This window comes from Acipenser ruthenus, chromosome 6, assembly GCF_902713425.1.
Source record: "Acipenser ruthenus chromosome 6, fAciRut3.2 maternal haplotype, whole genome shotgun sequence".
Taxonomy (NCBI): domain Eukaryota; kingdom Metazoa; phylum Chordata; class Actinopteri; order Acipenseriformes; family Acipenseridae; genus Acipenser; species Acipenser ruthenus.
Genome location: NC_081194.1, coordinates 7,742,107 through 7,974,924, shown reverse-complemented (window position 1 = coordinate 7,974,924; position 232,818 = coordinate 7,742,107). Strand labels below are relative to the sequence as shown.

General features: G+C 39.7%; 1 protein-coding gene and 1 pseudogene across 6 annotated transcripts; both read right to left on the bottom strand.

The window, feature by feature from the left end:
• Nucleotides 1–13,947: 13,947 nt before the first annotated feature.
• On the bottom strand, nt 13,948–155,072 carry LOC117411023 (latent-transforming growth factor beta-binding protein 1). 6 transcript variants are annotated; one of them, XM_034018022.3, is made up of 35 exons: nt 154,310–155,072; nt 152,908–152,978; nt 143,419–143,989; nt 125,273–125,424; nt 114,788–114,964; nt 100,832–101,068; nt 98,759–99,027; nt 97,897–97,999; nt 91,625–91,702; nt 84,619–84,741; nt 81,265–81,432; nt 79,063–79,287; nt 77,227–77,249; nt 75,730–75,826; nt 73,057–73,155; nt 70,284–70,409; nt 69,652–69,777; nt 67,874–67,996; nt 66,554–66,673; nt 64,083–64,205; nt 62,961–63,083; nt 61,779–61,904; nt 59,697–59,825; nt 49,993–50,115; nt 47,530–47,658; nt 46,108–46,236; nt 42,346–42,489; nt 36,569–36,730; nt 35,016–35,102; nt 33,374–33,502; nt 29,814–29,954; nt 27,915–28,085; nt 22,217–22,378; nt 17,577–17,726; nt 13,948–15,020 (listed from the first exon to the last, which is right to left on the bottom strand). In XM_034018022.3, exons 1-35 carry the CDS (start codon nt 154,708–154,710, stop codon nt 14,860–14,862), a joined length of 5,478 nt encoding a protein of 1,825 aa, XP_033873913.3. In that variant the 5' UTR covers nt 154,711–155,072; the 3' UTR covers nt 13,948–14,859. The 6 variants fall into 6 exon arrangements, with proteins under 6 accessions (XP_033873913.3, XP_058880869.1, XP_033873916.3 ...); XM_059024886.1 differs by lacking the exon at nt 66,554–66,673; XM_034018025.3 differs by lacking the exon at nt 81,265–81,432.
• Nucleotides 155,073–163,636: 8,564 nt separating this feature from the next.
• LOC117411276 (tetratricopeptide repeat protein 27-like) lies at nt 163,637–216,678 on the bottom strand (annotated as a pseudogene).
• Nucleotides 216,679–232,818: the final 16,140 nt, after the last annotated feature.

Below are 232,818 nucleotides of genomic sequence, written 5' to 3'. Positions count from 1 at the left end.
CAGACGGATCAATTTCAGCGCCGTCAGTTAATTCAGCTGTCAAGCAGATTCCCCTATCTGCCCCTTATTTTCAACGTCAAGGTATCTCATCTGCTTCTCGGCCGCCTTCGGCTTCCTCAGAAGCTCAGACTTCACAGTTCCCTCAGCTTCAAGCTTCCCTGCAGCGACGAAGATCTCCTAATCAGCCAACCTCTCCACCCTCCTTTCTAGAGCAGGCCTCCTTCCTCAGCTGTATTCTCCCCATTCATTTCGTATAGGTGCAGCTACCTCCGCTGCGAGAGCCAACATCAACCACAGTCTGATCAAGACCATGGGCCGCTGGTCCTCTTCCGCAGTAGATTTTTACGTTCAGAACTCGCAGTTTCTTCTGCTTCTGATTTACTTCACCATTCGGTCATACCCCCAAGAGGGATCAATTTCAACGTGGTTAGTCCATTCAGCTGTCAAGTAGAGTCCCCTATCTGCCCCTTTTCATCATCAAGGTATCTCCCCAGCAAGAACCCCCCCCCCCCCCCCCAGGACCCTCGGTTCATTGATTCCTCTCGCTCCTATCATCACTCATCGCCCCTCCTTCCACCCTCCAGAGCAAGCCTCCCTCCTCTACTTCACCCCCTCATCGATTTTCTCTCACTCCTAGGATCACTCGTCACTGGATTCCAACCTACCTTGCCTCCAGAGCGGGCCTCCCCCCCCCCCCCAATCATTCCGTAGGCACAGCCCCCTCTGCTGCGAGGGCCAACATCACTCACAGCCTTCTTCGGCTTCCTCGGAAGCTCAGAATACACAGTTTCTTCAGCTTCAAGCTTCCCTGCAGCGACGAAAATCTCCTAATCAGCCCAGCTCTCCTCCCTCCTTTCTAGAACAGGCCTCCCTCCTCAGCTGTATTCTCCCCATTCATTTCATATAGGTGCAGCTACCTCCGCTGCAAGAGCCAGCATCAATCACAGTCTGATCAAGACCATGGGCCGCTGGTCCTCTTCCGCAGTAGACTATTACGTCCATTCATCTCCCTTCGTTATAGCAGCAGCCCATTTTAAAATTGCTAGCATGCCCGGAGTGGGGGCTACCTGTTCGCCGGGGCCACCTGAGGTTTTCCCCTAAATTCGCTTAGAGGGGTTTTTTCCTCTCCACTGAGCGGCAGGTATACACATAGTCAAGTATACACAGTCACATCCCATTAACAAATTTACTAATCCCCCTTTGTTCGTCCTTCTGGTCTTTTGTTTGTTTGTTTATGTTATGCGTTGGCATGTTCTGTCTTGTTTGTCTCACGGTGTGGGAATTTTCGTAGGTGCCGGGGGTCCATCCTTTGGGGGGCAAGTGAGGCTCACTTCCCCGACCTCAGGGCTAGGCAGCCGCCTCCCTTACCTTCAGGGGTTCTCACCGCGTGAGTCAGAGCGGACCCCCGGCCAAACTCTGTCCTGTCGCAGCTCCTGCGCTCATCTCACTCGAGGCTCTCTTCTATTCTGCCTCTCTTCAGGACGTGGTCACTCGTGCCGAGTCCTATACTAACCTCAATGCTCTGTCCTTATTTTCAGGTCCCAGGCAGCGTGATGTCTCGGCCAATCAGGGGTTTTACGAGCGCCCCTTACATAAGCCTCAAATGCTGGGTACCTCTCTCATCTCCTCCCGAGGGGTGGCTTTTCAAGTCTAACCCTCATATGTGTTTTCAGGTTGCCGGGTCTTCCGCCCCTGGGATGTCGACAGCGTCGGCCCCAGTCGACGACCTCTTTTCTATCCCGTTTCCGGTTGCCGGGTCCTCCGCCCCTGGGATGTCGACAGCGTCGGCCCCAGTCGACGACCTCTTTTCTATCCTTTCCGGTTGCCGGGTCCTCCGCCCCTGGGATGTCGACAGCGTCGGCCCCAGTCGGTGACCACATTCTGTCCTACTAACTGCTCCTTGCTGCTTCTTCTGCCTTATCTTTCCCCCCCAGCTCACGCCCAGTGAAAAATCACTTCAAATGAGACCATGTTGTGGTCTGAGTTTGCCAATGGTTCTATGACCTCTGTTTTAGTTATTCTGTCTTCGTTATTTGAAAATACTAAATCAAGGCATGCCTCCCCTCTAGTCGGTGCCTTGACAAATTGCATTAGGAAGCAGTCATTTGTCATTTCCACCATTTCAATTTCGTCCATTGCGCTCCCCATTGGGTTTTCACATTTGATATGGGGGAAGTTGAAATCCCCCATTAGTATGGCTTCTCCTTTGCTACACGCATTTCTAATGTCATTGTATAACAGATTATATGTTTTATAATAGTCATTGTATTTATCTTGCTCTTAACTGTATTATTACTTGTACTGTGATTCTTGAAATGTATTTTTGTTTACGACTGTAGGTTGCCCTGGATAAGGGAGTCTGCTAAGAAATAAATAGTAATAATTATTATTATTTTGCTTGGCATCTGAGTTTGGCAGTCTATAGCATGCTCCTATTATTAAGCCCTTTGAATTTTTGTTCACTATTCTGACCCATATTGATTCAGCGTTGTTTTCTTCGTCCAGATTTAAGACCTGGGCTTCAAGACTATTTCTTATGTATAGCACTATTATTATTATTATTATTTATTTCTTAGCAGACGCCCTTATCCAGGGCGACTTACAATTGTTACAAGATATCACATTATACATTATTTCACATTATACAGATATCACATTATTTTTACATACAATTACCCATTTATACAGTTGGGTTTTTACTGGAGCAATCTAGGTAAAGTACCTTGCTCAAGGGTACAATAGCAGTGGGGGATTGAACCCACAACCCTCTGGTCAAGAGTCCAGAGCCCTAACCACTACTCCACACTACCCCTCCGCCTCTCCTGTCCTGCCTGTCTTTCCTATACAGTGTATACCCATCACTCTCAGATAACCAAGTTTCTGTAACACCTATCACATCATAGTTACTTGTTAGTGCAGTAGCTTCAAGTTCTAACATTTTGTTTCTGAGACTTCTAGCATTTAAATAAATACATTTAATGGCTGTCTTACCTGGGTTGTTGCCCTTGTTTTGATGTGGTCTCCCTTCTGTTTTTTTGTTTTCTCCCCCCTTCCTTTCTAGTTTAAATGCTTCTGAACCTCCTCAAGGATCCTTTCTCCGAGTAGATTGGTTCCCTTTTTGTTTAAGTGCAGTCCGTCCCGCCTGTATAGATAGTCCTTGTTGTAGAATGTGCTCCAATGTTCAAGAAAGATGAAGCCTTCCTGTGTGCACCACGATTTCAGCCATGCATTTTGATTATGTATTTCCAGCTGTCCGTATGCTCCTATGAAAGGTGCCAGCAGTATCCCAGAAAATACCACAGTTTTGGTCTTGTCTTTTAATTTCCTTCCTAGCTCTCTGAATTTGTTTTGCAGGGATCTTGGCCTGTCTCTTCCAATGTTGTTTGTACCGATGTGGATGACTACTACCGGGTTGCCGTACCGCTGTACAAAGTACAATGCCCAAAAACATTGATGTTAGTACTTTTATAATTTATCATAAAATATGTTACAGGATGCCACAGCAAATCCATAAAATACTCAAGCACCCACAAAACAATGGGATATAGAAAAGCAGCTCTTACCTAAAAAGTTCATGTATGATACCTTGAACTCATCAGAGATAAAGTTAAAAAATAGTTTTACCATGCTTTTTTACAATATACAGTACTTCTTTGTGCTTTACCATGCTTGCCTAGTTTACAACACTACATAACTTGTCCACGTACACTGTAAACCCCAAAGTCATTCTAAATAAAGGAAATCAAGTTACATTAACTTAAAAATTCAAATTTTATTCATAACACTCATCCATTTTAAGTTAGTTGAACATTCAAATTTACTTTAGTTGTTCAATCGTAAATGGTTTAAGTAGAATCAGGGGACTAGATTCCCATCAGCCCTTGCGAGACTTGTACAATTTATTTTTGGAATTGTTTGTTGTTTATTGTGTTGTTGTTTTGTGTATGTGCGGTTGTGTGTTTGCTTGTCTCTTGTGCCCCCGCCTGCTCCCTTACATGTGTTCTCCTTGTGTTGTGTGTGGCCGCCCCTGTTCAGTGGTCAGTCTGCGGATGGGACCTCCCTCCCTTCTCCCTCTGTCTACATCTCATCATCTGCCTGGTTCCAGCCCTTGTAAATGCTACCATAAGCACATAAGCAGAAGTGCTGCACTAGCAACTAACAAAATAGCTTGTTGATTGCACATTCTGTTGTCTCAGCTAACTTTTTATTGTTTAAATGAAATACAAATGTTCAAACTAACTTGACTATTAAAAAGTAAATCTAACTTAAATGGATTAAGTTACATGAATATACATGTTACGAGTTTAGTCAGCCCCAGAAAAAGTTGTCATAACAAAAACTAAATGAGTAGCTAAACTTAATTACAATAATGTAAAGAGTTTACTCAAATTTTTTGAGTAAACTTGACTTATCAGGGTTTTCAGTGTACGGTGAAGCCTGTTAACAGAACCAGACAAAGATGTGTTGAAGTCTAGCCTTGTGAAGTTAAACAAAAAAAAAAAATCCTGTAATAACTGCAAAGTGATTCTGTGCTTTGACAGACGATGGACTTCAGACTTCACAACCATTCCTGCAGTGTAGGGTTACTGAGCCATGTTTCATGGGTCTGGAGGAAAGTTAAAAGGCCTCACTTTCCATGACATTGCCAGTAAATATTATAATTCTAAATTGTGTGAACAAGTGGACTAGCCCAGAGTACCTATCGAGCCATTAGTCAGAATGATCCATGCTTGGGAACTGAGCAAACAGCCTCCTGCTCCCATGACACCTGTGCGTAGTCTCAGCACCATTTCTTTAGCGATGCCAACATCAACACATTTCCACTGTGACAATATGTTAACGCGAAAATAATTAGGAAGCCAATTATTTAAAATAATAGTCAAAGGCAGCATACACTCAATTCGATATTATAAGTCAGCAAAGTCTTCGTCAACAACCTACTGCACTGTTTTATACAGACTATAGGTCTCAAAACTGTAAAGCGATGCAAAGTTTCAGGCAGGAAACAGACAACATGATCAGACACCGAGTTAAGCAGGTAACTCCGTTTAGGTTAAATTATGTCAACCTTCATTCAGTGTCAGCTACCAATAGCAATCAATTTAGGCAATCAGCACACCCCACAATATCCTTTTAAATCATCGAATCCCATAATATCCCTTTAAATCATCAAATCCTGCAATATCCCTCCAATAAAAAGCAAAACAAAAGGAGCATGCTGAACTGGGATTAAGTGCTGTTCTGTTGTAATTTGAGCAAGCAGGCAGTCTGATAGGTCAAGGAGGCTGTGTGGTCCAGTGGTTAAAGAAAAGGTTCTTGTAACCAGAAGGTCCCCGGTTCAAATCCGACCTCAGCCACTGACTCATTGTGTGAACCTGAGCAAGTCACTTAACCTCCATGTGCTCAGTCTTTCGGGTGAGACGTAGTTGTAAGTGACCCTGCAGCTGATGCATCGTTCACACACCCTAGTCTCTGTAAATCGCCTTGGATAAACAAATAATAATAATAATAATAGAGCCCAGCATGCTTCTCCAGTGGGACATACAGCGCCTGGTTCTGAAGCTGTCCTAGCATTGGCTGTTCAGGGTGCTGGCACGTACTGGAAGAGAGCTGATGAGAGAGCTATTGTCCATATCTTCCCTTGTGACTCCTCCACTGCCACGGTCAAATTCATAAATTTATGGTTAAAACTAAGCCAATTGTTTCAACCTGTTCATTGGTGTTCACTGATGAAGGCACTAGCTAGCTGCTACTTGACTTTACCTTGTATTTTGATTGAGTGTTTTCAAGTTATAGAGGAAATATAAATAGATCATCCATGCACAAAGCATGTTTTCTAGAAAGTCTTACTCTTTAAAAGACTGCAGTAGACATTAATTGGTTCTATAGTAGAAGTACTTCAGATTCCTGTATACCCACACAATTGAATTATTTATTTTCTTAAGCTTTTAGTTTAAATTGTGCTGCAATTATTATAGGTTATGGATTTATCTTAAAATGTCAGGCCTCAACTTTACCATACAAGACAACATTTCCCCTGCCCATTAAATTTGTTGGATGAAGTGCTCAATGAAAGTCTCTCACTGGCTCTTCCATTCGGCAGTGTCGGCCCAAGGAGCTCCCATCAGTGTTAATAATACAGGAGGAGCTCCAGCTACATGACGTTCAAATCAGCTGTTTTATAAGAAGCTCTGCCTTTCACATCTGTGTCTTCATACTTCACGAAACCATTGGTTAAATATGTCAGGGAGGAAAAACCACAAGAATGTCCTCAACTGTGAGACTGGAGCCAATTTTGATTAAAACCATGTATGGGAAATCATACACTACAGTATTACAGAGGCTGGGACTATGGACTCCCCCAAACATACTGTAAAGTGTCAGAAATTCAAATGCAATTAAAGGTGTTCTTTCTTTCTGCCGAGCACAATTTGTTTTTAATGTTCGCATTTCTAATGAAAATCTAGATCTGGTCCTGGTAGCTATACAGTGTAGCTGTTATAAAAGAGGTGTGAAAATATGTTATATAAATAACATAATTTTAAACAGGGATAAAAAGTATGTCATTTTAGTTGAAAAAAGAGCAATTTCAAGAAAGTTGATCTAAAAGTATGAACTAATACATAATTCCCAAGGAAAGATATATTTCTGGACAGATTGCACATAATAAATACTTACTTAATGTTTTTACTACAGTATCTGTCTACAGACAGCAGGGCACTATATTAGCAGAGGTACCACAAATGCATATATTCTTTCTTTTTGGATACTAAAAATAAACAGATGTGTGTAACCTTCTGATAAATATTGTAAAGGGTCAAATATTCTGTACTAAACTAGTGTAACATGGGGGCAAACCAGCATACACACACACCGCAAGGGGGCGTCTTAACCACTGTGCAAAATATACAACAGTGAACAGTTGTTTTATTTGGTCGACTAGTGAATGCTGAACTTTAAAGGTTATGACCTCACAATGAAACAAATCTCTCTATATACAATTCAACAGACAAATATGAGCAGTTATGATGTTATTTAATTTAAAGTTTCCTACATAAGTCTCATACGTGCTTTAACCCTCTGCTATAAGAAGCTCTTCAAGAGAGCTTCTTAATTATGACAACCTCCAGTCCCTATGCTTCACATTACCCTCTTGTGACAGTAAATCATGCCACCTTCAGGCCTCACCTCATGCAAGTACCCTTCTCACCACACTCCAGCAGTTCAGCTGCTGTCATCCAGGATCGCACACCCTCTGATCCTTGCAGTTCCATTCAAAGCAACTTTAAAAACCAAACACTGCACTTTCATTTCCCCAGCCCCCAGCATAGTGTAAAAGCCGCATTACAGGGGGAAATAAACAACATGACACAGCACACACCTATCACATCTCTTTGAAACCTTAACAGTATGCCTCTTGTTTTGTATAGAAACAAAATACCTTCTTATGAAATACCTTGAGTTTCAGTGGCAGCTCTTGCCCCCTCCGACTCTCTTGCATATGGAACGATAGGGGAGCAATATCTTGGCGCTAGCAGTGAAACTCAACTATAAATAGCCTCAAGTTTAGTGGAAACAGTGCTAAAAGTTCTGCAAATAACAATCTGTGTGTGAGAGAGAGGGAGAGGGAGAGTGAGAGAGGGAGAGGAAGAGTGAGAGAGAGAGAGGGAGAGGGAGGGGGGAGGGTGCAGGGGAGCAAGAAAACACCTTGTGAGCAGAGAGAGTAGAAGGGATTACTCTTCCCTGTGATCACCAAATGGGATTTTCTGGAAATAATTAACAAATATACTGTGGGTTAAGGTTGCCATGGGGAAAAAAACAGGAAAGAAAAACCTGATATGGGCTAATACACAGACAGTGAGTCTTTTGTGGAGCCGCACAGAGGTAGTTAATAAAAGTTCATCTTTTTTTAATTTTTTTTTAAGGCAGCTACCATTGTAAGAGCTGTGCTGTACTAGTTTGGAAACTGCTTAATGCTAATGTGGAGTAGTGTTTAGGGCTCTTGACTCTTGACCAGAGGGTTGTGGGTTCAATCCCAGGTGGGGGACACTGCTGCTGTACCCTTGAGCAAGGTACTTTACCTAGATTGCTCCAATAAAAACCCAACTGTATAAATGGGTAATTGTATGTAAAAATAATGTGATATCTTGTAACAATTGTAAGTTGTCCTGGATAAGCGTGTTCATGCATTATTTTAAGGGCCACTTTTTTTTTAAATCTTATTAACTGTTGACTAGCTTACTGAAACATTAACACATGCTGTTCATTTTCTGTTGATGGTTAGATAATGCAGTAACCTATTTCTGAACTGCAGTAATAAAACAAGGCCAGTTAAAGATCCGAAAACATCAGACCCCTACAGTACTTGGGGAATATCAACTGCAATGAGATCAGGTGTTTTTTTATTTTATATTGTATATATATATATATTTTTCATTAGATTATGAATATATATGAACTAGTAACACAAAATGAGCAACTGCTGGAAACGTGTTCATTTTCTCAATGTTACCAAAGCTCATTATATCTTTAAAAGTATTATTATTATTTATTTCTTAGCAGACGCCCTTATCCAGGGCGACTTACAATTGTTACAAGATATCACATTATTTTTACATCCAATTACCCATGTATACAGTTGGGTTTTTACTGGAGCAATCTAGGTAACGTACCTTGCTCAAGGGTACAGCAGCAGTGTCCCCCACCTGGGATTGAACCCACAACCCTCCGGTCCAGAGTCCAGAGCCCTAACCACTACTCCACACTGCTGCCCTAAAATAAAGTGTGGGGGATATTTGTGGGGTCACATTTGACTGACTGTTTTCTGTAAGGCAGCCGGACCCCAAAATCTGTGGTGCTAAATATTTACATATCATTGTACTGTACCAAACCAATAGCCGGGAGTCTTTTGGAAATTAGAAGACAACTTATGTGATAATGAGTATTTCAATGGTACCGATGGGCTGAAAACAATACAAAGCGGAATAAAGTAGTTCTGTAAAACAATCCAGGAACCTGAAATTCTCAAGAGCTGAACGTAGGCAGGCACTTGATAGTAATTTGAGTGATGAAGTGCATGCTTTGAAGCAGACAATTAGGAAGTGAACTAAGAAAATAGAGAAGGAAGACCCTCATTAGAATTGTGTTACCAAAGCAACAGGTAAATGAATAAGTCGCAGCCTCAAACATTATCTTAGCGCATGGAGGAGGGATTTTGTGATTTTATATACAGTATATATATATATATATATAGTAAAAGAATCGCTGCCACACAGGTTCGTTGCCCCTTTAAAAATACGACCCAACACACAGGAATGGATTTTTATGCGCTGATGCGCTATTTTTAATTCACACAAAATAAAACAAACACAAAATAAACACCTAGCTCTTTCGGAGCACTAACTCAACCTTCGGGAACACCCTGACTACAAGCAGGACGGCTAAGCCATTTTCCCACCAAACCAAACACAACAAACAAACAAAACCACACAGGTTTACACTGCTTATGTTTTTCCGCTTGCCTGCTCAGAAGCAGCGCACCTCTTCTGCCTCCTTCTACTCAGCAGCCCTGAGCAAATTAACTGCTCTCTTTAAATACCCTGCACCTGGTTCTAATTTATAATTACCACCAGGTGCAGGGGATAATTAACACTCAAATAAATTAACAAAACAATTAAACAAATTAAATTCAACAATAAAGCAAAACAATTAAACAATAAACCGAATACAATTAAATTAAACAAATGTGCATTTCGCACATGTTTTTTCTTCAGGGAGGCTTTAACCCCTTCCCTGCTGTCTTACAATATATATATATATATATATATATATATATATATATATATATATATATATATATTTTAGCTCAAAGAGCCAGCTGCCCAACGTTTCGATATGTTGTACATATCTTTCTCAAGGGAGCCTGTGTTTGAATCCAAACATTGGAGGTATTTATAGGTTTTTGACGGCATGACAACTACTTGTTATTGTTTACATTCAAATTCATGATTTATTCTTACATGATGTAATGGTGTTCTATATATTGTGACATCATTTTTACTTCTATCTTTGAATCTGTATTAATTCCAATTAACACTACTTTACATAAACTTATATTTTTATTATATCATGCAATGCTGGCTCTGAGGATCAGTCTAGATTTGGCCTCCCCAGCGCATCAGCATGCACAACTTTTGAATGAATTTTGTTTATTTATTTAAATGTTATATATTTATTGAAGTTAATTAGTTCATTCTTTTCTGTTGAGTCCCGCTGGCATAATCGTGTTCAGTCTATTTATCCATTTACTATCTTTTATTTATATATATATATAAATCACTTAGTTTGTCCAATTATTTCACCCCCATTTTTCTCCCCATTATAGAATGTCCAACTGAAGGTCACTGGTGTCTAAGCCCCTTCAGTCACTGGACATGAATGAAGTCTAGGAGGATTACTGACAGGAAAGGGAGGTTGTTATTCGCAGGATTCAGCGCTGCAAAGCAGGAAGTAGTTTTGGACTGGATTTGTGGCAAATATGGGATTTGCTTCAAATCAACTCTTAAGACCCGCTTGTTCCCTCTTGCTTTCAATGCTCTTCAGGCCTGATATCTGTTATTAGCTGTTGTCTAAATTGCTATTTCAGGTTTTTCACTCCATCGTGTTCATATGATTCTGTATGACACACGCATCCACAATGTTTAGAATTCACATCCTAGCCTTTGTGTATTATGCCTGTATTTAATGTATTTGCATTGTTTTTTACTGTTTGTATTTAATGTACTATGCCCTGTATCTCACTGTATTTAATGTATAATGCATTGTTCCTCACTATCTTCTAAAGCGCTTTGTGATGGTGGTCCACTATGAAAGGCGCTATATAAAATACAGATTGATATTGATATTGATTCCTAACTGCTGTAGAAACCGTTTCTGTTTACAATCCCACAAATCGTGTAAATGTGAAAGCTCAACCTGGCCTAAATGTCATATTTCAGTTCAGCATTGACAATGATATAGAATACATAATGAAGCCCTGTTTTAGACTTGCCAGTGAATAAAACGATCCATCATTGCATAGTTTATTGATGTGACTTTACTGGAAACGAGCACAGCTGAAATTCAGATTTCTGTCTTTGCCACCAGCAAAGAATCAATACAATCCATCAATAGCAACATTCTAAAAATAATACCGGAGTATCTCACAGACATGAACCAGCGTAATCATAGAAAGTAGAGATTTATGGGTTGTTGTGATATATATATATATATATATATATATATATATATATATATATATATATATATATATATATATATATATCAGATGAAGTGTTTAACATCTGCCAAGGTTAATGGCATGCCTTTGCTTTCTGCTTTACAGAGGGGAGTTAAGTGAAAGAATAACTGATTCATTCAACCTTCACAAGACGTATTGTCCATGACAAAAATAAATCTGTCCACTGGTGATAATAATGTAGCTCAAGGTACAATGTGAATGGAGTTTCTCATTGATTATGCATACACATTGCATTGGCTTCCACCCAAGATGGAATGTAAGTGCATTTTATGGGTACAGATATAATTGAGATTTCAAACCGGAGTGGGTTTAATTCAATAAAGACTGTACGCCTGAGATTCATATCTTTAGGAGTCAATTTCTTTCCGTTACAAATACGTATTCTTCAGCTTGACGTGACGTTGGAAACTAAAATGAAAAGGCCTCTCCTTTGAAACTGCCCAGGTTGTTAGTCCTGCCCCAGAGCATTTCAGGGGGAATGAATAAGTCTCTTAATTGTGCTCAACTTTTCCAGCTTCTTGTTAATACCCAGCTGGTGCTTATCTGAAGGGGTAGAAAAACAATTAAAGAAAATAAATCAATCAATGATACAACACATTCCTTTAAAAAGCGAAGACATGAGGGGTTTACCATGAAAGAGGTTAGTATACAGCTATGGCCGAAAGTTTAGCATCACCTACAATTTTTGAATTCAGACAATTAAAAAAAAAAAAAAAAAAATACTAAATAATTTTGATTTTTTATTTACCATCATGTAATCAAAGAAACTACAAAATGATATCGCAAAAGTCCGCCGGAAGCCACGATAGTAGTACACTATTTCATGTTGGATTTCGAAATGTCAGATTGCTCCATTTTTGTCAGCTTTCTGTTAAACTACAAAGCGGTATGTAATTTAATGTTAACGTAACATTATTCAGCAGGTTTCATTTGACTTTATGAAGCAAAATTAGTTCATTATATAGTATGATCCAAAACTTAGCTGTAGATCATAAAGACTAATTCTCTTTTGAAGGAAAGAGGAAATTAAATGTTGGTTCTTACATACTAGTAATTATTGATGCTTATAATAGTTTCTTTTTTTTACATCCAGAAATTTTCCTAGCACCCTGGAAAAGGTGGGTTGGGCTATCCCTCCAGGCATTCCAACTGTGGTCTGAAAGGAACCAGCGGCTAAGCAGCACAGAGAACACAGCACTGTCACATGTGCAGGGATAGCAGTCCCTAGATTGACGCTGCAGGGTCTAGCTCATCCCTCAATTCAGCTATGAGGTCAAGGATGACTTGTGGAGTGAGATGATAACACTTTTACACCGCATCCTCCGGCATCCCAAACAAAGTGACCCTGGGATTGAATATGCAGGGTCTTCGTCGTCTTGCCCTTCTCCTCCGAACGCGTTCCTGCCTCTCCTCAGTTTTAATGGATTAATGATGGCAAAATGCAAATTTGATAGCGGGTGCATAACGCCAGGTGAACACCATTCTTTACATACGCTGCATTTTTAGCGGCCGGTAAAATCAGACTTTACGGCAGCATTATGGGGGTTTTGCACCCGCAAAATCCTTTGCACGTATCTTTACATCACCCCCATTATGCATTACTTTTAATTATACGAGGGGTACAATTTTCAGCACTTCTCCTCTGCGATGCCATGTGACTGTAGTGAAACCTAGAAAATAAAGGATTTGAATTAAAAATCCCTGTAGTACAGCTCTGCACCTGTACATCGGACTGTACAGCACATACAGACAATACAGACTTTAGTACAGTACAGGCAGGAATCTGGAACAGCTTGGGGATTGAAACTCCAGTCAGCGAATAAATAATCTTCAATGCTCTTGCAGTGATGTCCGAATTATGACAGTGGCCTGAGTAAACAGAACAATCCTCCTAGATACCATAGATTAGAGCCGGCACCCTGAATCCCATGTCTTTTTAATGCATAAGAAGCCATGTGTGTGTGATCCTGCAGCTTGCCTTAATACCAGAAGTGGTTATTTTTGCTGAGGTATAAGGACAAATGCAAGTAATCTGGAGGGTTAGGCGGAGTGTAAGCTGCAAAGTTTGTTTTTTTGCATGCTGAAAATACAAAATGATAAGTTATGTGAAGCCCCCATTTCCTTGATAATGCCATTTCACGAGAACTTTATTGTGTAAAAGGTACCATTCCTAAAAATAGGATATGTACGTTGTGCATCGTGCCCCCAGTGGATATACAAAAAACTTATTCTAAACCCTATACAATATATGTTTCTGGACAGTGGTGCAAGTAAAGAATAACTAAGTTTATTACTTAAATAAGTGAATGACTTACATACAGTGAAACATTATACTGCCTGACATACTGAGGGCTACATGCTGCCCAGGTGATCTCTAGATAAGAGTCATACCTGGGTTCTGACCTTGCTTGCAGTCTATTTCCATAGAAACTGCTTTAACAGCCTTGTGCAGGTCCATGAGGGAACCAGCCAGTCCTTGATGACAAGTCACAGCAGCAAAGGAGAGTCACAAAGCCCCCACTCATAGTTCTTTGCAGCACATCCGACTAAATGACAAAAATTCAAATCAGACAGTAATGGTAAAACTGGGCTCAGTTTCAAAGCAAGTGCAAAGGCCGGGACAAATCACAACTGGATCAGTGAGAAAATAAAATTACAAAAAGTGATTTATTTATAGAGGTTTAATATACAGCATAATATGTAAGGATTCATACAAGAGCTATTTTTTTTCCATTTACAGATTACAATACATAAACTGGTTTTCATCTCTTTAGTTTAAATGTACAAAACTTACTCCAACGGCTGTTCCTTTTAGCAGCTTTGCAACCTGGCAAGACTTGTTATATTGCAGTTAAGTGCAGAAAATATTTAAAGAGTACAAAATGGAGAACTTCACCTTTTAAAGGACGCTAAAAAAAGAAAAAGAAGCTAAGGTAACAAAAAGGTGCCTGCTCCACAGGGCAGACAAGACATAATAAAATCAAAGCCTGCCATTGTCCACAGAAAAGTACAGCTGTGTATAATATTCATCAATAAAAAAAGCCTAAAAATGTCCTTTCAAAGAATTTACATTAATAACATTCTTTCACAGTATAATACATACTGCAGATTTATCAAATGCGACTTAACAATAGTAATACAAAATATTTTCACCATTGTGTGAGCCAATGTTCCTATGCAATAAAAAATAGAGGGAAATGTATACTGTTTTGACAGGACAAAGCATGGTTAGTTCGATTGGTCGGTTGGCCTTTTTCACTTAAGTTTTAAACATATCGGCATGGAAACGCTCTGCTGTGATTCACTCAGAACACAACATGTCCACTCTGTCTGTCAGTTCAGTGGAGCTTAGAGTCCTGTCCCGATCAGCCAATCCCCTTCTAAAAAAATCATATTTATACAATGCTGTTTCCCATTCAGACACCACATCACATAGCAGGCTACGTTTTACCTTCATCTCAAGTAGAATATGTTTTTGTTTCATTTATACAGTGCAGAGTATATGGGCTTAGACTAAATAACTGGTTGTGTTTCTCTCTTCTCCTCCCTCTTACTCCAGCTCACTCTTTCTCTGCTTCCTCTGAACGTATGCAGTAGTTTGGCTGCTCTGAGCGCACAAAGCCTGGCAGACACACACACTTATAAGATCCTTCGGTGTTGATGCACTTAGCGTTCTTGCAAAGGGACATTTTATTGTTGAGCTCGGTGCATTCATTCACGTCTGCAACAATAAAAAAACAGAAAGACAGTGTTTTACTATTGGCAGAATTAGGGAATGAAACATGAATAGTTGTGTATTGGGAGCGATCCTGGCCATGTCATAAAACACTCATATTATAAAGAGAGCACTCAGTGTCTGGACAGTGGCCATAGATTACTATTTTGAATCTTCAACTGGGGATTAAAATGGCCAGATACTGGAGATCATGGATGGGGTCACTTCCTGTTTTTCAATTCCAATTATATTTCCAATTCCTTTTCAAATCAATTCCCAATTCCAATTCCCATTCCATTTCCTTCGAAGGAATTTATATTTTAGAGCCATAATAATTGTTGTGATTGTTCATCTGCTTTCACTTTAAGCCAATTTAATTGACTAACAGGGACTGAAATTTAAGTAATTTGTTGCCACTGTGAGAAGCTCATTTTAACAGAATACTGCTAATTGCAATATTGATCAATGATGTGGAATTGGAATTGGAATAGGGAATTGATTTTAAAAAGGAATTGGAAATGAAAAACAGGAATTGTCATGTTAAGCCCTTTGTCATGTATTACCCACGCTGTCAAATCACTGGGAAACCTCAAACTAGAGGTCTACATGGGTCCAAATTAATCAACCCGACCTGACCAGCAACCGACAAAATTATTTTTATTAGACCGGATCCGACCCGGCCTGAAAAAACAGTGGAACGCTTTTCCTTTCCCCAGCTAAGTACAGTATATGCACTGAAAAGATACAGTATTAAAGCAGTGTTTTTTTTTCCAGTCAACCTGGAAATCTGGCTGAACTACAGTGTTTATTCCATCATGAACCTACACAGAGGACTGTAAAATTAAATATTTAATACAGGAATTATAAACAATGATTTTTAGTACCAAAGAGAGTCTCTTTAATAGTAATCGACAGTTTGCGTATTACTGAGTAAACAAAATCGGACCTGACCCGACCCGACCTGAGTGTTGCGTGACAGTTTTGCACCCGAAAACCCATTAGGTACGGGTCGGGTCTCGGGTCCTCGGGTCCGGGTAGACCCGTAAAGACCTCTTCCTCAAACATGCCAGTGCACAGTCTGCATCTGTGACACTTTTATCCCATATCCAGCTCTGTTATTCCTTATTGACATGATACCATGTTTAATTATCATTATTTGTTTATGTAGCAGATGCCTCTATCCAAGGCGACTTACAGAGACTTAACCCCTTCACCTCCACCCCATGTGACATAGCTGTCTGTCCAGCATCAAGTAATAACAGAAAACATGCCACCAGTGACATGTTTCCAGACATTAAGACATTAATCCAGACATTAAGGGTTAAAGTTTTTATCCCCCCCTGCCACCCCCCCCCCCAAGTAATGCTTTATTGGTGCATTTGTGACGTGTCTCATCGTCACCAAGAAGACCATCGCCATCATTACTGAGTCCACGTAGCAGGGTATGTGCTCAAGCTGCACGGAGTTCTCTCCATAAATATTCAGCAGAACATTCAAGAGAATCCTGTTAATACATCCTGCCTTCGCTGCACCAACATTCTGTTAGGCCAAGGAGTTTGGGTCCTGCAAAGTCTGTCTGTCTGAAACCAAGTGTGGTTCGAGGTCAGGGTTTATTAGGGTTCATGTTGTGATCAACTCAGTTAACTGCTGCTTGACATCATTTTAGTAATTTTGTTATGAAGATTTTTTTTATATATATATTATTTATTACCATTAATGAACTGTAATGGTAATTTTGTGCTCAGCGCTGCAGTATAAATGGGACAACTGTAGGCGTTCCTTGCTGAATTACATTAACAAACACAATTCATTAAAAAAGCAGCATAGCAATTGGCACCAAAAATAGCACCAATAGATGTTCCCACATAATGTCAAACTAAAAGAAAACAAGACAATATTATCAGTGAAAAGGTTTCTAGTTTTGGTTCAAAGAATGTTTACCTTGCATACTAAATGGAATTCTTGGTGTGTTTGTGACTGAATGAATGTTTGTTTGTGAGTTTTTGTGTGTGTGTGTGTGTGTGTGTGTTTTTACATCTATTCAAACTATTCAAATCCAGGACGTGATCAGACACAGGTACAATTTACAGGGGGACCCAGGGGACATGGCCCCCTCACTTTTTCAATGACAGGGAAACATCCCCTTCTAATTGCAGCAGTACTAAAACTATTATTTCTCAATAATGTATTTATATAATCACTTGTCAGTATAGTGTCTCTACCAGGACCCAGCGGAAACGCCAATCAACTGAGACAGCATTTGTGCGCAATGCATTATGGGCTAGCTCAAGCAATGAGGAGAAATCAGAGCCTGGTATTAAAGAACTGTTTTTTTTCTTTTCTTTTCATTGTGAAATTTCTGAATCGTGATACCATTTCTGATGTCTATGGTCTCAATACTAAAAAAATATTTTCTATTTTCTTATTGTCATGGAATGGCTGTGAAATACACCCTTCTTGTCCTCCGAAGAAGGAGTTTATGACCGCAAAGGCACCAATTTTATTACTAGATGCCCCAGCTACAGAAACTGCCCCAACAACCAAACGAAAACGCTTCCTTACCAACGCAGGCCATCTTGGCCATGTTCAAGTGGTACCCATCGAAGCAGTCACAGGTGTAGCCCTCCTGCACGCGCACACAGCGGCCGTTCTCACAACCGTTCAGGATGCCACATTCTTCAGCCCGCAGCCCCTCGAATGCATCATACTGATCTGCAAAACACAAACAGAGGCCCCCTACAGTGAGTCACCTGGAGCGTGTGGGTTTGAGTCTGGCTCACAAGTGAATTGAGTTTGTTGCCATATTGTAGCAGATGAAGACACTAGCCGAAAATAGTTTTCCTGGAACTTAGCCCTCAATGGGCCGAGTTTCCCACACGACCACAGAATACATGAGGACTGGTGGCATGAGGACAGACCAGTGATGGGATACATTTGGACACTGAATTGTTACCACGCCCTCCTCCAGGGCAGACTTGAGGAAGATCATGTGACTACTGTTTGTGCTGTCTTGAGGACTGTGGCAGTGTGCCCCGCCCCTGTGTGTATTTTATGTTACATGTTGTGTTGTTCGTGAGTGGAGAACGGGAGAGAGAGAGGAGAAATTAAAATAACAAAAAATTGCTATACGTGCTGGCTTTCAACCAGCACGATACGTGTTTGTCTGTTCATCCAGTCTGTTTTGTCTGTCTATGTTCGTTTAGCCATTGTGCCCTTTCATTTTGAGTGTTTTCTTTTGTTCATTCTTTTATTTTCTGTTTAATAATAAACCAGCGCAACAGCGCAATTCACATTTCACCTCGCAGTACTGTGTGTTCTTCCGGGTCAGATGTCACCACCACCAGCCAGCTTGTGACAAGGACACAGTAATACAGTAACGTCCTGGCTTAAGGAAGTGTGCAGCGACACCACGTGAACAGTTTCCATCTCTTTCACTTTCATGAGCTTGGGACAAATGGGACCTGAGTCAAGAGAACTTGACTATTGAAAGATGAATTGTATAACAAGCATGTGAGTATCCCTTTCATTTACTGCTAGGTATAAATCTAAACCAATACAGTAAAAACAATACAATGGTTTAATTACACACTATATCGAAATCCAATTTAAGTAGGAGCCAATCAAAACAGCGTAAGGTGGCATTTGGCCACTAGAGCCGCATTTCAGCCAATCACATTAGTGCTATCCTGTCACTTTTGTTTTAGACAGCGTAATTAGTGGCGGTTGTAGCCTGAAAGCTGGAATGTTGTTAGAGCTTAAGCTTTAAGAAACAAACAAACGAAAAAATAAACTTCAAATCACATCAGCTTTATGGTTTGCAAAGAGACAAAATGTTACAGAACTGATGCAAACAGCTTCAATTCAATTGACTCAATATTGTGACAGAGGGTAGTGATTTGAATGGCTTGGGAACGACTTGCTGGACATATGGAAATTTCTATACGTCTTCATAATGGTGGGGGAACGAAACACACCCAAAACAACAAAAACTCAAATCTACATAAACATCTGCAGGTGCACACTGATTTGTTTGCCTCGTTCGTTAGAGTTTAACACCGTTTAGCTGACTAATTGTTTTTTTCTGTAGTTGTAATACAGTGCCTGGCTTTATCGTCCCATAACGAATGTGGAAGTCTCTGTCGTGCTGAGGGTTTCCTCAGGTGTATGGTTATGTGTGTGTGGCCGCTTGTTTGCTCCTCTCTTTTTCTTCCATATATGGGATCCCTTCCAGTCCTCCACAAGTGTATTGTGCTGTTTTGTCACAGAATAACCAAGGCAGTGCCTTTTTTGGACACAACGTGCTGGATCCAAATAAAAAAACAAGTCGTTTTTCATCGTGATGTTTTTTCACAGGAGTGGTGATATTTAAAAAGCTGTTTACAGGCTCCGTGGATCAAAAGCAGCCTCCACTTCAGGCATCATTCAAGTTTATTTGAATTGAGCGGCATCCAGGCAGGCAGTGTGTCTATTTTCATTTCTGAATGACCCTTGCCTCTCCTGTTAAGGCTTTTATCTATTAACTGCTCTACGTATGAGGGCATGTCTATCTATATACAGTACGTGATGCATACCTGCCATTGAAAAATGGGCGCTTGTCAGAGAAAATTTACTTAAGGTAATAATGCATTACAATTGGCAATCTAAATTATCAAGAGTTTTTTTAGTCTCATCGGGAGACGGGAGATTCACCCTCTATATCAGGTATGCAGGATGAATGTGTGTGTTTGTGTATGTGTACCTTGAACAGCATGCTTATATTGTGTCCTTGTAAGTAACTGCGAGCTAGGCTGCATGGTGGTTTTAGTGGGTCAATGACTTCAATCATTTTCATTAAGGCTCTGTCCACACTATGCCTTTAAACCATATTAGTTGTCTTAAACTGGCTTAATAGTGATAAATACGGTTAGCGTCTACACTACGCAGCATTTAATACCGTGCTCTAGACTACCTTGTGGGGTAGTCTCGAGTCCGGTTCTAATTAGATCGCATCAGGTAGTGAGGTTTGTAAGAAGTGTGGATGCTGCAGAACTACATTTTTTGTGTATCCTCCAATATCCCAACAATTTCTGATATGTTTTGGCGCGTGAACATTACAAATACAGTACTGTACTCAGAACCGGCGCCTGAAGGAGTTAAGAATGACTATCAATACTGCTGTACCGTATACAATTTCTGAGGCTTGTTGTAAAATAGTGGATCATGGAGCGACGTGATCAGATGCTGAAATCAAGGCACATTGACATGTGGAGCGATCAAATCGGTCAAGGAGAACTTCAGAGTTCAAAACTAAATGCACACATTATGATAAAATGCACCTTGTTTTTTTAAGAAACAAAGACATAACAATCATGCTAAGAAGCGCTATGTCTTCCATTGGCACAGACTCCATATTTGCCGGGTTGTAAACATAAAATACAGTGCATGGTGGGATAATGTCCCACAGTCCATTGTGCTGCTGCTAGGAACTGCAACCGGACTATTTTAAAAGTGTTTGTATGCTTTAAGCGCAACTAAACATGAAACGGTACTTTATGGACTTTGAGCTGGATTAATTAAAATGTGTTTGAGTATGGTTCTCGAGATCAGTTATGTAGTGTGGAGAGGGCTTTAGTGTAGACGCTTTGAGCTGGATTAATTAAAACGGGTTTCAGTACGGTTCTTGAGATCATTTACTTAGTGTGGACAGGGCTTTAGTGTAGATGCTTTGAGATGGATTCCTTAAAATGTGTTTGAGTATGGTTCTTGAGATCATTTACGTAGTGGACAGGGCCGGCCCTTAGACTCAAGCTCCTGGGTATCGTAAGAGTAAAGCCATATTTGTATATTACATCTAGTTTGCATAATCGATGTCCATGATGATAAATATAAAGACATAAAAATATAAATATAAAAACAAAAACGATATGAACATATGGTAATTTAGATATTTTAATCAAAGAAACTACAAAATGATATTGCAAAAGTCTACCGGAAGCCGTAATAGCAGTACAGTATTTCATGTTAGAATTCAAATGTCACATTTCTGTCAGTTTTTTGTTAAGTATATGGAAAACTACATGGCGGTATGTAATTCAATATATGAATGTAACATTATTCAGCATTTTTGAAGAAAAATGAGTTAATTCTATAGAGGGATGAAAAACTCTTGGATATAACTGTACACATACATACCAGCCATCAACCTATGAAAGGTTTGGTATGTTCAGTATGTAGTTATGACATTATTCAGACAAAATATATATTTTGCATCTAGAAAACCACAATAATGTAATACATATTCATGTTATTTATAACACATTTTTACTGGAAGGATTTAGAGGCTTATTAGTAGGGCTGTACTTATTTCACGATAAAAAGAGCTTTTATTTCACAGCATTTCATGGTCTAAAAATATGTACGGTATTTCAAGATATTTCAGGATTAAACATAATATTTATTCAAGCAGAAAGAAATAGCACTGTCACATTCAAAATTTCTCAAGGGATACAACACATGTTCATAAATATTTAAATCCTTGCCTGAAAAACAGTAAATGCTAAATTGTAGAATATTCCATTTTTTAGACCCACCTTTTGAAGACATTCTATTTTCACCATCATTGAATTATCAAACAAAATAACTTTAATACATGTAAAAAATAACAACAGACACGAGAAATGTCCCCTTCTTGCACTGGACAGAGAGATCTTTAGCATGCAGCTGGTGTCTTTTACGTTGAAGACATTTTAAAGAAATTGTGCAGCTCTATACAATGGCTGCCAGGTTCAGAATTGCAGTGTAACAGGTATGTGTCAATAAGACAAACACTTGCTGCATTTATTTTTAAGTGCTACAAATATGTATAATTTAGAAATACTACAGCATGGTACCTGTAAGCAACTCCAAAGTGCAAGGCTGATGAATATGGAATACGTATGTAGCTAACTAAAGAAGAATAATTTAGAGACCTTTGTTTCTAAACTAGTTAAGTTAACATACATCCATTTGACTAAATACCCTTAAATATTTTATGTGACTGAACCGGAACTGGATTTAAGAAATCAACTAACCAGCAGATGGCAGCAAAGAACTTTTAATGGAACGTTTTCAGGGCTCTTCCTTTGAAAACAATGCACTGAATACCACATTATTTCCCAGAAGGCAGCATGGGTGAAGCAAGCTAACATGCTAGTGAAATATAGAATAGGAAGTGTAATACTTACGCTCTTCATCATGAAATAGAGGTAAAAATCCTGGGCTGGAGGGCTGGGAATCGTATTCCACGCCTGGCACAGTATAGTCTGCGTCAAAGGGCATCAGGGCATCCTCCCCGTATCTCTGTCTGCTCCCAGACAGGGGCACATTGCACAGGGTGGCGTAATCCTCTGGAGGAGACAAGGGGCAGGGTTAGGGAGACTCTGTTTCCACTCAAAACGTCCACACCTGCACTCCGGCCCAGTCTAGTCCTCTGTTCTCAATTTGAAATGGTGCCTGGGATTCACTTAAATCGAGTCTCTACCTACCCTTCTAATCTCTGGGCTCCTTCTGGCTCAGTGGTCAACTGCATAACACACCTTAAGTAACATTACCCATTACTTTTCCCTTCCCCTTGAAGTGTTTCTTGAGCTGAGAGTGCTGCAGAATACACCCCTACAGCTCACAGCCCTGTGATAAGTCTAACTGCTTTGAACTCTCTCGAAAGCTGATACACGGTTTCATAAATTCAAAGTCAAAGCTTGTGTTTTGTGGCTGCATTTCTTATATACAGTATAATGACCGCCTGCCCTATTTATGACAATATTGGTACCGTTGAACGTATCTGGAAAATACTGTAGATTAGAAGTCAAGTCAAATTAGTGGATAGTTTGTATCTCTTCTTTCGCAAGTGGATTGTGTCTGTGGAAGTGTTCGTTTGTCTGTGTGTTTTGAAAAGTAATCGAAGGGACCACGACAGCAGGCTATTGATTTGCCTGGTGCCATATTCTCCAGGAGGGTCCACACTTCAAAACACGAACTGCTGTATGCTGTATATTCATTCAATCGTCCAGCAGGGGGACTGAAACAATAGTCGTTTTGCTGGAGAATTTGCCTCAGAACAAAGCAACAATGTGCACCTCAACAAGAACTGTGACCAGACCACTCGAGTACAGTGTGGCCTTTGAGACCTGTGCCATCTAGTGGAGAAATGTAGATGAGCAGCATATTTTACTGTGATGTTCTTCATTACTTGGGTTAATTCATGACTGTGTCATTTAACTGTTAAAAAAAACATAACAAGCAAAGCTCTAATTCTATAGGAAAGCTGTTGGAGCTGGATGGGAAAATAACCATGCATTTCTAAGTAGCAACTCGTTTTTCATTTCTGCTGACATGTGTTTCAGTTCAAAGTCAAAGTTTATGTTTTGTGTCTGTGCCCTCCGGCTGTATTTAAATTCGTGTCAGTGACTACCTGTGCTGTTTATGAGAAACACTCTTGAGGAATTAAAGTTCAAGTAAAAAAAATAATAATAATAATTCCATAGCAGGCTTTTCAGTCAGAAGTAGTATAACAAGATGTTCATTTATATTACAATGTATACACAGTAATAACATGGTAATACCATGGTAATAACTGGGTGACTACAAACAGTTTCTGCTCTGACATGCTAACAGCTGGTGGAATAGAAAAGGCCTTTACCACAATGTTAGCATGTAATTGCATCAGGTCACAAAATGTTTTTCAAAAGCCCATCTCCCTGGAATTACACGGTAGTTACCTACAAGAGCAGGAGCCACTGGTAATTACCCAATTACAATGGAATTAAGTGCAAGGAATCAACCACTGCAATGTTAATCTGAGGGCTCGTCTGCCATTTTTGTTTTATTTAAAGTCCTAAACTTTCATCTGGTGTCAAGCGTGAAGACACACTCACAAAATGAGTAGCAAGCAGCGAAATAATCTATTTCTTTAGTGCTGTGCTTTTGAAAGTCCCTTCAGTTATGGGCCATCTGGAGAGACAGTAGACTGTGAATGCAGTTTTATAGAAACCACAGGGAGGCTGGATTTCTTAAAATTTTTTTTTTACTTTAAATCAAAGTAGAAAAAAAAGTTTTTCCTTTTGAACTGTCTGGTTGTGTTTATCCACCCTACTGGTTTGTAATGTATGTTCTTACATTGTGTTTACACAGCATCCCAAAGGAACTTCCAGATGAGAATCACAGTGATTGTACAGCATTTCCACAAACACGAAAACAAGCTCTATGTGAATGATCGAAACAGTAAAATGTAAAAAATATGTCTAATATTGGTTCTCTCAAAGAAAAGCAGGACCAGGCAGCCATAATCCCCTAGATTACGACATCCTAAATCCTGGGATATTTGCCAAACACAACGGCTGCTTGGGATTATCGTTTTCTGGCCGTGGAAAGCATTTGCCTCGTAAATGACAATAAAAAACATTTTATCAGGCCAAGTTTATGTCAAGTTTAATGGCCAAATAACAAAAAAGGTAAAATAAACAAAAGGTAAAATAATGATATTTCTTTGCATTTTGGAGATGTATAAAAACAAGGGGCATTAAATCCACGACACTGAGGTAACTATCCATATATTTGTGTTGAGCATTGAAAATAAGACCCCCTGAAGCATTAAACAGGAGTTCCAGTCTGAGTTTTGCCACAGGAGACGGCACATCAATTAGAATTAGCTGCAAGTGGATTGTGTGATCAGGAGCCAGCAGTGAATAAGGGATTGGTGCTGGACAGGTTGCTCTATGCTGCTGCCAGGGCTGGAAGATAAATTCCTTCCTTGTCCAGGCTATTCACTGATCCTTGGAAATGGAGCTACAGAGCAGGCAGGTAGGCTAGACAGTGAGCCACCACACTGCACTGTCCTGAAGGCCACCGTTCATACTGAACTTCCTAACTGAACATCAATGGTGCAGTGGAGCCGGAACACGCTGGAACTATTTTCTATAGGCAGCTTAGACATCATCGTTCTGCCACTGATACACAGACACGTAAAGCAAAGCATTCTGAAAAGTTGGAGAAAGACACTTGTAGAAATTACATAAATGCATTACCTATTATATGTGTTAGTACAGCTAAGGCCAAAAGTTTTGCATCACCCTACTTAATTTAAGATTGAAACATAATTTAGATCTTTTATTTAACATACTGTGATCAAAAAATCTACAGTATGATATCTCAAAATTCTACTATATAGTTAAGTGTATGGAAAACTACAAAGCGGTATATACATAGCTGTAGAAGTTCAGTATACAAATAAAATGTGAATTCATATAATAATTCTTGCTTAAGAAAATCTATATTTTAGTGGCGTTCCTGTACTTTCAGATTTAGGACTGCACTGCTGATCAGTAAAGGATAGCATAGAGGATACAGCATGAAAGCTCATGAAGTACTGTGGTGAACACCAACTAAGTGAAATAAACACAGCACACCATGTCCGTTCATGCGCAGTAATCTGTTTAAATATTAAGCTTAATGTATGAAAAATAATCAATGTTTAAACCGACAATAGCAGGCTTTTTTACATTTAATAAAATAAGGGGTCCGTGCAGAACGGAGTAACTTGCAAAAGCAATTATTTGATCGTATGAAGTTTCCCCACATTGAGCTGCAGACAAATCAGTAAATCAAGAAAACAGATAAAGTGGATTCCAACACCGTTGCTCATTTCTCGTCTGCCACTGCTTATTAATGTTTACTTTGTTAAATTTACACTTGAGTTTGTCTGCTTTGTGACAAAAGAAAAACTAAAATTAAGGACTATAAACAGTTCTGTTTCTATTAGTAAGAAGGCCATTGTCAGAAATGGTCCTCAGTAGGTGCATACAGTACAGTACCTTGTCAAGACCACAGAACGTGTCTGATCAACCTGTCTGGTTCAATGCCAATGAATTCAATCGACAAAGGGGATTGAAATGTGCAAGCAACTTGCCTGTTTAGAAACCAAAGCAGTCTGCACATGCCGATGATTTCACTGATCCGTTTACCCGATGGATGTCACTGTGGACTGACACCAATTTCCTGGCTGCTTTAGACATGAGAAGTGCAATAGAGTTGCATAAAAAGGGTTTTCAACAAACCAATAAATCAATGAAATACCCAGAGAATTTCTTTTTTTTCTTTTTTACGTGAAGGCAAGCTGTTCACAACAAATGATTTAAAACAACGTCTCTCGGCCTCCAAAGGCAGCAGTTGAAAACGGGCCAGCTAACTGACATCTATGGAGTCAGAGTGGGTTTAAGACCAGTAGTGCTGACGTACTGTACATGTACTTGAGGTTATGCAAGTGACCTGGCTGTGATTAAAACAGGATTGCTATTGTGCTATTGTGTATCTATTATATATATATATATATATATATATATATATATATATATATATATATATATATATATCTCTATATATATATATATATATATATATATATATATATATATATATATACACACACACACACTGCAGTGTAAAAGACATGTTGCATTTTTCTACTCTGATGCATTAAGGCAGGTATTTTGGGTCTTACAGTCCTGGGTTTGTCAATTACAGGTGATGTTTCTCTGTACTTGTTGATTATGCTTTGGATACCACAGCTTGAAAATCAAGTGATGTGAGCTATTTCACTCAATGTTTTTCCTTCTTTATGCAAGTCAAGGTTGTTTTAATAGTAGAAAACACTAGTGGAGGCTTTGAGTAAATTGTTGATGCTCATAATGCATCAAAGTAGAAAAATGCAACATATCTAAGACTTTTGCACAGCAGTATATATATATATATATATATATATATATATATATATATATATATATATATATATACTGTATATATATGTTAAGGGCAAAACCCGGTGGTCTGGCAAGTCTAGTTTTGCCCGGGCCAATCTAGTTTCACCAAGGGCTTCTGGGCGAATCCTGAAGTTACCACTTTTTTTTGGAATTCGCCCGCATCTGATCTGGTGAATCTAGATTGCCCCAGAACTTGAAATAGACGACTGGGCGAAACCCGTTTTTTCAACAGTTTTCACTGAATTTCGGGGCTAGCCCAGGCGAGTCTAGTTTCGTTCAACACTTCAAAATCGATGCTGGGCAACAGTGTGTAGCGACGGTGTGCTGGTTTTCTAGCAGCGGTGCAGAAAAGGCAGGACACCAGGGCTGGTTTTATATTCCCCATTAATTTAATCCCTCCTACTGTAATTACCTAAACCGTTTGAGTTGGCTGGGCTTCGGTCCGTGGGTTTATTGGTTTAGATGATTGCATTCACTTGATGAGCACAATTACCAAGAGGAACAGTGGTGTGAACCTCCAGGAGACAGACGCCTGGGTAACACTGTGCATTTTCACTTGATGAGCACAATTACCAAGAGGAACAGTGGTGTGAACCTCCAGGAGACAGACGCCTGGGTAACACTGTGCATTTTCACTTGATGAGCACAATTACCAAGAGGAACAGTGGTGTGAACCTCCAGGAGACAGACGCCTGGGTAACACTGTGCATTTTCACTTGATGAGCACAATTACCAAGAGGAACAGTGGTGTGAACCTCCAGGAGACAGACGCCTGGGTAACACTGTGCATTTTCTAGGTTCTGCACATTTTTATTTTGCATCATTTGGAGCAAAAATGAAATATAGACCGAAGAGAGAATAACTGTAGCTAAACAAGCACACAGAGAGGGACAGATTATTCTAACCAGTAAAGGTTGTATACAACCAAAACATATAGAGCTGTTAGATGGGGCTAGTCAGTCTTGCAAAAATGTGCAGGAAAACCTTCATGACTTAAGAGTGGCACATGCTTTGCTAGAAATATAGACATTATCTGAAAAGTATAGATGAATAATGCCATGGAACACAGGAAAAAAGGTCTGTATTTTTACCCAAAAGTAGTGGTTAAGACTTATTAGTATTCACTTACCAGAGTTTTTTGAAGGGCAGAGGGCACAGTCCATACCCCAGCCATCTCCATGAAGACAGCAGCACTCTGTGTAAGTGGTCTGTTGTCCAACCAGTGGACGGCTGCACATGAGGTTGTGGCTCACTTCCTGCCAGCAGATATCCTGGAACACCTCACTTTCCTCACCGTGCTCTGAAAATAACCAGCAACACCCACATCTTACATGGCACAGAAGAAAAAAAAACATCTTGTTTTAATAATGGGCAACTCGAGGGCTACTGCGCTATTGCTATTGAATAATTGATGATGTGGTTGGAATAAAGACCTGAGCCCATGTAACAGTCCCTGGAGAAACACAGAAACACATGTAGGGGTGTGCTGAAACTCATACTCAATGTGCTGATTTCAAAACAAGAACAGCTGTCCTGGATTTATTTATTACAGTACACCCTCGCTATAAGAAACCTGTTGGGGTCCAAGCCTTTTGTTCGTTATTATTATTATTATTTATTTCTTAGCAGACGCCCTTATCCAGGGCGACTTACAATTGTTACAAGATATCACATTATTTTTACATACAATTACCCATTTATACAGTTGGGTTTTTACTGGAGCAATCTAGGTAAAGTACCTTGCTCAAGGGTACAGCAGCAGTGTCCCCTACCAGGGATTGAACCCACAACCCTCCGGTCAAGAGTCCAGAGCCCTAACCACTGCTCCACACTGCTGCCCTTCGTTATATCGAGGGGATCGTTATAGCGAAAGGACAATCAAAATAAATGACAAACTGTTTGAGTAAATTAATGAGATGATATTCTGAATAGAAGTAGAATTACATGTACCTGTTTGTTTCATGTATGCAGTATTCTGGCTCCAATTCTTTATGCCTGCGTTACTCCTTTTTTCAAATGATCAGTATAGTTTCCAGCTTTGTTGCAGCTGATGATAAAATATTGTGGGTTTGCAGTAATATGATGGGCATATCGACAGAGACGCGGATTAGTGAACAGACCATGTGCCCGTAATGGGAATGCTGCTCCCAGTACATGTGTGGAGGAATGGTGTCACAGAAGGTTTCCAGTGCACAGCCATTTACATTGTAGACTAGGACCGTCGTGGGTTCATCATTACTTGCTCAGATGCAGCCTGTGATTTATGCACGAGTGTGCACAGCCTGCTGTTGGTCTCTGGTACAGTGTTTCCATTACATCATGTAATGATGCACGAGGGGGCCAGTTCTTCTCTCCAGAAGTGTGAAGAACAGATGTTTCCATGGATCCAGGAAATTACGGAACACGAGCATTATGTGTGGTGCACTGAACTCTCCTTGTGAACGGTACCTCAAACACATCAAGGTCTTCCACATTAAAACCACCATCTGTTCAATTTTCTGGGTTGAAGGGGAATTCAGTGACGTTAAAGCTGTGCAGTTTGGGTGTGCTTTGATTGTAAAGGACAAAAATGACAATCTTGCAGAATGATGTAATCATTTTGTACAGGGTTTGGGAGGCTCTTTACTGAGAACAACACTTAAAGGTTCACAATTCAATACACTTTTAAGCTAAGGGAAACACGAGGGGCATTTCTACAGTTACCTAATGCCAATAGGTATTTCTCCACATAAGCTCTGTTAATTGCATGAACTCATCTATACCCTCCAGTTACTTCCGATCTTGCAACCAGCAGGATCATTTTGAAAGGGGATACCATCGTGTGAAACTATATCGAACTGGGCTGAGCAATCTAGGTAATGTACCTCGCTCAAGGGTACAGCAGCAGTGTCCCCCACCTGGGATTGAACCCACGACCATCCGGTCAAGAGTCCAGAGCCCTAACCACTACTCCACACTGCTGCCCTGGTGCAGGGCAGACGCCACAGACTTTTTCCCAGTCTACACAGGCAATTGTAATAAAGCTCACCTGTGACCTCTGTGGGCCCAACACAGCGCTTTCCTGTAGTGTCAAGGATCATCGGGCGTGTGCAGAAGCAGTTGTATGACCCCTCCGTGTTGATACACTGACCGTTGATACAGCTTGAGTCATCCTGACACTCATCAATATCTGCAAAAAGAAAATCATCACATTAACTGGGCTGAGGATTACATCACATCTTTATGACTAACCTTTACAGTTATGTATTCATTTGTAATGGCCATTTCTATCAGCCACACAGTGGAAAGAGGGAGAATTTTAAATTGCATATTTTTAGAATTAGAGATGTGTGGGTAGTTAAATACCTGCATAAATAAAAACAACGGGGGGCTCCCAAGTGGCGCATCCAGTAAAAGCACTCGCTAGAGTGCAGGATGCGCTCTATAGCCTGGACGTCGCCGGTTCGAGTCCAGACTATTCCACAGCCGACCGTGGACGGGAGCTCCCAGGGGGCGGTGCTCAATTGGCCGAGCGTCGCCCGGGGGGAGGGAGGGTTAGGTCGGCCAGGGTGTCCTCGGCTCACCGCGCAGCAGCGACCCCTGTAGTCTGGCCGGGCGCCTGCGGGCTTGCCTGTAAGCTGCCCAGAGCTGCGTTGTCCTCCGACGCTGTAGCTCTGAGGAGGCTGCACGGTGAGTTCGCAGTGTGTAAAGAAGCGGGCTGCTGACGGCACACGCTTCGGAGGACAGCGTGTGTTCATCTTCGCCCCTCCTGAGTCAGCGCAGGGGTGGTAGCGGTGAGCTGAGCCTAAAAGATAATTGGGCATTTCAAATTGTGGAGAAAATAATAATAATAATAATAAAAAAAAACTAATTGGCAACGACTAAACTATTAAAAAAATAAATAAATAAATAAATAAATAAAAAATAAAAATAAAAACAACGGATAATAAAATCCAGTATCTCATGTATCCAGATCAGCCCACTGTCCACTGCACCATTCCAGTTATTTTTCATTCAATTCAGTGAGCTGTAATTTGTTATGTGTCCAGCAGATGGCGGTGGTATATAGTATACCCTGTACAGAGACGTATTGGGTCTGCATTTGAAACAAATTCACAGCTTCTCTCCACAATAGCGATGTTCATACCCCATTGTAGATACTGATGTTCTATCTAAATAACTTGGGTTTAATGGCTGTGTAGCAGAAAAATTAAATCCGTATTTCAGAGACCAAAAAATAAGAAAAAGTTTTAAAAAGGTATTTCTGAAAAGCCCTTTGAAACTTTTCAGCAGACAGAGGCACAGTGTTGTTGCTTATGCAACCTGTAGCAGCGTTCTGTGAATTAAATCCAGAGGACAGCCCTGATTGATTAGACATGCCAAGCTACCATTAAATAAAATGTTTATTTTTTCAAACCGGACCCATTACTACAGCACCCGACACAGCACCATCTTCTTACCCGCGACCCGACCCGCTTTAATAAGACCTGCAACCCGATCCGAACCTTTACATACTGCCTGTGTCAACTGACTCTCTCACACTCACACACAGATCTCTACCATTCTCCACAGATTGAGTTTATACAATAGGCTGTACAGCGTGGTGTTCTGGATATATTTTAACATTGTAACATATTTACTATCTCTACTTACTTTAATATAAAATACCTGTCTCTTCCTTTCGTGCCACCAGTTAAAAGGGAGCTACATCTGTGCTTTCGCAGAGATGATGTACCAGTTTTGTGGCTGTCGTTTACAAAAACATAATGACAGGTTTTAGAAGCAATGAATCCAGTCACATGTTCGTTATTTTCATTCGCTATGTTTCCAAAAGAATTCCACACTTCTGATTTATCTGTCAAACTATTATCCACTACACAATATAAACCCTGCACTATCTTTTCTTTTACCTTGTCCACATACAGTTTTAATATCACCAAGCAGACGTGATAAAATGATCTTGCGACGTATCAAACAAGCGGCATTACAAACTGAGAACACTGCTTAGTCAGCTGACTCCTCTCTAATCGCCTCCTGCTTTAGTGCAGGAAGTACCGGTACATTTACCTTCTAATACGTTATTTGGTAAAGGGTTACAGACGAGTACCCTGAAAGGACAGAAAATGTTTTTGGTGATTCAAATTCAGAATTAAATAATCAAACGCCAAGCACTCACCAAATGTCAGCCATCAAGCTTGTATCTTTATTATTAAAAAATAATTTTTATAAAAACTGTAGAACAAGAGAATTCATGCTCATGCAGGCCTTCGTCAGTGCACTACAAACTTTAGACCCGAGTCTGACCCGAAAATGACATTTTCTGACCCGGACCTGAACCAAAAACTGCGAAAAAGTTCACATTCCGACCCGAACCCAACCCGCTTTGTGGGTCACCCGTGGGTACTTGTCACGATGCAGGACTCTACCGTGAAGACTGTTGCCCCTATCAGTGGTTAGCTAAGTCTTTGTTGCAGAGCAGATGGAAAGCGGCAATGCCAGACATCCCTGCCAATTTGCCAGTATACCTCAACTAATGGCGTGAGAAGACAATGCTGTCAGTCTATTAATGCAGTCCAGGCTCCAGCTTTTAAATAGCTGCGTAACTCGTACAAAACAGAAGTGTCCATGGTGAGGCTGAACTGCTAACCCAAATCATTTCACCATATGTTCACTGTCCAACACTGTCAAGTATCCTTCAGGGATTGAAGCCCTCCTCTGTTCAAAGACTACAGATTAATTTAGGAAATAACTGTGGCAGTGAGTCAGAATCCTTCGCTATCTCTAGGCTAAATTTTCAGTCTTTACAGCATTGTCGTGGCAGATAAGTACGATAAACGTGTCTACTGAGCTCAGAGCTGTAGAACAGCTTTGCGACCTCACATGCCTGCGTTCCCCCAGGAACGATCTCTGGAGAAACTCCAAAGACAGTGTGTGTGTGTGTTCTAATAACTTTGCCCTTTAGAATATTAGGAGAAAGAAAAGTGATAACAAGCATGTCTTTGTGCAGTACTGGATCACAAATTTCAGTGCCTAGTTTACAACTACCTGTAAGTCTACTTTCTCGTCCTACGCTGTAAATTACAGTTTGTGAATGTAATTCCTGATGCCAACTGGCAAAATTCAATACAATGGATCTTTTTCTGACCTTTCTAATGTAATAATCTGTTGCTGGTTACGACACTGAATGGCCAAAGCATGTGTGCGGCCTGCTACCAAAGCCCACAATGTATAGCTCCAGGAAACAGCTGTGTCTTGAACAGTATTGAAGGTTTCTGTGATTTGGGTTTCTCATAATGGATCCTAATGGATCGAGTGCAGTCTGTGGGATTGATCCATTATGATCCACTCTGGTTTAGGCCTTCCGCTGGTGGATTTTCTGCAAACGCTGACCTTGCAGGAACATGTTGGAAACTGTCTTGATGGACACGTTGGCCAATGCAGCGATGACTAGCACATCATGTATAAACAGCACGTAATTTCAAAGCAAACAGACATCAAAACAGGGGGAATGATGTGCATTGGGCGGCTGGCCTCTTCTCCTTTGCCTTTGTTCCTAAATAAGCAGCTTTCACACAGCGCCTCATCGTACGCCCTGTTCAAGTCTCTTACCCAGGCACTGCAGTTTCACCAGGTCATAGTACAGGCCCTGCTTGCAGTAGCACTCAAAGCCAGGCTGTGTGTTTAAGCAGAACCCATTCTTACAGATTTCCTGTCCAAACAAAACACACTCATCTGCATCTGTGAACAGAAAGGAACACATGTTCGGAAGCCTGGTTACTAAGCACTAAGCATTCTGAAACAAAGCCAGATAAGGTTATAACATTATTGTCATTAAGAAACCCATCCAGTCTAAACAGGAAAGCTGTAAACTGTATACGTTTCTCATTGTGGTACGGATCACTAAATGGTCCCCAGTAGTGGCATGCAGTACTGTTACCCTATAGATCTGCTCAAACATTGTATGAGGTAAAGTTGTTATTCTGACAGATTAGAAACTTTGAAGATGGAAACAAAGCATGCCTAGTGGATAGATCGTTCTTACCTTATAATGATCTCTGCTTGTATTCCCTATTTACAATGCATACATCAAGTGAGACTGTTGACAAAACTTTTTCTTCATGCTAATACTAGCCATAAATTCAACACAAGGAGGCCACATGTTGTAACACAAGGAGATCACGTGTTAGTCTGCATTCCACAAAGCTTTACTTGTGGATTAAATCACTTTTCCTATTCTAAAGACAGCAGCCCAAAACTTGAACATCAAACTCTACTTAATCCATTAAAACAGACTTTGGACCCTGAGACTCAAGAGCTGACAAAGTGAAAGAGTACTGTACAGTTGATCCTAATTGCATTAAATGGTCATATCTCACAGCCCACTTATTCAGAACAGCAACAGCATACTTAGTTTATTAGGTTCTCTAATGTTTTCTGAAACATTACCGGGAGCCCTCAAAACTCTACTGAAACTCCTCCAAACCCAAACAGGATGCAGTGTAAAAAGATTACTGCTCATTTTCCACACCACACTGGTAACGGAAAATTAATAGAGCCGCAACTAAGCTTCAATTCAGACTGCCTCTCTCAGACGTTATGAAAATGATCTACATTGGGATGGATTCAAAGGTACCATATGTTGGTATACTCTAAGCTGCAATACATTTTTCAGAATATTTCAACATGCGCCTACTATAATAATTCTTAAATTACTGAGAAAGACTATGGTCATTTTAGAACCAGACCTTTAGTCTTACAAATCTCCACCCAGTATAATATTCATACAGTACTTAATTTGGGATAAAATAATAATAATGCCCTTTCTTGTGTACCAAATATACCAGATTTTCTCTATTTCAGAAATATATGCATGTTATAGTACTTAGCATGTATGTAGAATGTTTGGTTCATTTAAATTAGTTCAACTCAAATATTTATTATATGTAATTCACAGTGCTATAGTGCTCCCTGGTTATAAGGCGGTATGGTTGTGATTTCCATTTGCACCACAATGCCAGTCCACTACCACTTGCATTCTTGTTAAAATGTGGATCACCAAATGTCTCTTAAATACAGCGTTATAAAAGGGGAGCACTGTACTGTATTTGCTGCTGTAAGGATGTGACTCACAGCAAGATTGATATTACAACAGAGACGTGTTTTCACCAAAGGGCATTCCTGTTCTCCTAAAACTGTGCCAACACTAAGAACACATTGTGATGCTTCGTGTTCCAGCTCTACCAGGCTGTACCTTTGTAGTTCTCTGCAGTGACACTGTAAGCGGAGTCTCCATTGGGAATTAATCCTTTCCCTGCCGGGCACATTGCAGAAAACGCAGCTGTGGAGGGAGAAAATGTAATTATTAGTCTTTCACCGCCCTTTGGAATCACATTTTAACTGTGGATGAATTAATACAGGATGTTACAATTCAAGTGTGTTGTTCACCAGAATGTTCTCACTGCTGACACTCATCCCTTTTACAGCCCCTGATCAGCTGGTCACGATGCCCTTTTACAGCCCCTGATCAGCTGGTCACAATGCCCTTTTACAACCCCTGATCACCTGGTCACAATGCCCTTTTACAACCCCTGATCACCTGGTCACGATGCCCTTTTACAACCCCTGATCACCTGGTCACGATGCCCTTTTACAGCCCCTGATCACCTGGTCACAATGCCCTTTTACAACCCCTGATCACCTGGTCACAATGCCCTTTTACAACCCCTGATCACCTGGTCACGATGCCCTTTTACAACCCCTGATCACCTGGTCACGATGCCCTTTTACAACACCTGATCACCTGGTCACGATGCCCTTTTACAACACCTGATCACCTGGTCACGATGCCCTTTTACAACACCTGATCACCTGGTCACGATGCCCTTTTACAGCCCCTGATCACCTGGTCACGATGCCCTTTTACAACCCCTGATCACCTGGTCACAATGCCCTTTTACAACCCCTGATCACCTGGTCACGATGCCCTTTTACAACCCCTGATCACCTGGTCACGATGCCCTTTTACAGCCCCTGATCACCTGGTCACAATGCCCTTTTACAACCCCTGATCACCTGGTCACGATGCCCTTTTACAACCCCTGATCACCTGGTCACGATGCCCTTTTACAACCCCTGATCACCTGGTCACGATGCCCTTTTACAACCCCTGATCACCTGGTCACGATGCCCTTTTACAACCCCTGATCACCTGGTCATGATGCCCTTTTACAGCTCCTGATCACCTGGTCACGATGCCCTTTTCAACACCTGATCACGATGCCCTTTTACAACCCCTGATCACCTGGTCACTCATCCCTTTTACAGCCCCTGATCACCTGGTCACAATGCCCTTTTCTGTTTTCGTACGGTTTAGGACGCTCTGATTCAGGTTGCAGTGTAACTCTTCTTGTTATGCTGCGCTACTCAAAGCACACCCAGCACACAAATCCATAAAATAACCTAGCAATCTGATTGGTCACGAGCCATGTAAATATCCCACCACGATTACACTGGTAGGATCTCATCACCTTAGTTTAATTTCTTAGCCATTTTAGAAGTTCGTGTGCGGCTGTTTATGTAAAGCTCACACTTCTTTGTGGTGAAGAGGTGTACTACACAACGACCACACACCACCCTGTTGAATGTTATTGCTTCTACGCAATATACAATACAGTACAGTACAATACAAAAGACATTTTTCTAGTGTAGCAGAATATTAAATTAACTGAAGCAATAAGAGCAGGATGGTGCATTTATGCTGTCCTTAAAAGAGCAAACAAATCAACAGCAATGTGTGTCCCTTACCGGTTCCTAAGACAGGACAAGGGAACATTTCACAGTTGTCCCCCCAGCCAGCCCCGAGTGTGCAGCAGCACTCTTCCTTGGTGACGTTGGAGGTCAGAACATTATCACAGAAGTTGGCATCATTTAGATTGTAGTAGCATTCTTTTCTTTCTACCAGTTCAGCTGCAGACAATGAAAGAAATTGAAACGTAACACTAAAAACAAGTAAACATTTCAAAATTTGCACCCTGAAATATCCCAAGGTTCAACATTAATTATAACAAATTGATATGCTTTATTATTTTATACAATGCTATAGAAGAAATTAAAAGCAAATACATCATATATACTTATTATAATATTTTGACATATGTAACGCAAGTAATATCAATGGGAGCACATCATAATACATCCCAGTATGAGTTGACATACTAATATACATTTTACAAATAACAAATATTTATTTAAAGCCTCCTTGTAACATTACCACTTTGTAATATGCAATGGAAATGGCCTAGTAAAAAAAAAAAAAAACGTTACTTGATGCAGACACAAAAACCATGGTACCAACCATTTCCATGTAATTATACATACACCCCATCAGTAGTTAACATGTAGCAGCATGAAGCACTGGTAGTTACCTTGTTATTACAAAGTACATGTCTATGCAAGTCCATGCAGTCTAAAGCGCTGCCATGGGTTTTTTTATGAGTTGGTACTATAATATTAATTCAGTTCCATTCAAAAGTAATGTCACAAAATCTACTGCATAGAATCAATCATGAGCAGTGCAGGCTAATGGTTTGAAGTAGCAATTCTTGACGAATAAAACACACACACACTTGTTTATATGAGCACCATTAATTCAACCCTTATTCATATGAACAGACCCATATACAAGTTTACTGGTACATACTATGGTAAGCACAAAGCGAAGCAAAACGCAGTAAAAGAACAGGTAAGACAAGTAAATGCGAGAGAGGTATGGCAGTGCATTACAAAAACAAAGTCAATACACTGAATATACAGAATATATTACTGTGTGAGAAATGTCATCTTTGCTATAAAGTACTGCTATCAGTAACACTTTACATGAAGTGTCTCTAATTACTGTGTAATTACAGAGTAGTTACTTAGTAAATAAGAACATAAGAAAGTTTACAAACGAGAGGAGGCTATTCAGCCCATCTTGCTCGTTTGGTTGTTAGTAGCTTATTGATCCCAGAATCTCATCAAGCAGCTTCTTGAAGGATCCCAGGATGTCAGCTTCAACAACATTACTGGGGAGTTGGTTGCAGACCCTCACAATTCTCTGTGTAAAAAAGTGCCTCATATTTTCTGTTCTGAATGCCCCTTTATCTAATCTCCATTTATGACCCCTGGTCCTTTTTTCTTTTATCAAGTCAAAGAAGTCCCCCGGGTTGACATTGTCTATACCTTTTAGGATTTTGAATGTTTGAATCAGATCGCCGTGTAGTCTTCTTTGTTCAAGACTGAATAGATTCAATTCTTTTATCCTGTCTGCATACGACATGCCTTTTAAACCTGGGATAATTCTGGTTGCTCTTCTTTGCACTCTTTTTAGAGCAGCAATATCCTTTTTGTAACGAGGTGACCAGAACTGAACACAATATTCTAGGTGAGGTCTTACTAATGCATTGTAGAGTTTTAACATTACTTCCCTTGATTTAAATTCAACACTTCTCACAATATATCCGAGCATTTGTTAGCCTTTTTTATAGCTTCCCCACATTGTCTAGATGAAGACATTTCTGAGTCAACATAAACTCCTAGGTCTTTTTCATAGTTCCCTTCTTCAATTTCACTATCTCCCATATGATATTTATAATGCACATTTTTATTGCCCGCATGCAATACTTTACACTTTTCTCTATTAAATTTCATTACATGTGCACTTACACATAATTACACTGTTATTATGCACTGTTACACTGTTACGATATATGTAAGTACACAATTGTATCAGAAAAAGGTAGGTTTAGCGTTAGGGTTATATCGTGCAAAAAGATTTACACATTAAGTCCATTACACATGTACACAGTAGTAAGTAACTACTCTGTAACTACACTGTCATTAATGTAAGGTGTTACCATACTATCCTGCTTGACACAGCTTTAAGACTTCATTACCCTTGTTGTAACAAGGACCAGTGGACTCCATAAACATGTGCTAACCCGTTCTATGGTTTTGTGGTGGAGCTCAGGAAATGAAACACAGAGATTGAATATACTCCCGCTATAATAATGTCAAACTTATCTTTTCTGTTAAATCTAACATTTCCCATGGATACACTTGTTACCATTCCTGGGTGGGAAAGCACAATTCTACGTACAAACCAAACTTGTGACACTTGACATGTACTGTACTGTATACAGTGTTGTTCATTTCAAATCTGCTTATATAATTACATATTAGATCTCATTAGGATTAACTTGGACCCATACAGTGCCTTTTACAATTATAGAAAACGGGGCAATGGTAAAAAGACGAGAGTTACAGACTGTATAATGATAATAATAGGACTGGGTAAATGCTGTTTTGCTGCACTTAAAATTTTCATTGACCAATAATTACTCTACATGAACACAGGCTATTGCTTTAGCTAAATATATCCATTTAAAAAAAAAAAAAAAGAAAATAAACTTTGGTCCAAATCTTATTATGTTTTATTAAATAAATAGGACTTGGCCTCCACCGCCCCCCCCCTACCCCCCCCCCCCCCCCCCTCCCTTCCGTCACTGTCTACTGTAGTTGGCAGTGTTGTTTGGTCACAAAGTATATATTTATTTTTCTCCCAGTGGGATGAACAGGTTCTGCTTTCCATTAACATTAACAGTCTACCAGATGGCTAGTCTATTCTCAGACCATGGCAGTGATGACTCCTTTGAGACGGCCTAATGAACAGCACGCTGCTGCTCGCAGTACAACCGTGCACTGGAACTGTGTGATGGTGCGTGGCCCGCAGAGATGGGCACGCCAGTGGGTGTCTGGAGGACTGCGCTGGAGAGATACTGAATCGCTCAGATCCGTAAAGTAATAGTCCGTGATAAATGCGTGTGTTGAAGTCCAAAGGAATGCCAGAAGGATTCTTTTGATATTCAAAAACGCATGCCGCGGAAAGGAAATACGTGCTTTAGCCCCTCTTACCTGCCGCGTCTGTAGCAGTACAGGGCCTAATAGAGACACATACAACAAAACAGACCAAGTACCCTGCCAAATACAGTATACAGCTATGACTAAAAGTTTTGCAGCACCTAGGATTTTAGGATTGAGACAATTTAAAAAAACTAAATGAATATAATTGTGATCTTTTATTTAACATCATGCAATCAAAGAAACTACAAAATGATCTGCAAAACTGCAAAAGTTTACCGGAAGCCATAATAGTAGTACAGTATTTTATGTTAGATTTCGAAATGTCAAATTTTTACATTTTTGTCAGTTTTTCGTATATGGAAAACTGCAAAGCAGGATGTAATTCAATATGTTAATGTAACATTATTCAGCAGGTTTTATTCGACTTTATGAAGTAAAATTAGACGGAATTCTATAGGGTAATGCAAAACAAATCAAACACATTTGTGTCTCAAACACATTCCCCTCTCAACCCCAACAGCACTGTGACTCGGCACTGGATGCGCCAAGACCTTGCCTGTATAAAGTCCAGGAAAAAGGGAAAAAGGAACGGCTCTTTGACCAAGCAGTTGTTATTAATGGTCAGGTGGTCGATTCCAGACGCGTTGCTGTGTACCCCCATTTTGAACTGGACCGTGATCTGCTGTACCAGGTCGATAAATTGCCCTAGACCGGGGAAGTGTGTCGCCAGTTACTCGTCCCACGGCCCTTTAGGGATAATTTACTGCAGCTGGCTCACGCTATTCCCCTGGCTGGAAACCTGGGCAGGGATACAACCAAGGCGAGGCTCGTGTCACAGTTCTATTGGCCGGTAATAGAGGTGCGTTGTCTTTGTGCGGAGTGCAGCCCTAGAGCCAATCCACCGGCTCCACTCGTGGAAACTCTGTTTGAGCTCACTGGGGTAGATATGGTGGGACTGCTGGAGAAGATTGCCTCAGGGATACACACATCTATTGGTCATCGTGTATTATGCTGCCCATTATCCTGAAGCCATCCCACTCCACTCCACGTCCTCCAAATCTGTCGCCAGTGAGCTTGTCAGGGTTTTCTATGGGGTAGGTATTCCCTGTGAAATGTTAATGGACCAAGGCACCAATTTTATGTCATGGCTGGTAAGCAAGACATACAAGCTTTTGGGTATTAAGATCATCAGGACTTCGGTGGCCTGGTGGAGTGCTTTAATAAGACGCTTACAGCATGTTGATCGGTTTATTGCTAGTGACAAGCTGATTCCCCCCATTCTCTTTGCTGTTAGAGAAGTACCCCAGGCTTTCGCGGGGTTCTCCCCATTTGAGCTGCTATATGGGCGGAAGCCCGAGAGTGTGCTGGATCTCATCAGAAAGATGTGGGAGGATCAGCAAACCAATTCGACCAACACGATTCATTATATGCTGGAATTGCACAAGTGCCTGGAGACCACTGGAAAGTGGGCTTGGGATAACTTGCGACGGGCCCAGCACAGACAGTAGACCACAGATAACTAAAGGGCCCAATTGTGCACGTTCCAGTCAGGAGATGAAGTGCTTCTATTGCATCCCAGTACTCCAAACTCCTGCCAAAGTGGCAAGGGCCCTTTGAGGTCAAATGCCGGGTTGGGGAGGTGGACTACGAGATCCACCAGCCGAGACGCCGGAAAGAGTGAGTCAGAGTATTTGGGGTATCGATTGGGGGCGGACAGATCAGACCGACTCCCAAGACAAAAACCCAGATGCGATCCTTCCTGGGACTGGCGGGTTATTATCATAAATGTATTCAACATTTTGCCTCCATAGCCGCTCCCTTGATGCACCTCACCCAGAAGGCTGCCCCAAATATGGTCCAGTGGACGGAGCGGTGCCAGAGGGTCTTTCAAACGTTGAGGACAGCAGGTTTATCCTGCAGACAGATGCACCTGAGACAGGTCTGGGTGCAGTGCTGTCCCAGGAGGGAGCGGAGAAGGAGCATCCGATCCTGCATATCAGCAGGAAGCTCCGTCTCCACGAGAAAAACTACAGTACCATCGAGAAAAAGTGCCTTGCGGTAAAATGGGCAGTTGAGGCACTCCAGAACTACCTCCTGCTGTCCTAATAGCAAGAGAAGGAGAAAACAGACGACCAAGACAGGCATGAGAAGAGCCGACCAAGAAAATAAAAGTAAGCCTTTAATTTTTACCCTGTGGGTTAGTTTAGGGGATCTCATAACAGTATGGGCTGTGTGTGTAGAATAATGTTCCTGGAGTGCAGGACCCTCTGTTTAGAGAGGTAGCACCAGACCCATGCTTGGTCACCTTTTGTTTTTAGTTGTGCACTTGTGTCACTGTTTTGTGGGGAAAACCTGTGACTTATTTTATACCTGTGTGTATTGCTGTGCACTGGGGTTTACCATTGTTGGTACCCTAGCAGCCGCCAGGTGCAACTACAACAACACAACCTGCAATAATTGTTGTTAAATAAATCTGCACGCCTGAGAGGCATTGACAACATCAACTTCTGTGTTCATCTGCTCACTACCAAGTGAATCATTCATGCCCCTTCCACAGGATACAAAAAACTGACCAGAATTACTGTAAAGATCACAAAAAATAAACAGTAAAAAAAAATACAGTCTATAGATATATCACTTAATGGTGACACGCTGTAAAACAAAGCTATTTTTGCAGTTACCTGGAGGGGCGAAGGAGTGGCACTGTCCTGTCATAGGATCGTACTCATCGGTCTCATTGGCGCACATGCAGAGGAAGGAGCCTTCCACATTGTCACAGAGGGCATCTCCGCACACTCCAGTCAACATCTCACATTCATTCACGTCTGGGGAGACAAAGAGAGCAAGCTCAGGGCTCTGGAACGAGTAAACTTACTTGCAGCTCTTTGAATGTCTGATTCGCACAGCTGTAGATTCCAATACATAACCCTGAATTTATGAACGCGTACAATTGCTAGGGCTTTGCTGGTATGTTCTCTTGTTTATTTCAGTAGTTTAACATAACAGTGCTGACCAGTGGGCTGGTTCAATACATAACAGTGCTGGCCAGTGGGCTGGTTCAATACATAAAAGTGCTGGCCAGCAGGCTGATTCAATAGCTATTAGGAAATAAAGACAATGCATAGGTTACTTACTAGCAGTAAAACTGCTTTTAAATTGCTGAATATATTACTGCTACTGCTACTACTAATATTATTACTACTAATACTGTAATAACTTTGTAAAACATAACAGTCCTTCTGCTTTACAGCACATTATTTAACATACTCATTGGCCAAAAGGCTACAACATACATCCTTTGAAAGATTATTTTCCATAGATCAGCCCTATTGTACTGGAACAGTGTGGTGCAATAGTAGAAATTAATTTATAAGAAACTCAATCAAGTAGACAAAGGTTTGAAACCTGGGGTTTCCTCTTACTCAGTAAGCCCTTTGGAAGAACATTGTGTTCGCCTTATGATGAGAAGTTCTTGCGATGCTGTCTAAGTGATCCATAACTTCAAAACGCTCAATCAGAAAACCTCTAAGAAACTCAAGTCAAGTAGAAAAACATTGTGGCTTGTGCTGAAGGCGGCACCGGACAAAACTTTTGTTTTTCAAGTAATTCTGATTAAGTGTTTTGAAGTTATGGAAGAAACGGACCTGAACAACAACATGGCAGAGATAAAAAAGAAAATTCTACAAATGACAAATTCAAATCTATAATCACCCTCTATAATCAAAATCTGTATGCATGTTTCTTTCAATATAATGCAGTGCCATGCATTATGAAATTGAATCACTGCTTGCAATAGTGAAAACCTTTCTTTAACACTAGAACCACCAGATCTTTGAACTCCCTAGAACCACCACGTGGGTCACTGTGACCCACACATTTTTAAAATTCGTTATGAAAATGAAAGACATACTATCGGATACAACTGAAAAGTTTTATTCATGAACATCATATCTAACATTTGCATCGCAGAAACACTGTATTTAAATGGAAAATTAAACATAAAAGGCTTTATTTTTAAAATGAGCGCATATACAGCACGACTACAAACAGTGAAAAAATATAATAAAATACACATTTCAAAAGAAACGGGTATGTACATATACCCGAGTACAGGTGTAAACGGGTATATGTACACACAGAACTATAAAACCGAAATCATTGTTTCTAATACTACAAGAAAATATAACACTACTTCCAGTATGACGGCTGCATTGTACTGCATGGAGGAGCGTACACGTCTGCCAGCTGACTGTGCCTGTATCCAGGAGCTGTGTTGTAAACACAGACGCAGTTCCAATGAACACTATTGTGTAAACACGTGTAAACTGGTTCATACAAACATGTAAAACTGAATTTTTTTTGTTTTCTAAAACTAATATTAGGCACATAAGTTGTTATCCTACCTGTCCTTTCAGTTTGCTGTATGCATCTGAGTGTAGCTTGCCGTATTACAATCAAAATGACTACTTTCAATATTAAATATTTCCTTCTGATATATTCCCAGTTGCATTTGTGAAACAAAACAAAGGATTGTTGTCTCCCAGGTACATTGAAAAATAAGCAACTAGGCTTTCACTGAGTTTGCATCTTGACAAATCCACAATCATAGCAATCGCTGTCTTGTCTACAAACAAAGAAAGGCTTGAAATAAAATTTTAAAAAAAAACACGTGTGCTAGGAGGAGGGGGCGTGTCTTGTTTGCTGCATTTACAAAAAAACCCAGAATATCTTACGTTATATTAAAAAAAGACATGTATTGTAATGCATGGGTCACATTGACCCAAGTGGGGGTTCTAGGTAGAACTGTTTATAACTTTATAATTTTTGTGATTCTAGCTATCAAATACCGTCTGGATATTTAATTAATATATTTAGGAAAAGTCAAAAACAGACATACACACATACGATTTACAGTGGAAGAGTAATTAACAATTTAAATCTAAAATGGGCCAAATTGACCCACCTGGCGGTTCTAGTGTTAAAAATTAATGGGTGTGAGGTTGAGAATCATATATTAATAGGCCAGTTTTGCTCACATAATCTCTGTTTCTCTGTTATACACAGTCAAGCGCTGATGTTGAATGTAGAAATGGATGAACAGAAATGTGCTGTGACCTGGAACTGCCTTCATCGCCTGCCTACGCATAGACCTCACTTTTTTCAATGCATTAAGCAGTTAGTCACTAAAACAAACAACTGTGTTTCACATGAAGTTTTATAGCCTGCAGAGTAGATCTAATAGATGAGGTTGACTTAAAACCTACGTCTAAAAGTGGAATTACTCATTGTATTATTTTGTGGCACTGCTGCATTAATAATGGGTATGTGTTGCATGAGTTTCTCCCAGTATAGTTTCCAACCCGAAACATTATCTTCATACCACCAATCCTTGAAGAAAGGTTTAAAACTGATATAAAATATAATAACAGACATGTAATTACATTGTAATAACAGTCCAATTAGCAAAGGCACATGGAAATGGTCTTGTGAACAATTTAATTGTATAGTAACACCCTGGCACAGGACATTGCTATGGGATTATACCCTTACTACACCAGTAGTTACCATGTAAGAGAATAGCAGCTACCCAGTTCTTTCATTGTTATTACATGGTTATGTATGCATGTAATCTAAAGAATGGCAGGTCACAAAAAAAAAAGTATTTTTTTTAAGGTGGCCTGAGGCTGAGCTGATGTCTGACCTAAACACTGGACGATATTCAGAAAGCAAGCACCTTTCTTGAGATATTTTCTATTGGGGATTGAAACTACAGTCCGGGGCTTTTCCAGCAAAGAGCTTCCCGATGTGCTTTCATGTGAAACAGGTGATTCCAAGGATCTGTCTGCCTTAAATTAAAATGAACAACTTCAGCTTCTGACGAGTAATTGCGGCAAAAGCCATTCGCACTGAGAAATGCAGCAGTGTAGAGGGAGCCGACTGTCTGTTGAAACAGCAGGCGTGTGGGGAGACCATCACTTCTGTCAAAGCATAATAAGGATTGTGCTAGTAGGAGGGGAAGTATTTTATGAGCTTTAATTGGGAGCGACTCTACTATATCACACATAGACACACTGACAATATTGCATGAAAAAAATAACCTGCTCTTTTCCTGGTTACTTTGGGTTCATATTTTGAACCTCTTTAATGAAAGAAGCAGTGGAAAACAGCAGTTAGAGTTGGATCCTGCATACCCCAGTATAATCAGCGGGGGATCCTGACAAAAAAAGGTTCAGAAATCCGCCAGTGTTGTCGTGCTCAGTGCAATTCCTATATAGAACAGGAGGTGACGCTACTCACTTTGCCTTCAGTGAACTTTTAACAAACTTTTTTTTCATTTCTGATCATCTGATTAAGTAGTCTGTTTAGCTGCATGTGTAGGGATGCGTGTCTATGCGTTTGTGTGTCTCTGTGTTAGTGTGTGTGTGTGTAAAGCAGCCACTCACCAATGCAGCCACGGCCGTCCTGCGAGTCCTGAAAGCCCTGGTCACACAGGCAGCGGAACGAGCCAGCTGTGTTTTCACAGAATCCATGGCCACCGCACACAGTGCTGTTTACAGAACACTCGTCAACATCTGCGAACAAGACATTATAGAAATCATCGTCAGACTACATTCTGCTCGGCACGTCTTCTGATGGCCCTTGTAGGAACAGTCCTAAAAGAAGCAGAAGCCATCTGCTAACAAAGCTGTAAACTGGAAGGTAATTACATAATATAGATATATACTCTATACAGGTTATACAGAGAAAATATACATAAATGAAAAAAACAAATTCCGGAAATGACCACATACGTCAACTGGGGTTTGAAAGAAGTAATGATGCAGCACTGGATGTTTTATCACTAAAACTTCAAAATGCAAATAAAAGAAAAGAAACAGCAGCAATAAGACGTTTCCCTGGTTAGAAAACCTGAACAATTATGGTACCTGTGCATATATTAACGTATACATCAATGGTTAATTCTAACTGCCTTACAACAGCTATTGCAATCCAGTAGTTTAAGAGGATGTTGAGTTTTCCAGGGTAAAGTCTACCCCAGAGTTACAAGAAACACAAGAACAACCAGAAACAGGAGGAAAAAAACATATCATAAACCCCACAGAACATGGAAATAATAGCGTTTTACAACAGCACATGGAAAACAAATACCAATGCGGAAGCAGCTATGTTGTACAAAGCAAAGGCACAGCAGACATGTAACTAACTACATTGCTACCTGGGGATGTCTATAAAGTGAGCAACTAATGCGTATCTACAAAGCAGCTGCAGCCCCTTTACTGCGCTTTTTAATGAAAGACAGATCTGTGTTCCGTGTCTCAGTGAGTGCTCCGTTCATCCGTTACAGGACCAACAGATCTACTACAGGTTACTTAGCTCAGTGGATACGGAAATCAAGAGGTAGAGAGCTTTCCGTCATGTAAGCTGACAACCACTACTTTACATGTTAACAGGATGTTGGAGACACCCAGATCTCCTGTATCGCAGCAGACCGTTTTCTTACATATGACTGCAAGGGTAAAACAAAACCAGGGTAGTTATAGGGATATGTGCATTCATTGTGCATTCATTTTCTTAAGTATTTAATGTTAAACTGCTGGATAAGCCGGGGGGATATATCATCATCAAGAGCATTACCTGGTTTAGTTTACCACAGCGTACAATGTAATCAATGTAATCAAAGCCAGTGCATTAAAAAAACAACGCGTTAGAGAACACAGCACTACTACCACCACACTGATAGCCCATGCTGGACAGTCTACACCACACAGCACTGGGACCAATTTCAGCTCTTTTTAAAGCTCTACAACACTTTCTAATCGGAAGCTGGATGGCCACCAGGAGCTGCTTCAGAAAGGACAACTCACCAACACAGATCCCATTGGGCTCTTGTCTGTGACCGGGAGGGCAGTCCACGATGCATTGGTACGAGCCCTGCGTGTTTTCACAGTGCCACGTCCTGCAGATATGGCTGTATTCCTTACACTCATCAATGTCTGTGCAAGATCAAATTGGTTATATATCTCAGGACACAAGTCGGCAGGGAGATTTACGACAGGGGTTGTTACAAGGTTAACAGGACAGGCTACAGATACAATAAGAGGGGATTTCTGCATTTGCAGAATGATGGGCTCTGAAGAAAGAAAAAAACAGAAAATGTTCTACCAGCCAAATCTGATGGAAGCTGTCAGTGCCAGTGTTATGATTTATGTATACAGATTATTAGGTTGAAATGGAGAGTGTCTGGGCCTATATTTCCCTTCAGCAGGTGAATTGCTAAGGTTATGGTTAGGGGCATGTCTTTTTAGAACAGAATGTGATGGCACAGTATATGGTTAGTGCTGAGGTTGGGGTAGATCGTAAGGTTATGGTTTCAAGTAGGCCATGTAAATTTCAATGTGGCAGTGCACTGACATCCTGACATTCTGGGAACTCTGGGAAAGACTGTGGGGGTTTGCATCATGCCCCTGTCCTGACCTCTCAAACTGCAACCCTCGAGGGATGTTCACACAAAAAGAGCATTGTTTTAGGAAAACAAGGTTGCGGTTCGAAAGGTTGTTCCATGGCACATGGCAGGGAGGGAGGGAGGGGTCAAGATGGGTTCATGGTGCATGAACTCCATTGTAAGGAGCTGGTTTTTCTAGATGGCAGCCTCTTTTGTTGCACCAGATTCAAGCGGCGGGGATGGATTATGGCTATGATGGGTTTAGCATTGGGGTTGTGGTTGTAGGCTACTACCCATCTACCCTGACCACCTTAGATACCACAGGCTACTTTTATAGGGTACGCCAGTCCTTGTTGGAACTGTTTTTCCACTGATACAAGATAATGACGCTAATCTTTCTATATCAGTATTCATTAGACAGAGTGGGTGGAATATCAAGTCTACCTGGAAACTGTAAAATATACTACAAACTAGTTTATATTATGTATAGTATGGGATTATTGTACACCCATCCATTGTAAGTGTGATCTTGTTTCTGTAGTGCCCTGCCATCATTAGCAACGTATATAAATAAATACATAAAACTACTTGGAGCAGGGTCCAGTAATTGTGGTTAAAACATGCATACACCTTAGTCATCATTAGTCTAGGACAAGATGTTGATGTCATTTAAAAAACAGCTCACGCAGAGATTACTAAACATGACGATCAGAATTCCTCAGAGGGGCAGAACAGTTAAGATCTATATTTTTAACTAGAAATCTGCCATCTGGACTAGATGTTTGCTTTAGGATCACAGTTCAAGTAGCTTCCTAGGTTCAGTTCAGTCGCTGCCTTCTATTTCTACAGTAAATTAACCAAAAGGGGAATATGGCTAGACAATAAATGTCACTGGATAGAGACAGGGGAGCCCCATACAGACTTATTTCCCATCCCTGTTCTTTATTGGTCCATAAACAACCCTGACCCCCTCCACATTCTGTAATATACACCACAGGCACGACGGGCTCCGCCTTACTGTGAATTCTCTGTTTATCTCTGGGGGGCACAGGAAGCTGTGTATACAGTCAATGAGTGGAGCAGACACTGCACATGTCGACAGGCAGGGTTGTGTTTCCTTAGAAAGGAATGGAACCACATCTTGCTCATCAGATTAAAGGGGAAACATGTAGCTCCTGTTGCCCTCAGGGGAATCCCTCCAGGAGGTGCATTGATTTAGAAGGAAAGCCGTTCAATAACAATAAAGGGGGGGGGGGGCTTAGGTCGGCCAGGGTGTCTTCGGCTCACCGCGCACCAGCGACCCCTGTAGACTGGTCGGGCGCCTGCGGGCTTGCCAGTAAGCTACCCAGAGCTGTGTTGTCCTCTGACGCCGTAGCTCTGGGCTGGCTGCATGGCGAGCCTGCAGAATGAAAAGAAGCAGTCGGCTGACGACACACACTTCGGAGGACAGCGTGTGTTCGTCTTCGCCGCTCCCAAGTCAGCACTGGGGTGGTAGCGGTGGGCTTAGCCTAAATACAATTGTGCATTTCAAATTGGGAGAAAAATGGGGTAAAATTAATTGCCGACTACTAATTTAAAAAAAAAAAAACTTTTGCCAGCGCCAGACATTGAATATTCCACCCTTTCTAGCTACTGTACCCACAGGTTCATAAGACTCAACAGAACACCAGTCGGTTATCTTCACATACAGTATTATGGGGTGCTGAAGAACTGTAGTTCAGCCTATTGAAAACAGATGGGCCACCAGCAAGAATAAAACTCTAATGGCTACTGGAGATGACATGAAAACTAAGTTATGACACGGGGGAAATGTAAATGAATCCCAGACAGCACCACATTAAAGAGCTCTGCAATGCACAGACTACACAACTAGAAACAGGGTTACCAATGCAAGTTTCATTAGCCGGCTTTAGGCGATAGCCTCGAGCGCAATCACATCTATAGGAGCCATAGGTGTTGACGCACGTGCCATCGTGACATTTGGTATCATCTGTACATTCATCCAGATCTGGAAAAAACACATACCTGTTTGAGTTAACGCACACATACAGTATATAAGAAGTGGTACAGTAGCTATACATTCATTACAACAAGTGACGTCAAAATGCATCTTTCATTAGGCAAACTGTTTGCCTTAAAAAACATTCAAACATTTTTTTATATACACAGCACTGTTTTATACATAAGGATTATAGGTCCACAGTTACAACATACAGTAAGGATTTTCAATTAGTTTTAAGGTATGTGCCACTTACAAGGAAGTAGGGGCACCAATCTCATCGTGGGGCGTAGGGCCGATGGGGACATTTGTGAAAAAAGGGATTAAAGTGGTGGGGCAATTTTGGGTGGTTTAAGCATGTACTAGATTAGTAGGAGTCTGCTTGTAGTGTCTGACAAAGTACTCCATTAGGCAATGAAGGAGCTTTATTTCAGCACTGCTCACAGCAAGATCAATAAGAAGAAAAATGAACTTTGAGCATCAAGGCCTCACCTTTAATTGTGTAGTAATATGGGAAACAGCATGCTGCAGCTCCCATGCTCAGCATTAGTCAAGTCCTGAGCTGACAGCATGTAACACAGACAGCTCTTATGGTTACATGTTACTATTTATTTTTCAGAAAAAACAAGTTTAAATTGCCGCGTGTTCATTCTGCTATTTTCGATATTAAATACACCACCGCAAGCACGCTGTCATATATTTGAGATATTTTTATTAGCAGAATCTGAGAGCTAAATTCCGTGCCTGGCAGTAAGCTGCAGTACATTTCATTTGTAATTTCCTAAATATTTAGTTTTTTTCTCCTCAGCAGTACACTTCCTAATTACAGTCCCAAGTATTTCTATGTGTTCTGTTTTCATCTTTCTGGTCAGTTTGAGAAATAAACTTTGTTCTCCCTGCAACAGCTGACCTTGCTTTACAAAGCTACATTATTGTTTTTCATTGTGGTAACATCTTAAATGACCATGCCTGCTTCTTTGGCTGAAGAGATATTATCAGCTCATCATCTAACTAGGGAATCTGCTGCGCGATTAAATCATCCATAAACTCCTGATGGCTGCTATAGAAGATGCAACAGACGAAAAAAATATGTTTGTGGTACTCAATACTTTATTTAGGCACTCTACGATGTGACTGACAACAGATAACGTTGGTTTAGAGTTCACAAACAAAAACTTTTTTCAGCTTGGTACGGTAACCTTTTCACTTCCTTTCTTGTTTAATGATTGAACTTTTTGCTGCATTATAGCCCTTCATTAAAATTATTTTCTTATGTTCAGTTTTCAGAGCATTGGGTTAAAGGCACGACATGTGCAACACACAAACCTCAGTGTATTCTTATTTGAATTTTTTGCTGTTTTTGTTCTAAATTTCTTGAATGCAATTGTACATTTTAAGCAATTTTTTAACACAACAGTACTTACACACCATCACAACTGCTGCATGAAACTGGGGTTACCGTATTCTGCAGGTGTTAATACAGCACCACTGCACTGTAGCATTTGTATATCAGCTGACAAGGGCTCAGCTGATATCCCATCATGCCTTTCTTTTTAAAGGCGTACAGCCTCTATGCATGAACCACCAATATCTCTAGGTTAATATTTGGGTACATAATTTTACGATATCACAACAAGGGGAATACATTTTTTTTGGAGCGTATGTATCGCTATTATGTACTATATATCGCCTCACAGTACGATAATACGACAAAAAATTCACTGAATGATAATACCTGAAAATATTTTTTAACAGTAACTGCCGCAAATATATTACTAGGTGTTGGATTGCGCCGGTCGCCAGCTTATTTTTAAAAATAATAAGCAGTTTCTAAAGGTCACTGTTGGTATGACGTGATGCATGATATTCCACAGCTTTGTATGACGCCTTGTATCTGTATCAAACATTCATAAGGATAACCTGGATTGTAACTCTACCAATAGCCTAAGATTGTTTGCATATCTTTCTGTAGCTTTAGTACTGCATTCACTCCTCCTCCCACCATTGTGCAGTTGGAGATTTTAGTCACATAATACAATTCTCAAGGAAGTCTGCAGTTACAGTGTATAGCCATTGCTTATATCAGCTCTAAGTGCCTCCCTCTGCTGCATGGCAGGTTCTTATGCTGGCTGGGAGCTGCACACAAGGAAACGAAAAGACCTGAATCAAAAGGCCTTCTTGCAGATAAGCATTCGGTAATGTAAGTTCCCTCATTTGTTCCGCTTGCCTTTATCAGATTCGTGTCTGCGTATGGTCGGTACAGATATCAGTTTGGAAGTGCTGTACTTGCAACAAAGGAAAGGAAAGTACAAACTGATAAAGCCCTTTATAACCATCAAATAAGCTTGGCCCTCGTCCATTTCTGTCAAGTAATGGCTGTTTCCAAAACTCAGAAATCACAGCAGCAGCAGATGTGTCAGGCAAGCTGTAGGAAGAAGAAAATAAAACACAGCTGACCTGAACACGTACTTCTTTACATTTGAAATGTTTGGCTCCTGATTGTGGCCATTCAGAATGTTCCAGCTGTCTAAATACAGGCCTGTAGCGCATGCTGATTTAAATATGAATGAAAATGCTATTGAACGTACTGTACTGTAATTTGCTTGACATCTGTTGGGCTTTTAAAACCTCAGATTACTGCAGTTCCACAATCGTTTTCATTGAAGGTACAATACCATGCGATAAAGAATATAATTAAACTAGGACTTGAATCAAGGAGTTTTGGCTAATGTTCATCCAAAAGGTGCTTTTAAAAACTGTGACTGCAGAAGAAGAAGAAGACGACGACGGCAGCTATAGTGCTTTCATTATTCACACATGTATTTCATTCACAGTTAGGCCATGTTAACAGTACATTGTATGTTAATATACTTTACTATGTAATGCCTATTCCCTCAATAATTTGCAATATTTTGATGTATCAGTCAGATAGCTAAATAACTGAGGGAGCCCTGTACTTTGAAAGGAAAAGCAACATCAACTAATCTGATGAACAGGAGCAACAACAGTGTTGATGTTAAGAGCGCTAGTTGTTTGGAGTTTTACCATTTCGTTACAGTATACTTTTACACAAGTTTGCCACAGTGACCACGCAAAGGTCCTCAGGTCATTGTGGGCGAGTGTTGACTGGCGTAAGCATGCCCATTAGAATTATTTTAACTTTCTTTTGCTGCCAGCTTCAGGGGGTGGTGGGGACTGAAGACTGAATACAATTGTAAGGAAACATTTCACTGAATCTCCACCCTGGCAGTTATTCCATCCCCCTACCCCCTGTATTTTGTGCTTTTACAACATGTTTTGTTAGGCTGCTCTTAAAAGATTACTTAAGAATTATTTACTCAGCCATAAATAAAGGCGTTCTTTTCTTTCACAAGGAACCGAGTGAGGAAAAAGTTACATTAATGTATTTAAGCAACACTAAAGCTTAGAGGAGGCGAACATTCCAAACCCAATCCGTCCACTTGGGCTCTCTTGCTCTTCCCGACGCACATGCTTTTTAAAGTGACTGCTCAGTGTACTGGGTTTAAAACAGAAGGACGACTCGCCAATTTTCTTAAAACTGTTTCTTAAATGTCTGCTACTGCTAGTCAGCAAACCTGTATGTTATTTGGTGTTTGATTCTCTGTTACAAACCCCAGATTATCCCCGCAGATATTACTATTACTTCACCCCACAACTGTAATTCTCGGTTAGTTCCATTTAGCACAGATGTAAAGGTAAAACAAAATGGCTGCCATCTTGACACCAGCTGAAACCATGGGATGGGCTCTTAAACTCGCCCCTAAACACCCCCCCCCCCCCCCCCCAAAATGGTGGAACTCAATACACAGAGGAGAGCACTGGCCAAAATGTCTGCTTTTTATAGTTTTACCTCAAAACTTTACAATTAAAAAAGGGACCAGAGTGAACATCCTTACAGAATGCTCTCATACCTCAGGGTAGCTGTACAGGGGGTCAGTAAAACTCCTTCAGTCACGACTATTCATCCCTTTCAGTGAACCTTGTGTTGTTTTCCTATAGTTTTCTTCTTCATCACACACTGATGAAACATGAGCTTTTCCATACAGCTGATGCCAAACACTAATTGTTGTTGGAATGAAATGATGATTCCTCACAAACCACACTCATTATGCGTGGTATCCCTCTTTTAAATATAACACGCCACATAGACCTACTGCTTATCTTTTTTTATTGCAGCATTTGACAGTGCAAAGATAACAGCGCTATTCAATTCAGCGACTCTCTCGTCACAGTCTATGCATTGTCTCAATTCAGAGCGTCTATTTTTTCTTCATAATACAACTTTATTAACAAGTTTAGTGGTATACATAAATATGATATATGAGGAAAACAACATTCACAGCAAGTACAATTTATATAATGATTTCATCAACGAAAAAACTAAATAACTAAATAAATACATATATCAAAAAGACATATTAAAAATAAATAAATAACTCACCAGTTCCTAAGAAACAGACGCTAAAATGTTTTTTTAGATATATCTCATAAATCTTAGTGACAAAAGGTGGATATTTCTATTAAAAAGGTTTAAGGATTTGCTCCAAAATGTAATGAATAAGTCACGTTTTTGTAATTTATAATAATAATTTCTCTCATATTCAAATAATTCAGCTGAAGTTCATTAGGCGTTTAGCAGCAGTCTGTAAAAACAATAGGATTCATTTCTGTGATTTATTTAAAGGTAAAGATGAAAGTTCCCCTAAAATAATTTGTTGAGGATCATTTCTTAATAATAATCCAAGGATATCTGAGTGTGGCAAAGTGCCCCGCCCCTGTGTGCATTTGTGTGATCTGTGTTGTATGTTGCGTGTGTTAATGTCGGTGTATAGATTGGTACACGGGATATAAACAGGTCTGTGTTTCACGTGTGTTTAAATTGTAGATTTGTATTTAGGCACGAGGAGAGCACAAATCACTTCACGTGCTGGTTAAATGTAATATGTGAGCACGGGGTTGCACAGAATTAATTCACGTGCTGGGATTCAAGTGAATAATTAATTAGTAATTGAATCCCAGCACAATAGTATATATAGACGCACATTTCGTTCAGTCAGGGTTGGGTGTTCGGAAGAGGAGAACGGGTGAGAGAGAGAGGAGAGTTAAAATAAGTAAATCAGTAAAAACGTAAAGATAAGTTTGTTTGTACTCACCGTGTCTGTCTGTCTGTCCGTGCACCGTTTGTTAAGTGTCAGTCGTTTTGTCTGTCTGTTTATTTTGGCGTCAAGTGCCGTGTCCTGTTTTGTGTACCGTTTAAAACCTTTTTATTTGTTAATAAACGCTGAGTGCAGCCATTGCACTCAGCTCATCATCACCACCGTCTCTGTCTGTGTATTCCTCTCTGGTCTGACGCCACCCACTCTGGCCGTCTTTGTGACACTGAGATACAATGTATTACCGTTGACCAGAACCCTTGTAATTTGCTGCATTCTCAAATCATATGTATTAATGTTCCATTTTCACTGTCCAGCAATCTGAGTTCGGTTTTAGATTTTATCTATATAGTTTATATGGTCTATAATGACAGTGGTTTATAAATGAAGGGAGCGAAGCCTAGCATTGATTGTATATGGCTCCAAGCTTCTTGAGAGATTTTTCCACCTGCATATCTTTCTCCCATTTATTTTTTTTATGTTGGACTGCATTAACATAAATTTGTAAAAAACTGAAACACATTTCTGAGCTTATTTAATATTAAGAAGATAAGATTCAATTTGGTTCAATGAAACTTGGGCCCATACCTTTCAATGATTTATGACTAACAGCCTTTGCAAAGGTGATGCTAAAAAGCTGACATGAAAACGGCATCAAGATACTGTGGTTGAATTGCAAGCAACAACAACCGAAGCGAGTATCTCGGTCCAGCGCAGTGCTGCTGAGCCTAGTAGCTGCTTTTGTGCCCTCGGGGGCGGGGCCACGACTGCATCACGGGCTCAAAGAGCAGCTTTGGTATACAATATTCAAGATTCGGGTCTTTAGGAGGTAAATACCCATTCAGTAATGGTTACATTTCGTACTTGAAAGGGAACTAAATTATAATGTAGACCTTACCGGTACCATTTAAAACTAGAAACGATAAAAGACATGCGTAACTTTAAAACATTCAATCATAAAGCCCGAAGAAAAAAAAAGAAAAAACAAACTCCCTTGAGATTTAGAAGTAAAAAGTATACTTTTTCTCAAACTCATAATATTTTGTTTTAAATACATCTACTTCAGAGATGTCAGCTTTATTAGGTGACTTGATTTATGAAATCTTTCACTTGCCGACAGAACACTTGATAATAAGTGTTCACTTGGCACCATCTCAGTAACCGCTGCTCCCCTAGTGCAAGCTAAATGCCTTGTGCCTTTTAGCCTCTGTTCTCACATTCAGCCCTGCAGAGAGCAAAAAATGAGAGCCCTGCACCAAATATTTTCCTTGTCTAGACAGCTTGTTCAAAGGCTCCCTTTTTTACTGCAGGAAAGGGCATTTATTTCTTTAATCGCCTTGTAAAACAACTGTCGATGGGCAAGCCTTCTGGCACGGGCTGCTGGTGGAAAAATGTAAAAGCAGCACCACATGTAAAACTAATTAAACAACACAACTTTGAAGGGACAATGAGGAACCTATGGAGGCTGTGCAAGCTAAAATGACAGAGTTTGATAAGCCAACCACATAACTGGCAAGACATCCCTAATAGATGAACTCATAACCACAGACGAGAGCCTGGCTAATAAGGCCTGTATCTGAAAGCCCTGCATGGTTTCCCTTCCACAGCTTGTCAGCAGTTATGTTTATTTGTGTTTATCTGGGTGATTACAGCGTTAAACGCTTTCTCTTTCTGCACTTCAGTTGAGCTCCTTGAAGACGCTTGTTTGTGAAAAGACAACAGACAGCATACCGATGGGTGCTAAGTATTTCCATCTTTTAACCGATGTAGAATTTCTCATTTTGTCCACACTTTACTGTGGGGAACTACTTTGATGTTTCTTTTTTCTTTTTACTTTTTCAGTTTACACATCAACCCGAAAACACTTCTTTTTTTTGTACTAGACAAACTTTTAAAATGTAGTTTAGCTTTCCATATATTGTACAAGTTCTACCGTTGAACAATAAACTGTTGGTTCTAAATGTACCGTTAAAACAGACAATTTGCATATTCAATGTGGTTTACCACGCTTGATTATATTGCATCCCCATTTTGTCATGACATTTTTTGAAATCAAATATACGAGGATCAGAGGCTTGTCATCTGATGTAACTCATTTACAGCCACATAACATCAAAGGTCCATCAGGCACCACCCTTTGATCTGCTGTGTGGAAGCAGAGTCACGGTGATGCATTCCTAAAACTCAGGATGGATTTAACAATAGTTTAGCAAAATAAAAATGTGCAATTATGCTAACAGCCATAGTTAATTTCCTGAATACGGACAGTTTGTCTTAACTGCAGTCTAGTTCCTTGTTCAGAAATCTGTGGTGCAATGAAAGGGGTCCAACACCTGCCTTTAACCCGGGGCAAATGGGATCCAAAGATCAAGATACCAACAGAAATCCCTCGGTTATAGCAGCATATGCCAGGCAACCTTCATTGAAGCCTTCTGCACGCAGAGCAATCTTTTATGGTAACTTTTTTTAATGCTGCTTTCATCATGAAACAGAATTCTGCTGCTGCACCATATACCAGTATTAGTTTCATCTGTGTGCCTGCCTGTGTGTGTGTGTGTGTGTGTGTGTGTGTGTGTGTGTGTTAGATTGTCTTGCAAGCAATATAGTACTGAGATCACTTGTGTAAAAGAATGAAAACAAATAAAACAGCACAGTAAGAGTTCTAATATCTGTCAAATTTTGCTTTTAAAATGTGGCATGGTTTTGATTACTCTTTTCATACTAATGCTGGTTCACTGTCTCTGCTCTTCAGCGTCCACTGCCTTTTATAATTGCAACATTAATGCCCTTTAAATTGATTCTAACAGAACTAAAATATGTGAAACTGATGGGACCTGTTTCAGACATGTCAACCCTTAAGTGTTCATACCAGTGAGACCCCTGCTGGAAAACCTTGGGATTGATGAAAAACCTTAAGCTAGACCAGGGGTCCGCGGCCCACAGTAGCAATGACATTCTATGTATTTGTTTATATTAATAGTGAAAAGCAGGCGCCAGCAGCATCTGTAACTGTAGAAAAAAATTGTAGAAAGGCAGTATTGGCGGACTGTCAATCAAAGCAGAAACTCATAAATCTAAGCTAAATGATTGCCTACCTGTAGGCGGGATGTAGAGCGAGAGCTCTGACAATTTTTGCACATGGCTGACAGCTACGCCACTGACCTAGACTTAAGGGCTATGCACACCGGGAGCGAAGCAAACGACACGAATACAGCACGAGTACATTCTAAAAAAAACCAAACACAACTGTAGCTAGTCATGAAAAGAAAATACTGTCTGCTTTTGCTCCTATTGTGGAGACTAAAAATAAATAAAACAAAGAAATAGTCTGGGTACACCACACACTAAAAAAAATGACATTTAACAGTGAATGTTTATATGTGATCTGGTTTAACATGTAAATTATTCAAAAAGAACACATCTACACATATTTCTTTGTAAATACTGAGAATTAGTTGAATATACTTTAAATTGATTTTCAGTTTCAATAAAATCTTCTCAGTTAGTGTGTGAAGGTGATTATTATTGTTGGTCAACATTATTAAAATGAAGAAGCGTCATTTTACAGAAATACAAACCAGTGTGTGGTGCTTCCCGTCACTGACTACAATTAAGGTGAAATAAAGAGAGACAGACATACCGTCAATTTCCAATTGTTCTGTTCTTTCTTACCATATGGCGTTTTATTGTCTTTATAACCACTGCTGCTGGCATCATAAAGAACATTATATTTTTTGATTTTATTAAATTCTCATTGATGTCCATTTCTCTTTTATTTCTGTGGTAATTTCTGCATGAACGAGACAGTGACAGTCTGACAGTCTCTCCTTCGACTCTGTCCGAGTGCTGACATGTTGTGTACAGAAACATAGAAGGCTTGCACAGACAAACCATCAGTTTGAGACAACAAGGAGTGTAAGGGGGGAGTTTGCGTAGCAGCTACAGGAGTAGAGAATGGTAATATACACCTCTTCACCCCCCAGAATGAAATAATATGTTTGGACAGTTGTATTGGATTTACCTCTGTATCACGTATAAAGGGTTTCGCAGCCTCGCAAACAATAACAAAGTTATGCACAAACATGAGAATCCATTGCACGGCCGTGAGACTCTGAAAATTGTGAAAAACCATGAGTTTCACAGGTAAACCGTGAAACTTGACATCCATGCTGGTTACCGCATCACACTGTGTATCTCATCACAACAGCGCACACCGAATTCCAACGCTTAGTCAACAACGACAAGTAACAGAATCTCAACACTTACTTGTTTTTTTTTTTTTTGCGTTTGATGTAGTGTGAATTTCAGTGCAGAGTTAGAAATGCAGCAGTAATGACATTTATATCATTGCCATTAGACAGAAGAGCTCCTCCCTGTGAATAAAAGCACTTGCTTATCTGCTCATCCAGTCCTTACCTTCACAGCTGTGCCCATCGGCGGACACAGAGAAGCCCTGCTCACAGATGCAGTGGAAGGACCCCTCTGTGTTAAGACACTCCCCTTGAGGGGCACACAGCTCTGTGTCATCCAGGCACTCGTTGATGTCTGTGGGAGAAATGAGGCGAGGGGACAGCTGGTCAGAAGCAAAAACACGCTAATTATATATATTATATATATATATATATATACACACACACACACACACACAGTGCACTCTGTTTATAAGAATCACATCCATCCCAGGTGTTTTGATTCTTATAAGTGGTTGATTCTTAAAAGCAGACCGATATGATTACTGTACAGGCCTGGTGTTACGGGCGTGCCTTAGGGGGTCTGGCCCGTCCAGTTTAGGTCCAGTGCCCCCCCAGTTTCAGATTATAAATTGAATCAGTACGTCAGCTTCCAGTTCTAGCGGTAGATGTCCGCTGGAATGTCTCAGCACCAACTGTGAATCAAATTTAAAATCAATCCGCACAAGTGCTGGCTTTTTCTTTTTGACTTGCTGTATTTTTAAGTATAGTTCACATCTATTGGATAGTAAATACTAAACAAAGACACAGATGGTCCAAATTAATTTTATTATGCACCAAAACCAGCCAATACAGTATACAGTATACAGATGTCAATGGTGCTCAATCACTGAGGACAATACATCAAAACAAGTCCTCGTGGGTAAGCAGCTTGTTATGTGATCACGATTATGTGTACTCAAGGGTGCAGAATCCTATTTTATTACAGTATAGTCTTGAGAAGCGATCGTCTCCTGAGGGTGCCTAGTTTAACTGCCCTGCGGTGTTACGTGTAATGGCCTTTGAATTAAAATGACATTACAGTACAGTATTTTACTGTCAGGACTACCACTTATTGCTTACTTATTTTCTGTTGAGATGCAAATCTCAGTTTTTCATTAAGCGGAGAGGCAAAGCTCTGCAATCAAACCCCTCTCCTCCTCCTCCTCCTCACCGCACCACACTCCCTCTACGTGCATATCACACAATAACACTGCTGATTGCTTGATTCTTACAAGCAGAGTATTTTATATTGGTTAGTATAGGAATGATTTTGTCCCAGTGGTTTTGATCACTATATGCGGTTGATTCTTATGTTAGTGATTCTTATAAACGGAGTGCACTGTGTATATATACATATATACATACAGTTAAAGTAAACCATATTTTGACATTTCTAATGAAAGCCTAGAGAGGTATGGTAAAGCATGTTAAACATGGTAAACAACGGTAAATGCATAGTATAACTATGGGAGAAGCATGGGAAAACCACAAAATTACTGTACAAATTTATAATGGTAAACTGGTAAGGGCAGTCCTCCTTCCTTTTATAATAACCAGCTCCCATTCTACCACATATTCCTTCTGGAGCTACATGCATCGGCATGGACATCTATCTGCCACTGCACCTAGCCCTGCAAATACACAACCTTGTAATCCTTACAATATCTCTCACACACAGACTATTTGTAAGAAACGCCACATTATTTCAAATACGGGGCTCTAAACCTTTGATGAAGTTTCCTACAGTGTTCCTTTATTATCCAGTTTTAAAGTTTAATGTGGAGATGCAGGGACAGAGCAAATGGCGCTGGCAGTTACACAGCACTTAAACACGAATTCTAACAATTGTACCTTCATTTAAGGACGTCCACTTTAACACACAGCACGGTTGCTATTCAAATAGGAAAATGCTAGAGCCTGAAGCTACTGCACTGTGACTGTCTGATAAATTATTTCAATATAGCCCAGAGATCATCACAAAGACCAAAACTGTCAGATGGGAACTAATACCATCCCTTCTGTGTGCAGTGTAACAAAGGAACATCAATTGTGCATCCCCCACAAAAAGGCAGGGACTGGGCATATTTTTTACATTCATTCAGTAAAGCCATAAAACGTTTTAACAGCTCCTCTTAGCTCACGCATGCGAGCAGCACAAAGGGTCCAGTGTCCTGCACTCCAGACTGTCTGACACCGACTCAGGAAGAGGTATGTATAAATGGAGGGTTTTCTATACTATATACATCACCCCCCAACCAGACTTTACCTTGACACCTTGTGCCGTCGATCAGCTGGAAGCCATCTGGACAAGTGCACTGGTATGAACCTGCCGTGTTAATGCAGCGGCCCCCCCCTCTGCAGGCGTCCCTCCACTCCTGGCATTCATCAACATCTGGAATCACATTACAATCACAATGCTATTGTGTTCACCTACAATTACAGTTACAATCATGATGCAGTAATTACAATTACGCTAAAAAGCTACACACATTAACATGTTTACTCTACTCTAAATAACCAGCAACAATCACAGGTACAAATACACAAACATACTACAGAACCATTTCACTTGCAAAGCATTACTGCAGGAGGCCTGGAGTGTTAAGTTTGGAAACCCAAATACTCTTTGTGTATCAGCTCACTCTTTCTCAGTTTACTACAGAACATACTACAGAACTTTCATTTTGTTCAAATGAAGGGGGCCATTAAAAGTGGTTGAAGATACAAGAATAATGATTGTATGACAAATAAATGAAGAGTTGCACTGTAATTGATCAATTATATAGTATAATTACAATTGCAACTACAATTACACTTACTTTGTAATTACAATTAATTACAAATTGCACAATTACAATTGTAATTGACACTGGCCTAAACTCTTTCTCTCAACTCTTTCGCTATCTTTAAAAAAGGGGTGCAATAATACACTGATCATGACATGCTGGTCCCTATCCTATATGTGTCACGATACATGTGATGGTCCTGATTGGCTACTTGCATGGTGCATAATAAGAACAGATGAGTGGGAGAGGATGTATAAAACAGACTTCTTCATCCCAGAACCATTCGATGATCTACAGTGAGCTCTATTGTGTTTTTGAGCTTCTGTCATGAAACAATTGATACAAACTTCTATTACAATAAGATATATCTTGTAAAGAAACAATTCATTGATACATGATGAATTGCTACATCCCTAATCCTTATAGCGGCTTTTAAAAAAGTACTGAATGAAAATAAAACTGTGAGAAAAATAACTGATGTTTTTTGGTTTTTTTTTTGCTTTTTATGATGTGTTGAATAATTGCAGTGTTAGGGTGTCTGTGCCATACTTGAAATGCAATCCTAGTGTTAGTACCAGCAGTACTGATTGGAGATTGGAGGGGTTTTATATACAGTGATCTTGGTAACTCTTTATTCTTTCCCTGAGAAGTGTGGTTGTTACCTTCGCACTGGTCTCCGTTAGCTGAAATCCTGAAGCCTTTACTGCATGTGCAAAGGAAGGAGCCCTGCGTGTTCAGACACTGCCCGCTGACACACAGCAACTTATCCAGACACTCGTCAATATCTGGGAGCAAAAGAGAGGGCTGAGTTACGAACATGAAGACACAAAGCTATATAACAGCCGTTTAAGGTTGCACATTACTGGTACACCTGGTGGTCCCTGCTGGAAACACTGATACTTCAGATAAAAAGGTTGAAAACCACTGCGCTATAACACAGGACTTGCATGTGTGACCTTATGCAGGTGACATTCAAGTGCGCTGCTCTCAGCACCTGAGTGAATGAGAGGTACTACCAGCACAAACACACACAGTAAGCAAGTCACAAAGCAAAAGACAAAATAATGATCTGAGTCATCACAACACTGCCCACAAGAGAGCGGATTTCAGGCACCGCCTGTACGAACTCCCACAAAATGTCCATCCTTCACACCAAGGCTGCTTTGTCTAATCCTACCTCCCAGGCCTGTTTGGTCCAGAAAGAACTTAAAGTTACTGAGTCCATTCTCTGCTCAGGTACATAATGTCATCCGCTTTAATCCATGTACCTATATGTTAGATCCACTCTTGTCAAAGCCCTTATTCTGGTTGTACCCTCCCAGACCCCTCTGTCCCAAAGACATTTCTGAAGTGCTGTATTTATCAAATACTGCAAGTGCAGTAATAACCAACTCTGACCAAAATGCAGTTTGTAGCCCAGCTGGTGTTGGCAAACGAGGGTGAGGTGGGAGACTGAAAAATCATGTTCCTTAATTTAGACTTTGAGAACCTATACTCATTTCTCATATAGGGATATTTTCCATAGACGTTGTTTGTTTATACTCATTGCTCCCGCTCGAATGACAAGGAAACCATTTCACTTGCAAAGCATTACTGCAGGAGGCCTGGAGTGTTAAGTTTGGAAACCCAAATACTCTTTGTGTATCAGCTCACTCTTTCTCAGTTTCCCTTCCACACATCAGAGCTCTGCTTCTTTTAATGGCAGACATAGCTGGCTTTAGTTGCACCAGCATTCATAAAAGCTACATTGTACTTGGGGTTGTAAATATTAATAGTAAAATTACCTTTGCATACTTTGCCATCTGGAGTTGGCTCATAGCCTTTACTGCATATGCAAACATACGATCCTTCGAGGTTGGAACATTTGCCATTGGCACATACTGGCCTGTCCAAGCATTCATTGATGTCTAGGTAAAAGAAAAAAAGAAGAATTGGAAATCAAGTGCTGTGGGTCCACGCCATACGATATCCATGTGCAGCATAATGAATCTAACATCAATCATCATTTTAGAACAAACAGCTTTATACAATTAGGAAAATCATGGATTTTTTTAAAATGAGAAATTCTATAGATTCCCTTAATTATTTGTTAACATGTGTATGGTATATTGTTACATACTGTGGAATGCTGTCTGGATAGTTTCATGTAGTCACATTTATATATATATATATATATATACACACACATTATATATATTTTTTTCCCAGTCAGTTATCATACTTTAGTTCTTACAATCCAGTTATCTCAATACTTTCATTCTTGAAAGTTTTGCCCAACATGAACACATCGTACGCTCAAAATGCACCATCTTGTTTACAAGGGAGTCCTGGCAGCCAGATACATCTCCACCAAACCAACATCAACACTTACACTTAAATACAAACACAGTCCGTTTTGAAAGAATTCTGAATTACTGTTTGTTGAGCTCATTTCTTATACTTTCAAGTAGGCCATTCCAATCATTAGCTGCTCTAAATGCAAATGCCTTATTTGCAAATTCCTGAATTGAATCATGCAAGATCTCGAAGAATAGTGTTTACTAACCTATTTTAATTCAGAGGTTAATTAAGCTGTAATTTTGACAGACACTCATTTACAGAGAAATATGAACCAGTGAAACTGTTCTCTGGTATAACGGCTCACCCAATACAATCCACTAAAAAAAATCATAATGGTTTGTCCCTATGGCAGGTTATTGAGGAAATGAAATCTCACACTGATAATGCCTTCATTCATGAATTTTTTTTTTTTACGATACCCATGCAGAGCCATCTTGTTTTCTGTTAATCCTATCAGGAATTCAATACAGACTTTCTGCTTAAACTGCAGAGGATGTGCCAAATACGATGGATTACGCACTGTAATGTTTGAAATGCAGCTTTGCTGACTAAATTTCATGAAAAATGAAAGCAAAGCAAGAAAATAAAACTAAAATAGGTGCAATTATTGTGGCCTTGCTTGTGCTAACCTGTGACAAGCCCTTATAAGACATACTGTACAATATGGTTATGTATATACTGTATTTACATATTTTCAGGCAGATTTGGAACAGTGAATAAACTTAATTTGAAAGATGACAGTTGAGGTCCTGTAGCAGAGATTTAAGCCCTCGTATTGGCCAATCAGGTTAAAGGAAATCTCCATCTGTTTTCTAATTTTTTTAAAAAGAAAATAGCAAACATGAAGGTAACATCTAAATGTGAAGGATATTATCACTGTTAAATATTTTTTTCCAAACTTTCATACTCCTCTGGGGCCCCTGTGCAGTTGCCCTGGATGCACCAGCTATTCCTCCGCCACTGGGTCAGACTGCATGGTTGACAGAAATCGCCGTATAACACAGGAAGTGATTAGCTACCAGGAAGCAACAGTCATTTTTATTTCTATAGAGTTTAAATCTAACCATCCGCATCGGCTAATTAAAGCACATAAACAAGCAAAGAAAAAGGGGACCAGTGCTAATATCGCTAGAGCTATTGAGAGGTTGAAATGGATTTGCATATCTTGGTTATCACTCCTTTGAGGTGATTGTTCATGCAATTCACTCCACAGTAGGGTTCTATGCCATTATTCACTCCAGCCCAAGACTGTTACCACGGAGCAGCTCCACAATCCTAGCGTGCTTTTAATTTCCTTAGCTATATATCCTGAGCCACACCACAGTGCTATCCAATATACAACAATGAGGCACCAGTAACGCGGGTGCCTCAGAGGAATGTGCAAGTAAGACTATCCCAACACTTGAAGAATTTACAGGGTACTCTGAACTCCTCTTCTAAGAGCACCACTACAGCAGCAGACATTCTTTAATAGGCCTGCTGAGCATCTGCTCTCCTTTTATGACTCCTTGGAAACTTTCAACAGAATATTACAATAAAGGAGTGTAAGAAAAGAGTGCTGGCAGAGGGTGCCAAGCTAAACACGAACTGGGACAGAGCAGACACCTAGCAGTGCAGCCCTGGAAACCCACACAGAAGCATTGTTTGAGAAATATCCAATTCCAGGGACTATAAACACATTAGTGGAACTACAATAAATATTGCTTCTGACCAAGCTGAACAAGAGCAACATGTACCAGGAAAGGTGGAACTGTTCCTTCTCACCAAACAACAACAGTTAACCGTCCCTCCACATACGTCATTGGACTGACACAGGTGGCACTGTCATTCTGTTACGAACTTCAATTCCAGCAGCTCCATAGGGAGTTGCTGTTCCGTGCAAATTGACAGGAGGGTAATGCTGTACACTACATACCGACACACTGCCCATTTCTGCCTTCGTATCCATCAAAGCAAGGGACACATTCGTAAGACCCAGGGGAATTGACGCACTTCCCAGACGAGCAAAAGTTTTGATCCTGGCATTCGTCGATATCTACATGGACAGAACACATCATTCATCTTCATAAATCGCAGAGCATATCTTCATGGGTTACAAAAACGGAGTGCCAGTGATAGCTAGGGCAGGCACTTGGAAATAAAATTGGGCAGCAGGCAGCACTTTTTTTATTCTTTAGGCTTGGCTGTGCATACTGAGTGCAGAAACGTATTCGTTTTGAGTTGAGATAGTTTATTCATTGTGAACCCTGTTAATTGTGCAGCATGTTTCATGCTTTGCTACTTTATGTGATATCTCTCCATTTCTTGTTTGTTTCTGATCGTCTGCAATAAACAGTGCCAGAGTGGGGAGGTGAATAATGCCCAGAGGGAGCGGGATGTCAATCATATCAGCACAATTCACTCATAAGGACCCATCAGGGCTTATTTTTAAAGTGTTTCCTCCATTCTTTTAAATAACTCCTATTTTTTGAAAGGAGAAGTTAGTGTTACAAAATGAGATACAAAAAACATAGGCAGTGCTTAAGAGAACTTGACATATATTTCTTAGTTGTTTGGTTTTAGTTTAGTAACTGGTGTTTTACCTCTTTCAAAAAATAGGAGGGAATTAAAAACGGGAGTAAATTCTTTAAAAAAAATATGGCCCATCATGTCTAACTTGTTTTGTGCATTAGAAAGACAAAGTGCTGTAGTTTAGTGATGTAGTGATCTAGTGCTGGAAGTCTTTCTGATTCCCTTTTAAACAAGAGCTCCAAAGGTCTATATTGGAGAAGAGTGCCGATAATACATCCAGCTTCAGTGTACTCACGATTGTTAACCTCTGCCCACTCAATCACGAAGTGTTTAATGCAGCTCATCTGATCACATTAAGTGGCAAGCCCTCTGAAATTTCTTTCACGATTCACACACTTTGTGATGTTTAAATGAAGAACCAGGGTCGGCTCAAAACAAATGCGTTTCTTTGAAAGGTGACTGATTTATTACGGTATTCTGGGCACTGGTCAAAAATACACACAGTAAAGTTCCAGCCCTAATTATTCTATAATCCTGTGCTGCAGAGAACAGCTGAAGTTACATATCAGAGATTCCAGCCTTTACGACACCGTTATTGGCAGTTCTGCTTTATGTGACACCGATACCCACTGTGTATATATTTAACCACCAAGCTAATGTAGACCTATCTAAGAGTACAGCACTGTCAGTGGAACGCAGCACTGTGCACACAGCAGACCCTCACCTTCACAGCCTCCTCTCTTGTTCATCTTGAATCCACTGTCACAGTACTCACACCTGTAGGAGCCCTCTGTATTGACACAGAGCCCATCTCCACATACGCTGGGTCTCAAACACTCATCCACATCTGCCAGCGAGACACAAGGAGAAAGACATTCAGAAGGATGGCACGTTTCAACACTCAATGCATGTTACAATGCAGTAAGCTTGTACTATATTGCTCTACAGTGAAATTGTTAACATAATCATTTTGCATAGTTAATTGCATTTTTTTTAACATACAGCAGGGATGTAAATAACACCGATGGCATAGCAGTTTGATCCATTCCTGGTTTTACTGTGAGTTTAATAAAACACACCTGAGCTTGTTAAATAGTGGTATCCAATCTTACCCTAGCCAATCTAGCCCTATCTGGATCTCACAAACAAATGATCAAACCTGGTCCTTTCTTTCTAATTGTGCAAATCTGGGATGTGAGAACCCTTGTCTGCAGAACAGAAGGTACAGTATGAGGTTAACTCAAGACCTTCTGGATAAAGTACCAGAACAACTCTTGAGTTAAGCTTAAGATCCGGTACTGAACGTGTCTGTCTAGAATTCGCGGTATTCTAAACACTACTCATTTATAACCTATTTTCTAGAAAATGAACTAAAACTAAAATTCAACTTTTAAGCATCCTTTCTTGTCATTATTATAAAATATCATGTCCTTGTACCTGGATGTTAAATGTTTTTGCTTCAAGAGACAGAAAAAGGTCATCCCTTTAGTCAAAACGTGAAGGAAATGTTTTAAATATCTTTTTAGTTTGCAATGAAGCATTTTAGGATCCCCAACAGAGTTAACCTCAAAGTTCAGAGCATTTGTGCTAGCGAAGGTGAAAGCTGGATCCCATCTGAAGTTCGACCACGAGGCAGGACTAGAACAGGTCTACTTTAGGAAGAGGAGGTTTTGTTGGCTTCTGCTACTTCAGTGGATCAAAAAGAAGATTTGTTGTTTTGCACGTTACTAGCAGACCCCAGGAAACCAAACATTGGTCTTGATGGATTTTAACTTTTTCAGTCCTGGCGGGACCTTTGTGCCATATAATCACGTTGAAACCTCATGGGACTCCTGGGTCCCAGTCTGAGGTAGTGTATACATATATGTAAAAAAATTTAAATTGTCCTGTTGTCATGTATACTCTGAAAGGAGTTCTTTTCTTCAGCGAGACAAAAATAATTCAGGAATGAAGCAACATAGCAAATAAATTAATTAATACAAAATAAATAAATAAATAAATACAGAAATAATCAAAATTATTATTATTATTATTATTATTATTATTATTATTATTATTATTATTATTATTATTATTATTATTATTATTATTTATCCATGGCTCTTTCCTTTCAGTATTTGTTACAATATTTGGTAATATTGTATTGTTACATTCCAGCGTGTCCATCAAAACCGTATATCTGCATACAGTGTATATGTTTTCCATGTTAAAATCAGGACCACGTGAAAGTGGACTTTTGAACAGTTGTTAAACTCTACATAGCCGGGCTCTATAGTTGTGCATTCGTGCATTAGTTCCCAATCATTACACATTTCATATGCAGTATGTATCAAACATGTGCAGTTAACTGTGAAATTACACACACAGCTAGAAATGTAATCGACCATCCAAATGCATCCCCTCAATGGCAAAGCAAATGTTAATCTCGCTAGGATTCCCTGCTCATAGATGGTAAGGATTGCTGCTTTCTCTTTGGGGGTAGAGGGGGTGGAATAACTTTACCGATGCAGTTTGTTCCTTCTTCATCCACCACGAATCCTGCTCGGCACACACAAAGGAAACTTCCCTCAGTGTTCTCACAGCGGCCATTGGAACAAAGGCGAGGGCTCAGCTCACATTCAATAATGTCTGTATACACAACGGAAGACATTAAAACAAGAGGGAGAACAAATGGCATGAAGAGACTAGCATTTATCATCTGGGTTGAGTGGTGCTACAGGGTTTTAATGCCTACAAAGTGCACTTGAAAATCGTTTAGGACAGCACGTTTGCTGGCAGCGATTTTTCATCACAGCAGACCACTTTAATGTGAGTCCACAAAACTAACAGCTATGGTCATCTCATGAATCTTGTGCATATCCCAGAACAGATCATTATCACTGAAGATTGAATCGGAAGGTAACTCAAAAGCTTGGCCAATAGCAAAGATGGAAAGATGTTTTCAATAACCTTTTAAATTACAACTGATTGACATACAGGGCAAGAAAATACAATAACAAAGCTGCTCACACTACATAAAGGTGGTATGAAAAGATAACTAGCGTTACTGTAATACATCAGGCCAACATATGCTTTGAGTGAACACGTATGTTCAGTAGACGTGCCAAAACTACCAGTGGAGAGCCTCGTCTCACCTACACAAGTTGTTAGCTCGTTGTTGAGTTGGAAGCCAGCATTACATACACATGTGTAACCCATAGGCAGATTGATGCAGTATCCTGGGCCACAGATTTCAGGGTTAACTGCGCATTCGTTGATTTCTGAAATACAGATACAAGAATAATTGAGTACAAGACAGAGGAAGGACGAGATGGAGGGTTGTGCTTTTAAAGCGTTTCCTCCACTCTTTAATTAACTCCTATGTTTTGTAAGGAGAGAAAAAAAAAATCATGTTAATGTTACAAAATGAAAAACGAAACACATTTAGAGTGTTCAGGAGGGTTTGGTTCTAGTTTTGTAAAATGAACAGGTGTTTTAACTCATAGGAGTTAATTAAAGACTGGAGAATCTTCAACAATTTTCTGTTTGATTCTAAGTTCACTACGAAAAAGAGCAAGCCCACCTCCCCACCCAGTAGAGTGAGTTCTCTGGAAAAAAAAGAATAGTTAGGTGGAGAAGCCTCAATCTGGGAAACATTGTCATTCAGTCCAGGCCAAGTTTCAGTTAAAGACAGAACATCAATGTTGTAACTCTGAATAAAATCACTAATTAACTGGATCTTATTAGACAGAGACCTGCCATTAACTAAACTTAGGTATAAATTGGTCCAATCAAGAGCATGTGATTGAGCAGGGGTAATAGGTTACTGTAGCACACACCTCTGTGTTTACTCAGCGGGTAGCGAGAATGGCAGGATACTTTGACTTGAATTTTACATGCCTCTTTAGATTCCCTCCCCTCCCTTAATGGCCAGACGGGTTTGTTTTAATCTTGATGCTCTGTAATTTCACTTCAAAGAGTGTCGACAGGGCTGGTATTTAAAAGCCTCCTGCTGATGACATTGTTTATTTATTTGGAAAGTGAACACACAGCAATAACTGAATTACTTTGGGAGTCTGGTTTCCTGTTTTAGAGCCGCTGCGATGACTTTAAACACCACAGCCCTTGTGGCTGCCCAAGGACAGTGCTGAGCACTGGAAGGGATTTTAGGATGCCCTATTTACACCAAATCATAAACAACCCTATTTATAAAATGACCTGCAAAGCATGTGGGTGGAACACAAATACCATGTATTTAACAGGCAATGAAGAAAGCAATTACCTAATTGTGGTAAAAATACAGTACTACTGTAAAGCATACAATATAAGAAAAAGTGTGGCAGGGCAGTCATCTTCCAGCAAGAATTTAAAAGCTAAGAGCTACCAGTTAATCACCATGACCTACATCAATCATATGCACATGAAAAAAATGTAATTTTGATATAAAGACAGAAAGACAGATGTGTTCATGCCAGTGGCATAACTTTGGTTTCAAAAGTGGGGGGGAGTTTCTGGAGCATATACAGTAGTTTCCGGCTAAGAGAACACCCCTCTGGAAGCAAGCGAAGTGTTCTTATCGCCGAAGTGTTCTCTAAGATGGAGTTAGCCACCAGACACACTATGAATCAATCAATCAATAAATAAATATGTATTACTTGTCATGATGCATGTGCATCAACATATGAAATGAACTGAATAGAGAAAAGCAATAGGCAAGTGTATGTTAATAACCTATAATAATAAAGTAACAAACTAACGTTAATAAACTAACTGTCAAACTAAATTAACACAGCACCCCTACACATGTTAGAAAATGCAGCACAAGACATCCACATTATTTAACAGAATAGTGAAGCAACTCACCAGAATGGGAAATACCAAATTGCTCGGCAACTTTTGTCTGATTCAGGTTTTTTTCAGGAGCTCGAACAATTTCCAACTTTTTGTAGCAAGAGAAACAGCGGCGCACCTCGCCGTTTTGTTTACATGCCATTTTGTAGCAATTAGGTGCACTCGTGGAAATCAGAATCCAAAACGAGTCAATTATATGATTTAAGTTTTATGATAATGAGTTATCAGGTTATCAGAAAAGATTTGTATAGTATTGAGACCACATGCATTGCACGCCCCTAAGTTGATTGCTGATTCCACTGGGTCCTAGTGGAGGCAACTCTACTGACTAGTGACTATACAAATAAATTATAAAGAAATAGCAGTTTGAGTACTGCTGCAATGTGAGGGTGACATATCCCCTTGTAAATTACGCCTATGGTCCATACACTGACTCAATAACTTGTGCTGAAGAATGTTCTTGGCAAGTCTGGATAATCAGTTCTCTAGATGCAGTATATGTAAACAAAAACCTGTAGCGTGTGACATGAGAATGGGGGACCTCTGAGAGACTGGCAGCAAAGGGGATGTGTGAACCACTGAGAGACTGGCAGCAAAGGGGATGTGTGAACCACTGAGAGACTGGCAGCAAAGGGGATGTGTGAACCACTGAGAGACTGGCAGCAAAGGGGATGTGTGAACCACTGAGAGACTGGCAGCAAAGGGGATGTGTGAACCACTGACAGACTGGCAGCAAAGGGGATGTGTGAACCACTGAGAGACTGGCAGCAAAGGGAATGTGTGAACCACTGAGAGACTGGCAGCAAAGGGGATGTGTGAACCACTGAGAGACTGGCAGCAAAGGGGATGTGTGAACCACTGAGAGACTGGCAGCAAAGGGGATGTGTGAACCACTGAGAGACTGGCAGCAAAGGGGATGTGTGAACCACTGAGAGACTGGCAGCAAAGGTACTAATTGATTAGATTGGTAGTGCTGTGGCTTTGCCACGGAGTGCCATCTGCATGTAGATCACTTGCCACAAGCGATCTTCATGCACTTGTTCTGGTTTATTTTTTCTCTCAATCCCAGCATCTTACCTGTCACTTGAGTGGGAGCGATCACTTGGCTTGCACTTGATGTGGAGTCTTCAGGGGCCAACTCAACCAGGGCTGGAGGGGAGGACTTCTCTATCACTTCTAGTGAGAAAAATCAGGTAGAAGGACAGGGAGGTCATGAAATCAGGCAAAATGACAGGGAGGTCACGAAATCAGGTAAAAGGACAGGGAGGTCACGAAATCAGGTAAAAGGACAGGGAGGTCATGAAATCAGGTAAAAGGACAGGGAGGTCATGAAATCAGGTAAAAGGACAGGGAGGTCACGAAATCAGGTAAAAGGACAGGGAGGTCATGAAATCAGGTAAAAGGACAGGGAGGTCACGAAATCAGGTAAAAGGACAGGGAGGTCATGAAATCAGGTAAAAGGACAGGGAGGTCACAAAGAAGCCTGGGAGTTTTGTGACAACCACAATAACCACAGAGAACCATTTTTGCGAATTTAAGCGTAACCACATTTTTTATAGTATGATTACATTTTATTCCATTGACAGTTTTCTTGTTATGAATAAGTCAATATCTTGGGCCGATTACTAGCAGACATTTTGCCTCTTTCATCATTCTGTTAACCCCACATGTCTTAATAATACCATTCTACAGTAGCATATGCCTTTCCACACTTTCCCTTTCTAGTACTAATTGATGGCTGTTAATTGATTTAATCAATCTGTTTAAACCAGTGATCTACACAGAAGTCCACCACATACAACCCAAGTATGGAATACTTAAATCTTATTTATTTAAAAAAAAAAAAAAAAAAAGATCTCAAATACTTTAGGATATTAATACATATTTCAATCATCTATAGGGATATTTACACATCGATTAAGGATTTTTTTTTTATATATATTAAGAAAAAAAATAGAGAATGTTTTCCGGTACCTCTAATTATGTTTCAGATATAATTCACAGATATCCAAAAGTTAATTAAAATGTATTTTATAAATCTTTCAAGACATCCTTTAATGGAGGTTTGGCTTGTGATTTCCTGTTTTGAGAAGAATGACTTCAGGATTCCTAACAAAGACACCCACTCATAAAAGGACAGGCAAACACAGGTTATTGCTACGTGCTGAATGCTAAAAGCCCCAGCAGGTTACCACAGCATAGGATTCCTTAGCAGTTAGATAAAGCAATTCGACTGCATTTTTAGTAAGATTGCTTTCTTTTTTATGAATAAAATAAAAGTAAAACACAAACTCTAAGAAGCCCATCCTAAGCATGGAAGCTCACAAAGTAACCTGGTTTAGTGTTTCTTTTTTTTCGCATGTTCCTTTTAGTGCTGGGGCTAAAATAGTGGAGCACGAGAAGCATGTTTTCCTTGCTGGGGAACGTGAAAATGTCTTCTAATATTAAAAGGTATAAAGGGATACTTCATACCATCTACATTTCAGAGTATTTCATATCTTACCTGTTTAATATTAGGGGTGTGTTGATTCTCGTATTTGTGCTCGTAATTGTTTTTAAGAAGTAAATAAATCCATTCATTAATGTGTTGATTTAAAAAAGCTGTCCTTCCCTCACCTTTACAATTGAGTACCAATCAATGGCAATTAACTTCCACAATGAGTGCTTTAAAAGCTGATTGGAAATTAATTTTCCTCTTATCCAGGGCGCTAGCATTTTTAATACACATAAAATAGTGTATCTACAGGAATTGCATCTAAATATATTTTTATATCTGTGTGGAAGTTAATTGCCATTGATTGGTACTCATTTGTAAAGGTGAGCGAAGGACATCTTTTTTTGTTTTGAAATCAACACATTAACGAATAGATTTGTATAATTCTCTATTGATGTTTTTGTTCAGTTCATTATTTACCAGGCTTACTAACTAATGTATTTTTTCAACCACGGGGGCTGCTTCTGAAAAGACACAAGGTGGTTTTGGAAATGATCACTTGGGCTGTGCAATTGTAATTTCAGCTACCCTATGCAACTGTGAGCTGGCAAATGGAAAATCATTACACAAAGTCATAGTTAAAGAGGGGAATGAAATGGCAGCTGAATCTGACAAGGTCATTTTTAAAATCAAATCCAGCTTTTAAGAGAGACCCAGTGGTTGAAAAATAAATTTTTTGGTGAAAACGTTAGTAAAGTTGGGTAAATGGTCTAAGCAGAAACAACAATAGGAGTGATAGGTCTCACAAATATGTTACAGTATGTACAGTGACCTCGTAAGACTGCCTTCCTACCAGCACAAGCCATAAAAGACCAGACAAGCTGTAAAGGATCATATTAACTGATTACAATTAAAACTGTGTGTAATTATATATATATATATATATATATATATATATATATATATATATATATATATATATATATATATATATATATATATATATGTATATATATATATATATATATATATATATATATATATATATATATATCAGTCAGAATTTGTTGTCAGTGGCTGTATTTGTTTTCGTATGCATGAGAGAACACATTGGCCTGGATTTGCCACTTTCCCTCATGAAGTTGTGGTGTCCCTTTATTTAAGGTGCAGTTACAGAAAGTGTGATCATAGCATCGTTTCTGACCATTCCAAATTCAGTCATTACAGCACAGTGGAAAAAACTCTCCTTTATGGCAAAAAGGAATGCTTGAGAATCTGTGATGACTTTTAATAAATAAAGAGAAAAGGTGAGCCACCTGGGAAGTGCGGGTCCAGATTGATTGTAGAAATGCCGGGAGAAAGCTGGGGCTGGCCAGGCTCTACTATTGATTTATAATCGAGAGTGATTAGCTCCTAAATACAAGACAAATAAACAGAGGGCCATTTTAACGTAGACAGACATTTTAACAAGCAGTAACCAACCCATTAGACCCTGTTCACCCCTTCGTTACATGCGTGTTACTCATGCACACTGTCCTTAAAAGGACACTTCATATCACAATCTGAATATTACATTTCTTATGTGTTTAGTATCCTATTAGCTGTGTTTCATATATCTTCTGCTTAGATCATTATTTGCCAAACCTACAAACTACATCAGCTAAAATTGCTTCTGAAAAAATGACTCCACAAGGCTAATTATGGAGTGGGGAAGCTTTTTAGCATTGCACTGTGCTCTGAACCCCACAAGAAAACCATTGTGCACTGAAGCCTCTGAAACACTAATATGCTTCCAAACCTCACTTCCCCACAGTCACCCTGGCGGAGTCCTTTCAGATGCATTGTTTACTGGATCAGTTAGTAAGCATGGCAGATAATGAAACAACAACGCACAATTGGATATCAAATAGATAACATTACATATTAAGAGACTGTAGATGATATAAACTGCCCTTTTTATTTTTGTCTTATTGTGATCTGAACAATTAATGGCATACTAGATCCAGAAATGGAAAAAAAAGTGTGTGAATATTTCAGACTTCTTACACAAGCTAGGTTGGAAGTTGCCCAAAGCCTATATTACTAAATGCTGCTTTGGCTATTCAGTCTTTCAACATAGGTAAGGTCACACCCAATAAGATACACTGTGCACGTAAATAGCCTGTGAACTGAACTCATTTGTTGACTACTGTAGTTTACTGTGAGTGTGTTAATCCTTGCTGTATGCACTACATGTTAGTCCACATAGAGGTAATTTGAAGATTTTCAGTAAATAGAAAATGTATAAGAAAAAAAAAACAGTGCACAGGGAAAAATGCACATCATTTAGTTGCCTTATGCTTAGAAAAGAACTGGGGATATGTCTTTGAAGTGTCTTAGCTTAACATGTAATCAGAATTCTATTTTTATTTAAAAATAGACTCGCTTTTTCAAAATGTTTTTTATTACCTTCAGGCCTACAGCAATTAAAAATATATATATGTATCTGCTTCCAAACTGCATTTCTCCTGAATAGTTCTGAACACACCACACTAAAACCTGACCAGAAGGCACTTACAGTACATCTACACATGCCAGAAACAGCAGTCATGCACTTATTTGTTTATATATTTTTCAGCCGCCATGCACAGAAAAGCTACATACAATGTAGTCTTCTCAATGTGAAAACAGAATGGACTTCTTCATGCACCTAATCACTAGTTCTTGCCTGTTTACCACGTCATGGCCAGATATATCGATTCTCTGCTTTGACATGCAAAAGGTTACGTGCACCTCAGCTGGTTTTGAAAAACTTTGAAACGACTCGAACCTACCTGTTCAGGTGCTGCTGTTGCTACTGCAATAAAAAAAGAAAAGAAACAAAAAAACAGTGACGGAGACGCCCAGCTACACAGAGAGCAGAACAGAGTACAAGAAATCTGTGGTATACACTACAGTAGAAAGGTACTCTGTTAGAAAGTAATCCGTGTACCAGAAACCACCGAAAGAAAATCCTAACATTTGAATGCCCAGGTATGTTTGTTAACTATAGTACGTTTTTAGGGTTATCAGATGCCTTTGGAAAATCAGGATCCTCACACCTTTAAATCACATCCTGGTGTCTTTTTAAAATTCAAAGAGCTACAAATAGAAGATCTGTGAGCTTGCATGCTAAAAGCTTCTGGTCAACAATATGGTACAACAAATGAGTCAGAAAATGGAAAAATGAACCTGAACAGGGTGGCCCGTCGTTACAGTTCTCTGCAGCAACTCATTATCGCGATTCCCAGAAAAAAGAAAAAAAGTGTTGCTGATATAGCATTTATAGTTATGTCATCTCAATTCACAATTCCTTAACAGGGCAGTGCTGCTAACAGAGGTAGTACTGCAGAGGACTGAGTGAGAGTTTAAGCACAGATGCTACAGCCTGGCATCCTACTCCTGGATCATCAGCCTACAATGACTGTGCAGAATGCCCTTCTATCCTGCAGAGCTGGAGTGAAATACAGACACTTTTTATTTATATAAATTTGGAATCACCAATTGCATTTTACCCCATTTTCTCCCAAATTTGAAATGCCCAATTTTAAGCCTGGCTCACCACTGCAACCCCCGCGCTGACTCAGGAGAGACGAAGACGAACACACTCGTCCTCTGAAACGTGTGCCATCAACTGTCCGCTTCTTTTCACTCTGGGCATCGCTCAGCGAATTGTGCGCCACCACCTGGGAACTCCCGTCCACGGCCGGCAGTGGAATAGCCTGGACTCAAACCGGCGACCTCCAGGCTATATGGTGCATCCTGCAGTCCACGCAGGGTGCCTTTACCGGATACGCCACTCAGGAGCTCCGACACCAGCATTCTAACCGCTAGTTTAACACCCCTGCTTGACCAGCATCGGCCTTTTATTTAAATAAATACATGCACGGCTGGTTTCACAGAACCCGATTATCACTAATCTTGGACGAACCAGCAAACTTCATGTCACTGGCAAACCCGCTTGAACTACTCGGCCACAGAGAGTACGTCAGTAATTCAAATCTAATTATTTATGAACGAACATATCTACTATTGAAGACATAAGTGAGCATCCATCCAGGATACACTCAATGCATTCAGTACAGGCGATATTGTCATATTCATGATCAGGTAATGTTATTAGTAGGGTTAAGTATGCATTACTGAATTATTATTTGAATTTAACAGTAAAGCATGTGCATGTTCAAATGTAATTGCATTTGAATTAAAGACACTTTGTCACAGTGCTTTGGCAGTCTTTGAATTCCTCCTGTTTATATATTTGACATGACCTAGATGCTAATGAAACTTCAACATCGACCATGATGTAAACGCGCTAATGTACTCTGGGGCCCATTCAATGAAACCTTGATGGAAATACTGAGGGAAAATTGAAGTTAATTCTCAATGTATTCTGTGTCTCAATGGTTCACGCCTCCAAAAAAAAAAAAAAAAAAGAGAATTAAATTGAATTGGGAGAAACAGCATATTTTCCTTGGAGCAGTGCTAATTCATGTCAGTACAGTATAAGGATGAGTTAAGGGTTCTGAAGGGGAATAGGGAGTGTACAGTACAGTGTACTGTTGTCAGTACTGTATTAAGGAGCAGGGTGTTCTGCTGGGTGGACAGTGGCTAACTCTTGGTTCCCTCACCTTCCCCCACTGCAGTGGCCTCGGGGTGGTGTCTCTCGGAGGAGGCCAGGGCCTCCACTGGCTCCTGAACTGCGGGGATGGGTACGGGGGGAGCCACAGGCTCGGAGAGGCTGATCCTGGTCTTGCTGCTGCTGTCAGGTTGATTTTTAATGCCAGGGATGACCTTTTTGTAGGGGCCAGTAACTGTGTAACCCATTCCACCTGGGCAGATTTCCTTGAAGGCAGCTACACAGTAAAAACAAAAAGATTGCTAAGAACTTGCAAGCTTTTTTTTTTTTTAAAGCACCGACTGTATTCTTTATCCGGGCCAGTGGTAGTCTAATGACCTTAGCAAAGTATTTCATGTTTAGTACTCTGCTTCAGTATATAAAACACACAGGATAGCATATTGAGATGTGCTTAAGTAAGTGTGGTTTTAATATCTCCAAGTACAATAGTATAACTGGAGTAAGTAAAATTACAGTACTGTTATAGCCGTTCTGGTGCGATAGACATGTTATTTAATACTGAAATTGCTATCGCTATGGCGGCTCTATACTATAACTTAGATTGAATTCCGACCATGTTGTGAGTATTATGCAACTTTACTGGTTTTTTTCTGCAAAAATCAACAACTGGAGGAGATAAAGAATACATTAAAAGACATTAACAGCATTGGCATGTCAAGTTAAAAAAGGTCATTTATCTACAACATTTCTTTATTACATTTTGTGGGACAATCTTTCATCATATATTTATATGAAGCATGCAAATGATCCGTACATTAAGAGGGGCAATACAGTAAGATCTTGAGGGCTGGAAAAGGCATAATGGGATGAAGCCAGTCAAAAAAGATACAGTAACTGATTTCTGGTTGCTGTACAAAAGGAGGTTAGTTTGTTAAAACTGTGGCCATCCAACCACAATGCATTATAAAAATGTTTTCCGCTTTAGGTAGTTTCTCTTATATAATTAAATTATGAATAGATCCAGACTAGGATTACATTTTATTGAGGCACAGCTTTACAATTTTAATTATGGTGCCGCTCCCAAAGCAGAAACCATGTTTTTTTTTCCCCATCCTGTTACTGGCATGAGATTAATTTTGTGGAGAAAAAATAGAAATGGTTTGTCTGCTGAAAAATCTGTTAAATTACGATGAAGTAAAAACAATAATGGAATATGGGTGCTTGATGAGGCAATACAGATGTGATGGGTAACAGAATACAGAATACAGAATACAGCTATACAGCACCTGAGTGAATGAAAGGTACTACCAGCACAAACACACACAGTAAGCAAGTTACAAAGCAAATGACAAAATAATGATCTGAGTCATCACAACACTGCCCACAAGAGAGCGGATTTCAGGCACCGCCTGTACGAACTCCCACAAAATGTCCATCCTTCACACCAAGGCTCCTTTGTCTAATCCTACCTCCCAGGCCTGTTTGGTCCAGAAAGAAGTTCAAGTTACTGAGTCCATTCTCTGCTCAGGTACATAATCATCCGCTTTAATCCATGTACCTATATGTCAGATCCACTCCTGTCAAAGCCCTTATTCTGGTTATACCCTCCCAGACACCTCTGTCCCAAAGACATTTCTGAAGTGCTGTATTTATCAAATACTGCACGTACAGTAATAACCAACTTCGACCAAAATGCAGTTTATGGTCCTGCGGGTGTTAGCAAGAGAGGATGCAGTAGATCAAGGCATATAAACTAAATCTCTCCACACATGTGCGTTAATTCTGTAGTCAGGTGTTGTTTCTCCAGTATTCTTTACAATGTGTTCTTCTGCAGTTGAGAAGCAAAGGAACCCAGTAGTGTTCTTAGCAATGGTGTTAACAAAACACACCAGCATGACAGACAGTAACACCCTTCAGACTCATGAAACCCTGGGATACCTTTGGCCATCTATACAGGGCGCCTGATTGCAGTTCTGAATTCGAACCTCAAATTGAGAGCTCTATAACACTTTCAGCAGGACAGCAGGCTTCACAGGCAAATCATTTTTGTTGTCTCACTGAATGTCTGTATAAATAAAGCTATTAGTAGCTACAAACTAGCAGAAAGACCTTGCATGCAGCAAAGGAAAGGGAGATGTATGGGTTGGATGAAAGTGGAACATAGAAATGTGTGTGTCTGCTTTGTCTGCTCTGCTCTGTTTTTTTTGGTGTTTGTTTGTTGTTTGGTTTAGTTTTTTTTTTGGGTGGCCCTTACCTGTTCCAAGAATGGGACATTTCTCACAGTGTGGGCCCCAGGCCTTGCCAACACTGCAACAGCAGAGCTGCTTGCTGAGCTGGGCAGAGACTGGGTGCATGCACTGCTTTCCAGCACTGAGAAATCGGAAACAGAAGCCTTTCTCTTCGGGGATCATAGGATTATCGGCTGCAGCGAAAAGGGAAGGGAGTTTGCTAAATTGTTACATATCAAAAAAAAAAAGAATAACGAGAGAAAAAAAAAAACACACTGCAGAGTTTCCATCACCAGCATAAACAAGGATACAATATACCAGGGAAAGCCTTGCTCTTCCATTCCATTCTATTCCAGAACTTTGTTCCAACCAGTTCCACAATTTAATGGACCCTGCTGAAGATCAATTAAATAGTTAAGGACCTGGCTGGAACAAAGTCTTGCCATGGAATACAATGGAAGAGTCAAGGTTGCCTACCCCTGCAATATACCTACAATTAAAACACATAAAGCATAACAAAACGACAGGGTAAGCCAGCAGAGGTGCACATGGTACTGTAGTGTGTTTCTCAATCACAGGGCTTGAATCAGGGTAATATCTGGGAGCAATGTGACCCACTAATAAGAGCGATTAACCTTGCAAACAATGCCACGTTCAGAGTGCCATTGTTTTCCATGCACTGGCAGTGAATCAGAAGCACAGGCAGCTTTTGAGAGCCGGGGGCAAGCAGGTCTACAGGGCGTCAGAGTAACAGGCAGAGGAGGGACCTAATTAGCAGAACTCCAAAAGGTAGTCATGTCCGTCAGGATTAATCTCTTCAATGTTAAAATATTCCTAATTCTAATGAATGCATCTACAGTACCATGCCTTCTGTTGATCTGTATCTTAATTGGCTCAACACAAACATTTTTTCCAGGTCTTTAGCCATTGATGATTTCAAGATACCCAGAAAACCTGCAGGATTGTGGCTCTCCAGGACCAAGGTTTTTGTTGCTCTTGTGATGTTCACAAAGGATTTAGTTACTTTAAGGGTGCAGCACTGCCTTTATGCAGCTGCTTTTGTGGTAACACACACTTAATATACACATGGTTTTAATAACACAAGCGGAACCGTTTGAGCAGCAGATGTTTTGATTTCCAAAATAACTGTTTTCGTCATTGAAGACTGATGTCTCTTTAACCATTTTTTGTATGTTCATATAGTCATGGGCCAAAATCTGAATTTTTTTTTTTTCCTCTGACGGTTTTGCCTCCCTAACTCAGGATGCAATACAGAAATAACTAGCCCCTTAATTAAGTGTTTGCTATTTAATTACTGTTTCATTCCTTTTTTTGGGCGTACTAATAATGATCTCGAGTACAGTCAAGAGCTTTGTGTGTAGTAGCCCCATGAGTATAACACTGTTTATTACACTTTAGAAGATCATTGAGGACAGTTTTAAATTCTATTATCTTATCCCAGGACAGCATGAAGAATTGTATATTTTTTAGACTGGTTAAAAAAATAAATAAGCAGTATCTCTCTGATTAACCTATCCTGTACTGTCACAGTTAGTATGGTTGAATTAATGGATAGCTTCTATGGCAGTAAATACACTGCATCTCCCCCTATGAATAAATCCCAGCACGGAACCAAGCTGCACAAAGTAGTGCAGTCGTTGGGGAGCCATATACACGCTACACTGTAGCTTCTTAAATGCTTCTGGGTTGGATATTCTGTAGAGATATTCTGTAGAGATACAGAACATTTGAATGACTGCATTATTACTTATAACCATTTATTATTGGTCTCTACAGTAATTGGTCATTTAAAAGAAAAAGGCTGAAAGCAGGGAAAGGGTCAAACAGGGAAGGCACCTGATTTTGCATCTCCAACATGATGGAAATTGTCTCTGACAACCAGCATACACCTCTGTACCCTGAGCCAACCAGCTTTGGAGTTCTGCCAATGAGATCCATTCAAACTACTTCCCATTCATCATGTCATTAATGCTGCTATCACAATGTTTGACACGCTTCCAGACAAATCTAATGAAATCTGGTGCTGCTGGGCAACGTGAGGAGTCATTATGTTTTACAGTCATAGCCGATTTCTCTAACCTAATGAAAAACTGCTTCTTGCGTCTTTCTTGCCCTTGAAATTACAATTACCGGGGCTGATTAAAATAATATTGGCATTTACATACTACAGAAATTTGCAAAGCCATGTTGAGAAAAAAAAAAAAAGCATTCCATAGGTAACCAAGCACAGGCACTTTTTTCTATGTTTAGAGATACACGTATTATAATACTGTATATACATATAGGGAATTGTCATCAAATGGTGGATTCTTCTGAGTATAACATCAGTGCTGTACATTAGATGCAGATTTAAGGTTTGTTCATTCGTTATTGTCGTGCACATTCATGTCAATCAGGACAGGTGCAGCTACTTCTTCTCCCAGGTTACCCCTTTCAGAACCGTGAATGGCTATATTTAAGGAGCATGCATATAAAAAGACCAGCCATCAGTTAAAAGATCAGTCTTTTGCATCAGTTTCTGGAATCCATGCATGGCAGGCAGAATATATAGTTTTCATAAAGCATTAACTAACATGCAATTTATTAATGCATCAAATGCTGTACAGGAGGAACGTGTTCTATTGTAAACCTCTATATGTGTGCACCAACTGAATAAACCCCACTGTATATCCATTATTAAGCTGTTGAAAATGACATGAATATTGTGGATATTTATATAGATACTTGATTCCCTTGCCAATCAAGCATATTTGGTCAACAGGCAGAGCTACAGCGTTCTCATTTCACGTTGATCCTGGTTTGCTTAAACTGAAACCTTGCTGTACCACTGCCAGTCCTATCCATGGACTGAGTGTGACTGAGTAACCCTTTCTAGACCATGAGAGGTCATTTTGTGTGGCTGCCTGATCTGTGGATATGAGGCTATGGGGGTAAAGAAGAATGGCAGTCTCATCAATACAGTTCACAAATTAAACAAGTTGAGAGGTCGAAGCTTAAACCTCGGTGGACTGCAGTCACACAAACACCAAGCAATTAGTCTACATTTGGAAGAAGTGTCAGTCTCTGCTCAAAAGAGGCCCAGGACAGAATGGAAATGGATTGGCAGGGCTTTGTTGAGAAGCTGATATAGTATGTGTGCTCCACCGTGCCTTTAATAACATGAAAAATAAATGCATACATATATACATACATATCAAACATACATACATACTTGTGATAAGGCTTGTCATAAGTATACAGACGCTTGTCATTATCAAACAAGACAGGGTGTCAATACGCTTACAACATAAAAAATATGGAAAATACAGTGTTATAAAAAGAAAAGAAAAACATCTAATTTCTCAGTTTCAATTACTTACGAACGCAGGTGGAGAGTGTAGGATCCGGCACGTATCCTGCTTTACAGGTACACCTGTAGCTGCCAATTGTGTTCAAGCAATTCCCATTCGGACACACCCCTTGTAGCTGGCACTCATTGATATCTGTGAACAAACACGAGAGACTTCTTTATCCACAGTCAGGTCTTTAGTAGTGACAGTCTGTATAATAATGTAAAACAGATCTGAATACCACCAACTAAGTACAGCAGGTACACCAGAGTGCATCCATTAATCTGTGCCCTATACAACACATCTTCCAGTGCACGGAAGAATACCACCGTGTTCTACACAGTTTTTCTCACTGATTTATTTCTTACACCCACTAGTGTTGCGGGGGGGGGGGGGGGGGGGGGGGCGGGGGCAGGTTAATGGTTTCACTGTGGGGTACCAGCTGTACTAGATACATTTAAAAGAGCTACTGGGGTCACAGTGGTGCTTTAAACTCTATTAACCCTGTTGATGTTATCCCATGGGGGGGCTATATTCCTTCTAATAACATCACTTAATTCAATAAGAATGCAGTGGAAAGACAACCGCAGAGCTGATTTTTTGGGCGCCAAGATCAGCAGCTATCTAGATCAAGCAAAAACTAGGCATTTGTTATTTTTTATCTTGAAAATCGACACAGATGAACAATATGAGCATAATGAGTCTCACGGGGAGTGACAGAACTCTTTTTAAAACACAGCTAAAGCTTATCAAAGTCAGCCCAAGGGAAGTGTGGGAATCTACTTAAAATGCCTTCCCTTCCTGCTGGAGCTACAGCTGATGCTAACTCTACAAGCTCAGTTACCCCCATCATTGCTGTAATATCAAAACAGCCATAACTCACACGAGAGAGCTGATGAATGCTCGATTGAGACATAAATCTGAGAAAGGGAGTTCTGCTAAAGGACAACTTGAAAATACTTTCCCCAATCAGAGATAAGGGAATCATTTCTGACGCAGGTCCCCACTGTGGCTCTTTCCTTCCGTCTGCAAACAAGCCGCTTAAGCGCTTCCCGTGTGGAAATGGGATTGATCTCCGCAACTGAGCTGAATCCATTTTAGGCAAGAACTTTTGAGGGATGACTCTCTGGAACATATGACCCTTATTGTAATCAATAAATGAATATTGCAGTACCAACTTTAGGGTCTATAAAGCTACCCAGACATTAAGCAAAAAGAAAAATATCATCAGTGATAATGTAGTGCTTATTTCTAAGGTATGTTGACCTCATAAGGACACATTCATTCCAAAACAAATGCCTATTGTTAATGCCCATAAGGATTTATGCAGATGTATAGAGGATGTATAGTCATTCAATATGATTGTTGGCAGTAACGACAGTTATTTAAACATGTATGCTTCTGTTTATTTCTTTCTGTATATACTGCATTTGTTATCATTAATTGGTGCAAATAATTGAAATTGGTTCTAAAGGCCCCTTAACTACAAATACACAGATGATATCAGTCTCTGGTACACTATACACCTCAGTATTTTCATATAGCACGGTTTTCAATATGTGCTTTAGCATTGTAGGTGCCAAGCTATTTAAAAGTTTACTGGTGATGATCAAAAAATTCTTCAGTTGCAGTTTGATTTGGAAACCTTAATTGTAATTGAAAGATGGCCCATATTTATATAAAAGGAAGTGGATCTTGTACTGAAGTATTAGTTTCCAGTAATGCTGCCTAGCTGTAAAACTATTCTGCACTGGAAGAGGGGTTCAACGATCAAACTTCCGTATTGTCTTTATTAGTCTCAATAACTCCAAATGCATTATCTGTTCAGCTCTAACTTGCTGCCTTTGTAAATTATTATTATTATTATTATTTATTTCTTAGCAGACGCCTTATCCAGAGCGACTTACAATTGTTACAAGATATCACATTATACATTATTTCACATTATACAGATATCACATTATTTTTTTTACATACAATTACCCATTTATACAGTTGGGTTTTTACTGGAGCAATCTAGGTAAAGTACCTTGCTCAAGGGTACAACAGCAGTGTCCCCCACTGGGGATTGAACCCACAACCCTCCGGTCAAGAGTCCAGAGCCCTAACCACTACTCCACACTGCTGCCCCAAATGTTGGCTGCCATCTAACGAATGGAATCCGTGAAACCTCATTCTGCAGCTTAATCCCCTACCTCCTCCCCTTACTTCGGTCTAGCCCCCCAATGTTGGCTGAGGCATCAATATTTCATTTCGTTTTAAATTTAGTGAAAAAATGTTGCCATCTGTTTCCATTTCTGTCTTGTTTTTCTTCTCCTGGGGTGCTATAACGCGCAGTGTACAGCGTTACAGCTCTCCCATTGTAATGGCAGCTGTCGGGACACACAGGGACCTCAGGGTGTGCTACTGGAGGACTGAAGAAAAGCCAATAGTGTCCCTCAGCAGGGGCTATCGGGTGAAACTATTTTAAAACGAAGAGGCTGGTGAGCAAAGGGACCGCTTTGCAAACACCCAGATGGAACCCCCCCACGATATGTTTTTCCTTTTCCTCTTTATCCTATTCTACTGAATTGGCATCTCAGCCTATTGAACTGAATGGAAAGCAAGTACCGGACACGCACCGCAAACCACATGGTTCATGGACGAACATTTTACCATTCAGCAAGAGAGCAAGCTCTGTAGAGTATGTGTCTTATGCTGATGTCAGTATTACTAACTCATTCACTACAAAATCCATGTTATTCCTAATAGAAGAACAGATGTCATCTCTACTACAAACTGTAAACAAACAGGCTGGAATAGCCCAGCCCCACATTTCACACAGATCAAATAATTGTTTTTCCCTACAGGATTACCTGCCTTTTCTACCCCAGCGCAAAAGAGTGATGCTGTATTCCCAGCATTTATCCCAGAAAGCATGGAAATGACACAGAAATGTTGGAAAGGCTGGCCCTGGGTGATGAATTAATGCCGTCCAAAGGAAATAACTATACATTGCACTGAAATCTACATCAACTGCATCCTGACGAGCAAGGAAATGCTGCTTGTTGTATTCCATATAAATTAATTGTTGTGTTTCATAAGAAGACATTAATAAAACATTGCACTATATGAGATTCATTTTCTTGTTTCCTTATGTTTCATGGAAATGTTTCACATACTATAGCACTTAGGTACAGATGTGAACCCAACTAAAAAAAAATACTATAGTAATCTGTGACAAGGCAGTAGAGCTTGTCTACTACACTGCATTTTAACACAGTTATATACCGGAGTCAAGTCAAGAGTCTTATTATTATTACTAAATAACGTAAGGTATGCAAATTCACGTATTCACACACACTTTACATTAAATTGTTAAAAAAAGATGCAGTCTACATGTTTGAATTGTGTCTCGGAGGTCTTTTACTGGTGCAGCAGTACCAATATACAAACAAAAATTGTACTAAAGATAAACGGCAGTTGAGTCCAAAATCATACGGAACAATTTCAAGTGAAAGAAACCACCTGCCTAGTATTGGGAAGATTGGGGAATACGAAGTCCACGGACAAGAAATCTGTTGGAACGCAATGTCCATATTTTCGCCGACTCCAGTTGAAAAAATGTCTTTAACATTCCAGTCTGCTCAGTACCAAATCCAAACAAAGAGCAATTCCAAGTCAATGTGGAAAAAAAATAAAGTCAATAAAAAAAATAGAAAAAAGTCATTCTTATTTTTTAGCAGATTTTCGAAATAACAAAAAACAACTTAAAAATCATTCTTTCTGTTGCACCAATTAGAAAAACTACTTGGAGGCAATTGCCAAACCCCTTCCTTTTTATAATTGCTCTCACATGAAGGCAGTATGCATGCATCGTTTTGAAATGTATTTAACTTATTTTCATATAAGTGACATTTTTCGTGTACTCGTGTAATAAATGAAGTGCTCGAGCAATGATTTTTGTTTCGAGTGCTCAAACTCACCCCTAAACCCTATCGCTGCAGGGCTGCCGCCAAGGGAGAGGGGGGGTCCTTAGGGGGCTGTACCCCCCCCCCCCCCCCACGCCCCAGTTCAGATCCCTGATTGAGATTTAAGAAATGTATGACAAATCATGAATACAAGTAAAGTTAAACACACAAATTTGTAGAGTCATGTTTTCTTGTATCCTAATCTGCACATTTCCAGGGCGGAGTCACATTGTGGCGCAAATTATTTTTGTTTCTTTTACTTGGGTGACCTTTTCCATAATGTGCCCCCCCATTGCGCACTGTCTGCCACTGGGCCTGTATCTCTGCCAAATCATAACAAAAACTACAATTTCCTCACCCTGTCACATATCCTTTACTAAATAAGTGGTTTAATTTGTGTTGTTAGTTTTTTATTCCAACACGACATTATGTGAGAGAAAAAATCCATAAGCCATACATTTTAGTCTGTTTCCATGAGGTCATTAACTGCATGGATCACTTACAGTACATCACTCACTGCTCCTGGTAAAGGGGGGCTCTGTGCTATCAGGTGACTGTGTGTTTTCAGTGTGATGTCACGTCTGCCATGCACACAATGGCAGGTCTATCCTTTGTGAAGCCCACATTGAAATGTGAGAACCCAGAGTCTGTACTTTTTCTGTGAATAGTCGATGCAGTTGATGGAAACGGGCAGACCCGGTTTATTGAGGGAATTGTGTGCGAATCAATCTTCCGTGTGATTAATCAGATGAAAATGAGCCAGGCAAGCACCCACCCTTCAAGTCATGTGTTTTTAGTGATCGCCATGGCGTTATCGCTTGTGGCCTTGTTTTTGTATGTATCTAATTTGGAATAATGAGAATCACAAAGCCAGCAGCGGGTCAGTGCCAACGCATGTTCATGAGGGTCAATGATCCACGACAAGCTCTCAATAGGAGGAAAAAATGATGAATAAAATTACTCGGGAGTACAATCAATCTGTTATTGAGAACGGAAATGACTGGACAGGCCTATGAGTGAGAGCTCCCAGAAACCCCCCACAGGTCAAACCAAAGCAGAAGGAAATCAGTAAGAGAGACGCCCTGTAGTATCTGCTCATATGGAATAGCATGTATCTATCTGTAGGAGCAAATGTGGTTCTTTTAGGCCATAATATCCTGTCCACCCTCAATATAATGGTTTCCAATGGTACAGTATATATGCATGTTGTTTTAGCAGCTCACCATGCCTTGATAATGTTGTACTATGGCTTTTACCCATGCTTTAATATATGTATTTGTGAGTAACCATGCTTCACTGTGCTTTTACCTGCTTTCTCTGTGCTATGCGTTTACCAATTCATGTGTAACACTGACCATCAATGTTTCACTAAAGATGAAGAACATTTGTTTTTACAATTGCCTGTAAAAGGTCCTTAAAAAATGACTTTCATTACAGCAAAATGCATACTGTAATCTCAATCACACAATCTTATGTAAAACCTTTTGGCTATAAGCAGTGGCTTATAGTTTAACCATAACTGCATGCTTGCACAACGTTAATAAAAAACATTTCCTATCCACCTTTGCCTTTCTTATACTGGTGGCTATTGATAATCACCCTTTTAACGAAACCAATGATATAAAAATGATAATTACCCATGTGATCAAGGGAAAAAAAATGGTTTACAGCAATTATATTATGAGCTGCTGAAATGAGCCCCAACACAGACAACTCTTTGTTTGGCTTGAGCACATTGCAACAGGACTGATCCACCAGCACGACTCGGGCACATTTTAAAGTAAATAATCAGGGTTCAGTTATGAATCACTCTAGTAATATGACCTAGGCTTTGTAACACAAGCATAACACTGACCGTGAGACAATCAACAGTACACTAGGTTAATGAGTTTATACATTGGAGGGGACAATGAGCCCCTGAAACTTACATCTGCAGCCCTTGAACAACCCTCACTTCAATTAAACAGGCTCTAGTTTCAGGTATGAACATCTGACAACCATTCCCAGGTTTCCCCATTAAAAAAAAAAACAATATATATAAAACAACCTTAGTGGGTAAGAAGGCTGCTCAGCACTGTGGTAACATCGAACCAGATAACCTTCATTCTTGTGCACTCTATAAAAACTGACTGAATTGGGTCTCACCGTGAACATGTTTAGCTTTGCATGTGAGGCCATCAAGCAAGCGTTTCTCAAAGGAGAAAGAAGCAAGCAAGAGACCTGGGGACTGAGTAGTAGACTCGTAGAACAAAAAGCTGGTCCTGAACCAGCTATCAAAAGGGGAAACCGGAGAACTTGCACAGCAAGGAATTCCGTGCATACTTTGCAATTAGCATTAAGGGTACATTAAAACCACGTATCTGAAGAATGGCATTCATTTCCAATCCTTGCCTTGCCCCTTGGTAGTGTCCTAAATCCCACTCACTGTCCTAACCAGATCAGGGGTAGCCTGTGAGTCTGAACTGCATGGGCATTGATGGGTTAATCCTGGTGAAACACCTCTGATTTACTGTGACATTCCTGGAAAGAAACCGTCCGCTGGCCCCAAAGCATTTGTACTTATTTTCAGCAATCATCTCCAAATTCAAGACGCGTCAGAGAAATAAATCAAATGTGGCACCTGCCTTTTTTTCCTCTTAAGATTCCTGTGTTTGAATCCAGCCCAAGATGGATTATTAACTAAAAGCTTTGTGGTTTGATAGATTTCTAGTGAAGTGGCTCTGGGGAGTCTACCAGTGGCAGCTGGGATAGAACTACACAAATGAAAAATCAACTTCCATTCAGTACATTTGGCAGACTTGGGCTCTGAGTCTAAACTGCTGCTCACCAGTAGAGGGTACTATAAGCAGTTTAAGACTTAGGCCTACATACAGTGCGAAGCATATCTGCAAAGAACAATGTACATTTTGAAACAGGTCGAAGGCTTGTTTCTTAAGCAGTGCTTTCACAAGCTTTAATGTATATTGCTTTGGTGTTGTTATGTATCTGTGGCTATTATTGTACAGTATAGTGTACATTAACATTGAGATACTGGGTTTTTGTGTTGAGTCTTCACAGATATAAACATTTACACATGCAATTCTTACCTTGGCAATAAGTTATGTTAATCCTCTTGTATCCCTGAGGGCAGTCCATTGTTTGTCTAGATCCAGTCAATGGGATAGCTATAAGAAAAAACAAAGACCGGCTAGTTATTCTAGTAACTCAGATAGTTGATATTTCTGAGCTCATTCATCAGGAAAGGATTACGTTTGAGCTTTGTTTAAAAAACGCACCTTCCATGTGAGAGTGTGGCTGGAATTGAAGAAACTTTGGACTTTGCTGGGTGGTTCAATGAATGAATTCTTCAATGTGTTTTAAAAGACGCAGGTGTATAAAAGGCTGCAATGAGCCTGTATGGTAGGTTTCGTAGAGGCTGGGGCTTAGGAAGGAGCACCAGTTGGTAGCTGCCAAAAGTGTGACTATATTGGTACCATTTGTTTAAAAATAATTTGTTTTGTTTTAGCATCACTATTTCAATCGCTGCCTGATTCCCTGTCTTTTTGCCTGATCGCTTGCACCTAGCCCTCACACACTCTTCTCGTGTAAAAAAGAGAATCAAGCCGACTTATTTATTTATTTGTTTATTTTGTCGTGGAAGGCAAAGCATGGCCTGAAAGGCTTGAAGGATTTAAAGTAGTGTAATGGAGATAAACAGTACACAGCTCACTGTTTGATTTCATGTAAATTAATTTATTTACCAGCTACAAGCTGCTCCACTATACAATGAGCACTTAAAACTGAACCTGCAAACTCTTGTGAAACTCCAGACCCCTGGCCCTCTACAGCTGAACACTAGCGAGCACTAACACTGCCTCTTTGTTGAACGGCCTTGAGTGTGGTGCAGTATTTTGGGAGGAAGATGAAAAGAATCAGGCAGCCTTTTTCTGGAAATCAAGTGGGCACCAATGCTGAGCTCCTTTTAAGAGAACCACTAATTATGTCTCCATGGTAACGGCTGCAAACTGTCCAATGTTTGCCACATCCCTCATTGTTCTACAAGGGGACTGTCTCAATACTGCTAATTACAAACAGAGGCTCCTGCATTCGCCAGTCAAGTTTACAACCCAATTAATACTTACAAAAAGGTTTCCATTGAGTGTGAGCTGGTGATACAAGGGGGAGGGGTTCAATGATAATTAGTCTACTTCAAGGACAGCTTTCTTCACATCTTCAATTTAGAAACCTGAGAACGTGTGTTGTTTCTTCTGAGTTATTTTAAAAGCATTCGAATTAATTAACATTGGAAACCTCAGAACTTTCAGCCACCAATCAGGAAGTTGCATTTCAGGACACTATCAGAGACACGAGTTGACCACGGAACATTCTGATGGAATGTTTCGCTTTAAAGAAGCAAAATTGAGTCACTCAGTTGTGGTAAAGGTATTTCAATTGTTCAAAGGAAGATCTTGCAACAAAATACTTATTTGGTCTTTTGTTTGAACTACATGCCTGTCCACGCTGTTTGTAGGATGCTGCATTTGAAATACAAGCTAGTAAAATGGATTGATACAGTATGACATGCAAAGCTAATTGCTATTTGTGTTTGAATAAGGCAGTGTCAGACCATGGAGCCACTGTATTTTATACTTTCATTAGCTGCTGGAAGACTGCAAACATTAATACCAGGATTTTATTGCAATCCAAGTACTTTATTTATATTATCATAGAACAGTATATACATCCAATTATTTGGGTGCAGTAAAGCATCTGTTAATAACATTAGTGGGGCCTGGATTCATTACGAGTTACTGCACTGACTTTTTTTGGGGGGAGGGGGGGACTAAAACACTTCACTGATTTATACTAATATTTTCTAATTGACAAACGGGCACCCCTCCCTTCCCTTTTTAAGGATGTTTACAGTCATTCTGAATGGTTACAAGCTGTGGGGTTCTAATATTGAGATTGTTTTCTCTTGTCCTCAATTGCTCAGCTGTTCGGTTTTTAAGCCAATATTATTCCACAATTCTACAGCGCAATAGAATAGAAGACATTTTAATTGTCATGACTTCCATTGCTCTAATGAGAGATTTAAAAATAACAATAATAATAATTATCCTCTATTGCTCAATCTACTTTAGGATGTACTGTATGTATATATATATATATATATATATATATATATATATATATATTGTGAGACAGCAGGGAGGGGGTTAAAACCTCTCTGCAGTAAAAACATGTGCGGCATGCACATTTGTCTTGATTTATTTGATTTGTTAATTGTTTTATTATTAATTATCCCCTGCACCTGGTAGCCATTGTTAAATTAGTACCAGGTGCAGGGTATTTAAGAGAGGCAGCTAGTCTGCTCAAGGCTGCTGAGTAGAAGGAGGCAGAAAGAGGTGCTCTGCTTCCCAGCAGTCGTGAGGTAAAGTGTGGTGTATTAAACCTGTGTGTTTTGTTTTCTGTTTGGTGGGGAAACAGCTTACCTGTCCCACTCGTAGTCAGGGTGTTCCTGTTTGTTTAGTTAGTGCTCGTAAAGAGCTAGGTGTTTGTTTGGTATTTTGTTTATTTTGGTGTTTATTAAAAATAGCGCACCAGCGCTTTAAAATCCATTCCAGTGTGTTGGGTCGTGTTTTTAAAGGGGCTAGAACCGCGAAGAGGGTCGATTCATTTACATTATAAACAGGAGTTTATAGCAGTGCTAAAAAATATATTTATCTGCTCCTTTCCAAACTGGGGTGCCTTGTCCCGGGAATTAAATGTGGACTTTTCCACATTTTGTAGTGTTACAACCTGGAATTAAAATGGATTTAATTAGGATTTTTTGTCACTGATCTACACAAAATAATCCATGTCGAAGTGGGGGGAAAAAATCTACTTATTTATAAATAAAAAACGGAAAAGTCTTGATTGCATAAGTATTCACCCCCTTTGCTGTGACACCCCTAAATAAGCTCTGGTGCAACCAGTTGCCTTCAGAAGTCACATAATTAGTTGAATGGAGTCCACCTGTGTGCAATTAAAGTGTCACATGATCTCAGATTAAATACACCTGTTTCTGGAAGGCCCCAGAGTTTGTTAGAGAGCATATCTAAACAAACAGCATCATGAAGACCAAGGAGCTATCAAAACAATCCCGGGATAAGGTTCTGGAGAAGCACCAATCAGGGTTGGGTTATAAAAAGAATATCCCAAACTTTGAGCATCCCCCGGAGCACCGTTAAATCCATTATTAAAAAATGAAAAGAATATGGCACAACCGCGACTGCCTAGAGAAGGCCGTCCACCAAAACTCAGTGACCAGGTAAGGAGGGCATTAGTCAGAGAAGCAAGCAAGAGGCCAATGGTAACTCTGAAGGAGCTGGAGAGATCCACAGCTGAGATGGGAGAAACCGTCCATAGGACAACTATAACCCGGATGCTCCACAAAGCTGGGCTTTATGGAATAGTGGTGAGAAGAAAGTCATTGCTGAAAAAAAACTATATCAAATCCCGTTTGGATTTTGCCAAAAGGCATGTGGGAGACACAGCAAACATGTGGAAAAAGGTTCTCTGGTCTGATGAGACCAAAATTGAACTTTTTGGCCTTATCGCAAAACACTATGTGTGGCGCAAAGCCAACACTGCTCATCACCCTGAGAACACCATCCCCACGGTGAAGCATGGTGGTGGCAGCATCATGTTATGTGGATGCTTTTCATCGGCGGGGACTGGGAAACTGGTCAGGATTGAGGGCAAGATGGATGGAGCCAAATACAGGGAAATTCTAGAGGAAAACCTGTTTCAGTCTGCAAGGGACCTGGGACTGGGGCGGAGGTTCACCTTCCAGCAGGACAATGACTCTAAACACACAGCCAAAGCTACACTGGAGTGGTTTAAAAACAAGAACCTGAATGTCTTAGAATGGCCCAGTCAAAGCCCAGACCTCAATCCGATTGAGAATCTGTGGCAAGACTTGAAAATTGCTGTTCACCAACGGTCCCCATCCAACTTGACAGAGCTTGAGCAATTTTGCCTTACCCAAAAAGACTGTACAGCTGTAATTGCTGCCAAAGGTGCTTCTACCAAGTATTGACTCAGGGGGTGAATACTTATGCAACCAACAAATGTCTTTTTTTTGTTTAATTAACTTTTGTGTCACAATAAAAAAATATTTTGCACCTTCAAAGTGTTAAGTATGTTGTGTAAATCAAATGGTAAAAATCCCATTTAACACAGACCTACCTACTGCATACCAGCTAAAAATCAGACCAAGGAGGTCTAGCATCTAATGGAAACAATGCAAAGCCACAAACTTGAACGTTTCTGATTCAACTGAGTAACAACCGCATTAAACAAAAACAAGACACGATTACACAGACTAAAAGTCAATCAAAGTTAATAGTGGGGAGAGTGGTTACCCCTCTCGAGATTGCAAAAGTGGAATTGGAGATATCCTGCAGTCGTTAAGCCAGCCGCACGCTGCTGAATCAGGCTTAAGCACTGACAGACGCCGACTGAGATTGAACCAGCAGCTGCTTTGATCCTTCCTGCTGCAACAGCTGCGAGCGAGCGGAATGTGGCGAGCACGGTGAGGGGAAGATCTGAATTCAACTGAAGCAAAAGCTTTCAATGAAATAAGTACACTGCCTAATAAACAAGTTTGATTAAACATGACAGACTCTTTGGAGGCTGCAGTACTTAATATAATAAATACGTAAGCTGGAGCCAAACTATTAGAAGCAAATGCCAGAGGAAAAGACTAGGCAAGATCACACAACATTCAGTACTAGCTATTTAAAAGAAACACACCGTGTAATTGTTCCATATCAATATTCTGTACCAATATGAAGGGTGCCCAAATACAGCAGGGATGGAAATAAGACTCCTATTGCATAGCAGTTTCACCCATTCTAGGTTTTAAATCATGCTGTTAGCCCCAGTGTATAGGTAACAAGCTCATCTGTGTCTTTTTAAACTCATAGTAAAACCAGGAATGGATCAAACTGCTATGCAATGAAAGTCTATCTTTCATCTCTGTACTGAGATGAAAGCAGTAGAGTTTATGAACTGGGGTATATGAGGTAGCTATTGCTGTATTGCTGCTTGCTAGACTCTTTTCTGAAACCATGTGTTGTGATTTCTTCATCTGAGAGGAAGAAGGAACATCTAATCAACTGGCCATGCAAGTGTGCTTATTTCCATAAAAGGGTATTACAAAAAAAAAAAAAAAAACGTTGTAGGAGTTCATTGGGGTTCTTGTAAAGGGAAAGTCAACGAAAGCCAACTTTTAAAAAAATACCGTTAAATGAGTCAGCAACTAGGCATGGAGGGGCCTTGACATTTTTAAAAGAGTCTTTTTGGCTGAGTGAGTCAGCAGACACAGGCATTTATGTAATAAGAGATTTTTTGGATTTTTTTTTTTGCTCCCTTTCAGTCTCAAGCTGTAAAAACTGTTTTACTTTATTTGGAAGCTCTTGAAGCTCCAGAGGTATTGTTCTACTCGAAATAAAACAAACTCTCCCCACGCATTCCAGAGTTTATCGATGAATTGGTGTATCTTCAGGTTTACAATGATAGCCAGCTCGAGAATGCGGCTTAATCTGTAAACAAAAAAGGTACCAGATCTTATATTATTATTATTATGTATTTCTTAGCAGACGCTCTTATCCAGGGCGACTTACAATTGTTACAAGATATCACATTATTTTTCCATACAATTACCCATTTATACAGTTGGGTTTTTACTGGAGCAATCTAGGTAAAGTACCTTGCTCAAGGGTACAGCAGCAGTGTCCCCCACTGGGGATTGAACCCACGACCCTCCGGTCAAGAGTCCAGAGCCCTAACAACTACTCCACACTGCTCCCCACTTACAATTATAAGTCTAATAAAAAAGGTACCAGATCTTATAATTATAAGTCTAATAATATTTTATTAGACTTTTCACCTAAGACAGCACTTCCTGTACAGATTACGGTGTCTGGCAGCCTGTAGAACAGATAGCAAATAAACTTAATGGCATAGTTATATTGAATAATTGAATACAGAGCTTGAGCTATGTGATCTATATCACAAATAGCACAGTATGATTATTTAATTTATTTTACAAATTTCTAAAAAAATGTTTGTTACATATTGTAGAAGTGATATGCTATATACAAGGTGTGCTGTAAAATAACAGTATACTGCAGTATTTTTGCTAAGGTTTCAAAAGCTTGAATAGGTCAACTGTGGAGTTCTGAAAAGATCAGAACCACTACAGAAAACACTGCGAGATACTAAATGGTTATTCAGGCTCATTCTGATATACAAACTCTCTATATAAAGAGATCATTCCCATAAAAGATGATCATTGACTAATTGACAAGATGCTAAACCGACCACTTACATGGTTTCTTGGGACACTTCTGGCACTTGTGGAAACCCCAGGATGTGCCCACAGTTCCACAGCAATCATCTTGTTTCGACAGGCCAGGAAGAGCTTTGCCACACTGCAATTGGACAAAGTAACACTGAGGTTATCTCTCTCCCTCTGTCATTATAAAACTGTGGTACACCATAATAAAACCAAAGCAGAGCGCAGTAAAGCGCAGTAAAACCATTGTAAATCACAGTGGAATAGTGCATGAATAGCACTAGCATACAGGTTTTCTTTGGATTTTTGTATAGAAGCTTGCATTATTGCAGGCTTTTATACCAAAGAGTTATAACACCACAAGTTGAATACAGTTCATTGAAGAAAAAACTATACATTGAATATACATGTTTATTAATGTGCTTTACCATACCTCGTTATTCTTTACAATGCTTACCTGTGCTTTACCATGCTTTCAGTTTGCTTTATTACACTTTGCTTTGCTTTTGCTATGAAAACCTTTATAAGGGTAAACCCAAGCAGAAAACAAACATGCAAACAAATAAAGAGACTTCACAAAACCACATTATACAGTAACTGCATAGCCTATATCCTGATTTCAGATGGGACTGGAGTAGACAGGTCTGTATTTAAAGAGCTCCAGAACATCCCATGGTAACCTAATGTTACTGATACTAAAGGGTTTTTCTAGTTGCGTTGGATATTCAACCCTGGTAAGAAGGGGATAGAAAGTGGCTGAGTCATACTGATTCTATTAAGTGGTTTTCACTGTACACAAAACCTGTATTCAAGGCCTCAAGATTCATAGGCAACAGGTTTCACGAGGGAGCCTCATAAGACCAGACCCTGAGAAGGGTTTAGGAACTCCTCTCACCTGCGCCCCCGTGGTCTCCTGGAAGCAGCGTCCCAGCTGGATTTTGGAGGCGATGGAGTACTGGTGAACAATGTTTTGCTGGGTGTGGGACACAGTAGGATGACTCTGTCCTTTCTGGGCCATACCCCCGGGGTATGTGGTGTGGCCGGACTGTGATGCTTTCACTTTCTGACCATTGGGGCCGTCCATTCGCGAGACCTGGTGGATCTGGACGGAGGCCTCTGGTGGGTGCTTGACGTGAATGTTCACCATGTTGGGAGGGAACTTCACTGTGGGAATTGGAAAAGAAGGACAAGAAGAAGAAGAGTCTCAGAACATCAGTGCTGTTTTACATATAGTACCAGTGAACAAGCAAACATTGTTTCAGGTTAACCATGATTAGGAGCTATTAGAAATATTATAGTAGCTGTTTACAGCTGCCTAAACCACAGCTGATAAAAGCCATGTGCGTAGGTTGCTTGGTAAATCCATAGAATAGAGTCATGATTTGCAGGTATTGGTTGTCAAGTTATTTACTGTGGATCACAGTATAAATCTTCTCTGCAGGAAGTAACTCTGTGGTTTGCAACAGGCTTATACACAACAGACATATTGGTAATAATGGCAATAGATTAATAATGATGTATGCAAAAATGCTTTTTAAAACAGAGACAAATTGTTTGTAAGTTCAGTGCATGTGCAGTGCCTGGTCTTCAAAGGTCAAGTGACCTAGGAACTGTAGGCAGCACTTCAGATACTGGGCATGAACAGCCATGTAGTTCTATAACTTACAGATGGCTGCTGCTCCTTCAGTAGTAATTACTGTGTCACTGCATGGAAAGTGGCCCTGGAAACATGCTGGTACTTAATGTACTTACATGGTAACACCATAGTAAATGCCATTGCCATGTAACTGCACAGTGATTCCACCAGAAGAACAGAAACCATTGCTAGTTGCAAACCTATTGCCTTGTGCTACTTTTTTAATGCCCTTTCCCAGACCAAGAGCTGTCCAACCAAAGGCTCTTGAGCCATATATGATTTACTGAGCAACAAAAGAGGTATCTTTTAATTTACGCTTCAAAGTGTCTAAGTCAAGGACAATTGACAATCAACAATATTGATTTTGTGTTAAACTTTAGAAAACACTGTCTTGAATTCAGTAATACTAAAAACCTAAAAAAATGGAATGACACACATTTCAACAAGAAGTGTTTTTTTTCAAATTTGAAGACAATGAAAAAGACTTGTGGTGGAAACATTTGTCATTTAATTAAATTTCTTTAAGTATTTCTAAATTCAGCACTATATAATAGTTACGAACTAGTGTCTTAGTTTAGTTTGGTTAAACCATATATTTTAGTAAAATGTATTTTCTACTTAATTTAAATTTTTAGATTTGGATAATTAACACCCAGGTTTGTCTGTTCTGAATGTTTTACATTTTATTTGTACAGTATGCTTTTACATTTTCTGGCTCTTTAAGACCTGTGAGAGATAATTCATAAATATTTTATATTTAATTCCTGAGTTTTGTCACTGATCTCTGACTGATTAATATGTATCCATAATACTGTGGATTCCATTGTTTGCTCCTCAGATGTTAATCCCACTGCTGGTCGTTTCTTTCCACAAACCACCAATACAGTTTAATTTGAGTGATAAGTGTTTGAAACAAACCTCAGGCAATTACTGTACAACTGACATGTGGTCTGGTGACACATCAGCCAGCCACTAAATCAGAGAAGAACAACGGCATATGATCTAAAAGCTCTGTTTGCAGGTCATATTATTATTATTATTATTATTATTATTATTATTATTATTATTATTATTATTATTATTTATGTCTTAGCAGACACCCTTATCCAGGGCGACTTACAATTGTTACGATATCACATTATTTTTTACATACAATTACATTATTTTTCTACATATAATTACCCATTTATACAGTTGGGTTTTTACTGGAGAAATCTAGGTAAAGTACCTTGCTCAAGGGTACAGCAGCAATGTCCCCCACCTGGGACTGAACCCATGACTCTCCGGTCTAGAGCCCTAACCACTACTCCACACTGCACTGCTCCACCTTACCTTGGATCCCGTTCTGGCCTCCGAAGGACAGCGGCAGTGTGTGTGTAGAGTGGACCTGAGATCCTTGGTTCCGGCTTGCTGTCCCATGCTGCTGCTGCTGGGAGTGCTGGGACTGCTGGTTTTGGTGCCCGTTCTGCACTGGGATGTGGCAGAACTTGCCAGAAAAATTTGGAGGGCACTGGCACTTGTCTCTGGCACTGCATTGGCCTCCATTCATGCAGGGAAGGTGGCAAACAACTGCAAGCAACAAGAAGAAAAATAAATACGTAGAGACAATGAGAATGTATACCACCCAGCAGCTTTTCTAGCAGCCTTGCATAATATATCAACACATTTTGGCTATCTGTCCAGCAAACTTGGCCCTGGTAAAGTGACTACTATGTGTTCTTTTCCTCATAAGGGACGACATTACTAGTTCTGTAAATGTTTAATTAGTAGACATTAGTTGCCTTTAATTTTGTGGCTAAGGCGATGCCATGCCCAGCATCGACACATTTTTAGTCTACCCCTATCGAGAGGCAACTTTCTGGTTTTGTCAATGTTCTCTTAAGTCTCCTTCTCCAAATTGTATGACAAGGCTTGGTTAAGTTAATAGAATCCAATGCACTTTTACACAAGGGTAGAGATTTTGGAACCTATCAATTTTGATGGCAAAGGGGACGTGGAGTTGGGAAGTACACAAACTGAAAGAACAAGACCCTTAAATGGGCAAATGATGAGTCAGTCAAACACAAATTTTTACACAGTTCTTCAGTATTCTTGGCTGTACCTTCAGCAACCAAATACTATATTTCAACAGGCAAAAGGGATACTTTCAGAACCAAATGACCTGTGAGCGCTTCACTGCTTTTTTTGGTGCACCGTTCGTATTTCAAGAATTTAAATGGAAGTCAGATTGTTTATTGCTTACATGCTGCCTCAGTCCAATAAAAATGATTTATGAATGTATGCAGCTCCAACAGCAGTCCTTTTTTGACACTGATTAACAGTCCTCCCTGTCTGCCAAAAGGAAATACTCTTTTTAAACCAACCTGTGGATCACAGCAAATTGGCATGGTTTTGTTTTTATGCCAGAATCCCATTATTGCACACAAGGCATTGCAATGATACTGTAGCTCTGCAGTGTTGCACAGCTTAGCATTCACCATGGAACCAGCAGGCTTCATCATATTGAATGAGTGGAGAAAAAGGCTTTGGGGCAGATTGATAAAATAGTTTATTTAAATATTAATAACTGAACAGTACCTCAGAGGATAGTAACTGTGCACTGTGCAGGTATTGCAATGTATAGTTAAGTACTGCAGAGCCTCTCATACTTAAAGAATCTATCAATAATTTTGATCTTGCAAGCCTCAATGTGATGGAAACACTATTTAATCACCTACCACTAGGACACCACTCTTCTTCATTTAGTGGGAAATGTACCTTTTATGGGTGTGTTACACAATTCACTATGAATATTACAGCTCCAGCGGCACAGTAAAGTTCTGGTCAGCAAGTGGCACTGTGTAGCTACATTATTTCTGACACAGAGCCAACAGAAGTATATAAAAGGGGTCGACATCATTTTTCTTTAAAACATTTCCAGTTCATTGCGGTTCTGGTGCATATGATAGCTCACCTTTACCCCAGGAACATCTGTGCTTTCGGACATAATGTCTATTCTCATGTCAATCTCTCTTAAGGTGCACACTGAATTTCGTATACTGTTTAAAGGCACAGTTCCTCTGGTCCGTCCCTCTGTCACATCTGCACCGATACAGGAACTTTCGCCTCAGCTTTTGATAAAAAGGTTCCACTTTCTGAAGGGAAAACATTACATTTTTCTAGAAATGACAATTATGATTTGAAGGGTTAAAGGTGCTGCTTTTTGAATCAGGGTTCTGTCGGTAAGCCAGTCCCCATTGTGTTCTTTCTGAGAATTGTCAGCCACCCAAAGCTTAGTCATCCACAAAGGAATTTCCTTTGGAGCCCCAGCTAGTCTACACACGCGCAGGCACACTCGCCTCTGCACATTAAAGAAGAAATGATAAATATTAACAGCATACACTGCAGTCATTTCCAATGATTACAATACAAGGCCATTTTCTAGACAGCTCTTGGCACTCTCATAATAAACTTAATAAACTTTCAAGGCAAAGTTTGTGTGGTGGGAGCAGTAAAAAAAAATATTGGAAGTTGCTTCTGGACAACAGATACATACTTATTATTTGTATTGTTTAATTCTTGTTCAGAATAAAATGGGGAGTTGTACTCCCTGAAATGCAAGGCGTAAATAGACAATCACCACAGTTTCAAGCCCAAAAGGACAGGACTCTCTTGTAAAGAGATTGTTTTATCAACGGGAACTCACAATAAATAAAGGTTAAATACATATACACTTTTCTGACAAACATCTGGCACCCATCATTACATGCCCAGTCTGCATGGTGCTGGGAGCGTCTCCTGAAATATTGTGGGCCACTAAACTTTCAACACCTCTCACATGAGTTTACACTATTGGGCAGTAGGTCAGGTCAGCTACCAATCCAGGTTGATTACAGTGCATTGTAGCCATATTTGTACATGAAGACCATGGCAGATGGAATTAGGCTAAAGTTCATCATCCAGAAAGGGATGTGTAAACCAAGACCAAAGGAGCCGACAGAGACTGGTCTTAAGTGAGCTGGTTTTAACTGTAGAGAGGAGGGAGTTCACGGGACTCCCACAATGACCAATTGGTTTAATTTTGGTTTCAAAAGTGTGGAGGGGAACAACAGTTCCTGTAGCTGGGGCACATAGTAATAATATTAAAAATAAATGTTCATTTCATTCAGATTGGCGCCTTTGAGGTAGTGAACTCCCTCTTCGGAGGAGAGGAGGGGGTATTTCACAGCCACTCTACGACAATAAGATCCCAGTGTTCAAACAGAAAAGATTTTTTATAGTATTGAGACCATAGACATCGGAAATAGTATCACGACTGAGAAAATTCAAAATGAAAAAAAAAAACTTATAGAAACAGTTCTTTACTACCGGGCTGTGAGATTGCCCATAATGCATTGCGCGTCAACACTGCCTCAGTTGATTGACGTTTCTGCTGGGTCCTTATGCAGACTACTATGCTGACAAGCAGGCATGAAGGAAGGCCTAGATAAGCTAGGCAGCCATCTAGGGTGTCAAATTTAGGGGTGTGGCAAAAAAACTAAAAATGAAAGCAAGGAATCTGCATTGTGGTGTGCGAAGCACTGCTCCTTTGGCGTTTACAGCACCACGGTAACTGGCGTCGCACTGAAGAATCCTATTCAAACATGCTGTTTCGCATGGTATGGAGTGATCGATAGTAAATTGCATTTGTTCTATCTGTTATGCCATTCTATACTATAGACTAGAGAAAATTGCTTTATGACTGACTTAACGTCATCCGTAATGGAGAAGTAAGCCACTAGACAGGCATTGTTTTTCACTGTCAGAACAAGAATTTGGTAAATTAATAATTTCAATGTATGTGAATTTTCGGTATTTTGACAGTAAATACCAATGCTAATAAAATGTGTTCAATTTCGATATCTGAAGTCCCAAATCAATCAACACAAAAATAAAATCTGAATTGTGCCTATCACATGACACTAGCAATATTACTAACCTGTAATAGACATGAAATACTATTTAAATGGAACCCGTCTGGGACGTGAGCTAAATTCAGCTGTAAAAAAGTTTTTAATATTAAACTGACTAGCCAAGCTACTGTCATCACATTCAAATTTTCCTACTTACCCACGAGCCGTCTGGGGTGACCAGACGGCTCGTTGTCAGCGGTGAGACACTTTTCTTCGGAAGACACTAATTTGGCGTAACACCGGGACAGGCTGAGACAGTTTAGGTTTACCATCATCACCAATGCATTTAACAGACAGGTGTGTCGGGTTATTCAACTGATCCATGATAAGCCATTCGTGTATCTCTAATTACAGTTATGCGTGTAATCAGACTGACAGTATTGGGGAAGGTAGTAGTTGGCATGACAACGTCAGTGTTGCCCTTTCTGCAAAGCTTTTGTACAAGCTTTTACGGTACATTGGGAGTGTATTTGTTTGATAATATTGTCATGTAAATAGCTTGTTTTCACCATGGATAAACGTTTGTTTCCCAACACATTACTAGATCATTTGTTTTAAAATGCTCAGATATTTCCTTATAGTGTTGTGTTCTTTTGTAGAATAGTTGTTAAGCAAGAAAAAGCTACTTTGCAATATTAAAGGAACGTTACTGCTTTTTCCAAAACATACATTTTCAACCCGTACATTTCATATTACAGTTTAAAATGATGATGTTATTGAAGTTATGAAACAGTCCTTTCAAAATCCCATATCCCGTGGGAAATACAAGCCGAATCAAAAACCTGTTGATTTTAAAAATCAATAAAATAATTATTACCTGACTGATATGAGGGTGTCATGCTAGGCTTTGCCCAGGGCGGCAAGTTACCTAGCACAGGCCCCGCTGACAAGTGAATAAATGAAGGAGAAATGCAAGTTTTAGTATTACTGCAATGTGAGGGGGACACTTCCCCGCCACTGAAAAAGTCCCCCGCATCCCCCGTGTAAATTCTGCTATGCACTGTGTTAATAAGCTCAGCACACACCTCTGTGAGCTGCCCTGTATTATCTGAACAGAAGCCTGTCACAAAGACGGCTGCAGTGGGTGACTTCAACCAGAAACAGGAAGTAACACACAACAGACAGAGACAGTGAGGTTGGTGAAGCTGAGCACTTGGTTGTGCTCAGCATTTAATAAACAAAATAAGAGAACACAAAAACACAGGACACGGCACTTACGCCAAAATAAATATATAAACAAAATGGACTAAACAGTGAACAGACAAACGAACAAACACGGTGAGTGAAAACAACTATCAATTTAATTTACTTTACTTTACCCTTCTCCTTCTCCTTCTCCTTCTCTCTCTCCCGTTCTCCACTCACCGAACACCCAACCCCGAGTGAGTGCTACGTGACTCTATATATACTGTTGTGCTGGGATTCAATTACTAATTAATTATTCACTTGAATCCCAGCACGTGAATTCATTACGTGCAACCCCGTGCTCACATATTATTACATACTTTAAATGCACGTGAAGTGATGTGCAATCCCGTGCCTAAATATAATTATACAATTTAAATACCACGTGAAACACAAACCCGTTTATATCCCGTGTACCCATCTCGAAACACCAACATTAACACACGCACGCAACATACAACACAGAAATGCACACAGGGGCGGAGCACATTGCCACAAAGCCCTATAAGAATAATCTACCCTGTCTCTCCAAAGCTTGTCAATTGCAGTGACACACCATTGCCAGACTGCACAGAACCCATCATAAAGCCACATTCTTCGACAACCCTGCAAACATCATCTTAACTGTCTGCTTCTGAATAACTGAACTCCAATACACTGAAATGTCTTGGTATTAATTACGGCTGTGGGCCTAACTCATTTTCTAGAAATTCGACTTTAAATTAAAAAAATGAATGAATAAAAAATACTGCCATCTCCTGCCGTAAATCTGATGCCATCATCAGAACAAACATGAGCAGTAATGTTTATAAAAAGTAATTTATTGAAACAAAACAAAAATCTTCAGGCAACACGCGGGACAAACTGTCCATTGATAAATTAAATCCTCTACAGCAAACCTTACCAAAGTAACAGCTTTTGGTGATTAATATTCTCTGCACAGTTCAGCGGATTGCAAGCCCTTTGTTGGCCATTTTTCTATTCTACAGCATGCAAGGCAGCTCTTTAGTTTCAAAGGTACTGTACAATATTGTGGCTTGCACTGTGACTTGATTATTTTGGTAATTTAGGTTGAGTAAATCTCCGCCATTAAAACTGAAACAAAAAAATATAATCACATTTTGCTAATATTTACTTAAACAACATAACAACGGAGTAAAACCAAACTCACGTTTAGGTGAAGTAAAAAAAAAAAAGTATTCAAAATTCACTTTCCGTTTGGAAATAACCACCATATTATAGCTCTGCTATTTTATATAGTGTTAGCAGTCTCAGTGCTTTTTGAGTGGAAGAAACGCAATACAGGCTGATGAGCAATACAAACCCAGCCCGGAAGGGGTTAAGCTGGCAGTGTTTTATGAACACAGTTGTACTGTTTTTACTGTATTTCCTCCTGCTCCCCCTCAGGAGGAGGTGTCGTCTGTGATGGATTCAGGGAAAACGATTAATCAGTTCTGACGATAAAAAAATAAACAAAAACAAAAAAAAACGTACATACTCGTGTCTGAGTGCCCACTCAGTTGCCGATAATATTTTCAAATGTGAATGCTAATGCATGGTGCAATTTACTGGCTTTAGTTGGCACCTAGAGTACTTCACAGCGATTACAGCATTTTGTAGCACCTGGTTCCAACCATGTCACAAAGCAAGCAGAACAGCTTTTGAAGTCTGGATTAAATCCTAAAGAGGGAAGGGGGTTTAGGGGGTGATTTGTATCATTTAAAGCAGCTGGGATCAATGCATGAGGCTCTTCCCCATACACTGGAAGCCAACTATTAAAACATTTTTCATAATTTTATCATGACAATGAAAAATGAAATGGTGTTGATCACAGTGTGCCATTTCAGAAACATTGCATAGTGTAAACAACAACATCAGTTAGCAGGTCACTGTTATGAAACAAACTGGTTCCAGTTCTGCCCTTCCTTAATGCTTTATTGGTAACCTGCACTAGAATTGAGTAATACTGCAATCCAAAGATCTTCAATGACTACATTTGCAATAAGTAGTAATAAAGGGGAATACACTGGCATAATGGTGTCTCAATGGCCATTTGCCAACAGCTACGCCATATTTCTTTAATATAACTGTCCTTTTTTACTTTATCCAAAACTCTTCTCTTTATCTGTACAGCCTTATAAATGTACTCCCACACCATCGACAGCTGTTAACTAGAATATTGGACGGTACCAAAACATGTGTATTACAGTGACCTCCTCCAGAATCATTAATAGTGTACTGTGTACTGTCAATCCTCATTGTCAGCAGTTCCAATCCCTTACTATTTACCCACAGTTTAACTTACTCTTTCAAAGAAAAGCCAATGCATTTTTAAGTGGGCTGAATCAAGGTGAATTCGGTGGCCAATCAATCACCCATTGAACATTTTCATGAACAAAACTATTGTGGATGACTTTCGCTCTAATGTTCCCATTTCCTTTGGCCACAGCTGTATTCTCCTTTATTATTACAGTGCTATTAATCTATTTCCAGGACAATCTTCTTTCTGAAGGGTCAGGCTGTTAGTTTGCTAAACCCCTTTGGTCTTTCCTGCCAGTTCCAATACAAAGTGACATAAGCTCCAGTAATGCTGAACACATTCCTCAGAACTCATAAAGACCACAGGAGCGCTGCTCTGTGACTGCTCCACTACCGGACATTGTTTTACCAGGAAAAGCCATTTAGAAATACAGACTCTGTAATGTGTCTGTGAGATGAGGCTGGAAACTAGTCTCAATAATCTGTAAGTTCTTGCAAAGCCTTATCCCCCCCACCTCCCCCCTCCCCCCCCAAGCTCATACTTTCCAAAGTGAAAAACAACATCAATGGTGTCATATTCTACTCATGGAAGAGGCTTTGATGGTGCTGTTCTGATGCTCTTTACAGATATGTAAGAGATAAGCTTCTACTGTATGTGAAAAATTAAACTATACATTTTTTCAGAAATTGATGGAAAATAAAATCATGTTAGAATCATCTAGCCAACAAAGCAAAGTCTAAAAGCGTATTTGCCAAAAAGTTCTTAATACTGTAATACCCCAATAAACCTGCTGTTTGGGTAGCTAAACTATAGCACTTTACATTAGAAACATTACTTCTTATTAGAAAGCAACACCACTATGCTTTGTGGATCCTTAGGCAAACCCACATTTTGGTTTTGATTTCTCCAGGAGTGCGATTTAGGTAAAAACACAGACCTCCAAGCTTCCTCAGTCAGGAAACATTAATTCACCTGCATGCACCGAAAGGAACTCCTTCCTTCATGGCAAAGCAACATGTGTGCACTACATTGTCTTTAACTGAATGCAACTTGTTCACTTGCCACTCTCTTGCCTTTTTCTTAAAATCACAGCATGCTGATTTCCAGCCACAGATACCACAACACATTTTACATTCAGGTCAGTATTATTTGAATTACTGTATGAACTCAATTTAATTATTTGTACTGTTGTTTCCTTTTTCTGGACCTGTATAAATTCCCCAAAAAATACTAAAGGGGAAAGGAATATATTTGAGGTAACTGACAGAGAAAAACTGGAAGTATCCTGCTATTAATGTCCCTTACAATACCCAAAGATGCCTGGTCCTGGAATCAGTGAGGCTATGTAGCACATTTTACGCCTGGCTTTTTCATTCTTGTAGTATGGAGACAGTGCAGTGAGTTCTGAGCATTTCATAAATGCAGCAATGCAGTGAAGGATGGCTAACCTGATACTAAGCAGTGCATTTTCTAGCCCAGTACAGCACACTGCAGCTAAACCACAAGCATGTCTTGAAACTAACTGTTGAGTTCACATGGGTCTGGCAACTCTATATTTACACTATATCACTCAATCATTAGACATCCAGTCATACTAAAAAGAGAATTTGACACAGACTAAGACAAGTGTTTCACTGAGAAGCCTTTGTCACTGTTGTTTGTGTTGTATCAAACTTTCTGTTAAAAACATTTGTCTAATTGCATCACTATTCTATTGAGTTGATTCTGTGTTAACAGTATATGCACTGTACAGTCAGTGAAATGATAGCCCTTTCCACAGCACTATACTAACTTGCTAGCGTGGGATGTCATTTTTTTGTAAACGCTTAAAGTACAGTTTGTTTACGCTGGGCATTCTTTGGCCATCACAAGCAGAACTCAGCAGGCTGCCAGAAGAATCCTAAAACTTAATTTCCAGTTGCCAGGTAAAAAAAAAAAAAAAAGCTGGCACTGTAATGATTTTAAAGTAATGAAGTCTGACAAGGAGGAAATGATAATTACTGAAAGAACTGTCTACTCAAAACTCCTTTACCAAATAAGGTCAGGTCTGTACATTTTACCATCTCATGATCATTTTGGCTAGTGTTTCAAAGCTGGGCAGTGCTTTACCTTTTTAGAGCAGAAGTACAGAAAATCTGGAGGATAAGTACACAATGAAATAACAAGAGAGCCTCTGGCAAACCCAACAGCTCAAATAGCAGCAACTATTCCTGCATCCCACCAGACTCTCACATGCTTCCAATTACTGCTAACATGCACCTGATTAGAAAGCTGGCCTGACAGATCCCCAATAGCGCTATGAAACACATCACGCTCGTAAATCAATGTTCCCAAAGGGACCGAGCCACGAAGAGGTGCTACGATTTCCTAACAAATGTGCTGCAGTCTTGCAAAGACTACCTCGGGCCGTGTGGTGGGGCGCCCCACCCGTGTGTGTATTTTGTGTTTTATGTTTTATGTGGTATGTATTGGACTATGTAGCACGGGGAATTTAAAATGTATATTTGTATTTAGGCACAGGGGTTGCACAATCACTTCTAGTGCAGTGTGTATTTGTATGTGGGCATGGGGATTGCACAAATTAGTTCAGGTGAGGGAATTCAAGTGAATGATTAATTAGCAAATGAGTCCCGGCACAGCTGCGTATATACAGGCATGAATCATTCTCTCATGGTTGGGTGTTCGCAGTGGAAATCTAAAAATATAACAATTGCTACTCCTGTGGGAGGATCCGCACGATACTTGTTTGGGTTCGTCCACTGTTTGCTTGTCTGTCTATTTATTTTGGCCAACATGCCGTTTTGTTTGTTCAGTGTTTTGTTTTGTTAAAAGTATTTATTTATTATTAAACGTGCAGCAACGCTTTCATTACCCCAGTCTGGTGTTGATAGACATTCTCTTCCGGGTCTGACATCACCACAAAGCTATCCTGTTCACAGACCGATAAACCCTAGCTGCAGTAAATCTCCTGAAAACACTCTGCAACTGACCCATGAACCAAAAGCAGCGTTTTTTTTTTAAATTGACACTTTTCTCCAAAATACATTTTCAACACACCATAGGTATTTTGCTGAGTTACTGCATACATTTATTGGAAGGCTTGTGTGGCCTACGGGTATGCAGAAACAGAGTCTCCTCATTGTGATAAATAGTGCCAAACATAATACCATTGAACATCGGCCTTGCATGCAGAGATCAAAACTGACGAGAGTCAGCAGCTCTCAGGAGAACAATCCAAGGTGTCCCCATGGGGGTTGCAGTGTGTTTGCTATATTCAAACTTCTACAGCAGAACTGGACAATGAAAACGCTCTCTGGACTCCAAAGCTGTTTACATTATAAGGGTAAAATAATGCCTTGAAGCAAGAGGAGCCAAGATAACGCAGGTGGCCTTTGTTGTGTCAAAACTTTCATGCCAGGTGAGGCGTTATCTCAATTAAACAGCAAGGGGAGTGCTGCTGTACACTGTGACTGTAACTCAGATTCACAAGGTTAAATCCAATGGGAACAACAGTCCTTAAAAGACAGGGTGGTAAATTTGCAATGGATAACTGCAAAGCATATGACATGGTTTATTTAGATTTCCAGAAAGGAGATAGATAGGAGGCACTTTTTTACACAGAGAATTGTGAGGGTCTGGAACCAACTCCCCAGAAATGTTGTCGAGGCTGACACCCAGGGATCCTATAAGAAGCTGCTTGATGAGATTCTGGGATCAATAAGCTACTAACAACCAAACGAGCAAGATGGGCCGAATGGCCTCATCCCGTTTGTAAACTTATGTTCTTATGTTCTTATTAATGCTTATAAACTGTTGGGTTTTTTTTGTTGTAATTTTTAAAAATCTTTAAGGTAAATAAAAATGGATCCACCATTTTCCATTTTCAATATTACAGATTTAAACAAAATATTTAGAAACTATGATATTTTGATTATAAAATGAGTAACTTATAAGGCAGTTCATCTTTAGTATTTTTGTTGTTGTCACTGCCTAGTGTTTGATCATCTTTCATTTGCTACCTGTTTGCCTCAAGGACCACACAGGAAAGATAGCTTACAAACTAATTCTCTCTCATCTACTTGACTATGTCTGTCTGGCTGCTAATCTAATGGCATTTTAGCTTGGGGGTGTGGGGCTGGCAGTTTAGAGAGAGGGGGCAGTAGACACACTATAAGCTTTAATGAGAACACAGAATGACTCGGTCTGCAGACACTTGCCATAGCTTGGCACAGCTCATGCCAACTAGCATTCTGAGCACGTTCTGTTTCATAATGAACATCTGAACATTGTCCTGGTATGGACCAGGCGCACAGCAGGTAACAGAAGTTCAAGTACATTTACAGAAAGCATTGAGATGATCGTTCCATATTTCAAACATTTCATTATTTAAAGTTGGACAGTTCAAAAGGTTTGGCCTTTACAAATTTGCAACTTAAAATGTAGTAAATAAAAAACACACAGCTCTGTGATAACTGCACTGAATGAGATATCAGGAGCTATTTAAGCCGGTTTTAAAGCTGCGGTGTTCCATGATCCTATTAATTTTTAAACAATATGACTCCCAATTGTTTATTTACAGAAATAAGAATAACTTTAGTTTTCAGAAAGATTGGTTCAATGTATTGCATGTTTCAACAGGTAGTCTGAACTGACATTGTGCCAGAGACTCAGATTACAAGACGGATAAACTAACAGCAACAAACCAAGAGCGATCCATCAACACTGCCGCTTCCCACTTACAACAACTGACAAATCATTGGGCTGCCTTATTGTCTGACATTCCGAGCAGCTGTCTGCTAATGACTCATTGACAAGTACCACACTCCGGGCATGAAGGCATGGAGCACCACAACCAGGCATTACAGGCAGTGTTAATCCTCTCACTGCTGCAGCAAATTGCTGTTCATATCATGCCCTTAGTGTCAGGCTGTCTCATGACAATGGCATTATATTGTACGGCTCTTTCTGTTTGAAAAAAAAATACAGAAAAAGGTTGCATCATTATTGCTATCTCATTATTAAAAAGTTTCGATGATTCAAGGAACTGTGGCAGTAATCTCCAAATTGACAAGGAGGGTTGGGAAACATATACCAGAAGATGTATTATAAAACATGGTAAAAAAATCATATAAGCATGAGCTAAAAAACATGGGAAACTGCAAAATCCCTGTGCACATTCACACCATAGAAGCCTGGGAGCTCAACCAGAACATAAGCGATGGCGGTGGAAGGGGGCACAGCAACATGAGAGGTGCTGTCTTTTTAAGGAGGCCCTATTTAATTTGATGGCATCAACAATCCCTTGGCATTATTTTAAAGAAGAACAGTGCTGTTCCAATGTGTGATGCAAATATTGACTTGACTTCCTTCAACAATGAACAAAATACAGTTCAAGTCTAGGATAAAGTATTAAAAGAAAATCTTAAATGTCCAAACCCAATGAAATGAGGGAAGGACATCCTCAGAATGCATCTCACTGGATCTACTCTGCATACATATCTTCAAATACTAATACTACTACGACTACTACTACTACTACTACTACTAATAATAATAATAATAATAATAATTCATTTTCTAGTTTTTTTTTTCTAACCAACAATGAAATATCTGACCCTCGCACACGGAGAGGAAACATAAACCAATGTTGGGGGCTGCTGAAATGAAAATGTCATGTTACACTGAAACCGTGACTAGTAATAAAAATCTTGTTCATTCGCAGCACATAGCACAAGAAGCCCATTGTGAGGATGGATACTGCACTCGTGAAGCAAGAGTTTTACTCTTCAGACCAAACCCTCCCCTGTATCCACCTTTTGCTTGCTTTAAAGTCGTCAGTTAGCAACCTCTTAATGATGCCCTTTGATTGACTTCAATAAACCTACAATTACGATCTTCAAAAGTAGCCTGTATGAACAAATACAAAAATCTGAAGGCTCTTTGCTGTCATTACACTGTAAACAGGCATTGTCAACACTGTGATTTCAATCATGTGTTGAAGAATAAGTATGTCTCTGTTAACTTGCATCCACAGCTTGTAGAAAAGTATCTCAGAGCAAATCTCCATGTATAGTTCTGTCGAAATTAACCAAGCAGTTTCTAAGACATACAGTAGCTGTCAATAGCTTCGCCAATTTGGAATCAGTCCCTAATAAAAGCCTCTATGATTTATTTGTGTATTGTACACCACAGTACACTTTTAAGGAGCTATCAGATAGCTTCTTTGCAGGTTGCTATTATTAAGTTGCCCACCAGAGATGGACCAGCTGAGAAGGATGAACCTCAAAAACCTGAACCAGACTGTCAAACTAGAGACTAAACAAACAGACAGCACTTCAGCTCGTAATTAGGGGCGTATAACTGATACCAGTCATCACACATAGTTAGAGGAATAGATGCAGAATAAATAGGTCATGGTGTGCAAAAAGCCTGACCAGGATGACTAAACCGTTACCCACTACCAGCATCCAATTCAGAGTGCTGCTCCTGAAAGAATACACTGAAGTTGTGTTGGTACAGTAGAATTCTGTTTGCTGCAGTTCTTATAGAGAGCTCAAGATGTATCAATGATAGGGGACAGCGACTGTAGAGGAGATAGCGATCCTTAAAATGACTTGGGGTTAAAAACCTCTTTTAGCATCTGGGAAAACTGTGATTAGACATTAGTGGGGAGGGGGTTGGGATTAAGGTTTTAGTTGTATTTTTCTTCATGTTTATACAAACTTTTAAGAATGGTGTGAAAAATAGTGCTGTGCTGACAAATGACAAAGGTTTAGAAAGGAATAGTTTTGTGGGTAGATAGACAGATAGCCAGACAGACAGATATGTTGATAACACCAAAAAACATTTGGAAAAGTTTAGCTCCCTTGGTCGAATGTTTAGCTGGTAGAATAGGAAGCAGTGGCTACTCACCTACTCGGAAGTTGGGTGCTGTGAGGGTGTCGGTGGAGTGGCCATTCTCACTGATGATGGTGGTAGTGTTGCCCTTCTCACAGCTGTTCTGACACTTGCCCTGGACGCAGGTCACTTTGCAGATGGTGGGCGTGAAGACCACCTTGATGCGTCCGGTGTTGTTCCCCACTGTGAGTCCTGGCACCCAGGAAAGGAAAAACAAGCAGATGAGCTTCGTATCCATTGATCCCCCTTCCACACAATAGAGACAGGAGCTCTGTACAGAAAGCTGTCTCTCTTTCTCATGTGCTCAGCGCTCTCCCTTTCTATCACTCCCTGCCTCCAGCTCTCTCTCTCTCTCTCCCCTAAATCCAGTGGTGTCTCTGAAACAGGAGTAGGGGAAAAGCTCAGCAAACAAAACTCCGGGATGCACTCCAAATTCACATTGAAAAAGTTAAGTCACTGGAGCTGGATTGCAAATCACAATGCCGCACTTTATTCAGAGACAGACAAAGCACAACGCTGAGGGCACAACAGCTTCAATAGCAGGCAGTCCTGGCAGACAGACATAAAGTGGAGAGGCTGGCAGTTACACCTAAGCTTGAATAAACCCTCCCGGTGTATTCCTGAAATACTTTTGCTGCTGCACTTGCAGAGATGAAGTCACTGCGTTTGCTACTCACACCGCTGCCCCACTCCCGCCCCTTTCCCTCCTCTAAGCATACCCTTGCTGTGGGAGGCATTCAGCACTTTCTGAAAAAATACCTGTCTGGATCACAGGCAGCAGCCATACAACTTTTTCTTTCCTTTTTAAATATATATATATATTTTTTACATTTTATTTTTGTTTAATGACGCAGCTGCTTGCCTCAGCTGCTGCCACCGACACTGTTTCTTTTTCAGTGCTCGCACCACCCCCTCGCAGACCCTCTTCACAGCTTCTTGGCAAAACCTCTCTCTCTGGATTCCCAAGTTATACGTTCCGTCTGCGGCTGTCAGCTGTTCACACCAGACAGCAGAGAAAAGGAGGAGAGCTGCCAAAAAACAATTTACTAAAAAAACTGGTGGTTTGAAGCTATATGTCTGCCTCAAGAACTTGCAGGGGGTAGTGGGGGTCGAGGAGGGGGAAACTGTTTTTTAAACAACCTTAACGTGCTGACTAGAATAAAAAAACGGATCACCAGACACCTGTCTGGAGGGTATTTAATGTTTTTTTTTTTAATATACAAAATGAATTGAGGTTTTTGGTGTTCTTAGAATTGACATCTACACATTAATGGTCTGGAAATAAAACTGTGCTAGTTTCAACAGTATAGTATAATCACAAATTTAAGCCTATGAGAGAATAACGCCTATGAGAGATTTGAAGCAGATATCAAACCAAAAGCTTGTGTTTAACTGTAAAAACTATTAATAACATCACCAACTTAGTATGGACTATGGTCAGTTGAACATACTGTAAAAATATAAAAATAATTGCAATGTAAGTAATACTGTTATCTTAGTTTCCAATCCAAATGGATGTTAATAATCACATAGTAACAGTAAGACAATACAAATAAAAAAATGAACTCTTAACAGTAGATTCATGATACATGCTTTTACCAGGGACAGCTATAGGACTTCTATTGCACAGCCGTTTCTCCTATTCCAGGTTTTAATACAAGCTTGATTAGCCACAGTGTATAAGTAACAAGCTCATGTGTGTTTGATTAAACTCTTAGTGAAAACAGGAATGGACAACACTGCTATGTAATGGGACTCTTATTCCCATCCCTGCTTTACTGGTGATACCTGAAATGCCATCTCCAGGTAGGCTGGCTTCTTGCTCGTATTATAACTAAAGAGATTCAAATATCTAAGCCTTAGCAAAATGTTTTACTCGCTGTGGCAGTAATGTGTGGGTATGTGTGTGGAGAATATTGGGTTGGCAGGGATGGAGTTAAATTCATCCCTGCCAGAACACATGTGGGAATGTGGCTGGGGCCATAATGGAATAATTGATGATTAATTAGGCTCCAGCAACAGGTGTCTAAAAAGGGAAAAACCACTGGTGTTAATGTTAATGTTAAGGTTGGTGAAGGTGTGTAAGATGTGTGCTGTGCTGTGCTGTGCTGTGCTGTGCTGTGCTGTGCTGTGTTGTATTTTTTGTGTGTTTTGTGTAAACCTTTTATTTTGGCCCATGTGCCTATTTGTCTGTTTGTTGGTGTGTTTTGTTTGTTAGTTTTATTATTAAAAGTGCGCAATAGCGCTTAAACTGCAACTTATTGTGTAAGTTGTGTAAGTTGTGTAAGTCTCTCTCCCTGATGGTAACAAGCCTTGCCAGTGATGCTATTCTTTCACACGTCGTGTCAGCAGCAGGATAGCACCCCCTGGAGACTCAGTGACAGAACTGCAGGTTTGAAAAAAAAAAAAAGAAAAGATGGACCACAGAGAGTGCGTGGACGAGCAGCAGCACTGGTTGGAGGCTCCTATGTGCAGATCACGTAGGGACTTTGGGCATGTCGTCAAGGAGTGCCCATGGGGAGACCACCTCTTCAAGGAGGCCTTCTTTCACCATGAGGTGGAGTCATGTGAGGAATAGCTCCACCTGAAGGGTCTCCAAACACCGGCCTCGCAAACGCTGAAGACGGATCCTCCCTCCTTCCTAGTGCTGTGGGATGATGGCCTGGACACCTACCTCACCGCTCTCGAGGCCTCAGGTTGGTGCCCGGTTGCCAACCTGCGCTCCCAACACATCGTCCACGTCGCCTGGGTCCGCGATTCTCGGTCTCCAGGGGAAGGCACCGGGGTCGGGACCAACCCGCCCACAAGAATCCACATGGGTAAAGATGGACATGAGGTGACAGGGTTGGTGTTTCAAGGGGGAAGGTGGCCGATTGCGGCCAGGTGTGCTGTGCACATGAGGGGAGGCATGTGGAAGGACGGAATATTGGGTTGTCAGGGAAGGGGTTAACACACGTGGGAATGTGGCTGGGGCCATACTGGAATAGTTGATGATTAATTAGGCTCCAGCGACAGGTGTATAAAAAGGGAAGAATCACTGGTGTTAATGCTAATGTTGGTGTTAAGGTTGGTGAAGGTGTGTGAGATGTGTGCTGTGCTGTAGTTTTCATGTAATTTGTGTAAACCTTTTATTTTGGCCCTTGTGCCTATTCGTTAGTTAGTTTGTTTGTTGGTGTGTTTTGTTATTAAAAGTGCACAATAGCGCTGACGGTAAAAAGCCTTGCCAGTGACGCTATTGTTTCACACTTCCATACCCCATTACAAAATAATTCAAATTGCATTTAATTGTGAGGTGTTTTATATCTCTTTCATCATAAGTCAGGTAGTTGCAAGAGGCTTGTTGTCTGTACATCCAGCAATCCCAGGTCTGTACCAGCAGCCAGGATTGATCTCCCAATGCACCTTCATCACTGCTGTATATTTCTTAAAGGGATTTGAACTGACATGTATTTAAAATCTACTGATCCCCACACTAAAGAAAAACAATTACCAGCATAAGAAGTATTTTAACTTTTATCTACATTTTTTAATAGTACAGTTATACTTTCTATTTGTGTTTCAACTCAAATTGCACAACATGTAATCCACTTGTAATTTTCTCAACATAAAAGAACCAAAACCTCAAAACAGATTTTAGGAACGTTCTAGGTTTGTTTTTTTTGGATATGGTAACTCGTGAACAAGTGTGATGTTTATGGCTTTTTAAATGTGGTAAACTGTCATACGAAACTTGTATTACAAATAACAAAAACGTGACATTTCAGAACAATATCAACTGTTCTACATTTTAAATATGTTAGATGTTCAGATGTTCAAGTTCAGTGCCTTCATTCCTATTGTACTTTTAAAATATACTTTGTTAATTTAACCTAAACTGAATACACTTTATATGGTTTAATGCTGCTATAATCCAAGGATAAGACTCCCATTGCATAGCAGTTTGATCCATTCCCAGTTTTACTATGAGTTTAACGAGACACACCTGAGCTTGTTACCTATACACTGTGGCTAATCAAGCTCGTAGTAAAACCTGGAATGGCTGAAACTGCTATGCAATCAGTCTTTTTTCCATCCCTGCTTCTATCCATATCGGTCAGAGATTAAGAAACTCCTTCTCTTATTATAGTAAGCACAATAAACGGAAAACTAGGTCATCCATCATAAACAGTAAGTAGAGGCTGGACTCTGGAGCTGCCATTCCAGTGAACCTGTGATAAATCTGCAGTTGTCAAGGTAATTAAAGGACTAGTGCAGAGTTATATGAGGTCCTGGGCCAGGCAGCGAGCTCAGCAGTTTTAGAAGTATAAACAACTCAGATCAATAGGCCAGGATGCACAGGGTGGTATGAAGAGGAGCTGTGTGTCCCTGTCTCTACCTTAAACAGGCACAGAACAACAAATCACTGCAGTGCAGGCTCCTCATTCAGTGTGCTTTTATTCCACCTGCTCCCTTGGCATTGCTAAGCTGTAGCAAAGCCCCGGGGGCGCATTGCTGTGCACAAATTTGTCAAAGCACTGACATTTCCAAGCAATTAGTGTCAGAGCAGACATCACATCTGTGACATAGTAATTGTGCAGATGTGAACTGCTGAAATGTTTCACCCAGGTGTCTTACAACATATCCCCTCTGGGCAACCCCAGAAGGGTTTGAAATACACACACACGAAGGAGCTGGCTGGTTCTGCAGATTGATAAGAATGAATGAGATCTGCTTTTGGAGCTATTCATTAGATAAACATGCTGCCTCCATGCTATTTGTCGTGCCTTGAGGCATAAGGTCCTGTATGTTGTGCAGAGGAGACTCTATCTGCAACTAAACTGTGGTCACTCTAATTACATTACAAGGTTTTCAAGTTGCTTTTGATAGCCATTTCTGTTCTGTTAACACCCTGTTGTAAGAATTTTGAAACTCTTGCCTATGTATTGTCCTGGCCTTGTAGGGAGTAACTGGCTTTTCATAACTCAGAGTGCAGCTGTGACCTCGGATGGATAACACTTGTTTTCGTAGAAGTTGTTTCTGCTTAGAAAGCTGTATTGAGCCTATGTAGGAGGCTGTGTGGTCCAGTGGTTAAAGAAACGGGCTTGTAACCAGGAGGTCCCCGGTTCAAATTCCATCTCACACACTCTCATTGTATGACCCTGAGCAAGTCACTTCACCTCCTTGTGCTCCGTCTTTCGGGTGAGACGTAATTGTAAGTGACTCTGCAGCTGATGCATAGTTCACACACCCTAGTCTCTGTAAGTCGCCTTGGATAAAGGGGTCTGCTAAATAAACAAATAATAATGTACAAACCATAATCAAACCAATTAAAACTGGTTCTAAAACTACTAACGTTTGTCAAAAGTGACATGCTATAACTTTAGGTAAAGTGTCATGCCCAATAACACATTAGACAAATGGAACACCAGTTAAATTGCATAAGCTCTTATTGTTGTTTCATCTTATTGTTCCTTTCCATTATGCAACCTGTTGCTTATGTTGCCCCTTTAAATGGTAAATAAATCATTGAAGCTGTCTGTAAACATTGTGTGATTTTCCTGTGTTTAATGTAAGCTCTGAATCAACACAGGGTTAATGAACTCTTAAAATTAAGCTGTACATCAGCAGTTTGCAATCACCAGCCTTGTCGTTCGACCTTGTGATGCGTGCCTATATAGCGCTATGCTGCCTGTGAGAACTGAGCAAAACTCATATCATTGTTCTTAAATGCAAGTTCTTGTTACCTGGGTTTCGGTGAAGTAAAGAAGAAATGCTGTGCTTTGTCTCACACCACGCATCATGTTAGGGACATGAGACCAAATCTGGTCATGGAAATTACGTAAGCTAGCTGTATTTCTGTGCTGTGCGAAGTAATTTCTTTGCTCAGAAAACGAACATCTCTGATGCCACGAAAGGTGGGCTCAGAAGAAAATAACATCTACACTGATGCCAGCTCAGAACACCATCAACTGAGACTTGTATGTGAGATCACTGATGTATTTCCTTGTTCCTGTTTGCATTTTGATTCCTGAATAAACTCTTTTTGATTGACGTTATCTGAAGAAGACGTATTGATTATTTTTAAGAAGACATTGAATCCTACACTGTGAGCAAGCGTGGTATTTTAGGGACACTCACTTTAATGTGGGGTCTGTTAATGTCCTCTAATCCAGTGGAAAGAACTTTCCTTCAACAGGAATACAGCTGAAAATAGGATGTTGCCTGGTTGTTTATTTATTTACACAAATAAATATACAAAACACCAAACCAAAACCTACTCTGTCTCTAACTGAGTGCTAACTAACTCTCAACAAAAGCTAAGCTTAGGCACCATAACAATATAAAATACCCAGATTTAATATTCAAGGACACCACACAGTCTCCTCCCATATGGCCTTCGCCAAACACAGACAATTGCAGATAGGGTTTCTCCTGCCTTTATACAGGGTCTCATTACATTTACAGGTGTTTCTCCTTTAACCAACCCAGTCCTCCAGTGCAGTGAGGCTGGGAAATGTAGTCCTGATACCCCGGTTTTAAAGGTCAGGACTACATTTTCCTCTGCCCATAACTACTATGGAAAAATACTGCACTGGATTCTTGAGCTGATATACCTCCCGTCTATGATCTTTCCCACTTTATCACAACCCTCATTACATTTTTAATGTGCAGAGTACTTGTGCAGTTTCCCATGCTTTTCCTGTGTTTATACTATGCATTCACCATAGTTTACTATGGCTTGCCATTTTTGCTTTATGGACTTGCTTTAATTGTACTGTTGCATCAAATGTTGCAACAGTACAATCTGCTTCCAATCAGAGAAGCCCTAAAAGAATGTGGCATTGCTAGGGTTAAACTGTTGAGGGGAATGTGACCAGATCCCCGCCCTGTGTGTTCAGGTCTGCACAGAGAGAGGGAGGCAGTTTTGTACAGCTGTAAGCTGAATACAGACAGTACTTGCCAAACCCAATCCGGTCCAGCACAGTCAATAGGCCAATATATATATATATATATATATATATATATATATATATATATATATATATATATATATATATACAGCTCTGGAAAAAATTAAGAGACCACTGCAAAATTATCAGTTTCTCTGGTTTTACTATTTATAGGTATGTGTTTGGGTAAAATGAACATTTTTGTTTTATTCTATAAACTACTGACAACATTTCTCCCAAATTCCAAATAAAAATATTGTCATTTAGAGCATTTATTTGCAGAAAATGACAACTGGTCAAAATAACAAAAAAGATGCAGTGTTGTCAGACCTCGAATAATGCAAAGAAAATAAGTTCATATTCATTTTTAAACAACACAATACTAATGTTTTAACTTAGGAAGAGTTCAGAAATCAATATTTGGTGGAATAACCCTGATTTTCAAGCACAGCTTTCATGCGTCTTGGCATGCTCTCCACCAGTCTTTCACATTGATGTTGGGTGACTTTATGCCACTCCTGGCGCAAAAATTCAAGCAGCTCGGCTTTGTTTGATGGCTTGTGACCATCCATCTTCCTCTTGATCACATTCCAGAGGTTTTCAATGGGGTTCAGGTCTGGAGATTGGGCTGGCCATGACAGGGTCTTGATCTGGTGGTCCTCCATCCACACCTTGATTGACCTGGCTGTGTGGCATGGAGCATTGTCCTGCTGAAAAAAACAATCCTCAGAGTTGGGGAACATTGTCAGAGCAGAAGGAAGCAAGTTTTCTTCCAGGACAACCTTGTACTTGGCTTGATTCATGCGTCCTTCACAAAGACAAATCTGCCCGATTCCAGCCTTGCTGAAGCACCCCCAGATGAGTCCAGTTTTCAGCTTTGCCCAACACCTGGTCGTCTAATGGTTAGACGGAGACCTGGAGAGGCCTACAAGCCACAGTGTCTCGCACCCACTGTGAAATGTGGTGGAGGATCGGTGATGATCTGGGGGTGCTTCAGCAAGGCTGGAATCGGGCAGCTTTGGCATGAATCAAGCCAAGTACAAGGTTGTCCTGGAAGAAAACTTGCTTCCTTCTGCTCTGACAATGTTCCCCAACTCTGAGGATTGGTTTTTCCAGCAGGACAATGCTCCATGCCACACAGCCAGGTCAATCAAGGTGTGGATGGAGGACCACCAGATCAAGACCCTGTCATGGCCAGCCCAATCTCCAGACCTGAACCCCATTGAAAACCTCTGGAATGTGATCAAGAGGAAGATGGATGGTCACAAGCCATCAAACAAAGCCGAGCTGCTTGAATTTTTGCGCCAGGAGTGGCATAAAGTCACCCAACATCAATGTGAAAGACTGGTGGAGAGCATGCCAAGACGCATGAAAGCTGTGCTTGAAAATCAGGGTTATTCCACCAAATATTGATTTCTGAACTCTTCCTAAGTTAAAACATTAGTATTGTGTTGTTTAAAAATGAATATGAACTTATTTTCTTTGCATTATTCGAGGTCTGACAACACTGCATCTTTTTTGTTATTTTGACCAGTTGACCAGTTTTTATTTATTTATTTATTTATTTATTTATTTTTAATTTAGTCGTTGCCAATTAGTTATTATTATTTTCTCCCCAATTTGAAATGCCCAATTATTTTTTTAGGCTCAGCTCACCGCTACCACCCCTGCGCTGACTCGGGAGGGGCGAAGATGAACACACGCTGTCCTCCGAAGCGTGTGCGGTCAGCCGCCCGCTTCTTTACACAAAAATAAACCGTGCAGCCGCGTCAGAGCTACAGCGTCGGAGGACAACGCAGCTCTGGGCAGCTTACAGGCAAGCCCGCAGGCGCCCGGCCAGACTACAGGGGTCGCTGGTGTGCGGTGAGCCGAGGAAACCCTGGCCGACCTAACCCTCCCTCCCCCCGGGCGACGCTTGGCCAATTGCGCGTCGCCCCCTGGAAGCTCCCATTCATGGTCGGCTGTGGAATAGGCTGGACTCGAACTCGCGACGTCCAGGCTATAGAGCGCATCCTGCACTCTAGCGAGTGCTTTTACTGCATGCGCCACTCGGGAGCCCCTCTCTTTTCTCTTTTAAGTGGACTTTTTCACCCTGCTTTTATCTAAAATAGGCCACAGAAAACCAAACAAAAAAAATCATTTTTTATGCTTTTTACCAGCAGGGCTGTAATTTAACATTCGCTTGCTGCTCGACCACAGCCATGTACATTTACAATCCTCAACATCACAGCAGATGTATGTGGTGCCTAATCATCTACCTCGCAAAGGAAAGCCTAACTGCTGCACCACCAAATTATAGGCTCAGTTCAAGAAATTACAGAGTGTGTGTGTTTCAATGTGAGGTGACTGAAGAATGCAAAAGGAGCATGGGTCTTTGTTTCAAATAATCTACGAACATTTCAAAAGACAAAAGAATTGCACAATTTTCTAAATTATATTTTTAAAACCATTTCAGTTTTTATGGAGTGAATATAAATGTGGGGGGAACAAAAGAAGGTTCTTATCTAGAATATAAATATAACAGAAAAAAAAACTATGGAGCGCCATTACTAAAATATTATACAGCATGTTTTTCTCTGATTTAACTTTAGAAATGCACATTTTGATGTGTAAATAATTGCTTATATTATGCAATTTACAAATCTAATCTCTTACCATCACTGCGCAGATAGGCCTTGGACGTTGGCTCCACACAATGGACACTATGTTTGACTGATGACTATTCAAAAACGATCTGCAAACTGAACTGCACAGCAAAGCTTACTCATTGGTCAATGCACTTTGTATGATTTCTACCTGTCAAAGCAACTATCATACAAAAAAAAAAATTCTAAAAAGTTAGCAGAAGAAATAATGGTGAAAAAGCATTGATCCATTACCATGATTTACATCAGCGGTGGCCAAAGCTGGCCCTTCCAGTCCTTGTCTTTGTTCCAGCCCTGTTCTAAATTGTTTACTTGAACCAATTAAACCTCAATCCAGACCCTGAAGTAGTTAATGATCTCATTTCACCTGTTAAAGCTGGATTGGAATGGCCCTGCAAGACCGTGATTGGACACCCCTGATTTACATTTTCTATCATTAGAACAACGACCAACTTCTCTTTGCCAACACCTGCTAAATGGGGAGTTCTGCACAATCCGCAATTGAAACCTGGCATCACCCCAGCTGTTTAACAATGTGTCAGCTGAATCGCAGTACTGCCCTCAATTGGTCGGTACAGTGACTTTCTATAACCTCACTGATGGAAGATCAAAGAATGAATGACTCTGCTTCCTGTTCATATGAAATGCAAGACAAACACAATTCGACTTAACAGGACTAAATCGTAATGTTAATTTTCTTCACTGAATCGGTATGTAATCAGTACTGTAATGTGTTTAAAACTAGTCACAGAGTATACAATTAACATAATTTTGCCCCCCAGAAAGAAAAAGTCTTGCACTAGCATTTAGCCTTGCCTTGTAAAACTGTAGGAATGGCAATGGCAATGTAAACGTGTATATCAGAAGGTAATGAAATGCTACTGATTATTTAGCATTGGTGCTCTTCACGTAATGGTTGCACTAACCTTGGATGGGAGCCACGCTGAGCGGGAGGGAGCCCTCTGAGGCCTGCTGTCCAGTGTACACCTTCTGGGTCTGGTAGTACTTGGGTTTGAGTACAAACTGTTGAGTCTGGCCATGGTGCACAGTCATCGTCAGAGGCTGGGAGGGTCTCAGTCTGTGTAGGGACATCAAATAAATGGATAAATACATTCATAAGGTAACAATGATCGTATTTAGAGCAAATGTACTTACCGTAATTTAAGAGTTGTCATATTATTATTATTATTATTATTATTATTATTATTATTATTATTTATTTCTTAGCAGACGCCCTTATCAAGTCGTAAACAAAAATACATTTCAAGAATAACAGTACAAGTAATAATACAATTAAGATCAAGATAAATACAATGACTTGGGTTCTGGCAAGTACAAGTATGACCAAATATGATTCAATAACGGAGCAGATAAGTGTCAGTGATAGTTACATCAGGATATAATTAAGTACAAAATACTACAGATACTACAGGCATATGATTGCAAATGACAATAAACAACTAACACGTCACCTTTATCTGATGGTGATTAAGTTTCAAATTCTGCTCTTGCACATCTCCAGAATCCGTCTGCCTTGTGCAGATGTGATAGCCATTCGCTGAACTGTGGTTGCTAGGCCATTAATGACCACTAATGTCTGCTTAATATGGGATACTTGCTTTTGGAAAACATTAAAAAGGTAATTTTTTTTATAGAAATATCACCATTCAAATTTCAATCTAAATACCTGTGTTCTCTTACTGTAGCGTGAGAATTGTTCATTTTCATTCAACAATCTTCATGTATGTTATGAAGTCCACATTTTTTTATTCTGGTCTACATGCAAACCTGCGGACCACTTACTGTATTTTAACCCTTGTACATGAGGTTTTGTTTACGATGCAAGGTGGTAACATTTTGTTATATATAATTTTAATCCATCTCATTCCCTCAAAATAATCTTTTGATCAGAAAAGTTTGTTTACACAGATGCAAGTGCAGCAATAACACAGCTGAACTGAGTGAAGCAAACAATCAGCAGTCAATGTAAATACAATCAAGGTTAACTCAAGAGAAAAAATGTTCATCCTGTTCATAGGTACTGATAGTTAACTGAGTTGCCATGGTGATATAAAGTCGCAGCCATCTCCAGAGTACTGGGTGAGTTAAATAAGGCTGGCAAACAATCCAAGGGAGCACTGTACCATGTGATTGACCTTTCAAACACATAAGCACAGCTAAACCCTATTTTGAACACGGGTCCATAGCATAAATCACGCAGGGTATAAGGTTAACTTGTGGTCCTGTTACCCAATCTTACTGCTTTTACTGTTATGAGTAACATAACCCCAGGATATACAGCAATGCAGGATGGTGCTGTATGCTTCATTACATGAATGAAGTAGATACACTGTAATCATATTCGCCACAGAGGAATGTAACACACATTCTATCTGCAGCTCATTAAGTGAGGATGCCTACTAAAAGGTTTTCTCTCCAGAACTGAACCAAATAGGAGCTCCCTGGATGTGTGTCTCGTCCATTTTACCCTGGTCATGTTTGCCAAGCGTATTGTAACTGAAAAAAGCAAGTGAACCTGCACAAAATGAGCAAACAAGGAAATTGAGAAGACTATTTATTTGGCAGATGCCTTTATTGAGCTGCTTATTTTCATTGTAGGTTTACAGCCTCGGTATGGCAATACGGCAGTAAAAATGACAGCGCCCCGGATGAGAGGAAAATGAGCTTCCAATCGGCTTTCAAAACACTCAGTGTGGAAGTGAACTGCCATTGATTGGTACTCAATTGTAAAAATGAGGCAAGGGAAGCTTTTCTCATTTTCAAATAAACACATTAATAAACAGGTGTGTTTTGATTTATTGTATACCTGCCAACAAATCATTCTTCAAGGTAACTACTCACAAAACACAAGCATCAGCACACCCCTAGTAAAGAGGAAGTACTGAGGAAAAGTTAAAAATGAAGATAAGCATAGTCAATTTCATAACAGAATATAGTTTTATTTTACTTTTATATAATTCAGGTACTGTAAACCCCTGTTTAATTATTATTATTATTATTATTATTTATTTCTTAGCAGACGCCCTTATCCAGGGCGACTTACAATCGTAAGAAAATACATTTCAAGTGTTACAATACAAGTAATACAATAAGAGCAAGAAGTACAATAACTTTTGTTCAAGCAAAGTATAAGTGTGACAAACCACAATTCAATAATACAGCAGATAATAGTGATAGTTACATCAGGGTATGATTAAATAGTGATAGTTACATCAGGATATGATTAAATACAAAGTACTACAGGTTAAACACTTGGCAGATTACAGTATTCTGAAGTACAGGATTAAATGCAGTAAAATAGGGGCAGATAAGAGCAAAATAAAGCACATTTACATGAAGGGTGATAGTGTCCCAGGATACAAACAGAGGAGTTCTACATGTGCTCTTTGAAGAGGTGAGTCTTAAGGAGGCGCCGGAATGTGGTCAGGGACTGGGCAGTCCTGACATCTGTAGGAAGGTCATTCCACCACTGCGGAGCAAGGGTGGAGAAGGAGCGGGCTCTGGAGGCAGGGGAGCGTAGCGGAGGTAGAGCTAGTCTTCTAGTGCAGGCGGAGCGGAGAGGTCGAGTGGGGGTGTAGGGAGAGATGAGGGTCTGGAGGTAGCTGGGTGCAGTCTGGTCAAGGCATCTGTAGGCTAGTACAAGAGTCTTGAACTGGATGCGAGCGGTGATCGGGAGCCAGTGGAGCGAGCGGAGTAGTGGAGTAGCGTGGGTGAATCACTCAATTTAAATATGCAAGGCTGCCAATTTCACAATAGGGCAGTTTTACTGTTTGTCCTTCATCACTAACATTTATAACGTCTAATTTTGAAGTTCTTGAATCATTATAGTAATGTATGATTCAGTAGACTTTTATTAACAAGCTATCCCTCTTGTGATTTATATGCCTCCAAAAACCCTTCACGAAACTGTATTTCTGGCTGTATAAATGTCTAAAACTTAAGGGAGGGTCCTATTCCAATAATACAAGTAATAATAGTATAAATGGAGGAGAAGCAGCCAGCTGACAGGACAGCATAGTGGTAGAGCACCTGCAGGATTAACAGGAGGTTTAGCCCACAACTTTTCCATTGGACTGTTTTTCTCTACACTATCATTATAATACTCTACTAATTCAAATGCCCAAAATGCTCATAAATATCCAAGTGTAATGTAACAAGTTGGAGTGAGGGTCGGATCTCTTCTTCGTTTTACTTTTAGTTTATATTTTCCAACTTTTGTGCATCAGTAAGTAAACCTACTGGAATTGATTAAAGGGTGCAGAGATGTGAAAGCGTCCTTTTAAACAAAAACAAATCGACTGATTACGAGAAAACTTTTACAAACTGCAACGCTGGCCAACACTATTTCAGCAACTCTTAATCCCTTTCTCTAATTCCAATTCATGTAGAATGCAGACCGTGACACACAGCTGACAGACAAAGCAGAATGTTTGCTGGAGCAACGCTGAATGTCCTCAGACGTCTCTTTCTTGACCTTCAGTTTCACTCTGAGTATTTGTCTCACACAAATATGTTTCTATAGCCTGTGTTCAGACCCTTTCCGCTAATTAAAGGCGATTTGCTAAAGTTCACTGGGATGCCATTTAACCATGAAAAATACAACACCCTCTGGGCATTTCAAACAAAGGGCCAAATGGTAATCTTGTACACAAACCCAGTGTACTGATGATTAAGTCACAGTCCACTTTGAAGGTTGAGGTTCATTAATAGAATGTTGATTAATGAGGCAGCCTTACAAGCCAAGATTGGCTACAATATTGTAAAGGGGTTAATAATAACCTTTAGTATGCTAACCTGATTACATTTTTAACTTAGACTGTTGACTCAGAAATGTCTTCCTCTAGACAATGTGGGGAAGCTATAAAAAAAGGCCAACAAGATGCTCGGATATATTGTGAGAAGTGTTGAATTTAAATCAAGGGAAGTAATGTTAAAACTTTACAATGCATTAGTAAGACCTCACCTAGAATATTGTGTTCAGTTCTGGTCTCCTCGTTACAAAAAAGAAGAGCAACCAGAATTATCCCGGGTTTAAAAGGTATGTCGTATGCAGACAGGATAAAGAATTGAATCTATTCAGTCTTGAACAAAGAAGAGTATGCGGCGATCTGATTCAAACATTCAAAATTCTAAAAGGTATAGACAATGTTGACCGAGGGGACTTTTTTGACCTGAAAAAAGAAACAAGGACCAGGGGTCACAAATGGAGATTAGATAAAGGGGCATTCGAAGATAGGAAGCACTTTTTTACACAGAGAATTGTGAGGGTCTGGAACCAACTCCCCAGAAATGTTGTTGAAGCTGACACCCTGGGATCCTTCAAGAAGCTGCTTGATGAGATTCTGGGATCAATAAGCTACTAACAACCAAACGAGCAAGATGGGCTGAATGGCCTCCTCTCGTTTGTAAACTTTCTTATGTTCTAAGTCCATTAAACATATCACCACACTGTATATTCACACCCTGTGCAACAAGTATTTATAATACCACATGAAACATGAAACTCTTTACGCTGCACAAACGATTCTAGGTTGTGGTAGGATACAGTGGTAGGAGACATTGGCTTCCCTGACTTAAAGTGAAAAACAAAACGTAAAACATAAACCACACAAGCCCTAACACTCATATTTTAAAATGGCTTTCTAGCAAATCATGCCTTGTGCAGCTATACACAGAATACCCAGACTTTTACAATAACACTTCTGTACGTTACATCACATTACACTTCAGTACTCTATGAACTCTGTGAAAAACGTAGTCTAAGAAAATTGTGATCATTTATCATTCAGGTACTGCCCTCTAAATGTCAACCATGGAAAACAAATACAATATTACACCATCAGCAGATGAAACAAATGAACCACCCGCAGCCCTGTAAAGCATGAGCAATCTGGGATCCAACCAGTAATTATCTAGTGTCCTTATCTCACCCATGAGAGAGGTAGTGTACAAACCAGACATGCTTGGTGTCCAACCAAACCAGTGATGTAAGATAAAGTCAAACCGCCGGAGCATCTGTTCCTGTTGCACCCATTTATCAAGTGAGTGTTTTTTTTTGTTTGTTTTTTTTTTATTTAGTAGTCGCCAATTATTTTTTATTATTTTCTCCCAATTTAGAGTATCCAATTATTTTTAGGCTCAGCTCACTGCTACCACCCCTGCGCTGACTCGGGAGCGACGAAGATGAACACACGCTGTCCTTCGAAGTGTGTGCCGTCAGCTGACTGCTTCTTTTCACACTGCAGACTCACCGTGCAGCCACCTCAGAGCTACAGCGTCGGAGGACAACGTAGCTCTGGGCATCTAACAGGCAAGCCCGCAGGGCCCGGCCAGACTACAGAGGTCGCTGGTGCGCAGTGAGCTGAGGACACTCGGCCAATTGTGCGCTGCCCCAGGGAACTCCCATCCATGGTCGGCAATGGAATAGCCTGGACTTGAACCGGAGACGTCCAGGCTATAGGGCGCATCCTGCACTCCACGCGGAGTGCCTTTACTGGATGCGCCACTCGGGAGCCCCTATCAAGTGAGTGCTGACTATCAGCATAAGTGTTTTTTTTAATAGCTGTAAAGGTTCAAATGCATTTGTAATTCAAATTGACAGAAGCAAATGAGCATGCATCGAGGAGCGCTGTCTAGACTAAGCCTCCTTGGCGTATACGGTCATCTTCTGATCCTCTACTATTTATTGGCAGCCTGAAGATTGCAAAGTAAACTTTGGTCATTTATAAGTCTCTTCCCTGAACTGTGAACAAATCAATTTGTCTGGGAAACCATTTTAAACACTCCTGAAAGAGTCTTGCCTGTCAGGAGGCAGCAGATGGCCATTGGGGAAACATGATGCAAGTAAGAAAATATTCAGATTGTAATGTTACTTTCATCACTATAAGAGTGACAGAACCTTGTATTCCAAAATGTTTTTGACATGGTTCCGTTGAACTTCTGCACCTGTTTTTGTTTGGCTGATGACTATTATAGGAAATGCAGTAACAGAAGCAGCTCCTCTTTTTTAATTTTATTTAGTGTGCCCCATTATTTTACCCTCAATTTGCTCCTGAGGAACTAGAAAGCAGATGTCAGCGAGCTACCGGCCTCTGGAGACAAAAGCCAAGTCAGGCAGTACAATAACTAAAAGCTTATCAACTGTTTGTGAACCACTGATTATCAGATTTGAGTGCTTAAACAAATACAGTATGTGAGGGTGAGCCCCTCAGTGTAATATTGTGACTATTATTGTGATTGTCATTCTACTGGCGATAGAGCCGTGGGTTTATTATGTATTGTGCATGCTGTTGATCAAGTGTGTTTGATATATGATGGTGTATTGCTGTAATTAGATTAGGGCACTTCCATTAATGAAGTTGCCGTAGCTATACATGTGGAACAAGGGTTTTGTTATCGCCATATGTTCGGTAATCTTCCAATGGAAGAGGTAATGCTAATGCAGTCTTTACTGGTAATATATATATATATATATATATATATATATATATATATATATATATATATATATATATATATATATATATATAAGGAATTAGCAAGAAAAGTAATACGTTTTAGTTGTAATGCAGGAGCTGTAGGGTTATTATTTAAGTTTCTATGGAGTAACTGAAAGGATTTTTTGTACACAGTTAATCAGTCCTGCAAAACTATACCGTACACAGCCATTAATGTCTCAAGTAGCCTGCAGCCATCCCATCCCATCCAGAATTCTGATGCTGTTAGCGTTTAGAAGCTCAGTGGTTCAGTCTGCTCACCTTTGGGATGGGACCCTTCTAAGGAACACCAGCTGTTATCGGAAGTTCAGTGCCCCCTTTGGGTGTAGTTTTGTGGGGGTACATCTTTCAGGTTGTCAACCCTCCATATACAAGGCTACTGGGATTTTCATTGTTAATCACACTGCAAAATGACTGTGCAGATTTACCAAAGCAAACCTTTATGAGGAGAATCTGAAACTGGTTTACTGTGGGGTTTTTTATTTAGCTAATTACAGTATTTATGTGTCTATGTAATATTTTCTAAAACTAAACATAGTAATCTTCAAAAGACATGACTGTGTTTCATTCCTTCGTATGCACAGCATTTTGCATGATAGAAACCTGGTATTAAGTAATCAGACAATCCTTTAAATGCATGGCTGATACATTTCAAAGGCTGAGAACAGGTCCTCTTCCAAGGATAATGCCTGTAGATAAAGATGGGGGGGTTCCAAGTGCAACATGAAATTGCAGCGAAGTACTGCCGTTCCTACAAGTTCACAGAGCTCAATCCTGAATCCAGGCTGGTCTGCTTAAACAAAATGTATGCATTCCTGGAATAGAACATATATCGGACCACAGACAGATCTGCAGGCTTTGTATATCTGACAAGCACCTTGCATGTGATTAATGATTATTTAACAGACTTCAAAAGCTGATAATATATTAACATTAAGTAACATGTTTTATTCAATTTAATTTAATGAATACCTAACACACACACACAGACACAAGTATACCTCACATGTGTACATTTTACACAGATTACTTTGTTTCTTTCAGAATGAGGTTAACAAGTAGAGGGGTAATAATGTCAAAAAGCCAACAACAAATGTTATCTGATCTCATGGTGTACTGTAGAGGTTTAAGTCACCTTTAACAGTGATTTTATGAAAATGCCCACACATTTCTATTCACTTGCAGGACACAGGCAGAATCCCACAGAGGCAGGCGGTAGTGCCTGACAGGCAGTGCTCGAATGACACAAAGCCCCTGTAATTCCCTCTATCAACCACAGATTATGAGGATTAGAGACCAGGGGGATGCCGTTCATGTCTCTGGAATACACAATGAGACTGGTGCACGTTCTCAAACTATTATCCACCCAGTCCTTTAAATATACACATTTTTTTGCATTGCAGAGTAAATCCCCACCCAAGGATTGAATTTCAATTAGAGGCTTTTAACCCCTTCAGTCCTGAATTATTTTGTCGAGCTGAAGAATACAAAATGAAGTCCTATAATTCGAAAGGGAATTCCTTTATTGAGTATACATGAGAACAGGACAACATTTTTTTTTTGTACATACATTTTGGTAAATAGGACTTTAAAGGCGGGACCTTGGGGTTCTCCCAGGACTGAAAAAGTACCAAACAACAAAATGAACAACATTTGAGTTTAAGATATTCAATGTTTTTGGGGAATTCTATGCGACATTAATATAAAATAATTTTCATTTCATAGGTTATGAAAGTTGCCATAAGGAAAGCAGCGCACCAGAATTCAAATGCAGTCCCAAAGCCAGTTTGTGTGTTGCTTTAATCACTCTCAGGGCAGCAATAAGAGAGTAACACATTTCAACGCTTCAATCACCGCAACATTTTTGTTTGTTTGTTTGTTTGTTTGTTTGTTTGTTTGTTTTTTGCTTAATTTCACCACATACCTCAGCTATTTTGTTTCCTCCTGCTTTAATGAAGTACAGCATGCGTTAAATATTTAGTACGACTCAAATTATGAATCCATCATTGCATTTGATTTGACTGACTATGTTAGAAATATCAATACTCTTAGTAAAATATCCCCCACTTGCATCTGTTTGAAGATCAAACTTGATAATGGTAGCCCTCGTAGTCCTGGCCCTCTCAGCTCTGTTCCCAGAGGTCAGTCTCCACTGCTGGGTGAAACAGACATCACCAGTAATAGCCCATTATAAATAGACATTATCCAATATCCTTTCAAATAACTGAACGTCCCATTACTTTTAAATAACCAAACTGTGTACATGCACTCTTGAGCCTATAATAGCACAGAGTATCTATTACCGATCTTCCAATGTAGGGTAAAGTTAAAAAAAAAACAAAAAAAAAACACTGCAGCACTACACTGTTAAACTGTTTCTTGCTGTAGTTTTGTAACGTTGGTGGTGTGTTTTCCTTTTTTGCCCAATTATTTTACCCCCTGATTTTCTCCTTAATTTAGAATGTACAATTATTTATTTTCCCCTCACCGCAGCAATTCCCCACACAGCTTAGAAGATGCAAAGGTTCAGTGTGTGTCCTCCCACCAAGCCAGCTTCCTCTCTTACACCAAGGCACTTGAGAGCGGTTGTCAGCGAACTACCGGACTCTGGTGTCCTCCTGACCCGCAGGAGTGCCAGAGACAATGCAACGCTCCATCCAGAATCCCCAGGACCGGCGACTTCACACAGCCAGGACGCGATCCTGACTGTATGTGTGTTTTCCTTTCGTAAACTATCACGAAAATTGAAGCACTAATTAGCTTTTTTTTTTCTTATAGGGATTATAAGGACACTGTTTATCAACACAGGAACATTTACAGAAGACACTGAAAAGCAGTCAGCGATTAAAGGAAGGAAACCAATTACTGTTCTGATATAAAGTAAAGAACGAAGCATTATTCAACCACTGTTATCTGAACTCCAGAACAAAGAATAACATGAAAATCACTTATCCAGTGCACCAACAGAACAGGGTTCATAACCCACACACTATCAGTGTTTATCTACTTCTAACAGGCATGCTTATTCAGGTGTTTTAGATTCCTGCATTTATTACAAGCTTATATTCCAAGAGATGTTTAACCTCTTTGAGAATAATAACATTGCCATCACGTCAAGGGAAATTGCCATCAATTCAAGGCAATTTAATAGAGAATGCCCCAAAGTTGAGAAAAGTTCAAAACCATTAGATGTAATTCCAGTCTCAACAAAGTATTTGGCCAGCATTCTCCGTGCTGGCAGAGAATAAGGATTTTCATGACATTTTTATCCTGGCAGCATACTCTTTTATATCAGCTCATGAATATTATTATCATGTTTTTACTTAGATCATTTTCTAATTAAGATATACAGCGTCTGCCTAAATCCGTGCACTTTTCCTCTCGTCAAATCAACTCTTGCAGTACCAGCACAGTGAATTCTTCCACAATAATTAGAGTTATATAGAACATAAAAATATACACTTTCACTTTTACTATCTGATGGTTATCACTTCAAAAACCTTCTTCCCTCAAATCCATTATGAAATATATTTATTAATGTGCTTTTTCAAGAGGATGAAAAAAAAAACAGGGTCTTTGAAGGGTCCAATAATCAAGCTCTTGATGTGTTTATACAATTCCCTTCACAAGCTGACTGCCCAAACATTACCAAATATCTGGGCTTGGTCGTCACATAACTGAGACATAAACAAAGATGTTATCTTGCATGTTAAAATACACATATAAATGACTTTATGAAAGTGCAAGTGGTGCTAAAAGGTTATACAGTTCAGCCGTTCAAAATCATTTCTTTCTAGAAAAACAGCAAATAATCAATTGACCAGGCCTCCGCTGTGTCCCAATAGGACCAGCTAAGAGTGATGGTGTCCCATAGAGCATGGCCTGTGTCTGACTCTGCCCACAGTCTCCTCACAGGTGGTTTTAATGAGACACCCACTGGGGGGTCAGTGGTCAATACAAAGTTTCCCTTTTTATCAAGCTAAAAAAAACAGAACGTCCAATATGTATTGTATGATGAATGTTTGGGCAGCTACATCAGAGGCCTGGGGAGTAGGTGAAGTCATTAATCTGAGCCTGAGTAATTGCTATGCCAATAGTTTGACCCACATGCTGTTCCAGCACACATCACTCCCAGATGCAAGACATTAAATCACAGGGATTATATGAACCGTGACGTAGACATCCTTCTTCCCCGTTGCGCTTTCGTTGCTTCACGTCATCATTAAGCCATGAAAGTTTTATAGGGGTTATCAAATACCTGACATTTAAGATGTTATCATAGCCTGACGTGTAGTCAGCCCCTACAAAAACCACAAGACTGTCACACAACTGGGTAGGATCATATCTCGGACCTGCAGGCAATCTGCCCCCACCACCATCAAAAAGAAAATCTCACTTTGAACATTGTGTAGTGTGAAAACATTTCCACCAAATAACACATCCACTGTCAAGGTAAAACGAAGGTCTTATGCCGTCAGAAGATCTTACATCGTTTTTTGGCTAGTTCAATTTCGGCTAGGTCTCACTTGCAAAAGAGATTTTAATCTCAAAGGTTTAATAATGAGTAAATATGTGTAATAACACTTTGTTATGTAGGCAATATAAACCCATTTATTAAAAAAAATATATATACTTATTTACATCGTTTCAGTTGTACAGTTTTGTATTTACATGATATACCTGTATATACATACATTTATTTTTTATTATATTTGTTTATTTCACTTTTTACCGTTTTTTGAGGTTGCGCTTTATGTAATATGTCTGTATATAAGCGCATTGCTGTTCAAATGTCCGTTTATGTACAATGTTTCGGTTGTGTAGCTGGTTTATATGACGTTCCTGAATAAAACTACGACTCATATTCAATTGTTTGTCCTTTCATTATAATATTTATGTTGTTTTTAATACGCCAGTCAAATTGACCACTCATGGTTTTTCTAGGTATGCGTATAAACACAGTCATTCTAGCGTTAAAGTCTGTTTCAAAGCTCTTTTCAAAATGTCCGCTCTGGTACACTGATAGTGTAAGGATTATTGCCCACATTGTCAAACAGGTAACACAACAATAACAATCCATGATGTGGTACACAACTGAAAAGCCAGAGCACTTGCTGTTATGTTTTTTTTGTTTGTTTGTTTTTTATCACTCTTCCTGCAGTGATTTAGAGGGCAGATCTCAAACCCCAGTGCAGAGGTGAAGGGCAGGACTGACAGTGATGTGAACTAATCACATGTCAGAGTGAGACTATAGCCCGGTTGGATAAGGATGTTAGGGCAATAATTCAATTTATTCTTGCTCCTATAATGAGGTTTTAACCAGTCACAGGCCGGAATATCCAAGCACTGATTCATATATATATAACTACCGTATTACTTTGAATTACTGCCTCCCTTGAATAAGCGCAGCACTCAGATATCACATTTGTAATAGATGCCACCCTCGAATAAACGTTGCTCTCAATAATGAAACATGTACGTTTTTTTTCCTTCCCTAGCTCAAATAAATGCAGCACTTCATAAAGAAACGCATACAAAACACAGTATGGCAAAACATTACAAAATGAATTGAATACACTTGAATAAAATGTATTTAAAAGAATACAATTACACACTGGAGCATACCGGTATTTTACTGTAAAGTTTATTATTATTATTTCTTTATTTAGCAGATGCCTTTATCCAAGTGCTGTAGCGATGCTGTTTAGGGGATAGCCAAGGGATTAACTCATCTTCCTCACTGAAGCCCTGCCTGGACCAGGAGACTAGGAGTGTTTAGTTGTCTTGCAGGTTGAAGAGAAAGAAACGCACCGTATATTGCAGAGTTCAGCCTTGCGATCTTTAGAAACTGCTGTAAGAAAAGAAAGGGTAAATAATCCGACCTCCTCGGTGCTGAATTGACATTTCTCTCTTGTTATTATTTCCCTCTCCACGCTACACTGGTATGTGTCCTCACCTAGTCAAACACTGATCTGATCTGCAAGCTCAACAGCTTTCAGTTTAAAGCTGTAGGACTTCTTCACCATCCTGATCAAGTTGTATCTGCAGAAATAAACTTCAATATACGCCTCCCTCAAATACCGTAAAAGAACGCAATAAAAAAATGGCGCCATTCGAAAACCATAATACTTCTAATTACCGCCACCCTTGAATAAACGCTGCCCTTCAATAAGAGCCACAGCTGTTTTTAGCAATTAAAAAAACTATATATATATATATATATATATATATATATATAGTTAGTTTGTTTTTTGTTTTTTGCTAATAAAAGGTGTAGGTTTACAGTATACTACCATTTGAAAGATGCAACATGTCCCAATAGTTTTTGAAAGGTAGACTAAATATATTTCAGCTCTCTCTCTCTCTCTCTCTCTCTCTCTCTCTCTCTCTCTCTCTCTCTGTCTCTCTCTCTCTCACAATATATATATATATATATATATATATATATATATATATATATATATATATATATATATAGTGAACGACTGCACTACTTTCAAGGTTCGATAGCCCTTTTTTAAGCAGATCAAGACACAAAGAATTGAAGTTTAAATAGCACTTTCGTGCCGTTTTTATTAGTTACAGAAAAATAAAACAAAACAATACAAAAGCCTAAATCCATTTTGGAGAGCTAACTAAACTTTTTCTTTCAGCTCTACCTAAAATGGATGGCTAAGCCGTTTACCGATAAAAACACAACAGTTTTCAACACACAAACAAAAAGGTTTACATACTGCCTTTTTTTCAAAAGCCAAGTACAAGGTTGTCCTGGAAGAAAACTTGCTTCCTTCTGCTCTGACAATGTTCCCCAACTCTGAGGATTTCCAGCAGGACAATGCTCCATGCCACACAGCCAGGTCAATCAAGGTGTGGATGGAGGACCACCAGATCAAGACCCTGTCATGGCCAGCCCAATCTCCAGACCTGAACCCCATTGAAAACCTCTGGAATGTGATCAAGAGGAAGATGGATGGTCACAAGCCATCAAAGAAAGCCGAGCTGCTTGAATTTTTGCGCCAGGAGTGGCATAAAGTCTCCCAACATCAATGTGAAAGACTGGTGGAGAGCATGCCAAGACGCATGAAAGCTGTGCTTGAAAATCAGGGTTATTCCACCAAATATTGATTTCTGAACTCTTCCTAAGTTAAAACATTAGTATTGTGTTGTTTAAAAAATTAATATGAACTTATTTTCTTTGCATCATTCGAGGTCTGACAACACTGCATCTTTTTTGTTATTTTGACCAGTTGTCATTTTCTGCAAATAAATGCTCTAAATGACAATATTTTTATTTGGAATTTGGGAGAAATGTTGTCAGTAGTTTATAGAATAAAACAAAAATGTTCATTTTACCCAAACACATACCTATAAATAGTACAACCAGAGAAACTGATAATTTTGCAGTGGTCTCTTAATTTTTTCCAGAGCTGTATATATAAAGGTCATTTTACCAGCAAATGACATAGATGTTGGAGCACCCGATGGGCTTTCTCATCTCTTAATCGGGGGTGGGGGTTAAAATTCCTTTGCAAGGCAGTCTGGGAAGCACTGCCCGATTACTGCTCACCATTACTGAATTCCAATCATTTTTTTTTTAAACAGAAAAGTAGAAAGAAGAAAAAAAAAAAAAAAAAACTTCCAAAAAATTTCATGATGCAGTACAGGAGAGCTTTTGTTGGCCCCTAACATGTCCAGTAGCGTTCCTCAAGGCTGCATGCTTTGGACCAGTTCCACTCATACATCATTTGCACATGTTATTTTTCAGATCTAAATCTTAATTCCAAACTTCTCCCAGGCTTTGACGGAAAGGTCCAAGAGTCTGTTGGCGCCTCTTGTGGCACCGAGACCAGTGCCAGCCGAGCAACAGGTGTACTTCACACAGCCCATCACAGCAAATCCTGATGAGACCCAGAGAGGGCTCTGGGAAGGAACCGGGATTGCTTGATCAACATGAAATCCGCGTGGCTCGCTTACAACACTGAACTCAGAGGGGGAAGGAGTGGTCTAAGAAAACAGTCAAACATGCTTGTAACGACTGCTCAAGGGAGTATCTTTCTAGTGCTCTTTCTGAATAGATGGTCCTTAACTACACAGGCGATTGAGAATGAGTGATACAGGAGGATTCCTCAGAGTGTCACTATAGAATTAAAGGCCATGACCATGCGCATGTAATTACATTGCAATAACTCAGGTAATTACCAGGTGTACTTATAGGGAAATTAGTTCACCATTAGTAACCATGTAGGAACAGGGTTCACTGGTAGTTTATATGTACCCTATAACCTAACATGCTAGCACTAGGTCTTCCTTCTGTACAGACGTTCCGAATCCAGGTCTAGTGATATCCATAAATTATTGGTATGGTAGAATACTAATCCATGCAGCAAATGCGAAATACAATGAAAGCCCAGCTATCATTCCCCAGCACTATCAGTTTGATGGGAGCACTCCATCTCCTCTCTACTTTCATGTGTTTCAGGGTATTAGGATCCCAATTCCAACTAACTTTTTAGTGGTATTCACTTCAGGTAAAATTGCTCCATGTTTGCTTAATTATTTTACATAAATGTATCAGCATTTCCCGTAATTGAATTAAGATTGATACAGTTAGTTCTGCAAACCAATTTCCGAGGAAACAAATTAACTTGATATACTGTATGTGTGATAAACAGTAATATTGTACTCATGACAGAAGCTAAGTACTGCATTTATTGTTCTGATATGCTGTACAACATCTGGCTTTTATTATGCATATTCCTCTTTAGTTAAAAAAAAACTGAAGCTCCTTTAAATTTGGCAAGGCACAGTCAACAATCTATCGCATCACACTTAGTTTCAGACAGCCCATGTCTTTCTAAGGGCCTTGAATAAAGCAGATTAGAGTGCGCCTTTGCCTTGACATGAAAAGCTCTCATATGTCTCATCTCTTCTCTTTCTTGATTACCACCCCATCATGGTAATTGCTATTTTCCTAAACAAAATGGTCCCATTCCCTAGCGTAAGTTACGCAATTAAGTTCCACATCCATATGAAAATAAATTCCTAAATGCACAATGGACAACCTAGCCAACAAAATTTCAGCTTCAATTACTATTATTTTTTAATCACAGAGAGTATATGTTTGTTTTTTTTTATATTAAAATGTAGTAGTCGGCAATTCTTTTATTATTTTCTCCCAATTTAGAATGTCCAATTATTTTTAGGTTTAGCTCACCGCTACCACCCTTGGCTGACTCGGGAGGGGCGAAGATGAACACACACTGTCCTCCGAAGCGTGTGCCGTCAGCCGCCCGCTTCTTTACACACTGCAGGCTGACCATGCAGCCACCTCAGAGCTACAGAGTCGGAGGACAAACGCAGCTCTGGGCAAGCCTGCAGGAGCCCGGCCAGACCACAGGGGTCGCTGGTATGCGGTGAGCCAAGGACACCCTGGCCGACCTAAGCCCTCCACCCCGGCCAATTGTGTGCCACCCCCTGGGAGAACCTGTCCACGGTCGGCAATGGAACAGCCTGGAATCGAACCAGTGATGTCCAGGCTATAAGGCGCATCCTGCATTTGACGCGGAGCGCCTTTACCGGATGCGCCACTCGGGAGCCCCAGATAGTATATGTTACTGAAAGCTTGCCACCTGCTGCCTTGGGGTGTAATACTTGACCCTATGAGCTGAACAAACCCGTCATGTCTTCTTGTTTTATTATCACTTATCTGTATTAACAAAGGGACAGGGAGAGTGGTTAAAAAAAGATGGTGTTATTGTGTTAGCTTATACTAAGCTCATCACAAGCACATGCTGCAAACAATAATAAACTATCTAACACTGAAAAGGAAATGGTATATCTGAATTGCATAAATATACAGCCAGTCATGATAAAACTTTCCATTGCTGCAGAGCTGTAACATACAACACACAGTAGGCCTACTATACATTCAGCGTGAATGGCACTACTCTCTGAACTACCCAAAACTAATAAAAGTTCACACTGAAAGAGCTAAAGCAGCAAAGCTGTCTAAACTTGTAACTACTGTATGACTTTATGTGTTCTCGGATGTACAGGAGGTCAGCCTGTGACCAGAAGAAAATCAGTTTTATACCAAATGCCACCCGGTACAGTGAATGCAAGCCACAGATGTTGAACACTTCAGCAATAAAAAACACATTGTTGCAGATTCGAGGATCGCAAGAAGTATTGTGAGAGTATTTGCTATCCTCATATAGCAGATAATGTACAGGACCATGTGTTCATTACTGCTATGCAATCATTCGAAACGCTACAACAACAAAAAGTACATGCACTGTTAAAGACCTTTCTGCTTTGCTGGTCACCAAAGACATTGCTGAGCATAATGCAGAGTTCTATTAGACCGATCATATCAGCCCCTTAGGACACCTTCTGGTTCATTGTGTTGCTGTTCAGCATTCAGCTTTACATGATATAAATGATAAAGTTAAACAGAGTAGCTTTTCAAGAAAAGCCACAGTTCTCAGTGATATTTAAAACAGTACAGATGTTGCATAATTCTATTTTTATTTTATTCCACTCAATGACATCTATTTTCGGAACTTATAGAAAATCTGCACCCTGTATCTTTTAAAAGCGACCTGAATATAATTTTTTTTTTTTTTTTTTTATGACATACAATAAAAAACATATGATTGTATTCATGTGGCACTTACAAACGTGAAGGCTGTTGCTTGGAGACAGATATTTCAGGTCTACTGTAAATAGCAGTCAAGAGAAGGTTTATTTAGTAATTTACGTTACACTGCCATATCCTATATCCTGAAAATCAGCACAAAAATATTCTTGACATAGAAAAGTTGTTGCTGTATCCAATCTGATTAGCACGTCACCCGCAGTATAAGGTAATGACAGGGGACCCACAACAAAGCCAATATAAATGTTAACTTACCCCTCCGCATGTCCGGCTAACAGAAAAGCCCTTGAAAGCTGTTTATATTCACATGCAATAAAAGTTAAAGACAGCTTGGGAGCTATCAAACATAAACAATGAAACTGACAAATCTCCAATAAGTAAAGCTGAGGGAACACAAAGCCACGTTTTCAGGAACAGTAGCTTGAAACATGGTTCCAGGAGACCGGGAGATCTAGTTTGAGGCAGCTTTGCTGTATCAAACCCCAAATCTCCCATGGTGTGCCTTGCAGTGGCCTGAAACCTAGTCTCCTGAAACGAAGTTCCAAGCCACAAAGTGGCTTTAGAAACCAAGGCTTGAAGGGCATCCAGCGTTCTCTACCGGCATGGAATCAATGACTCTAATTGGATAATAAATAAAAAGGCCATGGAAAAACTCTTGAATTGCACTGCTGTGGCACTGCTAAGGTTAAACAGTAATCTAATAGAATAATACCAGGATATGAAACACACTGACTGGACCCTCTTCACAAACCTTCAACTTTAGCTAATGAGCACAAAATAAGTAGTAGTCTCAGCATTTCTTATAGGATAAACATTGGTTTAATGTATTTGTGTGTGTGTGTATGTGTTTTTTTTTCCATATCTGTTAAAATCTTAGTTATAATAAAGCACAACTTACTGCTGCTGGACTTGCTGGGGGATGACGGCAGCAGGCTGCTGCTTCACTGTCAGAGTCATCTGGGCACCGTTGTTGGTTTGCTGAGCGACCTGCCTGCCCTGGAACACGCTGTGCTGGGAGGTTTGCTGGGGGATGGGTCTCTGGGGGATCACGCTGTGCTGGGAGGTTTGCTGTGGGATGGGTCTCTGGGGGATCATGCTGTGCTGGGAGGTTTGCTGGGGGATGGGTCTCTGGGGGATCACGCTGTGCTGGGAGGGTTGCTGTGGGATGGGTCTCTGGGAGATCACGCTGTGCTGGGAGGTTTGCTGTGGGATGGGTCTCTGGGGGATCATGCTGTGCTGGGAGGGTTGCTGTGGGATGGGTCTCTGGGAGATCACGCTGTGCTGGGAGGTTTGCTGTGGGATGGGTCTCTGGGGGGGCACAGTGTCCTGTCGGTCCCCCGGGTGATGAGGAGGGGAGTGTGGAGGTACAGTCTTCTGCTCGCACGCTTTTCCTTTCGTCTCTGGTTTGCACACGCAGAGCTGGGGCCGCAGGCACATCCCCCCATTCAGGCATGGTGGCTTACAGTTGGCTGCAACGTGAAAGACAGACAACCATTTGTATTTCATGCAATGCATACAAAAACTCATACAAAAGTGATTAGTATTAATACTACAGGCTTAAGTAATTAGTGTAGCCTATAGCTTATAGAAATCAAACTATTCTCGTACCTGCAACCATTAACATACAATATTACATTTCTATAGTGTCTTTCATGGCAAATCACCCCAAGGCGCTGTACAATAACACAGGTGAAATTGAAATCGCCCCAAAAAAACTTACAGCACTTTTTTTTATTTATTTATTTATTTATTTATTTTTATTATTTTACCCCGATTTTCACCCCAATTTAGCATGCCCAATTATTATCTGTATCCCCGGCTCACCGCTCACAACCCCCGCGCCGACTCGGGAAACGGAGGCTGGAACACGCGTCCTCCGAAACGTGCTCCTGCCAAGCCGTCATTTTTCGCACTGCAGATCCACAGCAATGCCACCAGACCTATAGTGCCGGAGGACAACACAGATCTGGCGGCTCCGCTGCAGAGCCACAGGCGCCCTATCGGCCACAGGGGTCGCTGATGCGCGGTGAGCCGTGGATTCCCCTGCCGACCTAAGCCCTCCCTACCCGGGCAGCGCTCAGCCAATTGTGCGCCGCCCCCTAGGAACTCCCGGTCACGGTCAGCTGTGACATAGCCTGGATTCGAACCTGCGATCTCCAGGCTATAGGTATAGGGCACATCCTGTGCGGAGCGCCTTTACTGGATGCGCCACTCGGGAGCCCCGCTAACTTACAGCACTTTAATAAAAAACAAAATTAACTGTGTATTTGTACAAATGTATCCAAAATTAACCATTTCTGATGGCCGTCAGGACCTATTTATTGTAGATTTCACATGTTTACTTCAAATGTGTGTAACAGCTCAGATTGTTCACCAACTGAAGACAGCAATACCACTAAAAGATATTTGGTATCCTTATATTGTAAACATGTAATTGCTGTTAATAATTGCATGGTTAACAAAAAAGTCCCTTTTCACATATTCTGTAAATGCTTTTATTAACTACAAAGGTATGAGAAAAAAAAAAATAACATATATATAAATCCTGCTAAGATCCCCGGCACAGCAAATAACCCTGTTTAAATTTACCATCTGACAATAATTAGCAATAACAGGCTCTCTAATAAACTGCACTGCCGTTAAACTTATGACATCATACGTCAGAGCAGAGGCCACAGCATCTTGTTCTGGATTTTTATAGGAGCCCTGCAGTTAGCCTGTGATTACCGCAGTTCCAGCTTCGTGCATTACAATGGAGCACACATTCTTTAATAATACAGAAAGCCCTGCAGCTACAAGCACCAACATAAGAAGTAATCATTTCGACTTCCTTTCTTCGTCCTCTGTTATGGGGCTGTAGTTTAACTCCACCGCCGTACGTTCTCTAAGTCCCCTGGACAGGAAACCGGTTTTATGAGGCACACATTTATCAAAGCCCTGGTAAGGATTTGTCCATCACATTGCCTGTGGGCATTTGAAAACACTGTGCATTGATTCATTACCCTACACCACGGCTGAGGAATTATTTTCTTTATTGATGGCATATGCAACCACAATGTAATGTCTTTAGTGTTTGATTACATTTCTTTCCAGTCTTTTTTTTTATATTACATTTTTTTTCCCTGTTCATTCACATCAAACAATGACATTCATAAACAAACGTAAACTGCAGTATTTCGCTGTTGGATCAGACACAGATATGTTTGAAATGCCTAAAAATTCCAGGATGTAAACATTTGAAACATGATTTGTACCCTAACCAACTTCTTCCTTTGCTTCCATAAAGTATTTTTATTACACTATCATGTGAAGGGGATTAGTGCATGGCCCCAGGTTGGGGAAATAGCTCTCCATATTTAATCAGTAGCACTCTCCTAGAAGCTGAACCAAACAAAACAGTCTGCCGCATACAGTACATGCACCACACAAAATGCTTCCACAGATCCTGATTGGGGGACGCTTGTAGAGACCAGCTCTGATACAAGACAAGATTACAAGATGGGTATTGAGCATTGAGCAATATATAATATTTGACAAAATATTATATTCTAGGGCAGAGAATTTAGGGCCATATTTTCAAAGTGTTTACTCCTATTTTTTGAGTAAAACATCTGTTCATTTTTAAGTAATATACTTCAGGTTCTCTTCAGCACTCTCAAAGCATTTTGTTTTTTATTTTGTAACATTAACATGATTTTGTCTTCTTTCAGTAAAGAATGGTGAAAACGCTTTGAAAATATGGCCCTAAATCCTGTACCCTATTCTCTCAAATACTGTATATTAACATGGAGTAACTTGAGAGTGCTCAGTACTCACTAGTAACTTATTGGATTTTAATTTACACCACTGGATACTGAAATGGAAGATCAAAACAAATGGGAAAAAAGCATTGTAATTGAAGGACGCACTCAAACATAAGTTCCGCTTTGGGACGCATTATCAGTCCTTAATGCCTAGTATATAGCCTAATGGATTAAAGAATTGCACAGTATTGACCTAAATCTGGCTCCTCTGATAAGTCTCTTTTTGTTGTGCTTTTTAAAAACGTTTCTACAGCAACAGTATTTATAGTTAAGCTGACCTACTTGAGTCTGCATTGAATCCAAAGAGCTTCCACTTCCCACAGGAAATATTTCTATTTGGCATATGGCTCCACCATTTTATCAGGACGCACAGGAGAAATACACCTTCCCATTTGGGCAGAAGTTAATTATTTAGTTCAGCACAGCTGCCAAGTCTTTTAAAAAATTTTTTTAATTATTATTTTATTTACCGCTTTATCTTAAAGGAATAAAAGGGCAAAACAATAACTTAACTTTTTCTATCTTGAAATTGTACTTATTAGTTTTAAATACTGACGTTGTTCTAATAGGGACCTATGCTGTCGCTTCAAATTCAACAATATAAAATTCAGTGCTTTCTTAATTGATATATTATGTTCACCTAGTGTTTTAATTGGCGTCAGTATTCTGTCAATAATATGACTGGTCCCTCTTGTATTTTGATTTAGTTTTTTCCTTTGTTTTGGGGGTATACACCTTTTATAACAGATTACTTCCTGTGCTGTAGGATTACTGAAGGGAAATTACCTTAAAGAACAGGAAGTAATAGCGTACCAGGAAGCAGCAGCAACAGCCAAAAGATCTTCCAGCACAAGAAACATTGGACCAGTGATCGCTAATGCTAAAGTAAATGGATTGCAAAGCATTAAAGAACCAGGAGCTCCCAGTGCAGGTGCTTCAATGCTATCTTTTTTTTATTATTAAGATCCCCAATATAAATGAGCCCCTAATATTATGGGTTTACATAATCATCTAGGCCTATTAGTTTTTATCACACTAGCATTACACAGATTGCCTTGTGCTTTGAGGATTATTAGAAAAGCCCTTTCTAATATCATTCCTCACTGCTTACAAAACTGTACAGAAGCCTTTTCAAAGCGAGATGCCATCAGTGATAGGCAGCCTTATCACACACCTGCTCCACTCGCCTCATATCAGATGTGGCATGCAGTTCAATATTAGAACGTTTTACAACTACACAAACATGCTAGACTTTATTAGATGCATGTCACGGCTTTGTGAAAGTGAGTCAATTTCCTATTCTGGTGTGCCTCTGCAACATAGTTGCGAGCACAGCCTCAACTCATGGACTATTTTGAACAAGATTGGGAGGAGTATCCCATAGAGATGTTCAGTATAATAAAAGTCTGGAGCCTTAGGCAAACAGATACTGCGCTTGCCACGCTAGCCTTTATTTAATATACCAGTGAGTACCACCAAGTGGATTTCATATGGAATTTGTAGGGAAGGAGTCTTGAACGGGGTGCATGTGAAAACAGGTCCACACCAGCCTTGATTTCAAAATGTTTCTTATAAAGGGAGCACACCCTCCACCCTTTTAATCCTGTGCAATCCTTGTTTGATACAAAACTTGCACGCCACCTGCATTGTGAGTTTGGGATATCATTATTATTATTATTTATTTCTTAGCAGACGCCCTTATCCAGGGCGACTTACAATTGTTACAAGATATCACATTATTTTTATATACCATTATCCATTTATACAGTTGGGTTTTTACTGGAGCAATCTAGGTAAAGTACCTTGCTCAAGGGTACAGCAGCAGTGTCCCCCACCTGGTATTGAACCCCTGACCCTCCGGTCAAGAGTCCAGAGCCCTAACCACTACTCCACACTGCTGCTCGTAAACTGGTGCCTTAGAAATGTTATCATGTTATCATCCTCTGCAGCCCTAGTCTTCCCCTATCACACCCAGTTGCAGGTGCACATTGGGATACTCTGTGCTTCTTACAGTTTTACAGCAAACAGTCAGCTTACTGCTATTGAACAGATATACGGCAAAGTCACATGGTTCAGCTCCTATGCATATGCCTATTGTAATGGATCTCCTAATAACTCTTGATAAAGTGGGCCCACCTTGTCTATGTAAGATTGTTGGCTATACACATTTGCTTTTTGCATAAGGGAATAGTCTGCCTGCCCAACTCCTATAATGTCTAAATTATTTTTCATACCAGAACATCAAATATAAATGTCCCTTGGTAGATAAGGTATTCTGCTTTTGGCATGATTTGGCTGTGCATGAAGAAAATGTTTGGTATGTATGTGCTGCATTTAAGAAAAACTGGAGACTAAACACAATTTTAATGTCTGATGTAAAAAGCTGTATTTTTACGGAACATCGTGTCATTCTTAGATTTTACTAGTCATATGTAGTTATCACTTCAAAGGAGATTTTTCATACTTATTTACATAGTCTATGTGGTATTTAATGGTACTTCAACAGCATTTTTGATTGAACTATAATTGCCTTTTTAGATACCTAATTAAAATATTAGCGGTTGAGATTTTTGTTTTTTTCTTTTCAACAAAGAGCTTGCATTTGTGATATAAAAGACAGTTTTCCATATATGCCTTACTATGTATGTGATTTTCACAAACAGAGGCCAGCAACTGTAGCAGTGAAGGACAAACTGGAATAAGCATCTGTGACAGCGAGCCCTGTTGCTGGTTCCTGCGCAAGTGTGTGCAGCTGTGACGCGTTGCTGGGCAACCGATTGGGCAGTGAGGCTCGACAGCGCTGAGTGGATCAGGAGGTCCAGATTGGCGGGGAGCGTCCCCGGGGATGCTGCGCGGAGTTCGAAAATGGTCTGTTTCACAGTTCGAGGCTACAAGCTTGATTGTTTACATCAAGGAGGAGAGCGTCCGCTCTGCAGGACAACTACTACGGAACCCCTTGACTGCAGGACGGTGCCTGTGAAGCTGCTCAGCCAGGACCGTCACAAGGACCTGGAGTTGCTGGGAGGCCGGGACTTCTGAAGCAACAGTAGTAGGTCAGTTTAGGGATCCCAAACAGTATAGAGAGGGTTACCGTAGAGTAGTAGGCTCCTGGAGCTGGACATTCCTTTTAGTGGGACTAATGCTCGCCATTTTGTGTGGCAAACTTTTATTTTTAGCTTTGTTTTGTTTTATTTTGTTTATGAAATTCGGCACTAGGATTACCACTGCTGGTACCCTAGTGTCGGCCTGTGTTGAAAATAAATCTGCATGTCCGTGCGGCCTGTCAACACCAATGCTGAATAATTTCTTTCATCAAAAGCACATGCAAAGGTTAAATAAAAATACAGGTGGTGAGACAACCTTTATTCTCCCAAAACATGAAAAAGCAAGGTCATTGTAACCTAGACTGTGATACTGGAATGGAGCTTCACTCGGATGAAGTGAAAAAAACTTCAAATTGACTTGTTTCTATTTATTTTCACTAGATTTCAGTTGACTTCTTTTGGTAATAGTGTTTGTGAAGATGGCCTTGTGGGTCTGTCGTTAACAGAACCATGCACATATTTATTTTCTATTGAAATTACAGAATAGTTGCAACTTTTAACATAGACACCCTGTTGTTTCCTTCCTGGGAAAGCAGTAACTCCATTATGGCATTAAGTGCATCCTGAATTACTCCCGAAATACATGAGTACACTGATCACTTTGTACAGAGGGCCCCTAATCTTTCAACACATCCTGAATCGCTCAGGAACACAAGGAACTTATGTGCCAATGGTCAAAGTACAGTACTGAACCTCTACAGACGTTCCTTCATCCCCCTTCAGTTTCTATAGCTGTAATTTGCAATGTTTAATCCCAGTCTAAATTCTGATCCGGGCATCTTAAAGTACATATTACTACAGTAAAATAATCAATAAACAAATACCGTGTTCCTTTGAATTTAAAACATGCTTTTTTAACCATTTTTTGCTTCTCAAAAATAGCCTGCGTCTTGAATTCAAATACAGTATAGTGATGCGTGTATTAAAATTACCAACAAAAGACGTGACTATCCGAGTACACAGACAGCAAAGTGACTGACTGTCGAGAAAAGACAAACCAGAACGGTAGTGCCTGATCTTATATCATCCGTTACATACAGGCAACCATCTTCAAAGAAGCGTCATTAGCTTCCTGAGGAATTCCAAGAGAAACGTTTACAATTTCAGCATTTCTAACAAACAGTACCATCGGAAATGCTGATCAGACCCCCGTAATTTTCGACATGCCAAGCAATACCACAGTTCAATGCTGTTGTGGTTGCCGGGTTACATGTTGCCTGATGCCGTGGAGTGTTGTATCGTGCTTGCTGTTGCCAGGATGTGTGATGCTGTAAGTGAGTGGTGGTGTGTGTACAAACAGAGGCGCCATCTTAAGTATTATACAGTGTGCAGCTGTTTCGTGTCAGTTTTGTACGATACAACAACGTAATTGATGTTGTATCTTTGTAAATGCATATTTATTTGATATTTTTTCCTCAAATTGAGGCTGGTAAATTTGGTCTGCGTCTTAAATTCGGAGGAATAAGGTAGTTATTACATGGTGAACTTGTTCTGTAAACTGCAGGATGTATTTATTACAGTTAATGAGGCTACAAACATTCAATACATTCTGTTACACAAGGTTACCATTGAAGACAACACAAAACAAGCCATTTAGCCTCATGAAAAAATAATTTGTATAGTAAATGTGGGAGTTATTATTAACCCAGAGCAATTCTGAACACCCATTGCTTTCTCTTGTGAGTCAGAGGGAATTATTTTCTAAAATCAAGCCACTGTCACTGGAGGAATCAGAAACTGGTTCACTTCCAAACCCTCCAGGCATGCCCTGCCCGTGTCAACAAGACCTTTCACTGAAGTAGATGCTTGCCTTGGCTAAATCCCCCGTAGCCTTCTGTACACAGCTTGCATCTAACAGACTCGGAACTGTGACAGTGGGGAAATAAAGGCTTACAATTGAAGTACTAGACATTCTTTCCCAAGACCTCAATTTCTGCATTTGCTTTAGTTTTGAAGAAGAAGAGGTATAAACATGGGGCCCTCCGGGGTTATTTTTGCAAACAATGTTTTCTTTATAATGACTGTAGATCTTATAATATATACAAAGTGCTCCTATGTTTTGTTTTGGTTTTTTTTACTATTTAGTAGCAATGTAGAAAGTTGAATGTTTGCACCAGTTCAGTTGCATCAGAAATAAATAAGTTGCAAAACTAGTAAGACTTCAGCATAGAATGCAATGTTTTTTGTTATACTTCTCAGCAATCCAACAGGGCAAATGTAATAGAGTAGTCATTAACTTATTATCTGCTAACTGGTCACATTCATTGTATTAACTAACATAGTAATTCCTCCACATGCTCACAATTAGCTAAACAGATCCCTCAAATGCACTGTACTCTTTATTAATAGTGTAGAAAGTATATATTTGATTTGTTTCAAGGAAATTCAACAGGAAATGTAATTTTATTGACACACTGCTAGACTACCAGGGAGATTTCTTTAGCCTGTCCAATAAAATTCATGTTGTAAATATGAACTAGAGTTGAGGTTTCAACTATCCGTCGACAACCACTCCCTGCATTGACACAGATGTTTTTTAGAAGTGGTGCTCACACAGCCCAGGATGATTAAAACTGCACACTAGAACATGTTTTATATTAATAAATCATGACTACGCTGTATAGCGTGATATAAGTTAGTATGCAATAACAGCGTTCCTATGGCTACTTCATTCCCTGTCCCTGTCTCTATGGCAAAAGACCACAAAGACCCCCTAAAAAAATAATAGAGCACCTAGGTTGACTCACATGTGCCGAGTTACAAAATTGTACGCAATGACATGCATATTGTAACTTTTCAAAAGCCAGAAGTCATGCATAAGTACTGTATCACCAATATTTGTGGTAAAAAAAAAATGTACATACAGTACAAAGTTCTGTCACAATTCCTACACGCACAGTGTGTGAAAAAAACTTCTGGCACAATTTCATGAAATTCAGATAACAAGTTCCTTTCATCTAGCTATCATGAGCCCAACCAGTCAAAAAAGAGAACTCAATAAAGAAAGTCACGAGCTAGATTCTGAATCCGCTTAGTCTCAAGAAATTGGGCTGATGGATGTCCATTCACAACTTGATAATCAATTCTCTAAATAGACAGATAGATGGATAGATATATAAAATAGGTACATAGGCGTGGTTACAATATACCCCTGTAGGGATAAACCCAGCAAAAACAGATATGCCAAGTTTCAACTAAAACACTTCCGACAACTAAGCAAAGGGATATAGATGAGAACAGCAAAACAATATTAATAATTTAACAAAGCTGTAAACTTGCCCTCCCCCCCTCCCCAAAACAAATGTAATAATGAGGTTTCGTCTGTCATTAAATAGTTAAAAGCTGATAAAAAATGCCTGCTTTCCCTTTGCATTTCTTAAATACATAGTACATAAAAATGTAATGAGGCAAGAGTTCCACTGAAAGTGCAACTGCCCCTAGAAGAATGAGAATGAAGCAGCACGTGGCCTTCATACTCACGTTTGGTGCATCTCTGCGAGCCGGGGGCTTTACTCCAGCCTTGACAGCACTGCCCTCCACAGACATTCACACTGCAACAACACCAAGGGGGGGGGGGGGGAAGGCACTTGAGACAGAGCAAAGGCTGTACGGTACTACACAGTAAATGACTGATATCTACTGAAATATACAACAAAAAACTGTCTAAAATATCTACCTATGTGTTAATTTCAGGAACATGTAGTAATATTTCACTCGGCATTTGACGTTCAACACACCTTTATAAAAACATAGCCTAGCCCTATATATATAAAACAGTACGACAGTACTTACACAGTAAATTCAGCGTGAATGAGTGTTTAACATTATGTTTTAAATACATCCCTGCACATCCAAAACACTACAGTATACTGCAGTTTATTGCGATACTTCAGTAAGTATTTTATAAGTTAAAAGCCTCAGGTGTGTGGATAGCATTCACACAACACAATATTCTGTGTTGTATTGGTTTTGTTTTACTAATCAGATACACATAGTATAATGGATACATCCATTCATAAGGGTGATTGTGCGTGCCTTATAGAAGCTTCTACAATTTTCAGATGGGGAGCAAAACATATGTGTTAATAATACATTTTTTGAAAATTTTGAAGAATAAAAAACACACCACTTATTATGTTACAGCATCAAGACCCAAATCAAAAGTTCTGGATATTTGTTTACATCAGTTATCAAATTAAATATACTTTATAATAATAATAATAATAATAATAATAATAATAATAATAATAATAATAACAACCCATTCATATTCACATTCTTAATTTATGATTTGGGCTTTCAGGAACTGTCCTGGAACCAAAAAACGTAGCTCTAAATGGAAACATAACTGTCCCGAGCCATTCCATTTAGATATAGTTTAAAATTAGAAGTGTTTTCAAGAAAGAATGGTATAGCTGCAGTACAAAGGAAAATTAACACAAGTCAGTTAGTTTTGTTCAACTCTACAGTGTAGCCAGAGTCCGTTTAATAACAACCAAACTTAAAGAAAAGTGTATTAGTGCAGGTACCTATGTCGACGGGACGCGCTGTGCGACAGATTGCCTTTCTACAATGAATATATATTAGGAGTTCAAATAAAAGGGCCGCTATACGAGAAAGGTCGCGTCCCTTTACAATAGTACCAGGGTTTGACCCTAGTAGTAGTTTAATGATGCGTGTGAACATTTGCACCAAAGCAAAGGGGAGCTCTGTGTTTTACTATTTGTTATGTATTGACCGTGGTCAGTTTGTAGACTGCTACTGCTGCCCCGGGGAATCACAACAAGTAAGCCAAATGGGCTGACTTGTTTTTTTAGTAATAGTAATTAGCCCTGATGTTTAGTAGTCACTAAAGTCGGGGGTACCCTCCTCGTAGTCTTACCCTGAAGTTTTAAATTGGTGTTTCTGGAGCTGCACAGTGGGGATGTTACTGCTGTGGCTGGAGTGGCGAATCTGGTGGTGCTGCTGATGGAACTGCACGCTGGGGCTGAATTTAGTCTCCTGGTGGAGCTGCACACTGGGGCTCGTCTGTTTTCCCATCCTGCGGGTCCGGACCTGGCTGCTGTAACTGGCTGTAAGTTCCATGTTATAAGAGTGCGGCTGCCCAGCGGACCCTGTCCGGGAAATGGTGCTGATGTGCCGGCTGCCCGTACCAGCCTGTCCCGGCTGCACTACGTAGGTGGTGTACCTTTTGAATCCTCCATTATCTGTGGAGGTAAATGCCGGTGAAGAAAATATACCTATGGAAAGCAAAATGTTCAGTCTGATCCAAGTCATTTCCATAAGCGTTCCTTCAAAATATTAAAACAGAAAAAAAGAAGACTAATGTAAATGTCCTTGTAAAATCCCTTTGTGCTTGTTTTTCACAGGTTGCTGTATCCCGATATTTTCAATCAATATCTTTATTTTTTGTTTGTATTGTTTTATATTACTTTCTTAAATGCACACATATAGTATGTGGTAAAAAAAAAACTGTATAAACTTAATCACTGCGCATAAACACCTTTATAGATTTTTTTATTTCTATTTTTTTATATAAAAAAAGAAAACTGAAACACACGAATTTATCACAAAACTGGGGTATAGGGCGGTGAACAGCAGATGTTACGGCTGCCCTGGCTATATCTGTGTGTAATATTTTAGCTGGTTGTGCAGCTTGAAAGTCTTTAAAGAGTTTCTCTGTGTTAGGGCTGGAGTTAGCGTCAGATCCGAACAGCCAATCCCTGACAGACATGACGTCAGGCACAGAGACTCATTGGAACACGCATGTTGGGCTGGGAATTCGGTTTTAACTTTAAATGTATTGCACTCCAGCAAACACAGTTATTCTGGGGCAACTACTGTACTGTGAGAATAACATGAGTCGAACAACATGTGTATTCATTACTCAGTCATCACACAGTAACATTGAATGAAAAAATAATACATTTAATTAATAGTTGCATACATTATATTGAATTAGTACTTAACATGTTCCAGATTTTCAGAAAAGCAATTACGATTAGTGTGCACCACTTTACACACTTTATTTTTACCTATATCTCGCTGTACTAAAGTACTACCACCTTGCATTGCATAATTAATTGTGCTTCCAAAATACTGCCTTCTACTGCAGGTTATTGCAGCAGTACTGTGGTGTGCTTTTGTAAGGGTTTATGCCATAGATGTGGAGGTCAAAAACAAAATACAAAATACAAAATGTGGACACGTATTTAGTCGGTAAAGTGACGCTGGATCTCTCCTGACGCGAGCTCTCTGTGCAGGACACTCCATTCCAAGTCCCCAGCTCCTCTGGGGACCAGCGGGGAGTATAGGGCCTCCCACTGGGGACTCTCGCCCTCCTGGGGTCGGAGGGGCTCTCGCAAAGCGAGAGACGAGGGCTGGGAAGTGGAGAGTGTGGAGCGTCATCGCGTACAGGGTCCTCCTCGTAGTAGTGTTTTTTAAACACATCTGCAGGAGCTCAGAAATGTGTGGCCTCTCAGTCCTATTTAAAGCCTAGTAGGCCAGACTACACCGACTCCCCAGCTCCTCTGGGGACCAGCGGGGAGTATAGGGCCTCCCACTGGGGACTCTCGCCCTCCTGGGGTCGGAGGGGCTCTCGCCAAGCGGTGTCTCGGCGAGAGACGAGGGCTGGGATGTGGAGAGTGTGGAGCGTCATCGCGTACAGGGTCCTCCTCGTAGTAGTGTTTTTTAAACACATCTGCAGGAGCTCAGAAATGTGTGGCCTCTCAGTCCTATTTAAAGCCTAGTAGGCCAGACTACACCGACTCCCCAGCTCCTCTGGGGACCAGCGGGGAGTATAGGGCCTCCCACTGGGGACTCTCGCCCTCCTGGGGTCGGAGGGGCTCTCGCCAAGCGGTGTCTCGGCGAGAGACGAGGGCTGGGATGTGGAGAGTGTGGAGCGTCATCGCGTACAGGGTCCTCCTCGTAGTAGTAGTAGTCGTAGTAATAGTTTAGGTACATTATTAATACATTTGTGTTGGTCCAATAAAGTGGTTTTATTTTTCAAAATCAAATGAACGGGCATGTAAATAAAGATGTACTGAACAATTTAAAACTACCAAATGTAACTTCATCCTGCTTCTTGTAGGCATTTATCGGTGCCCAATTTACTTCTAAATGGCAAACAATATATACACCATTTGTGAAATACTGGTTAGAACATACGTATTTGCACACAATTTCGAACTAAACGTTTCCCATCAAAAACGTACCACTGTGACTTATTACTGTGATGTGTTGTGATGCACATGGTGTCATTAATATTCGAGAACTGAACATGTTAACAGGTAAGGTCTTATCATTTCTTTATAGCCACAAACTTGGACATTAAGGGCAACTGACCTCTACAAAGTATCAAAAGGCATCTGATCACAGTCATCATCATCATCATCATCATCATCATCATCATACAACGTTACAACCCCACTCAAGTGACAACCTGCATAACTCGCCAATCGCCAAACCCCGTTCTGCCCCCTGCCCCTCAAAGAAATTAAACATAAAAAGTGCCCTATAATTCTATGTAATTTCTATTTTGTCCCTTGGGAAGCCAACCAGTGTTACTCCCCAGTTTCCATTGACATACATTGGGGTGCACTACACAGCTACCGTTTTGACATGATATATAATCGATCTATCAGCTTCCCCGCTGTGTAAACTATCCCAAGAGAGTATTTTGCCGTTTGCTTTGAATTTCAACGACAACAGACACTGTGCTAACTCGAAACAGGTGAAAGAATCACAGTACCTTTCCATTGACCTATTTTCTTCAACATTTGTGGAAACTGCATTTAAATTTGTATTACTGTGTAAAGAAACAGTGTCATACCTTTGGCACAAATCTTTTTATAAACTTGTTCACGGTGAAACACTTCCATGACGCTATCGTTGCATTTGTGTTCCACGAATCAGCGAATCGACTAAAAACTTCATTCGTCAAAAAACAACGCATCCACAATACGTTTTCCAACTGAGTCAGTTGCAAAGTCGTCATATATTTTATTATGTTTATTATGTCACCTCAAGGTAATTTGAAGAGAAATAGGCTGACTGTACTTAAACAACTGTGCCTTGAACACAGAAAATCTTCATACGTGCACAGAACATTACAGGGTCCTGGTTCCAAGCATTTTAAAATAAATCTGCTCAAGTGGGAGAAGCAATCAGGTAGTCAGGGGTGTTTGAGACGCTATGAAAGAAAGCTCTAGTGAGCCCAGCAGTGTAGACTGTTGATACACTGCCAAGCCTCACTGAAAGTTTATCAGGAATAGTGAGTGATTTATCAGCATGTTTAAACCTCAGCCCCAATACACTTGATTTAGTGGAACTAGCCCAGTATATCAGTAGCACCGGGCTCCAGTGCTGCAATGTCTTTCCTACTCACCTGCTGAAGTTTTCTATGACAACATATTACCATTCTAATAAACAGCAGTGGGTTGCCAATCTGCTCATAAGTCATAGCCAGCGAATGAAAGATAGTTTGCATCAATTATAACTAATTTCTTCTGGCATTCATTTAGAAAACAGCTGAGTAGACCTGAAGCTGGTATGGGGAATCAAAGGGGCATGTTCCTGAGCTCCCTCTCTTCTTCGGAGTTACATGTGCTGAGTGGAAAGCTTCTCTCTGGGCATTGTAAGTGGTTGGGAGTATGAGGCAGGCTGGTTAAAAATAAACCCAGCCATAATTAAAGGTCAGTGGCGCTAACTGATGGAAGTGACCCAAAAATGTTGTGGAATTCTAATGTAAATAGTTACAGAACACCAGATGATGTCCTTTGGGATGAAAGATCCCCAGCTGATAAATATTTTGCCTCTTGATACTAGCTTTGCAGGCAGTTAGCATGCAGAACAGCATTGGCAGTTATTATATTGTGTTTTTATGCAGATGTTTACTGGATGAGTCAACACAAACCTGTTTAACAACATTTGTAAAGTATGAAGCCCTATGGCACTAAATTTGTGTGTACAGAACTTTTCATAATGCATTACTCTAACTCAAGTATACTGTTCCCATTTAGCCCAATTAAATTAACTTACTGTACATAGAAAATGCTGAGAGAAATTATAACTTCATTCAATTAACAGTGACTATTGAACAATATTTACCTGGGTTTAATGAATACATGATTCTTCGCGTATGCATTTAATCCAAATGTAATGTGCCAACCATTGTTTTCAATTCAAGTTTCTTACTAGCATAAGCAGCATTTATCAATGGCCCCCCTTTTTAATGCATTTCAGATTTCTTTAAGTGCAGCACATTTGCTCAAACTGTTTCTTCCTGTTATCAAAGGTAACACAAGTCCCAATAGTGATGATAAAACCATACTCCTTCCCAACTCAACAAACAATAGCATTACTAATCTTGATATGTCTGCTTCTACAACAAAATACAGAACACCAACCTTGAAAAAGTGTGTCTGCTGGGGCAGACAGCAGTTTCCTCAGTCAATCCCGACTCTTGGCTGCTCTGCTAAACTGTGGGGAATCCTCCATCATCTCCACATCTTAACTGCTGGATGACAGTTCCATGGCTCCCTGCCTCCTTGATATTAAATTAATGCTTACGGCTGTCTTATTGTCTGTCTTTACATCCTTCTTGGTCAGACAATGGCAGAACTGTTGTCTTGCCAAGAAAAAAAAACCCCAAAAAACCCCACTTGATCTAATTGATAGCTACCTTTTGGATTTTGGGCTAAATATTTCTGTGATATCCCCACTATGGCAGTAGAACCGAGTATTTATTTTTTGAGGATCTTCTACTATTCTTTCACCGTGTAAGTCCTCCCAGCAGCTATCCAATTAACCCTTGATAAACAGTGAGAAAAAGCATCTACAGCTACTGTTACTGGTATACCTGTAGTGCTTCGGTTTGGTGAATGATAAGTGTTAATAGTAATTGTTTCTTTGACTAGCTTACTTCAAATCAGAAGTTACCGTATATCCAAACCCTCATATATCTGACACATTTGTTTGGCTTCTGGATTAATTTGACATAAAATTGTGCATTTGCTTTTTGTCCTGGAGAAGTTCTTTATACAGTATGTGTCGGGTGAGTTAGAGAGGAGCATAACAAAGGAGAAGTATACTTTATTTATAACAGCATGAGGGCAATTCATCTTAATCAAACCAAGTGATCGTAACTAGATAATTACCTAACAATATTCAATTCACTTTAAAATACATGTTATAGTTAAACATATACTATACTAGCACGATCTGATATCTGCAACCTAGATTTTCCTCTAAAAATATAATTGAACATCATTTTCTTCATGAAAAGTAACTTCTTTTCATAATACTGTTTGCAGAGGAAGTGGAAATCATGTTGGTATAAGGTCAGGTCACTGTACTGTAAATGTTGCGCTGCTCAGGAAAGGAGAAACAATTGATATTTCACAAATGACATCATGATGCAGTTTCCAGCACGCCCTTATTTGACAGTTCATTGCTGGAAGGAATAAAGACGTGACCTTATCCACTTGTACTGTTTATTTCCTAATCACAGCATTTTACATATACACATCAATCAAGGCAGTTCCTTCTTTTAAAAAAAACACATTGTTTAACAGTAACCATATTTAACAACTCTGGGTGGTTACTGTGTTAATACATACAAGGTTGAATGCAGTGCTCCAGGTAAACTGCATAAAGGGTGTTTTTTTACGCAGAGAAAATATATGAATTACGCATATTAAAATGTAATGCATAACGAATACACAATTTTCCTCCCTCTACCTCTTCCTGTCATTCTTTTAGGTGACTTGAATTTTCATCTCTCTAACTCAACTCATTCTGTTGGTTTTCTCCCTCTTCTAAATTCTTTCTTTTCAACTCTCCCCTTCACATCCTACTCATATTACTGGGCACCAACTGGACCTGATTTTCTCCAGAGACTGCTCTCTCCCATTCCCTACTATTACCCCCTCTTCTCCTCTGATCACTTTTTCATGTCCATTTCACTTCTTCAACTTATTCAAAATTCTGCCAACCCCACTACCCCTCTGCGTCTCACTCTCCACTGGCTACCTATCTCTGCTTTCATCCAATTTAAGCCTTGCTTTGCCTATCACTCTATTCATCATTCTGCCCCTTCCTATCTCCAGTCCCTCGTGTTTTCTTATTTTCCCTCACGCCCTCTCTGCTCATCCTCGACTGGCCGACTTGCTATGCCTTCTCTTCACTCTCCTTCCTCCCGTGCTCACTCCTTCTCTTCACCCTCCTTCCTCCCGTGCTCGCTCCTTCTCTTCACTCTCCTTCCTCCCGTGCTCTCTCCTTCTCTTCACCCTCCTTCCTCCCGTGCTGCTCCTTCTCTTCACTCTCCTTCCTCCCATGCTGCTCCTTCTCTTCACTCTCCTTCCTCCCGTGCTGCTCCTTCTCTTCACTCTCCTTCCTCCCGTGCTTGCTCCTTCTCTTCACTCTCCATCCTCCCGTGCTCTCTCCTTGTCTTCACTCTCCTTCCTCCCGTGCTCGCTCCTTCTCTTCACCCTCCTTCCTCCCGTGCTCTCTCCTTCTCTTCACCCTCCTTCCTCCCATGCTCGCTCCTTCTCTTCACTCTCCTTCCTCCCGTGCTCACTCCTTCTCTTCACCCTCCTTCCTCCCGTGCTCGCTCCTTCTCTTCACTCTCCTTCCTCCCGTGCTCTCTCCTTCTCTTCACCCTCCTTCCTCCCATGCTGCTCCTTCTCTTCACTCTCCTTCCTCCCATGCTGCTCCTTCTCTTCACTCTCCTTCCTCCCGTGCTCTCTCCTTCTCTTCACCCTCCTTCCTCCCATGCTGCTCCTTCTCTTCACTCTCCTTCCTCCCATGCTGCTCCTTCTCTTCACTCTCCTTCCTCCCGTGCTGCTCCTTCTCTTCACTCTCCTTCCTCCCGTGCTCTCTCCTTGTCTTCACTCTCCTTCCTCCCGTGCTCGCTCCTTCTCTTCACCCTCCTTCCTCCCGTGCTCTCTCCTTCTCTTCACCCTCCTTCCTCCCATGCTTGCTCCTTCTTTCTTTCTTCATTTATAGTTATTTTTTTATGTTGTATATATGTGTTTGTTTAGCAATTTTATTGCCTGTAACATATACTTTTATATTTTGTTTATTTGGATAAAAGCGTCTGCTAAATAATTAAATAATAAGAAAATAAGAAAAAAAAAATTATATATTTATTTTTTTAAATCTAATACCAAGTTTTTGTACAGTTGTTCAATATATTTCAGCATTAAAACAAGTACATTCAACATTTATTCAAAGTACTCATGACTTCAAGGTAAAGTTGCATTTTTCACCCAAAATACATTTTACTCACATAGTGTGAATTGGAAAGTAAAATACTCAATGACCCAAACCCTAATCTACAGCATTGGTTGTAGGTATAGCCATAAACCCCAACAGTGTCCAGTGACTTGAATTGTTCATTTTAACCTTACAGTATACTATACATATTATACAGTATACATGAACTGTGCAGAGCTTCTATGGTATAGCTTTTTTGTTTGTTTGTTTGGTTTTTTTTCCCCGGTAAGACCACATTTATAATAGATAGATTCATATTTTTCTCATTTGTAAAGTTTCTTACAGGTTGTAACCGATAAAACCAAAATAAAAAAATAAGCTGAAAATATTACTGAAAGTATCTTTTAAAAATACACACCAAAATTATTCCAGTAGCCTAAGTACAGTGCTCCCCCTTTATAAGGCTGTAGTCGGGAGCCATAGTTAAGAGGCCGTGCTATTTGTGTTCCGCCTTATAATGAGAATACTAGTGTTAGTGCAATGGCATTATGGGGCAAATGGCAGCCATGACTGTAGTTCCACAGTTTATAAAGGGCCGCCTTATCAAGGGGGAGCATGGTATTTTTAAAGAATAATTAATTACAGCTGCCATTGTACTGCTAATGGTTGTATGAGTAGCAGGATAACCAATGAGAAATAATGTAATTATATTGTGGTGAGAGGGTGCTTTATCACAATTACAAAACTGAACTATGAACATGACATGAAGGCAGAAAGAAATGGCTGCACACAAAAAGTATTAAGCATGCATGAATTCTACAATATGCTGAGCATGTCACATGCCCAGAAATGTTTAGATGTTCTGAGAAATGTTCGGATTGTACAGCAGTACTACAGGATAGAAGGGGTGTGTTGATTTTAATTAAAAGCAGAAAACGTATAGGACTTGCCCGGCTTTTTTTTTATTTTATATCTCCACCACCTGTACACATTTATGAAGTCAGGCCAGGAAAGCCAGAACAAGCACAACAGACGTAGCATTAACGTTTTGCCTTGATCCTTGAGAAAGCTTGTTTTAAGATATACAGCTGTGTTTGAGATTCAGCAGGCACTGTGTTAGTAATGGCATTTCTTTTGGTAACAAACTGTTGTGAATATTTAATTACATATTTCCACATCTGTAACCCTTCTGGAATGTAGCTTGGGTTGCTAACCCTAACCCAGAAACACATTCACTGATGAGAATTACTAGCTATTAGGAGGTCTAGATGTACTTTGTATAATTTATGTAGTGCAAACTATTTAGATGCCTGGATTATTGAAATGCAAAACAGAAATTCCTTGAGTTTTTTTTTTTTACAATGCAAGTCAGCACAGAACTCTATAATTACGGTGTGTAACTACGTTACTGTATGACCCTGTCTTTAATGCCTGAAGCATTACAACAATAAATGAATACTGGAACACACTGTTAACACAATTTATTGTACTGTCCAATGAATTAGGAAAACCAAAAAAATATGTTAGTGTATCTAAACACCATTCCTTTTTTCACAGGGGATGATATAAAGAATATCAGATGGCTTTATAATGCTAGATTCCAGGCTGTTAATATCTATAATAAATTCTTTTTTTTTTTTTTTTAAATAAGAAATTACAAATGTTTATTGTTTGCTTTTTGGCAGCTGACAACGGTTTTAAAATCTTAGCACCTAATTCACAACACACTTGGAAGAAATAAGATCTTTATACAGTATGTGTTGGGTGCGTTAAAGAGCTATGTAACAAGGGAGAAGTAACTGTATACTTTGTGTATAACAGTATAAGGGCATTCAAAAAATAAATGAATAGTTTTACAATAATACAACAGCAGCCAAGCACAGCGGTTAAGCAAAAGGGTATTTAATTCACAGATGGCTTACAACATATAATTATATAAAAATGACATGGTTTTGTTCAGTTAATGTAATCCTCAGGCACATGTTTTTTTGTTGTTGTAGGAGATTAGTTATTTCCCTCCATCACTGGTTCCTTAACTGGGAAGTAATCTCCTGAATTTCTGTTACCAAGTTGTCCAGGGTCCTGACATCGTCGGCTAGGTCACTCAGAATCTCCCCAGTGGCTACATCTGTGTACATCTGCTAAGGGAAATTAATTAACAAATTACAAATAACAATACAAAAACATCAACAAGTACCAGTGAGGGATAAAAAAACAAAAAAAACAAAAAAACAAACAAACATGATGTTCAAAGAAGAAGTTATTAGAAACTGTATGTCAAAACAAAAACTAAATGTTACCCTGCAAGAATGCAACAAAAATAAATGAACATACCTTCATCAAAAAACAAAAAAAGAGCTAACACCACGTGAGACCATAATCTCTGCCAATTTGCCCAATTCAATAATTGAAATGAAGGAGGAACTGTTCTATAGTTGTTGTATGCATTTGGGTTAAAAGCACACTATGAAATGCTCTTCCACTAAGAAACTATATCTATTTGTTTTGTCGTCTCAGACACTATGAGGCAGTTAATCCCATTTGTAATGGCACTGTGGTGCACAGTACTGTATAAAGACAGAGCTACTGCATCAATGTCAGTGTGGCTCCGACAGGCTGGGTTCCCTTTGCTTTAGACGATAAACTGCGCAGGTTGAGACGAGCCAATGAAAGCATCTGCACTGCTTCCTGGGGGTTAGATTTGCTTTTGCTGCAGCTAATCGACACTGAAAGGCAAGGATGGTATAATTAATTAGTACGATACTTGCAATATTGGGTACCTGGCCTTTTTAGTTGGAAAGATAACCGCGAAAGCAGACGGTGACTCCACAGTGAAATTGAATCTACTAATTTCTAACAGCGAGTTTTCGTTCTTTTTTTAATTTACATTCACTGCACTGGATCAAGTTCTGTCTGCTAAAAAACTCATTTTCAGTTCCGACACATTAACTAGACTGGCCTCATTATTAAACATTAAGGTCATCCACAATTTCAGTCTTTGAAGGACAAAAATGTTCTCGAAAAACACCTTCAAGAGAGCCCATGCATGTAATACGCAGCAGGGTTGTGTGTGTGTCCTATAATCTGAACGAGGTTCATTGTGCAACTGTATATTAAGTTAATACTGCTGCATGGATGCTTAAGGCTGCAGAAACACTCAGGGGTGTTGAAATGTTTAATTAGTACGTGGTTTACATTGAAAAAAACAAATTTGATAAAACACCTCATATCATAAAAAAATAAACATTAATACAAATAATGAACACTATGTCACTTTATGCATTTTCAAAATAGTCCAATAAGTGACAAGAATCACATGTACTATACCATGTGCTAGTTCTAATCGCTCCCTTCATTACTTGTTTGAAGGATTCGATATTTTTCTCCCATCCACTGGCCTGCATTTCACAGTGGTGAGCTTTAGCCAAGAACTGCAGCGCCTGGGAAACAAAAAAGAGAAAAGGTGTTAAAACAGATCATCTGGTGTGACAGCACCAAAGTACAGACATAGCTGGACAGCCCCATTTTAAGTATGGGACTAAAATGCCACAATAAAAACTACTTGCATATAAACGCTGGTTAGCAATTCTACATTATCCAAAAGTCTTAACATTCTCCTCAACGATGCTTATAAAGAATACAAAGAATCTCTTGTAACATTCACTGACTTTTTCATTATCTTCATGTTTTTCATTCTTTCCATCTTCATAAAGTTTTGCATACTGCCTCCAGATCTCCCCATCGCTGGTGGCTTTGGAGGTCACTCGGCCAAACAGCTCCTCGAGCTTCCCCTTCATTGCGGAGGCCTGCCCCCTTCTGCAATCCTCAAGCCCTTCCACCACAGCCCGCACCAGGATCTTCAGTATCTGCAGAATACATCCAGTACATTACTGCGTATGTGAGCGAGAATGCCATCTCTGCAGGATCATATGGATTGCCCTATTCTTAAACCGCAACTGCTTTTGGAACCAGGCCGCAGCAACACAATGTTTTGAATTCTACGTTTCTCTACTATATACATATTCCCTATTTTATCTGCTTCGTTTTTAGTTAGAGAGTGCTCAATTACTACACCGCCTATTTAGAATGTCTAGTTTTGTTCCCTCACTGCTACAACTGCAACTCAGGAGAACTGAAGGTCAGTGAGCATCCTCCGATCCCATCACCAAACCAACTCCTCTACACCCAAAAGAGTCACAGCAGACGATACCGTTCCTGCAGGTGACAGGAGAAAAGAGGCCCTGTTGATTTTTGCCTCCCTGACCCGCAATTTTAGTCATACTGTCAGGTCACAAGTCAATGGGAATTCTTTCAAATATAAAACAGTAACTATATTTTAGCCAAGTTTATCTGCTTAAAATAAATATATAGAATGCCCCTACATTTTTTCCCATTAAGGTTCAATTTGTGAAGCTCCGCAGTATGACCCTAAGACTACAGTAATAGCAATCAAAACACGAAAAAGCCTAATGAAAAAAAAAAAAAACAGCTGGTAGAGCTCAAGTTAAGAGAGTAGCCTAAAGATCTCACGTGGTGTGTGGATGTGCTGGACAGAAATTTTCCAGAAATACACTGAATATGGCCCCTTTGAAGCCCTGGTCTAGTAAGGAAACAGCAGTTAGCAAACAGCTTGAAACACAGGTGTCTGCTGTACTTTTAATTGTCTTCAGGAAATGTTGCTGCAGGCACAGGTCTGAAGCCCTCACGTTACACAGACCTTTATAAAAGGTTTATGGAAGTACAATTTCTGAACTCAAGCTTCTTGACTTGAACCAAAAGACTTCAGACCTGTGTTATTATTATTTATTTCTTAGTAGATGCCCTTATCCAGGGCGACTTACAATTGTTACAAGATATCACACTATACACATTATACAGATATCACATTATTTTTACATACAATTACCCATTTATACAGTTGGGTTTTTACTGGAGCAATCTAGGTAAAGTACCTTGCTCAAGGGTACAGCAGCAGTGTCCCCCACCTGGGATTGAACCCACGACCCTCCGGTCAAGAGTCCAGAGCCCTAACCACTACCCCACACTGCTGCCCTTACCAAAGCTACCTTTTTTTTTTTTTTACACAAGTATAAAAAATGAACTGGAGGTGTTTTTGAGAACAAAAAAACAATGCATTCACAGGGGCATAATGTAATGTGAATAGCATCTCTCTCCTGTTTTCAACACACTAATACAAATCTACTACATCTTGATAATGAACCTTGTGTTCAGTGTTCTGGATATATCTAAAATAGTCATTATGTTTTAATTTTTTTTTTAACAGAACAAACTAAATGCAATTTATGTTTTTCACTATGCAAAAAATATTGGTTTATTAACATTAAATGTAGTTCAAAACTTTGTAATACCAGGATCAGACGCTACTGTTAAACTTGCACCTTTGTCAGTCCCTCCTCCATGCAGGTGTCAATATGAAGAGGTAAGGAATTGCTCCCAGCAGGCACCATTGAAAATCCTGGGGCAATTAAAAAAAAATAAAGACCAAAACTCTCAATAACTTGTGGTAACGAATGTTGTATCCAAGTTCGTCAGATATTAGTAAAAACGTACAGTAAGCGTTACACACGTAAGTAAACTGACTGGCATTTCATTACTTGAGTTAAAGAATGTCCTGTCTTCAACCGAGCTTCATCACACAGTTCTCTAGATAAATGTAGAGATAGTGTATATTGTGCATACCTACAAACACCTCCTGTCCCTGGGGATATGCATTCCCAGCAAGGATAAAACGTACCAACTGACCGTCTTGGAAAAACAGCTTCAAGTAAGTTATTAGGAACAAGTTGATAAGAATATGGCAGCAAAATGGAAAGGATGAGATATCCTCGGGTGCTTCATAAATATGGCTTGACTATTGCTTGACTACAGGGGTTGGCATCCTTCAGCATTAGGGAGGTATGCAACTGTGCTTGTTCACCTCTCTTTACAAATAAATCACAAGATAGTGCAGACTGCCCAAAAATGGAAGGTTTAAAGTAATGCTAAAGGTGAAATCCATTAAAAAAAATTACTTTCTTAAAAAACAAAGGAAAACACATCTAGTATCGCAAGACACACAGTTTGGGATTCCAATTACCGCAATAAAAAAATGAGGGCCTCTTCACCTTTTGTGCTTTTTTTGTTTGAATTCTTTTTGATGAACAGTCTGTTTTGTTCTCGCCAAAACACAAAGGAATGTTTCAAGCAACAAAAAAAAAAGAAAGAAAGAAAAGAAGAGACTGACAAGCAGCGGCACACTTCCAAGGTAACTAACTGTGTTGCTATTAATTTGAACTCAACTACATGTTTCCAGCTCATTCTCTCCAAAATCGAGCCCAATTTTCATACAGTTTAAAACATGTGCATTTACTATAGCAGTATCAACAACAAGATTACTGAAATGTGTTATTAAAATAGTTCCAGCAATGATGTGCTGAACTTGTTGAATTTTAAACAAATGCATCTTCCAGGTGAATGTCATCTAATGGATTCATGAATGAACTAGGAGTGTGCCCGAAGCCTATCCCTGATCCCCAAACCCTCAGCGATTCAGTGCGGTTTAGGCTTTAAACCGAAGGGGCTTGTCCACCTTATATCTCAGAGTGCAAAAAACTAGTTCCATTAAAACAAACATGGCTTGCAAAGCATTCTTAAAATTGTCATTTTGAAGCGGCGTAAAGAATAAAAAAAAACAAAAAAAACCTGTAAGAAAGTGTTTTATTTTTTATTTTCTTGTAATGAAATGTAAGACACATATATGTGGCCAATCACTACAAATCATTGCATAGAACCAGATGCAATAATGTTTTCATGCAATCTATTTTCATGCGTTAAAGCAATAACACATTTGTTGTTGAAAAGAAAAACTTAGAATTGCTTTGAATTTTCATTAGGACTACAGTATGAAATAATAATAATAATAATAATAATAATAATAATAATAATAATAATAATAATAATATTCCATCAGCGGGTTGTAGAGTTTCGTGTAATATTTACCTCAACATCTTTGTATTTGTCTTTCAAGTCCACGATCCGGTGGTAAGCTTTAATGGCTTCAACAAACTCCCCAACACCTGTGCACGTCACAATGTAGTTCTCCCAGACTTGCCAGTGCTTGTAGTTGCATTTAATGGCCACTGAAGAGTTCTGAAATCCTTGGTTCTATAATAATAATAAAACAATCATAATTGTACAAAGTTGTATTATTTAAAAGCTATTATTAATGAGTTTGTCCATCCAATGGCTTGGACACACTAAGTGCTGTGATTACTCCGTGTGGTCACTCTAGTTGGATTTCATGTACACAGTATATAAACTGCTCAAATGCGCACAACGACATCTCACCTTGTCCATGTTTTTCCTTATGTAAAAAGCCACACAAATCACAGACCTGCATTTCCCTCACTTTCCACAGCAGTTAATTAAATTTAATGAAGATGGTCACAAAATGAATTAAACATTTAGCAATCAAAAGAGCCACCCAATGTAGTAAATGATACAGATAAATCCACTAAAGTATAAATCCATAGCATTTTTTTTAATATATATTTCATAGCGTTTTTTTTGTATACAGTTCACTATAGTACTGTACCGTATTCCTCTGAATTTAAGGCGTAGTTTTTAAACCAATTTTTTAATTTCAAAATGGCCCACGTCTTAAATTCGAGTTCAGTATAGTGATGTGTGTATTAAAATCGCCAACAAAAGACGCGACTGCCCAAGTACACAAACAGCAACGTGACTGACTGCCGAGAAACAATGAAAAAAAAGTTCCTGCCCGATCTTGAATCATCCATGACATACAGGCAGCCATTTTTAAAGCAGCAGCAGCATTAGCTTTCTGAGGAATTCAAAGAGAAGCTTTTACAATTTCAGCATTTCTAACAAATACTACCAGCTTGGACAGATCGGAAATGCTGATCAGACCCCTGTATTTTTCAACATGCCAAGCAATACCACAGTTCACAAACACTGTAATGCTCTGTGTGACAGCAGACGGCCGCAAACTGCTTCCATACGTCGTTTTTTTATATGCATAATTGAGGTTGTATCTTTATTTGATGTTTTATTTTTTCCTCAAATTGAGGGTGGGAAATTTGGGCTGCGTCTTAAATTCAAAGGAATACGGTATTTTAATACTGTGAACTATCCCTCATACAGAAGTGTATGGAAAATGTGTTTTCTTCAACGTCATCCTAAAATAGATTTTCGAAATACTTTTTTTTAATTACATTAGCCTTTTCAGTGCTGTAACAGTAGAAAGTAAAAGCCTGATGCACTATTACAGAACTCTAGCTGCTTCCCACAGAACTGTGTGTGCGTGTGTGTGTGTGCGTGTGTGTTTAAGATACACATTCCTTGGACCTTAAAGGAAAGCAAAATGCACTTGCTTTCCTGAAATATTACAATAGTATCACAGTGGCATGGGTGCCAGATAGAAAAGGCATGTCCCTCTCCATTATTGCTGCAGGGTAGGGGTGGAAGCTGGTATATGAAAGTCGATCCCTTGTTAAAATACATAAGCTTTTACAGGACATTTTTGCCGATTCAGAATGGAATTTCCTGTTATATGTATTGCATTTAAATTCCTTTGTTTAGCTCTTAAAGTTTTGTGTATAAGGGATTATAGGGATTGGGTAAAACAAACACAGTCATCAGTGTCTGCCTTTGTTGTGTGCTTTGTAGAGCTGACAAAACCCATGGCTAACGAAGCAATAGTCATGGCAAAGCTAAGAAATAGTTTGTGAGGAATGGTAAAAAAAAAAAAATCTAAAAAAACTAAACCTATTAATCTTTTGGTTCACTATGTTGAAAGACACTCCCTTCAAGGTATTTCTAAATGATAGTTCGTACTTCTGTTTTAGACTGATGTATGCTGTAGAGAGATTATTCCAAGCCTCGGCATTCTGCAATGTTGACATAAGGATATTATCAGAACATATAAAATATAACATAAAAACATAAGAAAATGTAATATTAGTACCCGGAGAGTTGGCTGTTATAAATTTGGCAGGACATTATAATTCTCAAAATTATAAAACCTTGAATTGACAAAACTCTGATTCGGTCTTGACTGCCTGGCTTGGGTGGATGTCTAATACCATTGAGGGGTCTGGGATATTTTGAAAGTCATTTTGCAGTGGATTGTAAATAGTCATTGTTATGTTGTTTTTAAATAAATAAATAAAAAAGCTCCTATGTCCCTTTGTGTGTAAATGACAACTTTCACTGTGACTGGTGAGCAAAGAACATGAGGGTAACGCTACATCATTTCAAAGGACAATAATGGAATATATGGCAAAACACCATTGTGGGAAAGAGGGTGTAATGCATAGCAGTTTGAGCCATTCCTGGATTTACTAGAAGTTTAATAAGCTTGTTACCTATCTACACTGTGGCTAATCAAGCTTGTAATAAAACCCGGAATGAGTGAAACTGCTATGCAATAAAAGTCTTATTTCCATCCATGATCTCTTCAAGATAACTCATTCTCACAACATCATAGTGATTACATACATCCGGTTCCAGGCCAACACATCTCTGGAATGCATTTGCAGCTCCTTCATAGCCTTCCAAAGCCATATAGGCACAGCCTAAAGAAAACCAGACTCCAAGCTGCAAAAGAGACAAAAAAAAGTGAGATCACCTTCAATAAAAAAAATTAAAAACATCAAATTATTACTTGCTGTATACATTTTATTTTTTCACAGCTTAAAAGTGAATGTGTTCAATGATCAGTGCACTTGTCTGGAATGTCTGGAGGACCCAGAGGATCAAATAACATCATGTTGTTTGGTTGACCCTCAAGCTGAATCTGAATTAGGGGTTAGCTGGACTCCGCCACACAATTCCACAAACAAGACTCTTATCTCAGCTTTTCAAGGGACCCCTATGTTTCAGAGTCTCGGAAACATTCCTTAGAGTGAAAGACAGCTGCAGCTGCTCCAGATGTGCCCAGATTCAATGTCAGCCTGTTGTTGCTCAGTTGTTCACATGTTTTACTTGCTCTTTTGCATTCAATGTTTAGGTATTTTTTCTTCTTTCTTTCAAAGCTAGCAGACCATTTCATTCAAACTGATGCGCTTTCACTCTTAAGAAACAGCTATGTCAAGAAGCCAAAAAAACAAGCAACAATCGCAAAAAAAAAAAGAAAAAAAACCCCAACTAATTCCATTGCAGGCAAGCAAAAAGTTCAGGAGCCTTGTTTCTGGGTTAAGCGCCCCATATGCTGGTATTTACTATGGGTTTAGGTTGGTATTAATTATAGATGTTGGTATTTATTATGGGTTTAGGTTTGTATTAATATAGATGCTGGTATTTATTATGGGTTTAGGTTTGTATTAATATAGATGCTGGTATTTATTATGGGTTTTGGTTAGTATTCATTATAGGTATTGGTATTTATTATGGGTTTAGGTTTGTTTTAATTATAGGTATTGGTATTTATTATGGGTTTAGGTTTGTATTAATTATAGATGTTGGTATTTATTATGTGTTTAGGTTTGTATTAATATAGATGCTGGTATTTATTATGGGTTTAGGTTAGTATTCATTATAGGTATTGGTATTTATTATGGGTTTAGGTTTGTATTAATATAGATGCTGGTATTTATTATGGGTTTTGGTTAGTATTCATTATAGGTATTGGTATTTATTATGGGTTTAGGTTTGTTTTAATTATAGGTATTGGTATTTATTATGGGTTTAGGTTTGTATTAATTATAGATGTTGGTATTTATTATGGGTTTAGGTTAGTATTAATATAGATGCTGGTATTTATTATGTGTTTAGGTTTGTATTAATTATAGATGTTGGTATTTATTATGGGTTTAGGTTAGTATTCATTATAGATGTTGGTATTTATTATGGGTTTAGGTTTGTATTAATTATAGATTTGGTATTTATTATGGGTTTAGGTTTGTATTAATTATAGATGTTGGTATTTATTATGGGTTTAGGTTAGTATTCATTATAGATGTTGGTATTTATTATGGGTTTAGGTTAGTATTCATTATAGATGTTGGTATTTATTATGGGTTTAGGTTAGTATTCATTATAGATGTTGGTATTTATTATGGGTTTAGGTTAGTATTCATTATAGATGTTGGTATTTATTATGGGTTTAGGTTAGTATTCATTATAGATGCTGGTATTTATTATGGGTTTCCCCCACAGTCATTGCCCAGGACGAGTGTCAAGGTAAAAGCAGAAGAAAGTGACATTTAAAGACATTGGAAAAATGGCTAATCATTAAGTTGCTGCCTGACTTGATACGTCTCTGTTCAGCAGCTAAGGATTGAATTTCCACAGTCATATCAAGTGGCTGTCGTCGTCAACAGGTTTAAGAGGATGACCTCCGGCCACAGGCATCCCACTGCCCTGTTTCCACTTCATGAGTCACTAAGAAAATTAACAAACCCAGTTTGTTTTCCACTTCCCGCTGCAGAAAGATGACCCGAAGCGATTCTGCCACTACCTGAGAAGTTAATTTTGCTGCTTAAAGGGCTGGCCTGATCTCTTAAAAATAGCTCACCCTTGACACTTAACAGTGGCTCTGCCATTATTGGCTCTGCCGGTACTGGGTTATGCAAGAGTTCAGTGATTCCTGTCACGTTTGACCTGTCTTTATTCTTACATTGATCTCAGACCTGACCTTTGCAAGGTTCAAAGGGTTACAGACACTCCCAACTCAATAAAGAGTTACGTGAACATGAGATGAATGACTGGGAATCTTCAACGTAGAGAGGAGCCAATAATCTGTGCATGTGTCAACAGATGGTATTTTTAAATGGAAGTGACAGTTTGTAAGGAGGAAAAAGTCCCCCATCCCCCCCCCCCCCCGAAATGGGACCCCAATTGTTTTCGTAACATCCCGCGTGTATTCACTGTGTGTAGTGTTGGTACCTGCATGGTGTTAATCTTCACAGATCGCTCAAAGCAGTCGATGCACTGCTGGAACTCCTTGTTGCGGAGGTGCAGGAGCCCCTTGGAGCGCTGGGAGCGGGCGCTGCGGTGTCTTGACAGCTCCCAGGCCTCGTCATAGTATTGGTGGTCCCTGAGCACATCCCCCAGCAGACAGTACAGCGTGGGGGTCTCTTTCTTCTCCAGCTCCCGCCGCAAGATATCCTCTGCATGCCAAAAAAACAATCCGCGTATATACTGTCAAACCTGTTTTGAACAAACGCCTGAGGGACAATGATAGAAATCTTTATATAGGGGATAAATAAGGGGACTCAGTCATTGCCTTTTGACAGTAACATAACCTTTTAACCTTAAATTCATCCCAAGATAAGTTGATTTACATTTAACAAAACAAAAGAGAAGTGCGACTTACACGATATACAGATTTCCACTGGGAAATCTGGCACCGGTTTGGGATACAGAAAGGCTACTAACAGGTTAAGTTGTACTTCTCAATGCAAAACTGCCAAGCTCAAAAGAGACTCAAAAGGTATCTCAATTTCAACATGCAATCCATTCATGAGGCCATCTAGCTTTGAAACTGAATGCTCTGTCTATAGTGCATGTATTGGGCAATACTGAACGTGATTACATCATCACACTGTCTCCTAAACCAATCTCCAGAACGTTCTTGGCAGGCTCCCTCACACAGAGAAAACACCATCTGTACTCTTCCTATTGTAAGTGACTCTGCAGCAGTTTTTACAACTATTTTGCTTCCCACCAGCATTTTCAATATGTATTTCCCTCCCAATCACGTCCTGGCTCAAAGGGCAGTCCATATATACATATACACACATATCTGACCAGAGAAAGGGCAGGATATGTAAAAATCGGACAAATGAATCCTGTTTTAAATACCATTATACATAGCCGTAACACTTACTATGATAAAACAATTATTGTTTTAAGATTCAGGTTTTATTAGGGAGTTCCCCCTAAATCTTATTAGAAAGATACCTATATCTTATTTAGATAGATACAGGGTATGCATGCTTGTGACAGGGTAGCCATTTTGCAGCAGCCCTGAGATAAATAATCGAGACCTTTTTATACCGGACACCCCACTGGAACACAGCTACCGGCTGATTAGATTCCACAGCTGGCAATCACACAGCAGGAAGGCTCTCCCAGGAGCGTCAGGTACTTCATTCATTAATTACAATAACTACACACTATTACACACACACATACACAGACAGTGATGGGTTACTGTATATATACACACAAACACACACACAGTGATGGGTTACTGTATATATACACAAACTGATGGGTTACTGTATATATACACAAACACACACACACAGTGATGGGTTACTGTATATACACAAACACACACACACAGTGATGGGTTACTGTATATATACACAAACTGATGGGTTACTGTATATATACACAAACACACACACACAGTGATGGGTTACTGTATATATACACAAACTGATGGGTTACTGTATATATACACAAACACACACACACAGTGATGGGTTACTGTATATATACACAAACTGATGGGTTACTGTATATATACACAAACACACACACACAGTGATGGGTTACTGTATATACACAAACACACACACACAGTGATGGGTTACTGTATATATACACAAACACACACACACAGTGATGGGTTACTGTATATACACAAACACACACACACAGTGATGGGTTACTGTATATATACACAAACTGATGGGTTACTGTATATATACACAACCACACACACACAGTGATGGGTTACTGTATATACACAAACACACACACACAGTGATGGGTTACTGTATATACACAAACACACACACACAGTGATGGGTTACTGTATATACACAAACACACAGTGATGGGTTACTGTATATATACACAAACACACACACACACAGTGATGGGTTACTGTATATATACACAAACACACACACACAGTGATGGGTTACTGTATATATACACAAACTGATGGGTTACTGTATATATACACAAACACACACACACAGTGATGGGTTACTGTATATACACAAACACACACACACAGTGATGGGTTACTGTATATATACACAAACACACACACACAGTGATGGGTTACTGTATATATACACAAACACACACACACACTCACAGTGATGGGTTACTGTATATATACACAAACACACACACACAGTGATGGGTTACTGTATATATATACACAAACACACACACACAGTGATGGGTTACTGTATATATACACAAACTGATGGGTTACTGTATATATACACAAACACAGTGATGGGTTACTGTATATACACAAACACACACACACAGTGATGGGTTACTGTATATACACAAACACACACACACAGTGATGGGTTACTGTATATATACACAAACACACACACACACAGTGATGGGTTACTGTATATATACACAAACACACACACACAGTGATGGGTTACTGTATATATACACAAACACACACACACTCACAGTGATGGGTTACTGTATATATACACAAACACACACACACAGTGATGGGTTACTGTATATATATACACAAACACACACACACAGTGATGGGTTACTGTATATATACACAAACTGATGGGTTACTGTATATATACACAAACACAGTGATGGGTTACTGTATATACACAAACACACACACACAGTGATGGGTTACTGTATATACACAAACACACACACACAGTGATGGGTTACTGTATATATACACAAACACACACACACACAGTGATGGGTTACTGTATATATACACAAACTGATGGGTTACTGTATATATACACAAACACACACACACAGTGATGGGTTACTGTATATATACACAAACTGATGGGTTACTGTATATATACACAAACACACACACACAGTGATGGGTTACTGTATATATACACAAACACACACACACACAGTGATGGGTTACTGTATATATACACAAACACACACACACACTGATGGGTTACTGTATATATACACAAACACACACACACACAGTGATGGGTTACTGTATATATACACAAACACACACACACACAGTGATGGGTTACTGTATATATACACAAACACACACACACAGTGATGGGTTACTGTATATATACACAAACACACACACACTCACAGTGATGGGTTACTGTATATATACACAAACACACACACACTCACAGTGATGGGTTACTGTATATATACACAAACACACACACACAGTGATGGGTTACTGTATATATACACAAACACACACACACAGTGATGGGTTACTGTATATATACACAAACACACACACACAGTGATGGGTTACTGTATATATACACAAACACACACACACACAGTGATGGGTTACTGTATATATACACAAACTGATGGGTTACTGTATATATACACACAAACACACACACACAGTGATGGGTTACTGTATATATACACAAACACACACACACTCACAGTGATGGGTTACTGTATATATACACAAACACACACACACAGTGATGGGTTACTGTATATATACACAAACACACACACACAGTGATGGGTTACTGTATATATACACAAACACACACACACAGTGATGGGTTACTGTATATATACACAAACACACACACACACAGTGATGGGTTACTGTATATATACACAAACACACACACACAGTGATGGGTTACTGTATATATACACAAACACACACACACAGTGATGGGTTACTGTATATATACACAAACACACACACACTCACAGTGATGGGTTACTGTATATATACACAAACACACACACACACAGTGATGGGTTACTGTATATATACACAAACACACACACACAGTGATGGGTTACTGTATATATACACAAACACACACACACAGTGATGGGTTACTGTATATATACACAAACACACACACACAGTGATGGGTTACTGTATATATACACAAACACACACACACACAGTGATGGGTTACTGTATATATACACAAACACACACACACACACAGTGATGGGTTACTGTATATATACACAAACACACACACACACTGATGGGTTACTGTATATATACACAAACACACACACACACACAGTGATGGGTTACTGTATATATACACAAACACACACACACACACAGTGATGGGTTACTGTATATATACACAAACACACACACACACAGTGAAGCAAATGAATGTAGTTTTCTAAGCAGTTACGCAGAGAGTATAATTAGCTGACAGAAGTGACTCGGCTATAAATGGCCGCTGAGGAATAGTCTTCTGGCATGGAGCTGGGGAAAGTACACTGCAAATGACAGCCGCAGGTTAAGAGGTAACATCCAGTCATTAATACAGGACACCAACGGCACCCCTGCCAAGAAATTGTTCAATTAGCCGTTTCCTGCGCATGGTAAAAGCTTCCCAATTATATTTGACATGCGCTTGAGACTAGTAATGTATATACAAAGCCACTGCAAATTTACTGCAATCAAAAATGAATCTGTCAAGGCCCTTAGAATACGTTCAAAAAGGACTGAAAGAGCAGTACTCGCTCAACAAGCCTATTTTCTAGCATAACTAAAAAATAGACTGCTTTGAAATATATATATATATATATATATATATATATATATATATATATATATATATATATATATATATATAGTAACACAGCAGGGAGGGGGTTAAATTCCCTCTGCAGGAAAACATGTGCATAGGCACATTTTGGGTTTGTTTTGTTTAATTGTTTAATTGTTTTAATTGTTTTTATTGTTAATCATTACTTGCACCTGGCTATGATTGAAAATTAGAGCCAGGTGCAGGGTTTATAAGGAGAGCAGTCAGTCTGTTCGCGGCTGCTGAAGAGTGTAGAAGCCCGACTGTGCTGGTGTGTGGGTACAGCCGTAATTTGAAAAAAAGGTTGAGTGAAGCCTTTTTTATCTGTACTGTGTTGTTTGTTGTTTTGTTACAGGTAAACAGCTTAGCTGTCCTGTCTTTAGTTTAGGATCCTGTTTTGTTTTAGTTATTGCTCAAAGAAGAGCTAGGTGTTTGTTTTGTTTATTTTGCTTTTGTGTTTATTAAAAATTGCGCAACCGCGCTTTAAAAAATCCATTCCTGTGTGTGTTGGTTCGTGTTTTAAAGGGGCAACGAACCGCGGTGAGGGCGATTCTTTTACAATATATATATATATATATATACACATATACATATACAGACGTGCTCAAATTTGTTGGTACCCCTCCACAAAAAACGAAGAATGCACAATTTTCTCTGAAATAACTTGAAACTGACAAAAGTAATTGGCATCCACCATTGTTTATTCCATATTTAATAGAAATCAGACTTTGCTTTTGATTTTTTATTCAACATAATATTGTAAATAAGAAAACAAATGAAAATGGCATGGACAAAAATGATGGGACCGCTAACCTAATATTTTGTTGCACAACCTTTAGAGGCAATCACTGCAAGCAAACGTTTTCTGTAGCTCTCAATGAGACTTCTGCACCTGTTAACAGGTAGTTTGGCCCACTCTTCCTGAGCAAACTGCTCCAGCTGTCTCAGGTTTGATGGGTGCCTTCTCCAGACTGCAAGTTTCAGCTCTTTCCATAGATGTTCGATAGGATTCAGATCAGGACTCATAGAAGGCCACTTCAGAATAGTCCAATGTTTTGTTCTTATCCATTCTTGGGTGCTTTTAGCTGTGTGTTTTGGGTCATTATCCTGTTGGAGGACCCATGACCTGCGACTGAGACAGAGCTTTACATTTACAGTACATTTCGCTCCAGAATGCCTTGATAGTCTTGAGATTTCATTGTGCCCTGCACAGATTCAAGGCACCCTGTGCCAGGCGCAGCAAAGCAGCCTCAAAACATAACCGAGCCTCCTCCATGTTTCACTGTAGGTATGGTGTTCTTTTCTTTGAAAGCTTCATTTTTTCATCTGTGAACATAGAGCTGATGTGACTTGCCAAAAAGCTCCAGTTTTGACTCATCTGTCCAAAGGACATTCTCCCAGAAGGATTGTGGCTTGTCCATATGCATTTTAGCAAATTCCAGTCTGGCTTTTTTATGTTTTTCTGTCAAAAGTGGAGTCCTCCTGGGTCTTCTTCCATGGAGCCCACTTTCGCTCAAAAATCGACGGATGGTACGCTCAGAAACTGACGTACCTTCACCTTGGAGTTCAGCTTGTATCTCTTTGGCAGTTATCCTTGGTTCTTTTTCTACCATTTGCACTATCCTTCTGTTCAATCTGGGGTCGATTTTCCTCTTGCGGCCGCGCCCAGGGAGGTTGGCTACAGTTCCATGGACCTTAAACTTCTTAATAATATTTGCAACTGTTGTCACAGGAACATCAAGCTGCTTGGAGATGGTCTTGTAGCCTTTACCTTTACCATGCTTGTCTATTATTTTCTTTCTGATCTCCCCAGACAACTCTCTCCTTTGCTTTCTCTGGTCCATGTTCAGTGTGGTGCACACAATGATACCAAACAGCACAGTGACTACTTTTCTCCATTTAAATAGGCTGAATGACTGATTACAAGATTGGAGACGTGTGATACTAATTAAAGAAACTAATTAGTTTGAAATATCACTATAATCCAATTATTTATTATCTTTTCTAAGGGATACCAACAAATGTGTCCAGGCCATTTTAGAATATCTTTGTAGAATAAGCAATAATTCATCTCTTTTCACAGCTTCTTTGCTTTATTCTATGACATACCAAAGGCATGCAAGTATACATGATAAAATAGCTTTTAATCTCATCACTTTTCAGGAGGAATGAAGCATTATTTCAATGAGCTGTAAGGGTACCAACAAATTTGAGCACTTCTGTATATATATATATATATATATATATATATATATATATATATATATATATATATATATATATATATATATATATATAATTTTAAACCAATAAAAAAAGAAAAAGTCGATTTCTCAGATTGTGTCCCCCTGCATCCGACATGCAAGCAGTTGTTATTTTATTAAATACATGTTTCCTAACCTACCCCCCTTTTTTTTTTGACTAATTGTTCCAGACGACTATCCCCCAGATTGGCAACTTGGTGTGAACAGAATTCAAAACATGCTTGCAAGATCCTGCCCTCCAACAGGGGACCTCATCTTCCATTCATTTTAATACAGACCCTTTCTTTATGATTTTTGTCCTGACAGTAATTTAATTTTCATGTAAAGAGACTGATAATTGTTTACGGTATTCTACTGTGTCCTTCTTGCAATCTCTGGCATTCTCTATTGTCTGTTCAGGCCTTGCTTCCCTTAGCTTATGTGGGGCAGGAATTTCAAATGAGGCCGATCAGCAAACAGCTGTGAGTGTTAATTAAAATTATCAGCCTCAAAAAAGTAATAAAGCGTATTCTAAAGGAGAGCAGAAAATCCATTCTTCTTCAGAGGACATACTGTATGTGATGCATTCGATGACAGCAAAGTGCTAATATTAAAGCACACAAAAATTACAATCTTACCAAGCAATGATGGAGAATCCAGATTCCTTAACAGGGTGTCTCACTATAAACTATTCTAGGCTACAAACACATGCACTTCAGATTTTCTGCACACCCCCTTAGCAGAACACATGCCCACGCTGCAGCACTACAGATCGGATAAAACATAAAGTGGAATGCTGAGCCGACATTCTGAATACAAAATAGAATTAAGATCACTGGAATACACAGCAGAGAGAGACAGCTTTTGTTTTTAATATAGCGCATTATACAGTAGTCTTTGCGTATAAGAACACCTCTTAAGAGAACACTTCCCATAAGAGAACACTCTTGTGATGAAACTGACTTTTCCCATTGTAAATGCTCTGCCTAAAGGAACAAGAACTTCGCTTAAAAGAACATGCTTTTGGCACCACTAGCGATTCGTTCACAACTGATACAGTACTGTGTTATAACCAGGTAATCTCATCATCATCAAACTTAAATTCAAGTGGTTTATTCAGTCTTTTGAAATATGAAATGTCATTCTGAGTGTCTTGAGGTGCAACGATTGGTTTTTTCAATCTTTCCAGAAACGCCATCATATCATTGAATTGTTTTGTATTCCGATTTCCACGAGTGCACCTCAATCACGACAAAATGCCATGTAAACAAACGGCAAAACGTGCCGCTGTTTCTGGCTACAAAAAGTATGCAATTCTTTGAGCTCCTGAAAAAAACCATTGCTGAGCAATTTGGTGTTTTCTGTTCTGGCGAGTTGCTTCACCATTCTGTTAAATAATGTTGTGCATGTCTTGAATATTGCTCCTGTACAGGTATTTATTAATTAATCTAGAGCTGCTCCTGCTTGTTTTAACGTGTGTAGGGGTGCTGTGTTAATTTAGTTTCTCTTAGCCGGAGACTACTGTAGTAATCTAGTTGTGAAACAAACTGAGCTGCACATTATCCAATACACTGTATATAGTGATTTAGTTACACATTTCCTGGACTGGGGTTTTAGCTTTACGTTGAAGGCAACAAGATATTTAATCACGTTTTTTTACCTTAGCTAAAAAAAGAAGGTAACATTATTAGTACATTAGTACTTTTTACAACACTGTGATCCCTTACATGCTGCTATGCGCTGCTCTCTACACATGAACGCAATTTATTTTCTGAAAGAAACTGGAATATGTGTCATTCTATATCTGCAACCATAGAGTCAGCAACATTAAGAAATGAGAATGCAGTTCTCTGATTTATTACGTCGATACTGAATGTTTTGGGTAACATTATAAAAAATAGCGCACTAAAAAACAACACAAGCCTGCTCTCCACAGACACGCAAAGGACAGGAAAATTGATTAAATGAAGAGGATCTAAAGTGTATCTCAAACCTGCAGTATAGATCATTTTTATTATGACTCAATGGGGCATTGTGTAGAGGAAAGAAAGCAAAGGTCCAGCGTATTCCTGGTTTTGGTGCGTCAGCTGAGACTGGTTCCTTTCACAAATACTGTAAAAGCAGCTAAATAAGAGGCACATTTTCCTTTACACCTGTACAAACACAGGACTCAAGCAATAAAGAAAATAGACAGTCCATGCTGTTCTGGAAGCACCTTTCATTGTTAACGGCAATTGGGGTAAAGAGCTGTGAGAATCTGGCTCTTTGCGTTTCAATACCATCGAAGTGTTAAACTTTTAAAAGTTTGCTTTACCATCTCACGTCAAATCTAGATGTTGTACAGTGTGCTACTCAATCGAATCGTTTTTCATTTTTCTCTGCTGTACGCAGTAGTCTCATACACATTTCTGGCTTTAAATGTTTCTACTGCTGGGTAATTCCACAGAATTTGTTTCTCTCTATCAAAACCTTTAAAGGTTGACAAAGTTAACCCTAACCAATATTTTAAGCTTAAAAGTAACCAGGAGTAGGATACAGCTGGCCATTAAGTGGATATAGATCTAGGATAGAGGGTAGGAGACAGTTCTTTACACAGACAGTTGTGTGGGTATGGAATGGGTTACCTAGCCATGATGTTGACGGTGAATCATTGGGGTCTTTTACGAGAAAATCTTTGAGATCAATGGTAAACTTTATTATGTTCTTATATCAGTCTGCAACAGTGTGCTGCTTTACCATTTAATAACTCATTGCAGAATGTAACTATAACATTTATGAGTATTTGGTTTAGTTTCACAAACTTGAGGAAGACACACACATTAGTAAACTGATTTCACCTTCCCACCACACAGCATATACAGCATCATCTGTTGCAGTGCTTCAAAAGATTCTACTATTGTGGTATTCACATGTTAAAAAAATATCAGGACAACATATAACTAAAACAAATACTACAGGTTATACTTGCAACAGCTGACACTCATTTAAAACTTGAGGAAAAACACAATGGGATAAACACCAGGTATCACTTAGAAAGCTAATTCGGTTGTACATAAATGATCAACATTCTCAATCTAAAAATCAAAATCCTTGAAAAGCAACCCTGCTCTCCCTTAGCTGCCCCCTTCCATTTCTGGCAGGATCACCCATCCCTTGGAGGGATGCAGGAGAGATTATGTCTTAATGCCTCTGACTGAACAAAGCCAATACAGCAATCCATCTAGATCACAAAGGGTAATCTTTGCCAAAGGTACGCAAATTATGAAAACATTAACCCCATGTTACATGCCTGCAGTGTGACTTATTCACTGCTACTGTTAAGCAAATCCATACCTTCATTATACTGGAGGCCTTCTCCTGGTGGATTTTTTGATTGGTTATAAAAAAAAAAATACCAATATGTTAAAAGTGTAAACATTTAACACTTCCATGCATGAAATAGTATTGAAAATAACTAAAAAAATTGGTTTATATGGGGAAAAATGGCATCCTCATATGAGGCTATCATGTGTTTGCATCTTCTGCATGTCCCCATATAAAGACTAGAATTGTTTTTTTATTTTTTATTTTTATTTGTCCCCCATATGTGGTCGCCATGCATGAGAGTGTTTAACCCTAAAATGTCAGTTTAGGAAATAAAAAGGAATCTAAAACCCTTGGTTAATACTCTACCTTCCCGTGCTGGCCAGTCCTTTCATAGCAGATGACAACGTCCTCCCACGTCTCCAGGCTGTCAAAGACCTGCAGAGCTGAGCTGGTGCAGCCCAGACCAATCAGCAAGCTGGCAAGCTGGCACTGAGGGACACAAACACAGTGCACAAATACACACATTAAAAAAGTGCACTGAAATGTATCGACTGCTCTGTCCAGAACATACTGGATGTGAGAGAACTACAGCCTGAGTGGGACTGTTGCTTTGATGCCCATAATACTGTGCCAGAAGGGGGGCAAATATAACTGGATACACTGTAAAACACAAATAAAGAAAAACAGCACAGACAACGATACCTAGTGTGTTCATTAATACCAGCCAAATACTTTACAAAGTGCATGACAAAACAACAACAAAACAACTTTGTAAAATAGACCATGACACCCTGAGAACCATTTGAACAATAATTGCTCCAGAACTGATATAACGAATAATTAATGGAATAAAATAATAGAACTGTTTACCAGTTGTCAGCCCTGTTTGGTCAGCAGTACAGAGTTAACAGGCACAGCTCTCAATGGAGCACGCTCATGACAAAACAGAAATAGCTACAAGCTCCCCGGGGAACACAAGACTCCATTGTCTAATGTGCATTTCTCTCAAGTTTTTACATGAAAATGGAAAAAGATGTGTGTGTAAGTAATTGCATGCCGTTCACGACCTGCTCAACACCTCCCCTGGAGCTACAAGAGGTTCCATGGTTATCCAGGAATGGTTGTTTTTTTGGATTCATCATAATAGTTTCAACAGCAAAATTAATGAATTTGTTTTCTTTTTCCATTTCCTCATATGTAAAATCTGTTTGCCTTTCTTTTTTTTTTATTACACTCTGCGAATAACAATGTGCAGGATTATCCAAGCACACACCTGCAGCATGCCATCGACATGATATATGTGGAGTTCACACTCTGCAGGTCTTTTGGTTGTAAACAGAAATCCATTTTACAAGGGTTCATTAACACACTTACAGTCTTTTTTTTTAAATGTTCAACAGTTTTTTCTTTTTCTTTAAAAATAAAATCTGAGTATGCCAAGGATTCACATTGGCACTATTCATTTAAAGTTTTAATTAGTTTGTTTTTAACATGGTTCCCTTAGCTTTTTGTCATGTTTATAATAGGTCTCCATTATTTTTGTAATTTTTTCTGTCATGCGCTTTTTTTCTCTTAATCCAGGAAGTAGTCATTTACCTTCTGTGGTTGTCTATAAAACACATGTCCAGTGACCAAGCAATGCAATTGTGGGACCAGGAGCCACACCAACAGGTAAAGGGCAAGCTTATTTCTCATATACTGCCATGCAGGCATCCAACTGCATGCTCAAAATCTATGGATTCCTGATGTTTCTTTTTAGGTTTTTAGCAAAACAAGTGCTTTGAGACACAGTTTTGAACTGGATCTGCAACTAAAGGGTTAACTAGGCTCTCCTGACAGTCTTGAAACGAATTTACATTTACATTACATTACACCTGGTTTTCAGTGCATCATTAGCGATTCTTAAATAACGTGTCACTTTGATAACTGGCTTTCCCCAAGGTTCAATGAGTGCGATTGGACCGTGAATATTCAACAGCTTTTTACATCCCAAGCACCTTCCCCCTGGTTTACCAATTTTTGCTCAGTGTAGACTTTTAAATCATGGTCAGATTTTATAAGTGGCTTAAAAATGAAGAAAAAAACCCCACCACTTTTCGAATCTGCTAACAAATTTAGACAACAACTTATTTGTTATTTATTCAAAATTGGGTTTCTTGAGAACCACAACCTCGTTCACACAAGGACTGATGGCAGCAAAGATACACATTTTACATGAATACTTTAGTATTGAGGGATTTTACATAGGGTTACCATATGACTCCATGTACGCTAGGACAGTTTGGGACAATTCAAGCTTTCAACTCGCACCTCAATGCATTCTGTAAGTGCAGTCCTGTTGTAAAAGGTATCCTATACAGGTAAAATGTACCAGCATGAACTGATGCGAGTTGAAAAGCCTGAACTGTCCCAAACTGTCCCAGTGTACATGGAGTTATATGGTAACCCTAATGTTATACTAAACTGTGCAGAAAAAAAAGAAAATGTCAATGTGTTACCTGAATGGCCCAGAGTGGGGGAACTGGACAGCAGTAAAATATCTTCAGGCGATCTAAGACAGGAGTGTCCTTATATTCAAAGTGATCTACAAGAGTCTGAAAAGAAAACAACATATGAGCATGAGTGAAAAAGCATCCTGGAGCATTGTGCATCTTCAGTTATCCTCTTTCCCACTGCCACAGTCTATAGGAAGGGGAGGTTAGGAAACTTTGACCTGCACTTTCTAAAACAGTTTTTGGTGTTCTGTTTAAATGTATGCTTTTAATTGTCAAGTGTGAGTACAGTAGTGTGCACATTTACTAGAACACCCTGTTGCTTCTCTAGTTTATTGGACTCCATGTTTGACAAAAGTACCATCTGTACAAAAGAAAGTCTGTGGATACAAATCAAATTACACCAGACATGTTTAGATAGTACACGGACCAGCGGTTCCCAAACTTTGGCTCTTGACCCCAAGTGGGGTCGCCCCATCAACGGATGAGGTCGCGTGAAACCACCTCGGTATCTCTCCTGCTTGGACACTGCAAGGCGTAGCAGCCTCTCAGCGCAGTGTGACAACCTAGACAGCACCTGTAGAACTCCTCTTTTCCCTCTGGACACTTTATCACTCTTCCTTAAATGCGCTTTACTTGCTCTATCTGCTCCCTATTTTACTGCATTTAATCCTGTACTTTAGAGTACTGTAATCTGTCAAGTGTCATTTAATCTGTAGTATTTTGTATTTAATTATATCCTGATGTAACTAACACTGACACTGTTATCTGCTCCGTTATTGAATCGTATTTTGTCATATACTTGTACTTGCTAGAACCGAAGTCATTGTATTTTATCTTGCTCTTAATTGTATTAATACTTGTACTGTGATTCTTGAAATGTATTTTTGTTTTACGACTGTAAGTCACCCTGGATAAGGGCGTCTGCTAAGAAATAAATAGTAATATAGGCTCTACTGATTGCCACCACTAAAGATTTAAATCACAGAGCTAGGTGAAGTCTTGCAGCAGACCACATCCATTGTGATCTACATGAAGCCTCACCCTCTTCGCACATATGAAGACATGGGGTCCAAGCATAACGTTTGTTGTTTCACACTGAAGTTCGTTGGCTCTCAAGAGGAAGGGTACTAGAATGATTTTTTTTAACTGAGAGAAGAGCTGCTTGCCTATGCGATGGACTGCAAAAAACGTAATTTGTCGATTGTCTCTGGATCAAAATAAGACGTGCCTCCTTGCTTATGCAACAGACATATTTGCAAAACTGAATTAACTGAATGCAGGTTTGCAAGGAAAGAACACTAACATCTTTCAGCCGAGTGATCGAATCACAGCATTCAAATGGCTTTCTGGAAGAATAATCTATTGTTGTCAAATTATGAATCCTTCCCACAGCTTTGCATGTTGCTGGCTGACAATTAAATTATTCAGTCTCTCACACAGGTCATGGCTGAGCATCTCAGCCAGCTGGAGACACGGTTTGCGTCCTTTTTCCCCCCCCGACTTAGACATGACAAAATATGATTGGGTGCAAAACCCCTTTGCGTTCACGCCTGATGCTATGGATTTGCCAGCAGCTGAAATCGAACAGCTAATTGACATTTCCGGTGACAGAAACATATGCCTGACTTTCTCTCCCAGAGTTCTGGTTCAGTGTCAAGGGTGACTATTCTGCGCTCTCAACATGCGCCTTAAAACTGATAGTGCCATTTGCCAGTACTTATTTGTGTGAAGCTGGATTCTCCTCACTTTCTCTGTGGACATAACATCAGATATTAGATGTGCAGTTTGAACCACACTGCTGGACTTTGGGAAGCTGTGTCACAACATGCAAGCCCATGTGTCACATTAGACTTGGTGAGTACATTAAATAGCGTATTCAGACATAGCTGTGTTTTGAATTAGTTTCATTAATGTCTGTAGTAAATTAATACATTTGTGTGCAAAGCTAAATAAATGACAAGTCTTGAGGAATTCTAATGCATTTGCACGCCGCTGTATGTGGCAGTTTTGCTTCCCCTGAGGGTGCAACTTGAAGCACTATTGCTTCACAATGAAGAGAAAAAAAAAAGATTGTAAAAAAGTTTTCTTTAAATTGCTTATGGATATTTCACTTATTTTTAAATGTATGTCTATATTTATTTTACTTAATATACAGCATTACATTAACATGATCTATATAAACTATGTCTATTATCCAGCAATATCAACCACAAAAAAGAATATAAAAAGAAAAAGAAAAAAAGGGAAAAGTGAGAGCCAGCTGACTTCACGTTGGATTACCCCCACAAAAGCATCATGAGACACCACACTGTGGCTACCAGCATGCTTTCCATGTGAGTTATGAGCAGGGCAGAGTCACGCAGGTTGTAAATATTAACAAATATGGTTCAGATTTTGTAAGAGAACAATTGAAATGCTGAGTAACACACAAAGAAGTGTGTTACTACTAAAGGAGTCCACTGGTTGTCACTCAGATTCATTATTATACGTTTATAAAACATTTTGGAAACCTCGAGACAATTCCGCTGCCGTACTGAAATGAAAAGTAATGTTTTGCTCAGAGGCCATAAAAAGCAGTGACTTGCCATAACCACAGAAGAGTTCCTTATCAAAAGCAGATGAGAACAATAAAGACATAGCCCGCTCCATGACTAACATGCTAAAAGTGCATGTGTCTGTGTAATAGTCTTCTTTGGTGCAGTGAGACGCTGCAGTAGGACACCAGGGATGGAACGGTATGTGTGGATCGAGAAGAAAACCACAGGGATACGGAGCAGAGCATTTTGTCTTTCTTTCATCAAAATAGTCCATTATGAATGATCATTTTCTTATTACACGTCATACAAAATCATCAATAAGGACACATACCAAAGTGTTTCATATTGGTGCATTGCCGTGCCCATGGGCGTATCAATATTTTGACATTTTTAATGAAGGGGGGGGGGGGGGGGGGGGGTCAAAAAATTGTTTACTTTAACGGTATGTTTCGTATCAGGTATCCCCCCTTCATGACAGTCTTGACCCCCCCTTTCATGAAAGTCTGGATCCGCCCCTTATTAAATGTTACCATAGTACAGCACAGTGAGAGAATGAAGCAGAGGTAAGCATTGTAAAGCCCAGAGGTATGGCAAACCATGGTAAACTAGGGGAAATGCATTGTATAACAATGGGAAAAGCATGGGAAAACTGCAAAAATACTGTGCAAGCTTAAAGTGGTACACTTTTAAAAGGGGCCTATCAGGGTGATCCATTAAGCTGAAGTGTCAGTAGTCTTTGCTCCACAGACCTGACCGCAGAATATTAAAACTTTCACTTGGCCCACACAAGGCAAAAAAATAAAAAACAAAACAAAAAAAATTACTGGTTCACTAAGCGTTCTGTGGTTTGTCAAGAACTGGCAACTCAAATTCTGTGAGATCATTTTACTAACGAAAAAATCCTTCATCCTTCGTCTTATTTCCATCCTTGTTAAACATTAAACATCTTCAGCTAAAAAGCAAATAAGTCATATCTCTAGGAGACAATGTGTGCTGTATGAAAAACATATTTAAAGACAATGAAATACTTGTATTGCCAGTTCAAACTGAAAATAACCAGTTGGTAAATACTGTTGAAGCTGTTTACACACACCAGTACCTTAAGTACATAAAACAATCAAAATTGAATAGACCTTGATTCTTTTAAAATGGTAATAAATTGGACAGTCTGGTGGTTAGATTTAAAGATAAGGTCAAACCTGCTTAAAGCAATTGGATATTGCAATGGAGCGTCTCTTAAAATACTAGTCTAATGAAGTCATCACTCATGACCTGCAAGTACCTGACCTCCATATTGAAAACGTATCTTGACTGACAGACTGACTGACGTTTCGCTGAACGTCTTCTGCAAATATATTTGTGCAATTGGAAAATGCATAACCCATTTTAAAACTATGTTACCGTCTTTTGAAAAAATCCAGCTAAATTAGTAAACAGATCTGAAAGAAAAAAAAAAAAAAAAAAAAAAATAATAATAATAATAATAATCCAAAGCTAAAATCATGCAAGGAACAACTAAATCACTCCAGTGTGTTGGGCTTCTTTTTAAAAAATGAAATGCTTCACAAATGAATCACTCAAATTCAGTTCAGACTCAATATGACATGCTCACTAAAGTCACGTATCTGTGTCTCTGAATATGTTTCCCTGACAGTTTGATTTGTCACACACTTATTTATTTATTTTTTTTACTAATTACATTCGGATGGGGAGCTATGAAGCTATGATGCCAAAGTTCTTCCCATACCACCTTGCTGCAGACTTCAAGGGGAAATAAACAAGATATGTAAGAAACATCCTGAAACATTCCCCCCCCCCCCCCCCCCCACCCCCCGCCCCAGTTCAAATGGTTGAGCAGTTCAAGATTAAACCAAAAATGTAAGATGGACTAGAGACATCTTCATTACATTCACACCGTCACACTTCATCAATGTTACACTGTACACATTGATGGCACATCTATGTTTTTAAAATCCTTTTGAATGCAATATCACAGTTTAACATGTATCACTGTAACACAACCCATATCCACAGTATTTTACCCTGAAGCCATACAGACTGGAGTCCCGTGCACATATCGTACATACATTGCAGTTTAGAGTGTTGTCACAAAGGTCAAACAGTAGGTTGTGCCTTTCCATTATCCAAACTGCCAGTTACCAATTATATCTGGCAACTTACACAGATAGCACACTGGGGTCTTTTAAAATAAGGAACTCAGAGTGGATCAGACTAAAAGTAAAATGGGTGTGTACATGATCGACAAGCTTTTCAAAACATATTTAAAGTAAATGTGTTAATATTAAAAAGCCAGAGGCTAGGGCTGGCTTTTCTTTTCAATAAAAAGTGAATCACTGGGGACGCGATCAGCAATCAGTGCAGACTGACAGCACTTATACATTTTCGGCTTCTAAAAAAGTTAAAAACAATAGTTATTCCAAAACTAATCATTATTTCGTCCAAAACTCTCTTGACCTCATAAATCTGTTTTCCTTTCATGAACTCTTAACGGAAGTACACACACTGCAAAATCAGCAAAGCTTTTACACCAAGCTGCAGAAAATAAAACGAGTGGGATCCCCGAGTGACTCAACTGGTATAAGCACGGGCGTGTGGTGTGAAGGGTGAGTCAAACAGTGAGGGGAGCGTCCTGGCTGTGCAAATTTGCTGGTGTTTGCTGGGGATTCCGGAGGCAGCGTCGCATTGTCTCTGGCGCTCCTGCAGGTTAGGGAGGCAAAACTGGAAGGGACTGTTTCTCCTCATCGTATTACAGCGGACCCTACCTGCCAGACGCACAGTGAACTTGGACGGACACCTGCCGGGCTGGTCTTTGCCCTTCAGAGGCCAGTAGCTCGTTGACATCTGCTCTTGAGTGTATAAGAGGAAGCTTGCTTGGTTGTGGGATCATAGGATGCCCACTGAATGTTTAGTTTATTCATGTTGTGACCACAGGGCAAACACAGGTACATCTCAATAGTGCAACATGAATACAAAGAGAGACCTAAGTAGACCATACTCAATAATAAACAATACAAGAATTACTATAGAGTCACCACCGCATAGAATGTGTGCGTTTGTGTTAACATGATTCACCTGCAGTAAGCGAGGGACGGTATAAACACTCACACAATAACCTGACATTCAAAATATCCCCCAATCACCAGTTCAGTAATCAAAACAAACAAGCATGTATACGGTTAAAAATCTTTATTAAGAAACTCATTACACAGTAAAAAAGATGTATTAAAACCTATGAATGTCCAGAGTAAAAAGACGGATACATGAATCCTGTTCTAAATACCATTATACACAGCTGTAACAATTACTGTACTACATTATTATTACTGTTTTGAAATTCCTTGTTTAGAAAGACACAGGGTATTAATGCTTGTGACAGAGCAGCCGTCTGCCGTGTGGATGCGTGCATTCGCTGCTGAGTGACAGGCAAGAAATCGAGTTGGAGGTTGAAGTTGATTCGCCCCGCAGGCAAACAGGATTTATTTACATATTGTAGCGCTGAGCTGCGGGGCTTCCCGGATATAATGAGACAGACAACAGTTGCGGTTCAAAGCAGTAGGAAACCGCTGTCTATTATTTTTTTTAGCTTTTAGTGAACAATGGCTCTCATTCTTCTCTCACTCACAAACTCAACCTCTCTTAACTCTCACTTTCTCTCTCTCTCTCTCTCTCTCTCAATTCCCCTGCCACCAGATCCAGCTTCTCTCTTTCAAACTGTAATCTCCACACACACACCCTGTCCCTCCCTCTTCCTCACTCATTGGTCCAACACTCCCTATCTCTGATTGGTCGTGTCAAACCTGATCCCATTGAAATCAATGGGAATGGCAAACGGCAAACGCCATTTGTCCGATATAAACAGCTGCCCAAAATAACCCTGAAGTGGTGGCGACTGTACATCCAAAGTAATAACAATAAAAACACACATACACACACACATACATACAATACACATACATGTATTAAAAGATAAAGATATTTATATTGTAATAACAATTTCATTACAGCTAGAACCAATTCACCTCAAACGCAGGTTACACTGAACAGCAGTTTTAAACCCAGACAGGCTTGATAACAACACAATGGAATCCAGAAGGGGCATTCCAGAACCCCAAGGCTGTGCCGAAGAAAAAATAACGACACAACTGAAGATGAAGAGGACTTATGATCAGAGCAGCTCTGTGCAGACCTCTCAGCTCAGGTCTTTTACAAGCACAGACTGACAGGTAGAACACAGTGAATGCAGAACCTTATAGATATGAACGAGAATAAAACAGGACCTTCTGCCACTTAATCGTTTAAGAGAAAAGTGACAAAGAAGGTTATCATAAGTAGAATCGCAATTCCAGTCATTCAATGCAATCCCACATTTTCTTTATTTTTTTTTTATTTAGAGTGTCTGATTATTTCTTCCCCAATTTAGAATATCCAAGCATTTTTTCCCCTCACTGCAAGAATTCCTCACACAGCTCAGGAGAACTGAAGGTTCCCTTTCAAGTATTATTATTATTATTATTTATTTCTTAGCAGACGCCCTTATCCAGGGCGGCTTACAATTGTTACAAGAGATCACATTATTTTTTACATACAATTACATTATTTTTTACACATTAATTTTACATACAATGGGTATTTACCTCCTAAAGACCCGAATCATGAATACTTTATACCAAAGCTACTCTTTGAGTCTGTGACGCAGTCATGACCCCCCCCCCCCCCCCCACGAGGGATCAAAAGGACTGCAGTCACAGATCTCAGCGTCATTTTTACTTCAAGACTGCTGCGAATGTTAATGGTTACATTTCTAGGGTTATGATAATAACCTAACATTCACCTTCAAGTAAGAAATGCAACCATTACTGAATGGGTCAGTATACCCAAGCCGTTGCAAGGTCAAGATTGCCGCACAACCGGAGTGCTACAAGGCTACGGAACCCCAGTAACACGTAGCTAGGGCAAAAATACTAAGGGAGAAACTCACCTCTATACCTGTGTTGTAAGGGTCGACTGAGAAGCCGCCCTTAACACTCTAGTTCCAAAACCTGGTGGAATGGGCAGTGAGCTTTTCTGGAGGGAGCAAATTGGCTCGCTCATAGGCAGTGTCTGCTATCCATTTGGACAGGCTCTGCTTAGACAGGGCTTGGCCATGAGACTTCGCCCCATAGCAGACTCAGATGCAGTCATTCAGGGGCCAGACCCAGAGCTGCAGACTCGATGGGACAGGATGCCATAAGGTCCCCCGCGCCTGACTGAGCAGGTTTGAAAACCAGAGCCTCCTGGGCCAATAAGGGGCTACTAAGGAGCACCTTGGCCCGGTCATGCCTGATTTTCTCCAGACACAGCGGGAGCAGGGCGAGGGGTGGGAAGGCACATAACAGTTGCCTCGGCCACTGGTGTGCAAAGGCATCTAAATCGCTAGCAGGTCCCCGTAATGAGTGATTTCAGCCGTGGCCAGTTCCGAACATCACCTCTGGCAGCGGGCGCAGTCGGCTATGCCGGTCTTTGAGGCTGCTGGGCCTAGGGCATCAGTTTGCCACTGGTTTACGCACTTGAGGTTGTCGCTTGGGAAGCAGACGGACCAGCTCCTTTGCGTATTCCCGCCCGCTGTGAGAGCGTTACAGCATTTCGTCCACCGCAGGACCAAACGTATGCCCCGGAGTGACCGGGGCGTCCAACAGCGGTGCATTGTCCCAGTCAGGCACCCGTGCCTGGGGAAGCCAAAGCTGCCTGCAGGCAGCTACCAGCGCAGCCAGGTTTATGCCTACAGCTATCCGTTGAGTTTAGACACACAGAGCAGGTTTTTATTTCACCAGGCGCAGCTCTTCCAGCTGTTGTGGTGAGGGCCTGTGGTTCGTGGAGAGGGACCGCAGCAAATGTGACTGGTAAGCTACCAGGATGCTGCTATTGTTCCCTAGCCGTGCGGTGAACGCCCCGGCTGAATAAGCCCTTTGAGGATCACCTCAGAAACCTGGCACTGCTTGTTAGGGGCAGGCGGAGTCTTTGGATAGTAGCGCCAAATTAGGTGCCTGGACCAAAGCAGCCATGGAAGCCTCAACCGGCGGAAAATGGGCCAGACAAGAGCTGTTGCTGGATGGTCCCAGGAAGACTGGATTTCATATAGAAATTCCTGGTGAACTGGGGGGGGGGGGGGGGGGTGTATGGGAGAGGCGGTAGGCTCCTAGTAAAAACATAGAAAAGCAAAATATATACAGATAGAAGCAGCAATGTACTTATCTGAACAAAGCTCTATGATCAGGCCAGTTTTAAAAGGAAAAGTGATACTGAGATCTGTGACTTTAGCCCTTTTGATCCCTTGGGAGTGGGGTCACGACTGCTTCACAGGCTCGGTGAGCAGCTTTGGTATAAATTATTCAGGATTCGGGTCTTTAGGAGGTACCTTCAGTTCTCCTGAGCTGTGTGAGGAATTCTTGCAGTGAGGCGAAAAAATGATTGGATATTCTAAATTGGGGATAAAATAATCAGGCAAAAAATAAAGAAAAAGTATGATGCTTTCATCTCTGCCAATACAATTCTTAAGACAAAAAAATGCCTGTATGTGTTTATGTAAGCATAAACTAGAAAGCTAGAAGTGGTAAATGACTGTATTGAAAGAGAAGAAGCGTTTAGCCCCCTGTAATCAATAGCTGAATCTTTATGTGTATGATATGGCGACGGTAAAGCAGCCTGTGATATCAGCAGCTCGCACTGTTCAAATACTAACAAGCAAGTGATAAAATCGATGCTGTGAAGTTCTGTACAGGGTGCATGTTGTGTGGATAAAATCACAGTATCTCTAAAAATAAGTAGGGTTAGACAGGTTAGTATTGTAATGGGATACCCTCAAAGAACATCAGGAGCTGCGGGCAGAAGTGACAGCAGCATTAGGGCACTGCGAGACCATTTTCAGCCAATGTTCTACCAATGCACCAGCATTGTTAGCGGACACAGAGCTAATGGAATTGCTGCCTAAGAAGGAAGGAGACATTCCTGAATATAGAGCCTTTTTGATGAACGGACTCCCTACTAACTACAGCAATACAACAATCAGAAGGCAGCCACAGTGGTGAATTTATGGCAGGCTTTGTATTGCATTAATAGAGACCAGCATGTTCTTCCAGCCCTTGAAGCTGTGTGGCTACATGAGATCAAGCACTTCTCATATATAATCTAATACTCCAGCATGTCATTTCACTCTGTGATCCTCACTAGGGGGCTAAGAGTGTCAAACCAAACCCACACAGTTTTCTATTCTCTACGGAAAGACCACTGAAACATAAAAGCAAAAGAAGGCTTGATCACAATAACAAGTGTAGATCAAGCCTCATACTGCTATAACATAACCCAGACCACTTCCCCGGGGAAATGTATAATGTATGCAGGAATGACATAGCAGCTTGGCTGCAACTTTATACAAGACTCTTTTTTCTTTTTAGAGCAGAGGGGATACTGTAACTGAAGCAGATGAGACAATGTTGATGAAACATTCTTTTCAGCATGAGCCCATTTGAAGTTTCTTCCCAGAATACCGAAGGCAGCAAATGCACTTGCAACACCACCAACTTGTGTTCTGAACTCACACAGTCTCTCCATTATATTATGTGCCTGTGATTGAGCACAGAGATAAAGTGGAAAAACCAACAGGTGGTTTGTCCCTGGTCAAAATGCGGACAGGACACGCAAAAGTATAGTACTTTCTTAATGTATAAGAAAGTTCAGACGCACTTGATCCACTGCTTCCAAAGAGATTACAATGCTCACTGGACCCAGGCAAAAAGAGAGATGGATTTCAAAGGGCTTTTATTTTTTCTTCAATCTTTTTTTTTTTTTTACCCTTTATTGGTACTGTGACCACATTGGTAACGATTTGTATGTTAAAGGGTTAAGTGATACGAGGGCATTCTTTTAAGGTTTTTTGGTATTCTTAAAAAAATTAAAATAATAAAAAAACAAAAAAAAACAAAAGAGAATTCTGGGATCTGGAATTGTATTTGCCCGTTTTTTTTTGTGTGTGCTTCAAATTTTCCTGCATCTCACTATTTCAATTTATAGGAGTGCGTCATCGGCACTTGACATTTCAATACGTCCCTATACTGCAGTGGCTGTTACAAACTCCCGACCTGTCATTGCAGGCTGGGGAAGGGCTTATTTCTGGTCTTAAGAATGACATCAAAACCTTTGATAGTCTCCACAGGGAGCCAGAACAAACAGCCGCTGAAGAGGCAGGCTGACTGGGGTCTGCCAGTGACTGACAATGAGAGACGAGGCTAGTCTCTGAGAACCAGATGTTCTCGCCGGCTTCCAGTGGCAGGATATGCTCTGCACTTCCCATGTTATCACAGTTTGCATCGTCTAAATCTCAGGTCCCCGCCCTAGCAGCAAACCCTGGAGTAAACAAGGGGAGTTTTAACAGCCGGCTACTTCCCATCCAGCTAAAGTGCATACAGACACGAAGGCAAATTTCCTGCAAAGATTATTATATACAGCCTGATTCTGTTGTTCTGCTCTGTGCTTTCTGGTGAGAAACTACATGACTAAGTGACTACAATCAGGTAACAGTAGCCCTTCAGGTTTTTGTTTAGGAGAGAGTGGCCGGTGGAGCTCAGTACAGACCAGCCCTGCAGTGGTTAACACCCCTAATCTTGCTGCCCATCCACAAGCACACTCGCTGGATTGAAACACTCCTTGATAATTGTGATTTTCTACACAGATCTCTTCGTTTAAGCAAACCAAACAATAACAAGGGTTGTTGTACCTTTCTGGAGACTGGATCAAGTACGAGACACTGATAGGAAGGCGTACCTGTGTCCTTTCTGGAGATGGAAAGGAGTTTGAGACACTGATAGGAAGGCGTACCTGTGTCCTTTCTGGAGACTAGCTCGAGTATGAGACAATAAGTACCTGTGTTTGTGTCAATACTCTCTCTACTCGACGCAAGCTTCCCTTCTCCAACTTTGTTCTGAGCATCAGGCTCGTCACTTTTGGGAGAGCAAGCACTGAAACAAAAACAAACATAGCAGTTAGCCGACATGATGCATTGACACACAATCCTGCACATCAGTTAGTGTGCACAAAATTGCTTTTAGCTTCTAATGACTAACTAAACCTGCAAAAGATACATAGGTAAAAAAGTCACATTACTCATCGGTGGTTAAATGATGCTGGTGGTACAACATAGTCTCCTCAAATAAAATAATTTGGTGTTTACACCTATAAACGATATATACACACACATTTTAAAAGTTGTATATTTTATATTTATCCAATAGCTCCATGTACCTATACATGTCCAGTGTCTGTAATCTATAACTGCAATGCACTGGGGGCGCTGCTTAGCACAGTGGGCATTATTGGTTACTATAAAATAAAAAATATATATATGTTTGCTTCTTTCAAAAAAGCACATTTTGAGACCTACATAGTGAATGGAAGTGCTCGACAGGTAGGATTTATGGAATTATTTTGTTGGCTACAACCCCTTTAAAAGGCTCAGGTTACTCTGCAGAGTCAAAGCTTGAAGATGAGCAACAACAAGATTCCACAACTGACAGGTTTAAAAGTGCAGGTGTCGAGAATTGGAAGCATGAAGTTGGTTCTGTACCAGTACAGTAAGATTATCATCTGTGTTGCTCCCACTTACAGCAGGTCACTTCACACACCAACAAAACACAATCAAAAGAGGTGAGATTATCTCTTTGGCTTGACTGTTTAATACCTACAAGACTGTAAAAGGTTAGAGGATTTTAAGATAACAGACTATTATGGTGAGCTTTCCTTACTTGTGAAAACTTTAAAACAAAATGGTACTTATCACGCGCTCCCTGCATGCGGAAATTAAGGATGTGAGCTGGTCCTACTGTAACAAAAAGATCCTATAAATAACCATCTGTTCCTTATGAAACTATGTAGGGCCTAACGTTTACTGAAATGGTTTGCATGGAAATCCAAGATCAGATCCCCTGCCCAGGGCCGGCGCAAGGATTTTTGCCGCCCTAGGCAAACAAAATGTTGCCGCCCTCCCTTTTCAGTCTTAGATATACATATATATATTATTTATTTCTTAGCAGACGCCCTTATCCACGGCGACTTACAATTGTTACAAGATATCACATTATTTTTACATACAATTACATTCTTTTTTTTACACAATTACCCATTTATACAGTTGGGTTTTTACTGGAGCAATCTAGGTAAAGTGCCTTGCTCAAGGGTACAGCAGTAGTGTCCCCCACCTGGGATTGAACCTATGACCTTCCGGTCAAGAGTCCAGTGCCCTAACCACTACTCCACACTGCTGCTAAAATCAACGAATAAACAAAATTGTATACCAGATTATGTTTTTTTTTTTCACGTTGTCACAAAACTATATACAGCTATATACAACCATCGCTCTGGTTACAAACTGCAGTGACATCTACTGTCAGCTCTACAATGACAATATTTATGATCAATAAATCACCATGCATGAGCTTAGAGTTATAAATAACAATTGATACAGCATACGCAGGTTACTTCAAACACATCGTATTTTCATTGTACCTTATTTATACAGTATCGTATTGCGTTCCTTAACTTCTATAAAACTGGTATCTAACGTGTAGGTTAGTGATCATATAATCGTGCACAGCAAATCCTCCAGTGCTTTTTTCTACAGACAGATCCTTGACTTAAGAATTAAAAAATCTTTATCGATGTGTTATGAAAATGCTTAAATGGCACACAACCGCTCTAATTTCAATGCCTGGGCACCGATGAAGCGATCTCTTTTCCTTGTTGTGTCAAGGCAATAATAATAATAATAATAATAATAATAATATTTTTTTCTGCGCCTTCAAGCAGTGTTGACAATTTGAAATTCTCGCCAAATCTAGTGACTTTAAGGGCTGACTAGATGAGATTTGTTGTCAAAAGCAACTAGCTACAAATCTAGCGATCTCCAGGACAGTCATCGTAGAATTTCAGAGATGTAAAACGTTTTGATAATCCTGTATTAGCAACGTGTTTTTATAAGAATCATTGTCAGGGTAATTCAATGAAATCCAATAATGCCCCGCCCCATTTGAAGACGCAAGGAAATTCAAGGCGCCATTTGCTTACCAACGGGCTCAACAACCACAAGCCTGTTCCCAGGGGAGACCAGCGTTCCCGTCCTTCCAGATTTCACGTGACACCGCACCGGCATGATCACCCCGCCCCCCCAGCATTCCCGTACTTCCAGATTTAGGACTACACCACTGTTCATGATATGGTTCCTTAACATCAGCAATAAGTTTAGCAGAACAAGAAACAGCGATCTAAGATGTTTAACATTTTACGACTAAAGAAATGTGAATTATAAAATGTAATTATGTACCGTGTTTGCCACCCCCTTCAATTTGCCGTGCCTAGGCAGCCGCCTGTTCTGCCTATACGATTACGCCAGCCCTGCCCCTGCCACCAAACAAACCACCTTTTCTATCATTAACAATGACAGGGTTGAATCTGATAAAGAAGCAGCAATGCCTTCATCCATCAGCAGTGAGATGAAATACACACCATGCTTCTAAGAGTTCAATCATCACGGTAATATAATAAACAACAGGCTGTCATGTTAATCAGTGTCTGTAAAACACCTCGATCTTTGTTCACTTCATTACAGTTGTAAGCAACTTCACCAGAGGGGTATATGGTAGATATTTGGTATTATCTCAGTTTCTTCATATAAGCTTAAAAAACTACTGTAATTTGGAATGCAGTGAACAGGTCATTTCACCCAGCACATCATGAAGCTTGCCTGTAATATAAAAACTCCAAGGGCACAGGCTTACAGAAACGGTTCTCCCTTCTTATAAACTCACTGGGAATACAGGTCAATGCTATTAAAAAAAGACTTCTCTTTTTTTTCACACATCAAACTGATTTATGGCTTTTGTCTGCTTCCACACCTGAGGAAATCCACATGTGCGTCAGAAACAGTGAATTCTAATATCGCACGTCACCCTGAATCTTTAAAACAAGACAGCTCTGAGCGAGGACTTCCTTCTTGCGCTACACTGGTCTGTCTGGCTGACAGTGCGACGAGGGTGAAACGCGTGGAAGGAGATCCGTTTCCATGTCAGTGCAGTCCCTGCGGGGTTCAGTTTACCCACCCACCATCAGTAACAAAAGGTTTCCCTTTGACACAGACTGACTTCTTTTGAAGGAATTCCCTCTCGTTTGTTTGTGTCTTCCTCCGGAGCCCCACTATATTTAGAACGAGACTACCAGAAGTTTCTCAGCTAAAGGGAGCACAGTCAGTTCTAGCTGAGGAGGAGGAGGCAGGGGAGGAATCGTTCTGTGGTTTGTCCCACAGTTTTGGCAAACACCTCCCGAGCTGTCTGAAGCCTCCTGCTCACAAAACTTCCAAATGAAGAGCATCTGGTTGCCGAAATGAAATATGGAGGGCTGATGGCAGTTGTAGGAGTCTGCGGTATAACTGGGGCGTGTTTACTGTGCTGAACAGATCTGGCATGGGCTATCACAAAGCAATCTTGCTAGTGATAAAACCAGGTAACCTGTCCACTTGCCAGGTGATACCTGCTGTCAAAAATAAATAAATATACTGAATGCAAGCAGGACATTGATAGAATTGCATGGGGTGAATGAAAAAAATTGGAGGAGGTTATTTTAACATCTCATATACACACCAGAGTTGTTTCTTGTTAGTTCTTTTTTACAAAGTACATTTAGTAAAACCTAGCATTGGACTGAACTGCTTTTTGAATATGTTCCAAGGTCTTTATAGTCAGACCTAATTAAACCACGTGTCTGTGAATCAAAATGTTTCATTGTGTAGAACACTGGTCCCATAATAATTGTTCCAAGTGATACAGAAACCACAAACTCCCAATTCCAATTGAATCTGCTTGACCACATTATTCAAATTACTGTTGTTTACTTACCAATCTCTAACACATACAATGCAAATACAACCCTATCTCGTTGGCACCTGACTGTTCAGCTCTGAGGTAGAGATTCATACTCTTTATTGAATTGGCCTGCAGACATTTGTGCAGGGCTCTAAATTGGCAACAAAAAGGGCAAGGCCAAAATGGTGTTCAGTTCAATAAATTTGAAGAGGGCACCAAGGCCACTAAGCTTAAGTCAAGGCCAAAGTGTAGGATGCTGTGTAATTTTGCTTAGGATTCCTATATAAAGCTATTTATTGGCCACAGAAAGAAAGAACACAGTTTAACTGAATAACTATTTATTCAGAAAATGCAGTTGTTGTTTTTTTTGTCAATCAGCAGCCTAGATTCAAGCCTGGGAGGACATAGCTCTCTGTGCTGAAGCCAAGTATGGGCTTTGATCGCTCATCCACAGGACCGTTTTTGTTCAATTTTAATTCATCCTCAAGGAAGTCTGCAGTAAAAATTCTGCAGCAATGACTTTTCAATGAAAAAAAGTATTACTGAGTATTAATAAATAAGAACAATACAATTTCAACTTTATTTTATTTTTTTATTTATTTTTTTAAATGTAGTTGTCAGCAACTGATTTTACCCCGTTTTTCTCTCAATTTGAAATATCCAATTGTATTTTAGGCTTAGCTCACTGCTACCACTCCCGCACTGACTCGGGAGCAGCGAAGACGAGCACATGCTGTCCTCCGAAGCGTGTGCCGTCAACCGACCGCTTTTCACTCGGCAAGCCCACCATGCAGCCAACCCAGAGCTACAGCGTCGGAGGCCAAAGCAGCTCTGGGCAGCTTACAGGCAAGCCTGCAGGAGCCCGGCCAGACTACAGGGGTCGCTGGTGCGCGGTGAGCCGAGAACACCCTGGCCGACCTAAGCCCTCCCTCAGAAATGGATTTAGATGAGCTACAAGTATTAAAAAAGTGAAATATCGCTGCTATACCAAACTGTACGATGCACTGTTTATATGTAATTTAATCAAATGCTAAAAACAATGTAAAAAAAATAGCAAGGCAGTTAGTATTGGGTATTGAATATCTGTAATCGGTTTGATTTGATTGTGGCTGGATTGATTTACCAGAAGTAGTGGGCTGTGTTGGTTGTAAATAACATGCAAGCTTTGCCTTTTTTCATTCCAGTGTATGCTTGTTGTTTTATACTGGCTTGTTGGAGGCTGGAGCTTTGGTATGCATTTGGCGAAGTAAATGTAATAAGCAGGTGTTTTGTTGTATTTTGTTGTATAGAAAAATATTTGAATGCGTGAGCTCTGTGTTTTGTATGTATATTTTTGTTTGTTTGGGGTAAATTCAATTTCAATAAGAATTTTAAAAAAAACCACATCAGTTGCTTTTTGTTTTACAAAATGGGACCCTGTTTCAGGAATTTCATGTAATGGTGTAATACACATGACAAAATACTTGGTTAGCAAATAATGGTCCCTCCCCCCCACCCCCCTCTCTCTGTTCATCCAGTTATACTTTTCAGTCTTTAAGAATTTTCAATGTTACTTTTGCAGTTACAAAGTTTACAATGTTATTATTGCAGTTTTAAAGCCACGATTTTTCCAGAAATTCATAGGTTCAATAATGAACTTCAATATTTAAATTGAATTGCTTAATTCAAAAACAGTATTTCAAAATATGAATACAGCAAACCATGTATAGTATAGGGCTATATTTTTGTAAATAGTTTTTAAACAGTTTTTTCTTGCATTTTTTTATATCCAGTTACATTTGTTAAAAGTAAAACAACAAGTTTTACTTTACAAAAACTGTCAAGTGTGGTGTTATTTGCAAGAATGATTTGACATTTAAAAAAAAAAATTGTAATTATAAATTTGCCATAGCTTTTGAGTTATGTTTATTTGAATAAAACATAGGCAAAAGCTCCGTTTTCAATTCCAAGGAATCTACAGAAGGGTTCTTAAATTATTGTGGGGTCTAAAGCGTTAAAATCACTGTTTCACCTAGCACAATAATCACACTCTGTACTTGTATTTGTAATGCCTGTAAACATGTTGCCTGCGTCTCATCTCATCACTATTTTAACTTTTCCAGAACAGTGTTGAGCATTTAGCTAATTTGTCAGTAGATTTGGTGACTTTGTAAACACAATGGAAATTTTATAAATGAGAATGTGACATGTAGCTAATTTATCTACCCTGAATAAAATCTGGTGACATTCTAGCAACTTTCTATTCTAAATAATAAAAAACCTAGTACATAACACTACATTTAAAGCCCGCCCCCCCCCCGTACTACAATTAGCTTTTTTACTCCCAAACTGCGAGCCCCCCTGCTGTTCCTATAGGCTGTGAGGACTGTTGCTTCGGCAGCAGATGCACTAGATTACCCCTGCCCGCCTTTCCCTACAGCTCCACCATTCAGAGGTGGCGATCTTTATGATTGACATGGTACATCATCTACCTCGTGCCGACACTGGCAGGCTAGCAAGCCAGATTCAGATGTCTTGTGTCACGGTTTGGTTCTCGCCCGGCTCGACAAATAGCCAGTGGAGAACCACCCGTACCCGTACCGTACCGAGCCCTCACAGGTCGGGGGTGCCAGTTGAGAAGGGGTATTAGTGCCAACATCAGAGGAAATAAACAGAATTGAGAGGCAGGTGACAGCTGTGTAATCTGGCACTTACTGTTATTACTCTACCACACAGCAATGCAGATGTGGAGCATGTCCTCAGTCAGTTTAATGCGATAAAAAATTAGTTAAGAAATCGTCTCTCACTGTGTACTGTGAACTCAATTCTTCATATTCGATATGGCCTCCAAGCTGCTGGCAAGAAATTCTACGAGTACAGCCTGCTTACCACACTGGCACGATGGCGTCATACTCATCTGGAAGCAGTCAGCCCCGTTCTGAAGAGGAGGAGCCCCCTTTAGACAAGGCTGTCCTCCAGGCACTCTTGTAGAAATTATTAAAGGTAAGATACATTAATTATATTTAATTGTACTTGCAAAACATTACACAGGCACCAGTACATGTGTGTACAATGACAATTTATTGTGTGTACTTTAGTAATATAGTATCAGTTGGTAACACCCCACCTCCCTCGCTCCCTTTTTCTGCTCTAGTGACATTTTGCCCAATCTGGAGACTTTGGTGGGTCTAGTGACTTTTACCAAGGAAGAGTTTGCAACACTGCTCCAGAACCTCCCAGACTGTGAGAGAGGCAGCCATGCAGAATGTCACTCATATCAGTCAACCTGAACAAAGCTACTCACTGCATTATAACACACACTGGTGTCTGCAATTACTGGAATGTATGTATTTTTACACCATATTCTTAAATATGAACCTAGTGTTTTTTTGGGGTTTTTTTTTGTCATACGCTGTCCCTTCGTTGCTAAGATCCAATACAAATGATCTCCACCCAGGTTTTGATTCTCTGCAGTCCGGGGCTGTATCATCGCAGTGCCAGAGAGACAGAGATTTTGAGATTTTAAAGAAAATAAATCCACAAAATTGATTGATCTTCAGAGGTGATTCGCCCCTAATTCTTACTACGTGGTCGTGCGATCTTGTTTAGCCAATCACGGCATTTAATTTATCCAAGCCATTTTATAATTGTACTTATTTGCATATTGTGAGCTGGATTCTCAAATATGTTGGAAATTCTGACAAATCCTTGCACAAATGAGACCAGGAAACCGTAGTTCAATAAATCCAAATATATTTATTATAATAAATACACAAATGAAGCAAATACTGGAAATTAATAAAAAGGAAAATAAAATCCTAACCCTCACCAGGGTATTAAGTCTTTGTATTTTCTTCTTTTAATCACACACCCTTTCTTTCAGGTTTATTGTTCTAGCAGGTAAGTTCTGTTGTTTTTGACCCCCTCTGCTGGGGAATCACTGGTACTGCAGGCCAGTGGTTCTGGAAGGTTCCAACCCTCAACGCCCTCTGTTGGACAACACAAGGACCTGTGACAAAGTACAGCTGATTAAAACGATTTTCAAACTTCTTGTTGTCTTTGTTTCTCCTTTCAAACCCGGAAGGCTGTTCATAAAGCAGGTTACTTAAAATAGACTCAACTCAACTTTGAGTGCTAATGGAATTCTTCTTTCACAATGGTATCACACACACTGTGAAACAAGCACACCGCTGACTGCTTTCCTTTTAACTACCAGGTTCCCACTGAACTAAATTATTTTGTCTTCCTGGTTTCCAGCGCTAAACACTTGCGTTGGAAACAGGCAGTCAACAACACACTTTGCATTTAACAATGACTTGCAGGTTTGCATAACACACAGCCCCCCCCTGCACTACGGCGAATAGTTGACTCTTGCCCTCTCTGTGCAGACTGCTCGTTTCTGTTCCATTAATCCTTGCCTTTGTAATCCACAGCGTTGTTCACTTGCCTAGCGCAACACACAAAGGTGAACCACATTTGGCCTCTCACCATACTGTCTCACGGGATCTCTCACTACCGATCTCTCCTTCACTGTGGCAGACTAGCCTCTTTTAAACTCCCAGAATTCCCGCCACGCTGCAGACTGACCACTGAAATTCTGGTCTACTTAGTACTCTCCTTTGCTCCGCCATTTCTTAAAAGTTGTAAAAACTTAACAGTGATAATATCTTTCACATTTATATTTGCAGTTTTTATTCTCCCTCGTCTTCATCGGTTACTCCTATTCTCTTAATTATGTTTAAAAAAAAAATGGTTGAATTAAGATGAGCTCCCTAACGTTTTTCTCGTAACTGTCTTTTCATGGAGGCTGGTATGAGGCACTGTTTATGTTTCGTTGGTGTCTCTTTTTCAAATTCCGTGACCACTTGTAGTACAAGCTGTACTTTAGCCTCGTGGTCTCTCAATACTGCAAAACAGTTTCCTACTGTCTTCATGGAAGGTTTTGGGGTACTGTTCAGCAGTCTTTTGCAGTTATATTCTGTGTGCAGCACGATTCATCCTGTGGTTTAGGCTGTTAACGGGTGCTGCTGGGTACCAGAATAAACTAAAGCTAATCAACACGCTGCCTGTATTTCTGATTTTCTGAAAAAAAATTCTGTGTGAATTTCTGCGGAATCCTGGAGGGACTGGTGATTAAACTGGTTCACTTGTGATTAAAAAGAGTGTGGTATTGGAAGAAAAGATGCACGCAAAATGCAATTCAAGTGGGCGAGTAGAAATGCTTATTACATGTAGTTGTATACCGTTTCATACATGCTAACATTCTGAGAATAAAATATGTAAGAAATAACCCACGACAGGGTGTGCGGTAAGACAATTCTTACCGCATGCCCTGGGTGCGTTGCGATGTTATAGCCATGTGGTAAGACAATTATTACCGCACAGTCACGTGATCTTGTTAAGCCAGTCACAGCACTTAACATTATAAAATGGCTTGGATAAATTAAATACTGAGCACTTGACTTGGCATGTTTTTATATTTATAAAAGTATTACATAAAGATCTGGACCCTCAATAAGGTCCAGCACCGGGCCTCTCCTTCTCTCACTCAGCCACTGTATTCTGCACTACATATTTTACAGACAAAGTTAAACATGTTGGCTATACGGAATCGCTTGATCATCTGAAGTATCTACTAGAGTACCACACTGTACTGAGTAATGAACTAACTGCATTGCATGTCTCTCTATGCACAAGTGTATATTTCCTACCCATCAGATACACTCCCTCCCTCTCTCTGTCTCACCAATATAAAAATGCACTCCCCTAATCACATTATAGTGGCCCATAGGGGCTCCCTGAACAGGTTTTGTTTTAGAAGAATCAGAAAAGCAGAGGCAATCTATTTAATCTGCACCTAGGGGACAAGGAACAAGGGTAAAGTGAGATTTCTCACCGTTTGCTGGAATTCCAACCATGTAACTCAAGACTAGGTATTATTCAGCCTAACAAAGAATACATCTCACAGGTGCCTTGTCTATTGGCAAGATAGGCCATAAGAAACAAAAGAGAGAAAGAAATAGAGGGTGAAAAAAAGGTACTCAAAAAACCCACTGAAGAAAGTGGCTGAATATTTACTTGTTTCAAGACCCGTTTGTACGATAATCATCACACCGGCAGGGCAAGTATTTGTTCAAATCAAAATCGCTGTTTATGCATTCCTCAACAGGAAATAAGGATCCAATTAAGATGTTTATCTCCAATAATATTTAGTGTCAGTTTAAATGCAGCTACCTCGCTTTGCATTTCTATCACATTACACATTCTTTCATCTGATACAATAGAAAATTAAAAACCTCAAAACTCAAATGCCTGTACACCCACGCCATATCCCGTAAATGATGGAGCACTCAAGAACTAAAACCAACAATAGGACACAAACCTTACTGTATGTTACTATGATGTCATCCTGGGTTGTTACAGTAAGCTGGATGATGCGATCTGTAAAGCTGAAGCATGGATAGATAAGGAGGCTGAAAATAGGATCATAAAACGCAACATTTACAGTCATGCGGAGTGCAGCTGAACATGTGTGTTAACACTGTCACACCAGGTACGGGCAGGAACCCACCCCACAGTCCTGCTACCAACTTTTTTTTCATCTTTCTAAAAATAGAAACACGGTTTTATTTAGCTTGTCTAAAAACTTACTCTGTGCTACAGGTCTATTGTAAATCATCAGTGAGCACATTATTGGAAAATGTAACCCTATCTGCAGCTACGAGCAAACACCGACACCAAGGACAGCAAGATAATAGTTGGTTTGTTTTTTTAAGCAGAAATATAAAAAATGCCTGAATGTGTGACCATATGACACAGATCCATTTTTCAATTTCTTGAGGAGAGCAGACAACGACGATTTTTTTTTAATACTGTACAATAATTACAATTTTCAGTCACTTGTTGATTCATCATGGATTCTGAAAAGCACTGCTATCCCCGTCTTTCTGTCGTCTTTCTTCTATTTACCAGAAACTATTCTACCAAAAGCAACATACAGCAGGAAGAGTATGTCTTTAATTTCTGCAAGGGGGAGTACTATACCTAGGGCTTCTGTTTTTCGGGTTTTATTAATTGTATTTTTCGGTGCTTCTTTTTAGCTGTTTTCGAGTTTTATGTAAATCGCTTTTTTTCGGGGCTTTTGTTTTTTGATATACGGTGTAAAATTAGTGTTTTCGGTTACTTTTCAAAATGCTTGAGGGTTGTTTTTTTTTTCTGTCAAAATACGTATAGTAGTAACTCGACAGTACTTGCAGACTTAAGTTGCACCTTCTTTCCTTTGCTGTCTTCCACAATGAAATTTCTTCTGGGGTTTTTGTGCGTAGACATTTGTGTACATTTCACCACAATTCTGTTTTAAATCCTCCGCGTCTTAACTGTAATACAGCTTGAAATCCCGCTAACAAGCCTCCATCCCGATTGTAATCTCGTTTTAAATCTCACAAGTGGAGTCTCCAATAGAAATGTAGGAATGTGCTGTCATTGGGTAGTTGGAGCGGGTTTAAAGTATTGAGAACGAATCAATGATAGATGCAATTCAGGAAGGCGGGACATTGCCCAGCAGCACTGGGAAATGTATTTATTATTATTTTTGTAGTAGGTTTTATTTTTTAATGGGAACAGGGTAAAGTCAATGTGAACTGATTAACCATTTTCCACAGTTTTTCCAGTGTTTATTGGCTATCCACCGATTTCATTTTTTTTTTTTTTGTATCAGGGGTGTTTTATTGGGTTTTAATCGGTTAAAACCGAAAATCAGAAGACCTAACTATACCTGCCTCAATATCTGACCTTAGTACTAAGATAGCACCCTGACTGCTGAATTTTCCCCATTAGTCTTGTGAAGAGTTGAGTACCACTGCTATAGACACTACAACAAAAATGGTAAAGCTCAGCTGTTTATACAAAATATATTAACAAACTCATACAGTTTCAGGACAGATGCACCAAAGTAATTAATTTATATTATTGAATCCTTAACATTTTTAGTTTAAACAAATTGTGCAAACTTTGCACTGGAACAAAATCTTGGCGATGTGGCCCTATCATTCTATTTCTTTGTTGGACTGTATCTTTCTCTGCGTTGTATCTCCAGTTTGTGGTTTTTTTGTTGTATTATATAATGCACCTTGTACTTTATATAGGTCTTTAAAAGGACATAAAGCCAATAGCGGCAGACTGTTCTCAAGCCCTGGGAATATGCTTTGAAATACCATGCAATATCTGCAAGGAGATATGTCTGCCCTTCAGGGTTATGTCACTTACTTTATAAAATAAAACTATGTATTTTTTTTTTAGTAGCAGTAATTTCCATATTGGCTAGAGATAAGGAAATGCTAGAAATGTGTTCGTCTCAGTTCGTTATTTTTAAGGTTGGCAGGCAGTATTATGCAATACTCCCATCTCTTTACCTAGGCAACGAAGCCTAAAATTGTGAAAGAAATCCACAATTGCCCCCAGTGGAACATTATCCATGCCAATAAAAGTGGCTGATCCACTTTAACAGACCATTAGCTTATTTGGATATCTCTACAGTACATGGAACTGGACCAAGATGACCTCAGCAAATATGACAGGAATACGAAAAGCTACTTTATTCATCATGAACACCGACATGAAAGTGCAGCTCGACCGTCTCATTTTTTGTATATGATTTATTGTTTTGCAAATGATGTTATTTTTCCAGACAAAAACTAAAGTGCTGTGCCATAACAGACAAACAGAAAACAAACTATAAAATAAGCATAAACACACACACACACATATATACATATATATATATATATATACACACACACACACACATATATACACACACTAGGGATGGGAATTTCGAGTAACTTAGTGCTCGAGTACTTGAACCTAATGCCAGACAATATTATTCTGCATATGCGCCACAAACATTACCACAAGTTAACACTAGAACCGCTGCAGTTATACTCATACCTAAAACCACCGCCAGTAGTTATTATGATGGTTACATTTCAAACATCATCAGTATTAAAATGAAAGAAACTATCGGATACAACTCAAAGGTTTTATTCAAGCACATCATATCAAACATCTGCACAGCCGAAACGCCGTATTTAAATGAACAATTAAACATAAAAGGCTTTATTTTCTAACTTACCACATATAAAGCACTACTTCAAAAAATGAAAAACTATAATAAAATAAACATTTCAAAAGAAACAAGTGTGTAAACAGATATATGTACATACAAAACTGTAAAAGTGAAAGTAGATTTTAATTTAAAACGAAAGTAATATGGTGTTAGCTCTTGCGTGTGTCACTCGTGCAGCACTGAATCCAGGTTGAGCTGCTGCAGCCTGCTGCTTTGCAGTTTTCTGATCAAAATGTTTCTGCCAAAGCGCTATGGCTAGCTTCAAGATAACATTTTCCCAGGTGCATTCCTTGTACAAAACAAAGGAATTGATGGCTGCCAGGTCCAGTAGAGATAATAGGAGATATATATTATACTGTAGGTTATATTCAAATAAAAACATGTATTGTAAAAGACAGTCAAAATGACGGCTTTAGCAGTTCCAGGTGGGCGGCCTTATAACTTCCTTATTTTCATGATCCTGCCTTTCAAATGCTGTCAGGGTACTTAATACATGTATTTAGGAAAAGTCATGAATGGACAACCACATAAACTTTCAGACACGCAGAGTAATTTAAATTTGAAAACCTCAACCCGTCAAAGTGGCTTCCATGGCTAGTGTTAGGGTGGTATACATGAATACAATATTGTAACAACCTCTGGTCTTGAGGCTCAAAGCAGGAGACGGAGACGGGATTCAGGGGCTAACAATACTACTTTATTAATTAAACAGGGTCAGTGTCAGGGCCAGGACCACACCACAAAAACAATAAATCCTTCCTCCTGTCTCTATCCTAAAAACTTGCTCTCTTTCTCGCTCGCTCGCTCGCTCTATTCCACACACACAGGCTCTGGCTCTATCAGTCCCCTCACACACAGAAAAGCGAGTGGACCACTACTCTCATGGGGGGGGCAGGCAAGGGCTCTAGATGACATGGTCCGCTCACACCCACACTACCGAAACTAGTGGTACGGTCCCTCCTTGAAACAATAAAGATAACGTGAAGGCACAGGACTAGACGAAACAAGACAAACAAACGACACAAAACTAAAGCCTTGCCGACCTGAAATGGTCGGATTGCTACAATAAATCGACTATATTCATGAAGAGAAAAATATTCATTTTTTGAGTGCTCGAGTAATTATAATTATTTAGAGTACTCGACTACTCTCTAACCCACCCCTACTATATATAGTTGTTGTCACATTTTCTGGATAAAAACCCCACTGTTGAAGGATCATTGGTCAGGCTGTGAATCTGAAGGAAAATGAAGACCAAAGAGCATTCTATAGAAGTTAGAGATAAAGTAATACAAATGCATAGATTAGGGAAAGGGTACAAAATAATATCCAAGTGTTTGGATATCCCAGTGAGCACAGTTGGATCAATAATCAGTGGAAGCTGCATCACACCACCCAGGCACTGCCAAGAAAAGGCAGTCCCTCAAAACTCAGCGCTCAAACAAGAAGGAGACTTGTCAGAGAAGCCACAGAAAGGCCAACAATCACTTTGAAGGAGCTACAGAGTTCAGTGGCTGGGAGTGGAGTAATGGTGCACCAGTCAACCATATCAAGAGCTCCGCATAACACTGCCCTGTATGGGAGGGTGGCAAGAAAGAAGCCGTTACTCAAAAAGTACCATCTGAAAGCACGTCTGGAGTTTGCCAGAAAGCATGAGAGTGACCCAGCTGCGATGTGGGAAAAGGTTTTGTGGTCAGATGAGACCAAGATAGAGCTTTTTGGCCAAAACTCAAAGCGCTAAGTGTGGCGCAAACCTAACAGTGCCCATGCCTCAAGACACACCATCCCTACAGTGAAGTATGGTGGTGGCAGCATCATGCTGTGGGGATGCTTCTCATTAGCAGGGACTGGGCATCTTGTTAAAATTGAAGGAAGAATGGATGGAGCAAAATACAGGGAAATACTGCAAGAGAACCTGCTTCAGTACGCTAAAAAACTGAAGCTTGGGAGGAAATTCACCTTTCAGCAGGACAATGATCCCAAGCACAAGGCCAAAGCAACATTGGAGTAGCTCAAGAACAAAAAGGTGAATGTCCTACAGTGGCCCAGTCAAAGTCCTGATCTCAATCCCATTGAGAATCTGTGGCACTATTTGAAAATTGCGGTCCACAAGCGTCGTCCAACCAACCTGAACAACCTTGAGCAAATCTGCCAAGAAGAATGGGCCAAAATCACTCCGACACTGTGTGCAAAGCTGGTACATACATACCCCAAAAGACAAAGCTGTTATTGCAGCAAAAGGTGGCTCTACCAAATATTAATGTGTGGGAGTTGAATACTTACGCAAGCAAGATATTTCAGTTTTTTATTTTTCTTAAAAATATTTCCCAACATAAAACCAATGTCACCTTACAATAATTGATTGAGTGTTTTAAAATAAAATATCAAACGGAATATTTTATATAATGTATAGATACATAAACCAGTTTAATTGGCCTTCTCGATGACGTTTCTAATCAAACTGTGAAGGGTCCCCCAAAGTTTAAATAATTATATATATGTATTTTTCCTTTGCCGGTCATCGGGCCTTTAAACACCATTGCACTGCATCTGTGTCATGCACGTTGCCTGCACAATATATTTCAAATGTGACTTGCTTTTGGCTTGTTAGATGGCACACTTTACTCATTGGTTTCCAATTTTGTTTTCCTTCCCAGTCTCCTGACACAAAAACATGACTTAAATTTCTTTACAAGGCAGCGCTGTTCAAAAGCTGGCAATGTTTTCACATTTAGAAATCCAAATGGCGCTAAAGAACTAATGTTTCGAATTGCCTGCCAATGATGTAAACCTTGAACTTCAAATTTAATTAAAATTTCTCCCAGAGCAAGCTGGAACCCATAACTTAAGATCGTTTCTCACAATTAGTTTTGTTTGTTGAACACCAAACCTATTTTTTCTACTTGAATTACATACACCAGTAACATGTACTGCCTGAAACGAGGAAATAAAACAAAAAAGAAAACTGTAAGCAGACCAACTGCCGGTAGGAAACTGTACGAGCAAACCGTCTCAACCTATACAATGTATATTACACAACATCTACAACGTATTACACGATGCAATAATTCTTTGTTTGCGGGGGGCATTAATACTAGATCACAGCATTCGCTTCTCAAAGGGCAAATAAAGGTATGTGTTTATATCCCTATACAGGACCTATCTGTGAACGGGTGTGGGGAGTTCAATTTTATGTAACCCAGACGTTAGCTCATGTTTCTCATAACCACAAACACATTTCATTCACTTGTATCCAGTAGCAGAGGGTCATCCCACACATGCAGCTGCAGAGTTCACTGCGGACTTCTCATATTCCAAATACTCATTTCTTAACACATCTCACAAATCTATTTTTTTTAACACTTCTGATGAAATGTGAATGAACTGTAGGAACAGACATACAGGTACCTTACGGGTCATCTTGCAAAATGCAATTCGTCAGAAACCTGTCTCGTTCTCTTAGAGTTACTGGCTGATTCTTATGATACTATCAACTTGGATGAAGAGTATTGAAGTTTAAAAGGGACCACAGGTTGCCTGACTAGCCAGAGCATCTGTGGCAGTTTACTTAAAAGGGGAAGACAGCAGGCATAGTAAAGAAATGTAGAACACTGATTAGAGGGCACTGCTGCTGGTAAGGTTGAGTCATAAGAACGGGCGCCATCGTACAAACAAGGTCATACTACAGCACCAAGGCAATGTCCAGTCAGGACATTATTGTAATTAGAAACTGGTAAATGGTGCTTTTAATGCCTTTTTGCAGGTTTAATGACCATTTCAGTGTTTTGCTTTTCTTCAGTTTCACTTTTTTAAAGCTAGACGTTCCTGCAATGCAGCTTCCCGATTGGTGGATAAAAGTTCTGAGGTTTCTAGTAACGCAATCAAAAAAAAAAAAAAAAAAATAAGCAGCCAGCATTACCGACCAGCATTGTGCACTAATAGTTATGCAGAATGGACTAACACGACTTAACCTCCTACTACCCTCCCAACAAATGGGTCACAACCCATTTAACACAATGCTGGTTATTATCATAACTATCCAGACTTCTATTTGCTTTAGGGATGACAAAAAGCCAATGTTCTCTTGTAGACAGCCTTTCTGTCACTAAGCCCTTTTCAAAAGTTTCTGGTATGGCCTTGAGTAGGGTATCTTAACCTCGAAGGCATTGATTTACACAGGCATGGTGTTTTTGTAGGGGAAGGGGGCGGGGTGTAATCTACAGGCACGGATTAGACATCCGTCAAAGGGAATATATCATTATTTCCTTCTCAGTGCCTCGAACACATGCTAAGCTAATAGAATATTAACAAGCAGTGACAGCTACAATAGCAGTTTTTCACTTTTATCTTTATTAAGTAAATGCAGAGAAAAGCCCATCACAGAGTTTAATAGAAGCTAAATTAGAAATTTTGAAATCCTGGAGGCTACTGTGCTCCCACCGCTTCATATCTGAAACAGATGTCTCGTCTCATTTTATTATACTGTGCTGCTAAATCCAGCCACAGTGACATAACTGCTGCTCTGCTTCAGAGTGGGCAGTCTAATTGGTGATCTAGCCTTCAACCTTAATTTATGGTGACAGCCTTCCAAACAGGTTGGGTTATGGTTTTGACTGCCTCTCGGGTGTACTTTGGTATGAATGGTTTAGAACGTTTCTCATTTAAAATCAAGCGTCGGAGGATCTTTATTGACAATGACACAACCTCGGAGTGCACACTTATCTCTTTGCAGAGATTGCATGGTATTTCAAAGTTTGTTTTTCTGAACGGCATATTCCCAGGGCTTGAGAATAGTCAGCCAGCTGGTGTCATTTCTCAAACTGGGCCAGCGCTCCTCCCTTGTGACTATTTCACTCCTGAACCCTGCTATTCCTTAATTATTAAAATCGATATGTCCTGACCCTTGTTCCAATCAGGTATCGTTTAACTAAATCTAAAAGGGTGACAGTCATTGTACTTTACATACCACACAGATCAGAGATGGTTTTTACTGTACAGCACTAAGGTCATTTATTTATATTTGGGGTTTTAATTGATTCGTGATTAATTGATTAAATCACACCGGAGTGAATTGTTTGCTCGGAAAAGAAATCTTTAAAAATGTCGGAGGGTACTTATAAAGACCAAAGGGCAACTGGAAGGCATACCCGATATCTCACGAAGAAAAAAAGCCTGCAACATTTGCTCATCGCTGCTTTTCTTTCATGGCCGTACAAGAAGTGTATTGCATCATCCTAGTCGCGTAAAATAGCACTCAATAAATTACATTTCTTTTCAGCTAACCGAAATAAAAAAGCACTTAGTAAGATGCCTTTGTTAGTCTGAAACTAGAAAGGTTACGGTACACCCAAACCGGATCTGTTAAATCCAGTATTCTAGGTTGTAATGCAGCTGGTACTTTACAGTACTATATACACTCTAGATGTATTTAACTTTTTCTTTAGACATGGCATTTGGCTGAAGGAAACGCAAAACGTGCAGTACAGCTCAAAAGAAAATGTCAGATTACACGAAAAGTGATTACCTGTAATTGTCTTTCAATTACCGATGCACCGAATCCATCTAAAAAGATTCGGCCGAATACCAAACTGAATATCGAATCTACAAAAACTCTCAAGAAAACTGAAGGAAACTGTTGAATGAAAAACAGACTGGCAGCTACTTGCATGGGACGCGCACAATCTATAGTTTTGAGCCTTTTAGTTAATATTATTTTTTATTACCGAATGGAATGGAAGATTTCAGTTTGAAACTTACACAATTTACCACTAGCCCCCTCCCCCCCCACAACAGAAAAACGTCAAAATACAGAACTGTTTACTTTACCTTTACAAGAAAGGAGAGCTGCATCTTTGCCAAAACCCACTATTTTCTTTAATGACGTTTCAACCTGTGTCACCTGATCTGAGAGTAGGGTTGCCAAGGCAGGTCAGGTTTTGTAACTCACCTCTCTAAACTGCAATGTATTCAGTAAAATGAGTGTGAATTGTGCAAACTGTCGCTACATCAATTGATTTTTTTTAAATTAATTGTTATCAAAAGCACACACCTGCCTGCGAGGATCGTTTCCATCAATCAGACCTATACAGCAGCCGATTGGCTTTCTGAGTCTCTGACTGGGCGGGACTGTGTGAAGCAAGAAATATTAAACAAATAGAAACTTTACCTGATGTCACAAGGTTAAATGAAAGAGTGCAGGTGAGTGCAAAGCTATCTATAATAATGGTGTTGCACTATTTTGATAGATATTGTTTACTGTATAAAAAAATTCAAGCAATAAGATTAATTGTTGTTCAGGCTCTCCCACTGAATCGCCACTGTGACCACAATAAATACATTTACTAAACTGCTGAAGCAATTCACACTCACTTTACATGTCGAATACATTGTAGGTTAGAGAGGGGAGTTAGAAAACCTAACCTGCCTTAAAGTGTCCCGAGATTCTGAAGCCTGATTGCCAACCCTATCTGAGAGCTATGAGGAAAAGATTACCGTGATGAGTAACGTGAATGATCTCCATGCAAAATATCTCTGCACTGATTATTAGTATTATTTTTTTTTATCTCCGTATGATCTTTAGAACACGTTTGACAGACAAAGCACAAACGTCTACAACAGTTTGCCGTTACTATATATTACAGGTTTACTGCAAGTCTTTACTGCATGAAAAGTGTGATGTGACTGCTGTTACGGTTTGCATTTCAGCAGCTGTGTGATATGTTTAGTGCACGTGCCACCAGCAGTTTAGGGAGTTGAAAGCTGCAACAGAGTTCATCAAACGTGTTCTTGTTATTAAATACAACAGTTACGTTCATTAATGGACGTGTCTTTTATTTAAAAGAGGAACGGCACACATTGGAGGGATGTATTAAAACGGATGTGCGACTGGGTGGATATAGGATTCGGATTTGGTTCACCGAATCCTAAGTATTCGGCCAAATCCGAACCCTGCTCAAATAGTAGGTATTCGGGCCGAATCCTGGATTCGGTGCATCCCTACTTTCAATGCAATTTCATATCACTAGGAAACAGGTGTGATTAAATCCAGTGAAGATCATGATTAATCAATGCCAAGATTAAAAAAATGCCAAGATTAAAACCCCAAATTTATCTTGAAGAATCAATCATTTTAGTTTTGTTTTTGCTGAAGGAAAATCATGAGAAATCTATTTAATTCACCCAGAATTTCATTTTAATAACACAATACTATAAGGTTACAATTTGTTGCATTAAAATCAGAATTTATAACTGTATAAACATAATAGTAGGTATAGCAATTTAATAAAACAGCTTCTTATTTTTTGTCAAATATCTTACTATTTTATTCCTCCTTATAATTTGTAAACTTTGAGATAGACGACCCCATTTTAAAAGCTATATCATAGGACAAAATAACATAAAGCACACAAGCAAGTTCTGGTGAAGAAATCAGTCTTTGCTCGGTTTTAAAGATTTATAGTGGAATGGCCTCATATTGAAACAGTACTATAAATTAGGCTTTGTCGCTGTTTCACCATTACTCTTAATACTGAGGTATGTGTTGAAAGGGAGGCTTTCTGCTCTACTGAGAATTACCCAGGTCTGGCTTTCATCAGTTACAAACACGGGGATAGCTATAGAAAAACAGCAAAAAAAAAATGTGGCTATTGGAAACAACGTACCCCTTTTAAAACACCCACACTTGCATTCATTCAAATTGTAAAATTAATTTTGTTTAACCAAAATAAAATCTACCCGCATTTAAAAGGTGATTCACATGCATACGTGCTGGAATACTTTCACATAAAAAAATATTATGAATATTATGATTCTAGCCTTTTTGCTAAAAAAAACCATAAATAACCACAAATAAAAATTAAATTGAATCAAATGCACATGACTCTGCAGATAGACACAGCATCAAGAATGCCTTTTAACACAGACTAAATTACATTTTTTCCAATGGTCTTGTATAATAACGTACATAACCTGAAGGCACATACTGAGCTCAGAATGACCCAGTGTAACCATGCAGACATTAATACAAAGTAAACTCTGAAGCACCCTATCGGAAACTTTCATCAGACATGTGAGGCAGCATGAAATCATTTCCCTGCCTTGTGCAATCACACACTTGCAAATCAAGCTCAACTGTTTTTGAGCCCCACTGGGAATACAGTACAGTAGATATGCTAGTAGAGTTAATCTGAGACAGGACCTATACTGTATGATGATTCTGTCACAAACGGTTAATGTATTTGATTAAAACCATGTTCATTTCACTTGCTCCTAATGAACCAAACAGCTTTTTCAGAAGTTATTTGCAGCGCTAAGAAGCTGTCTTCTAAGTTGGGAGCAAATACAATTAACACTTTGGAAGCATTTTGCTTGAAATGATGTATTTACATTTAATTAAATTTGTAAAAACTATCAAGAGTTATTCCACACTAGTGTTGCTTTCAAACTGTATCTGAAAACTCACCACAAAAAAAATATTTAAGTATTTTTCTTCACCTTTTAATGGACTGTCATAATGCCCTACTGGCACCATGATGATTAATCCTGCTCTTCAGGGTGCCTTGGTGCTCTATACATTGAAACTCAAGGTGCTGCTGGAGAACAGTCCAAACGTTAACAGTCTTCAGCTATACAGAACCTGTCAGCTCAGTTGCAATGTTAACAGAACACTTTGCAAATGAAGGTTTAAATACAACATAAGAGAAAAAGAATCAAAACAGCAATAAAACAATCATATTTTTTTGAAAGACAATAAGTCAGGACCCCCGTATCTCTGTTGCAGTATGAAGGAGACGACAGCTGCATGCATGACAACCATCTAACCAGCCTGCAGATTCAGGAATCCACATGTAGGCTGGGAAGATGCCTGTACACACATACAACAAGATCACCAGCACGGCACACGGGCCTGCATGTTCCAGACATATCGCCCAACATTACAAACCAACATCCATATTCAGAAGCACATCTTCGACTTGTAAGGCTTACAAAGATGATGATGTGGAATAGGATTTAGCAAGCTCCCTTAGTAGGATTGTTAGGAACTGATGCGTTTGTACAGAAGACACTGAAACAAGTGCCCCGTATACAGTAATACGAATTCAGAAGAGTTATAGTTACAGACAAAAAATGAACCTTTTTTTTGTTTAATATGCATTGCTGTATGTTCAAAACACTGCACAACATCAATATCTTGATGATTAAATAAAGTTTTGGAAAGTTTATCAGTAGCGTTCAAAATAACCTAATGACCTGCAGAATGAGAAATGCCATTTTCATAGGATCAATGACATGAAAGATGTAAAAAGGAAGCTGTCCTAAATGGGAATTCTTTGTTGAATCTAAACTTTGAGGTCGACAGATTGGTTTTTTTCTTTCTTTTTTTTATAAATTTATTTAGATTTTTACCCCATTTTCTCCCAATTTGAAATGGCCAATTGTATTATTTTAGGCTCAGCTCACCGCTGCCAACCCCGCGCTGACTCAGGAGCGGCGAAGACGAACACACGCTGTCCTCCGAAACGTGTGCCGTCAGCCGACCGCCTTTTTTCACTCTGCAGGCCCGCCAAGCAGCCACCCCAGAGCTACAGCTTCAGAGGACAACGCAGCTCTGGGCAGCTTACAGGCAAGCCCGCAGGCGCCCCACAAGTCTACATGGGGCGCTGGTGCGCTGTGAGCCGAGGACACCCTGGCCAACCTAAGCCCTCCCCACCCGGGTGACGCTCTGCCAGTTGTGCGCCGCCCCCTGGGAGCTCGAGGCTGGCAGATTTTGACGTGCTCAGTAGAGGTATGTTTGTTGCTTTTCTTCTCTGTCTGCTGTAGGGACACATAATAACCAGGAAGAAGAAAAGCTAAAAACTACAGCTGTAGGTTTTAAACAGGAAAGTTCACCCTGTTGAACTGAGGTACCATAATCTGTTGTATATAAAAATACAACCCTGTGTATAATACACACCTCTTGTATTACCCCCGTCTACCCTCCGGTGGGATAGCTACATCACCATTCATGGGAGTTCTGCATGGGACAGGAGGGATTCTTATAATCGATGTGGGTTTTAGGCAGGATTGGCAGCATGAAGGTCAGAATGATCTGTAGAGGAAGACCCACCTGAAGGTTTCTGGAAGCTGTTTCCTTTTGCAGTCTATTCCCGGGTTCTCGGAGCACTTGATTTATGGAGCTCTATCTCATTATACCCTAAAATGGAAATGCTGTCAACTCTTTGATTTGTTGCTTAGCTGATTAGGCATTCTTATAAATAACCTGCCACTGGCAATGTCAGCCCAAATTACCTCACTCTTTGCTCTAGGTTAAATGTGCATTTTATGCACAAAGAGCAACGTGTAGCTAAATGTTGTTTTGCAGCAACATTCTACCATGTGCTGTAGTCACTAGCAATCTAACCTTGCTGTACAGTTTAATGTTTACAGTTACATACAAAAATGCTCAAAAATTTGATAGAAATGCCAATATCCACATAAACAACGGAAGTTTCAGTCATTTAGTTAAGAATACAAATCCCACAAACCTGTTCAGTTTCCTTATTCGGTGTTACAATAAATCATTTTGGTAGAATTGCACACTATGTTTAAATCAACACAACAAATTACTTGCATACTGACACTGGTTTCTGAATGATGCAGGCTGGAGTGTGGCTTGTCTCTCTCTGTGAAAGTTTTCTCTGAAAAATCTATTCAAACAAAAGGACTTTCACTGACGTCCTGGATAATCTCTTCCCTTACACACTCGGCTATGGCGTGCTGCATGCGTGTCACAGATGAGTGGTGTCTATAGAAATCATCAAGTTTGAGGTTTGTATTTAAGCTCTCATATAAACTTCTCATTTGCTGTTTCTTCTTGCACCACCCAATAGACCGTCCGCATGGTAATCAGACGGGATTCGGAGCTCTGTTTTTTACCTTCACCTACAAGTGTTTTCATTTTTTTCTGCATTGCTATAACAGCAACAGCATCGCCATGTGTGCCTTTTAAGCAAAGATTCTTGAAAATCTGTACATCCACGTGTATATACATTTTTCTGCACAGAAACAAGCCACGGGTATCTCTTCTCCCATTCAGAGTTATATGAACAGATTTCTTGCTTGCGTTTTTCTGCATTATTGCCTACTGCTTCGGTCACTGATGTACTCACACACTCTCCTGCAGAAGTAAAAGGCTGTTGATCTTTTTCATTAGATGCTGACTGCTTAGAAAAGAAACTCCCGATCGACATCTGCTTCGTCATTTTGACACACACTCACTAGTCTGACCGCCAAAAACGTCTGAAAAATAATTCAGTGTCATGTACTGTACTGTATTGTACTTGATGTGCACGATAAATTATAAATATGCTGAAAAATATTCCAAGAAGACAATCATCGACTTGGTGAATGAAGATGGCGCCTGGTACGTTGGTAGAGTGGTGATGGTAAATCTGTCACGTTGGTAGAGCGGTGATGGTAAATCTGTCACGTTGGTAGAGCGGTGATGGTAAATCTGTCACGTTGGTAGAGCGGTGATGGTAAATCTGTCACGTTGGTAGAGCGGTGATGGTAAATCTGTCACGTTGGTAGAGCGGTGATGGTAAATCTGTCACGTTGGTAGAGCGGTGATGGTAAATCTGTCACGTTGGTAGAGCGGTGATGGTAAATCTGTCACGTTGGTAGAGCGGTGATGGTAAATCTGTCACGTTGGTAGAGCGGTGATGGTAAATCTGTCACGTTGGTAGAGCGGTGATGGTAAATCTGTCACGTTGGTAGAGCGGTGATGGTAAATCTGTCACATTGGTAGAGTGGCGATGGTAAATCTGTCACATTGGTAGAGTGGCGATGGTAAATCTGTCACGTTGGTAGAGCGGTGATGGTAAATCTGTCACGTTGGTAGAGCGGTGATGGTAAATCACCACATGTGTCCAAATAATAGCTCCCCAACCACCATCACAATTTAGGGAACAGAACAAACAGTAAAAAATAATGTGAGTAACATAGCACACTAAAAAAAAAAAAAAAAATGGGTCTCCCAGTTGAAAATGAATAACCGGTGGTTGTCAAGCATGGTCCTCAAGTACACCTAATGGTTCCGATTTTTGCAATCCGACGATATACTTTGAAGCAAATCACTGCAGCAGCACAGTCTCAGAGGTGGTCTGTAAGAAAGGCCCTATGTGCACTCGAAAACAATGCATGTTTAAAATCCATTTCTGGTTCAAACATAAATGATTAAAAACCAGAGAATAATATGTTTAAGCAAACTAATACTAATCATTAATTAACAGAACCTGTAAATCAGCAGACTAATGAATAAAGAAATACTGTCTAGACAAAAAAAAAGAAAAAGAAAAAACCACACGTCTCCGTTTCATATTCTGCTAAGACTCTTTGCGGCGAATACATTTTTTAGATTCCAATAATTCTAGCCGCTGAAGCTCAAACCCCATTGAGCGACTTAATATAAAAACAGTCCTGCCATTAAAATGATGGATTGGTCACAGCTCAGTATCACGTTTTAACAGGAGGGGTGGGGTGGGTGAATATCCAGCCAGAAAAGACATAAACCTCGAACGGAAGGATTTATAAAACACCAAGCTACTTACTGGTGTGAAGGCTAGGAGTTCTTCTTCAGGCAGCCTGTGCTCAGGACTGTTCTGGAAATCCGTACTGAGAACACAGAATACATATGTAAATCTATACAGTGCAACAGCATGGGCACACAAGGGCTGATGTTTTTTTAAGTGTGTGCACTCAAGTGTGGTTCAATGTGCTTCTGCAGTCTTTTCTCCAGACATTACATTGAGGCTTCTTTTCATTCTGGTTAAAGTTCAGGCACTTCAAATTAGAAATGTTATTCTAAAATGCTAGCTATGCACTGTACTTTTATAGTTAGTTACCTGTATGTTCTGTCAATTACTACTGGAGGACTGTGGTAAGGATGGCTTGTGAGTGACCTCAGACCAGGAAATACTGACACACGCAGTACTACAGGTGAAGAGCTGATGCGTGTGTTTAATAATGAAATAAATAAAAGGTTTGAACAAAACAGGAAACAAAACACTAAAACACAAACAAAACGTCACAGTGGCTAAAACAAAACTGGCAATAAGAACAAGTATCGTGCTGGTTTAAAGCCAGCACAAGTAGCAGTTGTTATTTTAAAGCTCTAACTGTCACTCCGTCTCCTTTCTCCAAACTCCAACTCTCATCTCTAGTTCCGCCTCTAACACACTCAACCCCGTTCAGCCAAAGCTGCGGGTTTTATATTGATGTGCCTGTCCTCACACTGGCAATCATTTAGCCAGTGTGAAGACAGCCACATTCTACACAAGTATTTCTGGCAGGGAAGGTTTTTAGCTCCCTCCCTGCCAAACAAAACATCAATAAATAATAACTAATTTTTAGAATAAAAAATAACAATAAGGCAGTGTTTAATATAAACACAAGGACACAAGCTGGATTCTTTTCTTTTTTTTTTCCCCCACATTTTAGACTTTAAAAGGCACTCCCACCGCAGCCGGCGAGATCGAAATGTTGTGATTTTAAAAGAAAGATATCCAAGGAGACCGATTGACAGTTTTAATTTGTCTGAGCAATACATACAACAGGACAGATTAAAGTCCAGTCAAAGAGAGTGCTGGTAAAATAAAAACAAGTTTGGATGATCCTACAACCAGTGGAAATTGAAAACGATATTACTTCACAATAAGACCTTTAGCTAGCCATCTGGAGGAAGAGTAGCCCATCAAGCCACGGATTCCCAGCGATTTCATTTGCCCTACTAACCTGGTTAGAGTTTTTTGTTTTTCCTCTCCTAAGTGCTAACGGATCAATCTGGCACCAAAGCGAGCGAGCGAGCATAGGTGGGCCGAATGGCCTTTTAGTGGTCTTCAATTTCTTATGTTTGGTATTGGAAGAGTTAATACACAAACATAGTAGGGATTGCTTTTTGGTACATTTTTATGAACCTTTAAATGCTATGCAGTGTCAGCACTTAACCCACATCTACACACACACACTCTTTACATAACATTCTGATGTATACCGACAGCCCTGGTTAGTATTATATCTAAGCAAAGAAACCCAAAATAAGCAAATAACATTTTAACATGGCAAAGACTCAACTACAAAGTAAAATAAAAAAATAACACGTACTCACCAAAGTATATATTGAAATGCTTCTATTTAAATGTCCAATCAAACAATGGTTGTATTAAAGTTGTCAGTGGAGATAGAACTATATACATATTCAACACATTTCCGCATAGTATGCTTTTAGAATATTTTTTTTCTGTCAGTTTTGTGGTGGCCAAGATTGTTAATGTGTCTCTGAGCACTGGTGCATCCCCGTCAGCATTTAAATGTGCAGCAGTCACACCATTGTTGAAAAAACCTACTAGGCCCAGAAATTTTATGTAATTATAGGCCTATGTCTAATCTGCTGTTTCTGACAAAAATATTGGAACGTACAATGGCTAATCAATTATATAATGCAACATAATCTTTATAACCCTCTTCAGTCGGGATTTAGACCTCTACACAGTACAGAAACAGCTCTTGTAAAGGTGGTAAATGATCTGTTCATGGCTGCGGATTCTGAAGCATTATCCATCTTGGTACTCTTGGACCTTAGTGCCGCATTTGACACAGTCAACCATAACATTCTTATTAGCCGTCTGGAGACATCTGTTGGTATCTCCGACACTGCGTTGTGCTAACTTAACCCTCATCTGTTGGACAGGAAGCAGTTTGTTTCGAATCGAGGGTTATTCGTCCAATTCAAGTCTGGTTTCCACAGGTGTCCTACAGGGCTCTATTCTGGGGCCCTTGTTATTTAATATCTATATGCTACCACTTGGCCAGATAATTCGTTGCCATGGAGTTAGTTTTCACTCTTATGCCGATGACAGTCAGATTTATTTTCAAACTAAACCTGACACCACAATAGCTGTTTCTGTACTTTCACACTGTCTGGTGGAAATTAAATTATGGATGCAACAGAATTTCTTGCAGCTAAATTGCAATAAGACAGAGGTCATGCTGCTTGGTTCTCCGAGTAATTGAGTAATGTGGGGAGCTTCAGTTTGGTTTTTGACGGACTTGAAATTTAGATTAAGTTCTGACATGAGAAATCTCTGTTATATTTGATCCTCGTCCAGCTTTCGAAGTGCATGTTCGAAATGTTACCAAGGTGTCCTTTTTTCACCTGCGTAACATAGCCTGCTTAAGACCTATTCTCTCTCTATCTGATGCGGAGAGACTTGTGCATGCCTTGTTCTCCTCTCGGCTTGATTACTGCAATACCGTGCTTGCTGGTGCCTCAAAACATGCTCTTAATAGGCAATGTTCAGAACTCGGCTGCTAAATCATTTGAACATATAACACCTGTGTTGGAATACCTGCATTGGCTACCGGTTAAGTTCAGGATTTATTTTAAAATATTACTCTTAACATATAAGGCCCCGATATGTTCATTGAATATACTCCTGTGCGAAACCTGCGATCTGCTGATGCTGGGCTCTTAAGAGTCCCAAAAACCAGGCTCCAGTCTATGGGAGATAGGGCTTTCTGTTATGTTAAATGGGCATTTCAGCCTGCATAAGGAACTGGCTTTTTATGAGTTTGCACAGTACTGTTTTTTTGTGTTTTGTTTTAACGTATTAGCCTGCTGTGATTATTTGTTATTATGTATTATTATTCTTGGACTGTAAAGCACTTGAGATGTGTTGCATGAATTGCGCTATATACAATAAAGATTAAGATTATTATTATTATTATTATTATTATTATTATTATTATTATTATTATATTAAATGTTCATTTAACATTTAACATATTCCGTGTTTTTGAATTTTTTTTTTTAAATGTATGAGTAACTTTGCCCAAAATGATGATGTTTTTATAATATCCACCCTTACTGTGGCACCACAGCAGTCAGATAAGTGGTGGACTACTGTATAGGAATTACTAAAATGAATACATTAAAAAATATGCATTTGGTGAAATTTGTCGTCACGTGACCGGTTATACGTCTAGCATATTATTATACGTTTAACCACTTCTTTAGAGTTTATACATTTAAACGTTTAAAATTCCCCATCCCTAAAAACCCTTTTTATGTTCTCATGGGTGTTTTTAGATCAACTTCATTAATGTATGTTATGGCCCTTAACAGCCATCAAATTATTTTACAGTGCTCTTCAAAATGAGATGAGGAACAGCTTCACGTAAAAGAGCCAAAACTTCCTTTCCAGTAAGCAGTAAGCATGCCAGGGCTATTCTGGTTACAAACCGTCTTTAAAAAAAATTCTTTAAAAAAAATATCCAAAACATAGTATATCTATTTGTTTGTTTATTTATAGTTTGTTTTTTTAAAGTAGAATCAAGTTCCCCTCCCAGGTTCATAAGCGACCCTTGCTGTCAGATGTGGCTTTGGCACCTTGCCACGGATACGCTGGCTAGCTGGGGATACTCAAGTCTTTTCTTTCTGGAAATGTGTTAAAATTCACACTTGTACGGAGCTGGGATATTCTGGATATCCGAGTAGGAAAACAGCTTGCTCCTAACAGACCACAACCTCTGAAAAGCACACAGCCTCTGGTCTGCTGGACACTTTCAGAGTTGAACAGCCGATACCTGTAGTACAGTACTTTCTTTTCTCCTTAACTATTTTCCCATTCCAGACAGAATTTCTGTAACATCCATCACCAAAAAATTACACGTTCAAAACTGCAAAGGATTGGCACCTTAGCCTTTCAACATGCTTGTTTGCCGTCAGGGTCATTTGCAAGTGAAAGTCTGTTGGGGGACTCGTGTAATATGAGTTTTGGTGGTCTTAGCCCAGTTACGAGCGTTTAGGCTAGATGCAGCACATATAGTTTCCAAGATACTGCTGTCTGGTTTGCAAACCCATATAAAGCATTTGTGACAAATGACTGCTGAAGGTGTGGCTTGACTCAAGATTCAACAAGTTCTGTAATAAGCGTGATAAACATACTGTAAGAACACAAAGAAGAAGAGGCCATTCGGCCCATCAAGGCTTGTCCATTCATAACATAATCTGCCCCTATTAAGGGGATCTACTTTAGTAACACAGAATATAATAATTTTTTTTATGTTCCCAGTGTTTTGGGTGCTACCACTTCACCTGGTAAGCTATTCCATGCATTTATAAGTGAGTGTAAGGAATGCACTACCTTGTCACGTTGAAGCAGAAACACTTGGATCTTTTAAGACCCAACTTGACAAAGGTCCGAGATCATTCAGACACTAGGACCCAAACAAGCTTCGATGAGCCAAATGGGCTCCTCTTGTTCATACCCTTTCTTATGTTCTTAACATTAAAATGAATCCTTTGAATTACCTGAGTCCACTACGCCCCCCTAGTTTGGTATCACCTGCAATGACGCTGTGCATTACTAAATGTCAGGGGTATAAAGTTTGATTATAGTTTCATGGCCCCCTACGATTTTGTAGTAACTAATGTGACCCTCCACAACTTTTAGTGAGGGCTTTTTTTCTGGCAGTTCTGCATTTCCTGCTGGCTGATAATTGATAAGGAGGACCCTGCTGATCATACAGCGGCATTAAGAAGAAAAAATGACCTATTCCTGGATTTACTGAACGCAACATTACTGATTGCAATATAAAGAACATCTAACACTTCCCTACATAAAACAAAAAACATATTTCCAAGAATGCCAACAGCCTGAGAGAGGATACCCCCGGTGTATACAGAAAGAGGATACCCCCGGTGTATACAGAAAGAGGATACCCCCGGTGTATACAGAAAGAGGATACCCCCGGTGTATACAGAAAGAGGATACCCCCGGTGTATACAGAAAGAGGATACCCCCGGTGTATACTGAAAGAGGATACCCCCGGTGTATACTGAAAGAGGATACCCCCGGTGTATACAGAAAGAGGATACCTCAAGTGTATACAGAAAGAGGATACCCCCGGTGTATACAGAAAGAGGATACCCCCGGTGTATACTGAAAGAGGATACCCCCGGTGTATACTGAAAGAGGATACCCACGGTGTATACAGAAAGAGGATACCCCCGGTGTATACAGAAAGAGGATACCCCCGGTGTATACTGAAAGAGGATACCTCAAGTGTATACAGAAAGAGGATACCCCCGGTGTATACAGAAAGAGGATACCCCCGGTGTATACAGAAAGAGGATACCCCCGGTGTATACTGAAAGAGGATACCCCCGGTGTATACTGAAAGAGGATACCCCCGGTGTATACAGAAAGAGGATACCCCCGGTGTATACAGAAAGAGGATACCCCCGGTGTATACTGAAAGAGGATACCTCAAGTGTATACAGAAAGAGGATACCCCCGGTGTATACAGAAAGAGGATACCCCCGGTGTATACTGAAAGAGGATACCCCCGGTGTATACAGAAAGAGGATACCCCCGGTGTATACAGAAAGAGGATACCTCAAGTGTATACAGAAAGAGGATACCTCAAGTGTATACTGTAAGAGGATACCCCCGGTGTATACAGAAAGAGGATACCCCCGGTGTATACAGAAAGAGGATACCCCCGGTGTATACAGAAAGAGGATACCCCCGGTGTATACAGAAAGAGGATACCCCCGGTGTATACAGAAAGAGGATACCCCCGGTGTATACAGAAAGAGGATACCCCCGGTGTATACAGAAAGAGGATACCCCCGGTGTATACTGAAAGAGGATACCCCCGGTGTATACAGAAAGAGGATACCCCCGGTGTATACTGAAAGAGGATACATCAAGTGTATACTGAAAGAGGATACCTCAGGTGTATACTGAAAGAGGATACCTCAAGTGTATACTGAAAGAGGATACCTCAAGTGTATACAGAAAGAGGATACCTCAGGTGTATACTGAAAGAGGATACCCCAATGTATTGTAGACATTTAAGATATCAACAAACCGCAGCACCTTCCCTCAAACTGGACCCCTGGAGTTTCCAATAAAAGACTGCTGTCTGAACTTGAGTTTTGGGGAGCTATTATTACAAGACTTTCAATAATTTTGAAATGTGTACATTTACAGTTACTTAGAAGACAAGGGTTAAAGTTTACTAGGCTTTCAAAGTTCACTCAGAAATATAAGTCCACAAAGAATATGATAGTCCTGTTAAATGCTTTTAATGGGTTTCAGGTCAATAAGTTTCAGTGCATTTAGTAAAAAGGAAAATTATTTTTTATAAGAGGTCATACTGGGCTTTTATGTGATTTTCCCATGAATACTCAAATTACATTATATATGCAACCAAGGATTTCTTCTACATAGATATATAACCAAGAATATTTCAGAACTCTCGATTGCTATTCCCAATTGTCCCGTTATAAAAAACTACAACGATAAAAGAAATTGAAATCAATCATAATATAAATGTCAGTACAAAAGAAATGTAATTAAAAAAAAAAACAACCAGCCTTTAACAACTACTTGTGCGTTAAGAAAATCAGTACTTTCAATTTTATTACAAATTATTCTTGAAATACAAATTTAAATATATTCCAAGAAAATTTACGCAACCACTGATATACAACAACAAAACTACAATAAAAACAGAATATTACGTAAAAAGTTATATTGCTTTTCACTTATATAAATTTATAATAGCCATGATGCTGTTGAAGTCGTACTGTTTAATGTATCAATTTACCTGAAGCTACATTTTTTAACTATAAATTATGCAACATGCAGAAACATATTTAAAGGAAATCCCAATAAAGATATATTCTTCTTTCACAAGGAAATTTTATTTTTTTTATATCTCTGCCGTTTTCATGCACAACCTACCATGCAATGCATACTTTTGACAAGAATTCCCAGTGTTTAGACCCACTGCAGACATACAGATTCCCTAGGTCTCAGTTTAAACATTCTGTATGTTTAGTGTTGAGACAAGAAGGTATAAACGTCTTAGAGAACTCCAAGGCAAGGAAACATCAACGCACAGTGTCAACTGAACAGAGTAGACAAGCTCAATCTCAATGATAGAATGACTTGCTAGTATCCACACGACTCACTGTCAGTCTGCACCTAGGAGAAACTTGTCAACATGCCACAAATATCTCCCTGTTGTGACAGAGCAGGAGTTTGAACGGAGAAAGAAAACAGCTCCAGACGGACTGCAAAGAGCAGGTTCCATGAAAATCATTTTAACAGTATTTATATTACAACCTGTCATCTCCACTGCTTCTTTACTTTACCATGAAGCTCGATAATGTCCATGATATCTCAAACAAGCTGCCAAGAACAAACTAACACATAAGGGAACTAAAAGACCATTTATCAATACACTACTAGACTTTATATCTTTGTGTTTGAGGGACATTATTTCAACTAATTCTGGGTGGTACATTTAAATCACTAAACTAAATTGCTATTAATCGTGCATACATAACAGTACATGTCTATACCATGCAATAAATCTGTTTTTTTGTTAATTCTTTATTGCTAAATGTAAATGTATGCTGTCTAAATAGTTTCTTGCATGGCTCCATCCACAGCACACTGGATTCGAATTTTGCCAGATCTCACAAAAAACAAATAAACTGTCAGGCCTACAGTAGTCAGCACATGGATTGGAGAAATCCACTTAACACTGGGTACTTGAGGAGGTATCTCTTCCCTCAGTGGTAGAACTGTGGTACAGTGCAATCAGCAACACTAACCTCTGATTAAACATTTAACGACACAATTTCAAAGTAGTAGATTGTTAACTTTATAATTTTGAAGTTTTCCCATGCTTTTCCTGTGTTTATATTATGCATTTACCATAGTTTGCCATGTTTTTTAATATACTTTACCATACCTCTCTGAGCTTCAAAATGCTTTACCATGCTTTCACTATTTGAGCAGCAGTGTGGAGTAGTGGTTAGGGCACTGGACTCTTGACCAGAGGGTCGTGGTTTCAATCCCAGCTAGGGGACACTGCCGCTGTACCCTTGAGCAAGATACTTTACCTAGATTGCTCCAGTTAAAAACAAAAAAAGAACTGTATAAATGGGTAATTGTATGTAAAAAAAATAATGTGATTGTATGTAAAAAGAATGTGATATCTTGTAACAATTGTAAGTCACCCTGAATAAGGGCGTCTGCAAAGAAATAAATAATAAATTAGAAATAATTTGAATTTAATGATTCTGTGAATGATATCATATATACAATGCAGAAATTATTATCCCTGTTTTGTTTGTGTTTTGTTTTGTTTTACAGTGAAGGATGGGAATGTCTAAAGCTTTCAAACTGAAGAATTCTGTACCAGGCTTAGCACAGCAATGTGTTCTCCATGGGACTGTGCTTATTAATCCATTGCAAGTGATCAGTCAAATCAGTTATATCGCAGCTAGCATAATTATGTTTGCTTATTTACAGCACCAAACAGAGATGACACATGGAGCAGATACAGTCCCGCAGCTCAAACCTGAAGCTGATTAATACAGATCAAAGAACCCTACCACAAGAATAAACTCTTTCAAACCTTCAAGTTATTGATTTACTAGTTCTGCTATTCAGCCAAATAACTTGCATTGTATCTCCTCCAGATAAGCCATTTACCCATGGCTTATTTTAGTTCATTTCTATTGAAAATGTTGCGCTCCAGAGTCCCCAGCAGCTCACCTATTGCAGTGTAGAGAATAGTCTTGCCACGTGGAGCTGGCTGGATCGAATCCCGGTGGCATCAATTTGCCGATTAACCTGATAGATGGGGTCACACTTTACATGGTTTATTACAGAGGGTGCTCAACACATTGTCAGTGAATACTCTTAAAGTTCCTTTGTTTTGTCCACGTTCCCTTCATCAAGATGTGTTGAAAATACCCCCCTCGTTTACAATTCAGAAGAGAGAAACCCAGCACACCATCGCTACAGTGGAAGCGAGGCAGGTACCCCGACACTCACTTGGAAGCTGGCAGGTAAGAGTGTAGAAATGCAAAACTACACTTGCCCAAATAATTGGCATAGGCAAAATACAGATTCGCCCAGCATCGATGCTGAAGCGTTGGACTAAACTAGACTCGCCCGGGCTAGCTTCGAAATTCAGTGAAAACTTGAAAAAAGTG

Excerpts from the sequence above, each read along its gene's own strand:
- LOC117411023 (XM_034018022.3), bottom strand. The coding sequence starts at position 154,710 with ATGGAAATGACTTGGATCAGACTGAACATTTTGCTTTCCATAGGTATA. Across the intron at positions 99,028-100,831 it reads AGGCCAGAACGGGATCCAAG|TGAAGTTCCCTCCCAACATG; the intron begins GTAAGGTGGAGC and ends CAATTCCCACAG. Across the intron at positions 33,503-35,015 it reads CACTGCAGAGAACTACAAAG|ATGCAGATGAGTGTGTTTTG; the intron begins GTACAGCCTGGT and ends TTCTGTTCACAG.